This window comes from Equus asinus, chromosome 13 (genome assembly GCF_041296235.1).
Source record: "Equus asinus isolate D_3611 breed Donkey chromosome 13, EquAss-T2T_v2, whole genome shotgun sequence".
Classification (NCBI taxonomy): Eukaryota; Metazoa; Chordata; class Mammalia; order Perissodactyla; family Equidae; genus Equus; species Equus asinus.
The window spans coordinates 35566039-35848710 of NC_091802.1; the positions used below are offsets into that span (position 1 = coordinate 35566039).

A 282672-nucleotide genomic window follows, 5' to 3' on the forward strand; every position below is an offset into this window, starting at 1 on the left:
GCTGGAAAAAGCAACAGAAATGTTAGCTATGTTAATTCTGGACGGCTAGTCACTCTTCCAGAACCCTTCCCTTTCCTTTGGGACCCGCCCTGCAAATCCCGCCCGGCGCTGACAGTTCTCGCCACCCTCCTCTCGTAGTCTTTCTCATTGGCGAAGGCACCGTCCGCGAGGCGCCGGATGTTGACGTCACAGCTCCCTCCGCCGGCGCGCGATGACGCACTGGCTCCGCCCCCGGCCGCGCCTGGCCTCCCGCGGGGCCCCGCCCACCGGGCCGACGCGGCGCGAGTCCCGCCCCGCGGGTGACGTGTGGCGCGCGAGGCCCGGCCACCCCGGCAGTTGGTGCAGCGGCGGTTGGGCTGAGGGCGCTCTCCGCACCCCTCCCCTCCTCCGGCCCGGGCCCCCACCCCGCCGGGCCCAGCCCCAGCCCCAGCCCCAGCCCCAGCTCCAGCCTCAGCCCCAGCCCCAGCGCCAGCCGGGCCCGTCCCGTGCGGGCCCGTGCCGCCCCCTCAGCCGGCGACGCCCCGCGCCGCCCGCCCGCCACCATGGAGCTGGAGGACGGTGTGGTGTACCAGGAGGAGCCCGGCGGCTCCGGGGCTGTGATGTCGGAGCGGGTGTCCGGCCTGGCTGGCTCCATCTACCGCGAGTTCGAGCGGCTCATCGGGCGCTACGACGAGGAGGTCGTCAAGGAGCTGATGCCACTGGTGGTGGCCGTGCTGGAGAACCTGGACTCGGTGTTCGCGCAGGACCAGGAGCACCAGGTGGAGCTGGAGCTGCTGCGGGACGACAACGAGCAGCTCATCACCCAGTACGAGCGGGAGAAGGCGCTGCGCAAGCACGCCGAGGAGGTGAGGGCCGGCGGGGAGGGCGGGGGCCGGGCCCGAGGGCGGGCCGGGGGCCGGGGGTCGCGGCCGGGCGCGGGAGGGGAGGCGCGCCGGGCCTCCTGGGGCGGGACCGAGTCCGGAGGCCGAGAGGTCCCCGGGACCCCCGGCCCGCGTCGGAAGCCGAGGCAGGCAAGTGAGTGTCCTGGAGAAGGGAGTGAGATGGAGGAGGCAAGGCCCGGGGAGGAAGCCACAGCCTGGCATGAGGGCAGCTGGGGTTGGCTGAGGACAGAGATTTTCGGGTGTCTCGTTGCCTCTTGTAGTTTAGGGAAGTTTCCGACCACCGTGGGATAGTCAGACGGCGGTTCAAACTTTTACCACGGCGGGCTGGAGGGGGGTGGCATTTAAACACTTCTGTCCTGCATATCTGCATATGTAACTTCCGCTGGTTCCAGTACCTTTCCAGGGGGTTGCTGCTTTGGGAAGTTAGAGATCTCCCTCTTTCGGTCAGTTTCTTTTTGATGTTTTAACCCTGTTGAGAAAGAGGTTTTATTTTATGTTTTATATGCCTTGGTTGACACTTTGTCAACACTTAGATGTTGTATGGCAATACTCTGTAAATATAGGGAGTATACAATTTTATTTTATTGGTATCCCACACCAAAGCATGCCTCTATGTCAGGTGGTAACCTTGGACAGTTCCCTTTAAAAACCCTCTATTCGTAAAGGACGGGGCGGCGGAGGGTGGGGGAGTGGTTTGAGGAAGTTGTAGGTGACTGCTGGCAGCCCTTTTCAGACTGCAGTTTACAGGTGCACTTGGCCGGCTGTTACCTCTGGCACCTCAGCAGTGACCTCGGCGCCCTCACCTCGAGTCTGTGAGCCTTTTGGAGCTCTCGAGTGCAACTGATAGGTCTTTGACTTCTGGAGACAGGCAAGGATTTTAGCTTTCAGGGTGTGGTGGCATTATTTCTGTAGAACTTACCTAATGTGGGCGAGGTGTCCCATTCGTCTTTGTTTCCTGAGCATCTAGCACACCTGGTGGCTAAAGACATGGTGATTGAAGGGAGCTAAATAATTAGTGAAGGAACGACATGTTATCTTTCAAAAATACTTGAAAAGTTTTTAGAATGTGAGATTTGTTTCGCAGCTCATTTCCTAACACTAAATGGTACCACCATTTAAACTTTTTGTTTTGTCACATATACCTTTGTACCAGGTCAAGGAGTTCTTTTTCAAGCTTGACTGTAGTGAGGATTTTTACTTCTGGTTTTGTGATTCATTTGACTCAAAGGAATACCATTATGTTTGCCAAACAAAATTGACTGTATTTCAAGACTTTATTTCAAGACTATTTCCAAGGATCTAGGGAAGGAGGGGTTTAAAACATATAAGGATGGGATCACAATTTTCCACCAGTTTGTTAGCACTGTTTATAGGACAGACGTCATGTACTCCTTCTGAGATGGCAGGCAATATCTTCGTGCTCACACAGGCCCTAGCCATTGTGTGGATGGACATGACAGAGACTCCGAAATTATCCACAGGTGCACACAGCTGAGGAGCAGGCCCAGCATGACCTATCACCTGGGATAAAAGAAATGCTCCCTCCGGCCTTAGACTCCTGTCAGTCCATGTAAACATGGGCAAGCTGCCAAGGTCACACGTGCCAAGAAAACCATCTGCCACAGGTTGCAGAATCAGAAAATAAAACTAACTGCTAGGCTCTGGATTATATAATAATTTCTTAAGTAAATGACTTTTTAAAAATAGGTTATCCAGTGACTTCCTTTGTGATTTATACTTTTTCAAACGTGTCTATAAATTCTCTGTAATGAAACCTTTGGGCAAAGGGCCATGACCTGAGAATAGAGAACATTGATGAAATGCTAGATGAGCCAGCTCCCACACCACAAACATAAAACCACCTTGTTATCAGTCTTCATGTGAGATCATAAATCAAGTTTTACCCAGTACCCAGAAGTGCAGTCTCTCCTTGGCCAATATGCAGAAGTGGATTCTGTGTTTAATTTTCTGTGAGTGCTTTGTTTGTGGCCTTTAATAGGAGACTAAGAGTCTGCTATTAGAGCAAAAGCACCTCAGGGTATTTACAGCAAAAGTATTTGAGAGCATGGAAATTGTCCATCACCAGAAAGTGTCAAGTAAATTCTGAGCACCTTTGTGGAAATTTAGGAGGGTATGTGAATGAGGAGAATGTTTTAGGAGGTGTGAAGTGCTATAATCTCTTGCTTGTGGGAATTCTCAGCAAGGAATCAGAAACTTAATCTTTATTATAATGCTCTTACTTAATTTGAATACCTTCTGTCGTTTTCTTTGCTTTTATTTGAATTTTTTGTGTGGAGTTAGCCGCTGTTTTTGTGAGTCTTTAAAAACAACCTAAAGGAAGTCTGATTTTAGCTACGTTGTGACCAGTTTCAAATGCTAATCAGGAAACTTCATCCTATTGCTTACCACTCTTCTTTTTGGGCTCCCTCCAGCCATATGTCTTTCTGTTCCTTAACCAAGTCCTGTCTGATGCCTTCGCCCATGCTGCTCCTTTGGCCTACAGTGCTTTTTCCTCAGAGCTTCACCCTGTCTAGCTTCTCACTTTTGGCTCAGCTTAAATTTCACTTCTTTGGCTAGACCTTGCCTGTCTACTCTATCCAGAGTAAGCCCTGTGAATCTGTAAATAATTTATTTGTAAATCAGTGATTTTTAAAAATGAAAATCTGGATAGAAAGTGACCTGGATAGAGATGTCATTCTTGGGAAGAATATGTTAATGGTTTTTATGTTTTGTTTGTGCAGGGTCTTTTAAAATAGACATGATTTGCTTTGAGTAATTAAAAAAAAAAGAAAAGAAAACTTCCCTGATAAGTAGGCAAATGAGTTAAGGAATCTTTTTCTTAGGAATTTAGTTCCAGGTGAGTCTTTGGGCTTTCTTTCTTACGACCATTATTCTCAAAGTGAGCGCTTATTTAGTGTGATTCAGTGGAGGGAGATGGCACAGAAAAATGAAGACGTACCTTCTTCATCCTCCCTTCGCTCCCTCCTTGCATGATAGAAGCATATGTGAAGAGAAGGGGCTGAAGAGAGACTATCTTTGCTGGGAAGATGTTAGGATTGTGTGATTTTGTGACTACTTTTCTGTAGCTTTTTGCCTGGAAAAATTGGGGTGATTAAATGCAGAGGTGAGAGACACTACGGAGAATTTTCTAATGAAAATTTGAAAAGACTTTAATCAAATCTTCATATAAAACATACACTTTGGAAGTGTATCAACATGGGCAGGAAATCAGACATTGATAGTCAGTGTTCTTTTTATTGATGTTATAGTTCTCATTCATTTATAAAGAATATTTTAATCAAAACTGTTGAGGAAGTTAATGTTGGTTTGTTTGCAGAATAGTTTACATTGACAGTTAAGTTCATCTCTTTAATAAACACTTAAAAAGGAAAACTTGAAGTCTTTTCATTGAGTTTTGTGACTTTTTATCAAGTGACAGGAGTGAAGAGTAATTTTGCGTAGAGTTTAAATTTGTTGATGATGGCTTTTCTGGGGAACTTGGGAAGTTAAAAAGTGGAAATTCCACTTTTGCTTCACCATTAAGTTTATTTTAGGGGCCAGGCCCATGGCGGAGTGGTTAAATTCGTGTGCTCTGCTTCTGTGACCTGTGGTTTCACTGGTTCGGATCCTGGGTGCGGACATGGCACTGTTCATCAGGCCGTGCTGAGGCGGCGTCCCACATGCCACAGCCAGAAGGACCCACAACTAAAATATACAGCTATGTACTGGGGGGCTTTGGGGAGAAAAAGCAGAAAAAAAAAGATTGGCAACAGTTGTTAGCTCAGGTGCCAACCTTCAAAAAAATAAATAAATAAAATTTGTTAGGACGCTAGAGTTGCTAGAATGAACTTTGCTATTATGTGGATTTTATTTCCCTGAAGTGGAGCAGCAGGGGAAAGTGATTTGGTTACCTGCACAGATGATGTGTCAGTACAGGAGAACAAGTTGCTGGTCAGTGGGGTGTTAACATTTGACATCTTACATGCTTGAATCTACGTGTTATTTATTAAAGTTTTCAAGCTCCTTTTAAAAGTGAAGGACCTCTGTGGTACCTGTCCAGTAGTTTTTGAAACCAATATCTTGTGGTGTTCTCAGTGAACTAAAGATTTTTGGTCCAAGAATTGGCTCAGGTGTTGACTTAATTTCTCTATTGGTTCAGATGGAGCAAGGGTCAGCAGTCTTTTGGAATGTTATGTTATATCTTAATTTATTCATTAAACCTAGGTTTTAGAATGCTCAAAATACATTTTAGGGGCCGGCCCAGTGGCCCAGCAGTTAAGTTCACATGTTCCACTTTGGTAGCCTGGGGTTCGCCAGTTCGGATTCCAGGTGCAGACCTACGCACCACTTGTCAAGCCATGCTGTGGCAGGCATCCCACGTGGAAAGTAGAGGAAGATGGGCATGGATGTTAGCTCAGGGCTAATCTTCCTCCAAAAAAAAAAGAAACATTTTGGTGCCTCAATGATTTCTATATTACCTAAATTATTTTTATTTTTTACAGGGGAAGATTCACCCTAAGCTAACATCTGTTGCTAATCTTTCTCCTTTCCTGCTGCCCCCACCCCCCTGAGCCCCAGTGTGTAGTTGTGTATAATTGTGAGTTCTTCTGCTTCTTCTATGTGAGCCACTGCGACAGCATGGCTGCTGACAGACGAGTGGTGTAGTTCCACGCCCAGGAACTGAACCTGGGCTGCCAAAGCGGAGTGCGTAGAACTTTAGCTGCAAGGCCGTCAGGGCTGGCTATACCTAAATTATTTTATATGTAAAACTAATACGTTTAAAAACACACTTTTTAAAAAACACGTATTTTCATATTTTAAAAGATACCATTGTTTTTTCCTCTGAACCATTTAAATAAACTTCACACTGCCCCTAGTCAGAGTAGATATGTCCTTGTTCCTAGTCAATCCGTACTTCAAGACACTTTCTGAAATGAACAGTCTGTTTGTTCTCTAGAGGAGTGTGTGTCTGTGGTGATGGTGGTGGGGTTGTTGCCTTTTGAAATGGTAATCAGTTGGGTAACCATTGTTTAGCTCTTAAGACAGATCTTACCCTTTCTTTACCTTCAGAGCTTTCTGATTGTATCTAAAATACCATTATGTGTCCTTGCTATAGTGCCGTTCACATTTTTACCTAGTTAAAATCACAGAAGAGAATATCAAAATGGGTAATGTACCTAACTGGACAGGGTACGTGTAATCCCAGGATGGACTAGTAGAGTAAGGACTGCTCACTAGATTATTGTGGTATGTGCAGTAGGTAGTTGATCCAACTCTGTGCTTAATTTTGCTTCTCATTTCTTGACTCCTTAGCTTGCCTTTAACTACATGCGGCATACTTAAATCATATGGAACCTTTGGTTCCCAGGAGGGCTAGTGTTAGAATCTAGCCAAACGTGTGTTCTTTTGTTCCATTGACTAATGGCTGAGTTATTTTAAACACAGCTTTTTTGGGGCCGGCCCGGTGGCACAGCGGTTAAGTGCGCATGTTCGGCTTCGGTGGTGCGGGGTTCACGGGTTTGGATCCTGGGTGCGGACATGGCACTGCTTGGCACACCATGCTGTGGCAGGCGTCCCACATATAAAGTAGAGACAGATGGGCATGGATGTTAGCTCAGGGCCAGTCTTCCTCAGCGAAAAGAGAAGGATTGGCAGCAGTTAGCTCAGGGCTAATCTTCCTCAAGAAAATAAAAACACCTTTTTCACTGAGCTAAGCATTCATAATGAATACAGCTGTTACCTAGATAAATTATTAGGTTGAGATAAAAAAAATCATGATAGACCCAGTTTAATAATATATGTAATGTGTCTATTCAAAAGCTGATATTTAGAAATATATGTGTGTGAACTCTATATATTTTGAAACCTTGGCCCATGATATTTAGTTGTTAGTTTGGATGCAAGATTGTTTCATTCAGTCAGGAATTCTAGTGTCTAGTAGTTTGGCATAATAGGTGCCCCCCAAAATGTTTAAACTGAACCATGGGAATTTACATATTAATCAATACAACAGAGCAGTTTCCAAGTTGAGGATATAGAATTATTAGTAGGAAATTCGAAATACTGTTTTTATTTCTTTTTAGGGTCAGTAAACTTCTTCAATAAATTTTCCCCACAGCTTTTTATTAGGAAAATCTTCAAACATACAGACAAATTAAAAGTACATTGGTCATTTGTATATCCATTGCCTAGATTCAGTAGTTTTATTTATCTACATATGTACATACATGTTTTTAAATTGCTGAACCATTTCAAAGTAAATTGCAGATGCTATGTCACTTCACCCTACAGTACCAAGTACTTATCTCCTAAAAAATGAGAGCATTCTACCATATATCCACAATATTATGTACATTTGAGAGTATTTTCTAATATTATCTTTTTTTTTTGAGGAAGATTAGCCCTGAGCTAACATCTGCCCATCCTCCTCTTGTTGCTGAGGAAGACTGGCCCTGAGCTAATATCCGTGCCCATCTTCCTCTGCTTTATATATGGGACTCCTACCACAGCATGGCGCACCAAGCCAGTGCCATGACCGCACCGAGATCCGAACCGGTGAACCCTGGGCCGCCAAAGTGGAATGTGCACTCTTAACCACTGTGCCACCGGGCTGGCCCCTCTAATATTATCTAATATTCCAATTGAATTAATTTTTAAGTATATGTCAGTTATAGAGATGAGTGAGTTGTTAATATTTTTGTAGTATACTAATGTCACTTGTCTGGGAAGAAATGATTGCAGTTTAGATAGTTTTCTATAAGAAATTTAAATCTGAGATCTATAAAACTGAATTAAATTAGTTAAAATTTTTTATTTAAAATTACAGCATAAAAATATCTTGTATTATTTTTCCCCTTTGAAACATCAAGATACGGAAATTGAGAAACTGATCCTACGTTTAATGTTTTCTCTAGTAACTTTTTCTTTTGTAGTCTTATCATATATTTTCCAGGATATCTTGTTTCCGACTGCTTATCTGCTCCTCTATGGTTATAGAGCCTCAGAAGAATTTTTTACTTGTAATTTGATTGGATTCCCTACAGGGAATAGGTCTAGGGTTTTTGTGATTCTGGATTCCATTATTGTCCTTTAAAGTGTATTTTTACTTGTTCTTATGTAGTTATATTTTAAGGGCTAGGAGGAAACTCCGTGGTCTTAGTTCTACCCTGTCCCAGTCCCATAGGTAGACAGAAAGATAAACAGACACAGCTGATCAGAAAGAACAGATATTTATTGAGCCAGGAACAGTTCTGGGCCCTGAGAATTAGTCACAAACAAACCAGACAAGGAAGGTAGCCCGTGCCTTCTTGGAGTTTATATTGTAATAAAGAATAAACAGACCAATTAATTACAGATTGTGATAGATGCTACACAGGAAATAAAAAAAGTGTTGTGATAAAGAGTAAAGAAGCAGGCACTTTAGATGGAACAAATAAGTTTCTAAACAGGTAAGCTGCCCATGCAGGAAATAAGTCATCTCGTAAGAGTAATTATTTAGATCTGAAACTTTAGGCATATGTATAAGTCAGAGTTTCTCCTACCCCTTATTCTTGAAAATTCCGAAAAGTAAGTAGCTCTCATAAATGTGTTTCCTTTGCTTTCTGTCTTATTCCTTCTCATGCTTGACTTCTCAGCAATGTTTGACTTTTCTGGTCACTCCTTCTTTAAGAAACATTATATTTTGGTTCTGTGGCTTTGACATCTCTTGGTTTGCACCTTACTTATCTGACCACTCTGTGCATTCCTCTTACATTAGTTTTGTGTTTGGTGTTCTTTCTGAGGTCCTCATTAGTTCTCACTCTGCAGACTGCCTCGCTGATATTATCCATTCCCATGCGTCAGTTACTATTCATTGACTATTCCAAAGTGTATATCTCATTCATTCATGTAACAGATATTTATTGAGTGTCAACCGTATGCCTGGTACTGTGTCCAGAGGATATAGGGTGAGTAAAACAGACAAGATTCTTCCCTCATGGAGCTGACAGCCTATTAGGAACTTTAAGGCCACATCTCTCTCTGGAGTTTCAGATTTGTGTGACTGTTGTTTATTGGACATGAATGTCTCCTGACAAGTCCAAAACTGAACTTATTTCCCAAGCCTGCTCCTCCTGAATCCCCTGTCTTTGTGAGGGATACCACTGTCCACATACCTGGTCACCATCCTTAAACCTTCTCTCTCCTGCATCCCCATTACTACCTTCTTTTGTTTCCAACTTTTAAGTATTTCTGGAATCTCTTTACTTCTTTCCAAATCCATTTCTAAAACTCTGTTACAGGCCACCAACATCTCTTGCCTTGCCCTGAATCCAAACTCCATGGAGCTGGAACTTTGCATCATTCACACTGTATACTAGTGTCTGGTACATAGGAAGTACCCAATGAATATTTCTTTTTTTTAATTTTGTTCTTATTTTTATGATTTTTATTACGGTAACATTGGTTTATATCGTTATGAATATTTCTGAATAAATGAATGATGACTGAAACTGTCCCATAACTGATCTGTCTGCTTCCAGTAGTGCCAACCTATAAACTGTCAATCCCATTGTACCCAGATCTCTCCCAAATGGAGATCTGGTCAGATCATTTCTGTACTTAAAAGCCTTTCGTGACTCTGTCTGAAGTTCTGGAAGTGACTAAAGTTCGTAACATACATACAAAGCCTTGTAATCTGGCTGCTGCTTATCTTACCAGCCTCTTCTTTTCCTTTTTGAGCCATACTGAACACTTTGAGTTTGTTTTGTGAAAAATGTTCTCTTCAAGCCTTCTTAAAAGCTGCTGCCTTGCTTGGCACTCTCTTTTTCTTCTATTGCCTGGCTAACATTATTCATCTTTCTGGTGTCAATTCTGGGATGTCTTTTATGAACACCCAAGTATGGATTGTGCCCATCTTAAATCTTCCCACAGCATACTGTCCTTCGCCTCCCGTAGCACTTCCAATGTTATATCAGACCTGTTGCTTTAATTCCCCCACTAAACTACTGGGATGCAGGAAGTATTTAATAGATGTTTCTTGGTTGGTTGGGTGGATGGATGAATATGCTAAAGGTCAAATTGCTAAGCCTAACTATTTAAAGTTCTCTTTTGTGCATTCAAGTTATTGTCCTTACTGTTGGTGCCAAGTTATGCTAAAATTCAGAAAATTCTTCAATAAGTCCTTTGACTTTGGCATATACAGAGAAACCATGACTTCTCCTGAGTATAGTTACTGCAGATGCTGCCTACATTTCCTATACATAGTCGATACTCTAGAAATATTTATGCATTTTCAAAATTGAAGTATTAAGATCGTTGGAACTACTGTCAAAAGCATTGTAGGGATTACTTCTGCATTTGCAAAGGTTGGGCTGGGTGATCTTAGAAGTCGTGTTACCACCATGATTCTCTGGTTATTTTAAACTTAATAGTGGCTTTCTGTTGTATTTTTATTCATTTTAGCCACAAATAATTTTTTCTAAGTTACTGGTTGAGAAATAAGTTGGTCTGTCTGAATAAATTTTCTACACAAATGAAGGTTTAAGTGCCAAAACTTAATTTTAACTGTTTCCTTAGAATCTTTTGGTAGACGTTTTTAATTAGGATACAGCAGTAGTACCCTACAGTAACAAATAAAGTGGTTAGTAAAACATTTTCTATTTTTGAAGAAAAATTCATTCTGAAGAATAGTAAGCACTTATTTCTTGGGCATTGAAATCTGTATTGGTTAAAAGCATCTGCTAGGCTATTGTGGTATGAATCAGATTTCTAATTTTAATTATCAAATCCTCAATTTGAATTTTCTTTCAGTTACCTGTTGTCCTAGCCTCATTTTTTGTTACTGCTACCTATTCAAAAGCAGATACCTTTTAAAAAGTTAAACAGGTTGCACAGAAGTGTGGAATCAAATAAATAGGCTTTTGTAAAACCAGAAAGGTAACTTTTTAAGAAGAGTTTTGTTTGTCTATGGTTCTTTGAAAATAGTCTACTTGAACCTGTTTGATGTGATTTGGGAAACTTTTGATGGAAATTACCCATTAATTTGTGACTTGTTTAGTTTTTACTCTTTAAAGAATATTTTTATTCTGGGATAGAAATGCAGCCAGTAATTTACTCAGTTTTAAACATCTGTAACCTAGCTGAGGGCTAGGAAGTGAAAAAAGAAGATTTCTGAATAGCTAAAATGAATGTCTCAAACTCTGTCTAGTAGAGTTTATATCTTTGGCCTACTGAAGAAACATTTAAAGGCAAAGTGTTTATTTACCCTTATGTTAAATAAAATAGTTTATTAGCCCTCAACAGGTTATAGACAAATTAAGGTTATAAGCAAATTAAGAGGGTATCTATTAGAGAAAAGTACTTATAACAAATGGTAGGTGTCTCTGAAGCAGGACTGAAAATTAAAAGAAGTAATATAGCGCAGTGGCCAAGGACAAGGGCAATAGGTCAGATTGCCTTGGGTCAAATCCTGGCTCTGTTACTTCCTAGCGATGTAATCACAGACAGGTTTCTTAATGCCAAGCCTCAATTACTTAATCTGTGAATAGGGGTAATAATAGTAACAAGCTCCTAGAATTGTTGTGAGGATTATACGAGGAAAATGAGCTTTTCAAAGCTCCAGACATTTGGTTAACATATGCTAAATGTTACCTATATGTCTGATATCTACGTACCTGTCTATCCATCCCATTTATTCACTTATAAAACAGATGTTAATTAAACACTTTGTGCCCAGAGTTAGGGGTGCAAGAATGAAAAATCTAGGATCCTGTCCTTGAGGAGCTCATAGTCTGGTGGGGAGGCTAAAGTAAATGACTAGAGCAGCCTTATGTAAGCATTCTAAACAAGTACAGTATGTGCGAGGTGCTAAAAGCCTAACTCAACCTGAGGCACAGCTTCTCAGAGACAGGGTGGCATTTCACTGGGTTGTGTGTCACACAGCCAAAGTATGAGAGATTTGAAAGTGTGTGATGTGTTCAGAAAACTGCAAAAACATGACTTTTTTTGATATGTTTAAATAGTAAATATTGGATTTCCGTATGTTCTTTAAAAATATATACTAGTACTTCTGCCACATGGGGGAGTGGCAAGAATTGAGGTTGAATAGATAATCAGAGGTAAGAAAGTAAAGGGCTGTGTTGTCAATTTTGGATTTTTATCTTGAAGGCATCACACACTATAATGAAGTATGGTTTATAATCATGATTCACAGTGATTTGGAATGACTGTTACCAACAAAAGGTTACATTTTATTTGATATCCTCCATTTTAAGGAGATAGGTGTGTATGAAATTCTAGAAACATTTTTCATTAAAATGGATATGATAAAAATGTTTTGGGGGGCCGGCCCCATGGCCAAGTGGTTAAGTTCTTGCACTCTGCTTCGGTGGCCCAGGGTTTCGCTGGTTCGGATCCTGGGCTAGGACATGGCACTGCTTGTCAGGCCGTGCTGAGGCAACATCCCACATGCCACAACTAGAAGGACCCACAACTAAAATATACAACTATGCACTGGGAGGATTTTGGGGAGAAAAAGCAGAAAAAAAAAATAAGAAGATTGGCAACAGTTAGTTCAGGTGCCAGTCTTTAAAAAAAAAAAAGATGTTTTGGTGCTTTAGTTTATCTTAAAAATATGATTATGAAGAATACTTCATTTCTTTGTGATACTAGTCAACTGATAGCATTAATATTGTTGACTTAGAAAATTTTCATTCCCCTAGCAGACTGCTTTTTTTTTTTTAAAGATTTTCTTTTTCCTTTTTCTCCCCAAAGCCCCCCGGTATATAGTTGTATATTTTTAGTTGTGTGTCCTTCTAGTTGTGGCATGTGGGATGCTGCCTCAGCTGGCTTGATGAGCAGTGCCATGTCCACGCCCAGGATCCAAACCAGTGAAACCCTGGGCCGCCAAAGCGGACGCAGAGCGCAAACTTAACCACTCTGCCACAGGGCTGGCCCCTGCATTTTTAAAATATAGACTAACTTGATTTTTTCTTCCTGTGAAAATTTCACTTTATATAGTTACCACCATATTGTTTCTTAAAATTGTTTTTATTGTGGTAAAATATATATAACATGAAATTTACCATTTTAACCATTTTTAAGTGTACAGTTCAGTGGTGTTAAGAATGCTCATGAGCCAATCCTGATGACCTAGTAGTTAAAGTTTGGCGTGCTCTGTTTTCTTGGCCCAGTTCACTTCCTGGATGCTGAACCACACCACTGGTCTGTCAGTGACCATGCTGTGGCCGAGGCTCACACAGAAGAACTAGAAGGACTTGCAACTAGAATATAGAACTATGTACTGGGGCTTTGGGGAAGGGGAAAGAGAAAAAGGGAACACTCACTTTGTTGTGCAGCCATCACCACCCTCCATCTCCAGAGCTTATTCCTCATCCCAAACTGAAACTCCATAGACATGAAACACTAGCTCCAGTTTTCCCCTTCTCCTAGCCCCTGGAAACCACCGTCCTACTTTCTTTCCCTATGAATTTGACTGCTCTACATACCCCGTATAAGTGGAATCATACAATATTTTCCCTTTTGTGTCTGACTTACTTCATTTAGCATGTTTTCAGGGCTCTCCGTTTTTGTAGGATGTATGATAATTTCATTCCTTTTTAAGGCTGAATACTATTCCATTATAAGTATATACAAGTCTCTTATCAGATATATGATTTGCTAATATTTTTCCCATTATGTAGGTTGTGTTTTTACTTTGATGATGTCCTTTGAAGCAGAAAAGTTTTTAATTTTGATGAAGTCCAATTTATCTATTTTTTTCTTTGATTACCTGTGCTCTTGGTGTATGTATAAGAAACTATTGCCTAGTCCAAGGTCACAAATATTTTACACCTCTGTTTTCTTCTAAGAGTGTTATAGTTTTAGCTCTTACATATAGGTGTTCGATCCATTTTGAGTTATTTCTGTACATGGAGTCCAAATTAATTCCTTTTCATATTGTCCCAGCAGCATTTGTTGATGAGACTATTCTTTCCCCATTGAATTGTCTTGATATCCTTATGCTAGTATCATCCTGTTGTGATTACTGTAGTTTTGTAATAAGTTTTGAAATTGAGCAGCATCTTCTCCAACTTTGTTCTTCTTTTTCAAGATTGTTTTGGTTATTCTGGGCCCCTGGAATTTCCATATGAATTTTAGGATCTGCTTGTCAATTTTTGCAGAAAAGCTAGCTGGGATTTTCATAGGGATTTTGTTGAATTTGTAGATCCATTTGGGGAGTGTTGCCATCTTAACAATATTAAGTCTCTTGATCCACGAACATGGGACGTCTTTCCATTTATTTGGATTTTTAATTTTTTTCAAAAGTGCTTCGTAGTTGTCAGAGTATAAGTTTTGTACTTCTTTTGTTAGTTTTATTTCTAAGTATTTTGTTCTTTTTGATACTATTGTAAATGGAATTGTTTCCTTAATTTCATTTTCTGCTTGTTCATTGCAAGTGTTTAGAAATACACTTGATTTTTATATATTGATCTCATATCCTGTAACATGGCTGAACTCATTTATTAGTTCTAATAGGTTCTTTTGTGGATTCCTTAAGATTTTTTATATACAACATCATGTCATCTGCAAATAGAGGTAGTTTTACTTCTCTCTTTCCAATCTAGATGCCTTTTATTTCATTTTCTTGTGTAATTGCCCTCACTAGAACTTCCAGTACAATATTGAATAGAACTGGCAAAAGTGAAATTTTTGTCTTGTTTCTGATCTTAGAGGAAAAGCATTCAATCTTTAACCATTAAGGATGATATTGTGGAGTTTTTGTAGATGCTCTTTGTCAGATTGAGGGAGTTTCCTTCTATTCCTAGATTGCAGAATGTTTTTGTTATGAAGGGATGTTGAATTTTGTCAAATGCTTTTTCTGAAACTATTCAGATAAGCCAGTGCTGTTCAGATACATTTTTAGGTGTTTTTTTTTTTTTTAACATCCAGAAATATTTTGCTTTTGACAAGCCGGAAGTTAAATTTTATAACTCAAATTTGAGTAGTATAAAATTAATCCTTAAAAAAGATGTATGTGTGCACCTGAAAATTAAATTATACATGAAGAGCTGAAATAATGACCCTATTCCCCCTTTGATAGGATGGTCAGGGAAGGCCTCTGGGGATGTAGCATTTCAGTTGTGACATGAAGGATGAGGAGGAGACCATTAGGGGACAGTTCTGGACAAAGGAAATGAGGCTCTGAAGTAGGCAACAGTTTAAAATTAGGAGTCAACCCGTCTAGAGGAAAGGGAGGAGACAGGAGATACAAGAGGCATGGAGAGCTGATCACTAAGTGGGCCTTGTGGACCAAGGTAGAGTTTGGGTTGTAGTCTAAGATTGTATTCTAGTAGGAAGCCATTGGTGATCTTCAGTCAAAGCAATAAAATGGTCATGTGTAATATATATAATTTTTTAAGTATGTTTAATACATACTGAAGTATTTATACTGAACTTATATGATATTGAGATTTCTTGGGGGAAAAGACACAGAATACAGGTAAAACAAGATTTGCCATATGCTGATAATTGTTGAAATTGGGTGATGGTACATAGGGATTCATTATACTATTCTCTACACTTTTATGCATGTTTGAAAATTCCCATTAAACATTAAAAAAAACACAGAAAAACAACTGGACAGAAATGGTTATCTACCATTTTTTTATTTATAGACATTTTCTAAATTTTCTTCAATAATATATTACTTTTTTTCAGGATAACATTTTCAGATTTTGTTTTGGTAATAGAAGAATGTTTACGTAAGAGAGTCAAGTGTTGAAATAAACAGTAGTGTCAAGCTTTAAGATCTGTAAATTAAAGTCAGAGATGTAAAATATTGACCACATACCTATGGAAGCACAAAACTGTGTAACAAAGTTAGTAAAGCATTACTTGGCTGTTGTAGCAAACTTCAGCACCACACTTTTTTAGGCTTTATCAGTGTGGTAATCAATTTCTGCTCGATAGCCTCTGTCATAGGCCAGTGAGTTTTTCTTCCTTCTTGTGTTTTTGGGTAAGACAGTAGAAAATGAATGTTCTCTATTTGCTGCGGTGATTAGTCACAAGGACTATAAGGAATATAAAATATACACATGCAAGAATAGTGAAGCTCATGTTGAATAAATGGTCATGGTTGGTTATATACAATTATGGATGATACTTTGGGCAGTGAGTAAATTCTTTCACACGTGTAGTACTTGTTTGGCTATTATTTCCTTTAGTCATCTTGTTTACCTATTTTTCCTGTTTACAGACAAAATACATGCTCTTTCTAAAAAACAAAACCAAACCAAGACATTACAGAAATACTTCTAGAACCTTGCCTGTTAGAGAGACCTCGCTATTAATAGGTTGATATACATTCTTTCAGATGCCTTTTCATGTATGAGTATAGTTTAAATTAATGAGATCATAATGTGTGTAATATGTTGTAACTTTATTTTTTTGATGAGGAAGACTGGCCTGGAGCTATCTGCTGCCAATCTTCCTCTTTTTGCTTGAGGAAGATTGTCTCTGAGCTAATATCTGTACCAGTCTTCCTCTATTTTGTATATGGGACACTGCCACAGCATGGCTTGATGAGTGATGTGTAGCTCTGCAACTGGGCTCCAAACCCACGAACCCCAGGCTGCTGAAACAGAGCGTGTGAACTTAACCCCTATGCCACCGGGCTGGCGCCGTTGATTTTATTAACTCATGTCTTGGACATCTTTCTTTGTTTGTACTAAGTGGTTGGATCATAACCACCCACAGGAATTGATTGAGGCCTCAAGGGGAGTTTGAAAGTCAGGACCCATCCTGGGTTCAGCTGCCATTGCTCACTGCTCGTTACAGTAGCAGGTACCTCCAACCACCTGAAGGAAGGTTTTCAAAATACAGGCATACTGCAGAGATATTGTGGATTTGCTTTCAGACCATCACAATAAAGCAACTATTGCAATAAAGAGAATGTTGCAATAAAGCGAATCACATGATTTTTTTGGTTTCCCAGTACATATAAAAGTTATTTTACATTATATTATAGTCTATTAAGTGTGCAGTAGCATTATGTCTAAAAAATGTACATATCTTAATTAAAAATACTTTTTTTGGGGGGAAGATTAGCTCTGAACTAACATCTGTTGCCAATCTTCCTCCTTTCTTCTTTTTTTTTTTTCTCCCCAAAGCCTCAGTACATAGCTGTATGTCCTAGTTGTAAGTCCTTCTGGTTCTTCTATGTGGGACACTGCCACAGCATGGCTTGATGAGGGGTGTGTAGGTGCATGCTCAGGATCTGAACCAGCGAATCCTGGGCTGCCGAAGCAGAGTGCACGAACTTAACTACTATGCCGCCGGGCTGGCCCCCCAAAAGTACTTTATTGCTAAAAAATGCTAACCATCATTCTGAGCCTTCAGTGACTCATAATCTTTTAGTTGGTGGAGGGTCTTGCCTCGATGTTGATGGCTGCTGACTGATGGGGGTGGTCATTGCTGAAGGCTGAGGTGGCTGTGGCAATTTCTTAAAATAAGACACCAGCGAAGTTTGCTGCATTGATTTGTCTGTCCCAAATGATTTGTCTGTAGCTTTTGAATACTGTTTGATGGCATTTTACCCACAGTAGAACTTCTTTCAAAATTGGAGTCAGTCCTCTCAAACCTTGTCACTGCTTTATCAACTAAGTTTAAGTAATATTCTAAATCCTTTGATGTCATTTCAACAGTCTTCACAGCATCTTCACCACGAGTAGATTTCATCTCAAGAAACCACTTTCTTTGCTCATCCATCAGAAGCAACTCCTCATCCGTTAAAAGTTTTATCATGAGATGGCAGCAATTCAGTCACATCTTCAGGCTCCACTTCTAATTCTAGTTCTCTTGCTGTTTCTACCACATCTGCAATTACTTCCTCCACTGAAGTCTTGAACCCCTCAAAGTCATCTGTGAAGGCTTGGAATCAACTTCTTCCAAATTCCCATTAATGGTTATATTTTGATCTCTTCCCATGAATCATGAATGTTCTTAGTGGCATCTAAAATGATAAATCCTTCCCAGAAGGTTTTCAATTTATTTTGCCCAGATCCATTAGTGGGATCACTATCTATGGGAGCTATAGCCTTACAAAATGTATTTCTTAAATAATAAGGCTTGAAATTTGAAATTACTCCTTGATCTGTGGGCTGCAGAATGGATATTGTGTTAGTAGAGGTGAAAACAACATTAATCTCATTGTACATCTCCATCAGAGCTTTCAGGTGACCAGGTGCATTGTCAATGAGCAGTAATATTTTGAAAGGAATCGTTTTTTTTTTCCCCGAGTAATAGGTCTCAACAGTGGGCTTAAAATATTCAGTAACCATGTTGTAAACAGATGTGCTGTCATCCAGGCTGTGTTGTTCCATTTATAGAGCACAGGCAGAGTGTATTTAGCATAATTCTTAAGGGCCCTAGGATTTTTGGAATGGTAGATGACCATTGGGTGAAAAGGACTGGGCAATCTCTAGTTTAAAAGAGACCTAAGAGCTACATCATCCAAGTGTAACGTATAGACTTTGTTTGGATCCTGACTGTAAAAGCATTTATAAGACAACCAGGAAAATCTGAATAGTGACTGGATATTCCCTATTATTTCATTAAAGAATGGGGAATGGTGCTATTCTAACTCATTATTCCTTTAGCATTTATTAGCTAAATTTTTTTATAAAGGAGAACTTCCCCCTCATCAACTGTTTGGTTACCCTAAGGTATGGTTTGTACAAGAAAGACAAGATGAGTGCTAGATTCTTCAATTCATACTTTTATAATTTCCCAGAGCTCTTCTTTGTTCTTTCTCTCTCCCTACCCCCACCTCTTTTTAAAAATAGCATACTGTTCTGGTTTCATGGATGCAATGACTTTTCTTTGGTCTCTGAGTGTATTAATTATAGTTTTCATTTGTTCTCTGCTTTGACTGTTTCCTCAGAGTCCCATTTTTTTCCTGATAGTTTTGGTCTCTCTTCTTTCAGATTGGAGTTTCAAGTGCCTAATAACCCTTAATTATCCCTTCATGTTTTAAGGGTGAGGCACTAAAAAAGGAGGGCCAGAAGCTGTGTGTGCCTGGATGCAGTTTACTGCCTATTGGGAACCCAGATTTCAATCTCCCATGGTCTTTTCTCAGAGACATTTGAGTTTTTCCAAAGAAAGATAATCTCTTTGTGGGTGGGGAGAGTGGAGTGGTAAGTAAGCCTAGTTATTATGGGAATTGGGGTGAGGGCAGGAATGGAAAGGGGGCTTGTCAGAATTACTGTTTGGTATATAGATTTTCACTTAATTCTTTTCATTTGACACCTGACTATGCCTGGTGTCCCCGAGTCTAGAATCTCTCTTACTGAGTTTATTCAGAACACAAACTTCCTATCTTCTGAGAGAGTGGGCAAGGAAGCCTCCTGGCTGCTCTGGGATGGTGCTGGGGAGCTACTGAGGATATTACTAACCAGTGCTTTTAGGCTTACCTTCTTACCCCCGGGTTTCAGCCCCACTGCCACCCGAGTTCTCTAATTACATAGTTTCTACAATATGGATCTATTGTAACGTATCCACCATCTATTGATGGACATGTAAGTCATCTTTCAGTTTTGAGCTGTTTCAAATAGCACTTCAATGAATATCCTTCTACATGCCCATTGTGCATATTTATTTGGTTTTTAATGACAGGAAGCTCTTATTACAGAACGTTGTCATATTAACTTAAATGCCACTAATAATTCTATTCCAAGTTATTTCTTTATTAACTGTTTATTACAGAAATATCCAAATACTAAAGTAGAGAAAATAGTATAATGAACTCCCATGTACCCATCACTCAACTTTTTAACAGTTATCAACATCAAGCCAATATTGTCTCTTCTGTCCCTCCCTACTTCCCCCTCAGCATCTACACCATAATTTTAAAGCAAATCAAAGATTACATATCAGTGAATCTCTAAAAGATAGAGTTAAAAGAAAATTATCACACCTAAAAGTTATAAACGATTATTCATTAATAATATTTAATACTTAATCAGTGTTCACATTTCCCTAATTATCTCATAAATGTAGTTTCATATTTGGTTATTTCAATCAGAATTGAAACAAGATGGTCCACGTATTTACACTTGGTTTAATATGTCCCTTAAGTTTCTCTTAATCTGTAACAGTTCTCCTTTTCCTCCCCCGGTCCCCTTCCTATTTAGTTTTGAAGAAGGGGGATCATATCCCTTGGGCATTACTTACTATGGTCTATCTTCTTATTTCTTAAAAGATACTACATTGAATAACAATTAGATTTAACTGAACAATAATTATTTAATAGAATGGAAGTATTTTCCTTCCCCCACTCTGCAAAGTAAATGAGGGGAAGATAATATCTTGTTGGATACTTAGCAATAAGTCAGCTTTTTATTTACTGGTGTTATTTTTTACACAACTACTGTAGTCAAAGTTACTATCGTAAAGGGCTTTTTTTTTTTTTTGTCTCTTGCATCTTTACTCCAACAAGTAACAATCTCTAGGGATTTTTTTTTTTTTTTTTTTAACTTCAGGAGCTTGCCTTTTCAAAGTATTCATTTGTTTTTCTCCAGAACAGTGGGGCAAAACAGCCCCTATAAGCCATCTGGACTTGAAAGCATTTCGGTTTGTCACAAAGCGTATTCTTTTTAGATCCTGACATAAGTCTGTATTGTCTACTGTCTTTCTTTTTTTGAACAGTGTCTAGTTGCTCCCAGGAGAGTTCTGTCTGAAGTTACATCAATGTTATTGCTGACCAATTAGTTATTAAGAGGGGAAAGGGGTATCTGGTGAAGATATGTTTATCAGACATGCTAAAAAAAAGCCCATTCATGGGTTCTTGTCCTACCCCTCAACACTTTCTCTAAACAGTGTGTGTGAGAGAGACATAAAGACAGAGACAGAGAGTGGGAGTGGAGGAGATGTGCACTCTACACCAGCACACCTGTGGGATCTGACACACTATCCTGTGCTGAGGGGTGGTAAGCAGAATTTTCCAGGGATAAGCTGGTTTTAAAGTTTGAAAAACTGCCCCTCTCCCGCCTTGATTTTGATATTGCCTTAACCCCATAATTTGCCAAATGTGGTGGAGGGTGACCAACTTTATAAAGTTATGCCACTGGCAAGAAGTTAAATCACATTAAGTCAATTATGAATGCTCTAGGCTGCTGCTGCTTTTTTTTTTTCCTATTAGGACAAAATGTTTTATTTATTTATTTATTAATTATTGCGGTAACATTGGTTCATAACATCCCATAGGCTTCTTACGAAAATTCATTTACTTTTTTTTCTCCTTCAAAATGTCTCTGGCTAGGGTAAAGCCTCTGAAATCCTGTTTACTATGTTTAAAAATACTGTGTTATATGCAAATTATAGTAATAAAAGGAAACCTAGTAATATTGGGAACTCTTTATTGTAAATACCTTTAAAATATAGGAAAGAATGAAGTCTATAAAATGGATCTATTTTGTGCAGTCTTTCTATAGACTTTTTGGAATGCATCTACACTTCTGTATCCTAGTTCTGAAATACATCACTCTTGTATTTTAGCTTTCGACATCAACAAATCTAATGTACTGTCATGGCATATAGCATGAATTGTATACAGTTGTGCACCACATAACAACATTCCATTCGATGACGGACCACATATACAAAGGTAATCCCGTAAGATTATAATGGAGGTGAAAGACTCCTATTGCCTAATGATGTTGTAGCCGTTGTAATGTTGTAGCACAACGCATTACTCACATGTTTGTGATGATGCTGGTGTAAACAAACCTACTGTGCTGTCAGTGGTGTAAAAGTATAGCACATACAATTATGGACAGTACTTAATACTTGGTAATGATAATAAACGACTATGTTACTGGGTTATGTATTTACTATCCTTATTGTTATTTTATAGTGTACTCTTTCTATTTATAAAAAAAACAGTTTACTGTAAAAGAGTATGCTGTGTTGTGCCGGCAGCAGCCTCATACATCTCATGTTTACGTGTCTCTTGATTACATCTTCCCTTGTGCTTGATTTAATCTCATGTTGTTTTGTTTGTTATGGCCCCTAAGTATACAAAATCCACTGATGATGTTGCCAGTATGAGGCCAGTCGAGTGATTGACCTTGAAATGAAATTAAAAGTGATTTAAAGACTGTGAAGGTGGAAAATCAGTGACAGTTATTGCTCGTCAGTCAGGCATGTCCCATTCCACCATATCTCCGATCTTGAAGAACAAGAACAAAGTGACGGAAGCTGTTAAAGGATCTGCTTTATTGAAGGCAGTGAGACTAACAGGAATTTGAGAAGGGCCTGTATCAGACATGGAGAAACTTCTGATGACCTGGATTGAAGACCAGACACAGGAGCAATCCCTCTGAGCACCATGACAGTCACGGCCAAAGCAAAAAGTTTGTTTGCTATGTTGAAAGAAAAGGCTAGGCCTGACTACACTGTTGAATTTACTGCTAGCTCTGGCTGGTTTAAACAGCTCAAGAGTTGTTATTCATGACATAATGTAAAAGTGAGTGGTGAGTCTTCGAGTGCTGATGTGAAGGCAGTTGAAGAATTTTTGGAAACTCAGTAAGCTGATAGTGGAGGAAAATTACTTGCCAGAGCAAATATTCAGTATGGATGAGACCTCCCTATTCTGGAAATGGATGCCTGAAAGGACTTTTATCAAAAGGAGACCAAGGCAATGCCAGGTTTCAAGGCTTTTAAAGGACAGGATAACAGTTGTGCCTGGGGGCAATGTTGTAGGCCGTGAATTGAAACCATTTGTGATCTGGCACAGTGAGAACTCCAGGGCCATTAAGCATATCAGTAAGCACATATTGCCAGTGTACTACATGAGCAATAAGGAGTCATGGATGATCCAATGATGCCCTCCTAAATTGCTCTGCCAATAAAATGGAGAAGTACCGTTTGAAGAATACCATACATTTCAAGATTTTGCTTATTGTTGGTAATGCTCCCAGACATCCTCCTTTTATTGGTAATCTTCTTCCCAATATCAAAGTGGTGTTTCTCCCTCCAGACACCACCTCTTTGATCCAACCAGTGGACTACTACCTGAGAAGGACATTTCCCTGGGCTATTGCTGCAACTGATGAAGACACTGATATAATTCTGGAAATGTAACAGCATCTATGACTGCATCAAGAACCTTGCTTGGGTTTGGGGTGATGTCACCAAGGAGTATATGTATGGCATCTGGAAGAAGACACTCAAGACGTTCGTCCATGATGTCAAAGGATTTGCCAAGGATGAAGAGATTGCAAAAATCAACAAGGCTATCGTTGAGATGGCAAACAACTTTAACCTGTGTGTGCGTGGGGATGACACTGAGGAACTCCTAGAAGTGGTTCTTTTTCTTTTGCTGAGAAAGATTGGCCATGACCTAACATTTGTTGCCATTCTTCCTCTTTTTGCTTGAGGAAGATTGTTGCTGAGCTAACATCTGTGCCAATTCTCTTCAATTTTGTATCCGGGACACTGCCACAGCATGGCTTGATGAGCGGTGCATAGGTCCATGCCTGGAATCCAGGCCTGTGAACCGTGGGCTGTGGAAGTGGAGTGCGTGAACTTAACTACTGTACCACCAGGCCGGCCCCTAGAGGTGGTTCTTGAGGAACTGACTAATGAGTAGTTGTTGGGACTGGAACATGAATGCTTAGCTGAAGAAGAGACAGAGAAAAGGAAACTGCAGGAGAAGAAAAAGAAGAACCTCCAAGAAAATTCACAATGAAGTGTTTAGCAGAAGCCTTTGCAGACCTCAACAAGCTTGTTAAATAGTTTGAAAACATGAACCCCAACATTGAAAGGTTTTCATTAATAGAGAGGAATGTTCATGGTGTATTATTTACTTACAAGTAAATCTATGATGAAAAAAAGAAACAAACCAAGCAAACCATCATGGACATATTTCTGAAAAGAGTGACACCTCCTCAAGAAGAACCTCAGGCAGGTCCTTCAGGAGGTATTCCAGAAGAAGGCACTGTTATCATAGGAGATGACAGCTCTATGCTTATTACTGTCCCTGAAAACCTTCCAGTGGGACAAGAAGTGGAGGTGGAAGACAGTGATATTGATGATCCTGACCCTGTGTAGGCCTCGGCTAATATGTGTGTTTATGTCTTAGTGTTTAACAAAGAAGTTTAAAAAGTAAAGGAAAAAAAAGGTTTTTTCTTTTAAATAGAGAAAAGCTTATAGAATAAGCATATAAGGAAATAAAATGTTTCTGTACAGCTGTACAATGTGTTTGTGTTTAAGCTGTTATTACAAAAGAGTCAAAAAGTTTAAAAAATTAAAATGCTTATAAAGTAGAAAAGTTACAGTAAACTAAGGTTAATTTATTATTGAAGACAAAAAAAGATTTTTTTAGAAATTTATTGTAGCCTAAGTGTACAGTGTTTATAAAGTCTACAGTAGTGTCAAGTAACGTCCTACACCTTCGCATTCACTCTCCACTCACTCACTCACCCAGAGCAACTTCCTGTCCTGCAAGCTCCACTCGTGGTAAGTGCCCTATACAGATGGACCATTTTTTATCTTTTATACCATATTTTACCCTGCCTTTTCTATGTTTAGATACACAAATGCTTACCATTGTGTTACAGTTGCCTACAGTATTCAGTACAGTAACATGCTATACAAGTTTATAGCCTAGGAGCAGTAGGCTATACTGTATAGCCTAGGTGTGTAGTAGGCTATGCCATCTAGGTTTGTGTAAGCGCACTCTGTAATCACACAATGACGAATCGCCTAATGACACATTTCTCGGAACATATCCCTGTCATTAAGCGACACATGACTGTATCATTAAAATGGAATTATCCCTTCACATTGATTTCCCTCTCCCTCAGTATTCCATTTCAGAGTTTGATTTTGATTAACTACATTTAGAAAAATGCCCATTATCATTTTTGGTCAGATAAACGGTAGTATTAATACTTGATAGGTCAAGCATTTCTAAGCAGAAATGCACATGAATTAAGGTTCATGTTGAGCTTTTCGGCCACCACTGAAGAGGTATAGTCCTATATTTTGCATTTCCCCCTTTTCCTTTATTGTTTTAAAATATGTAAATAATCCATGTTTATTGTTAAAAACCCCCAAAAAACCAAAAACCCCAAAACAGCAACTTTAGACTATGTAAGGATAGGCTATTAAAAAAAGATAAAATCACCCTAAGTCTCACCACTGATAAACAGCGATGGTCAGCATGTTGATATATGGCTGGAAACCTTTTCTTTTGCCTATTTATTCCTCCGGTTTATAAAAGTAGGATCATACTATATGTAACATTTTGTATCAAAGCCCTTGAGAATGTAAGGGCTTTGATCCACATTGCTAACCTCCACGCAGGTTGTACCAGTTACACTCGAAATAATGAGATACCTTATTTACAAATAAATATTCCATATGTGTTCTTGAATACCTCACAGATAGCTCACCTTGATATTAAAAATCCATTTTATTATATTACCCGTACTTCCCCCATCTCTTTACCCTAGATAATCGATACTACCTTCCCCACCAGTGGTCAAACCAGAAATCTAAATTGTTTCCTGACCTTTCCTTCTCTCTTCTCCTTTGCATTCATCCAGTCACCAATCTTGTTTATTTTACCTCCAAAATACCTTAAATTCATCCTCGTCTCTCCATCTTCACTGCCACTCTTGTAATTATCTTTCATCTGGACTACTGTGGTAACCTTTAGTCTCCCTTCAAATACTCCTATTCCCTTCTCAAACTCCCCTTGACCCCCATCGTGTTCCCCATATCTTCGCAGACTGGACTTTTCAGAGTATGAGTGGAGTTCAGCATGCTTAATATGATCCAGTATCCTGCAAGGCCCTGTGTGATTTGGTTGTTGTCTGTTTTCCAGCCTCATGTCAGGCCATTCCCTCTCCCATGTCTCTTAAGCTTGGCCATTCTGGATTTCCTTGGTTTCTTTCAGCCCCTCTTTGCTTGATGAACCTTTATTTATCCTTCAGCTCTCAGTTTAAATGTCTCAAGAATGTCTTCCTTGAGTCTCTCATATCCAGTCAGTTCCCCACTGTACACTTTTCTGATTATCTTGTACTTTTGTGTCACATGTGATTATAGTGTGGTTGCATTGCATGCACACTTGAACTCTGTGATTTTTAAGTCTTATTTCATATTCATAGTTTGAAATGTTGATTGTCTTGTAACCCACTACGTTCCAAGCACCTTAGAACACTTAGAATGATAGGGACTCAAGTTGTGTGTTGAAAGGATGGATGGATGAATGGAAGCTTATTTTCCCACTAATTCCCTTTGTGAATCAGAGGACAGATTCCAAACTTATTCTTTGGCTAAGAATAAGCCACTCAAATTTCAATCCCGAATTGTATTTCCCTGCGCATGCCATGATCTTTATGCCTTTGCTTGTACTGTTATCTCTGCCTGGAATGTCTTTACCCCACTTCGTCAGGTAAACTGTTCCTTTTAGAGTCAGCTGAAATGGCTTCTCTTTTTTTAAAGAAGATTTAGTCACTTATTTCTTTTGCCCCTTATACTTGCTTTCACTATGGTACTTAGAATGTTATATTCTTCGTTTACTGTTTCTTTGATGGCTTTCATGAAGTGAGTGCTTGGATTGGATGGATGGATAAGGAGTTTTAGTTTTATATTTAATATGTTATTTAATTTAAGAGTAAATCTTATGAATGATGTTACTTACTAGTTGGTAGTAAATATCTTTATACTGCCTAACTGCCTTTTCGGTACTTCTGCTGACATCTGGAAAACAGTCATTGTAAATAGGTGTATGGCTTTATTGTGACAAGAATTTTTTTTTTTAGTGAGAAAGATTGTCGCTGAGCTAACATCTGTGCCACTCTTCCTCTACTTTGTATGTGGGATTCCATCACATCATGGCTTGATGAGCAGTGTGCAGGTCCACACCCGGCATCTGAACCTGTGAACCCTGGGCCACTGAAGCAGAACATGCAAACTTAACCACTATGCCACTGGACCGCCCTGACGACAAATTTTTCTTTGACTAGAAAGTGACAGAATCGGATATGTTCCTATTTTTATGTTATCTCAATTAGTTTGTTGTATCAAAGTTAACAGGAGTAGAAAGCAGATATGCTTCTTTGAAGTAAATTAAGAAGACTAGGGCCCGCCCCAGGGCCTACTGGTTAAGTTCGGTGGGCTTTGCTTTGGTGACCTGGGTTTGGTTCCCAGGCACCAACCTATACCACTTGCCGGCAGCCATGCTATGGCGAGGACCGACAGGCAAAACAGAGGAAGATCGGCACAGATATTGGCTTAGGGTGAATCTCTCTCAGCAAAAAAAAAGAGAGAAGACTTTAAAACAAGAATCAGCCAGGTTTGTAGTCTACAAAGCTAGTAAGGAGGTTCAGCAGTACTCACGTGCTACTAGCCCACCTAGGATCTCTCAGTGTAGAAGAGATGTGAAAAGCCTTGTTGGAGGACTTGCTTTTTAGTGTAGCCCATGTCACCTATTGCGTGAGGATTTTCTCTGTAGTAGAGAAGATTAAGTATAGAAAAAAAGAAACAGTTCTCATTACCTCCCTTATAATCTACCTCCAACCCCAACGCAGGGAAAAGGAGTCCCCTATTAGGGCCGTGCACCAAACCTTTTTCTGCTAAGAGCTTTATTTTGGCATTTGATTGAATTTTATGAAACTTTTCTATTTCTACTCCAATTTTCTTTTTCTTATATTCTTATATCAATATTTCTTACTTTCACGTGATTGCTAAGTGCCATATAGAGAGCTTGGCTATCTTCTGAAGTCTTTTGTAGTTATCATCAGTATTCTGTTTCCTGAGCTACTCTACACAATACCAACTTCTGTTCCCAAGGTTATCTGTATTTTCAGGGATATTTCACAAAACAGTGGCCCCAAACTAGTCCATTTGACAGATGTTTTTCTTGGGTAACAATTTAGAAAATTTCAGTCATTTGTTACTTTCTATTTTTACTCTTTAAAGGCTTTTAAGAAGTGTTTATCCTACTAGGCTTTCACTGCCCTGTATGTATTAACATGCCTTATCAGAAATGAGGAGTATTTTTATTTTTGTTGTGTAACAGTGATTAACATTTTAAATGAGGATGGCAGCTTTACATTTCCAAGCCAAGATGTAATACACATTTAAAATTGGGATTTTCAAGAGCAGAGAGAATTTCTTAAAATTATTTTTAAAAATCAAGATTTACAATTTTCGTAAATGGGGAAAATCATTCTTGATTTCTTGTAGAACTCGAAGATGCACTGAAATTGAATGCACAGTTTTGTGTTTCATATATTTATCTTCCTGGGAGAAAGGATCTATTTTCGTAAGATTCTCGAAGGAGTTCATGATTACAAAATGCTTAAGATCTACTGTTTAGAACAAGAAAGGAAAAAACATATACACTCTTGTGAGAAACGGCAGCTCACTTTTGTAGTCTCTAAATTTATCTGTATTAATTTGCCTGAAAGAAAGGCCTGGGATTGTGTATTTGCTTTGGAATATTTTCATTATCTCCAGTCCTTTCCTGTAAAGGGAAACTGGAGAAACAGGAGATTTCCATTTGGAGATAAATAGCTCTGCCAGGCCAAGAACTGTCACATCATTTTGCAAAAAAACCAAAAAACTTTCTTCCTTTCATCATATTTACTTAAGGTGATATGAAGCCTCAGTGGTCGTAATAAAAGGTGGAAAATTCTGAAGCTTGAATCATCTAGGTAGGTCTAAGTCATGCTTGTAGAATAAGCAGGTAGTAGTGACTGCTAAACAGTTATGGATTATTCATGCCCTTCTGTAGCCAAACTGGGTCGCTAAGAAACGAAGCAGACATGCAGCTCTGTATCCGTGATGATGTTTCTTCTATCAGTCAGAAAGAAGTACTGAAGAGGCTGAATAGGGGTAAAGTTGGGTTTTTTACCAGCTTTATTGAGAAATAATTGACATGTAATGTTATGTAAGTTTAAAGTGTACAATGTAATGATTTGATACATGTATATATTGCAAAATGATTACCACAATAATGTTAGGTAACATATCCATCGCTTCACATAGTTAAAATTTTTTTTTCGGTGAGAACTTTTAAAATCTACTCTCTTAGCAAATTTCAAATATACAATACGGTGGTATTGTTAACTGTGGTTAACCATGCTCTACCTTATACCCCAGAACTTATTCATCTTATAACTGGGAGTTTGTAACCTTCGACCACCTTCACCCATTTCCCCCACCCCCAGCCCTGACCCTGGCAGCCACCAATCTGTTAGTGGTAAAGTTTTTTGTTAGGAGTTTATTAGCACAGCATTTTAAGCGTCACTTGGTAAACATCTGCTGTATGTTCTTTAAAACAGCATTTTATCCATAGCATAAAAGAAGCCTCCAATAAGAATTTCTGAACACCTACCCAGATATAGCAGTTCACTTAGCCAAAGGAGCATCATTTTCAAAGCAGGCCAAAAAATAATTACATTTTCTTATTAATTCTTAGTCTTTGCTTGTATCCCCAGGCAAAATGCTGAAATAACTCATTCAGACTTCATCAGCAACATCCTGTTACATAGTTGCTGCTTTTCTGTTCAATGTAACCTTTATATCACCTGCCTGCATTTGATCTGTAGCCAGTGACTGCCCTTGGAAGGCACGGATAGTATGGTACTGTCATGTTCCATGTGCCTGGCACATAGTAAGTAGTCAGTAGACATTTCTTGAATGAATGATTTGTCAAGTTTGCCTCTTTTCTTATATTTACTATAACCTTTACTCCTTCTATGTCTAGACATCTTTAGATTAATATTCTGGAAAAATAAACAATGGCTGTTTGAGACTTCCCAGAAGCCTCACAAATATGGAATATCTCCATAGAAGATATAGGGCAGGGGTGCTAAATGTGGGGTTTGTGGAAGGAATTAAGGAGTCTCTGAGCCCTGAGAAAAATAGGCGGAATTTGGGGTAAGGGCATTTTTTCTGGGGAAACATGTTTTATGGATGTATCAAATACCCAGAAGTGTCTGCGGACCCCCAAATGATTAAGAACCAATGTTTCAGAGGTTGTAGCTTTCAAGAGTCAAAGATAAGGAAAACATTGGCTAATAATATAAGGAAGTCAGATGGCTCTTGAGGGGAAAGTAGATGACTATATTAGGATGCTTTCAGTTTCTTGTGATAGAAACCAACTCAAACAAGCTTATGTAATATAGGAATTTATTGGTTTATGTAACTGAAAAAATAAAAAACACTGGGGAATACCAGCTCCAGGAACTACTGAATCTAGAACTCAAATAGTACCTTTAATTAGGGTTTTCTTCCTCCTTGCTCTTTGTCTTCTTTGTATTGGCTTTATTCTCAAGAATACGCTTTCCATGTGTTGGAAAAAGATGCCCGTCTGCAGCTTAAGTCCGCTAGATTCTTAGAGTTTGTGATTCCAGAGGAAGAGAGGTAGTATTCTTCCTAATAACTAGCAGATGTCCTGGAGAGGACCCTGATCAGTCTGGTTCAAGTCATATGCCCATCCCTAGGGAGATGGAGTCTTCACCAATCGAATTACATGGACTGCATAGAATTAGCATGAAACTAGGGAGAAGTTCCTCGAAGGAAGGCAGTGTGTTCAAGCGAAAAACAGAGTCCACTACAGTGATTGAAAAGTTTCAGGACAGATAAAGTAGGTAATGGACAAAAAAATTTCATATTAAAGCTATGGTGTATTTAGTGATGTCTAGGTTTTTTGTGAACTATACACTTTTCTGTATGGGTTTCAGTTTTAATTACTTCATAATTCTTCAGTTCTCCGTTTGTTGTACATGTTATGTATAAAATTATGTAAAAAACTCTCTTGAACTCAGATAAATATGCCAGTATGCTGTTAAAGGATTTATATGTTTGGAATATGATACATGTATTTCCTTTGGAATGCCCATTGTATGAAGTGGGAACACTCTCATAAACAAATTATTTTCTCACCTTTTTCCTTCTATACTTGGAGGTTTTAAAAATTAATTTTTATAGAAAACTAAAGTTATAGAGAAACTAAGTTCAGAATTCTGAGATCTTTTTGAGTAGTTAATGTCTAATTACCTAATTGTCTCGTGTCTTGATACCAAGAAACACAGGAGTTGATAATGTTAAAAAAAATTTTCATTTCTCTTGTGAAAATAATATATTTTTCTTCTTTATTAGAAATTCATTGAATTTGAAGACTCTCAAGAACAGGAAAAAAAGGATTTACAGACCCGAGTGGAATCTTTAGAATCTCAAACAAGACAGCTTGAACTCAAAGCAAAAAACTATGCTGACCAGAGTAAGTAAAAATACTTCCCCTCATCAGTACACATGAAAGAGTGGGCTGTAACGGTGCAGTGACTCATCCTGACATTTGACTAGGGTTTCAGCTACGTGCTTGGAATTGTCATCCCAGACTCGAGAGTGGGACCCGGGAACTAGGTTCAGTTCTTTTTTGTTCACATTCTCACGTGGTGCCTATGTCTGGAGAAATGACTAAATCGAAGATACCTATAAGACTCTCTTCTTCAATTTAGCTCTCAGCCTTTGTTTGCAGTTAACAATGTGCTTTATCCATTGTGCTGGATTCTGGGGTGTGTGTATGTGGATCATTCTTTCCGATTTTGACCAGGTACACAAAGTTGCATTGGTTCCTGTATTGCTCTGAAATTTAAAAATGTGAGAAAAACTCTAGCTTTGAAGTATATATAAAAAATTACTGAAATCTCTTTTCCTTTTCTGGTGGAAAACTGGGGGCATTTAGAGGAACAGAATGTCATTTTTCAGGATCATATCATTTTTAATATAATTTCATATATTATTCTTGATGTAAAAATAATTATGGTTTCAGACCCCAAGGATGATTTCCTCTTTTTGGCTAATGAAAGCAGACTTAATTAAGTCAAAATTAGAAACAGAAATGGGGAGAAACTTCATGGCCTGTTTTCATGTTTGACTCAGGCAGGCAGAGAGTGCTCCAGTTTTCCCCCACCCCCCGCATTGTGAACTTTCAGCACCGTGGGGAGCAAGAGATGGCCAACAGTTACTCCTCTCACATCACCCGTTCAGGCTACGCAGTGACGCCTGTTATTAAGGGACTGGCATTCATGGTGTATAGTCTTCACTACCAGGCTTGGAGTGTGTGAGATACCTTACTGCTCCCTCCAGGACTCTGGAAGAACCTAATAGAGCTAACCTACTACCACTGGGAATCTGGAGTTCAAGCCTTCTAGAATTCAAGGAGAACTCACAGGGCTATTAAGCAGATGTTGTAGAAGGGAACCAATGGATGTTGGTAACAGAAGCCAACTAGAGTGAGACAAAATGAGCCACGTGGTCGTGTCTTTGTACTTTTTAGGCTTGTAGATACCTACAGTGCTGTACCCTTCCTTTGTTAACGTTGAATACATCTGGTGGCTTCTGTGATTCTATTATAGAAATTTGAGGTCTTAGAGAGCTGTATGATGAAGTCCACAGTGCATATACTAACAAATAAATTACTGGAGTCACATTGCAATGAGTACCACTCATCTAGAGAAACAGTCTTGTGGCAATTGCAAGCTTTTGGTAGATTTCAAGGGTTACCATTCTTGGGGCTGGCCCTGTAGCGTAGTGGTTAAGTTTGGCGTGCTCTGCTTCAATGGCCTGGGTTGTGAGTTCAGATCCCAGGTGTGGACCTACACGACTTGTCAGACAAGCTGTGGTGACTACCCACATATAAAGTGGACGAAGATTGTCACAGATGTTAGCTCAGGGCGAATCTTCCTCAGCAAAAAATTAAAATAAAATAAAAATTAGTATTCTCTATTCAAAAAAGAAGAAAAATTGGCTATTAGAGATAATATTTTAATCCTAACTTGACTTTTTTTTTTTTTTATTTTTGCTGAGGAAGATTCACCATGAGCTAACATCTGTTGCCAATCTTCCTCTTTTTGTATGTGAGCCACTGCCACGATAGCATGGCTGCTAACCATCGAGTGTTGTAGGTCCATGCCCAGGAGCTGAACCTAGGCCACCAAAGTGGAGTGTGTCAAACTTAACCACTAGGGTACTGGGGCTAGCCCTTGACTGTGTTTTTATATCAGGGCTTATATAGTATTTTAGAACCAAATACTAAAGGCACAGTTGACAGAACTGACTTCTCATTGTTTTACCTATTAAATTTTTCTTCTGATTTCTGAAGAGTACCAAGTTTTAGATAAGGAAATTTTCTTTTAACTTAGAAAGGAACTCATTGTCTAGAATCCTTTTATGCATTAAGCAATCTGCTTCTGTGATAAGGGAGATACGAAAGGAAGAATTACCTTGTACTTAAAATTGTGTCTTTGATATCAAAGTACCTTAAAATACCTCTTTCCTTCAGAGGAGATACTGCTGATTTTTTCACAAAAGTAACTAAATGGGATGAATTACTAATTTTTTCATATACACTTTATCCTTTTTATTACTGAAATTCAAAGAACCTGCACCCTGTTCGTTTCTAGTAAATGTAAACAAAATATAGTAGTCTCTTAATTTGTCATCCAGTCCAGTGAGTCATAGCCATCTCTTTTGGAATTGGCATATTCTTTTTTGGAATTGTCATGTTCTGTTTAGTGGTTCTTGGTACATAATAGCGTTTGGTCATTTTTAATGTGAACAGAATTGAAGTAAGAAGTATTATCCATCCTCATATTCCTTTCTCAGAAGTACTGATTACTATGTTTTCCATCTTTTTTTTCTTCTTCTTCTTCTTCTTCTCCCCAAAGCCCCCTAGTACATAGTTGTGTATTCTAGTTGTAGGTCCTTCTGGCTCTGCTGTGTGGGACTCTGCCGCCTCAGCATGACTTGATGAGCGGTGCTAGGTCCATGCCCAGGATCCGAACTTGCAAAACCCTGGGCCACCAAAGCAGAGTGCACAAACTTAACCACTCGGCCACAGGGCCGGCCCCCTATGTTTTCCATCTTAATTCAAAGTAATTTTTAAAAATAAAGTATTATTTAAAAATAATGATAATTCTTTAGGGACAGGATGAGGAAATTCTTCACCAAGTGTTGGATATGATCTTGAGCTAAATTTGACCTGAAAACTTTATTTTTTGTTATTAGTATAATATCCCTCCAAGAACTTCTCCTCCTAGGAGTCTGCTATCCCATTTTGAAGTAAATCTTCATGTCTAAATCTTGTTAAAGAACTTACAGCTGTGATTAATCAAAATCGACTATTCAGATGCACAAAGCTGATAACACTAATTCTCTTGGTCCATGATAAATCTTCTTTTATTAATGCTTTGGAACTTAACTCCTTCTCCTTTGATACTTTGGAGTATTTTTCTCTTTGCCATCTAATTGTTTTCCTCTCTCTTCCTTCTGTTTTTCTCTAAGCCTTAATTGAGTATGATATGAAGTCTATCTTAAAATTTTCTTCCAAGTCTTTATCTTACCACATTTAAACATCTGAAAAAAATTTTGGAGGGAAAAAGAGTTTGACTCTTTTTTCACTTTACTCTCTTAGCTCCCCCCCAACCCCTCAAATCTCCAATATGAATCAAAGTCCTTTATTTTTTAAAAAGGTGGTGGTAGGAAGTAATCCTCAAGTATCATCAATGCCCTATCTTATTGGAAAACCAGGACTGGGAATATGTTTTTTAAAAGATGAAAGCCAATGTAAATGGATGTATGTCAGAGTATATTAATTCTTTCTTGTATAGTAGGAAACAGAATATCTTGACTATTTAATCTTAATTCTACTATTTAAAGAATATGCAGTGATTTTTATTACAGTTACTGTAACCTAACATCTATTTTTATTTTTTAAACTTTTTAAATGTTTTAAATGTATTTTTTAGTGTTATTAACATCTGTTTTAAATAAGCACTTATTTAAGGCCACAGAAATTACCAATGATGGATACCTATTGTAGAGGAGGGATGGGTATAGTTTTTTCTGTTTAGTGCTGTGTTTTTCAATGCCATAATGATAACAGTATCTTGTCCAATTTCCATGTTTATATTTAGTATGTTTAGTATTTAATTTTGAAAGACTGTCAATTCTGATTGACATGTTTTAGAGCACATATCCCTTTTAAAAAGTAGTCACAAAAAAAGTCCAGCTTCTGCTTTAAAGACTACTTCCTATGTTAAAAGGGGAAATTTTGGTTGTAGTTGCTTGCTATTTGAGAAGCAAGAAAATGTCAAGAAATAGGAACTGAATTAAAGGAGACACTTCACAGCTTTTGATAGTATGAATCTCTCAGGTTGTGGTATGATTTTACAATTGAGAAGTTCAGTCTATAAAAATTTTGTTACGGTTTTGTGGTCATGTTTGATTTTAGAAATTTCTGGTTGCTCTCTTTTCAATATTTGAACTATATAAGAAGTATCTTTGGTTTTGCAACATGAATAAAACATTTTTTAACATGCTGTATGTTATTCCTTATTTGGAAGTAACAATAACACTTCTTGGTAGTTAACACCTTGTGAGTCTTAAGGAAGAAGCTGAAATATATGTGGAGAGGAATAAGGAAGTTGTGGATTGAGAAAGGCTGTTGGTGCTTTTCAATTGTGTAAGGAGTCTACAATCAACCTTGCTACTCAAGGTGTGGCAGTAATGGGTTCTTCGTCAGAAAATACTTTATATTCATTAGCTCTGTTGTATATCGAGTATTTCCATCTTGTAAGCCATTAAGCCAAATATTATCTTAAATAAGTCAAGTAAATATGGACAGCTTTAAATATTAAAAATATTAAACTACTACTGTATGCCTGGCATTCAGCCTAGGTATGGTTGTGGTACAGAAGAGTATGATATGGTCATTGCAGTCAAAGAAATCATAGTTCTGTGGGGGGAAAAGGTTATGTATGACCTTCTAGTCTTTTTTCCATGTGTACCGTGTTCTTATATCACTGCAGTTAGAATGTACATATAATTTTGTTTCTTTTCCTTAACATTATCATACGTATTTTCCTTGTATAATCTTTAATTATTATCTGTTAAATATCTGTCTACACCTGTCATTCAGAAGGTATGCTGTCTACGAACAATTCTTGTTTTCTCTGAGAAACTATGCTTTCCCCTTTGTCTAATGAGAATTATTTAATGGCCACTTTGTTTTTTCACCTTGGTTACTCAGTGTGACCATAATTAGTTTGGACCCTACTTGATTGGCATATTTAAATTGTTTTTTTCCTTGGTCCACATTTTATACATATATAATTAATTGTTAAGATATATTCTTGTAAGCTATCTCCAATCCTTCGTGGCAAAAATAAATATAGGAAAATTATTTTTTTCAGATTTTATTTATTTATTTTTTTGAGGAAGATTAGCCCTGAGCTAACATCTGGTGCCAGTCCTCCTCTTTTTGCTGAGGAGACTGGCCCTGAGCTCACATCCGTGCCCATCTTCCTCTACTTTATATGTGGGACACCTACCACAGCATGGCTTGTCAAGCGGGTCCGTACCCAGGATCCAAACTGGCAAACCCCAGGCCACCAAATCGGAACGTGTGAACTTAACCGCTGCGCCACTGGGCTGGCCCCATAGATAAATTTTTTAAAAACCAGGGGCTAGCCCCATGGCTCAGTGGTTAAGTTCGAGAACTCTGCTTCGGCAGCCTGGAGTTTTGCCAGTTCAGATCCTGGGCGCGGACCTAGTATAGCTCATCAGGCCATGCTGAAGTGGCGTCCCATGTAGCAGAGCCAGAAGGACCTACAACTAGAATATACAACTATGTCCTGGGGGCGGGGGGGGGGGGGGGGGTTGGGAGAGGAAGAAAAGTAAGGATTGGCAACAGATGTTAACCCAGGTGCCAATCAAAAAAAAACAAAAACAAAAACACTTCTCCTGTTGATTGGTTGGACATTTTTTATAGTATTTTTCACATTACAGTGAATATTTTTTCACACATATAGATTTCCCTCTCTTTGGATAATTTTCTTAGAATATATTTGGGGAAGTAGGTCAAGGAATATGAACATTTTAGTGATTCTTGGTATCTAATAGTGTTTGGTCATTTTTAATGTGAACAGAATTGGAGAAGTAAGATTTAGTATCATATTTCATTTTGTTTATCAAAACTTATGAATTTGAATCATTATTTACAACATAGTAGCATGCAGAGCTGATATAGAACCATTTATTATTTGATTCTCTCGGGAGACTTCTCTGGCCCTCAAATTCCTTGGGTTTATAATGGATGACTTTCCCCTTGAATTGTGGAGATGGCAGGAGATTTAGATGGTGATAATTTTAAGCACTTAAAGACTCTTCTCTGATTCTTCCCTTCATTTCTTTGAATGAAAATCCATTTTTTTAAGTTAAATGGAAAAATGATACTGACAACTGATAACATTTGTGGTAGAGCCATGTTCTCTGACCTTTCTGCCATTTCCATCCCCCATGTAACATTCATTTGCTTTTTAGATTTCTTATCAAGATTTTAGTCTAATAAAATATCTTCAAGCCTTTACCTTAAAACATTTATGGTTAGTGGAAAGAAAATATTCCTTATTTCTTGATCAAAAGAATTAGCACACCACTATATGGCAAGTATGGGGAAGTAGTATAATCATTAACATATTTTTTATTTTAAAGGAATAAGTGCCTTGAAACAGACTTTAAATTTGGAAATTATTTACAAGCAAAGTCTCTCTGTTAATGATGTGGTTGATAAATTGAGAATTTTCACAACACAGAAGAAAAACCGTTTTTAAGTAACTAGGTCTAGTTTCATACCAAAGTTAATAGTTGAAAGGGCCTAAATATTTTTGTTCACTATTTTCAAATCACTTAAAAAAAATTTCAGGTGGATAAAAAGTTTTTTTCATTCGCTTCATGGTACTTTGCAATTGGCAATGAATGTTAATATTCTGAAAATTTGAATAATATTGTAATAGGTCACTTTTTCCATTTTAATTTTATCTTGTCAGTAGATAATCCCTCTACATTATTTTCAGAATGATGAAAGTAGATAACTGATGATTTGTATTTTTCTTGAATGCACAGTTTTGTTTTTTTAGTGAGGAAGATTGACCCTGAGGTAAAATCTATTGCCAATTTTCCTCTGTTTTTTTTTTTTCCTCCTCAAAGCCCCATTGCATAGTTGTATATCCTAGTTGTAGGTCATTCCAGTTCTTCTATGTGGGATGCCACCACAGTGTGACCTGATGAGCAGTGTGTAAGTCTGTGCGCAGGATTCAAACCAGCAAACCCTGGGCTGCTGAAGTGGAGTGCACAAACTTAACCACTCGGCCACGGGGCTCACCCCCTGAAAGCACATTTTTTAATAAGGCAGCTTTTGGAGTTTCAGATTTATATCTCCTGATTTTAGAAAAAGACAAAATGAAATTCATTATATAGAAAGTTACTTTTTTAGTCCATTTTACTCGAATCTAGTTCTTTGCAATATTAAGGATATCCATATACTTAATAAACTGTTCTTAAGGGCTGTTTCTTTTATTTTTTTGAGGAAGATTAGCCCTGAGCTAACTGCTGCCAATCCTCCTCTTTTTGCTGAGGAAGACTGGCCCTGAACTCACATCCATGCCCATCTTCCTCTACTTTATACGTGGGATGCCTACCACAGCATGGCTTGCCAAGTGGTGCCATGTCCGCCCCCGGGGTCTGAACTGGGGAACCCTGGCCCACTGAAGTGGAACGTGCGCACTTAACCTCTGCATCATCAGGCCGGCCCCAAGGCTGTTTCTTTTTTACGGCCTCAATATGAGAGGGAAAAGCAGAAAATTAGGCACAAGATAATTTATGCAAACATTTTACTACTTCTGCTTCAGTAGATAATATACTGTGTGATCTTCAGATCTGTTTTATTATGTTTTATTTTTTATACTTAGACTCTTTCATTTCTGTAGTCTGATGTTGTCTGTTGAGAACCTTAAGGTTGTAGTTTATATTTAATATCTAGAACTAAAGGTTTCATGGAAAATTAATTTTGTAAGAGTTAAAGGATTTGTGGTGATTTAGTTTAGAGAACAGAATAAACGTGAATGATTTGATTACTCCTTCAAGCATATAAAGAGATGGATAAGGAAGATACCAAGTTGTTTTTCTGAGAAAATTAAAGAAAATGAATTTATTGGTTTTGGTTGATCATGAGGAAGTGTTTCTTGACCGTGAAGGTGGACATAGGAATATGTGCTAAGGGAAAGCATGGACTCTCCCTACGCAGAGACGTTAGTGGGAACATAGTGCATTTTCTGCTGTGATGGCTTGGGAGCATCTTCGAGGCAGTGACTAGATCAGATCTCTAGAAGCCCCTACCACTGGGATTCTTTGTAGTTATCCTACTGTGTTTTAGGGATATGGTCATTGATTCATGGGAATCCTTAAGCATTTCACACTGTGTCACTGATTAATACCATTTATCTGTCTGAAAATCTTTTGAAGTTTTTTGACATAGTGAAGGACTTAGTTGGCAGAGGACGGGTTTTTATTACTGTATTGATGTGGTTGTCTGAGATTCGTTTGCTCCGAAGTCAGCATTTGATTCTTTCTTACCTGTTGAGATTCTTGATACTAAATTGTTCAAAGAAAAGCATCTGAAAGAACAATGTCAATCTTCTGAGGCCAAGCACCAGTCAGATTATCTGCCTTCCGTGAATAGTAAGAACTGATGATTCCTTTTGAGAAGGCAAATAATGAGTTGGATATGGCGTTCTAGCGGGTCTGTTTCTCTTTCTTCCCCCCATAGGCCTATCAGCAGTCTGATGGGGCAGAAGACAACAGAGATGGAAGGTGTTCCAAACTTGGCAAAGGCCATCAATCTAAGGAGGTAAGCTCTGATTTTGAGCAGGCAGAGCAGGTGGCTCTTCCTGCCTTAATCATATCCTCTTGCTCTTTGGAAAGATAGATAGAAAGAAAGAGCATTCAAAATGAGGCTGAACTATATCTCCATTAGCTATTATAAGGGCAAAATTTTGGATTAGTCTTTGATTCTTTTTTCTTGCCCCTGCCCCCCTTTTCCTTTTTAGATGCATTGATTTGTTTGATTTTTTTTCCTCCCCAGAATATTAGTAGTTAATAAGAAAATGGCAGATGAGTTATCTGTTGTTTCAGGATAGGAACGGTGAACAGAATCTTGTTTATTTCCAGTTAATCTCAGGTTGTGGCTAGTTTGCTGAGTAAAATGGTAAGCTTTTTGGATTTTTCCTGAGATCATTTTGAGGTTTGGGTTCACATGGGAACTGTTAAACAAGAAATGATCTTTTACTACACTTCAGCTCTAATGCAACAATATGGGCATAGGTTGTTGACTTTATGGTACTTGGGGCTTTGGGGGATGTATGTCTACCATCCTTGCCCAGTTGGGCCTTTCTTTGCCACTTTCCCCTTCCCTTCTTCTTCTCTTTTCTTTTCCCTTTTCTGATTACTTAGTGGCATTTAGGACTTTAAAGAGATGGCTCTTCCCAGCATTTGAAGGTACTTCTCAGTTAAACACTAAACCAGCTCATGTGACTTAGGCCTTGAGAAAACTGAGTCCGTTGACTATATTGTTGTCTTGAGTGTTGTTAAGTATCTTCAGAAAGAATGAGAGGTTCTGAATTTGTATTTATATAACCTTGGTGGTTAACTCATATACCTAGAAAGATAATACTAATATTTAGAATCACAGTACAGGTAAAGAAAACATGAAATACGGAAAGTCATAGACGGTTTCAGTCAAGGTACTTGCTGGAGGTGTTAGGTTGGAGAAATTAATCTCCAGAATAACCTTCAGAAAATCGTTCAGAATAACAAAGACATTACCTGTTTTTAAATCACCATGGAGTGACATACTTTTGATGATTTAGAATGCCTTTTAAGAAGATTTAATGCATGTTTATAAGCTAATATGAGTTAAAATAAACTTTAGTTGCTGTAGCAAACAAGCCACAAAAAACACATATAATGACTTAAATGTTATATGTTACTTCTTGTTTATGTGAAGTTTAAAATGGATGTTTTTGGTAGGTAGGTCACCGCTTTGATGACGTAGGCCCTCTCCATTTAGAGCTCCAAGTTCGTCATATTCACCTGCATTAAGTTGGAGGAAGGGGAAAGGGAATGGACAACTGATTGTCTGTGGAAGGTTTTTATTGGGCCAGGCCTAGGAGTGGCGCACAGAGCTTTTGCTTCTACCTCATTGCTATAACTCAGTCAGAAACTAAATACAGAGGCTGGCATATGTGGTCTAGCTATATGTCCAAGAGAAAAAGGAATTCTTTCGTTAATATCTGGCCGGTCTTTGCCTCAGCTTAACAGCCTTGGTAGATGGTACAAGATTTTGCTGAAGTGTTGAGGTATGGGAGTGCGTGTTCCTACAGCTTAGCAACCATCTGCCTATTCTTTCTACTGTGAATTATCTGAGGAAGAAAAGATGAGGGAATTTTAATGAAAATGAGTATTTATGATTTGTGCTCTCATATAATCTGATTTTTAAATAACTTCAGGGTTACTTTGGCTTAATGTCTGTTATCACTTTAAAACTCTTCACTGCATATTCATTCATATATTCAACAAGTATTTACTAGATGTTGAGATTTTCTTTTTGTTCTCCTATGATTTTACTTCCCACCTTTTCCTTTAAAAAATAGGTTACTATTAAATTAAGATGTAATTTTCTGTTGCTTGTTTTAAGGATAGATTTTGAATGACCCTCCTACCCCCTCTTTAAAAAATATAATTCACTTACCATAAAATCCGCCATTTTATTTTATTTTATTATTTATTTTTTTTGAGGAAGATTAGCCCTGAGCTAACTGTTCCAATCCTCCTCTTTTTGCTGAGGAAGACTGGCCCCGAGCGCACATCTGTGCCCATCTTCCTCTACCTTACACGTGGAATGCCTACCACAGCATGGCTTGCCAAGCAGTGCCATGTCCGCACCTGGGATCTGAACCAGTGAACCCTGGGCAGCCGAATTGGAACATGCACGCTTAACCGCTGCACCACTGGGCCGGTCCCAAAGCCCACCATTTTAGAGTGTACAATTTAGTGGGGTTTAGTATATTCACAAGGTTGTGCAACTACTATGTCTGTCTAATTCCAGAACATTTTCATCACTCCAAAAAGAAACCCCATACCTGTTAGTACTCAGTCCTCGTTCTCTGCATCCCCTCAGCCCCTGACAACCACTAATCTATTTTCTGTCTCTATAGATCTGCCTATTCTGGACGTTTCATATAAATGGAATAATACAACATATGATCCTTTGTAACTGGCTTCTTTCACTTAGCATAGGTTCATCCATGTTGTAGAACGTATCAGTACTTCATTCCTTTTTAGGGCTGAATAATATTCCCTCATATGGATATACTACGTTTTGTGATTCCCCCACCCCCTTGTATTATTTTTACTTTTTGAGATTGGCACTTGAGCTAACGTCTGTTGCCAATCTTTTTTTTTTTTCTTTTCCTTCTTCTTCTCCCCAAAGTCCCCCCAGTACATAGTTGTTTACTCTGGTTGCAGGTCCTTCTGGCTCTGCTGTGTGGGATGCTGCCTCAGCATGGCCTGATGAGTGGTGCCATGTCTGTGTCCAGGATCCAAACAGGCAAAACTTTGGGCCACCAAAGCGGAGCGTGTGAACTTAACCACTATGCCATGGAGCCGGCCCTCCAACCCCTTTTAAGTAGCTGTATCCTGCTGGTGTCAGAACTTGAAATAACCTAACTTGGCTATCTGGAAGCCTGTATAGTTTTGCAGAGTTGAATAATAGTAAACAACCACTTTGGGAAGATATCCCTTGGGTTTCTCCTTGCCATCCTGACTTGTTTAGTTCTGAATTCATAAGTGGGGAAGTAGATAACTTAATGTTTGAACCATCTTTGTAATGCTTTGATTGTATACTAGTAATAGGTAATGTATTAGCGTTCTAGTTTTGCTTTGTAGAATTAGTTATCAATGATACATCTGGATATAACTATACAAAATAGCAAACCTTCTGTTTAATCTTAAATAGAGAAATAATCATTTAAGGGCCTCAAGTAAGTAGACTGAGGTGAATAGGCTATAATTTATTCTTTTATGGGAGTGGAGAGGAAGATGGAAGTGGATAATACTTAGGCTAGAGGAGCTGATTATCATTCCTATAGATATAAATCTAATTTATGTAGACATTTTAACCAAGAGATAATTTGTCCACTTTTATTTTAAAATTAGAGGTAGATAGAATGTTTTAGGAGCCATGACTGGTGAATTATGGGGTAACACCCAGGGTTGATTATTTAAAATAGCCCCTAAGATCACATGAACAAAAAATATGAAAAGTTTTAAGAAAGTGATTAATATAAAGATGTTGAAACTTCCTTTTTAGAAGGAACTTTGATTTTCTGATTCAGTGGTTAGGTTTTGCTAACAAAATACATGTTTTATGGGGTACAAATCTTTTCTTGCCCAAGGAAAATTTACAATGTGAATGCGGAATTGAATACATTGTAAATTTTGGAGAGAGGTTTTTTGCCACCCAGATCTTATGAGTAAATGAAGTATATTATTCTAGGAAAAACCTCTGGACTTGACTGAATAGTAAAAGCCTATAGCTCTGTAATAAGGATAGAAAATATTCCTTAAATACACTTGTTTCAAATTTCATTTTCTGTATTGATGAGATACATTCTCAAGTTAATTAGTGAATTGTATCATCCCCTATTATACAATAAGGTAAGTTTTAAAATTATCTTCTCTAGAGGGGCTGGCCCAGTGGCACAGCAGTTAAGTTCGCATGTTCCGCTTTGGCAGCCCAGGGTTTGCTGGTTCGGATCCCAGGTGTGGACCTATGCACTACTTGACAAGCCATGCAGTGGCAGACGTCCCACATAGAAAGTAGAGGAAGATGGGCACAGATGTTAGCTCAGGGCCAGTCTCCCTCAGCAAAAAGAGGAGGATTGGCAGCAGATGTTAACTCAGGGCTAATCTTCCTCAAAAAAAAAAAAATTCTCTAGGGATGTAAAATAGTGAAAATGAATATGAAAAAAGAATAAATAAACTATACATTATTGTGTCTCACTTTTATAAAATAGTATGTTGTCCTAGGAGATACCTTATACAAAGTTATATTAGTTGTTTGTTTTGTTAGTTTTCAGATTTTCAGTTTCCCCTTCCTTATTTCTGTCTCTTTCTGCTTTACCAGCCTATTGTAATTATATTTAAAACATTTGGCACTAAAAGGAAATATTTGGAGGCATATAGAATGGAAAATGGTCTAACTCTAGAGACTTTTCTGTTTTGGTTTTAGAGACAAATAGGTGGAAGAAGAGTTTATTTTAGTTTTGTCTTTTTGTGAATTATATCACTTAAGAATGTTTTTCAGTATTGTTAGGGTAGTTGATGTATTTGTGAAATTTGAAAAACCATTATTTATTTTCAAGTAATTGGAGATTTTACTTGGGTCTTAAAAAACGTAGTTATGGATGGGAGATAAAATCAGAATACAGTAATGATGCATCAGGCTAATAAAAATTATAGGCTGTAGTAAATTACAGTTCCATCAGTGTTGTCAATTTGTATTTTGAGATGAATATGTTCTACTTATAGTCTGGATTTTTTGCTGCCTGAAAAAATAAAATTAGTAGTGTTAAGTAGTGTAACAGGTAAAATATATTTATATAACAAACTGAGATAGAGCTTGGTTTAAGCACACTTGTCATTAATTTTGCTTCAAAAACATAGGGAAAAGGTGGAAATCTCTGTCAACATACAAGCCTGTAATATGCAACAATATTAATGAAATATCTTAAAATACCACTGTTTGTGGGTGAAGAAAATTAACTTTAGTGCTTAGAAGAGATCATGAGCATTTAAGGCTTGTATTTTATGACTGTATGTCTTAGGAAAATAACGGATAGGTATAAACTGTGGTACATCCATACCATGTAATATTATTCGTTGCTAAAAAGAAATAAGTGATCAAGACATGGAGGAACCTTAAATGCATAGTACTAAGTGAAAGAAGCCAGTCTGAAAAAGTCTACGTATTGTCTGATTCCAACTATTTGGCATTCTGGAAAAGGTAAAACTATGGAGACAGTAAAAAGATGAGTGGTTGCCAGGTTAAGGGGGAGGGGAGGGGGATGACTAGGTGGAGCACAGAAGATTTTTAAGGCGGTGAAACTACTCTGTATGAAACTATAATGGTGGATGCATGTCATTATACGTTTGTCCGAATCTATAGAATATTCAACACCAAGAGTGAATCCTAATGTAAACTGTAGACTTGGGGTGATAATGGTGTGTCAGTGTAGGTTCGTTGATTATTAACAAATGTGCCACTCTGGTGCAGGATGTAGATAGTGGGGGAGGATGTGGGTGTGTGGGGGCAGGGGATATATGGGAACTCTGTACTTTTAGCTCAGTTTTGCTGTGAACCTAAAACTTCTCTAAAAAATAAAGCCTATTAAAAAAATAATAACAGACAGGGTAAGGGACAAGTCATGTGTAACCATATGTAGTTTGCATGTGCTAAGTGCCCTTTCTTGTGTGCTGTATGCTTGCTAAGAAATAATACAGATACAGATCATCTCTATGAGATTAGTAAATATATTTTGAAAGAGGTGGTTAGTGAATGGGTTGATTATCAAATGTTGTTTTTGAGGCAAAAGTAAGAATATGATGCCAAATGGAAATCAATTAAACAGAAAGTCTAATGGGTTGGAAAGCTTAAGGAGTTATAAATAGGGATAAGCCAGAATGCTTAAAGGGAACAAAGTGATTAATAGAACTTCAAGAAATTTTTGCAGATAAAGTTAAGCCAGTTAGAACAATGGTCATGTTCCTTTAGGTAAATATAGGAAGTCTCTGGCAGTTAGTGATATATTGAGGCTTTATGTCTCCTTCTCCACAATCTTGCTATTAAGTGATACATTACAACAAAGCTACACAAACCAACAGTGATTAGCAAACTGCCATAGAATCAGTCAGGACCTGTTTCTATAGGTTATAAGCCAGCTCTCTGTCCAAGTCACATGATAAACCCCTTGTATAAAAGCTTGTCTCCAAGGTTAACTTAATGGCATTTAGTTCCTGTATGAGTCTCCTAGGGCTCCCATAACAGAATGCCACAGAGTAGGTGGCTTACATAACAGAAATTTATTTTCTCAGTTCTGGAGGCTGGAAGTCCAAGATCAAGATGCTGACAGGTTTGGTTTCTTCTGAGATCTTTCTCCTTGGCCTGTAGGCAGTGGCCTTCTCTCTGGTTCTGATGTGACCTTTTCTCTGTGCATGTGTGGGGGAAAAGAGCCCTGGTGGCCCCCCTCCTTTTTTTTTTTTTCCAGCTGAGGAAGATTCTCCCTGAGCTAGCATCTGTGCCAGTCTTCCTCTATTTTGTGTGTGGGTCACTGTGACACAGGGCTGCTGACGAGTGGTATAGGTCCATGCCTGGGGACTGAACCCAGGCTGCCAAAGCGGAGCACATTAACTTAACCACTAGACCACAGGGCTGGCCCCTCTCTTCCTCTTCTTATGAGGACACCAGTCCTGTTGGATTAGAACTCCACTCTTATGACCTCACTTAACCTTAATTACCTCCTTCAAGGCCCTGTCTGCAAATATTGTCACATTGGAGGTTAGGGCTTCATCATATGAATTTGGAGAGGACACAGCTGAGTCCATAACATTTGGGTCAGGAGACAAAAGTTCTCCAGAGGAGCAAAGAGCAGTGGGGCATGACACATCGGATCCTGAAAGATGTTGTAGACCGTTGTAAGTTGTTTTTTTTTTTTTTTTAATGTGACAGGAAGCCACTGAAGGATTTTGAGCAGTCAGTCACTATCTGACTCTACCCAGGCTACTATTTTAAGAATACAGGGGAACAAAGGCTAGAGCAGAGACACTAGTCAGGAGATAGTTGTAGTAATCCAGACAAGAGATGATGTCTTACACCAAGGTGGGAGTGACGGAGTTGGTAAAAGTAGTCAGATTCTAGATTTATTTTGAAGGTAAAATGGACAGAATTTGCTTATAGATTGGATATGCACTGTGAGGGAAAGAGGAGAGCGAAAGGATAGGTGAAAGATTTTTGCCTGAGTAAGAAGATTATGGGAAAGAGCAGGTTTTGGGGAGACAGTCAGTTCAGTTTTGGCTTTGTAGGCATCTTAGTGGCATCATATTATACTGGGTTTTGCATTTTTTATTTTCAGATATAGCAGTATGTATTCAGTATCCTTCCATTCACTTCTAGGCACCATCCCATGCTAGTACATATAGATATACTGTATTTCTTTTAACTGTACCTTTATTTGTTGTATTTGAAAAACACATGTGTGCCAGGTACTGTTCTATACCTTTTACGAATAAATATTAACTCACTTAATTCTAATATCAACTCTGATATACTACCATTATTCCTCAATTATAAATAAGGAAACTGAGGCCCAGAGAGGTTAATATACCCTAGATAACATAACTTGCATGTAGCAAAGCCACTGCATTGTAGTCCATTGTATGACTATCATAATTCACTTCACCTAATGACAAATTTAGGGGTGGTTCCAATTTGGGAGTTATTATAAGATATGTTGCATAGAACATCCATTTTCATGTCCTTGGGTATTGGTATATTTCTGTAGGGTAAATAAACTGAGTAATACTGGGTCAAAGGATCTACACATTGCTTATTTTAATAGATATCACCAACATGACCTTAAAAAGACTGATTCCAATTCATCCTTCTGTGATGCCCATGTTTTTTTTCTTTGTTTTTGTAATTCTCCAGTCTGGTAACGTTTTTGCTTCTTACCTTCTAAATTTTAATGGCAGATCAGTATAACTTGTTTGTAATGGTTCTGAACAGTCTGTTTAAATCCCGTGCTAGATGTTGAACTCATAGCAGTTGTTGGAAAACGTAAAGAATAATGAGTATTCAAGTCAAGGCAAGTGCCTACGTGTGTAGGTACACATTGTGTTCGGACTAGGGTGGGATGGGCTGCACACACAGGAAATTCGTCAGGTTGCTAACTCCTGCCCCAAGGTAACCATTATTCTGACTTTTAACACTTTAGTTTTAGATTAGTTCCGTATGTCTTTGAACTTTGTATTCTTTTACTTCTGCTTCTTTCCCTCAATATCTTGTTTGTGAGATTTGTCCATGGTGTTGTGTGTAGCAATAATTTGTTCATTCTCATTGTTATTTAGTATTACAGTACATAAATATTTATCCATCCTGCTGTTGATGGACATTTCGATTGTTTCCAAATGCTGCTTTGAGCATTGTTTTAAATGCATTTTGGTGGACGCGTATACACACTTCCTAGCAATGAACTTGTTTTGTCATAAGGTTGGCAAATATTCAACTTTATTAAACCTTGCCAGTTTTCAAGTTGCATATACCCGTTTTTATATTCCTACCAGCAGTTTATGAGAGTTCCAGTCGCTCCACATTCCTACCAGCACTTGGTGTGTTGTCTTTTTAATTTTAGCTATTCTCACGGGTATGTTGTGGTATTACATTTTGGTTGTAACATGATGATTAGTAAGTTGGGTATATATTTTACTTGGCAGTTTGATACCTTTGATTTGAAGTATCTGTGACTAGATTCCTTCCATAAGAAGAGAGTTTTTTGTTTGAAGTAAAAAGGAGTACTCTGCTTTTTTCCCCCAAGTGAAATTTTAAAGTAGATTCCGATATATAAAACAGATTAAAAGGAGTCTTTCTTGAGAAGCAGTATAGCATGATAGTTAAAACAGATTTTGGACCCAGACTCCTCCATTAGGAATCCTACTTTTGCCATTTACTACCTGTGTGACTTTGGGCAAGTTACTTAACCTTTATTTGCTTCAGTTTCTCATCACTAAAGTGAATGTAATCGTACTGTCATCATAAGGTTAATGCTGACATAAGTTAGTTTATATAAAGTATGCAGGACAGTACATGGTGCATAATAAGCACCATATAATGTTAGCTGTTGTTAGTAGTGATGGTGACGGTGATATAAATTTTATTTTATAAATTCATATCAAGTTAGCTGATGAGAATAATGAGGCTCTACTGTTGAGCACAAATTTGAAATTGAGGGTTATGGGTAGTAGTTGCGATTTTATTTTAGCTTCAGCCTCCAATTTTTTGTTTTGGTTGCACAATGCCAAGAAAATCCTGATTTACACAATTGAGAGCAATTAAAAATAGATAAGGTTCACCCAGTAGTCTCAGGATTGATTAAGCTTTTAGATCAGTTTCACAGAAAGTAGTATAAAATGTTTATTTTGAAATTGTTACTAAATATCTATAATTTGCTTGAATTTCCTGTTTTTAAATAAAAATCACAGAAGCAGCACTAAAAATTGTTATGGTTTCAATATCTATTGTGTTATCAAAACACATCTGCATTACAAGTTTGCCTGTTGTTACTTTCAGCCCCAGGATAAGATGAGCAGTACATGTGCTCAACCCTTGCCTAGCATGGTAAAGCGTGCCCCATGGGTACTGTAGTGTGTGTTTACAGTGGTACAAAGTTATTGAGCCAACATATAGACTAGATTAGAAACAAAAGTCAGAGCTACGGTTTTCCTAATTAGTGACATATTTTCAAGATATTCAAACAAAGATGGCAAGTAAAGCTATACAAACCAAAGATGAGTTTACTGGCATCACAAGTGATGTATTGTTTGGTGTCTGGTGTGTTAACAGTAGGCATATGAGAACGTGTGTGTGCTGTTATAGTTCATAGCAGTAGTTACTCCTCAGCCATCTGACACAGTCACAGGCTTTCGCTTACAAGCAGCCTTGCACATTTGCAGCTAGCTGACCCTTATATCAAGAGAACATTTCCAGCTAACCTCAGGCTTTCAAATAGACTTAAATGAGTATCTTGACAATCTCCTCCAGCACCAGCTTTCTGTGTCCCCACCACACTGTCTCCCCCTGCTGCTTAGCCAGTGTGGGCTCCTCTAGGCAGGCCAGTCTCCCCTCTACCTCACCACTAGTCTGGTTGTGTGTTCTCTTCTCTCTGCTAATAGTGCCTAGTATACTCTCACCACCATCTTGAGTACCGTAATTTCTTCATGGTCCTGCTTGAACTCCACCTTCTCTCAGAATCATTCCTCTCTAACATCGTTTTTTCCTATGAAATCCTGTCCTAACATTCTGTATCTCAGCATCTAAAGCCTTTTTTTTTTTAATCTCATAAAGTTGTACTCTGTGAGCACTACTACAAATCGGTGCCACTCACAGACTCCATCAGCAGAGGGAGCTAAATAAAAGAAGATGAGTCCCTGAAATTAAGACCTGAAGCAGAAAAAGTACTTACAAACAGTGACATTTTCACATACTGCTCAGTAATGAAAAAGACCTTGAATAATGTTAGAAATCAATGATTTGGGCCCTAATCCTAGGTTAAAACTTCTATGAAGTAATTTGTAAAGTATTTTTGAAAGAGATCGTTCTATATCGTATTAAAAGCCTGTTTAGGGGGATAACCTGATAAACATATGCATATTTTTAGGAGAAGCACTCTGATGTTTAGTTTTTTTCTTTTAATCCAGTTTGTTCCCCCCACTGAAAGTTTTATTAATTAAGGATGATGAAATGAAGTCACTAGCTTTGTAAAGAGTTTCATATGGAGCACTGAGTCCTAAAGCTGCTAAGGATTATGGATAATCCAGTCTAAGTTTTAAAGATGGAATTTTCAAGTAAATTTCTTATATTTTGTTTTGATTAAGTATATGTATCTTAATTTCAGTTAGCAGACTCGAAGAGAGAGAAGCAGAACTGAAGAAGGAATATAATGCATTACATCAAAGACACACTGAGGTGGGTTTCTGGGTTCTTACCATGCAAATATTGAAACAAAGACATTAACTTTAGAGATTATGTCTTAATTTTTCTTTGAAAATCAGCTAGTGTAATTCTTGGGGGATCATATCCAGAAAACATTAAATTTCATGTAGCATTCACCTAGTTACCAAATGTTGACTTTCATTGTTTTTTATCTAAAATTAACTTTTCATGTGTTGAATTAGTAGGCTGTAGAATAATGTAATTATTAAGGCAGTGCCAATAATTCTTTCTTTGGCTAGCTAAGTAAAAACTTCTGTGTGCATAATAAAAAGTATACATGATGCTAATATGACAGAATTGATTTAATTTACGTTGTTACCAGTTGGGAAATGATGGATTGGTAAATTATTAGTGAGAGTCTCTGCATTTATAATCCAGTATGAAGGATTTGCATTAAGTTTATAACAAGTAACATAAACACAAATTATAATGTGTTAAATCAAAATGACTCTAAAACAGGTTTTCTGCATGAAATTTCAGTATTTTAAATTAACAGCTTTAGCACATGATGTCCCCAAAGCAAATTAGAAAATGTGCTTGAAGGTTTTCTGTGACTCTCTTCTTTTTATGATTTCTCTGTCGGCCTTTCATATGTTGCCTGTGTTTCTATCTCCTTAATGTGAAAAGTGTTTTTGGGTATCGTGGTCAATCTAGGGTTCACATACCTAAATAAATAGAATTTTCATAGACTCATGTACTATTTGTTACATGAAAAAAGTAATTTCTCTCTTTTTCCCTTTCTAGTCCAGTCTCTCCTATGGTACAGATGGTTCCAGTCTTCAGCTTCCATTTTTCTTTCACTAGTTTGTGTGATCTCTTACCCTGCCTCTGGTAGAGACCTCTATTAATTGCTTTTAAGGAAGATAAAACCCCACTGCACTCAGTTTCATTTGGTTTGGAATAATGTGCTTAACAGCATCTTGGGGAGGGGTTGGAATTTCTTCCTGACAAATGATTACTATGTTAGCTTATGTAGCCGTACATGAAACATGAAGTGTCACGGAATTGATATTCAGTGGTAGAGGGAAAAGATTGGCCACAGTGGGCTGGAACCGTAGAGCTCTGGAAAGACACAGGAACTGCTTACGCAGCAGCCTTTTAAGTATGTAAAAAAATACCCACATTTTAATAAGATGGCATTTGGTGGATATTAAGACTGTTAAAAAACAATTGATTTTTAAAGACCTATTGTTGGTTCTTTTTACACAATTTATTTCAGGGCCTGAACAATGCCCTGTATTGGGAGTGCTTATCAGTGCTGATAATTTTAAATATGTTTGGGGGAATATATTTATGTGCCATAAATAATTGATAGTGATGAATAATGAATAATTATTTTGTTTTTCATTGAACTTCTAACCTTTGTGATAATTGAGTATTGTTAAAGTATGTATAAAATATATGCATTCTTGAAAAATCACTGTAGAATGCAATTTCTATTTTTCTCATATAATTATTTAATAAAAGTGAAGATATGTTCCTAAAGAAAAAGCAAACTGATGTGTTAATTTCAAATGAAAAAATATGATTTTTCTATTTATTTCTGTTCCTTCAGAGAAGGACAGTGCAGAAAGAAAAAGCGATCTCATGAAAATCTTAAATACCATGTCAGAGAGTTGGACCTGTCCAGTAACCAAATCGATTTTGCATGTAGCACCACAGCTCTTTCCATGGGATCCGCTCCCTCAGTCATAAGCGGCTCCTATCCTCTGCCCTGATAAGATCCCTTTATTTTTTGCTCTGCCTCAAGGAAAGCTTATGTAACACAGATATAGCTGCTCTGAAATGTGGGTCTCTTCTACTCTAACCCACATTTTTCTGTGTTTATACATCTGTACTGGAAATGCCATTCAGTTAGCAATTATAAATAGATATCCAATGCTAAAGAACCAGGTGTCCTTTAAAGGTGAATTCTGGAAACCTTCAGGGAAAGGAAGTCTGAAGGATTTAACCTTAGTCTTTTCACTATTACTTCCAACTAAGGTAACCGTTTTTACAGGCATACAAAAAAGTTATTTAAATAGCACTGTTGGGGCCGGCCTCGTGGCGCAGTGGTTAAGTTTGCATGTTCTGCTTCTCGGCGGCCTGGGGTTCGCTGGTTCAGATCCCAGGTGCGGACATGGCACTGCTTGGCAAAAGCCATGCTGTGGTCAGTGTCCCAGGTGTAAAGTAGAGGAAGATGGGCATGGATGTTAGCTCGGGACCAGTCTTCCTCAGCAAAAACAGGAGGATTGGCAGTAGTTAGCTCAGGGCTAATCTTCCTCAAAAAAAAAAAAGCACTGTCATTAAACACATTGCTTGCTGCTTAAGGGAAATCTGCTATGGCTCTTTTTGTAATGTGAATAACTGTTTTCTAATCAAATCTAAAATTTTGTCCATGTTACTGAATTTGCTTAAAAGAAGACATGCCTTGAAGAGGGCAGTGGAGGAAATAAAAACATCAAGTTAATTGTAAGGCACTTGGGCCAGATGGGTACATACTCTTATATTAATCACCAAAAACTTGACCCCTGGGTGTTACATCAGGGAGTGTTTAAATGTATTCTCACTTCATCCTCTGACCAAACTCTTATCATCGATCCCCATTTTACAGATTGAAATTATGAATTGACTTGTCCTAAATTCCATGCTAGTGTGTGACTAAATTTGAACCTAGGTCTGTCTGATTCTCTTGCCTAAATTTTCAATAACTTTTAGGTTATGGAACACATGGATGTTAAATGCACTAGAAATTTTCCTGTGCCTCTTTGCTTTATGACATCTCAACAACTTTAAGACTAGCGGCTTGGCAGATATAGCTGGATGGTTCTTGGGCTGCATATGGAAAGATTCAAGGCCAACATGATGAAAGGGATCCATGCCACTTGTCTCCAAAGCCTCACTGTTGGCTTTGCTTTTCAGTTTGAGCCAGAGCTGCCAGTCAGCCTTGCTGTGAAGATTTCTTTAGGCAGAAGAGGAGTTGGCATTTTCCAGACAGTGTGCTTGGGATCCTTCTTCATGGTTCCAGCTCTTTGGTGAATTGGCTCCTGAATATGTGTGAATTAACATGCATACCTGAGAAAATTGAGAATTGTTGTTCTGAGATCAGCAGGGATGGGACTGGCGGACCTGATAGTGGATTATCTAAAGCATGCCCTGTTTTACACTCTTCTGTCCAGCAGCACTGATCCAGCCGTCCCACTCACTTTTTGTGAAAACCAGAGCTACATTGTGAAGACCTGTAATTAAAATTTAAATTTTTATATGCAGTTTATTTTTTCTACTTTTTTGTGCTTTTATAGAGTATAGTGCATATTTTATTTCAGACGTCAGGAAATGCTTTAGGGTGTGGGATTTTCTTGTGGGTGTGAGGCAGAAAGGACAATGAGCTTATTGCCTGCCTAGAAAATTGACTAAAAGGGCAGATACAGCATGAGTCCTATACTGCTGAACTGCTCAGATGATGAAGTCAGGGGGACCTGAGTTCTGGCCCCAAAGCCAACCAGCTAATGGCACGTAGAAGACAGTTGATCATTAACTAACTGGTCAAATTGGGCAAGCTATTTTAACCTCCTTAAGCTGGAGTTTATCTATAAAATCGTAATATTATTGTAAGGATTAAATGAAACAATGACTGTAAATGCACTGGCTGACTTGTATTTGGTGCTCAATAAATGTTAGCTGCCATTTTGTTGTTACTCTTCTCTCCTATTAAGTGCTAGTTTAGTTGGCTTGGAACCAATTTCCTCACAGTCATGCATTGCTTAACGACCGGGATACATTCAAGAAATGCATCATTAGGCAATTTTGTCATTGTGTGAACATCATAGAGTGCACTTACACAAACCTGGATGGTATGGCCTACTACATACCTAGGCTATATGGAATAGCCTACTTCCTGCTCCTAGGCAACAAACGTGTATAGCATCTTACTGTGCTGAATACTGTAGGCAGTTGTAACACAATGGCATAAAAGTATTTGTGTATCTAAACATATCTAAACATAGGAAAGGTAGAGTAAAAATGCAGTATAAAAGATAAAAAATGGTCCACCTGTATAGGGCACTTACCAGGAATGGAGCTTGTAGGACTGGAAGTTGCTCTGGGTAAGTCAGTGAGTGAGTGGTGAGTGAATGTGAAGCCTAGGATGTTACTGGACACTACTGTGGAGTTTATGAACACTGGATACTTAGGCTACACTAAATTTATAAAAAAATATTTTTCTTCAATAATAAATTAACCTTAGCCTACTGTAACTTTTTTACTTTATAAACTTTTAAATTATTTTTAAACTTTTTGACTCTTTTGTAATCACGCTTAGCTTAAAACACAAGCACATTGTACAGCTGTACAAAATATTTTCTTTCTTTAAATCCTTATTCTATAAGCTTTTTTCATATTAGATTTGTTTTTTCTTTTTAAACTTCTTTGTTAAAAACTAAGACACAGGGGTCGGCCCTGTGGCCGAGTGGTTAAGTTCCTGCGCTCCGCTTCAGTGGTCCAGGCTTTCTCCAGTTTGGATCCTGGGCGCAGACATGGCACCACTCATCAGGCCATGCTGAGGCGGCGTCCCACATAGCACAGCCAGAGGCACTCACAACTAGAATCCACAACTATGTACTGGGGAGAAGAATAAAAAAAAGAAGAAGAAGGTTGGCAACTGTTGTCAGCTTAGGCGCCAATCTTTTTTTTAAAAAAAAACAAACCTCAGGCACACACATTAGCCTAAGCCTACACAGGGTCAGGATCATCAATATCACTGTCTTCCACCTCCACATCTTGTCCCACTGGAAGGTCTTCAAGGACAAATAATATGCATGGAGCTGTCATCTCCTATGATAATACTGCCTTCTTCTGGAATACCTCCTGAAGGACCTGCCTGAGGCTCTTCTTGGGGAGGTGTCACTCTCAGAACTATGTCCATGAGGTTTGTTTCTATGATCAAAAACGTCATAGATTTACTTGTAAGCAGGTAATGCACCATGAACATTCCTCTTTATTAATGAAAACCTACAATGTTACAACATCACTACGTGGTAGGAATTTTTCAGCTACATTATAATCTTATGGGACCACCATCATATGTGCTGTCCATGTTGACCAAAATATCTTTATGTGGCGCATGACTGTATCTAGACCATTTTGGAATGTCAGAATGCTATATCTGCAGTTACTTGGGATCAGTCATTTGAAGAAGTTTGACAATTTTTTTCTAAATTAAAACAATTTTAATTATTTAAGACAAGAATCAATCTATAGAATGGATTATTTTGGGGTAGAAATGATTCTGCCTTTGCACTTATTTAGAGTTCTTTTTATTTTTCTATATTGAATAAATAGATTACTATAAAAGCAATTCAAGGAAGGTTTCTATTTTCTTCATCTGAATGCTTAAAGAAACTTAGATTCTTCCAGTTGAACTAATCAATTTCATATGATTATCCAGTGTATAAGAATTCAACTTAGGTTTTCTAAAACTTTTTGAAAATTTAAATTCATACCATCTGTTTGGCCCAAACATCACTTTGTTCTATAAGTCTCTCTCTCTCTCTCTCTTTTTTTTTTTTGATGAGGAAGATTGGCCCTGAGCTAACATCTGTTGCCAATCCTCCTCTTTTTGCTTAAAGAAGATTGTTGCAAAGCTAACATCTGTGCCAGTCTTCCTCTGTTTTGTGTGTGGGACACTGCCACAGCATGGCTTGATGAGTGGTATGTAGGTCCACGCCCAGGATCCAAACCAGTGAACCCCGAACCGCCAAAGTGGAGTGCACCAACTTAACCACTACAGCACCAGGCTGGTCCCTATTAGTCTCATTTTAATTTTTTCCTTAAAGTTCTTCCTGATACAAGAAGAAAACAGCTCACTATTTATGGTTTGCAGACACAACAAAAATTGTATTTCTGCAAAACTGTTCTTTAATAGGCGATAAAGGGAAAATCTGTAATTTTAAAATAAAAAGTATATAAATTTAAAAGTTTTAAAAATGGTTTCACATGCCATATCCATGTGATTCTGTTTTCATTTTTCTGTGTCTGATACATTTCTTGTTTGGATTAGTCTTAATTGGGGAGCAGTTTGATTCTTTGATAATGTTTGAGTTGATAAAATTACTCATCTTATTCATGCATCAGAGTTCAGCTTTTTGTTTATTTGAAGTAAATACCACTTTCAAATTGATTTACATTTCTTAATTTTTGTACATTCATGCATGTTGTAAAATTTTCATAGAAGCATACTTTAAAAAAAGAAATTTAAAAAATTTGTTTAAAATTTTGTTTCTTTCAATAGTTATCCTTCCAATATGCTACAATGCATATTTTAGGTTATATTGAGATTGAAACCTGTCTTCATAAATTATAGAAACTTCTAAAGCTATTCTATGCTACAGTTTTAAGAATTCAAGGAATAGTCCCAAGAAAGACTTCAACCTTTCTTGCCTACTCTTAATATTTACATTACTTTAAATTGCTAACATACCTTTTCTTATTTTTTAAAATTCACTTTTTTCTTATTCATATCATGTTAGTATCTAGTAAAGGCTTTTTAATTTTATGATTGAACTTTGTTGTATTTTACATTTTTTAATGCCAGATTTAGGCTTCTTAAAAGTGGAAGTGTGGATTATCAGGAATCAAATAGGACTGTAGAATTTCTTGGCAATTTATATACTTGATATTCTTGAAGTTTTCACTTCCATATCCAGCGTGTCTATCATATGATGCCCTATCCAAGACTTAAAATCAAAGTGCTCTGACTTTTCACTTGTTTTAATTTGCTATCGTTATTATAAATGATTGTATTAAGTAATGAGACCAGTAAATTTGCAGTCAAACAAAAGAGAAAGTATTTTAGCATTCTTTCAACTAAATCTGTAGACATAAGAAATAAACATCTTGATATTTAATTTAAATTAAATTTCTTAATTAAATTGAAAGTGATCTTTACTCTGTGAATCCTTTGTAAAATGGAAAAGATCACCACATAAGGGTTTGATTTCTTCTCAAGTTTTATGTTAATTTATTTGTTGTTTCCCATTTTAGTGAATGGATTTCTCAGATGCCCTGTTATTTTTAACTAGTAGCCTCTTATCACCTCTTCCCCAATGTCTGTATTTCGTTTGTATTGTTTATGTCAAAATTATATCATTTAATAGCATCACATATTGTAAAAAACAGTTTTTTGCCATGCTGAGCAACATGTTGGCTACTTTTATGAACAACAGCATCCTTAAATGTATATTCCTTTGCCATTAAAAAAATTTCATTCTTAATATTCTTTTATATGCAACTGTAGGTAGTCTGATAAAAAATTTATACAAAAATGTTACCTTTGTTAAAACACTGTGTTTTTATTCCAGGTATTAGTCTTAAAGTTTTGTGTATTTTTTTCTTTCTTCAAAATAGATGATCCATAATTATATGGAACACTTAGAAAGAACAAAACTTCATCAGCTCTCAGGGAGCGATCAACTAGAGTCCACAGCTCACAGTAGAATTAGGTAAGCTTTGTTACACGTTTTGCCTTGAGACAAAGTGAAATAATCTGTCTGTTTCTGTTTCTCTCTGTTCTTTAATCCTGGAACAATAGATAGGCTGATTCAAAAAGCTCTCTACTGTGGTTGGAATGCTATAGGAGAGAACAGCATAGAAAAATACAAACAGCCTTCACTATTGAAGAGGTAAATTGTGAGCCATGCCATAGAAGCAGCATATTTTGATTGTTTTCCAATACTTAATGGAGGTTACACTAGGTTTAAATTTTTCTGATTCGTGGGAATGCTGAATATTTTTCATTTCTCCTGTATAAGTGGTTTAAAGTCCTTTTTGTTACAGAGAAGCATGTTTGAAAGGGTTAGCTAGACTTCTGTTTGATGTAGGAGTGTGAATAAATTATGTAGATCTCCAAGCATTGTAGCCAATGAGCTAAGCCAAGACTCTTAGTGGAGAGGAAAATAGTTAATAGGCTGGCTGTCGCTCTGGATTGCTGCATAAATGCTGGGAGCAGCAGCCCTATGGTTATGAGGTGGGGAGAACGGGATGACGTCATCGCTCCGGAGCTGCTGCAGGATGGAGTGGAAAGCTGCTGCTGATGGCATTGTTTTTGTGGCAGCAGCTGAATGACAGATCCTCACTACAAAGATACCCGTTTGGCCCTCGTATAGGCCTCCTGGTTCGGGTGTTTCACCATGCCAGCACAGCGCCATGAGTCCTGGATGCATGCTGCTGTTTGTGTTTGGCTTTGTTGGCGGGGCGGTGGTCATTAATTCTGCTATCTTAGTCTCTCTCTCTGTTTTGCTGCTTGTGCACTTTTCTATTTCTACCGGTGTGCCAGCTCTGACGCAGAACCTACCAAGGATACTCAGGTACTCTAGTCTCTCTTAGAAGCCCCTGTTTAGTTGGCTTTTCTCAAATTTTTAGCTTCACGGGTCTGCTTTATAACCATTTCTGTTGCAGATTGAAACAATGGAAAATGGCCTGAAGCTAGGATTTCTATTCTTATTTATAGCAATTTATAGGCCATCACTTAGAGACACTGCTTTGTATTCGGAAACCACCGACTTAAGAAAAGGATTTTCATCTTGTACTTATACACAAGTACAAGGTCAGTGTGGTCTTGTTTTAAGCAGAGTGTTCCAGGAGTAAAGGGAGAGCAAGAGTAGAGCACGGGTCCAAGTGTTACAGCCTCTGCTGTCAGCATCTGAACATTTAGGGACAGATATCTTTATGCTGGGACCTGCAGTCGTTTAGACATAGGCCGTAGGTGTTTATTTTCTTCCAATTATCCTTTGACTGAGGGAAGTTCATGCATCATTTTTGCAATTTTTGATAGTAGCTCATGGGAATTGACAATTTAAATATTTTTCTCCTAAAACAAAATATATTTTAAAGGGAAAGGATTTAAACCGTTAGGGCAAGGAATGTATATTTTCTCCATTATTTACACATCAAAGTTGTGAAAGCTTTACAAGGCCCATTCACTATTGTTTGGTCAGATGTTGCCCTTTCTTTGGAGACTTGGGTGACAAATACCCATGCCTGCTCGCGGGGGTAGTTATTAATCTCCATGGCTTTTCTGCTGTTCGCTCTCCTTGCACCCTGTACGAACCAACTTCTACATTAGAGGATTAAGGTTTTGGATTCTTTTGTTTTCTAACTCGTCAAACTAAAACTATCTGACTTGTTCAGATTTCTGCTTTGTGCATGGTTTAAATGAAAGTTCATAGTGTATAGCTTTTATTATTTAAGTGTTTACTTAAAATACTCAACTCCTAATTGTGGATTTAGATAAATTAAGATGAATTAAAGTAGTAAATTCACTCAATGTGTTCTTTTTTATTCATAGATCAGTTCACGTCCAATATTTGTTTAAGGCCCCGAAATTAAATTGCATCTATGGTCTAAAACTAGATATTTGGTCATTTATTTTCTTTCCTGATTTGATAAAAACTGAGAGAAATCTCCTTACTTGTGTATATTTTAGTACATAAAACATGTCTAAATGTATATATAGGCTTTTAGGAGATTAAAAATACGTTAACTCAAGATTATGTAGAATGTTAAACTAAGACTGGTTTTAAAGGGCTGTCAGGTTTCGGTTTGTTGGAGAAAGCAGTGCCGGGCTGTGCTATGCAGCGCTGTGTGGGGGAAGAGGCTTTGGAGGTGGACTGCCTGGGGACACATGCTCTGCACGTGTGAGCTGGAGGACCTTTGGCAAGTTGCTTAATCTCTCTGTGCCTGAGTTTCCTCCTCTGAGTTTCTTACCCCACTGGGTGGTCTTAAAAATCAAGCGAGATGATTATTTTGTATTTAATCAGTTGCAAGATATATAGTAATTTAAACAAGTAAATAATTTTCATAGTTACCTTTATGTACCTTATTTTTAGCAGAGCTTTTTGAGCTCCAGCTATTTTATTGATAAAACAACTTATGATTAATTTCAAAAAGTTCCTTGACACAGAAGTTGCTGTTGATCTGACTGAGTAAAGATATCAGAGTGTTCAATATTAAGATTAAATTGTCAAGAAGTAAGTAGTTCCTTGGAGTCAAACAGGTCTTTGATTCTTGTCTCTGCCAATTACTAGTGCCTAAAGTCTGAGCATCACTTTTCCTAATCTGAGACCTGGGAAAACAATCCCTGTTTCCTTACGAGGATTAAATGAGATATGCAAATAAGTTATCCATCTCAGTGCTTGCCAGATGGTGAGTGGTGGACAAATGTAACCCTTTTTACTGCCCTTTATATATATAATAGATTGTATTAATGATTATTTATTTTAAATGTGAATATAGCAAAAAACTGTTTCAAAACACTTTTGTGAAATTCTTTATACATGTAAGGCAACCTTTAAATAACCAACTGAAAATGGATATATGAAACTAAGACAGTTTTTAAAATAATATGACAAGGATTCTGATAGTTGATGATACTTTGTTTCTAGACAGTAAAGCGTATTGAAACAACTGAGGTTTAAATTCCCACTTAATGTTTTTCTACATGTACACCCTTCTTTTGTTTCTTCTGTGAGTTTTACTGAAACATTTAATAAATATTGTCCCAGCCATGCACACCAACACAGTAAAGGACTAATGTTTACCTTTTAGGGTTTCTTTTTGAAAGTAGGATTCTAATTGATTTCCATAATTACATGTCCTTCTCCCTCCCCCAACTCTTATGTAACTTAGTAAAATAAGGAGAGAAGTGATGTATGTAGTAATATTATTTTTCCAGAGTTGGGACAATGTAACCCAGAGCGTAGTTGACCCTCTTGACAGACAGCTATCAGTCTCTGAAGAAAAGTTCCCTCCTGTAGAGCAGTTTCTGAATGATTCATAGAGCGATACAAAGTGGTGTGAATTCTACTTCTATTTTGGAGTGTAGATTTAGTTCACAGGTATAGGAAAGTAAGACTTGGATCCGCGGCAGACTCCTTCCCCCGAATAGTTTTACACTTTTTCAGTATTTGATCTGTGTGAAAATGAATGTGTTGTTATTCATATAGGAAGATAATTCTAGTGACTGACCTGTATTTTGATTTCTCTTAGCAGTGTGATGGATTTGCATGAAGTCTGTATTATCTGCCTGGTTCTCTTTGCATTTTGGGTTAGAGAGCTTTCCACTGAACTCTATCTGATTAAATTCCCAGTCACTTTTTTGCTTGAGTCATTAAGATATGTCAAAAAATAAATAAGTCATCTAGTAGCTCATAGACCCTTAGATTTTCAGTTCCCAAAATATGTTCCCCCAAAACTGCGGGGTAAACATCTGTTAACAACTTTATTTTGTCAAGTATGGACATTAAAATAAAGTAACTTTCTAATCATTGTCAGCATCATTTGGTGAAAGGGCATTTTAAAATCAGAGAAGCAGAAAAGATGTAGAAAAGGGTTAGTCATTCTCCAGAAAGAGCAGGTTGTATGGTATGTGGATATGTGGAAATACATATGTGTACAATATGTACTATGTTATCCCATCAGGGTATAAAAAGTGGTGCCTCTTTTGGCCGCGGACTTATGGAAACTTTATTGCTGAACCAGCATTTGGGAATAACTGGTATAAACAGAATAGTTGACTAGTTACTTTAATTTTTGTCATTTGGTTCTGGCAGCTTGTAGTCACAAACTTAGATTTGGTATTAAAATCTAGGCTTTTATTGTGCTGCCTACCTGCATTTGATTTTTCCTCCCAAATCAAATAGGAAAAGTACCCCAAGTGTGAAGAAGTGTTGAATAATTTACTCTCGCTGATAGAGAAAGTCCTGTGTTATTTCCTTGTGCATACAACTTTAATAAACTGCAGTCCCTCAACTCTTTTGCTTCACCTCACCTTTAAGAAGGTATTCTGACAGTTTTACGAATCCTTTCTGATTGTTGTTAGGAAAGACAGAGCATACCCTTTGTGTTAAATGAGGACACATTTCAAAAGTGGCTTAAGTTTCTTGGTATAAAAATGAGTTTACAGAACAAGAGACTTATTTAGCAGAACTGAATATTTTCCCACTTTTACTTATAACTTCAGTGTTTCTATTCTAACTTACATTCTTACCAGTAGAGATACGAGTTCCAGGAGCCCCCAAACCTTCAGTGTCTCGTTTCTCACCAGTTTCCCCATTTTGAGTTAATGACCCAGGATGACCTGTTAGTAGGCTTGTTCCACCCTCTAAAAGCCCTTTGATTTGGAATCTTCTATTCGTCAACAAGGGATGTCTTTCTTGTTGAAATTCTTTTATTATTAAAATTGTAACTCGAATTCATTGAAATTTCCCACAAAGCATTGGAAACTCTACAGTCTTTCATAGAATTTTTTGGCCTCCTTGTTTGGAAAAACTGACAATCGTTTTCTCATATGTACTGTGATTGAAACGAACTCATGTATATGGGTTCTATAGAAAAAATACAACTTCTCCTGCTTTTTGAGCAATTTTTAACATTTAATCAGTAGCCCTGATTTAGATCATATGATTTTCCTTTAGGCAGAAAAGGCGTACCTTGAAGAGGCTTGGGTAAACACCTAGGGATTAGTGTGAGGATTTGGGAAGTCTAGAAACAGGGATTGGGGTCACTTCCAGAGGAGGAGGTTGCAAGTTCCCCTAGGGCTAACCTAACCATGAGTGAAAACTTAGCAGCTCTTCTCATTGTGAAAGCTGATCAGAAACTGCTTCCTGGGCAAGGAACTCATCAGTAACTTACAAGATGTCCTAAACCATTACTTACTACTTTTTTCTTTTTTACTTTTTTTTTCGATGAGGATGATTTGCCCTGAGCTAACCTCTGTTGCCAATCTTCCTCTTTTTGCTTGAGGAAGATTGTTACTGAGCTAACATCTGTGGCTGTCTTCCTCTGTTTTGTATGTGGGATGCCACCACAGCGTGGCTTGATGAGCAGTGTGTAGGTCCCCTCCCAGGATCCAAATCTACGAACCCTGGGCTGCTGAATCAGAGTGCATGAACTTAACCACTACATGACTGGGCTGGCCCCTCTTACTACATTTTTTAGTTGATTTCTTGAGGCTAATTTAAACTTCTGAGACTCTGTCCTTTCTCTTTGGTAAGTCTCTTGTTCAGATAGGCAGATGATATTATTTAAGAATGATGTCTCTAAAGGAAAGACAGCACAAACTTTTTTTTTTTTAAGATTTTATTTTTTTCCTTTTTCTCCCCAAAGGCCCCCAGTACATAGTTGTATATTTTTCGTTGTGGGTCCTTCTAGTTGTGGCATGTGGGACGCTGCCTCAGCGTAGTTTGATGAGCAATGCCATGTCTGCGCCCAGGATTCGAACCAACGAAACACTGGGCCGCCTGCAGTGGAGGAGCACGCGAACTTAACCACTCGGCCATGGGGCCAGCCCCGACAGCACAAACTTATCACTTACAGTCATGATGAATAAAAAATTAAAAATGAATAAATGCTTGGGCTGGTCCCTTGGCATAATGGTTGAGTTCAGTATCTTCCACTTTGGCAGCCTGGGTTCACAGGTTTGGATCCTGGGCGCAGACCTACACCACTCACCAGCCATGGTGTGGTGGCAACCCACATATAAAGTGGAGGAAAATTGGCCCAGATGTTAGCTCAGGACGAATCTTCCTCAGCAAAAAAAAAAGAAAGAAAGAAAGAAAATGAGTGAATGCTTTATTTTTTCTCCCCTCTCCAAATAGAAAAGAGCGCCCTATATCATTAGGGATTTTCCCATTACCTGCTGGAGATGGATTGCTTACACCTGACACTCAGAAAGGTGGAGAGACCCCTGGATCAGAGCAATGGAAATTTCAGGAATTAAGTCAACCACGTTCTCATACCAGCCTGAAGGTAAGCTTTATTCTGCTGAAATCTTTAATTTACATTTTATAAGTTTTCTTATCCAAATTGAAGTCTAGACAACCAAAACATAATGAAATGAAATAGTTTGTATACGTTTTAGTTTGTAAAACTTTTTTTTTTAATTGGAAATCAGCTCTTCTCAAGGAGTTTTAGTTTTTTACTATTCTTTTCCACGTTATATCAGAAAAGAAAATGAAGCATTGTTACATCTTGATTAGTATACTGATGACACTAATGACCAAAATTTCTATTTGATTTAGCCTACATTATATGAATTTAGAGTGAGGTGATCGGTGAACTTAATTATATTTTTTAGAATTGAAAATCATTGCTACCTGAAATCGTTGGTTCACTGTTAGAAACGTCACAATTTAGTAAGGCTTCACTTAAGAAAGAAGTTCCTTCCTCAAAACTCTTCATAAAGCAGTAGTTAAAAGTACATTGTGTTTAGCTGAAAGGCCTGGTGTTGATTCATTATAGATTATATTCTTGACCAAGAACTTGTCATTAAATACATTATAAATATGACATATATATATATATAATAGATATCTAAATAATATACTTGGAGTAGAGATATACTAATAATTAATTTTTAAATAATATTTAAAGTTATATTCTCTATCTTATTTATAAATGGAATATTTATAAATGGAATATTGAAATTCCCTTTATGTAGGAATGCCTTTATAAAAGAATCTTGTTACATTATAAAATCTACTCAATCATAAAACAAACAGGCCATGTACAATGAATACAAGTGAGTTACTTCATGTCTTATCCCCTTTTTCTGCTCTCTTTTTTCTCCAAAGTACTTACCATGGTCCAGTAGTGAAAGATAGCTCTTATGATGCTTCTAAAGTACTAAGTCATTTACTTATTTACTTTGTTTCTCTCCACTGAGAGAACATAAAATCCATGAAATTTATTTACTGCTCTATCCCTAGCACTTAGAAAGGTGCCTAGCACATAGTGGCCACTCAGAACATGTTTGTTGAGTGAATTATTTGTTTTAGATGTTAGAAAGACTCTTTTAGGATAACATAAATGGTCTGTCAGCTCTAGAAGGTGGGGGCATTTAGAATTATTTCACTGACCTTTGAAATGTACTCAAAACAGTAAGTAGTCAATAAATATTTGATAATTTTTCTCCCACTGAAAAGTAATTTTAACAGCAAGACTGACCTCACCTTTCTTCCTTTCTCTTTTTTCTTTTTTTTTTTCCCCACTGAGGAAGATTAGCCCTGGGCTAACATCTTTTGCCTGTCTTCCTCTTTTTTGCTTGTCGAAGATTGGCCCTGAGCTAACATCTGTGCCAGTCTTCCTCCACTTTATATGTGGGTCACCGTCACAGCGTGACTGACAGTGTTGTAGGTCTGCACCTGGGATCCAAACCCACAAACCTGGGCTGCCGAAGCAGAGCACACGAACTTAACCTCTATGCCACAGGGCCAACCTCTCTCTTTTGTTTTTTTGTTGCTCAATTTATTAGAAGCTAATCACACAGCTGCTCACTCTCAGTCCACAGCAATGCCACTAGGAAACTCTCTCATTCTTTACTCTTATGGCTACACTGGCTTTTTAAGCCTGCCTGTGGGTTTAATAGATCTTCCAGAACACCCATCCCTCAGTTACCTGTTTGCCATTTCCCTTCCCCAAAACAAAATTAAGTAGGAAGGATACTTTTAGTACATGAAAAATATATACCATATGGTAACAGTATTTTAATTACTATCCAAAAAGATACCTTAAAAAGATTATTATAATTCTCTTATTTAATCCAGTGACACACTGTGACTGAACTTTATTGGCAAGTTATAAACTGATTAACAGGTTTTTAATATGGACTCAGGCATAGGTGTGTTCTGTGTCCTCCCTAGAGATACTGAAGCAAGTACTCCCCACTAGTTTCTAAACTAAAATACGGTCTCTCTTTACTCTGGACGTGGAGCCACTAAATGAGATAAAGTCTCAACAGATAGAGCTTTCCAGGAACAAAGTGGTGCATTACAAAATGGCAGAAGTCCAGTTTGTAAAGTATGCCTAATAATTAGGACATTTTATTATTCACCTAAGGCCTTGTTGTTAACCAGATGTCTGTCTCTAACTTTGCCCAAGGCTGGCAGTCAGGGGTTTGGAGTTCACTGGTGGACCGCATCACATGTACCCACTAGGCTTGGTTTCCATGTGTGATAGGAACTGGACTAGATTATCTCTAATTTAAAGTATTCTACAACTTTAATTTCTCTGAGAACTTTGGGAATGACCTAGCTTTATTTAGGGCATGCTTTGCCTTTGTTGTGAAAAATTGAAGATGAGAATTACAATCAGTGTTAATTTTACTAGCACAATTTTTCTCTGAAGTAAGGTTAAGGTGAAAATGTTCTGTGAGAAAATCAGATGATGAGTTATAACCAAGGACATAGAACTATAGGAAGCTTTGTGGCAGAAGAATGACGGTAAAAGAGATTCGCCAGTTGTTGTAAAGTTATGGACCTTCTTTGTTGCTATATTGTGGATTTTTCACTGTGAGAGAGTTGTAGTCAATAAGGTTATATCTTCAGGTATTAGAAAATCTGCCAGGAATGATGCACCTAGAAATATGTACAAGTCCTTAAAAAGAAGTATTTGTACGTGTTATTCCTTTGGTTATTGTATTCTTGTGGGGGAAGTCAACAAACAAGTAAATGAAATAATAGAATAGTTGTTAAGTACTATTAAAAGAAAGTAAGGTAAGGGGAGAGAGAGTAATTAGCAGGGAGGGATGCTTATTTTAGGATGGTGAAGGAAGGCCTCTTAGAGGAGGTGACTTGCACCCTGACTTGAGGGATGTGCAGGTGCATGGAAAGGTCTGGAGGAATAACTGTTTCAGGACGATCAAACAGCATCTGTAAAGGCCCTGAGGTGGGGACAGACTTTGGCGTGCTTGAGGAACGATTGTCTTCTCTTCATCCTACCCCTCTGAGACTTTCAGTCCTACCTGTACACCAACACGCCTTTTCTCTGGGTTACCAAAATCATCCGTCTTTCCAAATCTAATGGAAAATTCTCAGTCTTCACACTACCATGTAGCAGCATTTGACACATTTGAGTACTTTCTGCTTCTTGAAATGCTTTTCTTTACTTTGCTCCCAGGGCACCACTCTTTCTCTCTCTCTCTCTCACTCACTGGTTTTCTTCACTGTTCCTCCATTGCTGGTTTTGGACCTCTAAATGTTGGAGTTCGCCAGGGTTTAAAGCTCAGCCCTCTTCTACTTAATCTGGGTAACTCAAGTTCCACGTCCGTAAATGCCATCCACCCATCGATGTTCACAAATTTGAATCTCCAGCCTTGACCTTTCCCTGCACTCCAGACCTGTGCATCCAGTTGCTTTTGTTGATAGTTGTCTCACGTATATGTTTTTGTCCTGCTTAGGTTACCACCAGTAGAAATGCCCTCTTTCAAGGCCATTCTAAATGCCAGAGCTTACACGAAACCTCACCTGACACACTGTTGGTGGTCTTCCAGCCTAGTTTAGAGATCAGCTCAAGGGAAAAAACAGAGGAGATTTATATTGCATCATTAACAGAAATTTCTTGCTGAGGGGCTTCTAGTGAAATTGGTAAAAAGCAACTTCTTATGGTAAGGTACCAAAGCTGTTTTGTTAAAAATGTGTTATAGAAGTGCTAAGGCTGGGAATGGTCAAAAATGTTAAGGTAGGGTTGTTCATCCAAGTGAATTATATTCATGAACAAGTTGCAAATAAAGAAGGAATTGGAGAACCAAAGGCCAGGAATAATCCAAGACAGTCCTGAAGAAGAACAGTAAGAACAAGAATTTGCCCTACTAGATATCATGACTTACTGTAATGCTGTAATTTTTAAGATGATGTACTGTTGCATTATGTGCCTTTCTTGTTTCCTATTTGCAAAATTCAGTCCTAAAGCTACTGGGTAGGGCAGAACGAGGTAAGCAGCCACAGGGTGGGGTGGGGTGGGGGTGGGATAGGTATCACAACTGAGCAAAGTTGGGAGTGTATCCCTGTAGCGATAGTCTGGTGTGGAGAATCAGGGCCCCAGCAGTGTGAAGGACATCCCTACAGAGGGCCAGCCTGTCTTGGAGGTGTCAGATCCTGATCAAGGTGGTCAGGGCCTTCCCACGGAAAGGCCCCAGGCATAGGGTGTCACAGCCTGAGCAGGTGAAGAAGGCAACATCCATACGAGGGGTAACCTGGAATGGAGAGGCAGAGATGCACAGGGAAAGAAGGGCATTGGTGGGGGCGAGACGGGGTGTAATGGCAGAGAGGAGTGACCATAAGAGACTATGGCTCTGGAAGTCAGGGGACAAGAGAGCCTTAGAATGGAAGGAGTTGTTAGCAGGGTCGGCTGCTAGGGAGAAAGAAAACAAGTAGGATGAGGACTGAATTTGTAAATTTGTAGGTGTAGGTTTGAACAGTTTGAGTTGCAGGGCCAATAACAGGAGTGAATGTGAATCATGAAAGGCGGAAATAGAAAGTATAGATTAGATTACTCAAGAAAAGTGGTTGTAGTAGGAGGAGAGAAAAAGGATAACTTGAGTTGGCAGGATGGTGGGAAAAGTACTCTTAGAATGGGAGAAACTGAGTTGTTTGTGTGCTTGGAAGAAGAATCCAATAGAAAGAGAAACTGAAAACAAGAGTCAAGGAAGATAATTGATACATCATAGAGGAAGGGCAGGTAGAAAAGGGATCACATAGCCCAACCGCAATTAAAGTCTACTTTATTGATGGTACACCTCAGTTTTTCCTAGTCTTTTGCGTTACAAACAATGCTGCGGTGAATAACCTTGTACATAATTTTGTACTTTTATTTATACCTCCCGTAAGTGGGATTACTAGATCATAGCATGTATTTAAGATTTTGATAGATGCTGCCAGCTTGCCTGCCAAAGGGATTGTAGTCATTTGTACTCTCCCCAGCAATGTTGTATGAGTTCTTCATTGCTTTACAAGTTTAGAGTTTGAATATCCCTCCCTTATGCCCAAATATGGAAAGAGAGAGAATGTGATGTTTTAAATATCATTTTAAATATCCTGTACATAAAATCCTCATGCTGTTTTCTAGACCTTGGTTGGTATCAATTTGCAGTGATGTCACAGATTCCATCCAGCTTCACAGTTATGCATATGTATGTATGTATGTACACCGACAGATGTATATGCATCTGCACATGCCGAAACGCATGTGTGCCTGTGTAGATTAACTCCAAAAGAGTATTATTGTTTTCCTTTGAAGGGTCTCCTAGGTCGTTGATTGTTAGTAGAATGTGACTTTTAGAACTGAGAAAAACAATTTTAACCAAAAAGCAATTAGATTGGTACCTCCTTGTGCAAATTTTAAAGAATTCTTTTAAAACCATATGACTTGAAATACTTTAGTAGAAGTGCTGTGAGAAGCTCTTGTTAGCAGGGTTTGGTATGTAAAGCCGGTGGTCAATGTGTGCTGCATTCTTCAGGGGATGTGCTTAGCATACAGAAGAGGAAATGTCTAAACAGAGCCAGCATTCTTGTTTAGAAGAATTTTCCATCCTCCTCCATCTGTGGTTAAGTTCTTAAATTGTTCCTATTCCTTTAATTTTCCCAAATTTGAATCTCTGTAGTAGTTGAATTCCTGTATCGTCTGTAACTAAAGATTCCTAACATAAAATGCATGTATAACTTTAAATTTCAAAACAGTTAAAGGTCTCAGGTTTTTTAATTTTTATTTTTTTAAAGATTGGCACCTGAGCTAACAACTGTTGCCAATCTTCTTTTTTTTTTTTCCTGCTTTTTCTCCCCAAATCCCCCGAGTACATAGAAGCATATTTTAGTTGTGGATCCTTCTAGTTGTGGCATATGGGACACTGCCTCAGAATGGCCTGATGAGCGGTGCCATGTCCGCGCCCAGGATCTGAACCTGTGAAACCCTGGGCCGCCAAAGTGGAGCGCATGAACTTAACCACTTGGCTACAGGCCGGCCCCTGACTGTTTATTTTGAAATATTTTAGACTCACAGAAAAGTTGCAAAAATAGTACAGAGTTCCTGTATACTCATCTCTCAGCATCCACTAATGTTAACTAGCCATAGTAAAATTATCAAAACTAAGAAATTAACATTGATACAATACTATTAGCTAAATTACAGACTTGTGTTCGGATTTTGCCAGTTTTTCCACCGCTGTCCTTTCTCTGTTCCAGGATCCAATCCAGAATCTCACATTGCATTGAGTTATGTTTCCTCAGTCTCTCCCAGTGTGTGACAGTTCCTCAGTTTTACCCTGTCTTTCATGGCCTCGAGGCTTGAGAGTGCTGGTTAGTTATTTTGTAGAATATCTCAGTTTGGGCTTCTCTGATGATTTCTCATGATTAGATTGAGGTTATATTTTTGGCAAGAATACTGCAGAAGCAGTATGCCTTAGTGGTGAGGTTAACTTTGATCACTTGGTTCAGCTGGTGTGTTGGACTTCTCCACTATAAAGTTACTATTTTTCCCTTTATAATGAATAAACATCTTGGTGGATATACTTTGAGACTGTGCAAATATCCTGTTTTTCCTCAAACTTTCATCCACTGATTTTAGTATCCTTCAGTGAATCTTACCTACAGTTGTTACTGTGGTGTTCCAATGGTTGTTTTCTGTTTTCTTCATCCTACCTTTATTAACTGGAATTCTGGAAGGAAGAGCTACCCTTCCTTTCTTCCTTCTCTCCTTCCTTTCTTGTTTGAACTCATGGATGTTTATTTTATTCTGTACTTTATTCAGTGCTATCATTTGTTTTGTTGCCCAAATTGTTCCAGCTTTGGACATCAGGAGCTCTTTCAGGTTGACTCCCGTAACCTTTTGACATGCCCCATACTCTTTTATGTACTTCCTTCCTTCCTGGCACCATCATATGCTCCAGGGTCTTGTATTTTTCCTGCTCCAGCCCTGCGATCGACTGCTTCTCCATGGAGCCCTAGTTCCTTTTATTGGAGAATGGTATTTAGGAATCAAGATCTGGGCACTGAATGTGCTTATTGCTTGAAATATGATTGCTTCTAGGCCCTTTCTTTGACGCTAGTGTGGGTTTTTCCATTAGTTTATATTATATATTACCTTTTCTTGGATTTTTTTATTCATGTTTACAGGAGGGTAAAATAAAAATAGACTTTTGAGAAAAATGAATTGTACGTTATAATATTTCATGTTGTTTTTGCTTGTGATAGAAGATAAGGAATTTCTTCTATAACTTCATTTTTTTATTTATAAACTTTTCCCCTCACTTATAGCCTCATTTGATATCTTAAGGAACCATTCACAGCTGACTGTCGGGGTTTGAAGGGGAAAAGGGGCAAAGATTTACTCCTTTTAATCTTTTAGTACTTTCTTATTCACTCATTCATTCATCTATCTTTGTTGAGGTATAATTGACAAATAAAATTATAAGATATATACTTTCTCTCCTTTTAAATTCTTGCTTGGAGAAGGAGGAATAGAATTTGTTCTTTCTTAGTGGGTGTTTATAAATGAGATTTTTTTTTTCTTTTTAGTGTAGTTATTGGGTTGTGTGTTGACCAAAATGCTAATATATGTTGAGAATAAAAACTGGTGAAAGTCTAAATAAACAGCACTATTTAAAAATGATTGTTTAAAACTTACATTTCAAATGTGGCTTCTTTTGAAGTAGTTGGCACATAAGCATTTATTACGTACTTACTGAATGTTTAAACAAGCTTTTAGAATAGGAAAAATAGTTTCAAATATTTCCTGTTGAAGAAAATTTTTACCTTTTTGCATTAAAACATATTTATTGATACCCACTGTGTCCAGGCACAGTGCCACATGCTAGAAATATTAAGGTGCTCAGAGTCCACATATTGTATAAAACAGGTTTAATAATTTTTTTTAAAAAGTTATATTAATGCAGTTTCACAATTTTAAATAATATTAAAGAATCTACAGTAAATAGGTAATTTCTCCAACCCTAAATTCCCCTCCTTTTCCACAGTCATTGTGAATAGTTGGTGTATCCTTTAGACCTTTTTCTTTACATATGCACATAGATACTACATATTCATAATGTCTTTGTAAGATAAATGGATTTATGCTGTATTTTCCTGCAGCTTGCTTTTTGTTTTTCATCTAGAAATGTATGTTCACAATCTTTCCATTTGTATTATATACAGAGAGCCATCCAATTTTTTACCTTTCTTTTGATGAAGTGAATAGTTGAGAAGGGTTAAAGATGATAAGAATTCAGAATCAAAGATTATGTAAACAAACATTAAGGGAGAGGCAGTCTGGTTTTTATAAAGTGAATCATGCCTTGCTAATCTATGGTTTTTTGAAAGAGTTAACAGAGAGTTGCAGCTGTATTTTAGGCTTTCAAAAAGACTTTGATGAGTTTCCAGACCAAAAATATTTAAAATTTGAAGTTGCTTTGTGTTTAAGAGAAACACTTTTGTCTCCCAGGGGGCAAATGTACAAATAGAAATAAAAAAATGTGAGTAAATAGATGTTTTGTGAAAAAGGATTAGAATCTGGGTTTCCTTTTGATTATTAGTGATACTTAACAGTTTCAGAAATGATGTGGAGAAGGGAGAGAAAGGAGAGTGCTGTTAACATTTCCAAGTATGCTAAACTGGAATATTTGGTATGTTAAATATTCAAGATGATTAGAATACATTTCAGAAAGATTTCCTACAGTTGTGTGAGTAGAAAAAAGTTACATGATGAGCTGCTTATTGATAAAGTAAGTGATCCAAGGGGTGACTTCTGAACCATGACATCACTTAAGTCAAAACAAAACCATTTTAACGTAGTAGATGATAGAGAGATGGATTTTGTTATCCTGAGAGGTAGTAGAAGCCAAAGATACTTAGAAATATGCTAACACCTAGTAAATGCATGATTTTTTTTCTCTTTTATAATCTCCCTCTTCCCAGGTCAACAGTAGTCCTGAATCTCTGAAGGCTGTAGAACAGGAGGTGAGAATGGTGTTTCAAAACATTTTGCACAAAGTAACCTGAAATGATTAACTATTGGTTCACTTCCTCAACCGCTATTCTCAAGACCTCAGATGCTCAGTTTGGAAGACTGCTGATGTTATTCACTGAAATGCAAAAGAAAATTATTTCCTCCCTCTGCGGTGGTTGCCAGGGCTTTACTGTAATCTGTAATTTACTCCTCCCCCAAAGTCAGCATTTTGAAATAAAGGGGAGAAACTTTAAGTAAATCCTGTGGAAATTCAGCCTATTTCTTTTTATCCAGCTCTAGGTAAGAAAACTAGTATGCTTTGCATAGTGTCCCTTGCTTAGGGCAGAATGTACATAGCTTGCATGTCTCCTGGAGACAGCCATGTGTCATTTTACCATGGGCTGCCTCTCAAGTTGAACAGATTTCTTCAGCCCCAGTCAGGGTACTATTCAGCTTCATTCAGCAAACATCTGTTGAAAGCCTGCTTCATGTCAGGCTTGATATGCTGGGCCCTGGGGATGTAAAGACAAATAAGACTCTCCTGCCACTAGGTCAGGGTTAGCCCAGGTCCATGGAAGCCCTTCAGCAGGTTTGTGACAGTGAAATAGTTGTCCTCTTTCTTCAGAAATATCCTCAGGGTTAGAACATTCATCCCTCTCCTTTAATCATCTGAATTTTCTTGAACCTACAGTATAATTTACATCTAGATTTATTTCATGTGTGTCTAGAGTTATTGTTCTCTGTTACTTTGGGTCACAGACTCCTCTAGGAATCAAATCAAAGTTATGAAACTCTCCAGAAATTACGTGTACACACAAAGTTTTGTGATCCTGCTGTGCCATAGAGTTGTAAATCAAAAGAACTTAAGAACCACTGCTTTAGACATTTAACTTCGTCTTGGGGAGAAAAAAATGTAAACATAAAAGTTAAAATATAAGGTGATAAGTGTTAGAGTAGGGGATACATGGGACTAGTTGCCTTTTGTAATTTTGTCTTTACTTTCATTAGTCTTAAAATCTTTGAATCTGAAAGACAAAGTTATATAGCAGAGTTGCTTGCCCCTTTATTTAGCTTATTTCAGATGAAGTCAGGCAGCCTACTTAGGAAAACACTACGTTGGAACATTTCCAAGTTGTCCTTAATGGGATAATTTATTTTCTGTGGTTGTGAACTTAACTTCATAGTATCTCAGAACATAAATAATCATGGGGCAATGCCAGATAACACATGACATATGTACACTATACAGCCGTGAGCACATGAGGCATTTGATGAATGAAACTACTGAAAATATTTTGTAAAAGTGTATAGACTTATAGCATGATATCTAAAACCAATAGCAAAATGGCACAAAGACCAGATTTTTACCACAGTATCTGAAGTGAAGTTAAAAGTAATGACACCTATTTTCTTTTTTTGTGTGGTAGAAAACATAACATACAATTTACCATCTTGATCATTTTTAAGTGCACAGTTCAGTAGTGTTAAGAATATCCGTGGGGCTGGCCTGGTGGCACAGCGGTTAAGTGCACACGTTCTGCTTCAGCAGCCTGTGGTTTGCCGGTTCGGATCCTGGGTGAGGACATGGCACTGCTTGGCATGCCATGCTGTGGTAGGCGTCCCACATATAAAGTAGAGGAAGATGGGCACGGATGTTAGCTCAGGGCCAGTCTTCCTCAGCAAAAAGAGGAGGATTGGCAGCAGTTAGCTCAGGGCTAATCTTCCTAAAAAAAAAATAGAATATTCACATCAGGGGCTGGCCCCATGGCCAAGTGGTTGAGTTTGCGCGCTGCACTTCGGCGACCCAGGGCTTCACCGGTTCAAATCCTGGGCATGAACATGACACCACTTGTCAGGCCACATTGAGGCGGCGTCCCACATGCCACAACTAGAAAGACCCACAACTAAAATATACAACTGTGTACCAGGGGGCTTTGGAGAGAAAAAGAAAAAAAGAAAATCTTTAAAAAATAAAAATAAATAAATTAATTAAAAAGAATATTCACATCGTTGTGAAACAGATTTCTAGAACTTTTTCATCTTGTAATTCTGAAACTATACCCGTTATACAACAACTCTTCCCTCTCCCTCCCCCCTGCCCCAGTAACCACTATTCTACTTTCTGTCCCTATAGTTTTGTCTACCTCATTTAAGTGAAATCATGTAGTATTTGTCTTTCCGTAACTGCCTTATTTCACTTACGTAATGTCCTCAGGGTTCATCCATGTTGTAGCTTGTGACAGCATTTCCTTCCTTTTCAGGGTGGAATACTATTCCATTGTGTGTACACACCACATTTTATTTATCCGTTCATCCCTTGATGGACATTTGGTAGCTTCTGTCTCTTGGCTATTGAGAGTAGTGCTGTTATGAACACGGGTGTGCAAATATCTCTTCAAGACCCTGCTTTCAGTTCTTTTGGCTTACCCAGAAGGGGTATTGCTGGATCATATGGTAGTTCTATTTTTAATTTTATGAGGAAACTCCATACTGTTTTCAAACCATTTTACAGCCACACAAACAGTGTACAAGGGTTCTAATTTCTCCACATCTCACCAACACTTGTTATTTTCTGTTTTTTTTTTTTTATAGTAGCCATCCTAATGGGTGTGAGGTGATATCTCGTTGTGGTTTTGATTTGCATTTCTCTGATATTAGTGATGTTGGGCGTATTTTCATATGCTTGTTGCCTATTTGTATATCACCTTTGAATGACACCTATTCTTTTAAAACTTAAATATGCATAGGAGTGCCGTTCCTTTATGGTTACAGCTCTAGAATCCCAACTTAGGTCCCTGCTTTCTGTGGACATTCTCCAGTGACATGCACAGCCTACAATGTGAGAGTTCCTTAAAGACTGAAGTGGCGACGGGGTTACAAAATGAGGACATTTATCAGACAGCCATGTGAGTCTCCATGTTTAACACACACACGTGCCGATGAAGAGGATATCTTAATGATATCAGGCCACGGGAATTGATAGGCCAGCAGTCTTCAGATAAATAAGCAACATTTGTAGTCAAGATTATTAGCCAAAACAGCATAACCTGGCATATAATGGGCATAAAACAGCAATCGGAAGTCTTCAAAAGTCACAGGTTGAATGTGAAATAATAGCATGCAACTCCCCTGTCACTTTATACTGAATAATTCATATAAATGCTTCCAGTTTCCATTTAGGTCCTAGTAAGAATTTTCCCTCATTTTGCACATTATGTCTTATAAGCTTACTGTTGACCAAAAGTGATATATTTGATCTTTTAGCAGGTTAATATTTAGGCTTATCTTTCTGCATTTTATTTCTAGTTGGAGGCATTGTTAGTGACAGATTTCATAATTTCTTCCATAGGAGATACAGTATAAGAATATTATCCCCCCAGTCAAACACTGTAGCAGAGACTTCCCATCTCAGTGCTTTCCTGCTAATCTTAGGAGCTTTATGTCACCACTGCCTGAGACACCAAGGAGAAATACCTCTTTTGAAAACTGTCCCCTAAAATTCAGAACTTTTTCCTCCAGCTCTCGTGCTCTATCCCTGGGATCCAGTTGTCAGAAGTACAGCCCACACAATGAGCTATTTTAATGAGTGTAAAATATTTTTATGTGGTAAAAGTATAAAAGAGAAGCAAGTTACAGATAAATAAATGCCATCTTATTTAGATAGCCTAGGAAAAATTTAAAAGATCATTTTTCTTCCAAGCAGATCTTAATTTACCACTTCCTTGTAGTACTAAACCTTGAGATCCTCAGGGTGTCACAGTCCTTTTCCTATTTTGGGTTCAGCTCTCTCCTGCTTACTTTATTTTATACTCCCAGATCCACAAAGGAATTTGGAGAGGAGGGCTTTTCCAAACTGTTTATATTGTGAACTCTTTAATTACTAAGTAATTTTTTAAAGGTAGAAATAACTAGACCTTGGGGATAGACTGATAAGGAGGAAGAGGAAATAATTTCTCTCCTTGACTTTTGTTTGAGAGGTAAATGACAAGGACAAGATTGACCTCAAATTATTTATTTTTCAAATAGCTTCAACAGCGTATAGTTGTCTCAACGTAGATGAGCTTGAAATTCTCCAGATCTTTCTGAATCCATAGTCTTGGTGGGTTTAAGTGCTGTCCATCAACACTATTCATCAGGAACCTGGACTGTTTGTTCTTTTATTTTTATTTTTTTGGTGCAGATCAGTCCTAAGCTCTATTGCCAATCTTCCTCTTTTTTGCTTGAGAAAGATTGTTGCTGAGTTAACATCTGTGCCAGTTGTCATCTGTTTTTTATATGTGGGATGCTGCCACAGCATGGCTTGATGAGCAGTGTGTACATTCATGCCTGGGATCCGAACCTGTTAACCCTGGACTGCTGAAGCAGAACGCGTGAACCCAGCCACCATGCCATCAGGCCGGCCCCTGGACTGTTTATTTTGTATGAATTTTTTAAATATATTTTATATTTTAAACCTTTAAAGAGTAGGAATTCATGTATATGGTAACATAAATATGAATTAACTAAGCTGTTAAATTAACCAAAATAATACCTCTTTTATTTTTTTAATAGAGTATACCTCAAAGTACAGACCAAGGGAGTGGTACTCAGGGCAGCTTCTAGTTGTCTTCACTGTAGGCCTCTATGGCTCCAGAAATATTACTATCAGTTTTTCTGACTCAACTCCAAAAAGCTAATTTCTTTGACTTAGTATATATATATTTTTTCTTCTTCTTCTTCTCGCCAAAGCCCCCCCCAGTACATAGTTGTGTACTCCAGCCGTGAGTGCCTCCAGCTGTGCCATGTGGGACGCTGCCCCAGCATGGCCCAATGAGTGGTGCCATGTCTGTGCCCAGGATCCGAACCGGCGAAACCCTGGGCCACCAAAGCGGAGCGCACCAACTTAATCACTTGGCCATGGGACCAGCCCCCTGACTTAGTAAATTTTTATCAGATATTTCTATATTAGATGCCAGTCACCAGCAAGGAAATAGGCAGTAATTTTGTCTTTTAATGTTAAGAGGGAAGGAAGTGATAGAGAATTGAGCTATGTATTTCTTTGGTTTATTTTCCTTCCCATTGGAAATCAGCCCAGTGTTTGCGTTGCACAGAAGAAAATAGCTACTAAATTCAGCTAATTTTATTAGCATATAGTTAGTATTGCACTTCAGATAACAGATAATCAAAGTTATCTTAAACACAAGGCAATAATGAGTGGATAGCTCCCGATTCATAAATAGTATGAATGGGTTTTCTTTTTCTCAAAACTTTCAGATTGAAAGATAATTTCATCTAGCAATACTAGTTCAAATTTGTTTGGAACTTATTTACTTTTTTTCCTTATAAAAGTAGCACATGCCTATTGTTTAAAAATTTGAAAAAAGGAAAGTAGTATAAGCAAGGAAAAAATTTTTATGTACTATCTCTAGTCACTTTATATACTTAAAAAATAGTTTTTGAGACCATACTTCATATATAGATTTATGTTCTGATTTTTATAATTTTTTCTACTTCAAAAAATATGTATAAATAATGCTAATAAGGGCAAAGAAAAAGCAAAAATCACTCATTATCCAACTACCCAGTGGCAACCACTGTTAAAAATGTCATATATGTCCTAACAGCTTTTGCTAGCCATATTTTTTAATTGATCATGCTGTGCAGAACTGTTTTAATCCCCAATCTCTTTCCATTTTGAATATTTTCCATCTCAGTAAATATTCTTCTATTACATGGTTTTTAATTGCTGCATAATATTCTGTATCATGGATTCTGTATCTGTGCGTGGATATCTGTATCAGATATAATAATCTGTATCATCTGTGTCATTGTTTAATCTCCTATTTTGGAGCATTAAGTTGCTGGCAGTTTTTTGCTGTTATAAATGACATCGTGTATACATCTCTGATTGTTTCTTTAAAAGTATAGTATTTTTTTCAATTTAATATTTAAGCATTTTCCTATGTCACTGAAAATTCATTTTAAGTAAGTATTTTATGCTAACATAGATACACCATTTTATTTTTCTTTTGCTAGATTCAGAATCTCAGAGGATGTTTGTTTTTGGTAAATGGATCATTGTCTGTCTTGGATATATGTGTTTCTTAAAATGGTGATGAGCAATAATATAATCAGCTGACCAGCTATTGTACAAGTCCAAGTACAATATAAATTGTCAGAAATTGAGAATATCAAGGGATTTACTAGAATGAAGGTCTTCAGCAAACAGTTGTGTTTTATCCATGTCTTAGAGCTCAAGCCCATCAGTAGAACTAAGATAGTCAAGACTCTTAGTGAGTAACTCCTTGCTGGGCCACATTCTGTGACTTTGTACGTTTCTCATCACTTAAGGGAGGAAAAAAACCCCTAAAGCCTGGGATAAGGATGAGCGGGGTTGGAGGAGCACTGTTGAAGGAGAAAGTGCTCTCAATTTGCCATAGCAAATATAATTCATTTTGCGTGACATATGTTCTCATCTGGTAATTAATTTTACGTTAGTTCAGCCACTCATGGTAGTGAAATTTGTGCCACATCAAAATGCGTCATAGTAAATTAATATTAAGAGACTATACTGAGGATGAAACATTTTAATGTTGTAAAACTAAGAGTTTTGGTGATGAAGTTAAGTTCTCCAAGTGTGGTTACTTTCATTGTAGTTGGTGTTCATCATAGCATGTACAGTTGACTGTATGTCTAAAAATGCTTTCTTGTACTTGAATAGCATTTTAAATTTGAATTTGAACTCCTTCTTACTTCTCAGCACCTAAAATAACCTAAATCTCTCAGATAGTGTATTGTAAAGCTGTGCAGTGGGTATGTAATTTTGATTGCTATGGTATTAGTTTTGTTTTTTTTTAAATTGCTTGGATTCTGTTCCATTATTTTTATAGCTATAATGTATTTTTAACAATGTTCTTCAAAAGTTCAAAAAGACAAAGTTTTAAAGAGGGAAATAAAAATCAGTAATAATCATCCCCCACCATAGCACAGCTTAATTTTTTTTTTTTTTTTTGAGGAAGATTAGCCCTGAGCTAACTACTGCCAGTCCTCCTCTTTTTTGCTGAGGAAGCCTGGCCCTGAGCTAACATCCGTGCCCATCTTCCTCTACTTTATACATGGGATGCCTACCACAGCATGGCATGCCAAGTGGTGCGATATCCGCACCTGGGATCCAAACTGGTGACCCCTGGGCCGCTGAGAAGGGGAACGTGTGAACTTAACTGCTGCACCACTGGGCTGGCCCATAATATGTTTATATATATATTATTTTTTTGTTTTAGGCCAAAAGCATACATTTAAAAATTTTCAAAGGGGCTTGCCTGATGGTATAGTGGTTAAGTTTGCACACTCTGCTTCAGTGGCCCGGGGTTTGTGGATTCAGATCCTGGGCATGGACCCACAAACCGCTCATCAACTCATGCTGTGGCAGTGTCCCACATACAAAAAAATAGATGTAGATTGGCACAGATGTTAGCTCAGCGACAATCTTCCTCAAGCAGAAAGAGGAAGATTGGCAACAGATGTCAGCTCAGAGCCAATCTTCCTCACAAAAATAAATAAATAATAGAATTACAAAGTTGTGCATAATGCATTATTATAAATTGTAATAATAGCTAACATTTTAAATGCTTAGTATGTGTGAACACATTGCTAAGTCTCTATATAGAATACCTTATAGTAATCCTATGAAGTAGGTACCATTATCTCTATTTTACAGATCAGAAAACATGGGTCTAGAAAGAATACATAACCAACCTAAGGTCATATGTTTAGTGAAAGGTAACCTCACTAAATTTACCATAATCCTTATTATTATTATTATCATCATTGCTAGTAGTAAACTTTTTGTCAAGTTCTCTTTTTCTAAGACCTAGGTACTTTGCTGTAAAAGAACTGCCTCATTATTGGTAGCATTGGACAGTTGTTTTTCATTATTTTGGAATCACAAACCCCTTTGAAAATCTAATAAAAGTTGTAGATTCTTTTCCCAGAAAAATGCATTGTACTCAAATTTTTGCATAAAATTTCAATCTGAGCATGTACCTCTTGAAGCCTACCTGTAGACCTAGAATAGTAGTTATGTTAATGAGTATATAAATCACCTGGTTGCTTGTTAAAATGCCTATTACCTGATCTCTAAGTGCTTCAAATGATCAGGATGCAGGATGTTTTAAGGACAGTGTTTACAGAACTATTGGACTCACTGCTGTTTTAGAGTAGCTACTACAGGGAACACACTGTGTTTTGAAGCAGTGTTTATTATCAGATGATTGTACAGTACCACAACTGCTGTTAAAAACTCCAATGATGGGGCCGGCCCGGTGGTGCAGCGGTTAAATTCGCGCTTTCCGTTTCTTGGTGGCCCAGGGTTTGCCCATTTGGATCCCTGGTATGGACATGGCACTGCTTGGCAAGCCATGCTGTGGCAGGCATCCCACATATAAAGTAGAGGAAGATGGGCACGGATGTTAGCTCAGGGCCAGGCTTCCTCAGCAAAAAGAGGAGGACTGGCAGTAGTTAGCTCAGAGCTTATCTTCCTCAAAAATAAATAAATAAAAAATTTTTTAAAAACTCCAATAATGATGTTAATTTATAATTTTGTTGTTAATACTGACAATCTACTTTTATCTTCAAAATTTCTATTTAGTAGAATCTCATGTATGGAAAAATATGATTTACTTAAATGTTCCCCAATTGTTTGAAAATAGTCTGCAGAGATTGTTTATTGGTTTCCTTTGGTAATCAGTGACTATTACTATTTTTTAATAGAATTTTCTCTCAGCAAGTTTATTTCTTAACCCATTTTTAAAATGCTTTAAAATAAAGTACTCATTTAAAAATTTTTCTGTAATTATTTTTATTTGTAGGATGAACTTTCTGATGTTAGCCAAGGAGGATCTAAAGCTACCACTCCAGCATCGACAGCTGCTTCAGACGTGGCAGCAATTCCTGCTGATACTCCCTTAAATGAAGATGGTGAAGGATTGGTGAAAGCTGTGGATACGCCAGATAAGTCAGAGATAAGCAAGCATATTGAAGTACAGGTAGCCCAGGAAACCAGACATGTATCCACAGGTGAGTGACCCTAGTTCTTTACTTACTGGCAAAGTATTCAGTAAATCCAGATGATGTGGGTATGAGAAAATACATCTTTGGGGTGTTACTGCTTGAGATTTATAAAATTGTACTTAATTGTAAATAAGCTTATAAGAGTTGATGATTAAATAAAGTTTTGGAGAGAAAAATTGAGAGGGCTGGGAGATTGGACAGCCTGAAAGTCAGGAGGACAGTCTTTTTCTGTCCCCTGCCTTAGATCATTCATTAGTCTTTGTCTTTAATTTCTCTATATTCCACCTCTTAAATTGGAATGAAAACAGGGAGTTCTGGCCTGGGATGCACTGCACTGTGTCCCAAGAATCACAAATGAAAACTTTCTTTGGTTATTTGTTAGTTTCTGATATTGACTGTTAATTAAATATGTGACATATTGTCTAACCCTGTGTTTCCTAGATTCCACTCTTTTAAATTTTTTTAATGATCAAATGATGTATTTGCAACCATAGAAGCAACAGGATTTTCATATCAGGAGAGTATGTGATATATGCATTATTTATGTCATCTTATCCTTTCCTAAGGCTCTGCTGAAAATGAAGAAAAGTCAGAAGTTCAAGCAATCATTGAATCCACTCCTGAGTTGGACATGGACAAAGATCTCAGTGGATTCAAAGGCTCAAGGTACTGTAAATGTCTATTCCATTCTCCAGTCTAGACTGTTGTCATGTTTGCTCTGGTCCTGGAATTTGCCCTCACTATCTTATCTTTTCACCTCTCTCTCTATCTTCTGTTTCCTGGATCCTATGTCATCTTGCTTCTTGATTTATGCCTTTGTTTTGACAGAACATATTCTTGCTAGCTTTCTGGGCAAAGTCTTCATGGGAGTAAATTTTTTGATAACTTGAATGTGACAAATATCATTTGAAGACATGATTGATAATTTGGCTGAATACAGAATTCTAGCTTGGAAAACCTTCAGAAGTTTTCCTTTAGAATTGTGAAAACATTGCTTCATCGTGATGTTGAGTTTGAAGTGTTGCCATTTGGATTCTTGCTTTTTTGTATATTCTCTGCCAAAGCTTTTAGGATCTTCAGTTTATCGCTGTTTGGGTTTTTTTCCTCCTTTTTTTAGAATTCATGATGATGTGTTGATGTATCTTTTCTGTCTTCTTGTATGTAGTAAGTCCTTTCATCTGGAAATTCATATCTCCTAGTACTGAGAAATTTTCTCCTTATTCTTTGTATTGTTGTCTCTTCCTCTCTCTTTCTGGAACACCTATTAGGTGCATATTGAACATCCTGGACTATCCTCATAATTCCTTTTTTCCTTCTTCTCCAAATCTCTCCTATTCTTGGTCTAATTTCTGGATGACTTCTTCAACTTTATCTTTCAGTGCTCCTTGATTTTTTTTGTTTTTCTTGGATGGCTACTTTTTATAACATCTTGCTATTATTCTCTTATGGATGCAACATTTATTTTGGAAAAAATTAGGTTTTTCTTAATAAGTTTCTGCTGCTGCCTGCATTGTCTCCTTTTGCTCTGAGTGCCTCTGTCACAGTCCATTTGTTTGGGGCTTTTTATTTTATAATAGAGGCCTTCTTTAAATGTCTGGTGCTCTGTGCCTGTTTTGCTCATACTTGAGTAAATGACACTGATTCTCCAGTTTCCTGCCTATGACATTTAAACTTGGCTTCCATTATTCAGGGTGCAATACTGGGAGAAGGGAGGTCTCTCTGTTCTGGAGGATTGTATCTAGGTCTCATATTATTTCTTGTGCTGTCTTTCATCCCATCCTTCTGTTTTTATATCCGCCCTTACATGCTTCTCTCTGCTGATTGCTGGTTCCTTCAGTTCCTGGGCCTTTCAGGGCTTCTGGCAGCACACTGACTTCCTCCCTAAACCCCAGTGGCTTAGGTTTCAGTTTTCTTTGGTCTGTTAAATCAATTTCTGTTGTTTCCCTGTCCGTTTTCCATTTTACAGAATTTTGTTGACATTTCACCTGCTCTCGTTTCTTCTTCTATTCCCTATGTCCTTGTGGGTATATATACCTTTTTAGATTCTTTTTACTGTTGTTTTAGTTGAGTTTCTGAATTATTGGGTGATAAATGACTATGTTCAGTCCACTATGTTTAACTGGAAATCCTATGCAGACTTTTTTTTTATTAATACAACATTAATGCACAAACATACACGTTTCCCCTTTCCCCTCCACACCCCTGCAAAAAAGGGCTTATATATATGTTTTGCAACTTGGTTTTTAAAAACACCTTTATATGATGGGTTTCTTTAGTTTATAAAACTCTATTTTAATGTTTTTAACTCTATAGTTAAAATTTTCAACTTTTATGTATATCCATAATTTATTTCATCTGTGCCCTATTAATGGTCTATTAGATTGCTTCAACTTTTTGACACTATAAAATTGCTGCTCTGACCATGCTTTTACATACATAATTGCCTTGTTGTGACAGGGCTTTTGTAGAACAATTTTTGACATCGAATTCTTGGATTTGTGGTTATTTACATTTTAATTAATTAATTAATTTGGTGAGGGAGATTGGCCATGAGCGAACATCTATTGCCAATCTTCCTCTTTTTGCTTGAGAAAGATTCACCCTCAGCTAACATCTTTGCCAGTCTTCCTGTATTTTGTATGTGGGTTGCCACCATAGCATGGCTGCCAATGAGTGGTATAGGTCTGTGCCTGGGAATTGAACCCGGGCCACTGAAGTGGAGTGCACCAAACTTAACCACTGTGACACAGGGCTAGCTCCTCATTTTAAATTTTAATAGATACTGTCAAATTGCCCTTAAATGAAAAAGAAAATGACCATGCCAATTTATGACCAGGCAACATATAACATGGTAGTTAGGACCATGGATTCTGAAGCCTAACAGCCTAGGTTTGAATTCCACCTCTTTGTCTCATTTGCTGGATGATCTTGGCAAATTCCTTAACCTCTTTAGTTTCCTCATCTGTAAAATTGGCATAATGGCAGCACCTCCTTTGTAGTGTAGGTGTGAGGATTCAGTAAGATAGTTTGTGTAAAGCACTTAGACCAACACCTGGTACAATGCAGAATGGTGCTCTCTGTTAGCTGCCATTTATTGTTCGTGTTTGCTGGGATCTCACCACAGAAACATTATTTTCTTTACCAATTCTCTCTGTGGAGTTTAATGGGAATTTCTTAGGAGACCTTTGAGAAATCTTTCAAAATTACATTTTGTGTTAAATGTAAATTACAGGTAAAAAATTCCTAGGTAACTTAGCTTTTGTATTCAATTTACACTGTTAAGAAAAAGTCTTTGTAATATTGATTTGTTTGGTTTTGTTGTTTTTGTTGCATAGCACTCCCACCAAAGGCATAGAGAACAAAGCTTTTGATCGCAATACAGAATCTCTCTTTGAAGAACTGTCTTCAGCTGGCTCAGGCCTAATTGGAGATGTGGATGAAGGAGCAGATTTACTAGGTATGATAGCTTATCTGAAGAAGTATCATACTGTTTTAAAAAAGATTTTTTAAGTGATTTAATTGAAATTCCTTTAAAATGTCCGTACTGCCCAGTGTTACAGTTATTGCACTTTTAGGTAATTAATAGGAATGTATTCTTTGAAATCATGAAAATTTTAAATGAAAGCATCTTTGTATATGGATATGCCTACAATTGAATTGCATTTAAATTTGTATTTTGATTCATATAACACAATTTATTGAATTCCTGCTATATATTCCGAGAGCAGTATTACACATAAGGAACACAGTGCTGTATATATGGGTGTGTGGGTGTGGGTGTGTGTGAGTAGATGTGTAGATATATAGATTGATGGGTAGTTAGTTCCTGGCTTAAATAGATTTCATTAAATACTGTTGACCTTAATTAAATAAAAAATTATAACACTTGATTTTTCTGAGATTTCACAGAGTATTCTGTTTTAGCGCTATGGGAAATATAATCATTTTAGAGTTTGTGTTGGAGAACACCTGGTTTGGAAAGAATGCTGCCTTTGGCTCTTCCACTATTGTCTGGTGACCTTTGCTTGACCTCTCTGGGCCTTAGTTTCTTTGTGTATAAAATGAAGGAGCTGGACTCTAGTTCAGGGATTGGGCAAACTGTGGCTCAGGGGCCAAGTCCAGCTCACCTGCTATGTGTGTTAATCAAGTTTTACTGGAACACAGCCACACTCATTTGTTTACTTATTGTCTATAGTTGCTTTTGCACCACAACAGCAGAGTTAAGTCTGCAACAGAGATCATATGGCTTACAAAGCCTAAAACATTCACCATCTGGTCCTTTACAGAAAAAGTTTGCCAACTCCTGCTCTAGGTGATCTCTAAAGTTCTTTTCAACAATAATTACATACTTCTGACTTGTGTCAATTGGCTTTGGTGTACCTTTCTTATAACTTAAGACTTTATAGAAATTGAAAACCTCACGGTATTAAAAACCATTGCCTTTGCAATAGATACTGGTCTCCAAAAAGTTTTTGTATGTATTAGTGTATTTATAATACAGACTATACTGTTCTCAAAAGGTGCTGTTTGTCAATTCTTCTAAATATAGAGTAGCCTTGCTTGCATTAATTGTATGTTAAGTTTATTGGTTATCAGTTATGTCCTTGATAGTTTAAAGTATTTTTTGAAGGAAACACAAATTCTGTCTAAACAGAGCTCACAGTATATCTAGTAAGAGAGATTGATAGTATGTAAGTAAAAGCCTTCTGAATTAGACATAGATTCCTACTGTTAAAGTCTGAGTAATTGGAAGCAATTGAATGAGCTTGGATTTCTCAAGGAGGGCTAAAAGAGCAATTCTTAAGAAACACTCTATTTTTACATTTGAGTTTACACTTTAACTTTACTTAACATTAAATTTTGCATAAAAAGTTCCTTTTTAGATTTGATTGGTTTAAAAAACTGACTTCCTGGCAAAATTGAGGGGCACATGCAAAAAATATTAGAAAGAAAAATTTGAAATGTTTAAAATTATATTCAAATTTATATACAGTAGAATTCACTCTTTCTGTTGAATTTTTTGAGTTTTGACAAACGCACAGTTGTGTAACTACTATCAGAGTCAAAATATATCACCCCCCTGCAAAATTCCTTGATGCTATCCCTCTGTATGTAACCAGAATGAAGTACTTTTTTTTTTTTGAGGAAGATTAGCCCTAGCTAACTGCTGCCAATCCTCCTCTTTTTGCTGAGGAAGACTGGCCCTGAGCTAACATTGTGCCCATCTTCCTCTACTTTATATATGGGACGCCTACCACAGCATGGCTTGCCAAGCGGTGCCGTGTCCACACCCGGGATCCAAACTGGTGAACCCTGGGCCACTAAAGTGGAACATGCGCACTTAACTGCTGGGCCACCGGGCCGGCCCCCATGAAGTACTTTTTAATATAGTTTGTACACTCTACTGCCTCATAATCCAATATTGAATAATATAATTTTTGAGGTTAGTGGCCTCAAACTTTCTTTTTTGTAAGCCACATAGTACTTAGAAATAATTGTGGTCTTTTAAATCAAGTATTTTCTAAAAGCTTCCATTCTTTGTCAGAAAATTAAGCATAATAAATAGGGTAAATGTAAATTCCTGGTATTCTGGTTTCCTTTCCACTTTGAAAAGAAGAAATAGACTGTAAACTACTTCCCCCCCCCTTTTGAAGATATCAATATATTTACCTCTAGAATGTTCCACATTAGAAGATTTTAATATGTTATCTTAAGTGTAGTGACTTATGCCTACATAAATACTTTTTGGTCAAAGATGATAAGTGAAATTTCCAAGGCCCGTATTTGTTCTATGGCTTCTCTTCCGTACAATTCAGAATATAGTTAAACTAACAAAATTGTTTCCCCAAGTTCTTTAATTGACCTTGGGTTGATAAATAAGTACAAAGTCCATTTCTATGATTTCATTATTCATTTTTCTAATTACTATATTATTGTAAAACTCTTCTCTTGTTCAAAAATATAAATTTTTGCAGTTATTGTACATGCACTGAGTACTTTTTTCTAATTTCTTTTTTCTGATTTTAATAATTTAAAAGAGATAACCCCCCACATGCAGTTTATTCTGTATCTTGATTTGAGTCTCATCCCTTGACTTTCTTATTTTCATTGATCCCTTTCTCCATTTACTTTAGTCACTTCCCATGGCCACATTCTAGAACTTGGAAATCGCATTCATACATCCTATGAGTGGGATTTTGTTTCTCTTAATTATCTTCTATATTTTCAACTTCACTATCTTCACTAACTTCTTCCTATTATCGTTTAACACGTTCAGGTCTTTTCCATTTAAAAATAAAAATACTGGTCTCCTCTGACTCTATCTTCAGTACCTTTCCACTCTACTGCTCACCCTCCTCCCGTATCTAGTCACACTTTTATGCAGCAGTGTTGATGAGGTGTCTGTTATGTGCCTGGCACTATTCTAGATGCTTGTGATACATCAGTTAACAAAACAGACCCCTTGAAAGTATGGCTACTTTTACTGGCCAGGTTCCCCAGTCCCCCTGCACCTCATCAGACTGCAGTCTGGCGTTCTGCCCCACATTCACCTTTCCTGAACAACCTTCTTTTTTGCTGTATCCAGTGGTTTGTTCTCAGTTATTTCACGTGACTTCTCAAATAACATTTGTCTTTCAAACTGTCTTTGCTGGGCTTCTGTGATATCAGACCTTCCTGCATTCTTTTCCTGCCTCTGACTATTCTTTTTCAGTTTTCTTTGCAGGATCCTCTTCCTCTGCCCATCTTTCAGATATCAGTGTTCCTGTCCAAGGCCTACTTCTTTGTTTGGGAAATCTTCTTTGCTCTTGTTTCTTAGCTTTCATGGCTAATTGCTCCAAAGTCTTTATCTCCATCCAAGATTTTTTTGTAGAGCCCTGGACTATTACTTCCAAGCAGCCCACTAGATACCTCTAAGGTGATTTGGGGGGCTTTATACTTGATACGTCTGAAGCTCGGTTCATCGCCATCTTTCTTGTCCTCTCTCCCAAGACTGTTCTTATACCGACATGTACTAACTCAGTAATAAATGTAAATGAATGAGCTCACCATCCACTCAGTTCTCCATCCTAGAGCTCTTTTTCTCCCCTCACAACCAATCATGAAGGCTTATTTGCTCCTTTTCTTAAAAAAAAAAAAATCTATATATCTATCTCTATATGTATCTCCTTCTTGCCTCTGCTTAAATAGCACATCCTTCTCCAAGAATTCTGCTTTGATCCCCTCGTTAAAGCTTAGTTGTCCCTGAAATGTATGTTCTCATGGGACTGCGTTTTATTTATTATGCCACTCTTCATACTCTACTGTAATTTTTTATGTACCTGTCTCCCTGGATAGACTATAAGCTCGATGTGGCCAAGACAACTATGTCTTTTGCTCACTGTTGAGTCTGTAGCACACAACATAGCAAGTAAACGAATGGATCGTTAAATAGTTCTAACAGTTGTATTTCACCTCGAAATCTGTGATTCTTTACCTTTTGGAGTTAAAACTCTTTTACAGGAGAATTTGTAAGAGAGCAGTGTACTTTTGGAAAAATGCACATACAGAAATAGGTAAAATTGTGCATACTTTCTCAAGGGATTAACAGGTAATTCAGAAGCCCATTAATGAACTTAGCTTGAGAACCAATGCTAAAATCCGAATGAGACATCATTAATTTTAAAAACTGTCAGGCAGTTTTTTGCTTATTTTAGTAGGTAAAGTTTCCAAATATGTTAGACCTAGATTTCTGCTTGGTTGAAGTCTTGAATAGAAACGGGGCCACTTCAAGTTATGTTTTTCTTATACTTATGAGTTAGTTTTTATTGATACATTTCAAAGTGAAAATTTTGGACAATCCTATTAATTATATATTAAATTTATATATTAGATTTTAAGAGAACTCATCATTGGGAATGTCTAAACTTTAAAAACTACATTATAGGATATGATTCCCATATAGTACATATTCCAAAATTTTTCCCTCTTTAGTATTTACACTTTATTGTATTTAGTTAATGGTTTTTCTACATCTTTTCAATTTTATTGTCTCCTCTCTCATTTTGAAATAAATGAGCATAGCTCTTGCTTTCTGAAAACAATCTAATTGAGATTCTCATTCATTTTTCTCTTGGGCTGCTCACCCAGGGGAATATTCTGGTGTGTATGCTTTTAAATACTTTAATGTTACTGCTTTTTAAGCTAGGCGTTTTTGGCTGCTGTTCTCATTTAATGCTTTCTCATCATTTTTTTCTGCTCAACTATTTTTTTTTTTTTTGCCCTGCATATATTTTCAGCTTTTGTGCTTATCTCCCTATATGTTTGAGAGTTTATAGTAGACATAGTCATTATGTAAGCTTTTTTCAACCAATCTAAACCCGATTTCTTCTGACTCTGTAGCTTTATTGAAAAGTTAACATTAGTATTTAAAGCAAATATTTCAACATATGTTGCCAAAATTCATTTTGGAATTGGAATTTAGAAACTTTTTTAGTTTGTCTTTGTTTGTAGTTTTTAGAGAATGCATGGATGATTCAGTAAGCTACTATTTCTGATATTTAATTCTTCATGGTAGAAGTACCCTGATCTTTGAGAATATTTGAGATAATTATAATACAGACAAAATATGAGTCCATATGTGAGCGTTGAATTTTTAGCATTCCTAGGTTGGTTTTGTTTTGAATTATCTTTAAGTCTTTTGAAATATTATCCTTTTTAAAATAAAGGGGCATATTAACTCTTTTACCTTATGTAGTTTTCTTTAGAAATATTTCCTTCCTGTTTAGCTGGGTTATGAATATTACTTCTTCCATTGTATGTGATTTTCCAATATTAACTTAGGATAAGTGAGTGGTGGCTTTGCTTTTTTTGTGTTTGTAACTTTTTGAGATATATTCCTTAGTGTATTTGTATTGTTTTATTTCTTCACTTTCTTAAGAGTAGCAAATTAAATAGCTTTCTTCTCTCTAAAGATCACTACATTGGATCTTGCATTGAATGGTCTACCTGCCTGCCTTACAGTACTCATTAAATTATTAAACACGATTCTGTAAAGTGACAACTGAACATTATCATTTCAGAGATGGCACTTTGAAGGAAACTTAATATTATTGATCTGCGGTTTTCAATCTAATTATATTCGATTTTATTGTGCAAAAGAATTGATAAAGCATTTTTTTAGGTATAACATATTAGAGCATCCTTATGAAGGAAATCATCTTAATTTCTGTCTTTTGCACATCTTTATGCATTAAATCATAGCATTGTGATTCCAGATGTTTTTCATATCATGCATAAAACTTTACAGATTAATGATCTATTTTCATGCTGTTTCTTACGTAAAACATTTCTTGTTCTTTGTTTTTGCTTTACATGGAATGCATGGGCTTTAAGACCATAATTTCTTTGGTAAGGTTTCATCTGCATTGGGGTTCTGTCTTTCTTTGGCCTTGTTTCTGCCTGTTCTTTATTAATAAGGCCTAATCTTTAGGCAAAGGCCACAGTACCAGCTGTGATTTGGAAACAATTTCTGATCCATATATGCTATTCTTTTCTTCCCCCTAAATATTGCTACTTTTTAGAATATTTGGCAGAAAAGTCTTGATCCTTTTGAAATATTATCTATGAGAAACTAAATATAGACTAGCTAAGTTATAAAGAATTGACTAATAAAATCTTTAGCTTTATTTTTTGATGGATAATTATTTATAATTTTATAATCCACTCAAGTAGATACAGCAAATGAAATTATAGACAAAATGAGACTACTACAGGACAGATAAAATTTATGAAATAAAATTTGCAACTACAGCTTATTACAAGTTTATATAATTTTTGATAAATTCATTTTCAAAGTTTTTATCCTTTTTCTTTTGATAGGAATGGGTCGTGAAGTTGAGAATCTTATATTAGAAAATACACAACTGTTGGAAACCAAGTAAGTATGTACAAAATTTTAACAAGGATTAAAAGATTCTGAATTTTCTTCTTGTCCAAGTCAATGACGCTCCTTCAGTTTAACACAGCACTAATGCAGTCTCACTACCCCATCTCATTCCCCTTCTCTGCGTGTGGGTTTGTGCATGCACGCACATGCAAGCAAATAGGTAATGGGACAAATTTCACTGATGGATATGTTTCATGGCTTTGTTTTTTGCAGAAACAGATTTTCATCTCCTTTCTACTCTACACGTATCCATGCATTTCTCGTTATCTTCTGGATGTGTCCTATGAGTTTTTTTGCTCCCTCGCCTGGGTTGTCTATTTTCTTATCTCTTCTCTTGGGGTTTATTTTATTTCTGCATAAATGTTTTGATCTATACCCAGCCTGCCTCTTCAGAGCTCTCCTCCGTAGTTGTAGGTTCTCAGGTACAATTTGTGGGGTCTTAGGCCCTCAAACACATTTGAATCTTGTTTAGTGGGTAAGGTCTTGAGTCGTGTGGAAAAACAGATTGGACTGCTTTGTTAATTTGCTGTATATCCAAACAGAATGCAGCTATAATGAGGTCCTATGCCCACTAGACCCAAGAGGAACTAAGTCGTAGATTTTTTTTCAGTTTTTTTCCAGTTTAGATTTTGTTCTCATTAATTATTAAAGGTAAATTCAAGGATTAATTTTAGGTAATTAGTTAGGTAATATCTTTTTAGAATTTACTAACAACACTACCCTTATGGATGCTGTTTTTTAAAAGTTTAATCTTACTTAATTCTGACATTTTTATTTGTTGGTGGTCTGCCTTGCTTTACCTGTTTATTCTTCATTTGATAAGTGGGAAGAGTAAATACTTAGGCTGTTCCTCTCTATTTTTTTTTACCTTTGTCTGCAAACAGCATCAGGTAGAATACCTCTAAAGTATTCAGTTATTATTCAGCTTTATGATTATGTAGTTACTTTAGTCTACAAGAGAAAAAGCTGAAAGATGGCAAGGATATTTGTTTGTAATGATGCACTTGAAATATGTGTTTCTTAGAAATGCTTTGAATGTAGTGAAGAATGATTTGATAGCAAAAGTAGATGAACTGACCTGTGAGAAAGATGTGCTGCAAGGGGAGCTGGAGGCCGTGAAACAAGCCAAACTGAAGCTGGAGGAGAAGAACAGAGAGCTGGAGGAAGAGCTTAGGAAGTAAGTTTTCGTTATGTTGTTCTGAACCAAACTCTCTTTGCCAGGCTGCCACAAAGGGGTGTAGGGGTACCCTGGGACCCATGCCTTCTGCCCTCTCGAGCCAGGAAGGGCCAGGCGCTGCCTGGCATGGACTGAAGTGCCTGGCTGATTGCCTCTGCTGTGAGCAAGCCCCTCCACGTACTGACTTTTCTCATTTTGTGTATGTCATGATGTGAAAAAAGTTAGGACTGTTCCAATGTTGCTAATAAGGAAATTGGAAACATTCATTTTTTTCCTTCACCCAGCTTTCTGTTATACCTGTTTTTTTTCTGAGAACAGTGCTATGAGAATGTTCTCCTAAAAGAATACAGCTAAATCCTCTGTTTGGAAAAAGAAAAATAGTCATTTAGTGGTGGTTAAAATTTTTGACCTACTCTTTCATTCTTTGAAAGGATGAACTCAACGCAAATAACGTGTCTTGGTTTTTTCCCCTCTAGAGCTCGTGCAGAAGCTGAAGATGCAAGGCAAAAGGCAAAAGATGATGATGATGTAGGTTTATAATTTTGGACTTTTTTTCTTACCTTACCACATTTTGGTATTTTGGGGAAATCTTGCTAATTAAGCTTTGAATATAACATTGTAAAGACAAAAAAGGAAGTCAGAAGACATGTTTATGGTCATGAATAGGATAGCTCATGCTTCCACATGGTATCCAGTGCTCAGCTTTCTAGCTACATGTGTTGTGCTCATTTTTCCTCTGTGACTCTGCTCTGACCTGGGTTTGCATGTTCAAGCTGAAGGACCAACTGGGATATTTTGGAATTTTTTGTTGTTGTCTGCTTTCTTTCAGATTTTGACCTAGGAATTTGAAAGCTTTATTAATAAAAATGTTTAATAGTATTAAACATAAAAAGATGAATTCTAGAAGTTTAATACTAGGCAGTTAGCCCATATTGTTGTCAACATATGTAAATATAAAAGAATAAATATGAGCTTCTTGCCAATATTGTTAGCGTACTAGTTATTCGTTCGTAACTAGGTTATCATTCCTGTAACAGATGTTTGCTGATCAAATGTCACACCTGAGAGAGATGGTGTCCTGGACAGAATGATTATTTGGTGCCACTTCAATCTCTTATTTGTATTTTTTTATGTAATATTTGATACATATAAAAAACATGTAACGTGTAAGCTGTGAATAATAACATTACGTTACAATAAATGAACATTGTGAACCTACCACCCAACCTAAGAACTATAACATTATCAGACATTGAATTTACTCTGTGCTCTGCCCCTCCCAAGGAAACTACTATCTTATATTTCTCAGTTTCTTACCTTTAAAAAAAAAAATGTTATCATGTCACACACATACAAGGTATGGTTTAGTTTTCTTCTTTTTGCATTTTATACTGTATTTAGTCTTGGTGTTACTGCACAAAAAGGGGTTTCTCTGCCTGACGCACATAAAAAGCCAATAATTACACCACTGGCTGTTGAGAAAAGGAAAGGCTTTATTGCCAGGTTGACCAGCAAGGAGACAGGAGGCAAGCCTCTCAAATCTGTCTCCCCCATCCAGGACTTGGGGCACAGTCTAAGAGGTTAGGGGGAGCAGGCTGTTACGCAGAAGCGCTGATGGGGCAGGTTTTGATTGGAGGACTTTAAACATTTATGGTAAGATGTAGAAGGGGCATTAACACTGAATCTTCCTAGACAGCAGACCCCTTGTTTCTGATGAGTCCAGCTTTCAAGTTCCAGTCCTTTGCTTCCGTGGGGGGCAGAATCTTTGGTTGACAGTATTATTTCAGGTCAAGATTTTCTTCTCTGCGCACACTCTGGCTACATGGCTTGCAATTTTTGGCTCTGTACAGCTTTTAACACTCTGTTGATAAGATGGGGTCAGTTTGAACTAGTCCCGTGGTTACATTGGAGACTTGCTTCTTTTACTTAGTATTATGTTTTTGATATCCACCTGTGTTGTAGTATAGTGCTGTAGTTCATTCATGTTCGCTGCTTTATAATACCCCATTATATGAATATATGACAGTTTTTGTATCTGTTTTCCTATTAATGTTTAGGTTGTTTTCAGCTTTTACAACCATAAACAATGTGATTGTTATGAACGTTATGGTACAGGTCTCCTGGTTTCTCCAGGTTATGTACCTGGTAGTGGGATTGCTATGTTGCAAACACAAAGTCCTTTAATCATTTGTTCTTTAACTTTTGTTTAAAGGAGAGGCCAAGTTCTGTGGCAGGAGGACAAAGGAAGAGACTGCTGAGGGCTAAGCTCAGTCTCTTTCTTACTGTCCCAAGCCTTTCAGCTTTGATCCAAAATGTGCATACTCCACTCAGCAAAATAAAAGCCCTACAGTTAAACCAACCTTCCTCTCAGAAGAGCCTTTAGAAACCAGCAAGAGAAGCAAGTTGACTGGAGCATGGCCTTCTGGGTTTTACCCTATTCACATTCCCTATTCTCCCTAAGAAGAATTCTGGTTAATAGAGTGGTCTCCATCTTAATTGTATTAATTAGAGTTGGGTACCTTGGTAGTAACTTTCCAGTAAGTTTACATTTTGCACTGTCCTTGGGTGTATATATGGATTGGTAGTTTGATAAATGAACCCCTTTTGGAACTAACTTGTAACTAATTTCTGAATAACTAGCATTTGTTATAGAACATGAATTTAAAATAATGTTGTTAGAGCAACATTTCCAGGTGACCATTTTAAATCTATGTAGATAACAGTTAACTTTCTTCATTTTAGTTCAAAATCTGCACTATTCTTTGTATTTCCTTTATAATACATTCAAATATCTGTATTTATATTCAGAAATTAAATCGTCTACCTCTTTTCAGTCATAAGTAATTATTTAAATCTCTTTATTGATTTTATTTTTATAAAGCCATTTTTATTTAAGTGATTCATTAGTTTATAAATTAAAGAACGTTTAAAAGCTTAAAGATTTTGCTTAAGTCTGAGATAATGCCAAAACAGATAAAGGCTTCCGAGTGATCTATAGTCTTTTTTTCATTATAGAGTGATATTCCCACAGCCCAGAGGAAGCGGTTTACTAGAGTAGAAATGGCCCGAGTTCTAATGGAGAGAAACCAGTATAAAGAGAGATTGATGGAGCTCCAGGAAGCTGTTCGATGGACAGAGATGATTCGGTTCGTATGAGAAGTTCCTCTGATGTTTTCTACTGTTGTTTCCTAGGTTTGAATATTCCTTCATTCACAGCTAGAGTCCTTCTTGGGGATCCAAGGCCCTTGCTCTGTTAATAGGAGAGACTTTCTAAAGTTACACTTGAAATTAGTAACAAAATGCGATCAAAGTGGGTGTCTTTTGGGCCAGTAAGGGCTCTTGAAAAATGTTTAGAAGTCCCAGGACTTCTAAAAGGCAATTGTGATGAACTTAGGGATGATAGTCATTTTTCAAAAGAAAATTTTCATTTTTCAAAATAGAAATTGACACTACTTTTGCAGTAAAGTTAGGAAAAGATATAAATTTCATCCATCACATAGGAAACTAAATCATTTTTACTTAGTATCTTCCTACAAAATACTCTTGCTTGATTTTCCTCCCTTTCTGACTATTCATGCAAAATGCAACTTCTGTTGACACCTATGTCAATTGGATCTTAAGTCTCGCCTAGTGCTGCCATCTAACGGTCATATTCTTAGTAACAGTATTCCTTACTTTAATTTAGAAAAAGCTTATGAAAAGTTTGTAAATTAGTTGCCACCTAATTTGCCCAGATTTTTTAGTTTGGATTGTCACATCAGATTTACCAGTAACGGTGCACAACTGACACATTGTTTTAAAGTTTATGAATGTATTTCCTAACCTCCAACTTTTACTTCCTTATGATTTTATCATTTATTTAACAATTTATATATCCTTTACCAGAGTCATATGAGAACAAAGTATTTCATATAGCACATTTACAGTTTTGAAAAATTGTAATTGCTTATAACTGCTAAGAAGGAAGGAGATCAATACTCTAATCTTTATTTATTGGACAAAGAAACTAATGTACTAAGAAGTGTGTTCTTAACTCCAGCATTTAATGGGTACTATAAATAATGAATAAATATTTTAAAAACTGAGGCATATAGGCAGGTTCCACTTCTCATAACTATTTTTAATTCTAGCAGCCAAGTGGTAGTCAGCAAGTGAAAAGAAATGGTAACTTACTTTTAACTTTTTCCATTGAATTACAAAATGTTTTTAAAACATTAAAAAAAAATTTTTTTAAATGGTGGAAAGGGGGCCCTGATAGTGGTGACAAGATTCTTACCCCCTTGCTAAATCAGCTTGGAATGCCTTATTTTCTGAAATTTTGTTGAATTACCTATCAATCCACTTTATCCCTTTCCCTGATCGTCTTTTCAGTGATGGAAGAGTTTTAGTCCTGTGAAAAATGACCCATCAGAACAGTCAAGTTACAAGCTGTTTTGTGAGAGCTGGGAGTTAAAGCGATAGAGACCTTTATGTGAAGACAGGGATTTACAAGGCAATATTTTGCTAAAAGGGAGAGTTGGAGGATATCGCTTCAATAAAAATTTTTTAATATTAACATTCAGGCATGTTGACTGTCCAGCACAGGTGACAGCCTTGTCTCTCTCCGTAGATGGAGCTCTCTGAGGAAGGGATGATATGTTGTTTACCTTTGTCGGACGAGCCTTAGCAGACCGCCTGACACGGGATGGGCCACTTATCATTTACTGAGTTTAGTTGTTGACTCTCCTCTGTGTATCCCATGAACTTCTTGGGTTGCTTGTTTTTCAGATAGAAAGCTAGAACATCTCACTGATAACACAATTTTTCTTTCTTTTTTTTCCTTTTTTAATGTAGAGCATCAAGAGAAAATCCAGCCATGCAGGAAAAAAAAAGGTCAAGCATTTGGCAGTTGTAAGTATCTAACAACACATAAAGACATTAGACAGCACTTTGAGGCAAGAAGATTACAGTCAAAACTTATTTGTAAGAATGATTTTGTGTCTTCTTTCTTTTGCAAATGTGGGGTATATAGCTAAACTGAACTTCTTCTTTTTGATACTTAGTGTGCCAGCTCGGTAAGGCTGCTCTTGAGGACAAAAAATAATGCTATCGTAAGCTGCATCATGTTGGTTATGCATTTGGTGGAATCCTCTGCTAAATTAAATAAAATAATGGAGAATTGTTCGTAGAGTTGATAATTACCTGGCTCCTCATTAAATAAGTTACTGATTCACTGGTTGTGTGATTGTAAGGAACAGGGTGAAGATTAGAAATTTAGTATTTGTGGGGTTTGAGTAGTGTGTGTTTATGTGTTTTGGACTTGAATTATGTTTGTGCCAGAAGTACTGTGCATTTACTTTGTTGAAAACTTACCCCTTTTTGGTAAATCTGCTACTTAATAGAAGTGTTGAATTTTTTTTTTTTTGAGTGATGTGAAAATAGTTATTTAAATTGAGCTTAATAAGAGGGTATATAAGATATATGTTAAAATGGTAATATGTGTTCTTGTACTTTATTATAACTATTTTAGAACTGGCATACCAAGCTTCTGCTCAAACCATGCAGCCATAACCTTGCTGTTTAACAACCAGTCTTACTTTGCACCAAGTTGGAGCTAGCTAAGAGTACCATCTTATTTTATTTCTTCATTACGAAAAGTTCCCTGTACTTAAGAGCTTCTTCCTTTCATTATGGGAATTGTTAATTAAAGAAGAGGAATCTGCTACTCTAAGCAATAGTTTCTCTTTCCTGAATGTCTGAGTTTGGCTGTGAGTTATTGCTAAGGCTGCAGTGTGTGATAACAAAAAATCTTTTTGCAGCTTCTAACCCATTGCCTTGTAAAAGCACTCTGGAATTTGTGGGAAATTATGGATTTTTCTTCACAGTGCATGTAATGCATACAGTTATGCACACAAACACACATAGACTTTTTTTCTTTTTAGTTTTAGCCGACTTTTCAGCTCCTCAAGTAATACTGCTAAGAAGCCTGAACCACCTGTTAATCTGAAGTACAATGCACCCACCTCTCATGTTACTCCTTCTGTCAAGAAAAGAAGCAGCACCTTATCTCAGCTCCCTGGGGATAAGTCCAAAGCCTTTGATTTCCTCAGTGAAGAGTAAGTACTTTCCAGACTAGTGGTTATGCCCTAAATAAGTTAACAGTTCAGAATATTCTTGCCCCTGATCAGATCAGCTATAAGGGTTCAGATAAATCTACAAAGAAACTATGTCTGTAACTTGGCTACCTTTAAGTAAATTACTCATAGTCGACACCTTTTATGAAAATTGCATTTCACAGTTTTCCAAAGAGAAGGATTTTTTTTAATGTCTCATTTTTGGTATGACAACAGTGGTTAATGTTAATAGAAATGTTAAAGGCCTGTATTAACCTTTATCCTAATGTTTGAATATTTTGTTTGGTGTCAATAAGACTTGGTTTTCCATCCTGACTGCTACTCATTAGGTACATGAACTTGGGCAAGTTAACCTCTCAGAGCCCCAGTTTCTTTGCCTATAAAATGAGTGTGATAACCTATCTCAGAGGTATTAGGATTAAATTATATCGTGTCTATGAAGTATCTGACACAAAGGTAATTTTTTGTTGTTGTTTTTGCTATTTTAGCAGGAGAGGGGAGATAAGCTGTTTTATATTCACTTAATTAAGAAAAGAAATTTCTTTTCCTTTTAGAACTGAAGCTAGTTTAGCCTCACGAAGAGAACAAAAGAGAGAACAGTATCGCCAGGTGAAGGCGCATGTTCAGAAGGAAGATGGTAGAGTGCAGGCTTTCGGCTGGAGTCTGCCTCAAAAGTACAAACAGGTGACGTGTGCCCGTGGGAAGAGTTTCTGGGGGAACATGCAGGGAGAGAAGAGTGTGCCTGTGCACGAAGAGATCGAAACACATACCCCAGACCTGCTCGGTTCAAGCTGCATAGGCTTGGCAAACATTTAGAGAAGTGTTGGGGGCAGTGCTTTTCAGGCTGTTTTAGAAAACAGCCCTAGAGCTCAGAAGAAATGCCTCTGAGTCTGTGAGAAGGGAGAGGGGTCGACGGGAGGTGGCCGAGTGCATGGAACTTGAGGTATCCTGCTCTGTTGGAATATCTGAAGATTTTGTTTTTTAAAAAAACAGCATCTATTGTTTACAAGTTTTAAAAAGACATTGTCGTGGAGCCTTTCAAACTGTTGACTTAAAACTCAATTCAGGTCTTCAGGAACTTTACCCATCTATTCTGTATTCCCTACCTGTAAACGACTCGACACATGCGTACACACACGCACACTCACTCCCTCCCACACACACACGAATTAGTGTGTCTCTTCTGAGCTCCCATAGCATCTTGATTGCCACTTGATTTTTTCTTATTTTCAAATAAGAGTGACAAAATTAACTTGAACTTGATTTCAAAGAATAAATATGTAACAGCAGCGCTTGCTCATGTCTCAATGTTTCTGTCAGTTCACTTTTGATGAGGCTCACCGATGGCCTTCTGTCCCCTTCCCAATTATTAGGTAACCAATGGTCAAGGGGAAAATAAGATGAAAAATTTACCTGTGCCTGTTTATCTCAGACCTCTAGATGAAAAAGATACATCGATGAAGGTAAATTAATTTTGAAGTTGAAGGAAATGTTTCGTAAACTCTGGGTGGATCTTTTTCCTAAACCAAAAGTGTTTAAGTTCTACTTCTATGGATGAAGTTATTGTTCATTTTGTAGTTTTAGACTGGAATACTTTGAATATTAAAGGCTATGTTTATAATCATTAGATTTTTTAAAGAAATGTGAAAAGTTCTAAACATTTTTAAAGAGAAAATTGCTTAATACCTTTTTTATTTTTTAACCCAAAAAGCTGTGGTGTGCTGTTGGAGTCAATTTATCAGGTGGGAAGACCAGAGATGGTGGTTCTGTTGTTGGAGCAAGTGTATTTTACAAGGATGTTGCTGGTTTGGATGCAGAAGGCAGTAAACAGCGCAGTGCATCTCAGAGTAGTTTAGACAAGTTAGATCAGGAACTTAAGGTGAGTGCGTGCACTAACGTTTGACCTCCTTGGTTCTGAGACTATTAGTTTAGCTCTTGGATCCAAAACTTACTTCTGGATCCAACTTCTAATTAGGATTACTCTGTCCTTGCTTACTCCTCACCCTCTCTCTCTTTTTAAAATCAGTTTTACTGAGATATATTTTACATACAATAAAGTATGTATTTGAAATGGGTACAGTTCAAAGAGTTTTGACAAATGTATACACTTAGGTGACAACCATCACAATCAAGATATAGAACATTTTTATCACTAATCTGCTTTAACTGCTAGTTTTTAGTCTAATTAATATAGAAAGGTGGTGTATTTTCAGCTTTTCAAATAATCTGGAAATAAACTTGAAATATTATTGCCCTTTACTATAATGGCACAGCCTTATGAATATTTACATGTACATATCATTTTAAACATTCATTTTTCTTACTTTGCCTACACAGGAACAGCAGAAGGAGTTGAGAAATCAAGAAGAATTATCCAGTCTAGTCTGGATCTGCACCAGCACTCATTCAGCTACGAAAGTTATCATTATCGATGCTGTTCAACCGGGCAACGTCCTAGACAGTTTCACGGTTTGCAACTCTCACGTTCTGTGTATAGCTAGTGTGCCAGGTAAGAGTGAGTCGTGCACCTCTTCCCACCGTCCACACCTCCTTCCTGGCAGGAACTGAGTTGGTTACTGGAGATATAGTTATGAACCACTTTCATGGAATTTATGTTCTATTTGGGGAAGACCAAAAAAAAGTGGAAACAAATGACTAAATAAGATATTTTGGGATGTTTTGAAGAAAATAAAACAATGGTAATATGGGAGGCAGAGGACAAGGAGCTGTTTAGATTGATTAGTAAGGGAAGGCCTTCCAAAGTTCGGGATTAAATATTACATCATGTGAAAACATTAGTTTAAAATTTAAAGAGCTTCCTGATACATCTACACAATGGAATATTGATAAGCCATAAAAAGACATGAAATTCTGATACATGCTACAGCGTGGATTAACCTTGGAAACATTATGCAAAGTAAAATAACCAAACACAAAGGGACAAATATTGTATGATTCCACTTATATGCGCCATCTAGACAAGGCAAATTCATAAAGACAGAAGCAGGTTAGAGATTGCTGGGGCCAGGAGACCTTGGGGAACAGGGAATTACTGTTTAATGGGTACAGATTTTCTATATAGGGCGATGGAAAAGTTTTAGGCATAGATAGTTGTGATGGCCTCACAACATTGTGAATGTGATGCCGCTGAGTTGTACACTTAAAAATGGTTAAAATGGCAAATTTTATGTTATATATATATGTATATTTTACTACAATAATATTTTTAATGTGGTATAAATAAAAACAGCTTTCTACATAAAGAAAACTGAAGAGATTCATCTTTATGTTGTAGATGCTTCATTTTTAAGTGTCTTACTAATATCTATGACACTGTGTACACCTAAGGGGATTAATTTTCATTTTTTTTTTCCCTTTTTTTTTAAGATTTTATTTTTCCTTTTTCTCCCCAAAGCACCCCGGTACATAGTTGTGTATTTTTAGTTGTGGGTTCTTCTAGTTGTGGCATGTGGGATGCCACCTCAGCATGGCTTGATGAGCGGTGCCGTGTCCACACCCAGGACTCAAACTGGCAAAACCCTGGGCCGCTGAAGCAGAGCACGCGAACTTAACTACTCAGCCACAGGACCAGCCCCTAATTTTTTTTTTTTTCAAAGATCTTATTTTTCCTTCTTCTCCCCAAAGCCCCCCAGTACATAGTTGTATATTTTAGTTGTGTGTCCTTCTAGTTGTGGTGTGTGGGACGCCACCCCAGCATGGCTTGATGAGCAGTGCTAGGTCCGTGCCCAGGATCCAAACTGGCAAAATCCTGGGCCACTGAAGCAGAGTGCATGAACTTACCCACTCAGCCACAGGGCCAGCCCCTGATTAATTTTTAAATAGTGGTGGAAGTCCATATTTCAAATAGTAATCTTGATAGTTAAAAAAATTTTTTTGCTGCCTTGTCAGATATAATTAAATTTCATTGTTCTTAACCTCATGTTAGGTGACTGCTGAGGAGCTCGTGTTAAGAACAGAAGAGTCATTTCTGACATTTTCATGTTTACTTCTGCTTGCATTAATAGAAGTATTATCTTAATCTTTTAAGCTACTATCTCATTTTGTGAAGGTTAATTGAAATAATATTTAAAGTTGCCATCTTGGCAGTAGATTCAAATAGCTATTTGTCTCCCCTGCACACTCTTATTTCAGACCTATAGTTGCCTTAATGGAGAAAATGCTCTTTACAGGAGTTTACTTAGCTATTGAAAGAAGGTTAATCTTGTTTTTCAGGAGCGCGAGAAACAGACTACCCTGCAGGAGAAGAGCTGTCAGAATCAGGACAGGTTGACAAAGCGTCTTTATGTGGAAGCATGACAAGCACTAGCTCAGCAGAGACAGACAGCCTGTTGGGAGGCATCACGGTGGTTGGTTGTTCCACAGAAGGTGTGACAGCAGCTGCCACTTCCCCTAGTACCAATGGTGCTTCTCCGGTGATGGAAAAACCACCAGGTATCTCTGTCCTCCTTATGTACTATCTCTATAGGGTCCAAGCCTATCCCGGATGCCTCATGATGGACTTAGTTTAGATCTTAAAGTGACAAGGATGAAAGAGCTTGAAAGAAGATGCTGTCATTGACTGTTAAATGAAGTCAGGAATTCTCAATTTCATGATAAAGTGTGTGTAGAGGGGTATGCAGAATGGAATTCGATAGCAGAGGTTTGTGTGGTGAAATTATTGGAAGAAAGCTCAAACTTGGAATAGTTAGCATGTTTTATTTATTCCATAGAAAAGGAAGCAGAAAATAGTGAAGTTGATGAAAATGTTCCAACAGCAGAAGAAGCAACTGAAGCCACAGAAGGCAATGCGGGGTCAGCTGAAGACACTGTGGACATCTCCCAAACTGGCGTGTACACAGAGCATGTCTTTACAGATCCTTTGGGAGTTCAAATACCTGAAGACCTCTCGCCAGTCTATCAGTCAAGGTACACAAATGGGTCAACAACTTAGGAAACCACATAAGGACACACATAAAAGGAAGCAAAATCATCTAAAGCAGCCAAAATATTCCCACTAATTGGCATTGTTCTGGCAGATTTAGATGCCATGACTTATTCCCACTATATCTTCATCTATTCCACTTGATTCTCTCTGGATATTTTTTTCCCATTTATTCTCTGTTCCTCCCAACTTAAAATGAAGTATCTTAATCAAAATCTTCGTGGTCACTTTCTCCTCAGTGTGATTTTTTTTTCTTTTGAATTGTTGTACTCACTCTTCCAATCTGTCAATAACTTTGCCATTTTAATCCTCGTGCCTGCTTTCACTCCCACTCTAGTTATCAGCAGAAATTGGCCATTGTTTCAATTTGCCATTATTTCAGTTTCCCCTGGGGGCTTGAATGACCTTTTTGATTTTAGTTTTCTGGCAAACATTTTATTAAAAAACAATTTGTTTTAGGTTCTTCCTTTAAAAGACTGGTGAATCAGGCCCATTTAGTGAATTCTTTAATCTTCTTTCTTGCTTTCTCTAGGCCTGACAGAAAGGCGATGAGGGTCCATCTAAAATGGATCCTTTTTACAATTTAATATTCTTCCTCTTAGTGTATAGAGCAACCAAGTGCCTATTAACATTTAATTGTTAATTTAAGAATAAAGACTTTTTTTATAACTAGTAGGTTGATTTGTCTGTTTTGAATTTGATAACCCAGTTATACCTTTTTCTAAATGTGCTCTGAAAATCCAAAAGAAAGAAAGTTTTGGGGTAGAATACATGTATATTTCAACTTACTAATTTATTTTAGAAAATTCTTTATACTTCATCCCCCATCTGTGTGTGTGTGTGGTTTTAAAACAAACTGTCCCTCCCTCTTCTCTCTCCCCAGAAGAAATCCATAAAATTCAGAATAACTGTAAGGGAGAACCATCATTGTAGTCTGGATTAACTGCTGCAATTCATTACCATGTCTTAACTCTCTTATCTGCACCTTGGGCCTCCTAGTATATTAATGGTACTTCTGGTACACTTGTTGAAATATTTAATGTAAGCATTTAACTTCAGCTTTTCTGGAATTTTAGTGTTTGATCTGTTTTTTTTTAACTGTAAACTAAAGCATAAGAATGATCAATCTCTGAAAATTGTAGGTAAGCATACTCAGATTTTTTTCCTTTTGCCCCACCTTTCCCAGTAATGACTCAGATGTGTATAAAGATCAAATACCAGTATTGCCAAATGAACAAGACTTGGTGAGAGAGGAAGCCCAGAAAATGAGCAGCCTTTTACCGACTATGTGGCTTGGAGCCCAGAATGGCTGGTAGGTGCCAACTCTTTATATTAGCGTGTCTTTAGTCTTTTACTTTTGCTTTTGAAATCAGAAGATAAATAAGTAAACTGTGGTACATACAATGCAAACAACAAGTACATATTAAAGCAAACACTTATATATATATACACATTTTGAGGTTATATTGCAACTACCTCATAAACTGGACTTGCATTGGTTCTAAATGGTAAACCATATGTTTCTTTGTCACAGAGCATTCCCTTTATATAATATTCTTAGAAGAAGAGGTAAATAAAACTTTAAAATCTGGGTGATCCAGAAATAGAAGATCCTGAACAGCATAGAGGCAGAGAATGATTTATGCATAGAAGGTTTATATAGGCTAGAGTGTGTTCAGGAAATACCGGAAATTAATTACTAATGTATCTGGCTGCAGAAAGGCCCAATTCCAAACATGACTTCTTAAGCAGTTCCTAGGAAAACCAGAACAAATCACAGTCTGAAATCTTAGGAGATGATAACTAATATTATGTGGTCTGTTCACTTTCTAGTAGTGTGGGGAGTCTTCCAAAATTGTGCTTTTCCAAAGGTTAAGCAAGCTCACTAGTGCGTGTTTTCCATAGGGGTCTAGTCCTACAAAATGAAGGGTTGGCAGGATTTTTCCATGAAGGGTCAGATAAGAAATATTTAGGCTTTGTGGCCATATGATCTCTGTAGCAACTTGTCAACTCTGTTGTGGTGCAAAAGCAGCCATTGTGTTAACAATACATGAGTGAATTAATGTGGCTATGCTCCAATAAAACTTTATTTTTGGACACTGAAGTTTGAATTTCATATAAATCTTGTATGTCTTCTTCTGACCTTTCCCAAACGTGTAAAAACTGCTTTTAGTTGCAGACTGTACTGAGACAGGTAGAGGGCTGGATTCGGCCGTGAGCCACAGTGTGCCACTCCCTGGAATAAACCGCTCTGTCATCAGAGAGTTACAGTTCAGCATAGTAGAAAAGTACGATCGTTTTTTTCTTTAAGTACCATAATTTTTAAAAAAAGATTTTAGCTAAGGGCTCTGAAGTATGGGGTAGCCTGAAACTAACTGACCATGAATTATTCTAGTTCTGACTTTTCACTTTTCATGTGTTTCTGTTGCTAAAGCAGCTTATTTCTCTGCCCTAGGCCTATGCTTACTCTCCTTGCTGTTTTTGCCCCAAATTTTTATGTTACTCTTCTTTCCTCCCGAGGGACCTTTGTGGTCATTAGTAGATATAAGGAATGACTTGATGTTCTCTATGCCTTACCAGTCTTGATTTTGTTCTTGCAGTTTGTATGTCCATTCATCTGTAGCCCAGTGGAGGAAATGTCTCCATTCTATTAAACTTAAAGATTCGATTCTCAGTATTGTGTAAGTTTTATTTTAGAAATTCTTCCTTTTAAAAATATGTGTTTTGGTACAAACTAGATTTTAAGACTATTAAAGCTAACGTGTACTTCTTGACTAAATCAGCATCCAGATTTTTTTTTACCCTCTTTATGGAATTAGATAAGTTGAGTGAGATTGAAACTCTAACTAGAAAGTAAAATAGAAAACTTTAAGTAGAAGAGAAAACTTGCCAGGTTGATTCCTCACCATGCGGTGAATTCTTTAATACTTTGAGGAGAGAACCAATTAATACCTGTTAATTTATATTTGTTTTAGAATATTCTTTATATTTTGTGAATATGTTGGTTGGGGCATTCATTTACTTAGTCCTTTTCTATATGTTGACTATCAAAAATCAGACCGTTTGTCTGTTAAGTTCACAGAGCTGATGCTGTTAGTTCCACTCAAGGTGTGTGTCTCTGATCTGTGGACCTTTTGTCAATAGTCTGCAATGAGGAGCTTGGACCAGAAAGTGAAACAACTGAGTCACCACACATGCTGTTTATTTAGTTCAGCGGACATTTTCATAGGAAGACGTCCTCAATGAAGAAAAGAGTGTGTTCATTTAGGTTCTGGCGTAGGCTCCTTATCTGTCACAGATTGGCCCTTGGAGAGCCTCTGAACTAGTTCAGTGGCATGTGGTCCCTTCCGTACTCCCGAATGGAAGTTCTGAAATCCCTTTCCCTGTTGCAGACATGTGAAAGGAATCGTGTTGGTGGCCCTGGCTGATGGTACCCTTGCCATCTTTCACAGAGGAGTCGGTAAGTTGTTATGAATGTATAACATCTACACCAATGTGTTGCTTTGCAAAAGCATTTTCAAGCAGATTGGCTTCTTATATTTAAAGAAATGATAGTTAATAGGAGAAGGAATAAAGGTTTAAACTGAATGGTAACAACATATGACATCAGTAAATATGTGAGTGCCTGCCTGGGGGCATATGTTAATAGTTTATATAACTCAGGGAAAATATGTTTACCATAACGAACAAGTCGCTTGTCATTTCATGGTACTCTTATATAATGTGACATGGAGACATTTATTTTTCATTCATATATTTATGAGGAAAATTTAGTGAGAGACTACCTTTTCTTTTGTTCAGTATTTTAAAAATAATTTGCATCCCTTACATCTGGAAAGTTCCTATAAAGAACTTTTAATTGGGTAAGGTTTAATCATTTTCATGTCATGTTATTTATATTCTTCCCCTTTAAAACCAGTGTTTCCATCATCTATAGATGAAAAGGTGGTGGTGTCAGAAAACCTGCACTGAGTTAATTAAGTTGAGGGAATTGAGCGTGTAACACTTCATAACTCCTTGGTATATGTATCAACCAAAACTGATAATTTATTTCTACCTACTAGATTGGTAGATCAAGGAAATATTATATAAACACAAATACACCGAATTCAGATTTTAGCAAATCTTTCCCCAAAGTCTCATATCCTTTTGGGCTTGGAGAAATGTGGGGTAGATGGTACTTGGGTACCTTTGTAGCTGGCCATTGCCTAGAGATTGCTGGTTTATGACTCCATGTCTTCCAAGAGCGAGAGGGCTCTGTTTCACCTTATTCAGACCCTTTATAGACTTTCTCTGAGTTTAATCCTCTTAGCAAATTAAGGGAAAGGTTCTGATGTCATCCTCATTTTATAGATGAGAAAACTGAGGCACGGAATGTTTTAATCACTTGTTTGTGGTCACTCAGCTAATAAGTGGAAGAGCCTAGAAAAAATGGAATAATAAATGTTTTGGTAAACTGAATCCAAAATTATATTGACAGAACAGACAAAATACATTTAATAAAGATAAATGTAGAGTCCTGCATTTGGGTTCAGAAGAGTAAGATGAAGGAGACATGTCTGAAGAGTGAGAATTACCTGAAGATTGACTACAAACTGAATACAAGTTAGTTAACATCTTAAGCCTCCTAGAAACTGGTGTCCAGAATAGGGCCAATGATAATACTGCTCCACTCTGGTAGGTAGACAACATATTAAATGGATGTGGACAAAGCAGAGTTAGGATGAAAGGTCTATAAACTGTAGTATGTACAAAATACATGCCAAGGATGCTTGGAAAGAAGCCATAGGGCAGTAACAAAGAAGCGGGACTGAATTTATTCTGTTTCCATTGGGCAAAATTGCAGACTAAAGGGCGATTACATACAAAGAGACAGACTTTAGCTAGGTACAGGGAATATTTTTCAGACAATTATAGCTTTCTGAAAATGGAACAGCTGCTTTGTGAGACAGTGCACTTTCTTTCACTGAAATTGTTCAAGCAAAGCTACAAGGAAAAGCAAGCTTCCAGTGGTTGGTTCTCATTTGTATTTCTGTCATCACTAAAATTATAGTTTGCATAATTCCTAAAGTGTTAGCAGTGAGTTGCCTTTGAATTCAAGAAACTACATCAAAATGCAAGTGAGTGAGAGATTATCCAAAAAATAACCTTAAATCTATTCTAATTCTTAAAATATTATTATAAACTGATAACTTATAACTAGTTTATCACATGACTGCTGTTGAGAGCATGGGGTCCAGGTACTAGGTGGCCAGATGACCTTTGCTTCCCCAACTTTGCAGTTTATAGAATAAGAGAACACAGTCTCTGCAAATAAAAGATACACTGAATACACGTATTTTGGGGTGCTTCATCAATAAATTTCCTTATACACCCAAATAGAATGTTTCTTGTGTTAAAATTGAGTAAAAAGTGTGTGCATTAGCTAATAATCATATTTCTTATTTTAAAGACGGGCAGTGGGATTTGTCAAACTATCACCTGTTAGACCTTGGACGGCCTCACCATTCCATCCGATGCATGACTGTGGTACATGACAAAGTCTGGTGTGGTTACAGGAACAAGATCTATGTGGTTCAACCAAAGGCCATGAAAATAGAGGCAAGTTAACCCATGTTTTCTGTACTTATTGAATTTGAATTATCTGAAGACTCATTCTTTTCAGCTTCTTTAGGAATTGTTTTCTGAGTTGTGTGTTTTAGGGCGCTTTGAGGATGCCTTGGATAGCATCTTAGCTTTCCGTGTTGCTTCACTGCTCTTGCCACTTTTGACTATGAGGGTGGGAAGTAGTTTTTTTAAAAAAGGAAGAATATTGACCCATGATTGTTTAAATGTGTGTCTGAATATCCATAGATGCCTACGTGTATTATTTGAATATGTGGTTGTTTTGTTTTGTTTTGACTTTTTGTTTTATTCTTTTTTTGAAAATTGGCACCTGAGCTAACATCTGTTGCCAATCCTTCTTCTTCTTCTTCTCCCCAAAGCCCCCAGTACGTAGTTGTATATCCTTCTTTGGGACGCCACCTCAGCATGTCCTGAGCGGTACTATGTCCGCACCCAGGATCCGAACCAGTGAAACCCTGGGCCGCCAAAGCGGAGCATGTGAACGTAACCACTCGGCCACGGGGTCAGCCCCGTGAATATGTGGTTCTTGATCTGTTTAGTTATGTATGAATTGTTTGGGAGGAAGATTCCCAAGTCTCCACCACCCCCTGTGTATCTGGGCGAATCCATTTGTATGTCACAGACTGAGAAATAAGATAGCAGTGAGAATTTGTTGTAAAAAGAAAAACCTCTTAGCATTGCTTTCTTAAAAGTTTTGCTATCGTATATAAATTCATTCTAATTGTTTAAAAAAAAGAAAAACTTACAGCAGGAAAATTTTAAGGTAAAAGTTCTCCTTCTCCCTTTGACCCAAAACCCATTCCCTTCCCTACAAGTCCCAAAGTAACCATTTGGTGTCTTTTTTCCAGATCTGTTCTGTAAATGTAAAAACACACATACACACACACACACACACACACACACACACACACACACACACGGAGCAATGTAGGTTCCTTTCTGTTTAATTATAAATAGAATCTTACTTTGTATATTGCTCTGCAACCATACAAAATCCTGAGATCAAATTCAGTCTTTTTGTTGAACACTGTTACATAGTATGGATGTGCCTGTGTTGCTTTCCTAAGTTGATATACTGTAAAATGCTGAAATCCAGCATCCTTTAGTTGTTTGTTCTTGATTTTGTTTTGCAGTTCAGGATAAAAGTAGTTGTGTCTGTATATAAGAGTAATCATATTTAAAGTGTAAACAACACTTAGACTCCTCTTTTCATATATAGTCTGCCAAATTGTTGTGCACCTTAGCACAGTTTTTAAACATGAACTCCTATGTAATAAAAGTAATATTGTGCCTGAACAATCTTTCCTAGAAATCATTTGATGCACACCCCAGGAAGGAGAGCCAAGTGCGGCAGCTTGCATGGGTGGGTGATGGCGTGTGGGTCTCCATTCGTTTGGATTCCACGCTCCGTCTCTATCATGCACACACTTATCAACATCTACAGGATGTGGACATTGAGCCTTATGTAAGCAAAATGTTAGGTAAGCTTCCACAGCATTTTATCTTTGTCAATCAAAGAAAATTCTTTTTGTTTTTGTGTGTGAGGAAGATTGGCCCTGAGCTAACATTTGTTGCCAACCTTCCTCTTTTTGCTTGAGGAAGGTTGTCGCTGAGCTAACATCTGTGCCAGTCTTCCTCTATTTTATGTGGGATGCTGCCACAGCATGGCTTGATGAGCAGTGCTAGGTCCGCTCCCAGGATCCAAACCTGGGAACCCTTGGCCACCAAAGTGGAATACACGAATGTAACCACTATGCCACTGGGCCAGCCCTGAAAATGATTTATTTTTAAATGGTCTCAAATGCTCAGTAGAACCAACGAATAAATTGCCTCAGGAATAGTGATCTCTTCTCACTGAAACTATCAGGCCAGATGCTCTATCTACCTTGTGGCTATTGACGGAAATTTAGGATCATTTTTGACTCCTCTCTTATTCCCCACATCTTGAATCAATCACCGGGAACTGTCAAGTCTGCCTCCAAAAATATCTTAAATCAAGTACTTCTTTATCTCTACCACTATCCCTGTAGGCCAGGCCATCATCCTTTCTCCACTGGATAACCATGAACCTTGGAGCTGGTTCTCACTTCCACTCCAGTCTGTTCTCTGCATAGCAAACTATGTGCAAATATCACTGTGACATACTTCCACTTACATAGTGCCAGCCATTTTTAGAATATTCCTGCCTTTAAGTGAGGTGATGTTTTGTGACATGTCCAGAAGAACTTAAATGGCCTGGACCACTCTCCTCACTCACTCTGTTCTGCCCACACTGACCAAATTCAGCAAGTTCTTTCCCATTTCAGGGCCCTCACATGTTCTTTATCCTCTGCCTGAGATGTTCAAGAAGAACTTCTTGAAGGTCCCTTTTTACTTGGCTTTCAGGTCGTAGCTTACATGTCACATCCAGAAGAGACCTTTCCTGATCTCCCAGTTTGACTTAGGTCCTCTCATACTTTTCCTTTATGGGCTTAACATTACTGTGGTTGTACCAGTATTATTTGATTCTTGTTTACTGGCTCTCTGCCCCACAGACCATAAGCCCCATGAAGGGCAGAGGCCATCTCTGGTTTGTTCCCTGCTGTATTCTTAGCACCTAATAGTGCTATATGACTATTAGGGAGTCATAAAGGCTTCCTTTATGAAGAGAGGTTGAACTATGTCAGTGGTTTTTAACCTTTTTAGGGTCATTGCCCTATGTACCCTCTGCCTAGAATCAGGGATATACTTTGACCATAGGTTAAAGATCTCTAGCTTAGGCTGAATAGTTGTTAAGGCTCCTTCTAACCCTGTGATTCCATGATCACCCTCAGTTCTTATAAGTAAAACTTATGAGTGACTAAACGCTGTTTGTCTTAAATGTTTAATGGTTTTGGCTCTCAAATCCCAGAAAATAAGATCAGTTGTAAAAATTCCCTTGAATTAAAAAAGTGGCGTTCATTCTCTCTAAATTATATGCCTACAGTGTCCTAAAATTTCTAAACTGCTTTAGAACGTAAATGTGTAAGCAAGGAAAGAGTGTAGATTTTGTTAGCCAAAGTTTTTTATCTATGTAAAGAAATTTAAGGCAAACCAGAACTCTTTTAGCTTATAAAATCAAAAGACATTTGATTTCCCAGTCTAGTAAACTCTTATTTTTGTCGAGGATTTTTGTTTTGTTTTGTGGTTTGGTTTGGTTCGATTTTGCAGCTGCCTAATTAAATCCTGTGTCATATTTCCTGATCAACAGTACCTTCTTTCTGAATGATAATGTAATGCCAGCCACTTTTAGATTTTTCTTTTTCCATTAACCATTAATTGTCAGGTGATAAAGCCAAATGAGAATTTATTTTGATGTACACCTTCAGGAAACATCCAGCTAACTCTGTCACATTTGCTCTCTGTTATAATAATCCAGCTACTCTGAAGGACTTGGAACCTCGAATGTCATCTGCTCTGGTTTCTCAATAAAATATTTCCCCCCACTCTACAGGTACTGGAAAATTGGGCTTCTCCTTTGTGCGGATCACAGCTCTCATGGTGTCTTGTAATCGTTTGTGGGTGGGGACAGGAAACGGTGTCATCATCTCCATCCCATTGACAGAAAGTAAGTATAATTGTAGTTAACTGTTGTAGTGCAGACAGGAGAGTTACAGAGAACAGTCATGTCCAGAATTCAGGCAGAAGGAGTTGTTTTGGTGTTGGCAAATCTGTAGTGATTCAGAAAATCAAGCAGGTGGCAAAGATGTAACCTTTGTTCCTTTACTCTTTCTATGAAACTTAGAAACTCCGGTGAATAACAGTTTCTGTGTATCAGGGCCAATATTTATCATTAAAAGTTTTCATTGTGAGAAGCTGTTTTTCTCAATTCAGGAATCACAGTCCTATTTCAGCTTTTAAATAAAAGTGGAAGTCCATTTTTCTTTCAGCTTTATTATACCAGTATCCAGAAACACTACCCAACATTCATTCTCATTGTTCATATCTCCCTAGCAGTTAGTTTAGGATATTCCGTTTGGCATATTTGAGGTTTAGAAAAAGTTGTGGGAGAAGTTTCTCAGGAGGTCAGCAAGCCCTTCCTTATTCTGGAGACAAACCATCTCCCGTGTATTTGAAAAGAATGTGAACAAATTGTACATTGTATGTTTTCTATATTATGTTCTGTTATTATTATTTTTGTGAACAAAATGTACATTGTATGCTTTTCATATTCTGTTCCATTACATTGATCATTCATTAAATGAGTGTTTTTGTGTTGCAAAATTCACGAGCAGGAAATGGTTTGAAAACGAGTGCCATAAGTCCATAAAGTGGGTTAATAAACACCTCAGAATTGCCCCACGTTTTTTCAAGGGAAAGGGACAAGGACTGGAAGGCAGTATAGCTGGAGCCTATAAAGAGCCTAAATTCTTAATCCCAGCTGTTTTTTCTGCAATTACTTACCAATGTACATGTTTAGACCACTTCTTATTTCCTAAGAGATTCTAGGATCCCCAGAATTCATTTCAGTTCTTTTTATAAAGAACTTACTTTTTAAAGTTCCATCCATTTTAGCATAGTTGTATGAACAGGATTTCTTAAAGAAAAATGGGAAATATTAGTATTTAGGAAATGGTCTTTATTCACTGCTTATTCACTGAAATTGCTTTATAATTAAGAAAAGCAAAATCACAGTAAATCAAACTGTCCTTTTTGATCAGAGATATTCTGTGGAGGCTTTGTAAGAACTTTGTGTGTTACTTGGTGTTATACCAGTTAGACTTTGTTAATTTAGTTAGGAGCTTTGAACGCCAAGTTGCCAGATAGAAGACGCTGAGAGTGGTGGCTCGCAGTAATTCTTCTCCTCCCTGTCGTGCACCTCTCCATGTCCCCTTTCCTCCTCTCTCACTTTAGCCGTAATCCTCCACCAGGGACGTTTACTGGGGCTGAGGGGTAAGTGCAGATCCTGAACCAAACTCTTCTTCCTGGCTTGATAGCCACTGTGAGGCTGTTCTCACGTCTCTAGATGCCCTCTTGAATGTTCCTAAATGTCATCCACTTGCAGTCACCGCATCGCAGCAGGTGTTTTTTCGTTTTTGTTTTTTCAGTGTTTGTTACATGGCCACCAAACTACTGCTCAGCAGCTTAGTCTATTTATCATCTTTTGTTGCAGCTGAACTTTCTTTCAGACTTTGTTTTCCTTCCAATAAAAACACAAAACATCTCTTAAAACTGTCATTAATCTACATTGTTTACTCTTGTTACCAATCATGTTTCTTTCATTCACTTACTTGCCCATGGAAGGGGGATGTTTTGTGAGTCTGGTCATTCTAAAATAATCCAGCAAAAGCATCAGTCTGGTGTAAATAAAAGCTACTCTCTTGTAGTGGCTGGGTCCTTTTAAACACGTCTTTTTACCGCCGCCCTCAAGGAGATGTTCTTACCACAGGGGCAAAAAATCAGAAGATAAACTATAAAAATTTTATTCAAACTGTATGTAACTATTTTACTTTACTTTAAACTATGTAACTGGTTAGTTTTCTAAAGTGGGGTTAAAAAACAAAATAAAATAGGCATACCTAAGATGCAGATGTTTTATTTTGTTAACAAAAATGATTTTTCAAAAATTAGAAGATGTGTTTAAAAAGTAAGCTTAGTTATTGCTAGACTGGCAAAATCCCCTACTCCATTCACTGAGGTACTTAAAAATAACTAGCATGCTATATATCTTTTTTTCCAGCTTTGTCTTGAATTGGCATTGCGGCCCTTGTTTTATCTCAACTGGCTGTAGCTTTTAGATAATATCATAAGGATTAACCAGTAACCTCTTGCATCATTACTATTTTCCAGGGGAAAATATTTGGTATTTGGTTTTTCTCTTGCAGCAAATAAAACCTCAGGAGCACCAGGAAATCGTCCTGGAAGTGTAATCCGAGTATATGGTGATGAAAACAGTGATAAAGTGACTCCAGGGACCTTTATACCCTATTGTTCAATGGCACACGCACAGCTTTGCTTCCATGGGCACCGGGATGCTGTGAAATTCTTTGTGGCAGTCCCAGGTGAGTTAGACGATTCTATGGAGAAGTTGCATGTAATTAACTCTCTTCTGTCTCTTGGTTCCACTATGTAGTCTAATGCTAAGTACTGGAACTTCAGATAATTCCAGTATGATATATGAAAAGTTCAGTAATGGAGGTATTGATAAAGTGCTATAGGGATATTTGAATGAAGTTGTTTTGGAATCTCTCCTCTCCTCCCGGAAGCAAACTTCTTGATTTTTTTTCTGATACTTGCTTACTTTTGGAAAGCAGTGATATTATTTTGTCACCACAGAATACCAAAAATGGTCTTGGCCTAGTAAAGGAGATGGCTAGAAAGAAGCCCCTTTCGTCAAGGCTGCATGCCTTTGATGTAGACGATGGCTCTGGCTCCTCTATCAGTGCTGTGGAGGGAGCAGTGGAGTAGGAGTCTGCGGGTGTGGGCCTTCCACCTCGCCATTTGCCGTGTTATCTTGAGCAAGTCACTTAACCTCTAAGACTCATTTCCTCGTTTGCTAAGTGGACGTGATTACTCTCTGCTCTGCCAACCCCATTTGTTGTGAAAATTAATGAAAACGCTTTAGAAACTATAAAGCACCATCCAGATGAAAAGTGGCAGTGTTGAGGTCTAGTGAAAAATGTTCTGTCTCAAGACTACTAAGACGTTACTGACCATCTGTAAGCAGGATTCATGTTTTAAATATTTTTTTTGCCCATAAGAGGCAAATTTGGGAGTTAGAGAAAGTTCAAATCTGACTTTACCACACCAACTGTGTGATGTTGGACGTGGTAGTGTCTCAGTGTATTAGTCAGGGTTCTTCAGAGAAGCAGAACCCATAGAGGGTGTGTGTGAGGGAGAAAGAGGGAGAGGGAGGGAGGGAGGGAGAGATTTAATTTAAGGAATTGGTTTATGTGATTATGGGGGCTGGGAAGTCAGAAATCTGCAAGGCAGGCTGGCAGGCCTGAGATCTAGGAAAGAGTTGATGTTGCAGCTGGAGTCCAAAGGCTGTCTGGAGGCAGAATTCCCTCTTCCTTGAGGGACCTATCTTTTTCTCTTAAGACCTTCAACTGATTGGATGAGGCCCACCCATATCATAGAGAATAATCAGCTTTACTCAAAGTCCACTGATTTAAATGTTAATCATATCTAAAAAATAACTTTCACAGTAATATCTAGACTGGAGTTTGACCAAATATCTGGGCACCATAGCCTAGCCAAGTTGATATGTAAAATTAACCATCACACTCATTTTCCCAAGATTTTCCCAAAGATTAAATGATTAAATGTGCATGGTGCAGGACTTCCCTGTGGTACCCTAACCAGTTAGCAGCATGGTGATGAGCTTCCTGAAACACAGATCATGTATGTTTGTATAGTTATTTCCTTAGGATAAATTCCTAGCAATGGAATTGCTAGTAATAGTGTTTTCTTGCTTTTTTTAAAAAAGAATAAAATGTCATAGAGTCTCCTTTGAGTCTCCCTTATATCCCTCTGATCCTGCCATTTCCCCTTTCCCCTCCCTCTAACCGCTCTCCTAAAGTTGATATATATCCTCCTGCCTATGTTTTTATGTTTTTACTACATTGAACATATCTATAAACAATCTACAGTATTTTTTGGTTTTGAACTTAAATGTTTTGTTGTGTATATATTCTTCTGCAACTTGCCTCTCATTTTTTGAGATTTATGAATGCTTATACATAAAAATCTAGTTCATTCATTTAACTATAGTATTCTAATATCTGAATAAACCTGCTACATTTTATTGTTCTTCTGTTGATGGACGTCTAGGTTTTCCCCCACTATTAAAAGCAGTACTGCAGAAGACCTTCTTGTGCACGTGGGAAAGACTTTTCTGTTGGGTGTAAACCTGGAAGCGGAATTGGCGACATTGTTGTTTGTTGACTCATTGGCCTTAAGGATTAAGCCCTTCGTTTGGCCTTATTATCATACCTTTGTGTTCTTGCTTCTGAGGCAGAACTAACTAGTCTGCTAACAGAAGTTATCTCTGGCTGACTTGCTTTCTTCCAGAGTGTAATTGAGTGATGCGAGAATGACGCACTGTGGGAAAAATTCAAACTGTCTTATCCACTTCCAATAGAAATTAATTTTTTAAAGTGTGTCACATCATAGGACTGTGTCCTGCTATCTCCTAGAAGAATGATCTGTGTAGTTTGACCAAAAGACAGCAAATTCTGGCGAGAAAAAATACCTCACAGTCAAAGCTTTCTAAGAGGGATGTCATGGAGATTATAATGTGAATTAAAGGTTTCTCTCTTTCTGCCATTTCATGCTCAAGGATTCTACCTTAAAACTTAAACTTCAGAACAAATGGCACATTTCTAGTAATTTTATTTGCATAATCTAAATTAAAAATAAGATGTACTTTTTTTAAATATGAGAGGAAAACAATAGATTTGAAATAAATGTAAATATTAGTTATGAATATTCAAACTCAGCAGGCTCAAGTTACAGACTTTTCTCAGTCTTTTCCATAAATGCACCGTCTCAGGGAAGAGGCCTCTCCACTCTCCCTGAGATAAAAAAATGTAGCTTATAATATCTGAAGCAGGCAGCTAAGACTAGCCTGGCCATACACAGATAGTGGATTTTGGACCTATTCCTGCTTTGGTACAAAACGGCTTTACTTAGATTTTCAAACTGGGCTCCTATGACCTTTGTAGATGTTTTCTGATTGTGCAGAGGCTTCTAATGTACTCAGTACTTTGGTTATATTAGAATATACTTACCTTGTTGTTCAAATTTCTGAAAATTTTCAGAAAAAAATGAGTCTCCTCTACCCCAATCTGTGATAAATAGTATTCACTTCTGTTCCTGTATAAATAGGTCAAGTTGTCAGCCCACAAAGTGGCAGTAGTGGCACAGATCTAACAGGTGACAAAGCAGGGCCATCTGCACAGGAGCCTGGCAGCCAGACGCCCTTGAAGTCTATGCTTGTCATCAGTGGAGGAGAGGGTTACATTGACTTCCGGATGGGTAAGTCCTTGGCTCTGGGAGCTCAGTTTCCAGTGTGACTTGGATTTTCACCCACAGTAAATAAGAAACCACTCTGATAAGTGATTTCTAAGAGCTTTTCTTTGAATTCTGTATTTGGAAAAGGAATTTGTATTTCTTTTTTCCTTTTTTCTTTCTCTCTCTCTCTTTTTTTTTTCTTATACCAAAGTACCTTTGTTTGAAGAAGCATTAGAAAATAGCAGTGCTTGGTCATATGTTGAGGTATATGTGAAGAGCGTTAGATACGGAGTCAGAAGGCCTTGGGCAAATCATTCAACCTCCCAGAACCTCAGTTTCCTCACTTGCAAAATGGAGAAATAAAAATACTTCATAAAATGTTGTTTGTATCAAAATTGGTTTCGTTTATTCATTCTCTCACCTTATAAACATTAATTATCTACTTTGTGCCTGTCAGCTTTAAGCTTGAGATACAGAAACAGATCAGACAGAGCTTCCCTCCAGTAGCTTATAGAACAGAGTGGAGATAGAAACATGTTAATAAATCACGGTCTTCCAGATGCCCTGACGGGGAGCAGCCAGTTCTTCGTAGGGGCAGGGAGAGAGGGAAGGAGGAAACGAAGCTTGAGATGACTCAACACCAAATAGTGTTAGTCTAAAGAATTGGGTTGGAGTGGGGATGGGAACGGCTGGGGGGATTGGCATTCCAAGGTAAGAGAATAGCCTGACCAAAGGTTTAGAAATGTAAAACCACTTTAATTGAAGAAAAACTATTTTTAAATGACTGGAGCATAGAGTAGAAGCAAGTACAAATTTGACCAGAAGTAAGAAAAGGAGGGGCTAGATTATGGAAGGTCTTTATATACCAAATTAACAAGTTTCATTTTTATCTTTTTTTTTTTAAGGTATGCTTTTTGTTTAGGAAGATTGGCCCTGAGCTAACGTCTCTTGCCAATCTTCCTCTTTCTTTCTTCTCCCCAAAGCCCCAGTACACAGTTGTATGTCCTAGTTGTAAGTCCTTCCAGTTCTTCTGTGTGGGATGCCACCACAGCATGGCTTGTTGAGTGGTGTGTAGCTCTGCGCCCAGGATCCAAACTGGTGAACCCTGGGCCGCTGAAGCAGAGCGTGTGAACTTAACCACAAAGCCATGGGGCTGGCCCCTGCATTTCTATCTTTAAAGCAAAGGAAAACTATTGGAGGACTTTAAATAGAATAGCAATATGATTAGATTCGTGTGGAAGGTGGATTAGAGGTAAAAGACTAGATAGAGATAGGGAAATGAGTTAGGAAAAGAGTAACTGAGTAAGATAGTAACAGTAGGAGTAGATGAGCAGCATGATGGGGAATTGGTAACTAACAGGATGTGGAGAAAGAGGGAATGATCCTTTACTTAGAGATTAGGACTGTCAACAGAAGAAGATCTAGAGGGAGCGAAAGAGGAGTTGAGTGTTGGACATGTTGACCTTGAAGAGCATGGGAGTGGGAATTATCCAGGTGGAAGATGTCCACTGGGCTTTTGAGTCTCAGGGTTTTATATCTCAGGAGGGAGGGATTTGGGGGCTCTTGGCATGCAGTGGTACTAAAAGCCACAAGGGTTGATGAGTTCACCCAAGGAGAGTATGTAGGGTCTAAAAGAAGAGGTTCTAGGATAGAACCTGTATTAATACTCCATTTAAAGAATCATTAGAGCTTATGAAGGGATCCAAGAGGAATGGCCGGAGAGGTACAAAGAAAACACAGAGAACTGGTGTTTGTGAAAGTGTAGTGCTCTGTAAACTATAAAGCACTACACTATAAAACTATTTATTTGCTATAAACGAAGGGATCCTTTGGACTGGCCTAATATCACCGAGATTTAAAAAGTTCCTAAACATAAGGCTTTACAGAATATAACGTAGATCGGTGACACTTATTTTAGTTATAAATTCTGTAAAAAAAAAAAAAAAAAAAGGAGTATAATTGGGGCTGGCCTGGTGGCATAGTAAAGTTCGCGCACTCCACTTCAGCGGCCCGGGGTTCACAGGTTCAGATCCCGGGCGCAGACCTGGCACCGCTCGTCAGGCCATGCTGTGGAGGAGGATTGGCACAGATGTTAGCTCAGGGCCAGTCTTCCTCACTCACACACACACACAAAGTTTAAAATTTAAGGTCATAAATGACAGTGTGCCACATGTAATTAGTGTAAACTAGAATATCTGATGCAAGGGCTTACTGACACTTTTTTAAGGGAAGTATTAACATTAAGTTTAGGAATTGATTGATTCTGGTGATGTCAGAAGGAATGGAGTCATTTCAAAGTGTTTTCAATAATTGACTGCTGGTGGAGAATCCTTTATAGAGAGCAACTTTACTTGGCTGGGCTGATTTTTAGAGGTTTTTCTTGGAGTACAACATGGCAATTGGAACCATACTAAGGAGAATGTTAGTAAAATCTTTGTGGTTTTTCCATTTCCACTAAAAATTCCTTCCATTGTGGATCCTGAAAATAGCATAAAAATTGCTTAACCAGGTTTGTCAGTAAACTCTAATTAATCCAGCCTGAAAAACGGACTTGTCTTAAAGCAAGGGTTAATTTTGATAGTATACATGCCTTTTTAAAAAATTGAATTTGATTTTTTCTTCCATTTCCTTTTTCATTTCCTGTTATGTTTTAGCAATGAGAAATTGATCCCAACAGTCCCATATTTTTAATGGTTTAATTAAGTAGGATTTAGAGACCCTAGGAAATGGTAGTTTTTAAAAATAGAACCTTCAAAACAAAACAACTCAAAAAACAAATGCCAACAACCTTTTGTCTCAGCCAATTAATTTGTCGTTATCATTGTAATTTTTTTAAATTTAAAAACCAAATTTAACTTTTTACATTGTATTGTATTTCAGCTCAGAAAGTGGATTTTGTCTTGAGCCTTTTAAAGCATGCTCCTGTCCACAGTTTGACATCCTGGTGGAAAGGCCCCTAGGGGTTGGGTAAGGGAGAGTTTGGCCTGCAGAGAAAAATGCAAAGTTTTAGGATTTTTTCTCTTCTACTGTTTCTAGTTAACAGTATCAGTGTTTTCTTTTGCCAGCTGAAATTCAGATGAGACACTACCAAATTCTAGTAGATTAGCGTTATATCTTCGTCCCTTGTTATGTAAGTTTGTAGAATTCTACTGAAGAAACTATCCTGCTGGATGAGTTGTCACTGGTTTGTGCTGGAATCACCCCAGCCAAGTGAAGTCCCTCTCTATAACGGAATTCTCCACCAATAGTCACTTATTTAAAGCACTTTGAAATGATTCTGTTCCTACCAGAATAACCCTGCTTTGCAACAACGAAACCAGTTACTTTGCATTTGCAGAGAGGAGAATGGTCTGCTAGCACTGGGCCTTCCAGAGCAGTGTCTTTGATCAGGACCTCATTTGTCGAATTCACTCAGCTACTCCCAGAAGAACCTGTAACCTATCTGTAGCACTGCCTCATTTCTTCATCTGCACCATACGCTGTTAGTTCATAACCACCCCTAAACTTGAAGATCATGGAAGGCAAACCCCAAGTGGTGATGGAGCTGCTGTCTCACAGTGCTGCAGGGAGACAGTTCCATTTCCGTGCACTTGCATCAGTTACCTTAGAGTGGAGAACTTCACTGTGACTGACAAGAAGCTGGAGTTGTTTGGGTTTAGTTCGTTTGTGGGCTCTATCCCCATGCTTTCGCATGTATAGTACTGTGTAGTCTCAATTCTTAGTTTGAAAAAACAAGATTAGACTGTCCATTTTGGATGAACACAGAATTGGACAGCTTTGCCTTCTTAGCTTCCCATTTCTGTTAACTTCCGTATGCAGACATATTGGGATGTGTTTCCAACATAGTATGGTGAACTCACTTTGATAAATGTAGTCTGAAAAATGAATTAACCTTTTCGGAAGTCAGGCAGCGAAGATTCTGACTGATGGCATTTCTTTTACTGTGTTCTCTGCAATGGGGGTCAGACAAGTTTTGTGCGTACTGTTCAGCACTAACCACGAGCGTGTGTCGGATGTACATGGGCCTGCATATTTCATCTCGACCTAACTTGAGTCTCCATATCATCCACCAGGTGATGAAGGTGGAGAATCAGAACTTCTTGGAGAGGATCTTCCACTTGAACCTTCTGTCGCCAAAGCAGAAAGGAGTCACTTGATAGTGTGGCAAGTGATGTATGGCAGTGAGTGAGCCATAGGAAACGGGTGGAGACGGGGAAGCCGTCTCTTCTGCATGGTTTATTTTCCCTTTTCCCCTTTATTTAATGCTCTCTTTGTGAAATAAGTTTCACCACATAATGTGCGAGCATTTTTTTTCCTGTTAACTTTATACTACAAAATCTGTCCTACCGTCACAATACAGGAACTAGCTGTTTTACTGCGCCAGTGTTATAGGCATTTTCAGGATATTGTGAACAAATCAAGAATGTTTACTTTCTGCAAACTGGTGAATTATAGAAAGCAATCCAGATGTGGTTTACTCTGCCACAGTTAATGTCACTCATTTAGTTTGATGGGGTCACTTTTTAGCTGTCACTAATAATGGAAATAGTGGAAACACTTGATAAATGAAACTGTACCATTAAGTACAATAGTAAAGTTTCCCCCAGTGTATTATAAAATTGACACAAGCTAACTTCAGGTGGATTATCAGGATTTATCTAAATGTCCCAAGAGGGCTAAAAGCTAACTGTAAATTACTTTAACTTTCACTTTCAAATCTGACAAATCTTGTTTATATGGTATATAAAACTTTGTTTTCATCAGATTTTGGGGGGGTTTTATATTAAAGAAATTAAGACTACACTATTTAAATAAAAGTTTCCTGTTTCTGACTTATTAGAGCTCTAAAGTTTATGAGGCCTGCTTCTCTGAATATTCTGAAATTTTTTTTTGAGACTAGTCTTGCTCATTTTCATACTGACATGTCTGAAAAGTTTATTATTTATAATGCTTAGAAGATACACTTCAGCAACGGGAGAGTTTTTTTTAAGGAAATTGTGTTGGATTCCTTGTACCAGCAGGCGGTGGTGGTTGGTTGAGTTTTTTCCATGTAAAAAAATTCACCTGTTTACCAGTTGTTCTTGGACTGCCCTTAGCAGTTAATAAGAGTAAAGCTGTACTGGTGATGGATAGCAGCCTGACGAACTGAATGAGGGATTTGATTAGAAATGGTGTTGTTTTTTGTTCTGTATAAAACTACAGAACAGCTAGCACTGGATATTTTGTATGTAAATGACACATTATTTAAGCTCTTGTGCCCTTTTGAGATTAAAATGCCATCTTCAAAGAAGAAAACTAGGAAGGGGAACAAGACAAAGCCAAGATACCGTAAAGTGAAAGTTGACATTACATATTTTCACTCTCAGTGCCCGTTTAAAAAATAGTCTAACTGACATTCTTGTTTAATAAGTTTTTAAAAACCATTATGCTGCAGTTTTTTTCCCTCAACCTTCTTGAAAGTGTGTGATTTATGATCTCTTATCCATTACTTTAAGCAAAGCTAAAAATAAAGTTAAGTGCTATTTTAAAACTGTAAACCTATTGGATAAATGCCCCCCAATCATCAGGACTGCTTCAAGGAGGAGAAAGCAAACACAGGCCTCAGACTGTCTAAGCATTCTTACGTACCAGGGACTTTTTTTCCTGAACTGTCATGCAAAGATATTTGTAAAAAGTACCCCAGTGACTTTTAAGCATATACATGATGACTAGATTATAAAATACATGGGATTTAATGAGCCAGAGGAGGCCTTTGGATCCATTTGGCCACATGTGTCTATAAGCACATTGTGTACAAAGTAAAATTGTGGCCACTTTAGACGGCTGGATGAAAAAAACTCTTTTGGTAACAGCTGTATTAAAAGGATAATTTTTTGCTTGAGATACTTAGTCAATTTTCTTCAGGGCACCAAAATTTAGGCCACTTTTCCATAGCTCGTAAGCTATGTTTTTATTTTATTTTACATCTGAACCATTTTTGGCAATACCTTTAAAAAACCCACATATTAAATATTTTGGGAGGATATTGTATAAATTCATTAAAAAAAGAGACACCAAAGTGTTTGGGAATTTTAATCCCAAGAAGTAAATATCCCAGAGTCAGACCCTGTTGCTCTTCAGTCTTTTACATGTTTATACAACTGAATGTCACGTGGGAAATCAGGAGTTAGAGATGAAAAAACACAAACATGTTACAATGGTTCTAATTACTCTTTTTCAATTTACTGGCTTTAACTTAAGGAATATAGGTATGTAGTTATTTTATCTAAAGCTGTCAGATTATCTGTGGCCCTGTTAGTTAACTTCAGGGATTAGAGAGAGTACAAGAACGTCTGTACAATTCGTTTTAAGGGCTTGTCCTTATGTTCGTAATTTCAGTTAAATATTTTCTACAGATTGCTTTACTTCCCCCCTTTCCCCAAGAATAGGTTTATATTCTTGTAATATTCACTTTGGTCAAGGAGATAACCTTTGGAAGAAAATGCCAAAATGTCAGCTTGCAAGCAGCAAGGTGGAAGGTGGAAGCTGCCTGTGGCTGCCACGCCAGGGGCAGAGAAGAGGCTCGAGTGCCTCAGGTCGGTCTCTCCCTGAGAAAACGTTTACCCTGTTGGAAGAAATAAGGGATACTGAGAACTGTCTCGTTTCATCACGCTTGGGCTGTGTGTGAGGTTGAACCATGTGAAATTGCCAACGTTTGACCGTTGCTGATCTACAGAGATGGCAGTATCGTATACGTTGACCTAGTGCTTTCTGTTAAATGCAGGGTAAAATCCCTGTGAGGCAAAGGGAGGGTATTCTCTAGGACTTCAGTTTTGAGAGTGTTTTTCTCTAACTTGTGTGGATCTAAATTTTTAAAATAGGAATGAATATCTTAATAGCTGCAGCTTGTTGAGAGTGTAAAATGTTTTGAGCACAAACTATGCAGCACATAACTTTTCAGATTAAGTGTGTTGGCATAGAAAGGTTAAAGTACATTCTCTCAGTTGATGTATTGTTCATTTCTTGTAAAGGTCTTCCTACATTTGAGAATAGACCCTTTAACATAGGCTGCCTTAGTAACAAAACAAAGCAAAACAATTGTCTCATAATATTAACTGTCCTGAAGAACGTGTGTCTTGCAAATGCTGTGGAACTGAATATTTATTTCCTTGTGAGTATTATGACCGTTACCAAAGGACTCAACAAGATTTAGGCTCTTCTTAATTGATCATGTTGACAAAGGGACTCATTTGGTCCCAGTTTGTAACATGGGAAGAGTAGAGAAGAGAGAATTAAATGTGGAAATCATAAATGCTTTTCTAACAGGGTTATGCTATTTTGTAACACTAAATGTCTTTTTCTTTCTCTTAAAAAAAATTAAGTTTTTATTATTAATTTTGTCGTACATTTCACAATGTTTGAATATATTTTAACCATATTATGTTCTGAATTTGTTTTTTGTTCTAGACATTTTATCCAGAATTTTACTCGCCTCTATAATCTGAAAACTGGGTTCTAGAGTGTCCCACTTGCTGTCTCTTAGAGGCTGAGGCTTCATTTCTATGAGCCAAAAGCTCATTTAGCAATGTAGTTATTTCAGTATTTATTTCTATCATGGAATCCCTGGGGTTCGGAATGTAACTTTGTACATGAAATATATATAAATATGTATATGAAACATGTGAGGTCCAGTGTATTTTGTTTTGTTTTTGCCTTTCCTTGGGGTTTTGAACTTGGTTTTCATTTGAGGGTCCAATAATCTTACCCCATCAAACATGCCATATCTGAGGGACTGTCACTGTTTGGCACTGGCTCAAGGTAAGCAGTGGGGAATACATGAAGAACATGTCTGCTTGGCTCACGTGTTCAAATGAGATATGAGTAATAGACCATAGGGCTTTCTAGAAGTGTCGGTGTGCTGAGTAACAGCCCACACATGAGACTACCATTTGCCAGCTTACTCAGTAATAAGAGGCAGACTAATGTCGATGGTAATAATATGGTGTGCCTATTTGTGATCCCTTTGCTTGGGAGAGACTCTGCAAGGAAGGATGATTATGAAACTAATCATGTGGTAGCACAAGGTGAATCCATATTCAGTGCAGTGGTATTTAGTCAAATCCAGGGTATTTTGTTTACAAGAAATATGGGGCTCTGACGTGATAGTATAAGTAGCCCTGACTGGCATGTTAATAGGACAGTTCACTAGATGAAGGCACAGCCGTTTATCCAGTGAGGTTGGATGCTCTGAATATAATTCACAGCCTGGCTCATTCCTGCTGTACCGGACCTTACCTAACTGCCCTTTAGTCGTCTGGGGCTTACCAAGTCATTGTTTTGGAAACCGATTAGTTCCTTTCAGCCTCATTCCGTCATCTTCCTGATCCAGCCAGTTTCCGGTGAAAAGCTGGAGTAGCAGCACAGGACAGGAGACATTCATTGTAGGTTTGATGGGGGAACAGGACAGGAGCGCTGTCTTTCTAACTGGAATGGTAGCCTGCAGTCCTACCCAGTGGGGAAACTTTCTTTCAAACCTTGGTGAGGAGATGCTGCTTAGGCCCCAAGCTCTTCCTCATCCAACCCCAGCCTCTCACATTCCCTGTAGGTGTGAGAGCCCTCGTGTAGTTAGGGGACTTCTCAGAATACCTTAAATATTCGGTAATTAACACAGTTCAGTTTAAACTCATTTCCTTTAGAGACAGAGTGGTAGAGTGGGAAAGAAGGCTGTAGACCCGTCCAGACTCTACCCCTACAGTGACCCCAGGCAGGTCCCTTTAACGGCACCCCAGAGTCACCCATAAAGGCATAAAACTCCACCCGAGACCTGCTGAATCAGACTCTTGTGGGGTCTGGACCCAGGTGTCTGTGAAGTGTCCTAGGTAAGTGTGCTATGTGGCTTAGGTTGAGGAATGTCGCATTAACATCTTTGGACCTTAGTTCTCTGGTATGTTAAAGGAGAGTGGTTTCTCCAGGTGGTCTGAACAAAATACCAACCCTAATGCCCTCTGGTTCAGTGACCCTGGCTCTCATTTGCCTCAGTGTGTTGTCTGTACAGATACCAACCATACCTGCTTGCAGACCAGGGTTGCCCAATCCCCCATGAGGCCAAGCTCTCTGGTGAGTGGGATTTGATTACTTAGAGTTTCCAGTTTATCAGAACCACACTGTACAAAAGGAGGCGCATAGCTTAGCTCCTTGCTTTTATGTCCAAGTAGAACATTGGGTCTCACCCACAGTCAAAAAGTAGTTATGATTTGATTTAAGGCCTCAAAGGAGAGGTAGACCAATGATCCCCAGCTCAGGGAGGCCCACAGCTTCATGTAAAAGTCGCAGCTCTCACAGGCCAGGAGAGGGCGTGTGGCCAGAATCACCCCAGGGCTAGTTCCAGAATGAAATTATTCCTTCTTCCTCTCACCTCAGGAGTACCACACTGTACTGGTATATTTGGAAAAACAGTTACCCAGGTGATTCCGATCCTTCCATTGGGAACAGCTGCTTAAGAGGCACTCAAGCAGCCCAGCTGGATTCACAAACATCTGTTTTCCAGGAGCACAAAGCTTCATTCATTCTTAGCCGGTTATTACCAGCACATGGTGACCTGCCAGCAGGCTCACCCCAGGCTCAACCCAATGCTGTTTTTGATTCATGGGTAATTGAAGCTTAGGGTACTTTGAACTTATTGCTACGTTAAAAGCTTAAAGGAAATATTTCATCTCCCATTCACTTGATAAGGCTATTGTTTAATGGAGAAAAGCCATAACCCTTTAGTTGTTATCATGACTAGCTTGCATTTGCATAACATCTACTAGTTTTCTCAAAGTATTTACTCCATACATTCAAAGGTGATTGGCACAGCAACGCTTTGGAGTGGATTGTGGTCCTCAGGGGATCCAGAGGCCTGGCCTAGGAGGGCCTTGCTCCTTAGTAAGCAGGCAGCAGAGAGCAGGAAAGGCTCATGGCCCTTACGGGGGATAACCAGGTGAGCTCCACGCTGGAGGCCACCGCAGGTGTGCTGGGGAAAGTCCTGGATCTCGGGTCAGGAGCCCTGGGTTTGAAGCCTGGGTCTACTGTTTGCTAATTTTGTGACCCTTCACTAGTCACTTAACTATTCCATTTCCTTACTATAAAAGGGGAGTGACCCCCAAAGGGTGGTTGTGCTGGCTGAGTGAAGTAATGCAGCCAGCACGCCACCTGCCCCTACAAGGCACTCAACAGCAGGCTTCAGAGCTGCATCGCTGCCAGCTCTGTGCGGATGAGTAAGACGCCGTCAGGGAGGTTAGGACAAGAGAGGGAAGTGGACACGGAACTGGCAAAGTGTCATCTAGTATTGTTGCTGGATGTTAGAAGCATTAGTTAAATGATATTGGTATGGTACCTGCTTTGGCTATTTTATAATGTGATGAAAACGAGAGAAAAACTGTCTTCAATGCTTATTTAATGCACAGTATTCTTATTTCCAGTCTATTTATCAGTGTCCTAGACCTGGTCTGTCCTAAAATAATTGTGTTAGGAAGCAGAGGCCTTAGGCCTGTTGGACCTTTCAAGGAATACCTTTCTATGTTGCCCCACCCTCCCCAATTTAGGGAAAAAGAGTGTTTCGTGAAAATTAAACACAGGAGGAGACCCATATTCCCTTTTGCATCTAAGAATTAATTTCATTCCTATCCAGGCACACTGAGGGACATATTGAAGCATGAAAATAGTGGTAAGTTTGACATTTTAGATGCCATCAAAACATATTTATTCAGTATCTCTTGCTCATAATGCTTTATGACAAGAATTAAACTTCCAGTCACTGCATATAAGCGGGTAGAGAGCAGACGTACAGAACTAAATCAAATATTAACATGAGATGCACGGCAGAGTCTAGAATGGTGGCAGGGAGGGTCATATGCTTTCTGCATGATTAAAAAGCTTAGCATTGCTCTGCCCGAGCGAGAAAGCAAACCTCCATCTGTTAAGATTTTTTAGGACATCTCACGCCCAAAGAGAGTGGAGCGGTCTTTCAAAAATGAATTTCTTCATCAGGAGTATTGTAGAATGCTATCTTCCGCACAGGATTGTTGGGAAGATTAAATGAGATCATGTACAGTGCTACTCACCAGTAAACAAATATTTGTATCCTCCCCCCTCGGAGGCCTCGATGTCTTTTCCTGTTGTCTTTTCTCGTCCAGCTGACTTTGCCTGACCTTTGGCTAGCCCAGACAAGTGACAAATCCTGGGGTGAATTTTCAGCGGCTCACCTTTTGCTGCATTTCAGCCTGTTAGGCTTCTGTGGAAACGGGCTTTTATTTTGTAGCCAGTCTACATTTCTATCGTGGAGAATTTACCTGGGGCTGTAAGGAAGGAACTAGGAGCAAAAGTTTAGCATGTTCTTCACCAAAAAAGACTCCAGTACTGATTCTTAGAGGCATCTCAAGCATTTTTCCTTCCTGGAGGAGCCTGGGTGGAGAGGAGCCGACAGTGGGCAGATGCCTGTGGGCAGATGCCTCTCGGCAGCTTTGGCTGATTTAGAGCCCCAGTCCTGGGCTTTGCCCAACTGCGGGTTTATCAGACCATCCTCCCCCGTGTTAAGGCCATGTTTCTGGGGCCCCAAGATGACAGCCCTTTCTTCCAAAGAGTCCTCTGGTGTGATATGATGTGAACCAGATATCAGCATCTCAAAAACCAAGTCACGATAAGGAATCATAGGTGTAGCCCCTCCCTGCCGCTGATGCATCCAAAGTTGTCATCTCTCTCTGGACTCAGTTTCCTTATCAGTAAAAGCCAGGGCTTGGCTCAGATGAGCTCGAAGGCTACTTCTAAGGTGACATTCTTTGAGGGGGGGATCATCGGTGCCGTGTACAGTTTGGGTTGTATGGACTAACAGCCTTCATGCCCAGCCAGATCCTTATGGAGGGAATTCACGCAGCCTGTACCACTTGGTACAAACCAGCTACTTTGTTTGATGCACCAGTTTGTCCCTGAGGCATCAAGGCATCACTTCCATGAATGGGAGGAATATGTCTTAATTAGGAAGAGAGACACTGTTAAGTTCTCTGGGTCTTCCACTCCCTTGGACAGGTATCCATCTTTTCCTTCTCAAACCTGGGAAGAGGTCTCCAAAAGTCTACTTTAGGACGGCAGCTGAGCCTTCAGAGAGCTTCTCCCTAGGCCCCCTTTGGCATCACTTTGGAGAAAGAGAGAAGGGCTGAGAGGTTACACTTAATTAGGGAGGATCCTTGGCTTCTCAGTACCACCCCCTCCCAGAGCAGGAAAGGTGGGGTGGGGGGAATGGGAAATGAACTTGCTTGGAAAGCTGCCTTGCTAGAGAGGCTGGGCTCTGCTCCCTTTTGAACGCAAGGTGGCGCCATGTTAGTACTAGGCTTCCACGTGTTAGCACTGAAGGCTGCCAGCCCCTCATCTGTCCCCTTCATCCTCACTGGGCTGGCCACCCCAGCAAGGCAGGCCAAACCAGACCAAGGAGGGTGCCTGCTGGGAGTCAAATTGTACAGATAAGGTAAACTAGTTCACTTTACTAACAAGCAAGCTGAGGCCCAGTGTGGCTGTTATTCAACAGCAGAGATCAGACTAAAAATCTTGACTCTTGGGTTAGTGCTCTTTCTACTAGGCTGCCTCTAGATTCTCATATCCCTGGGTTCTCACTCCTTTCTTTCACCTTTTCTCAGTCAGCCTATAGCCCAGGGACCCAAAGGGAAGGCAGGAGGTCCAGAGCCTGGGACCACTGCCGAGGTGAACAGGGGCTGATGTGGGTGAAACACTGGCCCGAAGGATTAAAGAAGGGAATTTTTGAAAGCATCCACACCACCAATTTCTGGTCTTTGAAGTTGCAGAGGAATTTCTGCCACAGCCACCTCTGAACAAGGCTAAAGGAAATGTCACGGAATCGGCTTAGTGAGTTGCTTCAATGGAAACTTCATCCAAGGCTGATAATAGGAGTTACATAACTCGGCAGGTCACAGCACTAACTAAGCCCTTTATAGGCCATCAATCCACATTTATTTCCTGGATTTTATAACTGCTGCCGAAAAGGAAAAAGGAGGGGGTGAGGATTAGAGGGAGAGCATCTGTGACTGGAATAAATCCCCAAGTCCACTCTGCAGTCTGCTCTCCCCCGCACCACCGTGGGGCGACTCCCGAGGGGCCTGCTGAGTTACAGGGCACCCAGACACCAGGCCTCGTCCCAGGAAGCTCAGACCGCCGTCCCAGGCTGCTCTGAGTAGCCACCAGCTTTAGGCTGTCATTTTCTCTGTGACCCTCAGTTTTCTATTCTGTAAAATGACAAGGTTGGGCCACATGAGTTCTAGGATCCCATTCCACCATATGATTCTAAACATTAGGAGTGAAAAATGGAGATTAGGGCTTGCTACCCATCCCCTCACCACCCTCCCCACCAAAGTTAGTTGCAAGAAGCTGTTGGATCTTGATGGGGAAGGGGAGAGTGAGACATTACCGCATTAATGAGGGCAGGCAACCCCCCCACACACAAGGCCAGCCAGCACTTGGGAGGGGTTGAGGCCAGTCTGGGTGGGATGGGGAGCCAGGGAGTGCACAGGGTAAAGGACCCTGGCTGCCTCCCCCATGGCCTCCAGGTGCTGTAGACCAGAGGCGGCCCCAGTCAGGACATGCAGACAGAGCCAGCCTGGGCTACACTCTCTCTCCCTCTCTCTCTCTCTCTCTGTCTCTCTGTGTCTCTCTGTGTCTCTCTGTCTCTGTCTCTGTCTGTCTGTCTGTCTCTCTCTCTCTCTCTCTCTCTCTCTCTCTCTCTCTCTCTCTCTCGCTCTATCGCTCTATCTCTCTCTCTCTCTCACACACACACACACACACACACACACACACACGCTCGCGCCTGGAGGAGAGGGGCGTCTCAGCAGCATTTGCCATCCTCAATCCCCGGGATTTCAATGCCTGAGAGGTTTCAGGGCTGCCCCAGGGCGCTCAGGTGGATATGAATGCCCCAAATTCCAGCAGACAGGCCCCATACACACCTCCTGGCCCTCATCCCGCTGGGGTCAGGGAGACAGCGCCCACCACCCACACACCATTTGGAGCTTCTGCATGCTCCTCCCGCCTCCTGTGCAAAGCCACAGGCCAGATGCCCCCAGCTGGGATTGCCCAGGGTAAAGCTGGCTGAGGAAGGGCAGGGCCTAGGGGAGAAGCGTGGTGGGGAAGGGAGGGCATCAGAAGATTTGTGGCATCGGGAGATGAGGAGAAAGCTGGAGGGACCAGAGGGATGAGGGTGCTTGGGAGAAACCCCTCCTTAGGGGCCTAGGCCCAGAACTTTCACAACGGGATCATACCTTGGGCAGGAAGCCAGACAGGCCCAGGTGCCCCTCCCCCAGCTTTGGCGTCCCTGCAGGGGAGGACCAGCATAAGGCAAGATGCCCTGCAGCCTCTGAGCATCCCTGGGAAGGAACAGAGTATTGGAGGGGAGGGGACTTCGGGGGAGGTGGGCAGCCTCAGCCTGGCAGCAGAACCAAGCTCTAGAAGAAGAGGTGAAGGTCACATGTCACACGTCAGGAAGAAATTTCCAATCAAGACAAAAACGTTTCCCCAGAGAAGACTCCCATGGCAGGAGGCAGCTCCCACCTGGAGACGCAGTGCAGACCCTTTGGTTAGGCCCTGTTAACTGTACACATCAGTCTGGTGTCCGGGGGTCTCCTCTCTGCCCCCAGCCTCGGCGCTTGGCGCTTCCCCCACCGCTGCGGCTTCTGTTTCAGAAACAGCTGCGTGTCTGGGCTTGTCGTGAAGTCAGCTGGGCTTCCAGACGCAGACAGAAGCCCCACCCCCACACAGCCTGACACCGAAGGTTTGGAAGGTGGTGTGCCCCATTAAACACGTGCCTGAAATTGAGACCCGAGGGGAGAGGGTGTGATTGCAATGCCCCAATCCCCCAGACCCCACAAATGAGCAGTGTCAGAAAGGGGTCTAAGAGTCCCGTCTCTGTCGATCGACCTGACCCTTCCACCCACTCCGACCGTAATCCGATAATCCATTTTACTTGAATTGGGTAAACCAGCAAAGCGGAGCTCAGGGGCCAGGGTGTGGGGGTTCTGATGGGGCTACACCACCCCATCCCAGGGAAGAAGGCGGTGGCTTATCTGGGACCAGCTTCTGTAGAGCAGACACTTGACCCCACAGCTGCTGAGGCTGAAGGAGAACCAGCTGCCTGCTGAGGTGAGTGGCAGGAGGGCTTGCCAGCTCCTTGACTCAGCTTCACACACCTTCGAAGGTGCCCTGGAGCCGTCCCTGCCTCTGTGCAGGGCTGCCGCTAGCACATCCTCCTCCCTGCGCGGCCTTGGCGGGTCTGAGGAGAGCTCGGAGGAGGGCTTCTGCCCCATCCTCTCCCCTCTCTCCCTCACAAATGCAAGTGAGAGGGGTGGGTGATGGGTCACGGGGAGGCCTGCTGGAGGTGGCAGGGTGAGCAGCCCGAGGGCGGGCCGCTCCTTCCAGGGCCTGCTTTGTCCTTGTTGAAAGGGTTCATGAGTGAGCACCAGACTCTTCTAGAAACTCTGCCCCAGGCTGGGTGTGGCAGAAACACCAAGATCATTTCTCAGAATTCTCATGTGAGTATATGCCCACTCCACCTCTGCCCACTGGCTTGGGTGTCCAGGCTGAGAGACGGCCTTAGAAAAGAAAGGTCCCTTGCCAACACAGAGCATGAGCCAGGCCCAGTCCCGGGTTCTTCACAGGCACGGCCTCCCTTCCTCCTCGAGGCCGCTGTACTACTGACACGGGGGCTGGAATGTTCTTCGTTGTGTGTCTGTGCTGTGTGCATTGTAGGATATTTAGCAACACCCTTGGCCTCTCCCCACTAGATGCCAGTAGGTCATGCACACCCTCCCTCCCAGTATAACAACCAAACATGTCTCCAGGCATTGCCAGGTGTCCCCAGGAGCAAAACCTGTTTGAGAACCTCTGGCTTAGACAGGAGGTGTCCTAGGACTCTAGGACAGGCCCATGTTTGAACCTGGATCATCTGCTCTTGCTGCTCTTGATCATCTTCTCTTTGTGGAGAGAAGTCCCCTTTGAGAACCTGTCCCCAGAACAGGGCTCCCACCTTTAGTTTCAAGTAGCGTATGGCCCCCAGGTGCTCATTCACGAGGGACTGTTCAGAACGTCCGCCTGGAATATCTGGACGGGAGGCAGCCTGCCCTGCCCCCACGGACCCCCACGCGAAGGCCTGGGCACTGGAGGGGGTGAGTGGGAGCTGGGGGAGGAGTGTGAGGGCGGGGTTGTTGCGGGAGGAGGTGCCCACCCTATTTGGATGTCTGACGTCTGGCACGACCCCTGCATGCCCAGCACCCCTGCGGCCTGAGTGCCCAGCCTCACTCGTCACCTTGCAGATGGGTCTCCCTGACTCACAGCCGCTGGACAACCTGTAGTTGTCTCATCCCAGAAGGTATTTGCGACCTCAGCACTCACCCAAGCATGCCTGCCCCTGAAGGCAGGAGGGTGTGCCCCGTGAACTCAGCAGGGGGCCTTTGGATCTGGGTTCCAGATCGCGATGATGCGGGCAGTGGTGGAGGAGCTTCAAGACTCCAGGAACTTCCACTCCCCCTGCTCTGTAGCAAGTTTTATTTTTATTTTATTCTATTTTTGAGGAAGATTAGCCCTGGCTAACATCTGCCACCAATCCGCCTCATTTTGCTGAGGAAGACTGGCCCTGAGCTAACATCCATGCCCATCTTCCTCTACTTTATATGTGGGATGCCTACCACAGTATGGTGTGTAGGCCCACACCCAGGATCCGAACCGGCAAACCCCAGGCCACCGAAGCAGAACGTGTGAACTTAACCACTGTGCCACCCGGCTGGACCCCTGTAGCAAGTTGTAAAGACACCATGCCAGATGTTAGCTCTCCTTCCAGCTCTCTGAGCCTCAGTTTCCTTGTTTGTAAAATGGAAGAGTTGGATTGGATGGATGATCTCTAATAATTCACAGTCACTGAGCATTTCCTATGTGTCAGGGTCTTCACATACATCACAATTCATGCAGTGCTCTATGAGGTAGGGACTGTAATTATTATCCTCATTTTACAGCTGAGGAAGTTGAGCTCAGAGAAGTTAAGTAGCTTGCCCAAGGTCACACAGCCAGTAAGTGGAAGGGACCGGTCACATAGCCAGGTCTGACCCAGTGGCATTGTCGAGGATGACAGTAGCTCAGGTGAGAGGTCCATTGACTGGGGCAGTGGCCATGAGTATCGGGGGAGGGGTGGAAGAATGACCTGCACGGTGAGGAGGGACAGGACCGGTCAGCCAGCCCAGTGTGGGGAGATGTGGACAATGACACGGAGGTTTGGAGCCTGAGGGACTGGGAGGGTAGTGGTGCTATTAATAGAAATAGGGAAGTCAGGAGGAAGAGCCGGTAGGGGCTCAGTGATGATGCGCCTCTTAGACATGTTGAGGCTGACTGGCTCACAGTGGGACACAGGCTGAGATCCAGCCACAGGGCGATTAGGAAAATTCAGCACAGAGAAAAACACCTCCGAACGCCACCTCCGAACGCCAACACCTCCCTTCCAAGATCAAATCTCCAAACCTGGCGCCCCCGGGGTTTCCCAGCCCCTGGCCTGGCGGAGGCTTCAGTGCTGGGTCCAAGGTCAAGTCCCACACTGACCGCTGGGGGTCACCACTGGTGCACAGACCACGGTGCAGCTGCCCACGGTGTGCCGGCCCTGGGACGACCTAGGGGACACAGCAGGTGTTAGCGAGCCACGCGCCCCCGTCGGCAGAAGTTTCCTCCCCCTTGTTGGCGGGGGAGGCGGGGAAGGCCCACAGGACTCGAGCTGCTGCCTCTCCGCGTCAGCAGGCGTCCGGCAACGCCGTTGCACGGGGATTTCTGATGAACCTCCAATCGAGTTCTGTTGACCTCAGAACCAGGAGGAGGGAGAGGGAGCCGAGCCCCCTTCCCTGCTGCGCCTAGGGAACGGGGGCCTCTCGGGGCCCAGCCTGGGGGACGCCGGATCCAGGGCGCTGGGGGCGGCGACCTTGGGCGGCGGGCCGGGGAGCAGGATCCCAGCTGTTCCACACCGCGTGTCTCCCTTGACATTTGCGTCAGCAGCTCTGCCCTTTGACTTTTAATTCCCGGGAGTGGCGGGTGGAGGCCACCTCGGCAATCAGGACTCATTATTTGCAGTTCGATTCCACCGGGAGTTCACTCGGGTTAGACCTGGCCGCCTGCCCGCCCCCCGCCTCCCACGCCTCCCACGCCGCAGGTTTACGGCCTGGTCTCCTTCCCGAGCTGGGAGGAACAGAGGCAGGAGCCGGCCCCCCGGAGACACCGGGTCCTCTTGGCCTCCTGATCTCGGCAGCAGCCTGTGGGAAGTGACGCTTATAAAAGTGCTTTGAGACCCCCAGATGGAGGGGTGTCCCCACGCCCAGGCCCAGCCCAGGCCCAGCACCCCGTCGGGCCAGCCTCCAGCTCGGCTCTGGGCTTGCTGGGACATGTCCTGGCTGGGTGGGCCTGGCCAGGAGGCGCTGGCCTCCGGAGCCCGGGTTGGGGGTGCAGGGCTGGGAAGGGATGAGGGTGGGGGAGGCCCTGCGACGCCGGCCGGGCTCCCCAGGCCCTAGGTGGCCCAGCGGTGTCTGGTGTCCCTCTATATTTGGCCTTGGGCATTACCGACATGCCCTCTCTGAGGGCAGGCAGCCAGTCTGACCCATGACGTCTCCTCCGGGGCCTGGGCTATTTTGGATCCAGCCTTGGGGGGCTGGGGGAGGCAGGGCTGAGGTTGGAGGGTACATTCCCTCTGGCTGGGGGTCAGAGAAGAGGCTGAGGGGGTGCAGCACGGAGAATCAGCCCGAGGCCTTTCTCAGAATTCCCTGTGCAGTGACTCTAATGTTCCCTCTGCTCAGGTTTCCTGGGGATCCAGGGCTGAGGGGCTGAGTCCAGGCAGGAACCCCAACCTCTCCTCCCCCAGGGGTTTTCCAGCTGTTCAGAGATCATCCCTGAATTCAAAAACAAGTCCTCCGTGCCAGGGCTCGCCGAATCAGGGCCAGCTCCGTGATTCCCAGGCATTCGGATTCCTTAGTCACTAACATTTCCAAAAAGCCGATTTAGGATCTGACATGGTCACTAGTCTTTTATTTTGCTCAGTTAAGGACATTAAAGAAAATGTCAAAGAAAAGGTCCTTTTTAAACACACACATGCACAGACCCTGAAAATACACAGCTCCAGGGAAAGGGCCGTACTTCAGATCGAGTAGGTCTAGCTTTAGGAAAACTTCACTGTATTGTCCTATTTTTCTCGTTTTGCCACAAGCAGATGGCAACAGCTGGCACTGGGCACCCCGGCGATGGGCTCGTGTTCCAGGAACTTCTGGTCCCTTCCATGCATCTGCGGGGCCCAAGGTCAAGGCGGCAGGGGACCCCTCCCCAGTACTCTCTCCAGCTCCCTCACTCAGCAGTCACTTCTGCTTCTTTGTGTCCCCCCCCCAACACACAATATTTGCAGGAGGTGAGGGTGGGGAGGGGTCTTCACCCAGCTCCCAGATGATGAGAGCAGATTGTCTGGTCACTGCTGGCAGACTGAGACAGGCCGGCCCCTCCAGAAGCCACCACACTCCTCTGAGAAGGCTGCCCCGTGGAAGGAATGAGCCGGGTCTGGCCCGGGGCTCGGGAATGCTGGCGTGAGGGCCACTGCTGGCCTTCTGATCTGAGGCCATTCCCAGAACCTCCCTCCCTGAACTCCAGTTTCTGTTTCCATAAAATGGGCATATTAACTCCTCATCACAAGGCTGATGTGAGGAGTAAATGAAAGAGTGTTTGTGAAAGTACTTTGTGAACTATAAAGCTCAGCAGGGGTAGTTATTATTATCATGGGAAACCAGTAAATGACTGAAGAAAGAGCAGCCCAAAAGCTGATCTCAGCTTCTGGGTGCAGAGACGGTGCTCACACCCACTCCGGGGTCTGTGATCTCGGGGCCCCTCCAGCCCACAAAGGAGCAACGCGAGCCTGAGTCCTGTGAGTCAAGGCGGCCCGGCCCGGACCAAGGCCTTCTGCTGGAAACAGGGCCAGCCTCTGCCTTGTGCTTGGAGAGAGGGCCCGACAGCTGTCAAGGCTTCTGTTTACTTGTGGTGGCCCTACTGCAGTTTTTAAAGGGCTACCTCTGCCAACTCCCCACCCCCACCCCCACCATGTCGCTGTGGGATGGAGGGAAAACACACCGACCCATGTTCCCAGGCCAGTTCCACCACTTGCTCCAGCTGTGTGGCTTTCGACACATCCCTTTGCCTCTCTGCGCCTCGGTTTCCTCATCTGCAAAATAGAGATAAGAGCCCTTAGCTCGTGGGGTTGCCGTGAGCTTATATGGCATTGCGTGGGGAAGCCCCTGGAGAGTGCTCAGTCCTCGAGAGCCCCCCACCTCCCCGGGCACCTGGCATAACCACAGCCCCCACAAAGGGAACCAAGGGGTCCCCAGGAAGCGTGAGCTGTGGCTGGGCTGCCTCCCTGCCCAGCGTGGATCCCCAGGCCCCGGCTCCCTGCCCCCTCCCCCAGCAGCTCGGCAGCCAGTTGTCATGAAGTCATTGCCACCTTCCCCGGGCTGCCCCCCACCCCCGCCCCTGTGCTGACATCCCATTTGGCAAAGAGGTTGGAAAAGCCGCTGACTCTTCCAGACCCTGAGTTCATTGACTGGTCAGTGCCCATCGGCCACAGCTGACCATGTGGTCAGAGGGGTCTGCGGAGTGAGGGAGGGGTCCCTCCAGGCTTTCACTCCCAGGCTCAAGCCAGCCCCGGCCCTGAAGACACTCCTCCGACATGCGCGTGCACACCATACGTATACATACCTGAAACCTACACGTGTGACCCCACAGACACACTTGTACACACTGTCCTCTTGATCCCCACATAAACACACACCAAGACACACACTCCTTCCCGTGTACATAATGTTTTATACAACCGCCTACCCACAAAGGCACACTCCTACACACACGTGGCTACAGCACGTCCTACATGCTCACACAGGCACACATAAGTGTACTCGGCACTTCCTCACACACTGAAAGGGGTTGTTGGCCACCCAGCTACCCACAGCTGCGGCAACTCCTGACTCCACCCCCGGCCTGTGCCCTTGGCCTTCACTGGGCCAAGGGGAACACTCACGGCTGAGCCAGACTCGAGTGGGAGGGTCTCTGAGTCCCTAGACAAGAACCCCAGGCAGCCAGAGTTGAAACTGCTCATCCCAGCTGACCCCTTCACTTTTATTTGTGGGAACTGTGGCCCAGAGAGGGCAAGGGGATGGGCAAGTCACACAGCCAAAGTTTTCCAAGTGCTTCAAAGTGTCTGAGAGCATGGCCAAAAAGGAAGGAAGCATCCAGGCCCCCTCCTCCCTAACAGCTGCCCTCCTCAAACCTCCTGACTCAGTTCCTCCCATACTGGGCAGAACCAGCCCCTTGGCTGGGCCCAGTCCATGGCTTCCTCCAGGATGACTGCCAAGATTGGGCACTGTGTGGGACCTTCACCCTCCGCTCTGGGTGCAAGGTCATCTGAAGGCGTGCAGGGGAGGGCGCCCACTGTTGAGACAAAGCCCTCGTGGCTTGGGATGTTGACACTCACTTGGCTTTGGCTGGCCGGCCGCACCAAATACTCAGCCCAAGGCTGCAGGCCCACACCCACCCTCCCTCTGCCCAGCCCTCGCTCCCTGACTCAGTCTCCCTCGCTGGGACTCAAGACCCTCAGCAGCTGCCTGGAATGGGACTCCATCAAGGGACCGCAGGCTCCAGGTCCCTCCAGGTCCCCAGACTATCAGCCCCACAAGGGTGAGGATTTCTGCCTGGAATGGTGCCTGGCGCCCAGTGAGTGACCAACAAAAACGTGTTGAATGAATGGGCCGTCTCCCTATCCCCAGCCTCCTTTTACAGTGGCTCCTCCAGGTCATAATCAGGAGTTCTGATCCAGCTGCTTCCCATCAGCCAGGAGCTGGGGAATCTGCCATGGGTGGCTGTGTGACGTTGGGCCAGTCGCTTCCCTCTCTGAGCTTCAGCTGCCATCTAAGAAGGCAGGGCTGCTGCTGGGGAGAGCACACTTGTCCTGTGTGATTCCAGGGACCACGCCTGTGCGGGGGGAGGGGGTGTCCAGTCACCAGTGCTGCGTCCTTCCTGCTGGCTTTGAAGAGGGCACCCCTTTGGGCAGACCCAGGCTGGGGAGCCCCACATTGTAAATAAAACTGCCGCCCAGAATAGACCAACATTTTCAACCTGGGAACCAAGGGAACAAGAGTAGTTCTAAGTCTTTCTCGCACCTTTCTCCCACCGCACCCACCTCCCCCCAACTCACACGTGGCTGGGTCCACCCTAGGGAGCGAGGGGGCGCCGACTCCGGGTCAGCATCCTGCTTCCTGCAGGGCTGCAGCGAGGCCTGCCCAGGGTGCACACAGAGGACTGTTTGTTCGCAGTGGGCGGCGAGGAGATGCTAATGCCTGCAGATCGCTGGGCTCCGGCTGAAGGTCAGGAGGTAAGGCGACCCGCGGTTATAAATAACCCTGCCGGGCAGCGGGCACAGGAGGGCTGCTCTGGATCGGCGCCCCTGGCCTGGCGGGGCCCAGATTGATTACTGCCTTCCCCCGGTCCCCGACTGCGGGAACCTGACCCCCTAGAGCACCGTGCAGTGACCTTTAGGAGCGAAGCGCAAGGTCAGAGGAGGCCCCCGGGGTTTCCTCACCCAGGACTGGCGGAGAAGCAGGTGCCCCTGCTCCCTGGCCTCCACTGGGGGGCAGGGTGAGGAGGCACTGAACTGTGGACAGCCCCATCTGCCAGCCCACCCACCCCACCGGCTGGGGGTGCACAGAGCTGTCAGGACACAACCCAGGGACCAGGCAGCCTGTGCCTCTGCACGCTGACCTCCTACACCAAGCCTGCCCCTGCCCCCAGACCCCAGCCCTGGACGCAACTGGTGGCAGGGAGGTCCCAAGTAACCCAGCCGGGGAGGGACAGCATTCAGCCCCAGAGCCCCGCTTCCAGGGCCTAAACTGTAGTGGTGGGATTGACCCCACAGATCCACATCCCCTAGGCTCGATGGAGGCAGCCTCCCCAAGCCTGAGGCTTCACGAGTCTCAGAGACTAGGAGGGACTCCGGTGGCACAGGGGAGGGGCAGGCACACGGGGGAAGCCGGGCACCTGTGCTCACCTCCCTTTGGACAGAAAAGGAGGTGCATTTAACCTGCTCCAGGATGCTTTTTTTTTCCTTAACTTTTTTGCTGGAGTTAAATATACATAGAGAAAATTGCATAAATCAGATGTGTATGGCTGGGTGAATCTGTACGAGCTGAGCATGGCAACGGAACCAGCACCCAGGTCGAGAAACAGCACCTCGCCAGCACCCAGAGCCCCTCACGACAGCAGAGTTCACCACCCTCCTGATTCCTCAGCCTACGGGCTCTCTCAGCCGGCTTCCAGGCTGGACGCAAATGGAGCCGGACACTACAGCTCGTTGGTGTCTGGTTTCTTTTACCCAATGCTGTGTTTGTGCGATTCACCCATAGGCAGGGCTCACTGCCACCGTGTGCCTCTATCGTAACATTTCCACCCATTCTACCATCAATGGACCTTTGGGTGGGTTCCGGTTCCTGGCTGTCGGGAACTGTGCCGCTGTGAACATTCTAGCTCCCGTCCATGGTGGATATGTGGACATGCTTCTGTTGGGTTTCTACCTGCGAGATGCCTTGCGGGGCCCGGGGTGTGCATCTGTTCCACTTTGGAAGATACAGGAAGTGTTGCTTTTTCATCAATGTTTTAATAAGAATGACTTGTCAAAGTAAGTTTTTCTTTTTCATTCTAAAAAAATGAGAGATGCACGTTATTTTTAAAAACTGGAAAATACAGAAATGTAGAAAAGAAAAAAACTACTTAAGAGTCAGCCATTCAACCAAACAGTCAATGGGTGTCTCCTAAGGGCCTCTTTTGTGTCAGGCCCTGGATGAGAGGTGGGACCCAAGGCCTCCCTCATGGGGTCTGCGGCCAGGCCAGCAGCGGTGGCGCTGGGGGCTAGACCGGGGGCCTCAGCACTGCCCACGATCTCCACCGGCCACATCTCAGGCCCCCGCAGCCGCTCCCGATGCACATCTGAACAGGGCAGCAGGCTCTGCCGTCCAGCCAGGTCAACTCCGAGAACTGAGAGCGGGAACAGACAATGACAATGGAATGACACTGTTAACTGCAATCACCCAAGAAGGGGCAGTTGGGGTTGGGGGTGGGGGGAGGGTGGTGTTAGGACTCAATGATCTGACAGGAGCTCACGGAGGAAGGAACTCCTGAGAGGTGAGGCTGGCAAGGCTGGGGCCAGAGGCAGACCCATCTGGACTTTGGACTTTACCCTGAGGACCACTGAAGGGGTTTAGGCAGGGGAGGGAGCAGGTCAGATGTACTTGTCAGCAAGATCCCTCTGGATCCCTGGGGCAACTGGCTTGTGGTGAGACAAGAGCGAAGGCCAGAGACCTTCGGAGGCCTTGGGTTGATAAGGGGCAGCCTGTGGCGGAGAAGAGGGGGCCGAAGGAGGTGTCCTGGAAGAATCTGGAGCCTGGCTGGCCTGGGGTGGGGGAGGAGGAGCGTCAGGAAGGCGTGAGGTATGGCAGAGTCGCAGGGGGGGTGAGGGGCTCTGCTGAAGCCTTGGTGAATTTCCTTCCCGTCCCCAGCAGACTCTGCGTGGGTCTAAGAGCTTCTGGGTGGTTGGACCTGAGGAGGACAGGCTGAGCTGGTCCTAGGGGGTTCCAGGAGGTGGGGATGGTCACTCATTTATTTGACAAATAAAATTTATGGAGCACCTACCTGTCTGGGGGTTGTTCCAGGAACTGGGGATACACTGGTGGGCAAAACAGACCTAGCGGGGAAGACGTAAATAAATATATATAAAGTAGTGATAAGTCTTAAGAAAAACTAAGCTGGGAAGCAAGTAGTAAGCGACGGTGGTGGAGGGGAGTCTGTTTCAGAGAGGGTGGTCAGGGAAGGCCTCTTTGAAGAGGTGAGTCCTGAATAAAATGAAGGAATTAGGCACCGAGATAGCTGGGGGAAAGTGGTCCAGGTGGAGGGCATAGCAAGTGCCAAGGCCCTGAGGCAGGCATGTGCTTGGTGTGTCAGAGGAGCAGCAGGAGGCCAGTGTGCAAGGACTGGAGTGAGGACTGGAGAGTGGAGGGAAGGCTGAGCGGGGCCAAGAGGAGGCCTTTCCATGCTAGGGCTGGAAGCCTGGGATCTGGGAAGGGATGGCCTGCTCTTGGCTTTGTTTTAGAAGGATCACTCTGGCTGCTCTGCGAGAACAGCCTGTGGGGGCAAAGCGGGAGGAGCCAGGGTGGAGGCAGTCAGTGGTGACAGGGTGTGTGTGTCCACCGTGAGGGTGGGGCCTGAGCACTTGCTGATGGGTAGACGTGGGTGTGAGATGTGGGGAGAGGCAGGGAGGGCTCCTGCTGATGGATCCGTTCACCACCCTGTCGGATCCCCACACGGACCCAGGGCTGCCAGCCGCCCCTCCCCTCCTCCCCTCTCTTTCTCCCCTCATGTCTAGGACCCTCCCTGCCTCCTCCTTCCATTTAGCTCCTATCCCCTCACCTCTCCTCCCTTCCCCCCTTCTCCCCCTTCTCCATCCCTCCTGTTTCAGGAGTCCAGTGACCTCATGCTGTCACCTCCCACAGGCCAGAGATGCTGCCCTCAGGAACATGTCCTTCATTCACTCAGCAGTCCCAATGACTGTGGCCAGGGGTCCAGAGGCTGGGAGCTGAGGAAAAAGTAGCTGTGGCCCCCGAGTCCCACCCTGGAGAGAAAGCCCAGCCCCCACTTGGGGCATCTCCAGGCCCTGAGCCCCAGATGTGTGTGGTCAAGCCTGGGCTAAAGCAAGCCCAGCGTCCTTTGGGAGCTGACCAAGCGGTCTCCAGGAGCTGGGGCCGGCCTTTCTCAAAGCCTCCTTCCTCCCCTCGTCCCCCCATGGTTGAGGGCTGGCTCCGTGGTCTTGGGTCCAGCTCAGGTTGTGGCATCAGCCGGCACAGCCACGCGTGCTGGACAAGGGCTGGGCTGGAGGCCGGAGAGCTGGTCCTCGCCCCGGCCGGCCGTGGCTCATTTTGTAGCTCCAGCCCCCCTCCCCCTGAGGGCCAGGCTGGACGAATGACGGGCGTCTCAAAGGCATGTCCAAGGGAGCTTTTGAGACCCCCCAAACTGCCCCTCCCCTGGGCGTCCCCCAACGTGGCCACTCACAGCTGTTCCTTCCCGATGATCTGGCAAAACCTCAGCCTCATCCTTCTAGCTCGTGCCCAGCATCCAGTACGTCAGGAAGTGCTGTCAGCTCTGCCCTGGGATCTGAAGCCTTCGCCCCACTTCCTGCCTACGACCTGATCTAACCAACATCATTGCTCAGTGGATTCTTACAGTAGCCTCTGCGGTCGCCCCTTTCATTCTATTCCCAGCACAGCAGCCAGAGTGATTTTGTTAAGCAATAAGTTAGATCACATCACTTGTCTGCTCCCCTGTCAATCTGAGGAAAAGCCACAGTCCTTTATGACGGCCCCTGTACCATCTGCATCCCCCGCCCTCACCTCCCAGGACACGTTCGGCTCCAGTCACACTGGCCTCCTTGTTCTTTGCATACACAACACACATGCCTGCCTCAGGGCCTTTGCACTTGCAATTCCTCTTCCTGGAATGCTCCCTTCCCCCCAGTAGCTCCATGGTTTGCTCCTCGCCTTCTTCAGGTCTTCAATCACCTACTACTTCCTCAGACAAGCTTTCATTAACCACCATATTAAAAATTACAGGGCATACCAAGTGCCCAGACCTTGGTTTCTAATATCATTCTACAATAAAAGGAACCAGGGATTCTTAGAGAAATGGCTGATTCTAGGACTGGAGCAGGAAATACACAAGATGGGCCTGGAGCATCTTGTAGTGTCAGAGAGTAAGGAAGTGCTAAAAAAAAACCCCAAAAAACGGATGGGTCATGTCAAAGGGACACAGGAGCCACATGGCAGAGGTCCCAACAGGCAAAGGCAGGACAACTTGAGCAGGAAAATAAAGTATTATTGAACTATAACCCAAAGGTAAAACAAATATCCATGAGTCCATTATAAATAAGTGATGGGATAAATTAGTAAATGAGGGAGAGGAGACAAATCTCCCACGCAGAAGAATTTCAGAAATTTACGTCGATACTTCACCTGCTGTGAGGGACATAACTCCCACCCCCTCGGTGTGGGCTGCACACGGCGCCTGCCTTCCCAGAGGGTGGTTTGGAAATTGAGGGGAAGGGAGAGTCACTTCCCAGTGGAGAAGCCGGGTGATCAAGGTCCATATGGACAGGCATACATCGTGCTGATGGTATGTCCCCTTGACACGAGATATGATGAAAATGGCACGTTACCTCTGTGCTCTTGAAACCCATGGTCCCATCGGATCATGAGAAAAACGTGAGGCAAATTCCAATACGCAGTACCTGACCAGTACCCCTCAAAACTCTCAAGCTCACCCCAAGCCAGGGAAGTCTGAGAAACCGTCACTGCCGAGAGGAGCCGAAGAAGACACCTGAGTAGACGGTGGGATCCTGGGGCAGAAAAAGGAAGTTAGGTAAACTAAGGAAATCCGAGTGAACGACAGACTAATGATGTATCAATACGGGTCCCTTAATGGTAACAAATGCACCATGATCGATGTAAAATGTCAATAAGGAGAAACTGAGTGGAGGGGGAGCGGCTTCGGGAACCTTCTGTGCTATCTTCTTAATTTTTCCGTAAATCTAAAACTGCTCTAAAAACATAAAATCTATTAAAAATAAAACCCCCTTAAAACTCCATCTCCCTCCTCCCTGCCCGTTGCCCACTCCACCGTTTGACTCGCTGCATTTGGGCCTCAGGGACTTCGTGACTCCGTTGCCTCTCATGAATGTTATATCCCTAAGGGCTTCATCGGTTGGCTGTTATGACCCAGCACCTAGAAGAGTCCAACAAATAGTAGCTGCTCAATAAATATTTGCCGAATGATAAATTTCTAAAGATAGTCCCTGTTAGTTTTTCCAGTTTTTTCCTCGGCCCAAATTCGTTCCTTATTGGTCTAAAGTAAACACAAGGTCATAATGTTTTGCTTCTCTGCTATCTTCACTCGATAGCTCCTGGTTATTTTTCCCTGTCATTATTCTTTTAGGACACTGTTTTTTAGAAGGTGCTGCTGTGTGCAGGCCTAGCATGAAGCCAATAGATGTGATTCGAGAGGCAAGGGCTTTGGGGCCCCTGCTCTCGGCCGGCTCCGCCGCGCTGCCATGTGGGCAGGAAGGAAGGAGCGATGCCAGGGCCGCCCTCTGACATCAGATCCGTGGGCGCTAGATCCTGCTCGGTGGTGAAGCGGGTGTGTCAGAACCCGGGGATTAAAAAGCTTTCGAAATCCACCAGCTTGTCCGCAACCCGCCAGAGGGCCGGGGCGCAAGCCCAGACCTTCTGCCAGCTCAGGAACAGTGGAAAACGCCATCCGGGCGCACGTCTGGGGGAACTGGGGAGCGGCTTCCCCCTGTTGGCCACAGCCCAGGCCCACGGCTGACGGTCCTGACCCACAGCGTTGGGAGAGCCGAGCTCCTGAGATGGGCTGGGGCCCCAAGATGGGGGCTGGGGAACCCGCACTGCCGGCTGTTTTCCTGGCAGGAGGGGGGCCGCCCAGGCAGGCTTCTGGGGAACCTAATCTGTTGGGGGAGGGAATGTGGGGGGATGTGGGGTGGGGCAGAAGAGCCAGGGGTGTCCTTCCTCTGCACTCAGAGGCCACCTGCTTTACAATCCAGCCACTTGTCCTCCTGCCTGGTAGCAATACGGAGCCACCCAGACTCTGCTAGACACGGGTGTTAAAGATAAAAATACTCGAAGGACATATGCCTTCTGTGAACTGCTTTGCGAAATGTGCTTTCGGAGTCCTTCAGCCTCCCCACAATTCCACTCCACCCCCAGCAGCCCCACTTGCACGGAGAAGCGGGAAACCCGTGTGTGTGAGCGCACGAGTGCTTGGATCAGGCGTGTTCTCTGAGTGCACGCCTACCCGTGTGGGCGCCAGCAGGCCAACATCTGTGTTCACCTGCATGCACACCCCAGTGTGTGTACACGAGTGGGTGTTGGGGTGTGGGGTGCTGTGCTCCCGAGGGTGTGCACGTGTGCCTCTGTGCTTTGGCATCTTGTGTGTGCTTGTCTCCTTGTGTGTGAGCTCCTGTGGGCGTGCCTGGGCACGGGGGTTTGTGTGGGTATGTACCTGTGTGTACATGGACATGTGCTCCTCTGCTTATGTGTGGTGAGCCCGTGGTGAGCTTGTATGTGCACTGGTGTGTGTGAGTGTGCACACGCGTGGATGTGCTCGCGTGAGGGGCTGTGTGTATGCTCTTGCGGGTGCACCTGTGTGCATGCTCATATGTGAGCTTGTGTACGTGCGTGTGTCCTTGGCACGTGCACATATGTGCACGTGCCAGGGGTCAAGCTCTGAGAATAGAGATGGACGCTGGCCCTACAGCTGCTGGCGGCCATGCCCTGTCTCCCCACACCTCCTACTGGCAGGGCTGTTTGCTTTACTCTCTCACAGATGAGGCCGCCTCTATTTTTCTCACACCTCCTTATATTTAATCATCCTTGTCTCAGGTTTCCCCAACTTGCCTGGAACGTTCCTTCACCCTCCACGCCTCGCTCCCACCTTCCCTAGCTCCTGGGTTTGTAGCTGTGTAGGCCCGTGAGGGGCTCTGGGAGGGAAGGGCTCCTGAGTCACATATTTTTGGTAGAAGCTGTCTTCAGTATGCCCTCTCGGAGAGTCTCCATGTGTCTGAGCGCAGTGAAGGCCAGAGAAGTCCTGGAGTAAAGAGACCTGGTGAAGTTAGTTCCACACAGGGTTTCTGGAATCATTTGGAACCTGATTTGAGATGATAACACCTGCTGGGGTCAGCACACACTTGGGGATGCCTGCGGTGTATGGGCAGCCTCCTTGCTGCTTCTCCAGCGGCTGTGTGGACGCCTCCAAATGTCCGGTGGATTGGTACTGTGCAGGCGCAGGCTGGGCTGGTCTCGGGAGGGGGCCCAGGCTTGGGAAACACATCCCTGGCCCTCTGCTGCTGGGGCTGCAGGGAGCCCTGGCCTTGCCCAGAGAAGCCAAGTCAGGGGGCACTTCTCCCGAAGGGGCTGAGGCCTCGCACTCGCTCCAGGACTCAGAGCTGGTGCTGAGCAGCGGCACCTCCGTCCGACTGGCCCTGGCCCTGCCATCAGGGCAGAAGGTGCCAGAGCAGTGGACATGAGGGACATCCGGCCATCAGAGCCAGCGCTCCAGGACTAAAAGCCGAATTTCTGACTCCCAGTCCAGTGCTCTGCCCCTCAGGACTCGCCCTGCCAGGCCAGATGCCCATTCCTTCCTTGGTCCCAAGACTTCCCCCAGCCAAGACCTGGAGGCACAGAGGTCAGACATCTTGAAGCCCCAGCCCAGCAGCCGGCGGAGAACAGATGCCTTCCAGCCAGTCCCACTCCTGATCTGACCACTGCTTCCAGAGAGAAAGATAGACTCAAGGAGGCTCCCATGCTCCTCTCCCCCTCCCCCACAACACTGAAAGTGAATATTGAAACTTATGCAAGTAATACAGGAATACACCCTCTTTGCACAATTCAAACACTGCAGAAGGAGAGTAAACCCCAAAAGTCTCTCTCACCCATCCTCACCTCCCAATCCTGGTCCCCATCCCAGAGGTGACCTTGTTAACAGCTGGGTGTATCCTTCCATTTCCACACTGTTGGATTTAAAAGAACACAAGTGGAACCACACTGTGTATTTTTCTGTGACTTGCTTTTTTTTTTCCAATTTAGCAATCCACATCCATACATCTTGATCTCCCCCGTTAATTTGTTATCAGACGGTTGACGCTCCCCTCATTTATTTGATCGCTCCCCATTGACAGACGTGTTCTTCCTAATTTTTCGCTATTTCAGAATAAACAATGGAGCAACTAAACATCTTTCAACAGATCTCTGGGATGGGGGACACATACGGGAAGGATGGATTCCTGCGCCTGGCACACAAGAATCAGAGCCGGAGAATAAAAGACCAGGGAGGAGGCTGAGGTTCCGAGAGGACCCCAGGTGGCTGCCACCAGAGCGTCCCTGGGCACCCCAGGCCCGCCTTTGTCGCGCCCCCTCCTTCCACCCAGCTCTGTGGCCTTTGCTCCGGGGTACCAGTCCGGGCCCTCCCGGCTCTGGGCGGGTCCAGCCCAGCCCCCGCGGCTGCTGAGCGGCCCGCGCCTCGCGGGAACCAAAAAAAGCCGGCGCGTGGTGCGCGCGCGAGCGGCGCGGGGCGCGGCGCTGCCGTTTTTAGCGTGCCAGGAGCCCGGAATATAGACTTAATCACCCCCAGGAAACGCGGCCATAATATTTTTGGTTGCATAAGCAAACTAAATTAGAAATCTGGAGCGCGTTCAAGACCTTTCGATGCGAGCGTGGGGGACCAGGGGAGAGACAGATGGGGATTAGGCGAGCTGAGCATCAGGAGAATAATTTCCTCTTTTAATTTGGGTCCCATCGCAAAGAAAGCAGCCTTAGCGGCCCGGTTACGTAACTGGCGCCAGGCCCGGCTGCGTTGCCGATCGGCCCTCGGGCTCCACGCCCGCCGCCCCGGGGAGGGGGCGCTGTTGTTAGCCTGCCTTACAAGGGACTTAGAGGGCTCAAGCGAGTCGTCCCAGGCCACGCAGCTCGGAACCTGCACCCAGGGTTTGAATTGGGTCTGACTGGAAAGCGGCTTTCTCTCCATGTCGTCGCGCACAAGTGGGCTGTTCCGAAGCCCAGCAAGCCCGGGAGCGCGGAGCGCAGCCTGGGGACGTGCATTGCGGGATTGCACGGAACAACAGAAGCTGGAAACTACCAGAACATTTGACAGTGAGGAGAATGGGCAGGTGAACGGCGGAGCGTGCATACCGTGGCATATTCTAGGGCAGTACAAAAAGACTGGGGCGATCTCTCCGTTCAGAGACGGAAAGATGTCCCTGACACGGAATTAAGTGAAAAAGAGCACGTTGCAGAAAAACCTGAACAGTATGGTCTCGTTTATGTCAAAAGGAAAAACAAACCACCGCTCCCCAGCAAACTTGTCTCTTTCTGCATCTGCCACGTACATGAAAGCAGATGCCTTTCAAAGAGCCACCCAGGCGGCCACTGCTCTGATGGCAGCGGCCCCTTTGGAGGGAGGCAGGGCTGAAAGGAAGGCCCCGGGGAAGTTCACATTTTACTCTGTATATCTCTGTACTATTCGAATTTCTCACACCAGAATGTACTGTGTGTGCTTGTGTCATTAGGAAACAGAACCTCAAAGAGATGAAGGTTGGGGGCAGCCTTGCAGAGAGAGGCTGGCCTCCGCCTCCAGCTGCCTTTTCAGAAAGCAAGAAGGAAGGTCCGGACGTGCCTAAAATTAGAGCAGAGAGGGTCTTAGATAAGATCTGGCCCAGCATCCTATTATCTGAATAGGGAAACTGAAGCCCAGGACCAGAGAGGGCCCGGCCGCAGCGTCTCCCACGAGCTGGCAGTGGGCATGTGGAGACAGGAGCCATGGGTTGTTAGCTTGTGGCTCTTCCACCACTGGCTGCTCTGCATTGCCGATTCTCAAATATGCTGGGGTCATGGTGGTGCAGGAGAAGGAGGTGGAAAGAAAGAACTAGGTACTCGTGGGGCGGGATAGGTGGGGAGCGGTTTGGCATCCATCCATCCAACCATCCATCCAACAAATGTTTTGAGGGCTATGGTGCATTGAAAGCATGTCTGCAAACTCTTTGAGTCTCTTCCCGTTGGGAAGTGAGTCTCTGTCCCCTCCCCTTGAATCTGGGCTGATCTTAGCGACTCAGTTGGAACCCAGAGAACGTAGTGGAAGTGACACTGCCTGACTTCCAAATCTGGATCAGAAAAGGCCATGCAGCTTTCTTCTGGCTCTTTTGGGATGCTCACTCAGCGGGGAGCCAGGCTATGTAAGAAGTCTGACAACCCTGAAACTGCCATGCTGGAGAGGCCATGTGTAGCACTTGAGTCGAAAGCCCAGCCGAGCCCCCCAGCCAGCCGCCAGCATCAGCTGCAGCTGTGTGCATGCACCGCCTTGTGCACCCAGCCCAGGTGAGCCTTCAGATGACTGAAGCCCATGGCAGACCCCTCACTGAGACCTTCCCAAATTGCAGACCCGCAAAGCCATGAGCAAAATAAAATAGTAATTTTAACTCACTAAATTATAGGATGATTTGTTACAAAGCAGTAATATCTGAAAAGGGGATTACTGTATGCCAGGCACCATGCACAGAGGAGGAGAGAGATGAATAAGTCTGGTCGGTGCCCCCAATAAACTGACAATTTAATGACGAAGCCAGACACATAAGCAGATAATTATAAAATAATGTGGTAATCACCATGAGGGAGTCATACACAAGTAATATGGGAGCAGAGCTGGAGTCTGTAATCTAGGCTAGGTGGGGTCTGAAACGTTTTCCTGGAGGAGGTGACATTGAACTGGCTTTGAAAGGTAATAAGGGTTGTCCAGGTGAGGGATGAAGTGAGGAAGGAAAGGTGGTCCAGGCAGAAGAGTAGCAGGAGTAAGCCCCGGAGTGAGAAACAGAATGGGGTCACCTGGGGGCACCTTATGAAGTGGGAGACAGAGAGGGAAGGAGATGAGACTGGGCAGGTGGCAGGGACCCCAAATCATGGGAGCCTTGAAGGACAGGAGAGCCATTGGGAGGCATTGAAGGTGGGGCAGGAGATGGAGCCTGTGGGGGCACAGCCAGGAGGAGGGAGAAGAAGACTGGGAGACGGGAAGTGGACAGACCGGTGAGAAGGCAAAGACGTAGGAATGAGAACTTGGCGATCCCAGAGCTGGAAAGGCTGGGAGGCTGAGATGTGAGAAACACTAATGAGGTTAGTTGTCAGACCCGGGTGCCTGGCTGGGAGTGTCTTGGGCAGCTCCTGGGTTTCTAGCTTGCTGGCTGGGCGGGCAGTGGCCTCAGCACTTTAGAGAACCCTGGAGGAGAAGTGGGTATGAGACGAGGAGGGTCTGATCTGGCTTTTTTGTGGCGTTGTGGCAGGTCCACGTGAAGATGTCCATCAACTCATCAGATGTGCAATGGGAAACTTGGGGAGAGGTCCAGGGAGGAGGTATAGAGACAGCAGACAGCCCCTAAAATGTGTTGCATGGATGAATGAATGTGCACCAGGTGGTGGTCGTTGAATCCATTAGGTTAGATGCGGTGGCAAGGCTATGAGGGACGGGCCCTGGGGACTGGCTCTACTGCTGAAATTGGCCCGGGAGGCATAGGTGGGAGCTGAGTGTGGTAACCAAGCACCTAGTGATCCTGGTGGCCTAGGGCAGATTTCCTGGGGTGTGTCCCGACAGGTGGACCACACAAGAGGCAAGGAGGAAAATACAGAAGTCCGGGGAGTCAGGTAGGGTCAGATCCATTAATTCAGCACCTACTATGCGCCTGGTACTGCGTTCCACATATATTATTTAATTCTTAGGCCAACCCATTCATTGACTCAACAAATATTTGTTGAGCACCCCCTATGCGCCAGGCACTGGACTGGGTTCTGGGGATATACTGGTGAATAAAACGAACGCTGCTGCTGCCCTCGTGGAACTGAGTGGAGATTATTATCCCCATCAGTAACTTGCCCAAGATCACACTGCTGCTAAGGGGTGAGCTGCCTCACTCCGTGTCCAGGATGCTTCAGGGCACCGAGGCACGGCAGCTGGGAGAGGAGACAGCAGGGCTGTCTGATTCCGGGGGCCCAGGTCTGCAGGGAAGCTAAGGCACCGTCTGGGTGAAGTTGGGCTGGGCCGGAACTCCATTTCCAGGAACTTAGGCTCCGTAGGAACGGAAGAGGACAGTGGATCCCTGTTACCCGGAGATGCATCTTGGGGCTGGGGCTGAGATTTCAGGGGATAAACAGGGCCCAGGGTGCACTTGAGTATCTCCTTTTATAATGAAGATGATGGTGACCTCAAGTGTCTACCCCACACAGGGCTCTGTGCTAAACGCTTTCCATGCTTTGGCTGTTTGACCCTCACAGCAATGCATTACTAGTCCATTTTACACATGAGATCCTGGAGACTCCGTGAGGTTAGGGACCTGCCTGAGGCCTCACAGCCAGGGAGGTGGCAAAGCCACACGAGTGGACCATCCGGCTACCCACTGTGCCTCACACTGGAGTTGATATAGGGATTGGGTGGGCCTGAGCCCACAGTGGGGACCCAGAGAGCCCAGCTTGGGGGCACTGGGGACGGCACAGGCCTGGGGTGAGACCAGGCATAAGGCGTGACTCCGCCCAGCCTGCAGCCTGGGCCCAGCCATCCCCCTCACCTCCTCCTCTCCCTCCTCCCCCTCCTCCCCCTCCTCCCCCTCCTCCTCCTCCTCCCAGCTCTTGGCTGCAGGCCCTGGACCCTCTTCGCTCCAGCTCCTAGAATGGGAAGGACCCAGGAAGTGAGCAGGCCTTACCCTTCCTTGCAGGTGAGGACACTGAGGCACAGGGAGAGCGTGATAGTTTCTAAAGTCACCCTGCAAATTAGTGACAGGCTGGGATTCACGCCGGGTCTCCTGAGTTTCAGTCTAGAACCCGCCCCTCAACTTTCCAGACTAAGAGCAGGGCCTAACCTCACTCCCCAACACCCAACACACACACACACACACACACACACTCGCTGTCCTTTCCCCCCCGATCTCCTGTCTTCAGTTGGAGGTATCAGTCTGAGCTCCCACTTCCAGATCTCCTGTCCTCCCGCACCTGCCCACCCACAGGGGCTGGGTGGAAACAGCCCTGGGCAGCTAAAATCAATGGGCGTCTCAGGCCAAGAGGAGATCGTACACCAGGAAGTGATGGGAACTGTGGCGAGCTGGTAAGGGTGCGCCCATCTGAAGGGGTGCCCACGCCCGGTCCTAGCCGGCCACGGCCACGTGCTCAGATGCCCGCCCAGAGGAACCACAAGGCTTGGTTTTATGACATCTGATTTAAATGTTGGTAATAGGCTTACACATTTTTTCCAGCATTAGCAAACAGTTTAGTTGGTTTCAAAGATACAGGTATGGAAGTATGGCTTGCATAGGTCAGCTTCCCTCTGACCCTCAGAGACCCACACGTGGCAGTCCCCAATCGGGGAAAAGTGAAGAGATTGTCCACAAAATCCAAGGAACCCTCCAGACCACGGGAACCTTAATCATGTCTGCTGGCTTTTCCCATAAACCCCAGGGTTCTCAGGCTTGTCAGTACGTTGGAATCACGTGGGAGCTTTGACGGTCCTGATGCCCTGGCTGTACCCAGACCAGTTAAATCAGGGTCCTGGGGGAGAGCCCAGGCATCAGCATTTTTAAAAGCTCCTCGGTAATCCTCATGCGGACCAGCAGCACCAGCACTCCAAGTAGCTTGTTAGAAATGCCCATTCTCAAACCCCACCCTAGACCAACTGAATCAGCACCTCTGGGGTGGGGCCCAGCAATCTGTGGTCTGACCAACCCTCCAGGTGATTCCGGCTCTTGATAAACTTTGAGCTTCATCATTTCAGACTGAGGACGCATGTGCACAGGTGGTACCCGCCAGTGGTCGGCCCATCTGAAGACAACCAGTTTAACAAGACATGTTCAATTGAAAGACACTTTTGGGGAAAAAAAAATCATAATCTAGTTTAGGATTTAATTAATGTTAATTCCCTAGGGTCAGGGAACATGACAAGTTGGGCTCTTCTCCCTTATTCAATTGGAAACCTTCCCCACTCTGACCGAGGAATTGTTACCCGCTCCTTTATAGTCTGGGGCCAGAACTCGCCTCATTCCTCTGATTCCCCAACACAAGGCTGGCACACAGTAGGTCAGTAGGTGCTTGCTAAAGGGCGATTTCTTTCCTTCCCTTTTCTCCTTGGAATTTACAGAGCAGTGACTGACGTGCGTTCTCCTGCTGTTTTGATTTATATTAAAATTCGTTGCATTGCCCAAGAGCCCTGCGTGGGGTGGCCAGCTGGCCGGGGATTAGGAAATACTGGGGCTGCTTGTCCTTGCTGGAAAATCTCTGTCAAGGCTGAGGGATCTAAAGAGAAGTGAGTGGAGTGGGAGGCAAATCACATTGATGATTTTATCACATCTCCACGAAATGACCTATCCTATTTCCTTGATTCTGTGACACCAGAGAGTTACCAAGAGCTTTTTTTGGTGGAAAAAAAAAAAATACAGGCACATTGTGCGTATATACCAATTATAAAATGCACTTGTATTTTAGAAATGTGAAAAATATATATCCCAGAGGCAATGAAATAGGATTTTCCTAGGAACAATGATCTGAAGGAAACATACAGAAATACAGCAGAAGGATGCTTGCGGGTTACGGGACATCTTTTGACCTTTCGGGGTTCTTGTCATGGGTATTAACATACAGTTTGGGTAATGATTACAAAATAGAAGTTACAAAGGGAGAGAAGTCCCGCTAGCTGTAATAGCCACTGAGTCTCCTGGGGGAGATGTGACAAGAAAGACATGGCCTTTGGGGAATCTGCTACAATGTGGTCCTAGCTCTTAGGGCTTGAATTTAGTCTCTGTGTGGCCTCTGGCAAGTCACTCATTGGGCCTTAATTTCGTCACTTGCAGTGGGGATCATGACCGTGGCTGCCTGGCCTGGTTCATGGTTGGTTGGAGAATCAAATGCGAGGATTATTGAAAGAAAGAGCAGGTGGAAACCCTAATCTGCTCCGTCTGGGGAGGGGAGTGTTCCTAGGACCACCCCCCGAGAATCCCCAGCCCACAGCTTTGTAGCAGATCCGTTTTCTGCAAGTGCAGGGCACAGCTGGCACCCTCTGCTTCCAGAGAGGCCTCCACCTTATTTTCTGGCAGAAACTCAAGGCCTTAGACTGTTGCCAAAACCCCAAGTCCACTGGTGCCTGAAAATGCACTGAGGGGGAGGTAGGGTCAGTGAGCACGGACACATAGAGGACTCAAGATTCCCCCACTATGATCTCCGCCTCGGAGGCCAACATTCCCCAGAAAGACCCCCGTAAGATGCAAAGGCGTTATTTTAACAAGATCAACGCTAACATTTAGAACATAGACAGTAGCCCACGGATGGACTTCTTTTGGCCTTCATGGGGTTTTTTAAACGTTTGAATTTCCTACAAACCAGCCATCATCCTTTTCATTCCTGTGGCCACTGCTTGGGGTGTGGTGGGACTGGACGTGGCAGATCCAACAGGGCTGCCTGGGCCCCAGGGCACTGGGAGAAATTCCAGAGAGTGGGACCTACTGGCTGCTGCAGCCTGTGCTGGGGGATTGGAGGAGTAGAGAGGGTTCTCCCTCAAATTATAAAGAAGAGGATGCTTTACAATGACCAAGTCAGAGTGGGAGGGTTGCCCACCCAGGAAGGGAGGACAGCCAGATCGTGCATGCACCCACTTACCCTGCAGGGTTTCCTGAGTACCTACTATGTAACAAGTACCCTCTAGAGCCCGTGGGCATTTACCTCATTTAATTCCCCCAGAGCCAGGGCAAGAGGTATTATTGTCCCCATTTACAGACGACTAAACTGAGGCTGGGAGAGGCCGAGTCGCATCAGTAGCCCTCCCCTTCGGGGAAGCTGTAACCCCGTTTCTCCCCTCTGCTCCCCGGGCTGGCAGGCCCAGGAAGGAGGGTAAAAGGGCTGTGGTGGAGCTGACACTCAGTGTCCGCTGGAACCTTGCTTGTTCTGTGCCCTTTGACTGGGGTCAGTCTCCGGGCGCCCTCTGGGCTGGGCTCTTGGTCCAGGCAGCCTCACCCATGTGGCAGAGGTGGCACTGGGGAACCTTATCAACTTGTCTGGGCATGTCCCTGTCCCGAGAAGGGATGGACCAGCTGACCTCCACCCCTTCCTCCAGCCCAGAGTCTGTTAATGGCGCCTTAAGAGGATCCCAAGGAACTCTCATGTTTACTGGGGCAACTCTGCTTACAAAACTTACACCTTAGGGGCCGGACCCATGGCTGAATGGTTCAGTTCATGCACTCTGCTTCTGCGGCCCAGGGTTTCACCGGTTCGGATCCTGGGTGCAGACATGACACCGCTCATGAGGCCATGTTGAGGCGGCATCCCACACGCCACAACTAGAAGGATCCACAAGTAAGATATACAACTATGTACTGGGGGAATTTGGGGAAAAAAAGAATACTGGGAACAGATGTTAGCTCAGGCAATCTCAAAAAAAACCCTTACGTCTTATAGAGTAGAAAGTTTGCAAATATGACACAGGCATTTAAAAGTCACCCATGATGCCGCCAGTTAGAGACGGCCACTGTTGGTATTGGGAGGTATCTTTCCTTTCTGTCTCTAAGTGATGTTAAACGTGAATTATAACTGGATTGTACTCTTCTTTGGGGGAGGGATCACAGGTATTTCTTCTCCTTCTTTTTTTTTTAAATCTCCCTCCAACCTTTTTTGGCTTGTTTAGAGACTTTTTTTAAAAAAATCCTTTTGGGGGCTGGCCCAGTGGTGCAGTGGTTAAGTGTGCATGTTCTGCCTCGGTGACCCAAGGTTCACCGGTTCAGATCCTGGGTAGAGACATGGCACTGCTTGGCAAGCCATGCTGTGGTAGGCATCCCACATATAAAGTAGAGGAAGATGGGCATCGATGTTAGCTCAGGGCCAGTCTTACTCAGCAAAAAGAGGAGGATTGGCGACAGATGTTAGCTCAGGGCTAATCTTCCTCAAAAAAAAAAAAATCCTTCCTAGTACGTAGCACAGATTTCAGGAAATACTTGTTCAATGCAGGAATGACAGGCAGAGCCCGGGAACAGTTGGGGCTGGAACGCTGTTGGCTCTAGACATGCCCAGCACGGGGTTCAGGATCCCCATCCCTGTTCAGCATGCAACCATGGCTAGCATCCGTGGTGTGCGATGAGCCCTCATCTGACATCACCCGTGTTTGTCAACCTTTACTACAGGAGATGCAGGCGGAGGGGAGGCGCCCGACTCGGGGCTGTGGTGTCTGCCAGGGTCAGCCTCCTCCCAGACTGACAGGCAGACCAGAACCCAGGGACTAAAGGGCAGGGCTCCTCCCCTGGGAACCCCCTGAGAGGTTAAGAAAAAGGGAGACAGCACTAGAGGAGACAATCTTGAAAGAAAGCAGGAGGGGTGGAGGTTGGACACAGGCAGGCTGTCAGCTGTAAGCGGAGGTTCCGTGATGCCAGCAAAGGTCGCGGAGTTTCTCTTCCTGGAGACTTCCAAGGGCGGGGGAGCGGCATCTCTGTGGACTGGGTCAATAGCCGCTTCCTCCCAGGCAGGGGGAAGGACCAGGGACTTCAGGAGTCCTTCAAGTGAGCAAGGAGGCCTGGGCAGACCGTGGGATAGAGGGGGGTGGGGGAGGGCCGAGGTGGGGGCGAAGGACATGGTTTTCCTTACTAGGCAGGGCAGGCTTTCTGAGCCTCCACAGGCTGCCATGCCTGCGGGGAGGGGCCTGGCTCTGTGGTTCTCCGTTGGCTCAGGCCCCTCTTAGATCTGGGAGCTTGTGGGAGGCTTCAGACAGAGCTGGCCCACTCCACAAAGGTACTTTAGGATTCTTCCTGGAAAACCAGCAGGAGGAGGAAGCTAACGATGCCAGGCTGCCGGCCTGTGCCCTTGGCCCCTGCCAACGGGAAGGCCACAGAGTAGAGTCTCCGTTCCCTGGATTTGAATCCAGATTCTGCCACGTCCAAGCTGAGTGACCATGGGCAAGCCAAGGATTTAACCTTTCTGAGTTATAGTGTCTTCCACTGTGAAATGGGGATTAAAAACAAACCGCAAACCTCTTTCCTCTATTCACCTTCCCCTTTCAGGGTTGGCAAAGGATTATGCAAGATAAATTAGGCAAAAGGGCCTGACATATCTATGTGCTCCATAAACCTCATTCTTCCCTAAATGGTAGTTCTCAGAACTGACTGCACATCCGAATCACCTGGGCGGTTTGGTTGAAGTCCCCCAGGCGGAAGGCCCCTCCACGCCCTGCCAAGCAGGTCTGCAGGGGGCCCTGGATTTGCCTTTTTCGTAGGACCCCAGCCCAGGTGATTCTGTGGTGGCAGGACCCCAACCGAGCACTAAAGATACTAAAAGGCTATTGCCAGGCAGGGGTCTTGAGCCGGTGTGCAGGGTCTCCCTCCCACCCTCATGACCTGGCCTGCAGCCCCTCCTTCCCGAGGGTGCTGTGGGCCGTGTTGTGAGCTGATGGTTGCTGGGATGCAGTGTAGGTTTCTGTCTGCCTTCCCCACCCCATGCCAACCCGCCCAGCAGGCCCCACTGCCTTGGCAACGCACAGCAAAGTCCACACAAAGGGAAACTGCGCCGGGAGGCTGGTCCTGCCCACCAGGGGAAGGGTTTCCATGGCAACTCTGACATCACCAGGCTCAGCGTCTGCATGGCCAGGCCCTGAATGGAGACGCCTGGGAGTTCACGCTGCAGCCCCAGGGAGGAGGGCGGCCTGCTGGAGTGGGCCTTCCCCGGTCCCAGGCCCCATGCAGATCCGGGTTCAAAGCCCAGCCCTGCCCCTGACTTGCCAGGTGACTCTGAGGAAATCAGGGGCCTGAGACTCAGTCTCCTAATCTATGAAATAGAGCTAACAGTATCTCCTCTGCAGTGAGGGTGAAACGAAATCGTGGATGATAGACAGGTGCGTGGTAAATTGTAAAGACCTATTCCAATGGGAGCCCCCTGACCACCAGGCCCCTTGATGTGGAATCCCACAGAGGAGCCTGGGAATTGAGGAGGAGAAAGCACAGTTATCCATCTACTCCTTCCAGGGGACGGGGCACTGAGCGGGTGGTATCTGGTGAGGAAAGTCATGGAATGGAGAGACTGTAGGGTCTGGATGGTGGCTCAGGGGTGTTCTGGTGTGTGTGTGTTCTGGTCTCACACCCTCGGTTGGCAGATGAGGATTCAGAGGTCCAGGAAGTAGGGGTGACCAGAGCTGGGATGTCGGCAAGGGTCCCCTGTGCCCGGTGGGTGGGCCCTGGGAGGGAAGCCGCTCTGTTCCTCACAGTGTGGGAGTAAGGCTGCCTGCCTTGCGGGAAACCAGTAGTCAGAGGCAGGCGGCCGTGGCGAGGGTGTGACCTTCGAGATCAGTGGAGCTGTGGGTGGGTGTCCACCCCAAGGGCCAGGCAGCGGGGGCTGAGAAAAGCCACACCGGCTTCCTCTTTGCTGCCTCCTCCTTGGGAGGCCGGGCAGCACGTTCAGAAGGTTCCCTTGGACATTTCCATCTCCAAGCTCAGGCCAGGGGGCCCAGTCTGTTCTCTACCAGTGCCCCCCACCCTGCCTGCTGCACCCCCCACCCCTGTCCCAGCACACATGGGAGGGCAGTTCTGGGATGAGGCCTCAGCCCCGCAGAGCTTGCTGCCCTCCCAGCTCACCCCCCCACCATCAGCTCTTCCCCTCCCAGCCTGTTCCCTGTTGGGTTGGTCCAGCCCCCCATTCTGCCAGACTTTGCTCAGCCTCCACCCAGACGCCCGCACCCGGGCCTCCCTCTGGTCCAGGGACCCTCCCGGGGCTCCCAGCTCCCTTTGGGAGAGGGCAGACCTCCCAGGGCGCCGGGGGTCCCTCGTCGACCTCTCAGGAGGCTTCTGTGAGTTTGAGACAGCCGTTCGGAGCTACATGCTCCCCCCTCACGTTAGGAAGGCCGAAGCCCCCCTCTCTGTGTCTCCTTCCTCTCTCACCTCCCAGGGCGAGGGCACCAGCCTGCTGCCAGGGAGAGGAGGGTATATTGCACCGCAGCTGCGAGAGGGTCACAGGAGGAGACGGGAGCCCTGAGGTCACCTTGCTGGGCCCGTGCAGCCCAGGGGAGGGCGGGAGGAGGCCACCGTACACACGCCGAGGTCTGCCCCGTGGTCCCTGTGGACCCCCCGCCCATCGCGGCCTTGGACTGACTCATGTTCACCCCGCCGTAGCCTCTGCTCGGCTGGACTGCGATGCACCACTGATTGGCTTCAAACCGGTTCTGTGAGGGCGGCCCCCGTCCAGTGTCCTTGGGGTGGCAATCACCCATGGGGTGCCCTGGAGGAGGCAGGCATCCGGGAGCAGGAGGCAGGGAAGGCACTGGGAGAAGGAACGCCCTTTCTCAGATAGAGGCCTGAGGACCCCCTGGAGGCGGAATTGGTGCCCACCTTGGGACACAGTCTCTCAGAAGAAGAGAGCCCCAGTATAATCGGCAGCTGTCTGACCCCATCAAAGGATAGTGGCTGGACCTGGGTGCCTGGGACACCAGCCATGCCCTTTCCCAGTCCGGCTATCCCTCAGGGAGGGAAGAATTGGGTCAAAGGTTGGAAGCACCTGTCAGGAGGACGGCTCCACCCTCAGCAGAGAATGAGCTTTCCGAGGAGGCTGCATCCTTTGGCCTTCCCACAGGAGGGTGGGCCCCAGGCCTAGCGTCCATCCCTCTCTCCAAACACATCTGGGGAAGAGCTCAGCTCTTCTGGCCACTTTTTCTGGCCTTAGCAGGCTCCCAGAGCTGGCTAAATGATGATCTGTGCTGGCCCAGGCCTTGGGACACCCTGGGGGGCTCCATTCTTGACTTTGACTTGAGTGCGCTCAACCCAGCACCGATTTACATAACATGGTTTTGCAGAAGAAAAACAGATCAGCCTTCGGTGTGGGGAGGGCCCCAGCAGCAGCCTGCTGTGGGCAGCTGTCCTCCGCCTGCCCTCCCCATGACCGTGGCTCCCGCCTCCCACTGACCTCTGCAGATTTCTCAGTAAAGAACCTCCGGCCCCAGCATGGTATCGAGTGGCCTCCATGGAGCAGGGGCCAGCTGCTAGGATGAGGACGCCATGCTCCCTCCTGGGGGAATCCTGGGGCCTCCTGCTCCTCTGAGGCTGAAATCATGCCAGAGATGCCCAGAGAGCCATGAGTGCGGGACCCTGCATGAGGCTCTTTCATGCGAGTTACGTTGCTGGGCCTTCACGAGACCTGCCGAGGAAGGTAGTACCTTTTCCAGGGCACCAAGAAGGAAAGGGAGTCACAGCTCACACTCCTTGGAGCCAGGGTGACCCAGGCCTGTGTTGTGTGGCACACAGTCTCTGACTAGGGCTCACACAGACAGTCTGGGCTCCCGCCTCCCCAAGATCTCCAAAAGCTGGCAAGAACTCCCTCTGCCCCCTGGGATTGTGGCTGGGGGTGGGGGTCCTCCTCCTTCCTTCTTCTCACTAGAGTGTTGACATCAAGAGAGCAGACGGGGACAGGTGAAACCCTGCTGGAGAAACAGTCCAGCTAACAGTATACACAGTGGCACCGACGCCCCGGTACTGAGCACACAGATGTCTCAGGGCCGGGCTGGCCAACCCAGCTGGAAGGGGGAAATGAAGGGCTGGTATGAAGCTTTGCTCTCAGAGTGATTGTCCTTCCCAAGACAAACATCTGCAGGTCCTTAGACCAGAATCATTCTGTCCGGGGGCTCCTTTTCTGGAGGCAGGGCTGGCATGGCACAAGTCCAGGAGCCACAGACAAGCCTGTGTCCCAGGCTGGCATCCTGAGACCTGGGACATCGGTCACATCAGACCGACCAGCTGGGATGCTTTGAACAAAGGCCCTAATCTCGCTGACTCTGTCTCCTTGTCTGTAAACCTAGCCCTGCCTAAGGAGAAGGTTGCTGTGGGGGCGATGAGATCCGGGTGCCCAGCTCTGTAATCAGGCAGGCGCTGAACAAAAGGAGGAGGGAGGCCCCCACCCTCTGACCACACAATTGAGGAGATCCAAGGCCAAAAAAAACATTTGACTTGGTTGGAAGAACCAGAGATTGTAAGGTGAAGCCCCCGCCCCCGCCCCGGCCTGCTCTGCTCTTAGGCTCAGCCATATTTAGCCAGGTCTGAGTCAGGCCAGGATGGCCAGTGACTCATAGTGACCTGAGTTTTCTGGGCCTCTGTGGTTCCCCCTATAAAATGGGCACAGCGGCTCTTGGTTAAGCAATCTCCCAATGACAGGCCTTCGATGGCTGTGGGACTCTGTTATTACCATCACCACTCCTCCTTGCTCTTACTCATCTGGCTGGGAAAATGTGTGAAAGAGGGAGATTCCAGAAAAGAACAAAAAAGAAAGAAAATAAGCTTCATTCACAGTCCAGTGCCCAGAGCTAGCTGAGCCTCACATGACTCCCTCCTCAGAGCTGGTGGCCCCTTCCCTGTCACTTTTCCACAAATGACCAAAGACAAGTTACCATTTAACCAGCCCATGGGAATTGGGGCCAAACTCTCCAAATGGCAAACCAGCAGGACCTGTTTGCTGGGATGAAATAACCCCACTGGACCTGGTGCATGGCTGCCCTCCCACACGTCTCCACCTCCCGACATGCCCAGCCTGGCAAGGTGACCTTGGCAAGTCTCCTAACCTTTCATGGGCAGACAAGGGGGGAGGGGCCACTGGGAGGAGCCGAGGCAGGGCTTAGGGGAGAACACGCAGGCAGACAAGAGGTGAGCCAGCAGTGTCCCCCAGACTTGTCTAGACACGTCCAGAGCAAACCACAGTGCACTGGAGAGGCAGGCTGGGATGGGAGGGGAGCTTCAGTGAGAACTGAAGGGGAGGGGCCTCCCCAAAGTCTACAGACTGGGGAGTGTGGGAGCCAGGGAGGGGGCAGAGCCCACGGCCAGGTCAGCCACGGGAGGTCTCCCCTCTTAGGTTCTTCTTGAAGCAGTGTCGGGTTTTAACCCCCCAGGGGCCCCCACCTGTCTGATACCCGTGGGTGCCATCAACGCTTATTGAATCTCTGCTTGGGTCTAGCCTTTCTGCCCATGATCCTCAGCCCTCAGCCAGTTCAGCACCTGGATTCCTGGACTATCAGGGCCCGGGGTGGGGGTGGGGAGGGGGTTGGGGGGGTGATCTTAGGGATAATGGGAACAGGGCGGGAGGGAACTTACACTTTCCTATTTCACAAAAAAGTGTTTGCCTAAAGTAACATCAAATTATATATTTTTACCCTTCTTGAGGTTTTAAATAAATTTAAATTATAAAATATTTCGAACACACAGGGAAGTACCAGAAAGCCACACAGCCACGGCTAAGCCTGAACAGATGTTCACATTTTGCTTTATTTTTTTGAGGTCTCCTTTGGTCAACAACTTAAACGCTGGCAATAGAACCAAAGTGCTGTCCCCAGCCTGTTGTCTTCCTCCCTCTTCAGGGGGGCCACGAACTGGAATTAAGGCCTTTTCCCATGTGTGTGTTTTCATACCTTTACTATAGATGTGGGTCCATAAGCAACCTCCGGGGGAGTTTTGAGTGTTTATAAAACGATGTGTGAAAATGTGAGCTGTGGATGGATGCTCGGTGCAGTGTTGTCCTTCTCAGTGCTCTGGGGCCTGGCCGATGAGTTACCTCCAAGTGGGGGCTGGAGGAGGCAGGGCCCAAGCCCCTTACCCTCTTCAAACACACAGAGCAGCAACTCTCTCCTCTAATTTATACATTGGCCTTCTGCATGAGGTTTCCTTTGAAAAACAGATTCTACTGCTTGAAAGTCACAGGTCTAATGGAAACCCCTCACCTGACAGAGGATGAGACTAGGGCCCAGAGAGGGGAGGTGACTCACTCTAGGTCACACAGCAGGCTGAGTGGCTGGGCCTTCTGATGCCCCATCCAGGACTCTCAGCTTCCCCACCAGCCTCCTTTGTAGACAAAGGAAAGATAAAAGTGCCCCCAGACCCGGGCCAGCCCGGTGGCGCAGCGGTTAAGTTCGCACGTTCCGCTTCTCGGCGGCCCGGGGTTCGCTGGTTCGGATCCCAGGTGCGGACATGGCACTGCTTGGCAGCCATGCTGTGGTAGGCGTCCCACGTATAAACTAGAGGAAGATGGGCACGGATGTTAGCTCAGGGCCAGGCTTCCTCAGCAAAAAGAGGAGGACTGGCAGTAGTTAGCTCAGGGCTAATCTTCCTCAAAAAAAAAAAAAACGTGCCCCCAGACCCAAAGGCTGATTTGATTCCGTGTCAGGGAAAAGCAAAGGTGTCTGGACCTGGGGACTCTGAGGAGGCCAAACGACGGCCCCTTTGGGGAGTGGCAGAGCACAAGGAAAGCCCTAGATCTGTGCTGCCCAATATGGCAGCTGAGAGCCACCTGTGGCTGTTGAGTCCTGGGAATGGGGCTGGTCCAAGCTGAGAGGCGCTGCAGGAGCGAACTACACCCCGGAATTTGAAGACTCGGTACAAAAACAGAATGCAAAAGACCTCGTTACAGGGCTGGCCAGTGGCCGAGTGGTTAAGTTCGCACGCTCTGCTTTGGTGGCCCAGGGTTTCACTGGTTCAGATCCTGGGCATGGACGTGGCACCGCTCATCAAGCCACGCTGAGGCAGCGTCCCATATGCCACAACTAGAAGGACCCACAACTAAAAATACACAACGACGTACGGGGGGGGGGGCTTTGGGGAGATAGAAGGAAAAATTAAATCTTAAAAGAAAAGATCTCATTACTTTTTATATTGATTACGTATTGATAGTATTCTGGATATGCTGGGTTAAGCAAAATATATTCCAAAAATTAATTTTATCTGTTTCTTTTGCACTTTTTAAAAATGTGGCTATTGAAAAATTTTAAATTCTATTTCTGCTGGGCAGTGCTGCCCTAGGCCTGACGCTTGGCAGCGAAAGGCAAAGCAGCTAGAGCCCAGAGAGGGGGGCTGGGGCCGGAGGAGGAGGATGGTCGGCAGGAGCCCTGAGCTGGGGGCACTCTTCACAGGCCCCATCTGGGCGCTGGGTTCTGATCAGGAGAGGACGGAATAAGTAAGTCTCCCCTCTGCCATTGTCAGGGTCTCCTCTCTCTGAGGTCCTCCCACCCGGCCCCTCCAGGATCCAAGCTTGCCCTGTCTCTGTCCTTGAGAGCCAAGCTTGAATCAGAGTAGGCCATCTCCACCTGGCATGCCGTCCTTCCCCTGCAGGCCCGGGGTCTGCACAGACCCTGGGGAGGCAGGACAGTGCGAGGACCCTCTCCCACATCTCTGGCCTCCCATTTCTGTAATGACGACAAGGGTCTTTGCTGCCCCTGCCCCATCTGCCCCTCCATGTCAGAGTTGAGTGCTGGGGCTGGCCTCCTCCTCTTGAACTTCTCCACCACTTGACCTCGAGGAGAGGGTCCTTGGGATCCAGTGTGGACTGCAGAGACTCTCCCAAACATAGGGCTCCTGGGGGTGAGAGGGGCCACCGAAGGGCCTGGACCTCTGGACACAATGCCTCTAGTCTGGCATCATGGGAGTTGCCCAGCCCACCCTGGGGGACCTCCCACCGGCTCTGTCCTCTCTTGCACATTTCCCGGGTCTGTGCTTCCAGCCAATTATTCTGTCTTCCCCGGAGTTGGCAAAGCATGACACATCCCTATTGGAAATTCTCAGCTATCTCCCCATGCAGCTGGGAGCTGTCAGCCAGCAGCTTTTCTCTGTCAAGGTAGCGGGGAAGCAGAGGGGGAGGGGGCTGCACTGCCTATCAGAAAATGAGAACAATGTCAGGCGCTTAAGTGCATATGACAGATAGCAACCTTTTCTCCCCGTGGGGGAAATAGAATCCAGGATGGAACGACTCTGGAGTTTGCAACGCATCAGGGAAAAACACCCCAGCCCCTTCCACTACTACAAGATAATACAAATGCACGTAGTAAAATATTCAAATAACACAAAAGCCCCAAGTTTTTAAAAGTCTGACACACAATTTGCCTTTCATCACCGGCCTTTGCAAATCCGAAGGTGGGCACTGAGGCTCCCTCCACCCTCTCCACCCTGCTTTGGGGAATCAAAATAACTGACTTTTACGAGACACCTCCCTGGAAATATGCTTTCTAATTTAGAAAAAGTTGTCAACAGAAGACCGTGCTCCAGAAACCACAGACTATGAAGAATGAGCATCCGTGTTGAGAGTTCACTGTTTTAATCAAATAAAACCTACAACAAAGTTAATCTGATACATAGTTAATGAGATAATCATTGTTGTGCTGCATGGGAATTAGGCATTAATGGGAAGCAGTTTTTATAAATGATGGTAATTATACTGTTGCCTTTACTCAGCCAAAATTGTAAAGGTTTTTCTTCTTGTTTTGTTCCTTCCCTTGCCTCGGCCGGCCATCTGTGATGAAGTTTCCTGTGGGTTTCTGCGAATTTCACCACCGTCGCGGCCCTGCCCTGCCCCCACCCAGGTCCCAGGCAGACACAAGGTTTTCTTGAGCATCTACCATGTGCCGCTATGCAAAGCACTCAGCTCGGATTATCTCGTTTAATCCTCGCAAGAATCCCCAGAAATAGGTATTTTTAGCTCATGGTTCACAAAAGAGAAAACTGAGGTTCAGGTTGGCTATGCTGCCCATGGTCACAGAAGCAGGAATGAGCCAACCCTGGCAGTGTGACCCTGCCTCTGGGTGAAACCACAGTGCTGGATGGCCCCTGTCCCTCCTCCCTGGCTGGCCTCTGCTCCCTGGGGACCCCCGTGCTGGACAGACGAGGGTAGCAGAGGCGTCAGGCTGCGTGCCTGCCCAGGGGATCCAGCCTGATCTCCAGACTGCAGGGAGTGGAGAGGAAGATGAAGGTAGCATGACGGGCTTCGCAGCCACACGGACCAAAGTTCACATCCCAGCAGCTCACCCACTCACCATGTGATCGGAGCCACTCTGAGCCTCGGTGCCTTGGCCATCAAGTGGGGAGGAGAGTTCAGGGCTCTTGTGATGGTTGGGTGAGCCGATGTCTGTGAAGCCTGGTGCAGGCCTGGCACACGGGAAAGGGCGGACGTGAACAGACCCCATCCCGGGGGGCACAGGGGTGGTGGAAGGGACGGGAGGTTGTGCAGCCCCCGTATCTGGGAGCCTTGGCACAGGGACTTGGATCCAGCGAGGGAAAGAAGCAAGAGAGTGTAGTTTCCCACCGGGCTTTGTGATGGGGGCACCAAGGGGCTTTCGCACAGGCTCTCGTTGGGACTTGCTGTAGGTCGGTCCAGGCCTCAGGAGCAAGGAAAACCCCCACCTTCATTCCAAATCTCTCCAAAAAGCCTGAAGTTCCCTTTGCAGCCTCTTCAGGCCACTCTCGGTTATCGACGGGTTAAACCCCAGCTTCCAGCCACAGCCTGGGGAGGGGGTCACCAGCAGGAAATCCCACGTGGAAAGGGAACAGAACAGAGAGGTTGCAAAACCCGTCCAAGACAAACTTCTGCCACCTTCCCATTTTGCCCTGGGCCTGCCCTATTTGCCGTCACCAGCGGGGGACAAAGAGAGGTTGTGTGCAGAGGTACTTTATGTTCCTGTGGCCAGGGGCCAGCAGGGAACTCTTGTCACCTGGCCTGACTGGGGATTCCAGGGCCAGTCTAAACCAATGGGGTTGTCTGCAAAGCAGGCCGGAGTGGAGCCTGTGGTGACACCTAGAGGGGCCTCTGCCCTCAGGCCCTGGACCACAGGGGTCACCAAGGCTAGAAGGGCCATCTGGGGTAGGCAGAGTCCTGGGGCCCTGAGCAGCTTCTCAGCTGGCCCAGGCGACTGCATCCTGGCTGCAGACAGAGCACAGAGATCACAGGACTCCATCAAGTCTTTAGAATCAGCTAAACTTGGTGCTGAGTTCCCACTGGGCTGGCTTCCAGCAGTGAGACCTGGGGCCAGCCATGTTTCCTGAGTCCCAGTTTCCCCACCTGTGAAATGGGCTGAATCGTTGGGGTGTTGTGAAGATGCGTGTGCTCTGACTTGCATGCTGAGCCCAGTGGCTGACTCAAATGAGGGTTCTGTCAACGCCAACCATTCATAACGACAATAAATATAATGATACTTCTTTCCAGAAATACCTGTTGAGCACCTGCAACAGCCAGGCACTGTGCAGGGTGCTCTTGGAGATTTGAAGGTGAGTAACATGAGTCCCGCCCCTACTAGGGGGTTTGCACAGGAATCATTCAACCAAAGTCTGAGTGCTGGGTGACATGAAGAGAGGCGTGCCAGGACAGGCATTCAGGAATGGCTTCCTGGAGGAGGCAGCATTTCAGCTGCGCTTGGGCAGTTGGCTAACTGTGGAGTTGGGGGAAGAGAGGAAGGGCATGACTGCATGAGGAAGGAAGCAGAGGTGTGAAAGCATGTGCAAGTTTAGGGCACACGGAAGTTCCGTGTGGCTGGAGCATAGTGTCCAAGGGAGGAGGGTGTATGGCGGAGCCGTCAGCTTGCCTGGTGCGAGACAGCGTTACTGTCCCCAAAACATGCAGTCTGCCTCTGCTTTGCTGGGTGACCTTGAACCAGTCTCTTCCCGTCTGAGTCTGATGAATCGTTCCCCATCTTTCCCTCCTAGGACTTGTTACCCCTTCATTTCTTCCCATTCTGCCTCCCACACGTGCCAAGTCTCCGTATGACGAAGTCACTGAAGGTTTGACCGAGGTGTGAGTGCTCAATCACGGGCAAAGTGAAAAAGTCCCTCTAGCTCCGGTGTGGGGTGAGCTGGAGGATGGAGGGCCGCCACCGTGGTCCAGGAGGGCTGGGATGAGGCCTGGGCTGAGGCAGAGGAAGAGAAAGTGGGCAGGTGCAGAGAGCTGACGAGAAAACACTGTTTGCACCTGGAGCCCTGGCTGGAGGTCCTGAAGAGGGGCCGGGAGGAGGGGGGTTCAGAGGTGATGGCTTCCCTGGGTGGCTGGTGGCTAGGTACAAAGCTGGACAACCCAGCCCGAGGGGCACCTCCCCTGCCAGAGGGGAAAGATGGGCTGTATTGAGCAGGATGAATTGGAGGTACCTACAAGACATCCATGGCGACTGTCCTGTAAGGAATGGGTTAGGAGCAGAGGTATAGGTCTGGAAGTCACTAGATGGGGCCGAGACTAGAAACCCAGGCTGTCCCATCCAGCTCAGAGTCGTCGACCTACTCCTTGGAGACCTGGAGTGCAGGGATGGGTGGAAAACAGAGAGACAGACAGAAAAAGAGAATGACAGGGCAGTGACACTCCTGGGCCTCGGTTTCCCCTTCTGTGGAATAAGAGGAGGTCTTGGGGACCAGCTCTCCTCAAACTTTGCTTTAAACCCTGCGAGATAGGCTGGGAATGGCCTCTGTTCCCAAGTACAGTCTCCTTGCCAAGACACCTGGACCCGTTCCCTTGGGAAAATCCTGAGGTGCCCCCAACCACAGCCCCTTCCTGTTTCCGTTGTCACTCACTCGTAATTCTGGCATTAATTGTGGGTTGGGCTGGCAGGTGAGGAGCAGAGGGATTTGTGCTGGGGTGGGTCTTGGGGCCCAGACCCTGTCCTGCGGGCCATTTTCTTTGTCATCTGAGGGGAGGCCAGGCATTGGTAGGCGGGACCAATGACACTGGTGCCTAGTGAGTGACTGATGTGCTAGCCAATGGGACACACCCGAGCCTGCTAACCCAGCAATACAAGGCTCTTAAAGACCGCCTGTGCCGGCTCCCCACCCCCACCCCAGACCAGGCAAGAGTCAGGAGCAAGAGACCAGGAGCTGACTTGTGATCTTTGAAACACTAGCAGAAATAGAACACTTATCTGTGTGAAGGCTACACAGGCCTAACCAAAATGTCAAGTTTCTTTGCTGGAATTATAATGAAGAACATGATAAATGTACATTTATTCAGTGATTACTAAGTTAGGATCCTGCTCTATATGAAATGAAACCACCACGTGCTACTCAGAAGCTCTAGTCAGTTTTGTTTCACACAATTGCATCTGGATTTAATAATTACTGAATAAATGTAATTTGGTAACCCTAAACTTTTGAAATATGGAGTGAGTGTGTGTGTGTGTGTGTGTGTGTGTGTTGGGGGTGGGGTGCAGAGCTGGGTTAATAAAAAGGTAAGATGCTCTCATTTTACGCATGAGGAAACTGAGGTGCCGGGGCAAGTGCCCAGCTCAAGGGCATACCATGTGGCAGGGGCCGCACAGCAGGGAGGGCCAGACCCCAGACCCCCTGAGCCCCTAAGCTGGGGCTCTCCTTGGCGCTTTGCCGCTGATGGTTCAGTGGGAGGGCATGGGTAGGAGGAGAGGAAGAGTTAACTAATTCTGAAGCTCGAACCTCGAGGCCGAGGCCGGGGCCAACAGCTGTGTGGAAGATAAGGGGAGGGGACCCTGGGAAGGAACAGCCTGTGGACTGGAGAGATTGAGCAAGGCAGGAGAAACAGGTGCAGGTGACAAGAGAGAATAGGGGAGGGGAGACAAAGAGAGAGAAAGACAGAGAAGCAGAGACAGAGAGAGATAGAGGGAACCAGACAGAGCAGGGGAGGGGTGGGAGTGGGTGGGGGGATGCTCCTGGACCCTTGGGGATCGAGTGTGGTCCAGAAGGTCAGATCCCACGGTGAGCAGATTCTAGTCCCAGGCCCACCCTTACTATGATCTCATGGAGGGTTAACTGGGCCCCAAAGGGCCCCGAACTGCATGATCAGAGCATCTGAAGGGAGCACCTTGGCCTCAGGCACTGAGCAAAGGCGATGGGCACACCTAGGGCTCAGGGTTGCCCTTTGATGAGCCAGCAGCAGCGGCAGACCCCGCCTTCCCAAGGGCAGCCCAGACGCTGCTGCAGACGGTCCCTTTGTTTCATAGGCCCTGCCCTGGAGAACTCTTGCTCAGAACCAGCCCTGCTGAAAAACCCTCCCCCAGCAAGTAACTGGGAGCCCAGTCTGGTGTGGGGGAAAGGGCACTGAGCTAAGAGTTTGAAGTCCACGGCTCCAGGCCCTGTCTTGTCACGGACTCCCTGCCTGTCTCAGGGGCTGTTAAACCCTCCCCACTCCGAGTAAAGGTCTCAGGTGGCTCTCTGGCTCCCCAGCCCAGAGCGTGGCTGGGGGAGCCAGGCGGGAGAAGGGGAGTTGCTTTCTTCCCCTACGAGCTGGCTTTGCAGGCAGAGGCCCTGCCAGCCACGGGCGGTGGGGGCAGAGGATGGGCTGGGCAGTGGTGGCCTCCCTCCGCTCCCCCCAGCAGAAGCCCTGCGGGGCCCTCGGGTCCCGTGCTTGGGCAGCAAGCCGGCACCTGCTCGAGGGGTGGCTGGGCATACCGCCCGGAGCTGCGGAGAAGCCGCCCGGGGACCAGGGCCCAGGACTTCCCGTTCAGCCAGAAATTCCAGCCTTTTAAGGATCAAGGGCCAGAGAAGGGCCTTTTCCAGGCCATGAGCGAGCTGTTCTTCCAGCTTGGCGGTATGGCTGGGCCTTTACAGAGACTTCCCTGATCACTGTTAGGGTTTTCTGGAAAGGTGTTTGCCTGCACCTCCTAGGACGAGCCGGCAGGCCTGTGGCTGTTTCTGACAAGACGGAGACTCCAGCCCCCTCACCCAGGCCCTTGGGAAGGAATGATTTCTTCAGTCGATTTTATTGAGGTCTAATTTACATAATTGAAAACCCTACGAATAGCAGCAGAGCATTGTCTGATAAAGCGCAGCAAGGTGAGAGGATGGAGCAAAAAGACCCGGCAGGGTTCCGCTCTGCTGTCCACAGGGTCACCGGGAGTCAGAACCCACTCAATGGTACTAACAACCAGAAAATTTTCATACAATGAAATGTACTCATTTTAGATCACTGTTCACTGAGTTATAAATGCATGTGCTTGTGTACATATCCCAATAATCAAGGTATAGAACATTTCCATCACCCTGGAAGGTTCCCTCACCTCCCCTTCCCAGTCAGTCTCTACCCCGGCCCCAGGCATCCACTGATCCACTTCTGTCCATATGGATTAGATTTGCCTGTTTCATATATATCACCACACAGTTTGTACTCTTGTGTCTCACTTTTTTCATTCAGCATAATGATTTTGAGATTCATCCATGTCATTGTGTCTGTGGGCAGTCCTTCCCTTTGTATTGCTGAATAATGTTCCATGATCTGGATTATATCGTAGGTCGTTGATTCATTCCCTTGTTTTTGGACATTTGGGTGGTTTCCAGTTTATGGCTATCATGAATAAAGTTGCTGTGAACGTATGTATATGTCTTTACATGGACGTATGTTTTCACTGCTCTTAGCACCTAGAAATGGGGTTGCTGGCGTGTGTGATAAGGGTACGTTTAACTCTTTAACAAACCGCCAACATGTTTCCCAAGTGGTTGTACCATTTTACGATGTCTGGGTAGGACGGGATTTTGGATGCAGTCCTCCTCGGTTCTGCACCTTGGCCTTTCTCTTCCCCAGGGGCTGAGAAGGTTGGGTAGGGCGGTTTGGCGCTTCACGGAGGCGGAAGGGCCCCCTTGCCTCACCAAGAAGCATCCCCCTTCCCCCACCAAGCGGCTGCTGGAGGCTGAGATTAGAGCGGCTGTGCTGAGGAGAGGAGGGCTTAAGGATCTATTTATACCTGAATTTAAGCAGATGTATTGTTGGCTAAAACACTGTAATTATTTTCCTTTTGCTAGTTCTTACCATCCCGTGAGAGTGTTTTTGAACAGGGCTGCCACCACACTGGCAGCCTCACCCCAATTCCCCTGCCTGCCACCCCCCCAAGCTAAAACCATTGCTTCCCGAGACCAGGAGGAGTTGGTGCTTCTGTTCTGAGTCCTCCCTTTCCACCTGCGCAGGCTGATAACTGGAGGAGGCGGTGTGTGTAGCTGGAGAACTTTGCTCTTTGGCTGTCAGTGTCCCACCTCAGCTCTCACCTCCCGGTCACATTGTTCCACCTTGCCGTCAGCCATCAGTCACCAGAGAGTTTTGGGCTCCTCTGACTTCAAAGGATGCAGCTGCCCCGAGGGAAAAGATGTAGCTTTCTTTTTGGGTTCAGACACCTTGCTAATTGCTGGGAGGCGGGAAAGTGCGGGCAGAAGAAAGGATCTTCCACCGGAGCAAGAGTTAAGGAAACCAAGGAGCCTGGCACTGCCCATCGGCCGAGCTGGGCCTATTCTTGCCCCTGTTCTGAAGCTTTTAGGCCTGAGCCAACAAGCGGCTGCTTCAGGATAAATTAAGACCTTCATTATAAGACTCTTGGGCTGCAATCTCTCTCAGACCTCTGGATACCTGAGAAACCCTTCTCCCCTGCTTGGGAAAATACCATTACATCTTCCAGGAGAAGCTCATTTAGCTGTTTTCATGCTCTCACCCTTCAGAAGGCACGTACCGGTAGCATCCCAGAAGGTTTTAAGCAAGTCCACCGATGATAGAGCCCCGGACCATCAAAAGTTTGACTGTGGGGCACTGTTTACAATAGCCAAGACGTGGAAGCAACCTAAGTGTCCAGCAACAGACGAATGGATAAAGAAGATGTGGTACATATATGCAATGGAATACTACTCAGCTGCAAAACAGAACAAAATCATTCCATTTGCAATAACATGGATGGACCTTGAGAGAATTATGTTGAGTGAAATAAGCCAGCGAGAGAAGGATAATCTGTGTATGACTCCACTCATATGAGGAATTTAAAATTATGGACTAAGAACAGTTTAGTGGATGCCAGGGGAGAGGTGGGGTGGGGGGTGGGCACAAAGGGTGAAGTGGTGCACCTACAACATGACTGACAAACATTAATGTACAACTGAAATTTCACAAGATTGTAACCTATCAATAACTCAATAAAAAAAAAAGTTTGACTGTGGGGATCATCTTGTGATTCCACCCCAGCATGAGCTCTCAAAATAACATTCAGGGGCCGGCCCCGTGGCAGAGTGGTTAAGTTTGTGCGCTCCACTTCGGCGGCCTAGGATTTTGCCGCTTCGGATCCTGGGCACAAACATGGCACCACTCATCAGGCCATGCTGGGACAGCGTCCCACATAGCAGAGCCAGGAGGACCTGAAACTGGAATATACAATTATCTACTGGGGGGCGTTGGGGAAGAGGAGGAGGAGAAGAAGAAGAAAGGAGAAGGAAGAGGAGGAGAAAGAGAAGAAGAAGATTGGCAACAGATGTTAGCTCAGGTCCCAATCTTTAAAAAAAATAAAATAACATTTACCCCCTTATTGTTATTACTGGTAGCATTTCTTTTGTTTAAAGATTGTAATATAGCTGTGAGGTGCTGAATTTGATAAAGGCAGGTGTTTCTTTAGGCTAATTTTTATTCTAAATTGGCTTAATCCAAACCTGTGCTGTCCACTGTGGTAGCCACTGCCGCATGGGGTTATTTAAATTTAAACTGATTAAGTGAAATTAAACAAAATTAAAATTTTAGTTCCTTGAGGCACCAATCACATTTCTTGTGCTCAACAGCCACACATGGTTTGCTGGCTGCCACGTTGGACAAGGCAGATGTAATAATTTCCAGGGCCGCAGAAAGTGCTATCAGACGGCCCTGGTGTAAACAGTTAGCCGTGTGTTCAGCAGCAGCTTCGTCACCTAGAACATTTTCTGCATCATCTACCTAGGGCCCTTGTCTGGGCTGGGCCTTAAAGAAAAAAAATCTCAGAGATATGATCCCTGCACAAAAGGCACTTGCAATTCCGGAAAGAGGCAATGACAGGATTTAAGACAGCAGAGGACAAATATTAGGCCAAGCAATGATGGTCGTATAAGGGCAAGAGAGACGACAATTAGAGAAGAGAGAGTCAAGTCCCGTGGGAGCTTGGAGGAGGGGTGGCTGTTGGAAGGAGGCAGACGAGACTCGTTTGAGGAAGAGGTACTTGGACTGGGCCTTGAAGGGTGGATAGAAGTTTTTCACGTGAAGAAGACAGAAGGAGAGTCAAAGAAAAGGGAATTACCTGTGCAAAGGTTCAGAGGTGTGAGGGGCTGGCCGTGTTTGGAATCGTCTGGAGTGGTATGGCCGGAGGTTGGGGGCCAGATGGGTCTGATTATGGAGGTCTGTGCACCAGCAAAGGAGGACCTGAGCTGTCTGGAAGGCTTACATGCAGGGACATGGCATGGAGAAATTTGCAGTTTAGGAAGATCACTTTAGATAAAGTGAGCTGGATAACATGGGGACCCCAGCCAGGAGGACAGTGGAATAATCCAGGTGAAAACTGAGGTGTCCGAAACTCAAGCCTGGACGGTGGGCATGGAGAGAAGGGGGTGGATCTGAGGGGCTTCCGGGTCCAGCGTGGACGAGGAAGAAGGAAAGGAATATATACCATGCCTGGGAAGGTTTCACGTAGGAGACATGACTTCTGGAATTGGCTTAACGCTGTGGACTCTAAATTCAAAAGGCTCCTACAGCAAATACTCAAGCTCACTGATCCCTAGGTTTCCAACCTTGATTCCTTCCTGACGGTGAAGTGTGAGGATTCTCTGAGACCTCAGCTTTCCGTTTGAGCCAGTGAAGCAACAAACCTATTGTGGGAAAATGGGTTCTCCTGGGGGGGGGGGCGGTGGCCTGGGCTCATCACAGCACAGAAAGCACAGCCGTTGGTCGTCCAAACTCTCTGCTTGGCTTTATTTATAATTCTAATTACACCCTCCAGGAAGAACAATTGCTGATTAACCCAGTTACAAATTAAAGTTAATAAAATGAAGAGACAGCGGGGAATGATCGATGCAAATTCTGCCAAATGCACCATCAACCACACAGGAGCCTGCAGCGACCACGGGGCTCCAGTTGCTGGGTCCGCTCCCCACGCCCCTCCGCCCCACCATGTGGCCTGCCTTCCCTCCGAGGCTCAGTTGACCTGTTGTCATCTCCCGTCGGGTGCTGTGGGGCTTCAAGTTCCCCCACTGGGTCCCCCACTCAGCCCTGGCCCCTCCACTGCTGCCTTGTCAAAGGGGCCACATTGTTTGGAACGCGGCTGCGGCAAGCAGAGCTGTAAGAACTGGACAGGAAACCGGGCCTTGACTTCTCCCCTCCTTCCCCAACCTCTTTTGTTCTCCTTTGCCGCTCCCTTTCCTGTTCACGGTGTCTCTCATTTCCCACTATCTTCTCTACCCACCTCCTTCGCCTGGTGGCTGACCCTGTCCACTTGCCCTGCATGTTCTCAGCGGGGCCTGGATTCTGTGGGTGTCTCCCGGAGTCGAGCAGGCGCTGTCCGCTCTGCTCAGCAGCTCAGGCAGCTGAAACAGTCTCCAGCTTTTGCTGACCCTGTTCATTCCTTTTTCTTTGTAAAGACAGGGAAGCGGAGAGGGCAAGTTGGGAACAACCTTCTCCTCACAGGCCCTGTTGGGCTCCTCTCCCTTCCTGCCTTCATCTCCTGCAACTTGCATCCTGCTGGCACAATTAGAGACAGGAAATCTTCGTTCCTTGCAATCCACAGCACACTGGGATGAACTGGCGAGGGTTACCTGACAGGCCGAGGAGAAGCGTATGGGGACTGGGACATTTCTCTGTGGCAGGCAGGAAAGCCACACTGGTTGGCGTCCTACCTCTGACCCTTTGGCCAGCCCCAGAACCCCTGCGTCGTATGCACACCAGCCCATCAGAGAAAACAGCACATCCCCCCTGGGTTTGTGGCAATCATTGCCTGCTCTGGTTCATTCTGGCCTCATAGATGCCCAGCTCCATACTCTTGACTATGCCCCCTCAGCCCTGGCCCTTTGGACTCGGGTTTTCTATCCAGTCCCACTGGCATTCGGCTCTTGGATTTCCTGGATGGACATTGCGTGGCTCACACACTGGGATGCCCAGTTTCTACACTGCCTTCACAGGAGCTGTGTCCTGGCTCCAGCCCTGCCAACCCCAAATATCCACACCAGACTCTTGGCCTCTGCTCTGGGGAAGCCAAGCTGGACAGCCCACGTGAGGGGGAGGTAGAGGGACCAGCAAAGGGGCAGAGGACACTAGCGCTGCCTCCAGTGTAGTTTGTGCCAGTGAGGGCTGACAGCAAGATGTCACCATCAGACTCCAAGGACTCAACTCTGTGGGTGGCCCACCCACTACTTTGTATGGTAATCAGTCTGTTTACTTGTCTGGCTCGCCCACTAGACTGTAGGCTCTCTGAGGGCAGGCTCATGTCTGATTGGCTGCTGGGTCCCCACTCCCTGGTGCAGGTCCCGGCTCTCTGACCAAGTGTCTGCTGAACAAAGAAACAGATGAATGATGAGCCCTCCCTCCTTTACTCCCTGCCATGGTTAATGTCAGTCTGTTTACACGAGGCCCAAGTGAGAAGCTTTAGGGTCATCGAGTCCTGTTGATGCTACTTCTTAAAACACTTCTCCCATGAATGCCTCCTTTGGGGAACTGTGTGTTTCCTGCCTGGTTAATTCCAACCAGGAATCGGTTGACTGATCCCCTGTCTTCCTTTTTTTTGACTCTCTCCTCTACCTGTCTATCTTCTCCATTGCTCATGCACATAACACAAATCCAATCATGATACTCCATTGTTAATACCGTCAGAAACTCTCCATTTTTCACAAAATCAAGTACAATCCTTTAGCCCCGCCGTGATTTGGCCCGACCTCCTTCTCCAGCGCATTCTCGCTGCGTTCCCCTGTGGGCCGGGAGCCAAGCCCTCGGAGCTTCTCGCTGTTCTTCGAGCGAGTCGTTCTTCCACCTCCACACTCTGCGTCCTCTATCCCCTCTGCAAAGGTGGCTCTCCACGACAAACCCCACCCTCTCCAACCTCCTGGACTCACCCTAGTCCTTCAAGACCCAACTGAAATGTCGCCTCTCTGTGACTCCCCTGATGTCATCAGCTAGCCTTCAAACAGCCCTTTCGGATGCCTCTTTTCATCTTGCACGCGTCTCTAGCACAGTGGACGATCAGAGAGTATTGTAGTTCTTTCCCCCAAGTCTCTTTTGCATATGCACATAAGTCCCCTGCGGCCAGGGCCTGTGTCATAGTCACTTCCATATATCCAAAGCTGGCAGAGAGCCTTGTGCATGGTAGGAGAGGCAGTATACCAGAGGCTGTGTGACCTTGGGCAAGTTAATTACCCTCTCTGTCTCAGTTTGCTTGTTTATAAAACTGCCATAATAGTAATTCCTCCCCGAGGGACTCCTCAACAGTGAGGATTAAATGAGTTACTACTTGTGAGGCATGTAGAGCAGTGGCTATCATGTATTAAGCCCTCAATAAATGTTAGCAACTGCTATTAACTGTGATCACTAGCCCCTCTGTGAATGTATTTTGAATGAAGGCGTGAATGAGAGCCTACAGGGTCCAACAAGGCGCTTTCCTACCCATAAAAAACCTTCAGTGTCAGAGTCCTTCTGGTAAGATCTTAAAGACAGGTCAAGGTACCAACAGGGTGACCTGGATTGGCAGCATCTTGTTTGTGGGTAACGATCCGCTGCTTCTTCAAGTGGAACAGAGGATTTGGGTGAGGAAAGACGACTGGAGAAAGTTTATCATCCCTGTGAGAGGAAGGACAGGAAAGGACAGGGCCTGAGCAACCTGGGGACAGCGGTGGTACCGAAAGTCAGCAGGAAAGCAGTGCCAGAGTCGCCCACCCTCCCATGATCGAATCACAAGGTCCCTAATTACCTTTGAGAAGGATGTGAACCCCTGATTACCCGGCTGCTAAATTACAGGGAACCGGATGGACAAATTTCTGCATCCCGAAAACTGGACAGTGGAATCCCAATCACTTCTTCAGAAAATGATCGTTATGTTGACCTTGGTTCAAATTCTGATCCTATTGTTTAGTATTTGTAAGATGCTGATATATCCTAAATCTTGCTGATTTGTAACGTGGAAGTAATTCCCATCTCACACGGCTGTTGTGAGGTTGAAATGAGATTAAATGGGATAATTTACATAACGGAAAGCATTGCGATCGTAAGTGTGTACCAACTTAGCATCTGAATCTATTTTGCAATGTACACTGTACCAGGATCTAATAAAAATGCTCACCTCCTAAGCAAGAATAACATCGGGCAGCTACAGGTATAGTTCCCATTCTTACCTTCTAGGCAGCCAAAAAAAAATTTTTGAACTACTGTGGGTCAGACATTTTGTTAGTGGTTAAAAAACAGAGTTAAAAAACACAGTCCTGCCCTCATGTAGCTCATAGTCTAGGGAGGGAGATAGACAGGACATGGGTCACGCAAGTCAGCTTCCATAGGTAACATGGTGTGTCCTCCCAGAGAGGAGGCACTGAACTGAGAGGGGACGAGACTGGAGGTGAGGTGGTTAAAGAAGGCTTCTGCAAGAGGAGATGCTAGAACTAAGTCTTGAAGGAAGAGTCGAAATTAGCCAGACAAAGAAGGGGGAAGGGAAGCTCATTCCAGGCAAAGGCAGCAGCAGAGACAAAGAACTCGGGGTGCAAAGAGCAGTCTCATTCTAGGAAGAGCAAACTCCCTGACAAGGGTTGAGAGTAAACACCCTCAGTGAGGAGGTAAGTGAAGAGGTGGGAAAAGCAAGCCAGTCTCATGTCATGAAGAGCCACCGACACCAGGCTAAGGAGTCCTGATTCTCTCCCGAAGGTGATGGAAAGCCATTGAAGGTTGCAGCAAAAGCATGAGCTGATGGCGTTAGGGTCTTGGTCTGCTCACTCTGGAGGCCACATGGAGGACAGGCCGGGGGACAGGAGACGAGACCAGGAGGGGGCTAGTCCGGTAACTCAGGCAAGACATTCCTGCCTGGAGCTACACAGGGGCCACAAGGAAGATGACTCCAAGATCTGGATCCACATACAAGTTGAAAATATAACCTATCCTGTAGTAGATGCTTATTAAGAAATGGCATCTGCATACATCCGACTCCGTCTATCAGATGTGCCCCAGCAGGGAAGGGCACAGAGGTAAACTTCGGAACGTGGGGAGGTAGACCCGAGAGGACATCCCCTCACAATGTTTATGGAGATTATTTCTGGGTGGCAGGATTATGGGTGATTTGTATTTCTTTTATACAATAAATTTATTTATGTATTTTTTAAAAGAATTAATGTAAAAACAATCAGCCATGGAACTTTGGATCAAAAGGGAATTGGAAGATCCAGGACATTCATTAGGCATCAGAAGAGGGAGAATTCAGAGGTCTAGAGCCAGTTTGGAGCTGGGGAGGGTGAGAAGATTTAGGAGGGAGAGAGAACAAAATCTGCCCGCATGAGGGCTCAGGAGGGAGAACGAGTGCCTCCATTTTAGGGGGATCCTGGTGAGCAGAGTCGAGCTTGTCAAGAAGATGGTGAGCATCCCCATCAAAGACAGGGGATGAAGTGCCAGGTGGGCATTTGGTAGAGGGATGCGGAGCGCGTGCTCAGTGCACAGACAGATTTTCAGTAGGTGGCTGAAAGACACGAGGGGAAAGATTGTGCAACCGAGTTGTGGGGAAGAATAGTGGCCTATTGTTGGGGACCCGATAAACAAATTGAGAACATTCATCTTGGGGGCGTGGGCCTGAAATCAGTTCCAAGACAGCTTAATGATCCATCACAGGTCCTCTCCCCGGATGAGTCACTGGAGGATTATATTAACCCAGTTCAGTCTTCATCGCCCCAGCGCCTGCAACAAAGCAACCGAGATACCGTGGCTCAGCTGCTCTCATGATAAAGCCTCCGGCCTATACCTCAGCGGAGATAAAACCAGCCAGCTCATCAGTCACCCCTGGGCAGGCCACACTCTCCCCTTCATTTCTTATGCTCAGGATTTGCATAATTAGGCACCTGATGGAGGTAGCTGCACCCCCCCACCCCCCCCACCCCCCCCACCCCCACCCCACAGTCGTATTCTGCACCATTCTAGCGACGGGAGACAGGCGGACAGCTGCTGCCTGGGCTCAGGTCTGCTCTGCACAGCAGCAATGCCCGTCGGGGGGAGCCTGACTTTCGCAGGAGTGGATTAGAGAGGTTGGAAACCGGTGGCCTGGGAATCAGAGCAACCGCCATCTCGTGAGCAATGGAAATAAGACACCACTGGAAGAAACGGAGGAGCTGGCGTGTTTTCCACCAGAGGCTGTGGATTTCAATGCTGGGTCCGCTCCGTGAAAGCCGTGTGATATTGAGCAAATCATTCAACCTCTTGGAGTCTCAGTTTCCTTGACTGCGAAACGGGGGTGACATACCAGTTCTCCTACCCAGAGACTAATAACAGCGTACACTGATGACGAGCTCCCTGTGTGTGGCCGGCACTGTTCCGAGGGCTTTACGTACATATATTAACTCTATAGTTAGAACAACCCTACACAAGGTAGCTATTATTACTATTATTATCATGAGATAACTAAGGCAGGGGGCAGTTAAGAAACTTGCCCCCGGTCACACACTATTGCGGAGTCCGGACTTAAACCGGGCACCAGGGTCCAGACTCGGGGCATTAGCCCCCTGCATTCGCCTCCTCCATCGGCTGCAGAATGCTTTACCAGTAGAAGCGGGTTTATTCCTCCAGGTTGTGACGGATGTTTCCAGAGCGCCCAATTGAACACCTTACACCCCACTCAAGACATGCCTGTGGTTGCTGGGGTTTTAACACAGGAAAGGGCGGGGGTGATGATGGTGTCCAGCGTGTGCCGAGAGCCTCGGTTGATTCTCACAAAACCGTGCAAGATGTGGGAGCGGAGACTTGGAGAGCAAGTGACTTTCCGCAGTCATGGAGAGCTCCATAACCATGAACCGTGGAACCGTTGTCTGATTCCAAACTTTCCAGTGCAGGATTTCTTAGACTTTAAGGCAAAGCCAGGCAAGGTGGTAGTTAAGGGTTGGGTTTCTAGAACCTGGGTTCAAAGCCCTTTTCTGCCACTTCCTAGCTATGTGACCTTGGGCAAATGACTTTACCTCTCTGGGCTTTGGTTTGCTCATCTGTAAAATGGAGATGACAATAGTATCTACCTCCTATGGTCATGGTGAGGTGCACACGAGTTAATACACTTAGAGCATAGAAGAGTGGCATGTGGGACGCTCTCAGTGGTTCTTAAAAGTAAGAGCTCCAGGCCTGGGACAAGCGTATGTATTTGCCTCAAGGTTTGCTTTGCTTAGAGGAGGTCTGATAAGGGCTGTTCCCAGAAACCAGAAGACCACGCAGTCGTGGGGGGTTGTTCAGGGAAGATTCTCACAGGAAGCAAGCAGTAAAATCAGGCTGCTGGGAGGGCGTACTGGAGGCCCGGGAGAGTCAGATGGAGGAATATGAGGAAGGGTCCAATTGGACGGGGGGGTCCTTCTGGGGCCCCGGTGCTCAGAGTTTGGAGAGTCTGGCAGAACGCCCAGCCAGGCAGTCAGTGTAATTGTCTGGTGAGGACCTGGCAGCAGGGAGTGAAGACACAGCTACTGGCCTGGAATTTGGAGGCAGAATTCTACTTTCTGAGTGGCCGGAGGTCAGGGAAGAGATTACGAAACCTGTGGAGAGGAGCCATCAGAGCTGGGGTTCAGTTGACAGTGGGCTAGGTCAGAGTAGGAGGGCCAGACCCAGATATTAGCGAGATGGAGGTGGCAAGTGGTCAAAACAAGGAGAGGAGTTCATTAGCATACGCAAGGATTTAGGATAGCGCTTGGCTCAGAGTGCAGGCTATGCAGTGTTGATGGTGATGGTGATTGTGATGGTGATGATGATGATGATGATGTTATTTTGGTAGCCAGGATCTGGGGTTCAAGGGAAAGATTTCAGATCCTTAGAGCAGAAGTAACCAGAGTGGGATTTGATGCTTTATAATTTTCCCCCATAAGTTTGGGGACCAATATTGTCAACTTTCTTATTTAGCCAAGGGAGGTCATTCAAACAACAAAAACCTTACCACCTACCATTACCATGACTTCATAAAAGCCGTCTTATCACCAAAAGTAAGACAGACATAATCTCAGAACAGACAGACATTAAATTGGAAAATTAACTTTACAAAATGCTCACTGACGATGTCTTTTGCTCAGCGTGCAGCTGATGGAGGGGACCCCTGTTGTGGAGCAGGGCTGGCTGGCAGGGCAGAGCTTAGCATTCGGTAGCGCCCAGGACTCCCCTTCCCAGGGCCCGGGCTACTGGGGGGTGAGGGGACTTGGTTGTGAGGAGCATGACGAAGCCTCTGTGGTCACGTCCAAGGTGTCTGTCCTGGCCTGAGCCTGCATGCGGACAATCCAGGCCACTCCCTTCCGGCCCAGCCAGCCCCCACTCCATTCCAGGGCCACCCAGGTCCTCCCCCACTCACAGCCCTCCTCTTGCCCTTTGGACTTGACACCTGAACTTGCTTTCTCCCATTTGACCTTTGGCACTCTTTAAGGGCCCTGGCTGGAACTGGCCTTCTGGCTCTTCTTGCTCCTGCCCGTTTTCGAGTGGACAGCCTGCCCTTTCCCCAACCCTGGACCTCCGCCCTGGCCCTTGTCCTCTATTGCTGGGGACCCGCATGGGACGTTAGAGCTCAGATCAGCCCTTGAAGCCACGGCAGGAGGGACCCAGCACTTCTTCCACCCACGTTCTCCTGCTCTCCTGTGTTTGGGCTGGAGTGGCCCTGTGGGGGTGGGGGGCAGAGGGAGAAGACTGAGTCTCAAGTTTGTTCACAACCTGTAGAAATTAACAGACCCCAGCAAGAAGCTCTACGGGTAATTAACCCGTATCTGTGTCATAGTCCGTCTCTTAGATGTATCTGTAAGCCCTTTGAGGCAGGGATGTATCTTGACCATCTTTTGCTTCCTCCTTCATTTCCTACCCACTCCCAATTCCCATGCCCGTCCCTCCCCCAAAAACCAACCAGCAAAGTCCATCTGCAGGGTAAGTTTCCTTGAATCTGATTCCCTCGGTTGATACACATTTACTGATCACTTGCCAAGAAGGAGCTACTGTGATGGGCACCAGGAGGGATACCAAGACAAAGGAGATGCGGATGCCGCCCTCAAGGAGCCTTCAGCCTAAGGAGGAGCATGCACGCCACGAATTAGAAATAAGCTAGAAAGCACAAAACGTTTCCACAAGAGCCTGAAGGCTAGGCTGCACTGGTTTCACCTCCAAGTGCCCCAGTGGTTTGGCCCCTGTGGGTCAGCGCAGCCTGGAAGAGTCCTCTCCCCACCGGGGCTCCAACCAAGTCCCCTTCAGCCTTGAACCAGCTCGGAGCTGAGAGTCGGCATTGCAACCACTTCGTGCGTTTTCAGAGAGTTTTTTTCTTCATTCCCCACTTGTCTTGTTTGCTGGTGCTCCTTTTCCCTGACCCTCCTCCCACACTCATCCCAAACAAGACAAGACCTTTCCTTAAAAAACAACTGTCTCCTCCTCCCGTGGCGAGATAAGCGTGCCCTTTGTGTGTCGTTTTCATTAATTTATTGACGCTTGTTTTCATGCTGTGTTTGATTGGCCTTGTACTTACTTTGTTGAAGCCCGAAGGTTGTTTAAGCAAAAGGGCACAAGAAAGGGAAAAACAAATCAAAGAAACACCAAACTCGCCAAAAAAAAAAAAGAATTTTCTACCGACCAATTTAGGACCAGGGGTGAAGTTTCCCGAGAAGAGAGCGCAGAGGTCGGGTGGGAGGAGCGTTCAGGCCAACAGTGCAGATCAGGGATTGCCACAGCCTGCTTCACTTCACCGACGAGTGACACTCGCAATGGCTCAGACTTCCTATGGGGCCGCGGGCTCTGTCCCCAAAGCGTTCTGTGCCGTTGCCCTTTGGTGGCCTGTCAAGCCTGGGAGCTACTCCCGGTGGCTGTCTTCCCTTCTGTGCCCTGTATCCCAGGGTAAGGAGTTCTCCGAACTGCCATAAGCTGTTGGTGGTAGAATTATCACTCTCTTCCCACTTTGTCACCGAATTCTGAGAGGATTCTGGGTCAGAAGTTGGGTGACCTGGGTCCTAGTCTTGGCTGACCTTAGTCCTAGTCTTGGCTGATCTTAGTCCTGACCAGGGCAAATTCCCTAACTTCTCTGAGATGATGTTTGCCTGAATCAAATAGTTGGTGAAGTTCAATGAGTCTATGTACACTTTTGTTGTTGTTAGTGCCATCAAGCCGATTCTGACTCCTAGTGACCCTGTGGGCAGCAGAGCGGAGCCCTGCCCGGTCTTTTTGCTCCATCCCCTTGCCTTCCAGGGCTGTATCAGACAGTGCTCTGCTGCTCTTCATAGGGCTCTCATGGTCAGTTTTCCTAGAAGTGGGTGGCCAGGTCCTTCTATACGCCTGTCTAGTTTTAATTATTTAGTTATAAATCAAATGCATGTTCGCTGTGAAAAAGTGAAGATGGTACAGAAACATATCAGACACGTCCCGCACCTCCACCCACCATCGCCTCCAAAAATAACCACTTTAATGAGGTGAGTACCCTTCCAGAAATTGTCTGTGCCCACACAAAGATACCACAGGTGTGTTTAGATCTCACCTGGTTTCCACGGATGCCACAGCCTGCCTAATAGCTGTGGAATTCCCTGCCTTCCAAGACAAGACTCTGTCTTCTTAACACATTTTATTAGCTTGGCACCAAGAAAGGCTTATTTTTTTTTTTTATTAATGTATTCACTTTTTCTAGAAAATTCAAGAGATAAGGAAAACGTGTAGAGCTGGCTTGTGCAGGACCAAGAATCAATTATGCATATCTATTCCAAACTCGTCGTTAAGTGATGTCACATTGGTAGCTTGAAATTGGCCATGGTAGGAGTATTTACACCATAGAAACTGGCAAATGCTGCAAATCTGGGCTCCCCACATCCAGTTTTCCAGCACATCACTGGGTCTGGTGAAGAACATGCTTGAACAACTCAAGAGGATCAGCCAAATATCTCTACATAGTTTGATGAGCTCTATAGAGTCAGGTGAACTGGATTTGTAGGCTGTGTCCTTGTTGGTGAAAAATAACGGAACCCCCAGGCAGGGTCATGGAAACAGATGCCGGCAGAGAAGAGGGGACTCACGACTCCTCTACTCCTCCAGCCTGCTGTCCTGAAGTGGACACTTCTCATCTTTTAGATCTTGGTGGAAGATTGGTATAATCACGGCCCCAGTGAACCCCATCTTCTTGTGTCGATGTTCCTTTGCAATGTGATGTGGCCGCTCCCCCATCAAGAGGTCAAGTCTGTTTTTCCACCTCCTTGCATCTGGACTGGCCTCAGGTCTTTTTTTGACCAAGAGAATGTGGCAGAAATTGTGCAAATTCTAGAGCTTAGACCTAAAGGGTCCTCCAGTTCCTACTCACCCTCTCATCGCCTTGAGACCACCATACCTTGATGAAGTTTACCGAGTCTACTGGAGGAAGAGAGGCCACTCGGAGGGTTGACAGCCAGCACCAACTGCCAGACATGCGAATGGGGCTGTGTTGGACCCTCTAGCCTGTCAGATCACGTGAGTGATCGCAAGTGAGACTGTCAGAATGGCCCAAGTAGCCAACCTACAGCATTGTGGGACATAATAAATCACTGTGGTAAGCCACTAGGTTTTGCTGTGGTTTGTTACACAGCAATAGCTGACTGAAACAACCACAAGATCTAGAGAATACAACAGGGCCTGGAAAGCTGGCTGCCCCTCCCTGCTGTAAAGAAATCCCCACTAGAGTTGGCAGGTGGGCAGGATTTACTTAAGGTGTCATTCCTCCCAGGGGCGCATGCACCTTCAGAGGAATAAAGTTCTCACAGAGGGATTGCAGGCCCTTATCAAGGGCATATCTATGGCCAGGGACCCTCCTTTCTGCTCTTCAGAGGCCTCATCCTGGTTGCTTCCTTCAGTGGCTCCCAGCCCACCTGTTATAGGTCTACCTTTCCCAGGGGAGGAGGGGATAGGCAGATCTAATTCAGAGGAGACTGAGCTGGTTGATAATGCAGAGGAAATTTTGAGACTCTTAGCCACATCTAACCTTCTTGATAGCCAAACAAAACAAAACAATCCCAAACCCCAAAAGAGTACAGGAGGAAAAAAATAAAATAAGGATTCTAAAGACGATAAAATGTTGGGTCACCCATCTAGGTCATGCATTATATATGGCGGTTACATAAAGACAGTAAAAAGTTGTGTGGACTCCAGAGAGTTTGACCTCTTCTGAGGTCTTTACATTGTTCTGAAAGTTTTTGTTTGTATCCATTTCCCTGACTAGACTGTAAGCCTCTTGAGAGCAGGAATCGTGAATCACTCATCTTTATGACTGAGAGCCTAGCGCGGGGCTTTGCACAGAGCAATGCATGCTGTTGAATTGAAGTACAAATTCAAGCCCCAAGAGCAGGGTGGGGAACACTGAAGCCAACAGGTCCCACGGTGTTGAAATGTTGAAGGGCTTGACACGTCTGCAGAGGAGCCGAGAGAGCAGGAGTCTGAGCCCATGGAAGCAGCTGCAGGCCTGGCCACACGGGCACTTGCCTTCCCAACTCACCTTGGGCAAAAGGTCTCGCCCTCACCTGGGACACTGGTAACTTCAAGGTGAGGCTGCAAATCCTCGGACCGCGGTGGCACCTTGAGCTCCCTTACTCCCTGACCTCGACCTCGTTCAGAGAAAGGCGACTTCGCCTGGCTTTGGGCAAGGTGGAACCTGTTTGTGCCCCAGAGCAGGCGCCCTGGAGTTGTGGCTTTCAACCTCTCATTTGTCCTGAGGCAAAGCCGATAGTGCCAAAGAAACAATGGAAAGAGGTACATCCCAGGGACCCTCCCCAAGACACTTGTCAACAGCTCCAGTCAACTTGTGATTCTCACTGATGGGCACCTGCCCTCTCACTCCTCCTTCTGGCCTCCACCCCTCGGGCTTGAGTGCTTCAGGGGCTCCCAGGCACCTCTCTGGGTGAATGTGGCAGCCCCAAGTGCCTCTCCCCCTTTCAACTACTCTATCTGTGCTATGTCTGGGGACAGAGCCAGGAAAAGGGATCCATTGAGCCCAATTGACCTGACAGCCCCTTGTCACCTCATTACCATCCCAAAGCTTACTGTCCAGCACTTGGGGACATTGTTCCCTGCCTCCAGAAGGAAGGAGAGCAGGGAAGGAGGGACAGAAACAGAAGGGAGTTGGGGAAAGATTGCCTAACAACCTTCCCAGCTTCCGCCATCACCTACAGAATAAAGTTCAAATTCTTTTTTGGTATGCAGAGCTCTTCCCAGGCTGGGCTCGCCCACAATTGCAGCCTTATCTCTGCCTCTCCCGACTCTGACCTGACAACCACAGGAGTTACGTCAGGCGTCTGCAGCTTCTGAGTCTGGAATGTCCTTTCTCCTCCCTGCCCATGAAGCCATACCCACTCTTCAAGGCCTCCTTCTGCTCGAGATGCCTCCTCCACCACCCGGGGAAAGACAGTCCCACCATGCCCCAATGGCAGCTGCTGCCTTATCACCATCTGTCTGGTAACACAGCAGGATCACTCACTCACTCACTCACTCACTCATTACTCCATTCATTCATTCACTCAACAAGCATTCATTGAGTACGTGTATGAATCAAGCTCTGTGCTTGTTTCCAAGTGTACCACAGGGAACAAAATAGAGTTCCTACCCTTATGGATCTTACAGCTGTTGAGGATATAACTGCCTAGGAGTTATGGGAGTAAAGAGCAAGAGTTTGTTCCCCCAGGGTTGGGACAGCTTCTCCTGAAGAAGTGAAGTAACAGCTGAAAGCTAAGCAGAGGTTCATGAGGTCAAGGAGGCAGGTGAGAGGCCCCAAGCAGAAGGACTAGCAGGGAGCAAAACCTTCAAGTAGGAGGGGACCTGGCATATTTGAGGAAGTAAAAGACAGAGGATGAAGTTGTGCAAGCTCCGGGCTGTGGCTACATGGGCCTTGTAGACCACAACGAGGGTTTTGATCCTCCTGCTGAGAGAAATGGGAGGCGCTGATGGGTTTGCCCTGGTTGGGGTGGGGGGATGGGAACATGACTGATTTGCATTTTATAAAGATCCATCCCTCAGCTGTGGGGTGGAGAACGGGTTAGCAAGGGGGGCAGCAGTGAAGGCAGGAGAGCCAGCGGGGGGCTGGTGCAGTGGCCCAGGGAAGAGGTGTCTGTGGCCTGGATAGTGGTGGATGGACTAGATCAACAGGTACGAGGTCAGACTGATGTGCTCAGTAGCAAGTTGGAAATAGGGAGGAGGTGAGAAAAGGGGGCGTCCAAGATGGCTCCTCAGTTTCTGGTTTGGGAAGTGTCTGTTGCTTCCACTAGCCTGGGGCGCATTCAGTCTTACAAGCCCCTGCACCCAGCACAGCATCTTGCAAAGAGCTGTGGAAGGGAAATCCAGATGCCGGGGACAAACAGGCAAACTCTCTCTATTAGGGAATATGTGAGGTGTTAAATTAAAGCCATTTTAGCCAGACCATTTACAGAATTCTTGTTACAAAAAGGTATTTGCATTTTAAGGCACCAAAATCAGATCTCTTCCAAAGTGATAAATTAATGCTTTTGGAATGTAGGCATAAGTGGGGTGTGAGCATTCTGTTCTCATTTTTACAAGATAAGTTTGAACGAAAGGAAGTTTCTGGAGGCAAACACTATGTAACCCCTTTTTCCTATGCACCAAATTTTCTACTTTTAATAAAGATGAGATGATTCAATATTTTTGTGTGGCTTGCTTATCTTCTCAGTATGTCATAGTCAAATGGAAGCATGATTTAGGGTCTTGGTGAAGCCACAGTCTGCGGAGCCAGATCATCGGGGTTCCACTGCCAGCTCTGCCACTTACCAGCTGTGTGATCTTAGATGAATGACTTACCCCATTGTGCCTCAGTTCCCTCATCTGTGAAAGAGCACAAATTATGGTATCTTCCTCATGGGGTCTCTGTGAGGATTAAATAGATGTAAAGCTCGGAGAACAATGTCTGATACATATTATACTCATCAGTATGGACCCATCTCATCAACAGCTGAAAAGTACAAGATGTATCAAAATTACTCAACTATCCTTTATTGCTGGAAGTTGCTTCCATTTCTGTTGCAATTCTAAGCTCTAAGTATCTTTAAAGTATCTTTAAAGATATATCTTTCTGCACACATGTGGCCATTTTTGTCCTCACTACAAAATTGCATCAATGTTCACTCCCACCCTCATACTTAACCAATTTGAATCCCTATTAGAGGGCCTTTCCCCCACTCTTTTATCAACGCTAACAATTAGCAATTTTTAGCAAGTTTTATCAAGCCAAAATAAAATATCTCATCACTTTCATTTTGTTTCTCATGTTATTAGTGAGATAGAGGGTCATTTTATGTGTTTATTAATAAATTGGTTTTTTTTTTCTTCAGTGAATTGATTCCATTTTACTGTTGGTCAGTTTCCATTGGGTTTACAGATCTTTCAGTTGTTGATTTGTAGAAATTCTTTACATATTATAGACATTAATCTTTTGTTCTTTGCTTAAGTTGTAAATAATTTCTCTTAGCTGGCCTCTTGTCTTTTAATGTTTATGATTTCTTTACTTATACCAAAGATTTAAATGTTTATCTGTTAAACTGTTTATAAACAGATAAAACTTTATCTATAGTCTGTTAATCTTTTTTTTTTTTTTTATAGCTTTTAGGATTAGGGCCTTCCTTAAAAAGGCCTACCCCAACTCAAGATTTAAAAAATATGTTTTTATATTTATCTCTTGTTGTAGGCCTTAAAATGCTTTGATCTTTAAGCCACTTGGAATTTTTGTGTATGTTGTGAGATAACTTCTTCCCCCTAAAATTGATAACCAGTTGTCCCGATGCCGTTATCCCCCATAAATTGTAATTGCCATGATTATTATAAACTAAATTCCTGTTTATATGGGATGTACTTCAGGATCCTTTTCTGTTTCCTCACCCATTTGCTTATTCCTACATCAATTCCATGTTTTTTATTATTCTGTCTTTGATATCTTTGTTGTATGTCTTGACATATAGTAGGAGGTGTTTGTCTCATTATTATTCTATTTCAAAATGTTCTTGGTTATTCTCGTATATTTGCTCTTCCAGATGAATTTTAGAATCAGCATATCCATAAAAAGTCCTGCTGGAATGTTGATAGAGATTAATTTGGAGGAGAATTAATATCTTTTTAATACTGAGTCTTTTCATCCAGGGATAAGCTGTTTCTCTGCATATTCAATATTTGGATGTCCTTCAATAAAGTTTCATAGTTTTCTTCATAATAAATCCTCTATATTTTTTAATAATTTGCTCCTAAGTGCCTTATGGTTTTTATTATTAATGTAAATTATATTCTTGTTTCCATTATATTTCCTAATTGATTATCACTGTTGTATAGAAAAGCTATTGATTTTCTTTGTATGTTTATTTTCTAATTTATCACCTTGTTAAACTATTTCATAAGCCACAATCATTTTTTAAGGCGTTGGTTTTGGACGTTCTGTATGAATAGTCATATCATCTGTAAATAATGCCATTTGTCCCTTCTCTGTCGATGTATGCCTCTTACTTGCTTTTCACACTTTATTACAATGACTAGGTACTCCAGGCTTGTTGAATAATAACAATGGTATCAACTCTCTTTGTCTCAATCCTGCCATTAAAGAAAATGCTTCCAATACTTCACTATTAAGTATAACATTTGCTATAGGTTTCTGATGGAGATTTAATCAAGTTAAGGATGTTTCCTTCTCTACTTCACTTAAAAGATTTTGCAGGTTTTTCCAAATCTTCAAAGGGTATTGGATTTTATCAAATGCTTTTTTTTGTATCAATTGAAATGATCATTTTTCATACATCTTGGGTGTGTTAATGTAGCAAATTGTATTAACAAGTATCCTGATGTTGAACCATCCTTGCCCTACTTTTAATACGCTGATTCAGTTTGCTAAAATTTCATTTAGGATTTTTAAAATCTGTGTTTATAAGCAACTTTAGCCTTTGGGTTCCTTTTGTTGTTGTTGTTCTATGCTTGTCCACTTTGGCATCAGCATTATGCCAGCTTCACGGAACAAGTTTGTAAGGTCTTATCATAAAACCACTCTAGCCTCATTTCTTTTCTGCGGGTAGATCTTAAACTAATTTTTTTCCATTGTAGGAGATCTATTTAGGTTTAATACTATTTCTTAACTCAATTGAGATAATTTATACTTTCCCTGAGAGAAAATCGTAAATTTAATCCAGATCTAATCCACTTGTGCATAGTATTCTCTTAATTCTTAAATAACTTCTGTTTCTATAATCATGTTCTCTTCTTCTTTCTGAAATTGTCAGTTTGAGTCCTTTTCCCTTAATCTGACTTGTAAAAATGTTACCTGTTTTATTGGTCAATCATCAGCTTTTGCTTTTAGATATCTGATGTTATTCCAACAATTTCAGTTTTATTAGTTCCTTTTATATATATATATATTTGTGTGTGTGTGTGTGTGTGTGCAAGGAAGATTGGCCCTGAGCTAACATCTGTTGCCAATCTTCCTCTTTTTGCTTAAGGAAGATTGTCACTGAGCTAACATCTATGTTAATCTTCCTCTATTTTATGTGGGATGCAGCCAGAGTCTGGCTTGATGAGTGGTACTAGGTCTGTGCCTGGGATGGGAGCCTGCAGACCCTGGGCCACCGAAACGGAGTGTGCGAACTTAACCACTATGCCACCAGGCTGGACCGCATATCTTTATTAATTCTTATGTTCTACTTCATTTAGGTCTACTCGGCTTCTCTTTTTCTAGCATCCTGAGTTGACTGCTTATATAACTTAGCTTCAGTTTTTCTTATTTTCTAATAAATGTGTTTAAGGTAATAAATTTTCCTCCAATGATCCTTTTATCTGTCTTCTATAGAATTTGGAATATAGTGTCCACATTGTCATTATTCTAAAGTAATCTGGTGTTTCCGTTTTGATTTCCTATTTAACTACAAATTACGTGAAATTTCAGTTTGATTTCCTCTTTAACGTAAGAACTATTTCAAAAAGTGCTTTAAAACTGCAAGTAAGTAGATTTTTTGTTATGTTTGTTGTTAATTTTTGGTGTTGAGGTTCTGTGGACAGTTTGGGTCATAAGGTTTCCGCTTTGGGGAATTTACAGAAATTTTCATTGTGATATATGACACAGGCAATTTTAAACTATTCCATGGACATTTAAAAAAAATGTCTATCTTTGGAAAGTCCTACAAGAACACAGATATCTATTCAAGCAAGCTTATTATCCAAATGTTTACTTTTCATCTAATTAATATATCAATTTTTTCCTGTGATTTAATTATTTCCTTCTGGTTGTTCTCTCCATTCTTAACTTCTGGCATTCCTGTTTTGCTCAATATCAAATCTCCTGGAGCTATTCTACATGTCATTTAACATTTTTTCCTATTAACCATATTGAGGAAAGAAGGACAATGATTTAACTCTAGAATTCAAATGCCACCGAGCATGTGAAATCATCTGGTGATTCATTGTTTAAGTACTGCCTAAACGATAAAGTTCGACAGGTTAAAAAAACAGTACATATTGGGAAAAGCACATTAGGATGCAAATTGTCAAGTCACAGAATGCTGAATTTTATAAAACTTGAACAGTCAATTCAGCCAAATATTTACTAAGCATTCTGTGAGTGGCACAGGCACAAGACGGCAGAAGCCTCTCATGGCACCACAGATCTCCTGGAGAGACGGGACGGACACCCATGTGATATAGTTAAGTAACAAAATAGGCAGCACAGCTTTCATGCCAAATGAATGGCCCAGGCAGTGAGTGCTACAGCAGTCCAGGGAGTGGGGAGATGAGGGGTGTGGACACAGGATCCTCTGTGTAGAAACCTAACCCCGACTGGCTTTAGCCAAAAAGGAACTTATTATTAGCTCATGAGTATTGATACCTCTCAGGCATCACTTCAGCTTCTCCTGGCCTCACCTCACCTTCCATCTGCTGCTGCTGTGACCGGATCTGCACAGGCCCCCACTAGCTTCACATGGGCATCATTTGACAGCTCTTCACCTCACACTGTCACTTGCCTCCTGCCTCAGGACTTCCCAGTTGACACTGAGGTGCAAGACCCCATTTGGCTTCCAACATCCAATACCCAGAAACTGGGAGAGTTAACATCCCATGATGTGAATCTTTTAATCAGTGGGAGACAAGAACCAGTCAATAAACTCTTCACCCTGCCTTTCCTCAGATGGACTGTCCTGTGGTTTCTTGGAGGACTAGCCCATGGGGTCAAACAACTGTACTTCGAGTAGCCAGCTCAGTAATGCAAAATTGGATTGGTTCTCCCTCCTTCACTCTTTAATTCCCTTCATCCCTCGCTCCTGCTGTGGGGCTTTTACTCCTTATTAAAGTGGGAGCGCAGAGCCCTTGGCTCAGGTTCTGCTCTTTTGGGGACCCATGCTTAGACATCCTATAGCTGAAAGCCCGGTAGAGGTGATGCAGGGGCTCAAAGGATGTTTCTAGGACTTGTGTTTTCCCCATGTTTTGCCTGGGTTAGCTGCATTCTCCCACAGGCTCTCTCCCTGCGGTACTAAGATGGCCCTAGGAGCCTCAAAAATGGATGCTTCCAGGTTCATATGTCACAGGAAAGAGTCCTTACCCTCAAGGCCTCAAACAGAAGGAAGTCCCAGAATTGAAAGTTATTGGCTCTGATTGGCCTGCTTAGGTCCGTGGCCATCCCTGAGCCCATCAGAGTTGCCAGGAGAACGCCATGTTCTAGTTGTCCTCAGCCTGGACGTCGGGTCCCAAAGGAAGCACATGGATGGAGAGTGGGAGAGAGATGGATGCACAAACAAAAGTCAGGACTGTCGCTGGAGGAAAGGGGAATGGATATTGTCTAAAGTGACGACAAATACCCAGCACAGACAGAAAAGGTAGCGGTAGGAGAAAGCAACCTTCCTGGAGCCCCAGGAGAATTTCCCACAGAAAGTTTTTAGCTTTTCCAGAAATCAAAAGCTTTGGGTTTACGCCTTCCCATGGAATTGTTTCCTTTTCTTTTGTTCCAAGGTGAGTAGAAATATTGGTCTACAGGCAAGGTCTATTTCCTCCCTAAAAGACAGAGGATTTCATCTCCAAAATGACTGAACAATTGCAGAATGCTCTGCTAAGTGATAAAGGCAATTGAACACATTGACAGGGCAATTCCTGTGTGCCAAGCTCTGTACCAGGCTCTGGGGTTCAGAGCTAAAGAAACTATGTTCCAATCAGAGCTCCAACAATGTCATTTCCCTACTGAAAAATCACTCAACATCTTCCCATCTATTGAAGGCAAAATTCCCAGTTTCCTAACCTAAGGCCCTCAGCAATCCGGCTTCTGCCCACCCAGCCCACTCTCTAGAGTCTCACTTTAACCCCTAAACCAGCCACTCTGAACCACTTACCCTTTCTCGAATATTCTATGTTCTTTCATTGGATTAGGCAACTGCAGGGCAAAGCCATCAGTCCGTCAATGTTGACTGACTGCAAGACACTAGTGCAAAGATATAAAAAAGCATGAGACATAGTTCCTGCCCTAAATAGGCTTGGAATCAACCCAGTATAGGAAAGAGGACATGAACACCTGGAAAGCCAGATAACCTAAGAATTAAATAACAATCTAAAACACCAAGGCATGAGATTCTGAGAAACATTTTGAAGGTGAGAATGACAGAGATGGGAACACTATATATGAGAGAAGAGAGTGTGTTAATAATACTTGTTTATAGTTTAAAAGCAATTTCACATATTTTCTTACTTGAGCTGAATCAAATTTGCGTTGGATATACACAGCAAAGGAGGAGGAGGGGAAAGCAGAGCTTGGGAGAGGAGAGGGAAGGAGAGAAGGAGGGAGAAAGGAAGGAAGGAAGAAAATGTTAACATCTATGTAGGGTTTTACAGTTCGCAAAGCATTTTCACGGGCATTGTCTCATTTGATTCTCTACACGGCTGGGAGAGTAATTATTGCTTCTATTTGTTACATGAGGCCTGAGACCCAGCACAGCCATACCCAGCTAATATCTGGCAGAGCAGGACTCAAACACAAACCCTCTAATTTCCAGTCCATGATTTTTCTACTACGCTCAACTCCAGATGAGAAAGTTAGGAAATGGGAGCCACATTGGGTACATCTTAACATCAATGCAAGAATGTGCAAAGTCAAAAAGGAATGTTTCAAGTAGTTACCAGCAAAGAGTGCAAAATGGAGCAGAAAGACCAAGGAGAAAGATAACTGAGTAAAGATCATCAGAACTGTTTTGTTTTTGCCCCCCTCCCCTTTCTTTTTTAAGCATTCATTGATCACCTCTGAGTCATGCTGAATGTTAAAAAGTTAAACAATAGATCGGAAATCAAGGTTCTAGGCAGGGAAATCACATGTTTAAAAGTTCGGGAAAGTTCTAGAGTGAAACTTCAGATCGGACCAGTGTTCAGCCACCGATTTGGCAATCAATATGCAAGATGCTTACACAAATTGAAGACAAAAACGCAAAGACCTCTCATAGAAATGTGGAGAAAAGGCATTGATAGAAAATTCATTGAAAGGGTAATTCAAGGAGCTGATAAACACGTGAAAACATGTTCATCCTACATATAATCAAAGAAATGCAAGCTAAAACAACAGAGGCCATTTTACCTCACAAATTAGGCAAAGAATAAAAAAGCAGAAAAAGAGCAGAAAAAAAAAAATCTTAGTGGGCAATGCTGGCTGGGATGTAGTCAGGCAGACATGATTATACCCTAGGAGTGTAAAATAGTATGATCTTTCTGGAAAGTGGATTGTCATTATACATTAAGGATCTTAATAAACATCCTTTCTGTTTGATCTGGTAAATTGACTTATGGAACTATCCCGAGGAAAAATCAGAGATGTAATTAAAGATACATGTAAAAATCTTTGTTAAGGGGCTGGCCCCGTGGCCGAGTGGTTAAGTTTGCGCGCTCTGCTGCAGGCGGCCCAGTGTTTCGTTAGTTCGAATCCTGGGCGCGGACATGGCACTGCTCATCAGACCACGCTGAGGCAGCGTCCCACATGCCACAACTAGAAGAACCCACAATGAAGAATACACAACTATGTACCGGGGGGCTTTGGGGAGAAAAAGGAAAAAATAAAATCTTTAAAAAAAAAAAAAAATCTTTGTTAAACATGCTTGTGTTTAATACAGAAAAATTCTCAACAACCTACATGCCAAGTGATGATGAAGTAAATTATTCTAAATCACAGAATACAGTCATTAAAAATGATGATTATGACAATGCTTAGTGCCAGAGGAGAATAGGAACAATGTAATGCTAAGTGAACTGCAGGATACAGAAGTGCATATGCAGTAGAAACTCATTCAGAAAGAAACGGGGCAGGACGCTGACAACGGTTATCACTACGTGGAGAGATTAAAGATGATTGCTATTTTCTTCTTTATTTCTGTTTTCCAAATTTTCTACGATGAGCATTTCCAGGTTTTACAATGAGAAAGAAGCCCTGATATTTTAGACTAGAAAAATTTAATTTTGTTTTGTTAAGAATCAAGTTCAGATTTCCTTAAAAGATGTTAAATTGATGTTTTTGTTGAGAATACGTTCAGCTGTAAGTCTTGGAGCACTTACCATGGTTTAAAAAGTAGACTAGCCCTAGACAGTTATTAACTTTGACAGAACCCTTATCTCTGTGATTGTCTTGCGCTCTCTTCATGATTATAAGAAGGCTGCTGCAGCTCCTGCCATCAGATCCATGTTAAAGCAGGAAAAATGTGGAAGTGTCCCAGTGGTGACCTTAAAAAACGATCCCAAAATCTTTGACATTCCTCCCTTGAGAGCTTGGAGTCTATGTGCTTTCCTCTTGAATCTAGGCAGGATTATGATTACTTTGACCCATAGAGTATGGCAGAAGTGGTGTTTTGTGACTTCTGAGGCTGGGTCATAAAAGGTCACGCAGCTTACAGGTGGCTCCCTTAGAGTGTTCATTCTCCAGAAACTCCTTCTTGGGTTGCTTCTCCTCAGAACCAGGTGCCATGCTATGGCTTGATGCTCAAGCCATAGGGAGAGTTCAGAGGCCATGTGTAGATGCTCCAATCAACAGTGCCGACTGAGCCCAGCTTTTGGGTCATCCCAGCCCGGGTGCTAGACATGTAAGTGAAGAAGCCTCCAGATCAATCCATGCTGTCCAATTCAGGAGCCACTGGCCACGTGTGGTTACCTAAATTTACATTTAATTAAAACTAAATAAAATAAAAACTTCAGTTCCTCTGTCACACTTGGCACCTTTCAAGTGCTCAATAGCCACATGTGGCTAGTGGCCATCATATTGGATAATACAGATACAGCCTGTTTCCATCATTGGAGAAAGTTCTATTAGACAAATCTGCTCCAGATGATTCGTGAGCCTTCCAGCTGAAGATCCAGACATTGTGGAGCAGAGACAAGCGAGCCATCCCCCCACCCCGTGCCCCGCTGAATTCCTGACCTACGGGATCCAAGAGCTTAAGAACAAGGGTGTTTTATGCCACTAAGTTTCAGACAGTTGTTATGCAGCAACCGGAACCAGAACAAGCTCCTTTGATAAGGCAAGCAAAGCTTTCTCAGAAACCATCCCAGCTGACTTCTGTTTATGTCTCATTGGCAGAACGGTGTCACAATGCCACCCCTACTGCAATGAAGGCAGGGAAAGTACATATTTAGCTCTTATAGCCTCTTTAGTCAGGAAGACGAGGGGAAGGGGATGGGGCATGGGAAATGGGTGAGCTAGCAACAGTGTCTGCTACAATTGGCAACACACATATTCTCTCTCTCCCTCTCTCTCTCTTTATATATAAATTCAGAACTGCTGGACCGTGTATCTCTGTTATAAAATAGAATTTTATATATATAATTCTATTTTAGTAAGCAGAGCTGCATAATAACAGATGCAATCTATGCTTTAAATTTATGTGTCATTCCAATAGAGTGGTTCCAATTTTCCTTAACATCGTGTGCAACGGATGAAACCTAGAATTCGTATATTTAAAGTACTCCAATAACACAGAGTACTTTAAATAAATGTTCTTTGCACTTAGAATGTGGTGAATACCGTATCACTCCTAGAACCTGCAACTGTAGTCTCTGGCCGAGATTGGAATCGCCATCCTTGGCTAATGGAAAGAAATTTCAAGATTTGGTTTGGATTTTCGTTCATCAAGATCGTAGGGAGTGAGCAAGTTATAAGGAGACATTGTCATCAGACCAAGTTGCTTCACTGGAATTTCCTGTTTCAAAGATAAAGGGGTTTGTTCAATGTTATCTAGCTATCTTTTCATTACAAATGTCTATGTTCCCATCTCTTTGGGAGAATGTATGGCCTTCCTCTACTAACCCATAAGAAGCCACAGGAAGCCGCACTGAGGTTTCCTCAGTCATAGGAGTGTGCCTTCCTTTGAGAAATGTTTAGGAAAGAATTGGTTTACTTGGTTTTTACTAACTCAATGATTTGTTTATAACTACTCCTTCTTAACAATTTTTAAGATGTGCATGCTATGGTTTACGCTGCACAACTGTCTAAAAGAAAGGAACAACAATAACGATAAGAACAACACTACATTTGCATGTTGCCTAATTTTCAAATAAAGGTAAAAGGCTGATCCCCTAGAAGTGAAATGAGCCCTAGTAAATACACATCCTGTGATGGTGTCTCTGCCATAATCCTCTCTCAGTTTGCAAGGAGACAGAATGAGAATTAGAAAGTTTAGGACACATTTCTCTCAGAAATCAAAGCAGGTTGTGTGCGTGTGTTTATACGTGTGAATGGCATAATAATTCAGGGCACTTTCAAGAACTGAATTTTACAATGATATGGGAACTTATTCGTTTACCAAGCAATCATTCCCTTTATTGTAAGGCCCCTCTGTAGGAACTGTGTGGAATGCAAGGACGTGAAGGCAAGCGCCGGGAGCTCCGGTGGCTATGGGTTAGCAGAGAGAGGAACACCTGTTGATTGGGATACCACCTGGAGTGTAATCTCAAGTTCTTCTCTTTTCCCCTCCCTAAATCGAAATAATCATTTAGCAGTCCACTCCCCTGAGCAATTACAAAATCAGTGTTAAATAGTTAAATAAGCCACATGAGGGGGTCCTTTAAAGTTTAAAACTCAGATGAAGGGAATTTTAGACCTTGTGACTGGCAATGTTGGAAGGCTATGAATCTGGTTTCCCTTTTATTTGCAATCTATATTTGAAAAAGAACTACATTATTTACTTTAGAGACATTGAATGTTCAATGTGGAATTTTTTTAATTGAAAGAGATGTTAGAGATTATTTAATCCAACACTTTTTTACAGATGAGAGAACTAAAAGTTGATAGAAATGGGTAAAATTCAGATCTCCCAACACCTTCTTTTCAGTGCTTTTTCCAGCGTGCATGGGGCCTCAGTGTGTGTGTGTTTATATTTACATTTGGTCTGAAACCCTCTCCTACCCTTGGGCTGAGCGGCAACAAATCATAAATTTTTGATATCTAAGTTTCTCATTTAAAAATTCTACTTACTGCTATTGATATTTAATCAGTACCTATCAGATGATTGCTCTCGAATTTTAAACCTGGGATTATAGATTGGGGATATTCAGTAAAGAGAATTTGTGCCTTCCCTTTAGAGAATTTTTGAAAAGTATAGATCAGCTTGATAAAATTATAATTCATCTATCTTTAGTTAGACATCTTAATCTCAGCCAAGCCTAATACGCTTCTCTAATTATAGTGATATATTTTCCAAATTACAAGTCAAGACTCGTGGCCCGACACACACTCCTAGGATTCTGGATGTTTGGTACAGCAATATTATTTGCCTAATGGTAAGAGAAATTCTGCTCTGGAGCACATGAAAAATCAAGTGTTTCTCTCATAAGCCATTCCCAAAATATTCTACCCAGTTTCTTGCAATTTCTGTGCTCAAGTGATTATAAAATTAAAAATAACTCATTTTTTATGACAAATGGAATTAATGTTCATTACATAAAAAATACAAATGAGCAAGAAGAAAATACCGAACGAATAATATAAATTTTTTTGATGCAGAGGAAGGGGCGTTTCAATTTAAAATTCTTCCATACTTAGACAATCAAATCCCATTCTTCCTTGTTTATAACTAGAAAACCCAAACACTAGAAAATCAGCATTTTAAGAGTCATTGAATAAAACTTCCGTGTTCTTAAAAAAACGCGGCCCGAGTTTTAGGAATCTGTACAATAAACATGAAATCAGTCCCCTGCTCACTCCCACCCTCAGCCCATTCCACAAACCCATCTTCCCTCCCTCTCTCACACACATTGGGACTTTACAAATACCCTTTTTCAATTCCGTTCCTTCTAAAAGGGGAGTGGGGGAGAGGGCACGAGAGTCAACTTGGAGGAAAAAGGCTACAACCAGATTTTGCGTCTATTAAGCTCAAAGCCTCTAGGCCTAACACGTAAAGCTGGTTTGTGCCGGAGGAGCACAGCTGGTGTACACAGCCGGCTCCGCAGATACCCCACTCCTCAGTGAGTTGCGGCTTAACTTCCTTCTAGCAGGTGCAGAGTGCAGACCCCTCAGTTTGGAGGGGAAGGCGGAGCCCCAACTGGTGTTTTTCCAGGAAGCGCTCCTGGAGTGCAGAGGAAAGGGGAGAGGGGAAGGCCGGCAATGGGCGTTTCATTCATTGCTCCTCTTTCCCCTCCTCCCCGCTTCCCTCCGCCTAGACTTTCTCTCCCCTTTTCCCAGCGCGAGTTTGACGTCGGTCTCCTGGATACCAGACAGCCAATCGCCTGATTGCTAAGGGAGAAGCGTAGCCAATCAGGCGTCGTTGCTACCTGTCAGTAATATTTTTAGCCGAGAGGGACGCTTGGTTCCACTCCCAGGGTAACTTCGTGTATTTCTCTGCTGCAGGTTGTGAAAAGGGGCGCTCACCCACACCCTTGAGTCCCTCTCTTTCCCGGGCTCCCTGCTTACCCACCCATATTTCAACCATCAATTATCTTAAATGCACATTACAGGAAGGCACCGTGTTTATTATGTGTATTTATGTTAAAGTAGGCACTTGAAATACACGCATGCATAGGTATACTTAGATACGTACGCAATTTGGCACGGAGATCTGGGTTGGGGCATTTGGAATAAAATGTGATTCTCCTTACGGTCTCAAGCCACCCCCACGTCCGAGTTGCTGCTAGGTCGCACGGGGAGGTCTGATGTGCGATACGGAGGCAGTTAAACTGTCACCTGGGCGGGAGGTGTGGCCAGGTGATCTCTCTCTTCCCCACCCCCAGCCTGGCGCCGAAGCTTTGGGTTCTGCAGTTGCCACTCTCTGGGTGGCAGTTGGCCTAGGCCCCTGAGGTGATTAATATTCAATTAATCGGGTGCACGAGTGCCTGTCACAGCTTGCCCTTTCTCTAGGCTCTCCCGGGTGCACTGGAGGCCGACTTGGTAGCTCGTCCACGAGTGGGATTCACCTCGGCCACAGTCCCACTCGGGTGGGGCATTTTTCGTAAACTCTCTCCTCCCTCTCGAGGCCTTGGGCTCTCCTCCCCTGCCGCTTTGCCACCTGCTTCGCTCCCCTCCCCCCTTCTCTCCAGCTCTCTCCGCCTGGACAGAGCGTCAGCCACCCCACCCCATCTCTGTCGCCCTCACTGACACGTCTCTCCCCCAATCCCTTTCCAAGTTTTCTCTTAATCCCGCCCACAGTGGCTCCAGGCGTCGACTCATTGGCCATCCTGGAGCCAGGGGGCGTGGCCTTTCCCGCCCCGGCCCCCCCCCCCCCCCCCCCCCCCCCGCAGCCGGTCCGGACGTGGGCAGGCGGGACTCGGCCAATGGCGTCGGGGGGCAGGGCAGGGGCGGAGCCGGCCGGCGAGGGCCGGGCGCGGGCTGGGCGGGAGGGGAATGGTTACGCCACCCGCAGCTGTGTGACGCGGGGCGGGCGCGCGCGCACCCCGACGGGCGGGGAGGAGGCTATAAAACGAGAGGCGGGGCGCGCGCCGCGGCAGAAGGAGCGAAGCTCTGGCCCGGCGCGGAGTGGGCGCTTTACGGGGACGCTGGGCCGGGCTCCGGGCTGTGTGGAGAAGTGAGCGCGCTTGCCTGCCCCCGTCCCCGCCACCCCGAGCCAGAAGGGCCGAGGCCCCGTCCTCCACGGCCCCGCCCGGCCGCGTCGCGCACTCGGGCCGCTCGCCGCTGCCGACTCTCGTGCCCCCGCCCTGCCGCCCCCTCGCCCCCGCCCAGCGGCCGGGTCTGTGGCGGACGCAGCCCCGAAGCAGCCCGTAAGTATCAAGGGGCGGCGGGCGGGCGCGGTCCGGAGGAGGAGGGGCTGCAGCGGCGGCGAGCCCCGGGCCCTCCGCGCTCCTCCGGGGCTCCTCGGGGCGGCGGCGGCGGCGCGGAGGGGAGCGGCGCCGGGGGCCGCCCGGGAGCCGGAGGCGGGGCGGGCCGGCGCGGCGGCTCGGCCCGGGCCGGGGCGCGTGACCGGGGAAGGGCGGCCCGGGCCGAGCCGACGGGCATCGGGGGTTGGGGCGCCCGGGAGGAGCGGCGAGCTCGAGGGGATCGCTGGGGTGCGCGGGGCCGACAATGGTGCCGGGGAACCGGTGCTCTTCGGGCTCTGGCCGGGTCCCAGGAGCCGCGGGCGGGGGGCGGGAGCGGCAGGTCGGGTTACGGCGGGGGGAGGGGAGCGGGGCCCGGGGCGGCCGGCGCCCCGACCTGCGGTGCCCGGCCCGGGGGGCTTGCTCTTGCATTGCTCGTGGCCGCCGCTGCCGCCTCCTCCTCCCCCCCCGCCCCCCGCCGCCCCCCTCCTCTTGCCGGGGCCGCTGTAGCGCTGGCGCTCCGAGAGCTGTGAGCAGAAATCTAATGAGCTCCAACTGGCTGTTTATGTAATTCTTCCCACTCCTGTCTTAAGGCGTTGCTTTAAACTACCTTCCGCCGAGCCTGGATTTCGCTCCGTTGCACCTCCAAGCAATTTGGCTTAATCAGCAGCTGCCTTTGCCGGCGCTCGGGCTGTTGGCTTGCAAAGTGTTTGTAGTTTGGGGGCTGCCAAGGGATTTTTTTCTCCCCCTTTGTCACCACGAATATGGAAAATGGAACAGACGGATTCATACCAACTTGATTTTCAAATGTCCTTTTAAATCAATCTCAGGGTACAAAGAGATCCCCTTTGCAAATATCTTCTGTTTGCCCTTGATCTTTTCTTATCCCCACCCAGTGCTGATCCAGCAAACGTTTAAAGGTCGAGCTTATCGTCCATGCCTCTCGGGCTGTTCTCTTATCGTGACGGAGGGAGGTGGTTTTGAAAATCAGAATAAAACTCAGAACCCTGCCCCTTAAGCAGAATAATCAATAGAGTTTTGAAATTGATTGTTTCTTTTGTTGTCCTTACTGCCGAAGAGGTATTTTCAGATTTCGAAAAATACACGTTGAAAAGAAAACGCACAGAGAAGCTCGCTTATTACATTGTATGCCCTTCGTATATCGAAGACCGCGACTGTGTAGGATAATTTGGTTCATAATTATCGTTCACTAGGATGGCAAGTCATTTAGTACCTTTAATTTTAGCATCATCGACTTTGGAAATTAAAATAATTTTCTTCTCAGATTTCTAAGTGTTTAATGGTAAAGCAGATTGAAGCAGTATATATCCAAAATGAACTGAAATATAGAATTCACTTCTAAACCGGTGAATACGAACATGACCAACTTCTAAAACTGGCATGTATATGTGTGGAGGTGGGTGGATGGGTATGCTGAATATAGTTTCCAGTAAATGTTCCTGTGAGAATTGAGGGAAGACAAAGAAGGCATACACTACATATTCTAGAGATATTTTTCCTCTTAGAGAACTCTATTCAGAAACAGAAAGCAAATAATAGGGTGACAAAAATACTGTTTTAACTCTAAATCCTAAGTTTTCCCATGAGATTTTGAACTTCAATAAACAGTTTTCTATCGTATGTTCCCTTATTTTGTGCTGATTATATTTTTCAGACTTTCTAGCTTGTTGGACTTTTTCAAAAGTTCAATTACTCGGGGGGGTAGAAAAAGGTTGTGGGGCTTAACATTTATCTTACTTGGATGTGTTTGCTTTTGTTTGTTTGTTCTTCTTTAAGGAACAAGATCACTCAAGGTGAAGATAATCTACTAATACCAGCACTTTGAATGAAAATTTGTTTCTCTGCCACAAACTGAACACTCTTTTTTTTGTGTTGGGGAATTGAAACACAAATTAACTTTGTGGCATAGCAGCTATGCAGCTTGAAATCCAAGTAGCACTAAATTTTATTATTTCATATTTGTACAATAAGCTTCCCAGGAGACGTGTCAACATTTTTGGTGAAGAGCTTGAAAGACTTCTTAAGAAGAAATATGAAGGGCACTGGTATCCTGAAAAGCCATACAAAGGATCAGGGTTTAGATGTATCCACATAGGGGAGAAAGTGGACCCAGTGATTGAACAAGCATCCAAAGAGAGTGGTTTGGACATTGATGATGTTCGTGGCAATCTGCCGCAGGATCTTAGTGTTTGGATCGACCCGTTTGAGGTTTCCTACCAGATTGGTGAAAAGGGACCAGTGAAGGTGCTTTATGTGGATGATAATAATGAAAATGGATGTGAGTTGGATAAGGAGATCAAAAACAGCTTTAACCCAGAGGCCCAGGTTTTTATGCCCATAAGTGATCCAGCCTCCTCAGTGTCCAGCTCTCCATCACCTCCCTTTGGTCACTCTGCTGCTGTAAGCCCTACTTTCATGCCCCGGTCCACTCAGCCTTTAACCTTTACCACTGCCACTTTTGCTGCCACCAAGTTCGGCTCTACCAAAATGAAGAATAGTGGCCGCAGCAACAAGGTTGCTCGTACTTCTCCTATCAACCTCGGCTTGAATGTGAATGACCTCTTGAAGCAGAAAGCCATCTCGTCCTCAATGCACTCTCTGTACGGGCTTGGCCTGGGGAGCCAGCAGCAGCCACAACAGCAGCAGCCATCCCAGCCGCCGCCGCCACCACCACCACCACAGCAGCAGCAGCAACAGCAGAAAACCTCTGCTCTTTCTCCTAATGCCAAGGAATTTATTTTTCCTAATATGCAGGGTCAAGGTAGCGGTACCAATGGAATGTTCCCAGGTGACAGCCCCCTTAACCTCAGCCCTCTCCAGTACAGTAATGCCTTTGATGTGTTTGCGGCCTATGGAGGCCTCAACGAGAAGTCTTTTGTAGATGGCTTGAATTTTAGCTTGAATAACATGCAGTATTCTAACCAGCAATTCCAGCCTGTCATGGCTAACTAAAAAAAGAAAAAAAAGTCTCGTACAAGTTAAAATGCTCGGGCCCAAGGGGGATTTTTTTTTCACCTCCTTGAGATTTTTTTTTTTTTTTTTTAAGCTTATAGTAAGGATACATTCAAGCTTGGTTACAAAAATAAAACATGCATCATTTTTCATTTGCCAACCAAGCACAAAGTTATTTTATACTGACTGTATATTTTAAAGTATACTCTCAGATATGGCCTCTTACAGTATTTAAGATATAGCAAAGACATGGCTGATTTTTTTTTATAAAAAATTGGCACTAATAAGTGGGTTTATTGGTCTTTTCTAATTGTATAATTTAATTTAGTACAAAGTTTGTAAAATATCAGAGGATATATATATATTGTTTCTACGACATGGTATTGCATTTATATCTTTTTACTACAGTGATCTGTGACAGCAGCAGCTTCATGTTGTATTTTTTTTACTGAAATTGTAAAATATCCATCTTAAAGACATCAACTATTCTAAAAATTGTGTACAGGATATTCCTTTAGTGGTGGAATTAAAATGTACGAATATTTGCTTTTTCAAAAAAAAATGTATTTTCTGTTAAAGGTTTAAAGATTTTTGCTATATATTATGGAAGAAAATGTAATCGTAAATATTAATTTTGTACCTATATTGTGCAATACTTGAAAAAACGGTATAAAAGTATTTTGAGTCAGTGTCTTACATGTTAAGAGGGACTGAAATAGTTTATATTAAGTTTGTATTAAAATTCTTTAAAATTAAAAACGCTTATTCTGGTCTTTATTTTTAACCTTTGCCAAAGCCCTGCCTCTGGAGTTACGATGTTGTAAATGCTTATGATGCAGAAAGGTCTGACTCAGTGAATTACAGAGGAATAATGAATGTAAAGCAGTTGCTCTCCTACCGCGCCACGTAGTAGATTGCTGCGTGCACAGTTGTCCCTGTCAAAGCTCCGTGACCTGACCAACGCCTGGGACAGCTTTATTTCCTTCAGCAACTCTCTTCAGTCCACATCTGTCTCCCCATGCTAGGGATGGTATGCCAAGGCCAGGCAACCTTATTTTATAGCAAGTTTTGAAATGTGGTATCATGCTGACATCTAAGATAATAAAAAGAAATTCTCTCATCTAACCAGAGAGGATTTATTTGAAATGTATATGGAGAGAGGCCATTGGGTCAGTTTTCGGTTTTTGCATGGAGATGAATAGCAAAACTTGCTTGGACAATGCAGCTGACTTAACTGTTTAAAAAGATTTCTGTTTACTAATCCTTACCCTTAGAGTTCAGTCATTGGAGCTGGAGAATTTACGATCAAAATCTATTCAAGATTGGACAGGTTGCTGAACATTAGTATTTGTGTGTGTTTTCCCCACAAAAAAGTTTACATTCTGAGTTTTTTTGGCTTTTTTTTTTTTTTTTTTTTTTTTGTGCAAGTGCATAGCCAAACTGCTGGTTTGGGAGGTTCAAAGGTTAGTCATCCATAATGTGTCAAATTGTAGTGGCTTAAGGATGGAGTTTTTTAAAAACCGATGAGTTGGCAGAGAGAGACACTATTTTTAAAGTAAAGTGATGAGTCATTTCACTGTTCAAATGTCCATTGATACAGTGTTGACAGTATTGGTGAGAAAATTGTCTTGGAAGAAAAAAATAACTCTTTACTTTTATAGTAAGAAACCAGCACTGTACGGGTTACTAGGGAAATAAATTTGGTCTCATGGGTTTTTTGGACACCAGTCTACAAAAGCCTTTTGTTTGTTAACCATGCAGTTTAGAGCAATAAAAAGTTGTAAGGAAACAAGCCCTGGAAATAACACAGCGAAGCTGTTGGTCAGCTCCATGGTGAAGCCTTTGTCCTGCAGTGGACAGAATGAGGCTACGAAGAAGTATTGGGGTAGTGAGTGGAGCTGGCAGAGATCTGTCTGCCAGCACGATCAATTATGTGCTTTTGTGATCATGAAGTTGAATAGCTGTAAGAGAACAACCCAAGTAATGGTTTTAAGCACTAGATTCTGGTAGAGACTTCTGGGTGGTTATCACAGGCTTAACTTGGAAGAAAACTGCATTTTTATAAATGAAAGGCTCAAGTTAGCATACTTTTTCTGAAAATCAGAATAGGGCAGCTGGCCAGCACATACACAATAGAATTTGTAACAATCTAGAAGACTAATACATATGTTCAGATTTTAAATAATTGAGGTTAGTGTAAGTATGAGTATCTTTCAGATCTTAGGGATGTGTGTACGGACAAAAAATCTTAGGGAAATTTCATATTAGTACATATGCTGGTTTGTTGCTTGAAAAATATTAAATTTTATCTTGACTGGCTTCGAGAAAATTAGTCTGAGTTTGGTGTCCTTGAGGACTTTATGATTTGTTTTCAAGGAAATGAACAAAGGCTCTGTTTTCAAGCCCTTTTTGCTCATTAGGAATGGAACTTTTTTTAAAAGGTGCTTTTGTCTAGCATACCTTAGAAAAGCTTCTATCTTAGTCCCAAATGTTTTTCTCCCCACTGTGCCCATCACACTTGACCTTCTGTGTGGAGACTGTTTTGGTTGACAGTTTTTTGGAGTTGTTTTCCTGTGAGAAAGATTGACCCTGAGCTAACATCTGTGCCAGTCTTCCTCTATTTTATGTGGGATGCCGCCACAGCATGGCTTGACGTGTGGTGCCAGGCCTATGCCAGGGATCCAAACCTGCAAACCCAAGGCTGCTGAAGCAGAGCACACGAACTTAACCACTGTGGCTGGCCCTGGATTGACAGTTTGATGAGGTAATTATCTTAATAGGTTGTTCCCCTCATTTTGACTTCTCTAGCTCTAGATACTCCAGCAGTCTTTGCATGGCCGGATCCTGGTGTTTGAAACACTGCCTTGCGGATTGCGTAGCTCTGTGTCGGGTGAAGAAGATAGTAGCGCTCTTGGTTAGAGTGTTCCTTTACTGCCCATCTTCTCTAAAATCGGGTGTAATGTTAATCTTTGAATAGCTTTAACCTATATTACATGGCAAATGTCGGCCTCAGTCAAAATGCCTCCGTAAACATCACGATAATCTTTGTTTACTGTGATTAGCTTCTTAGCTTTTGAAGGCGAAACTAAAGGTGCCCTGAGTTTCAAATGTTTTCCTAATGTGTGTGGGTGTTGATTTCATTCTCATAAAGTGAAGTCTCTCTTTGCTCTTTTGTTAGTGAAGTGAGATGCTGGTCGAGACCTTCCTCCACACCCCTCCCTACACAAACAGACAAGAGCTGAGGCTGGTCCACCAACTGTAGATCTGCACTTGACTAGAATGCCTGCTCCTGTCAGACGCAGGGTAACAGCTCTAGTGCAAGATCAGAGGAGAGGAAATTAGCCTTATTAGAAGACAAGTGCCACTGCTGAATAAAACCCGTTATACTGTTTAGCACGCCAATCAGTTGATGCTTAATCGGTTTGGCCCAGGAGCCTGCTTGAGATCAGAGTTCTTCAGTTTTTCTGTTATATTAGGAAGATATCTTAATGTTTAAAAGGACCTAAGACCAATATCTGTGTGCATACAATTGGAAAATTAGTACAACACTTGTGTTGAAGCCTTTTTTTTTTTGATGTTTTAAATCATTCTGTTAACATATATAGCACTATGTGCCACACGCAGTTCTAACCCAGTTTACAGAAGGGGGACTGTGACAGCTTCATTAACTCACCCACGATTGCATGGCCAGTGAGTGGCATACAGGATTCAAACTCATAGTCCGGTTCCAGAGTTCATGCCCTTAAACTCTATGCTTTGTTCTCTCCAATTAGTTGGTATTCTGATTTGAAGTCAGGGGAGTAAGACATTTTTTTTTTTTTTTGGTGAGGGAGATTCACCCTGAGTTAACATTCGTTGCCAGTCCTGTTCTTTTTTGTGTGTGTGGGATGCCTCCACAGCATGGCTGATGAGTGAAGTTAGGTTCCGCCCTGGGATCTAAACCCGTGAACCTGGGCCGCTGAAGCAGAGTGCACAGAACTTCAACCACTTGGCCGTGGGGCCGGCCCCAGAATAGGACCATTTTTGATGTATTAGTTACATGACTTGTAGAATCTCTACAAGAGTGTTAATGTAAAGTCTAGTGGAAGGCTCTTAGTCATGCGCAGAAGTCATGATGTTTTCAGAGAGCTGCTTTTTATTTCCAGTGGCCATAAACTACCATCAGGCTATCTGGAAATGTTTTTAGAAGCCATTAAGTCACATCAATGCTCTAATTTTGTTGATTTTCTTAACTCAGTTGTGTACTTACTTCTCTCATTTAGAACCACTGGATGATTCCCTCAGACTGAGTAAGGACGGCAGAGTTAGTGGCCCCATGACTTCTAAGCAAAATTGTAAACATTGACCTCCTGTAACTATTTTCATACACACTCCTTACCTGTGCTCATGATAAACGATAAAGAAAGGCCAAGTAAGTTACCAACATAGCCTTCAGCAATGTGTTTTAGTGCCTATGATTTGTTTTTAAATTACTTTGGAAAGCTATCTTAAGGCACTTCTTTGTAATACATGATTTCTATGTGTATAGATGTTGTGAGAACTGATCTTTTTTTCCCCTCTTTTTTTGCTGGGGAAGATCCACTCTGAGCTAACATCTGTTGCCAGTCTTCCTCTGTCTCTCTCTCTCTTTAATGTGAGCTGCCACGCAGCATGGCCACTGACACGAGCCGTGTGGTTCCACGCTCAGGAACCGAGCCCGGGCCGCCGAAGTGGAGCATGCCAAACTTAACCACTAGGCCGTTGGGGCTGACCCAATAAATGGTCTTCTTGCTTTTATTTTAAAACATTAAGGAAACCAAGTGACCTCTTATTTCAAATTGGTTCTGAAAGCCTTCCTTGAAAAAATCAAAACGTATTTTGGTTTAAAATAAAAAATGGTCACATTTTAGAAGCATAAGCTAGTACGGATGAACTTGCATTCCCTTTAGTGTTGCTATTAGTTTTGATCATGTTTAAACTGCACAGTAAACAGAAAAGCCCATTTTAAAAATGGCTCAGAGGAATTTCTGAAGTTTCCATATGGATTAAATCTTGTTATACTTAGTGCCTACTGTTTAGATTTGGGGTTAGTTAGAATTTGATTGGACCAAATGTTGCTGAACCTTAGGTGGGCTTTAGGAGGTTTAGACTGGGCAAAAGGTCTTGTCATTAATGGAATTTGACTCATAAGCAATAAACCTCTGCTAACCATTTCTCAGTATTTGAGTTTTAAGATTTACATTTTAGAAGACTTGCTTTGTACGTTTAATCTGTAAATGGAGCTTTGAGATCATCTCACAATTAGGCAAGCCTTAGAAGAAAACATTTAATCGGGAGGCAGCACATGCCTGGAGGCCATTCGAAATTATGAGTTCAATTCCTTCCTTAAGCACATTAAGTCATTTGACTCAGAGGGCTCAGTTTTTTTGTTTGCAAAAATGTGAGCTCGATATACTTCCTCAGGGAGTTATGAGGAGCTCGTCACCTTGCTGTGAAGACCTGATGGAACGCGTGTCCTTCTGAGCTCTCAGTATTTGAAGCCGTGAAGTCCAGAATGTTACCCATGCTTGTTGCCTTTTGAAATCAGAAAAGTAAATGAAGACCATAATGTCTTTATTATATCAACATCTTGTTGTCCAGTCTGTTATTTGCATCAAGAGAGAATTAAATAAAAATTCTACAGTAATATCCTAAAAGCTATTCTGTTCGTGTTTCAGTCATAAATACCACTGAGTTTGTGTTTCTAGTTTCGAGGCGCTGAGAGGGAAACCAGTGTTTCAGCATTCTTTTTCATACAATCAGCAAGTTGATTTAAACCCAGGATACAAGTTGACGTTCCTTTTGGGAGCAGCCAAAAATGTTTGCTAAAGTGTCCATGCTGTGGGGAAAAGTATTTGAAATGGTCATTCCTATTTAAACGATAATGGCACGGGAATAGGCGTAGTTAAAGTCCAGCTCTGCTGACAGCTCGTCCTCTGGTTAATGGTGCTGGCTTTATTTTGGTGCAAGTAGAGAAGAAGAGGAGGTTTGCTTTACAGAAGGGAAAAACATTGAGGACTTGGAAGGAAAAACACATTCCGTCTGGCATTATGAGTACTTTGCTTCACTGATAAAATATGACCAGTGTGCAGAACAGAGAACAGGTGTAAAATATTTTTAGACAAACCTTGGCGTCTACTGTAGGTTGCATCCCTTCTATCTATACACTCCTCTAGAGTTTCAGAAATAATTGTGGAAAAACCACATTTACAAAATAAGGTAGACGTTGCTTTTATGGGTTTTTGGTGCTGAATGTTAAAGTCGAACATAAACTTCCTCCCCAGCCATCAGGTTGCAGCTATTTTTGACCGCTGGTTCCCCGCAAGCCCTTCCACAGCCCTCGAGTCTCCTTTTCTCATCCTTCCCCAGTGCCGCTGCGAGAGCTGGGACGACGTGGCTCCATGGCTTCTTTCAGAGCATGAGGGCTGGGTTGTGATGTCCCCCGAAACCAGATTCTGGTTCACGGCAGTTTCGTACTTCCCCTAGGCTCGACAGAAAGGTGATGAGCATGGGCGTGGCATCAGTCTAGCCTGGTTTCTAGGAAATGGGTATAAATTGATGACTTCTGGATACTGATAGAAGGGAATACTGGAGACTTCTATCAGTACGGTTTAAGAAATGGAATCAGAGGACTCCATCAATACTGTCCATTTTAGTCCAGAGTCGAGAAGCCCTGTGACACAGGCTCAGTAGTTCTAGGCACAGCCCCTTTTTCTGTTTTGCGCTGACTGCAGGTGCTCCTTTCACATGGTTTTCCCTTGCCACCCCCTACCATCCATCAATTCATGGCCGGGACGAAGGAAGGTTGGATTTCAATTTGTTTTGTAATGAGCATGCCTCCTCTTTTTTCACTCTGATTATCAGATCTGCCTACTGCCTCAGAACTCTTTTCCCCAAAAGAACGCTCCCTCGTTTGTAAACTGCCGCCTTCTGAAATTCTGTGGAGCCCTGGTGACTTACGTTCTGCCCACGCCTTTCTATGGCCAGGAAACATAACGGAGATCTTAAACCATTTCAATCCAATGCTTGAGGTAGCTGCAATCTCTGGGCAGCCTTTCCAGAAACTAAGGTGTTACCAGAGGCCCTTTAACTAAAGACTTTGAGAACAACCCAGTTTTCACATGGCTATAAAGGGTCTTACCTGGGGAAATTTCATCTTTCTGAATTTTACAAAAGACTAGAAGAAAGGAAGAAAATCTTTTGCTTTGTAACTTAGGAAGAAATGTTTTTTGGAAGAAGACTCTTGTTTGTTACCTGAGCCACAAAAGTTCAAAGAGCTTTCGGGTTCCAGGTAAAAGGAACGGAGGGACGGAGGTGAGCCCTTATCTCCCCAGCGGCCTCTGCCGGAGGAGACGGGTCCAGCGGGGGTAGATAGGGGGCTTCCTTCCGTCTGCCCTTCCTTCAGGGTCTGGGAGAAGCGAAAGAACAGCAAAGGAGGGAGCCTCTGTAGGCGCTGCCTTGGGACTGGTCCTGGAGCTCAGTTCCCCTGGATGGAGGCTTTGAAGAAGTTGGGAGAGCCAGGCCAGGCACAGCACGCTTTCCTGACGGCCACGCGCTTTCTTCCAGCCTTTGACGGAGGGTCAGTAGCTGCTTCCCGTGCCTCTCACGCTGCCTATTTGAATGATGGTGATTTCGATGTTGTCAAAAGCCTTGGAGGGTCCAGAGAGAGTAACCAACCTCAGAAGCCCAATAATAATAGCCAACACTTTATAGTATTTACTATGTGCTAAATATTGTTTTAAGCACTTGTACATATTAACTCACTTAAATTTCATGAACATTCTGAAGGTTGTGTTATTTCCCTCATTTAGAGATAAATAAATGGAAGCAGAGAGCTTGTGACAAAGTTACAGCCAGTTGAGCCAGGATTTGACTGTGGGATTGTTTCCAAGGTCCATAATCCTTAACCATTACACTACACTGCTCCTTCGGCTCACCTCAGTAGGAAGGCTTTATAAAAGAGCTACACTTGGTTATTTAGGAGACATTATCTAAAATGTGCTTTGTGCCAAGTTTCCCTCCCCTGCGTACGCAGCGTGGTCCTGTAAGTGGTTGTGTGCTCAGCAACCCCAAACTCATTTCAATATCAGCCTTTGCCAGGCACAGTCAGGAAAGAGAAGTCGGTTGCAAAACCACAGTGGAATAGAATACAAGGGTTTGAGGGCCATGTGCTGGTTTTACTCACCCACATCACTACTACTGTCTGGGCACTTGGGTTCATTGAGAAGTAACTCTAGGCACTTCGCATCCCTAAGACTTTGGTCCTGGGTTCTACTAGTACTTACAATAGCAAAAGGGCGATGTTGACCTGAGTAGCTGCTCTGGGGTCAGATTCCATTCAGGTCCCTAAACTGTCTCAAACGAAATAAGGTATCATTTTAAACAAGCCCTGTATTCATCCACTCAACACATTTATTGAGCATCTTTTGGGTTAGGAACAGGTGGTGATACATACATAAACCTTTAGGACCTTTCAAGGAGCTTACATTCTAGCAAAAGAATCATACACAGGAGAAGGTGGAGGTGTGAACAAAAAAGGGAGAGATGGTCCCACCTGAGGGACTCTAGACTGGGGAGGAATTAGGAGTCATGAAGGATGGGTCACCTGGGGAAGCATGGGCTCCCTCAGATTCCCAGCTCCAGTGGAGGAAAAACTCGGTCCTGGTTCTTGTTCTTCATCTAACGTGTCCGCAGTGGGAAGAATGTGTGCTGCTAACCCTTAGGGGAAAAGGCCGAGGAAATCAGAACGAGAGGCTCAGCTGCCAGCCCATCACTCCCAGGAGAAGCTGCCCGTGACTTTGGGCATTTTCATTTTTTTCATTGTTCCAAGCTTTGAACAGATACAGTGTGAAAGAGGGATGGTTTAGAACTTCTGTATTCATTAAACCCAGGGGTGGGATGGGGCGGCCAGGTGAGAAGTCCAGGGGAAGAAGTGGCGGGTTCTGAGGGAGGAGAAGTAGGTGGTATGGGGGGGATGGCTCTAATTCCTGTCTTTTCAAGAGAGTGTCAGGGGCTGGCCAGGCGGCACAGTGGTTAAGTTTGCATGCTCCACTCCAGCAGCCTGGGGTTCTCAGGTTCGGATCCTGGGCGCAGACCTAGCACCGATCGTCAAGCCACGCTGTGGTGGCATCCCACATAAAATAGAGGAAGACTGGCATAGATGTTAGCTCAGGGCCAATGTTCCTCACCAAAAAAAAAAGAGCAAGAGTTTCATTTTAATACTTATCCTAGAAACCTCCTCAGGCCAGAAGCTCCCTCTAGGGGTCATCTCATTTGTTTTCCTACCTTTAGAGACGAGACTTGTTTTTATTTTTGCAAGTATCAGGGTTGTCAGCAGGTAGCACCCTTCCAGCAGTCGGTGTCCGTGGAACGCGTGTGTTCACAGCACACACTCAGACACCTCCGGCTCACTCCCACCTGCCACCCCCCGTCACCCCACTCTACCTCTGGCCAAGGTGACAAGTCTTTTCAGAGCTCAACCGTTCCGTTTCCTAGTTCAGCTTTTTGAATGCTTACAATATCTTCCAGTTTGAGTATATACCAAAGAACGAGGCTTTGGAGGGAAAGCTTTATATAAATCTAATCCAGAAATTAACAGCCCCAAATAACTTTTCCCCTGGGCTCCCCGGAGTCTCCTTTGCGGCTGAGCACTCTGTCATCCACTGAAAATACTTCCACAAGCTGGCCAAGGACCATTCATGTGACCTGGGACTGTTGAGAGAGCATCACTGGTTTGTACAAAGGATGGATCTTGCTTTGGAACAGAAAACACCAGCGTCTGATCCATGTGTTGCCCTAACTTCACCCGCGGAGCTGGAGGTCTAGACCCCACAGTTTCCCCTCCAGACTCCATGGTGACTGCTAAGAACTAAGTAGGAATGTTCTAGAGTAGTGTAGGGGCTTGATTAAGCCTCCAAATAAAATTGCTTGTGGTAACCCTGTGCAAGAAGGAATATGCGCTTTGGGGTCAGACTTTGAATTGAATCCCAAAGTCACCCTTGAATAGCTGTGCCCTGGTCAACCTATTCAGCCTCAGATTTCCAGTCTGAAAAATCCTACTTGTTAGGGTTAGTGTGAGGATTATGTAAGATATATAAAGCATTAAGCATAATCCTCTTGCCCATGGGGAATAACTTGAACTCTTTCTATACTTCTGTGACGGGGGGCTTGAAGCCCCTTTCTCTCCCTCTCTCTCTCTCTGCCTGTGGCTTAGCCTCAAGGGCATGTGCTCAGCCTGCTTAGCGGAGGTCATCTGGCCTTAAACATGCCTTCTCACGAGAATCCTAGGCATAAAACTTCCTGGCAGATTAGCAGAGAGAAGGGAGGAAGCAAAAGTGAGAGAAAATCATACTTCACTGTTCTTGAATCTGCGGTGGAAGGTATTAAACGTGGAGTTAAATGCATGGGCTCGGGAGGCACATAGACAGACCTCGGCTTGGTTTCATGCTTGACTAGGGACCTTGGGCAAATTATTCAATCTCTCCGAGCCTCAGTTTCGTCATCTCTGAAATGGAGAGAATATTAAATGGAGGTGAGTAATACACACCTCACAGGATTGTAAATATTTGATGAGATGATGTATGATGAGCACATGTTAGGTGCTGTCAGCTGTTAGTAATGGAAATTATTAACACAGCCACCAGGGCATCTAATTGGTAAAGAATTCCCAGCTTCTGTGAGGCCTGGGATGGGGATGGGTCACCATCTGTGTAAGTCGCACTGAAGTAGCATTCTGCTCCTCCATAAACACCAGCTTCTCCTCTTAATAGGGTCACAGAGTGAAATTATTGGTTGTGGTGATTGTGAGCATTGCTTTGAGTCTGAGGAACTGGTCACACCAGGACCCTAAGGCTGTTTTCCCTTTGTTTCTGTTGCCCCTTGTGCATTGAAGGGGCAGTGATGCTTGACATGAAGGGTCAGCACGAGCTCAGCTCCATGCTCTGAGGTATTGGAGGCAGGAATGAAGGGTGGAGAAATGCTCCTAGGGCCTGCATGGAGGTCCCAGAGGTCCCCCATCTCTACCCCATTACTATACTTTGTCTCTGCCTGCTGGTCCCCCCTGCACAACCCAGAGTTCTCTCTTTCTCTCTCCCTTTGCTTTCCTCTCTCTTCTCTCCTCTCCAGCTACCCTCATCCTGGACTCTTCCTTTGTCAGCAAAGGAGATTGCATCTGTGCTCACTTTGCTGTCCAAGGGCAGCTTTCGGGAGAGGGGCTTGTTCTCATCTCCTGGTTCTTGTTCCAGCCATGGACGGGAACATGCAACAGCAATTACTCCCAACCAACTGGAGCAACCAGGCCCAGACTTCCAGAGAGGCACTATGGGTACTATTATTACTCCATTTTATAGAGGAAAATACTGAGGCATAGAAAGGCTAACCTACCCAAAGTCACATGGCCAGTATTTGAGCCCAGGCAGCCCAACTCAAGAGCCCATGCTCTTCCGGGACTCTAACCTTTCCTCACTGCCACCTCCCCTGGGTACCAGGGAGGTTTGGGGACCCTAAGGCCTAAAATACCTGGTGCCTCTTATTAAAGGCTTATGCAGTTCAATTATAAAAGCAATAACCATTTCAAAATAATTCTTAGACCTTTACTCAGCACTTCCATGCAAGAAACAAGATGGCAGCTGCAGCACAGGTGTGTCTGAAGAGCTGGTAAGTAACTGGCCCGGTGGTAGACTATGATTCCTGCAAGGAGCGTGACAGCAGCTGTCGTGGGCTCTGTGCTGTGCCGTGAGAGGACTTGGCCTCTGGCTCCCACTGTTTCCTTCCTGTTGTCAGCCCCTCTCCATCACAGTTGGCTAAATGTTCGGTAAACCCATCTTCACCTGAGCCATGACTGTTGGGGCTAGGTGTGTGTGTACTAATTTGCATACCTCTCTAGGAACTCTGGGATATTGAAGAAGGCCATCAAGAACTTTGTTTGCAAGAAGACCTGTAAACCTTCCAGGGGAAAAAATGAGGGGATGTTAAGGCTGAGGTCAGAGTCCGGAGACAAGAGGGTAATTCCAAGAGCCCTTGTGGCAATAGGATCAATGAGAGCAAAACCAGCAACGCCTAAGAAGGCAGGAGTCCCTGGAGCCCTTGGCAGGGCAGGAGACGGAGTCAGGGGCCCCTACAGAGAGATCCCCGCCCCTCCACAAGCCCTCCGCCAGAGAAAATCCTTTCTGACAGGCTGTCCAGTAGAATTTTCTGTGATGATGGAAATATTCTGTCTGTTTTGTCCTATACAATAGCCACTAACTACACAAAATGTGGCACTTGAAATGTAGCTAGTGGGCCTGAGGAACTGAATTTTAAAATTTTATTTCATATGAATTCATTTACATGAATCAATAGTAACTGTATGGGGCAGTGCGGCTTCATAAACGTCCTGTAAAGATTTGGTACTCCTGGAGGTCAGGGGCCAGTTAGAAGTGGCAGTTAGGGAGAGAAGCCAGGGAGAACTCCTGAAGCTAGAAAAAAAGGAAAACACTGAGAATCTGAACCCCGAAAAACTTTCTGCTTCTCCTACCTTGATGGTCTCTCAGGTTTTTTCAGCGTCTGACAAGGCAGGGAAGATGGAAGAGAAGGAAGAGAACAATGAGCTTATCTCAGCTGACTCCCCTGAGAGCCAAGATCTTCAGCTTCGTGTCTCTGCGGTTCCAGAAGAAAGCAACATCATAGCTCCTGAGCCTCGAGAAGACGTATCTACAATTCAAAATGCCCAGCTCTGAAGAGCTACCGAGACCTCCCGCCACAAACCTCCTGGGAGAGGCTCATTGGCTAGAGGGTGCATAGGTCAGAGGGACTTAAGATCAGCATTCATTTCTAGGTTCTCGAACAATCTGAATGCTGGGGGTCCCTAAAGACCTGGCATTAACGAAGGCTGAGGAGCAGACTTACGGGGAGGGAGGGAGGCAGGCTTGGGAGAAGAGACCATTAGACTCAGGGAATATTTGATTCAGGTTTTAGCATTCTTAGAATAGTAAGACTTTATATATTAATTAAAGTGGGGCTAAAATGACTATAAAAAACCAAAGCATCTGTAGACACACACAGAGACACACAGAGACACACAATCACACACACTCAGAGAACAGTGAACAAATCCTTGACTTACCATTCATTTTGCAAGACTTAAAAGAGAAAGAATAGATTTTCAGATTCTCGAATAAGCTGTTATTCTAAAAAAAAAAAAAGGGAAGGTTATGGATGTTCAGGAGGAGAACTGCCCTTTGGGGTCCTCAGCCTTTAGCTGCAATGGTTAAAATATGTCTGTCACCCTGAAAAGAATATAGACTCTGAAGTCAGACAGACCTGGGCCTGAATCTTGACTCTTCCGTTTATTGGCCCTATGACCTTGGGCAAGTTTCCTTTAAACATTCAGAGTCTCAGATTCAGCATCAGTGAAGCAGAGAAAATAAGACCTGTGAGGGCATCTCTTCCTCCGTCAGGTCTACAGGGCTTGCTTCATTCATTCATTCATTCATTCATTCCACAGATGCTAATTGAACACACTCTACGGTCAGCCCCAGTGCTGGGTACACAGAGGTGAGCACAGCACATACTGTCTTTGCCCTCCTGAATGTTGTAGCCCACGGCGGGGTCGGTCAAATGGTGAAATAGTGAACCGTCTAGCTTAGAGAGGGTTGTGAGGGTTAAACCGGACAACTTATGTAAAGTGCTTGATAAGAGTTGTTAGCACTTGGATGTCCACTCCTTCTCTTTTGGTGCCATGCCTCTCTCCTGCTGAGGGCCCTTGCCAACACCCCAGGCCACCTCTCCACTGCCTGGCTGCCCACACAGAAAGGAGACAAAACAGTGGCCATCCTCTGATGGACTGGATGCGGCCCTCACACCAAGACAGAAAACAATCAGGATGACACATCTTCATCCTGTCAGGTCTCTGGCAGTGTCCTCAAGACTTGAAAAGGTCAGAAAACACCCCAGTCCCTGCCTCACCCTGACAGATATGCTGGGAAGAGGCCCCACCTCCGGGAGGGTCCAGTCGGGGAAGTGTTGGAGACGAGTCCTGCTTCCCCCTCATATGAGTAGGGTTGAGGGTGACCACGGTGTTGCAGGAGACCCAGATGCCAGAGTTCCATGTCCTGGGACAATTTGGGTTGGGGACACAGAGGCTCCAACCTGACCCTGAAATAGAAGGGCCGAGGGGCTCAGGAGCCACAGAGACGGGAAGCAGAGGGGTGGGGTTCTTGCCCACCTGCCTGCCCTCCTCTCTCGCTCAGGAGTCTGCCAGCTGGAGGGTGATTCTTCCTTCCTCCTGACACGGCCTGAGAGAGGAGTGTCACTTAACCTCAGGGCACATTCCAGAGTGAGGCCACAGCCCAGAATAGGACCCAGGAACCCTGACACCCATCCTGCCTACATTAATCACACATTCCCAGAGCAGGCGGGAGACTTCAGACTCCTTGGGAAGGTGGGAGGAGGAGGAGGAGGAGACCGTGTCAGGAAGTGGAGCTGGGAGAAAGGAGGGAAGACCCCAGAGAAGCCCCTTCACAGCCTTGCGCTCGTCCAGTGCACCACAGGCCCTTCGTCCTGGGACCCTTTGTTCATCCGGTGAATCCCTCAGTCACTCTGCGAGCTGGGCCCACAGGCCACCTGGAGCCCCGAGCCATGAGTCTGACCTGGGATCAGTGCAGGCATAGAGGGAGACAGAGACGTGGGGAAGAGTGTTTATGCAGCCTGGGGACAGCGGAGGCTTCCCTGAGGAGCTGAGTCCTGAAGGATGAGTAGGCATAAGGCTGATGTCTCGCTCAGGAATCTAGGCCATGACTGCTTATGTGTGTGATAGAAATACCATGTCACGTGGTGAGGTCGAAAGACAGCCCTGGGGGGTACGTGCGCAGCTGATGGGAGGTAAGCTCTTTAGAGATATTTTTTGGGGTCCTGATGGGATTCCACACTTCCCAGCCGTGTGTGTGTTTGTGTGTGTGTGTGTGTGTGTGTGTGTGTGTGACACACTGGGAGACATAGCATAACATGAGCTTGAAGAACTCTGAGGTCAGACTGCCTAGGTTCAAATCTTGGCTCTGCCACTTAGCAGCTGGGGGGGGTGGTCTCAGGCGAGTTTCTTTCCCTTATAGCTTCAGTCTTCGCACCTATAAAATAGCATCTGTCTCAGACAGTTGTGATGCAGATGACAAGAGATGATGTCGAGTGCCTGTGACATGGTAAGCCCACTCAATGTGCTGTTGTAACAGGACAGTTGGACACAGGCGTTCTCCCCAGTCTAAGGAAATTGCCATGTGGCTGTGTGTTTATTTTCCCCCTTCCCTCGTCAGGTTCCGCCCCTGGTCCCTGCTCTCTGGCCCCACTGTCCAGGGGGTGACATCAGACTATGGAGCAGCTGGCCAGACAATGGAGCAGAGTGTCCTAGGAGGCTGGAGGTGCTGGGGGAGGCGGAGGGTGGAAAAAGCCAAGCCATCCTGCCCCAGAGGCCTCAGGGCTGGTCCGGAGACAGCCGGAGCCAGACCAGGCCTCTGAGGAGGCAAACAGAGAGATGGACTGGAGGGGGTGTAGACTGGGGGGGGAACCAGTAGATGCAAGGAGGGCAGGCGTGAGCGTCCAGTGCAGACAGGAGAGCAGGCGAGTCTGGCCTCAGACCTGAAAGAGGCCTCATCGCCCTATGTCCTGGGGCCCAGACTGGGGCCCAAGCTCCCGGACTGTGTCCAGTGCCTCCGCAGGTTACCTGGCCACCACAGGCCCTGGGCACTCAGTTCCACCTTTCCTGAGTCCCTCACGGATGTCGGTTGTTGTGTAAGGCCTGGGTAACAGAGATCTGAGACTCAGACCTGGTTTCAAGGACAGAAAAATAAATGCCATGTAGTAGGTCCAAAGTTATAGTAGACTCTAAATCACCCATCCCTAAGTACCCATATTTTCTGAACCCCAAATCAGCCTATGTGGGATGTGCACTGTGAGCAACAGAATAAAGTATTTGAAGCTGTGTGGTCACTGACCTTGTGAAACCTGAGGCCTGGAAGGACGGCGGGAGAGCTTTAGCTCCTGGGGGCCAGGGAGCTGCTGGGGACAGGGAGGGCCGAGGGGCAGCCATCTGTGGCAGGCTCTGCTTCCTAGGCTTCAGGTTGACAAGGTGGTAGGGTCAAAGTCTCCAGGAAGTGCTCTTATTACCCTGTTTTACAGATGAGGAAACTGAGGCTCAAAGAGACAGCGAGTAAGCAGCCGAGCCCAGACTCAGACTGGGTGAGTCTGACTGTACAGGCTGAGGCTGGAGTGTGACAGTGACTGGTCTGGGGCTGCGGGTGGGCAGTGAGCTGGTGAGAGGGAGCCCTGAGATTGGACTCCCCTGAACCTCACATCTCCGCCAGGTAGCCATAGTTCCCAGGCCCCGTATCTGTGCAAGTAGGGGGAAGAAGGAAGGTGACAGGTACTGGTATCTGGACACTTGTCCCCTCAGGCTCTAAGATAATGTGCTATTTATTGGGGCGCCCTGGCCTAGAAGCAGGTGCAACAGACTGCCCCAAAGCCTCTGAGGGTGGGTGAGGAGCTGAGTCCTCACCTCCCTGGTCCCCTGACCTGAGTGGCTGGCGCTCACACCTCCTCGGAGGCTGTTTTGTGCTCACCATTTTCCCATGGTGCCTTGAGAAGCTCCCACTCCTCTGGCCTCTCTTCTCTCTCGGGGAGCAGCTTGTCTTCCGATCCTGGCCACATCCTTACTGCAGAAAATTATCTCTAAGCAGGGATTGGTGGAGCTGGTCCTGGATTCCTTCTTGGAGCTGTGGCCTAGGAAGACCCAGGGAAGCGGACAGGGGACAGGGGACACTTGTGCCTAGTTGCCTCCCTGCCTGGGGCACTGACAAGCTGTGGGCCATGCCGCTGCTGCAGGCTCCTGAACACATCTCCAGGGGAGGGGAGCAGCCGCGAGACCTGAGACCAGGGTGCTCTGTCGCCGTGGGCACTGAGCCACGTACCCTGAGCCTCCTCTCCCAGAGCTCCCTAGGGAGTCACAGCCGGGCAGAATACCACCCCGCCCCACTCTTGTCTCTTCTACCTTGGTGCCTCTAAACTCGACACCATCAGTGGCAGGGTCTGGAGTCTCCCTGGCCTTCCATGCTTGGTGATGGGGCTGGGGACTGAGATACGAGTCAGAACATCTGGGTCTAAGCCCCATGCCTTCCTGCCTCTGCGTTCTTGGTGAGTCACCTGGTCCTTCTGGCCTCTCCTGTCCCTAGTCCACAGAGCTGTGGTGCGCACTGCAGCTAAGGGGCCCAGGAGATGCAGTGTCCCTCCATCACCCAACCATGGTCCCGTGGGCCAGACTTTCCTCCTGCAAGGGTCACCAAAGAAACAACACCATCCACACCCACTCCCCTCTCCCACACACACATTAGCCCAAAAACAGCACACAAGAAGGCCTGTTGATACTATGAGCTTTTAATTCGTATCTTCCTCCCTACATTTGAGGAAGAGATGAGGATGCCCCACAAGGACCTTCTTCAGCTGCGGAGGGTCATGGACAGAATGAAGGGCTGAGGAGGGAATGGGGGGCAGTGGAAGAGCTGACAGTGGGCTTCCTGAATCCTTTACCTAGCGGCGGGGTGGCTGGACATGCACAGGCAGTCCGGAAACAAACATCACCAACCAGCTGCCACATCCCCAGACCTGCCCTCCCAGGCCTGGTGCAGAGCCGCCCTCCAGCTCCCTGCGGCTCCCAAGGCCACCACCAGAGGGCAGCCTCGAGCAACATTCCTTTTCTTCCCGAGCCTGCCTCCCCTCTCCCTCCCTCCTTTTTTCTTCACCAACCGCCTTCCATGCCTACCTTTTCTCTTCCTTTATTTCTCCTCCTACCAAAACATATTCTGGGGCTTCTATCTGCTTTATGTCCCAGGAAGCCAGCAGCAGATGAAAGCACACTGTCCATCAAATGGGACCATTTGACAGCTGGGAGGGCCAGTCGTGGGTCTAGTTCTGGGGGACACTGGGATCTGGAAATCTGTGTTCAGTCACTATGAGCTGGCCAGTGACCAAAGTCTCTCTGTGGTCCTAGCACCTGGCCCCAGTGAGGGTTCAGAAGGTGCCTGTTGAGTTGGACTATACAGAACTGAATCAATAAACCGACAATCAATAAACTGGTCAATAAAGCCCAGGAGAGGAACCATGAGAAACAAGTTTCTGCTGGTGCCGTGACAGCCTCAGAGACCGCTGGGCCAGCTGGACACCACCGCAGGCGCCCGCCCGGCAGCCCCCACACGGGGCAGGTCGTGTGCTGAGCTGGAGCTTGCCTCCCGCTTCCCACCGCCCACGGCCCTAACATGAAGGGGGCCCGGCTCCCAGCAGTCCAGAGGGCTGTGGGGAATTTGTCTGATGAGTCCCCGGGCCCTCCTTTCTGTCCCCACCTATTCCTTTTGCCAACCAATTCACTCAGTTATTCCTGTGATCACCACCTGGCCAACACTCTAGAACCCTGACTGGGAGGCTGGCTGGGGGCAGGGTGGCCGGGAGAGCCAGAGGAGGAGGGTGGCCAGCAGAGATGATAATGATGCCCGAGCAGACTGGTCGTCAGGAATAACTTGCAGGTGTCTACTGACCTCTCCTCTTGTCCCCCTCAGCTAAAAAAGATATGGACCCCTTATTGAACCCGAAGAACTGAAGTTGATCTAAGACCCCCTGGTGGCTTTTTCCTGGTGCATTGATTGATGTTTCCCTGCTGGCCTGAGACTGTCTAATCAGCCCTTGCCCAGTTTGCTGACTGAGGGGGCGTCGGGGGCGGGTACGTGGAAGAGGGCCAGGGAGGGGCCGGGGAGAGGTGGGGGGCTTCACTGCAAGCCCGGGAACTCCTTGAGGACGTCGCAGGTCTTCTTGTGCATGACCTCGCGCAGCTTCCTAACCCGCCGGCTGCTCGACGCCCCCACAAAGCTCTCAGGCCGCAGCATGGCCATGCCGCTGTCCACCTCGCCCATGATGATGAGCGGGGTGTCGCCCACCGTCACGTTGGGGCAGGGGCAGGTCCAGTCCACATGCAGCAGGGTGACCTCCAGCGGCTCCCGGCCCAGGAACTTGAGGCCCATCTTCTCATCCTTTAGGACCTCGTCCACGGTCACCAGGGCGCGACCCGAGTCGGGCTCCTCCGTCACCTCGGAGACTCGGCCCAAGATGACAAAGTCGCTCCGGCAGAAGCTGGTAACGAGCTTCTGCCTGGGCTTGCAGGCCCGGCAGCGCGGATTCCCCCGAGGGAAGGGGCAGGACTCCTCGCAGGCCTCGCGGCTCTCAAAGTTGTTGCCATTGCCCTCGCAGCCGCCGTAGACGAAGGACTGGCACTGGCCCGTCTGGCTGTTGTAGGCCCAGCGGGGCGCGTAGGCCTTGCAGGGCCCCTGCAGGGCGGGCAGGCTGCACACGGCCAGCGGCCCGCTCATGCAGGCCAGCACGCAGGCCTCGTAGGTCTCAAAGTGGTTGCGGTTGCGGTGGCAGTGGCCGAAGGTGAAGGTGAGGCAGTTGTTGGCCTGGGCGTCGAAGTGCCAGCGGGTCTGCTCCTCGCCGCAGTCCTCGCTGTCGGGCGGCTGCAGGCACTCAGCCGCGGGGAATGCCGTGGCGTTGACGCTGCCCTCCACGCTGGCCGCGGCCGGCGCCCCCCTGACCACCGACAGCGGGAAGTCGGCGCGAAGGACCCCAGCGGCGTTGCGGGCTGTGCAGGTGTAGATGCCGGCGTCCTGCAGCTGGGCGTTGTAGATGACCAGCTGGGCAATGTTGGTGACCACCACGTTGCCGCGCACATGGTTGGGCCGCATGACCACGTTCTCTCGATCCTCCAGCTGCTTCTCCCAGGTGATCTCAGGCCGGGGCCGGCCCACCACGTCACAGAGGAAGCTCACCGTCTCCCCCATGCTGACCGACTGGTGCACAGGGTGGTTGAGCAGAGCTGGGGCCACCATGTCCAGCCCGGGGGTCTCCGGGGAGGCCGTGGTGGGGCGCACGGTTGTCTCGGGCGGCGGGGGGCTGGTGTTGGGCCAGGTGAAGTGATAGCGGCAGGTGACCACAGCCAGCGTGATGCCCTTGGAGCAGGCCTCTGCGTCCATGTAGCAGCGGTTATAATAGGTGAGGCCATCCGAAGCGCAGGTAAAACTGGGCTCCTTCTCACAGCGATCTTTGCATTTACACACAGGCTGGCCGTCCCAGATGTCACACTCGGAGCCCTGCTGCAGACACATGAAGTGGTCGCACGTGGCCTCCTTGGGCATGCCCACCGGGCCCTTCTTCCCCTTCACGTCCATGTAGCGGGCCGCCACACAGCTCTTGGTCCCGCACACGTTGGGGCAGCACTTCTCATAGGTCTCACACTCCTGGAGAGAGCCAAAGGGAGAGGCCTGAGCAAGGAGGAGAAGGAAGAGGGGACAGGCTTCCCCTCATCCCACGGTTTCTGCAGAAGGGAACTGACATGTACTCGCCCACCGTGAATGAAACATTTCGAGAATAATAATCACCAACAGAGACACAGTGCCTACTATTTGCCAGTCCTTCTTCTAAGAGCCTTTGCACAGTCAACTTACTCAATGCTCATCACACCCGTGAGCCAGGTAGGCCCATGAGCCTCCCTTCAGAGGTGATGGTAACTGAGGCACAGAGAGATCAGGTAACTTGCCCAAGGTCACACAGCAGGTGTGGGAAGACGCAGGCACATATCTCTAAGAGGGGAGTTTTCCTGCTATTGTTTCACAGATGAGCGTGCAGAGACTCAGAGAGGAGACGCCGGAGTCCACAGAACTGGAAAGTGGGACAAAAGGCTCCAAGCTTCAGGTGGGCGGGATTGTGAAATGTCGTTTTTTCCTTCTACTTCGTATAGTTACCACAAACAAGGTCTATGCTGGAACAAATGAGCCTGCCTTTTTTGTCTTTTTTCTATTGGGGCGAGGATGCCCTGGCCAAACTGAAGAGGTCACACCAAACACTAAGAAGGAAAAGTCAGACACTGCTGGGACAGACGTTTGAGGCTGTCCACACACGCATCGGGAGTGGCGGCTCGGATGAGGGCCCACGTGCATCCAAAGCCGAGCGGCCGGGCAGGCGGCACTGGCCCAGGACGCCAGGTCTCAGCTCCCTGGGCTGCGCTGCAGCCGGTGCCCAGTTCCAACGTACGGAACATTTCATGGGGAAATCAACAAGGGAAAAAGCCCTCTTGGGTGACAAAGGTCAGCGAGGCCGTCAGCGAGGACTTACCAGGCTGTAATTCCCTCTGATGCTCTGTGGAGGCACGTAGGGCAGTAGTTTAATTCCTCGAAATTAGCAACATGGGCTGGGGCCGACACAAACAAGGATTTCACGTGGTGTTTTCGACAACAACACACGGTGCCCGCTGGGCGGGCGGCAGGCCTAATCCCCCGCCTGGTAGTAGCTCTGTGAATTACTCCCCACTCGGGCTGGCCTCTTGTGGTTCCGACTTTTATTTCAGCTTCTTTGACATTCCACATCAGCTAAGAGGGGGAAACACCCCCGCCGGGCTGCACGGAGCCTGCCCACTTGACTCCTCTACTGTTCTCCCCTCTCGGCTCAGAATGCGGACTTTGTGTGGAGCCCTTGTTTGCCACAGGCTTCTAGGCCACGCCAGGGGAGGCTTTGGGACAGGGATGGGCAGAGCTCAGAGCTGGGGTCTGAGGGAGAGAGACCCAGTGGGGGATTGAGGAAGGAGGGGCCTGGGAGCAGGCAGGAGAACCAGCTCCTCGGCCAGAGGGCAGTCAATTCCCTAAGAGATGCTGGCCCAGGAAGCTCCCTCAGGACTTGGAGGTCCAAGGAAGGCCGGGGCCTCGGGGACCAGGGGCAAGGTATTTCTGGGCACAGGAAACCTAGAATGACTCCTTAGAACAGCTTTTGCTTAAGGGCCCAGAATGTGCCCATAGGCTGTCTGAATCCCCAGCTCCACACAGGTGCCTTCTCCCCAAGATGCAAAACCAGCTAGAGCCTCACTGTCCCCAATCCCACCTGACTTATCAGACCAGCCTGTGCAGGCTGCCCTGCAAATGCAGCTGACCGAGGGCGTGACCTCAGCCAGAGGGGCACACTCTGCCACCCCTCCCCACTCCTTATCTTCCCTTCCCTCGGCACCACCATTGTTCATTGGCAGTGTCTGGCCTGAGAGGCCTGAGAATTGTCCCCTGGGCACTGTGAGGCACAGGCCCCTCTCTCCAGGGTGATCCTGTGCTCTCCTGTGGGTGACATGCATTTGGCAGAGGGAACATCAGGGTCTCTCATATTCCCTGCTGATGCCCAGCCTAGCCCTGAGCCCCAGGAGCGGGCCAGGCCGGCAGGAAGGGCCTTCGCCCAGGCAGGTGCCAGGTAAGGGCAGACTCTTCACGCCTGGGGGTCGGGGGGTGGCATGAATGGCCCTTGGACTTGGAGGCTGGGAGAGAATTACCCTAGAAGCAGGCCTGTCCTGCTTACGGCAGGGTGCTCTGATGGGAGCAGAGGGGAGGACCGAGGAATCTGGCAGGTTGAAACGACGTCTACTTCCCTCCCAAGGACACCCAGAGCGTCTGTTTAGAGCTGCTCCTGCCCACCCTCCCTGTCAGCCTGGTCAGATCTCAGGGTCAGGGACCAAACCCCTGGGGAGGGGGCCTGGAGGCTGGACGAAGCCTCAGCTTTGTTGTGAGACGTGGGTTCCAAGCCCACCCTCCCGTCCCCGGCTGTGGGAACTTGTGTTGCTCTCTGCACCGTCTAAAGTGTCTCCTCTCACCTGTTAATGGGCTGCTGATGGGTTGCGCCAGTCCATGCGATGTGCCTGGCATAGCGCTGGCTCTGAGCAGCCCTCTGTGAACCTGAGACCAGGAATCGGAGCGTTCCCAGTCCTCGGTGAATGTGGACATCACACCTGCCTCTTCTTTCAGGACTTGGAGTTAGACATCATGCCCCGTGTACTCCATGTGGCCTGGGGCCCGAGGTCCTTCACCTTCCTGGGCCCTGCAGGGCACTCCTGAGCCGTCCCCACCCCCACGGTCCCACTGTCCCTCACTAACACTCTCACGTGATCTGTCTCAGCCTTCCGGATCCCCACTCACCTGGTCCGTCTCACACTCCCGCTTGCAGGTGCTCTGAGCATCCACCCAGAGGTTGGGGTTCATGTCGTTGGGGCAGATGCCAGCGTGGGAATAGCGGATGGGCGGCAGTGCCAGGCCTCGCGGGGGCACCCCGAGCAGCAGCAGCAGCACTGCCACCTGTCCCCAGCAGAACCAGAACCGGCGGCACCCCAGGGCCCACATGGTGCGGTCCGCGGTGGCCAGAGACCTCCCCTGCGACAACGCCAGCGGCTGGGGCCCACCAGGGCCTTCTCCTTCTCAGGGCTGCAGACACCTGCCCTCCCCACTCCAGCAGGCTCCCCTGCCGCTGCCGAGGCTGCGGCTGCCGCGGCTGCCTCCACCAAGTCAGTGGAGCCGGGCTGTGCGGCCTCAGATAAAGGAAAGGTCTTTGCAAGGAAACTCCCTCTCCTGAGGTGCAGGGAGAGGAGCCGCAGCAGGGGCCCAGGCCGGGTTTCTATCCTGGGCGCGCCCCCCGAGTGGGAGCGAGCTGACCTGACGCCTGTCACAGGCCGGCTGCTGGCTCCTCCGTCCCGTGGCTGATCACAGACTTGTTGCAGAAGGGGAAAAAAAAAAGCTGGAAGCAGTTTAGGCGGCGTATCTGGCACGGTGGGACACCTGCTTGTTTTTGACTCCAGGAGGCCTTTAACCCCTTCAAGGGCCAGAAATGGCATGTGCTTTGGGGGGAGCTGGCTCCAGGACACGCAAGCTCGCTGTAAAGGGGCGGTTTGTTTCCCTTTCCCCCACCTCCCCGGCCGGGCCCCCTCCTTCCCTTGGCCACCTCTGAAGAACACACAATCGCTTGTTACAAGGAGGGACCTGCAGCCGCAGGGTTAGCATCGCCAGGCCCGATAGTACATTTGAGAGCAAATGACGTGGAAAAACAACAAGTTCACGGCCATTCCAGGGCGGGCCTGAGCAGCGCTGTGCTGTAAGCCGACTCCCAGCCCAGCCCCGGGTCCCTTTGTGGGGGGTGTGCGCACGGACAGCTCCCTATCTCTCTGTCCCGGGCAGTTTGCGTCTCAAGTTCCAACTTTGGTGAATTTTCCCCAAATCATTCCAGAGACACATACCAGATATGCTCCGGCTCCCCCGGCTGCCAGGGAGGATCACATTCCTCGCTCCTCGACTGACACACTGTCGGCTCCAAGAAAACCTCCGCGGTAACAGCGTCTGAGGAGGGCGCTGGGCCGCCGGGCTGCCCTCGCTGCCAACCACGATGGCTGCACTCAGTGAGCTCTGTCGGAGGGCCAGAACTCTCGGGCCTCACTTCCCCCCACTTTACAAAGGAGAAGGTTCATAGGGGGAGAGGGCAAGCGACTTGCCCAAGGTCACGCAGAGTAAGCAGTGCTAGTAATCCCAACTGCTGCTATTTACTGGGCTCTTACTAGGCGCCAGGCTCAGTGTGCATCATCTCATTTAATCCTCGCAACAAACCCTACCTTCATTTTAGATTTGAGGAAAGGATGCACAGAGAGCCTAAGCAACGTGCCCGGCGTTGCACAGCTAGGTGGCCCACCATTAATACAGGAAACAGGGACACCAGCTTGCGGGGTGCGGGCAGGGGCCTTTGGAAACCACTCCCCACCCCCAACTGTCAGAACGGCTGTCAAGGTACGGCCCCAACTCTGGTTTTTACAGGCTGGACAAGAAGTTTGTGAAATCTCAGAGGCTGTGTTTGTGGAGGGGGCCAGGAAAAGAGCCAGAAGCTGCCAGGGGCTGGGGGCAATTTCTCTCCCATTTGGCATGAAATGGCTCGTATCTAAAATGCCACCGAAAAGTGAGCAGGCTGAGAGTTTTTGCATTGGTCACTCGATCCCCAGAGGGTGGGAGGTGGGGAGACAGATCCCCCGAAGAGAGAGGCGCCTTTTCAAGGCCAAACCGCAAAGGATCTGGGGGCGGGAACTGAGCTGCTGTGTCCCAGGGAGAGTAGAGCCAGTGGACCCAGCACATGTCAGAGCCAGAAGGGACCCGGAAGGTCCCCAGCCGTGCTCTTGTTTACAGATGGGGAAGCTGAGTCCTGAGCCCAGGCCTCTCCTTTCCCAGGTCCGCTCTCCCCTTCAGGGTTAGAGTTCGCCGTCTAATTTGACTGTAAAAAGGCAGCTGAGCCTTCTTTCCGCCCTGCAGACTGGTCCTCTTCCTGGAGGGGTGTGGGTTGCCTTCTCCCGCCTGAGCCAAGTCCTTCCCGGTGCGCGGGTCATTCTGCAGGATCTGTCCTTTCTGCTTATGTCAAAGAGCTAATGAAGGGTGTCAGATCCTAATCCCCTAAATTACTGGAGTAAACTGCCCTCCAAGGCTGGTCCCAGTAATGAAGCCAGACAGCGGGCGACGCTGGCTGCTTTGAATGCCTGTAATTTCGGAAACCCGTGTTCCAGCTGCTCGGAGCGGGGCCTCAGCCCAGCGCTTGGCGAACGTGGTTTGTGCAGCCTCCTTTGACATCACAAAGGGAAACGGACGGTGACACGTTTCTAAGCAGGACTTAGAAAAATTGTCACAGCCCCATTATGTGAGGACAAGTATCCAGGGAGAGATTTCTGGGGAGTCCCTTGACATCCCTTGAGGGAGGGGGGGGGCTGGAGGGGAGTCGGCAGGAAGCTTGTGCATCCTCGCCTGCTCTTTGGGGTTGGTGGAGAAAGCCCTCTGCCCAGCTTGGTCTGGTCAAGAGCCATGGGCCTCTCCCGCCCAGGACACCTCACCTGGCCATTCTGCTCTGAGAACTCTCAAAACAGCATCAGAGAAGAAGGGACCCCAGAACACTCCAGCTCGCCCTCTCAGCCCCTCCAAGTCTCCCACCGAAACACAGCTCAGAATAACAAATAATATCCGATCAGGGCTGGGCGCCCACACCGCGTTCCACCGACATCATCGCCGCTGACCCTCACGCCAGCCCCAGGAGGGAGCCCAGCAGAGGCTGCTCTGAGCTCCGTGGTACGGGAGAGGAAACCGAGTCACAGAGACGTTAGGCGGGGCCTACTCGGAGTCCAGTGGCTCACACCCTCCCCTCTTGGAGCCCAGTTCTGTGCTCTTCCCACAATGCTGTGCAGGCTTCCAGCCCTCCAGAAAGGCCCCACGGCCACCCTGCCAGCCCGCTGCACGTAAACTGTTCCGGGAGCCGTCTGGAGCCTCCTCCGCCCAGGTCCTCCCTCCCTCCGGCCCTCCCTGCGGCTCCGTCTCTCCCACACCCTTCTCAAGGGTGGCGTGGACCCCACCCTCACCACCCCCTGGCACCGAATGAGGGACCAGCTGCCTACTCCTACTGTCCACAAGGCCGTTCCTCCCTCAACACAGGTCTCTGGGGAGTGGAGCCGGGCTGGGTCAGCCAGGCAGGGGTCTGACCTCGGGGCTGCCCCCTGCCTTTTGCCTTCCCAGAGGACCTCAGGCACAGCTCAGTCAGAAAGAGGGCTGGGCTCTGACTTCAGCTCAGACGAGCTCTGCCCCCCTACTGTTGGAGTGCAGAGGGACGAAGGGCAGAGGGACCACGGATCCATCACACCCCCAGGGTGGGTTCAAGGCCCATGCTAGGTGCAGCCGGCAGGAAGTCACCCAGGTCAACGAACTCTAGGTGACCCCTGACCTCAGGTTCACTGTTAGCATAACAACTCCTGAGCCATTAGGGCCTTGACAGGACAACACAGCTGACAGCATTTCCCAAAACTGTCAGGCCTCTCCTTTCTGAGGACTTCAGCCATCCACGTGGTGGGGAGGCACGCAGGCCCGGGGAGACACCAACATCTCGGATGCTGTGTCACTCATGCACAGACCGAACCTCTTACCTTTGGCAGCATCTCCTCCCTCTTTCCCTACTTGGAGGTTTTTAAAGCATCTACTATGTGCTGAGTTCTGGGTACAGAGAGATAGAGGGCAGTCCTTGCCCACAGACAGGGCACCGTGTCGGCCAGAAAACAAGCAGGCAAAAGCATGATAGGACAAGTAAATGCTGTTGTGGGGGTCTTACAAGAGCTGGGCAGGTGGGAGGGAAGCCTGGGTTTGCTGTTGCGCAGATGCAGACGTGACATGGGGTGGGTCTTGACGCCTGAGCAGGAGTCTGCAAGACGGCGCAGAGAAGGCAGCTTCCTACACGTCTCCTTGGAAAGGCCTGGCCCACAGCACAGCGTCCTGGGCCAAGGCCCTCCCTCCAGGGGCCTGGGCCGCCAGAAAGGGGAGGGGAGAAGGAAGTCAGCAAGTGGTGGAGACGGGCCGGGGGTGGGAACTGCAGGTCTTGCTTCCGCATAGGGCAGCCCCAGCAAAGGCCCACCAGCAGCCCCTCTGAGCCACCCGGCTTGGGGCCCCAGACCGGAGGCAGCCACACTCTCTCCTGAATAGATGGGGGAGGCCAGCCCCCGGGGAGCCTCCTTGCACTGATCTTTGTCATTTAAACACATCTGGGGAGGAGGAAGGATTTGAGGAGCAGGATTTGGGGTGCCGGGGAGAAGGAGTCCTTAACGAGGGTGCTCAGATGGGTTCTCAGAGGGCCTGGGCCGCCTGGCTAAGGCAGTGATCAGTCAGACCCAGCCGGGGAATTCAATAAGCTGGCGGCTCATTACCCAGCTGGGGACCCCCTGCCGAGCAGCCGAGGGCCTGGGTTACATTACAGGGCTGTTGGAACTCTCCCTCGGAGTGAGACTGCACCGGGCCTTGGAATAATTATGGGGCCTCAGCAGATGGCGAAGGCCAACGGGGGAGGCCTTCAGCTGTGGCGCACGTGACTGGTCGGCATCTGTGCAGAGCAGAACGTGGGAGGGTCCACGCTGGGCCTGGGGGAGGCAGTGCCGAATCCACATCTGACAATTGCGGGCTTGGCTGTGGTGGGGCATGGCCCAGTGCACTGGGCAAGCCCAGCCAGGGGGGCCTGTTGGTGGGGCCGAGTCCCTGGAAGCTGGAGTGCCAGTGTCTGAGCGGGTCTGTATATCATGAAGAAAGAACAGGAGACACAACTTGAGGTACAGCACAATTGCAGGCACCTTCCAGCCCTCAAACGCCTTCCTGGAGAAGGTGGGCAGCAGGAGCTCAGGGGACTGCAGCCCTGGGTCAGACCCTCACCCACTGGGGAAGCTCCGTGGTGCTTGGGTTGAGCACTGTGCAAGGAGTCAGGAGCCTTGGGTTCTGGTCAACCAGCCGCTCACGGTGCAACCACCTCTGCTTCCCCATCTGAGGCCCCTTCCAGCTCCCTCCTCTCTGATCCAGTGTCCCGATTCCTCCAGCTTTGCCTTGATGGAATCAGCTTCAAAAAGCCCTGAGCAGCTCTCAGCCAAGACAAACACAGGAGTAGAGAAGCCAGAAGGCGGCGGGGCGGTGGGGTTGGCGGCGGTTCCGCCCCTCCGTTCTGCTGGGGGAGAACAGGGGCCCCATTGCCAGTTTTCCCAGCCCGGAGGATCAGCAAAAATGCCAGGAGAGGGGCATGGTCTCCCTCCCACTCAAGCCCCCCCATCCTAGAAGCTTCCTCTGGCTACTCGACTCCTCACGCTCTGGGTCCCTTGCCCTCTCTGCCTCAGTCTTTTCTTTCTTTAGGTGGAGAGAAATGAGAAGGCCTCTGACTCTTGGGCCTCTCTGCTCACCAGCATGCTGCTGAGAAAGGACACACATTCTGTGAAACCAAACGCCCCCTGGTACCCGTTCCAACATACAAAACGTGCAATGACTGGGCTGGGGCGTGAGAAGCAGGCCTTTTCCTGACTGACCATTATTTCAAGACTTCTGGCTAGAAGAATGCTTCCCCACACCTTCAAGAGGAAGGCCAAAGCCTTTCACCTGGACATCATGAACTTCTGCCTCAGTTTACTTCTGCAGTCTTGTCGCCAGCTATTCTTTCTCTCAAACTCTGGAAGCTGCCACACTGCTCTCTCAGGCCTGTAAAAGCTCCACAGCCCTCCCTGCTCGGCCTCTCACAGATGCCGTCCTCTGCCAGGGACACTCCTCGTGCCCTGCAGGTCCATCTTCTCCTGGCTGACCGCTTCCCAAACCATCTCAGGAGCTGCAGCCTTCAGGAAGCCTCCTGACCTCGGAGGCTGAGGAAGGCCCAAGCCACTTCCCATTTTGGGGGCTCCTCATGTAGCTTTTTTTTTTTTGAAAGATTTTATTTTCCCTTTTTCTCCCCAAAGCACCCCGGTATATAGTCGTATATTTTTAGTTGTGGGTCCTTCTAGTTGTGGCATGTGGGATGCTGCCTCAGCATGGCTTGATGAGCGGTGCCATGTCCCTGCCCAGGATTCGAACTAGCGAAACCCTGGGCCGCTGAAGCGGAGTGTGTGAACTTAACCACTCCGCCATGGGCCCGGCCCCAACCTCATGTCGTTTTTAAAGTGAAAAGCAAAACAAAAAGCCAAAACTGGGTTACAAAATGTGTGGCAAGGTTTAAACGTTCAACACTGTCAGGACGAAGCCCTGTGTCTGTGGGTGTAAAATGGTTTGGGGATGATGTCAAAAATCCACATTTAAGGCCCTTTGTGAGCGTGGCCTGGCCTGAGGACCCTCCTGGGCCCGCCTGTGACCCACCCGAGCGCAGTTTATGTGGTGTTGAAATCACTCATTCCTCATCTATTGCCTGGATGGGCCTATGAACCCCTAGAGGAGGGGCTGTGATGGGTCCATGGTTCCCGCAACCAGCATGCCCTCAACCGAGGTAAGTTGAAGGAATGAATGGATGACCCCGTGAAGCAGAGCATGGCCTTGCAGAGCAGGGGCAAATATTCCTGGTGTCAGTCATAGCTGAGAGAGACATTAGTCCTAAGACAGGAAACCAGGACTCTGAAGACCAGCTTTAGGCAGGCGAGGGAGGGTCCATCTATCCCTGGGCCCGTCAGTGACCCTGGGCGAGAAGCAATCTGGAGTCTGCAAGGGACAGGCCCAGACTGTGGCGGCTGTGGTAGGCTCGGGCGTCATGTGGACAGCCTTAGAGGTGGTAGGAAGCGCCCCAGTGGGATCCACCGTGCCCCCCAGGCTGCTCTTCATGTATGCGTGCCTCGGCTTCTCCCCAGGATGTCCTCTGTGACATCATATTTAACAGCTGAACGTCCCCTCTTCTCTGCTTCCAGAGTAATCTTTCCAAATTGCAAACTTGAACATGTCTCTTGGCTGCCTCAGGGGTTAAATAGTGGCCCCGTAACAGATATGTCCACGTGCTAAGCCCTGGAACCTGGGAATGTGACCTTATTTGGAAAAAGTGTCTTTGCAGATGGAATTAAGTCAAGGATCTTGAAATGAGATCATCCTGATTTATCCAAGAGGACCCTAAATCCAGCAACAGGTGTCCTTATAAGAGATAAGCAGAGGGAGACTTCGTCATGGAAGAGGGGAAGGCCACGTGAAGATGGAGAAGAGATGGGAGCGATGCAGCCACAGCCCAGGAGTGCCTGAGCCCCAGCAGGTGGCAGAGGCAGGGAGGGTGTTCTCCCCTAGGACCTTCAGAGGGAACGCAGCCCTGCCGACACCCTGACTTCAGACTTCCGGCCTCCAGAACTGAGAGAGAATACATTTCTGTTGTCTTAAGACCCCCAGTTTGTAGTAATTCCAGCAGCCCTAGGAATCCTATACACTCATCCCAGACTCTTCACTGGCCCTTCCTGGTCAGCGTCAAACGCCCAGGGATCCCTCTGAGGTCGGCCCCTGCCACCTCTCCGGCCTCATTGCTCACCCTGCCTGCTCCAGCTGCACAGATTACTGACACTCTCCAGATGGACCATTAGGGTGACCAGCCATCCTGGCTTGGCCTGGCTTTAGCACTGAAACTCCTGCACCCCAGGAGACGCCTGAGTCCTGGGTAAACCAGAGCAGTCGTTGACCCTATGTACCGTGCCATCCAAACCTTTGTTCAGGCCATTCCCTCTGCTCAAAACATCCAAGAAACTCTACTGCAGGACAAGGCCAGAAAAAGTGCCAGCAGGGCAGTCCAGAGGCCAGGGGAGGGCCATCTACACCTCACAGAGCCCACACTTGGACCCCACAGTAAACCACGAAGACAGCACTTTTCTTGCCAGGGACCCAGAGTCAGCTGGTGACTGAGCCTCAGGCACCAGCAGCAGGGAAGGGTGACAGAGGCCCGGGTGGGCTGGCAGCGGAGTGTGGCTCTAGCCCCATGGGAACCATCACAGCTGGCACTGGTGCGGGTGAACTGAGACAACGGTCCAGAGGAGGTGACTGCGCAGAGGGAGTCGCTGCCATGGCTGCTGGGGAAGGGGAGACACAGCACAGGCATTCTGTCAGGAGGGTCCAGTGATCCTGAGGGTTAAAGAGACACAGCTGAAATCACCATCAGTCAGCAGTGCTTTCGGCGGCGCCTGACGGAGACCCTGAGTGAGCAGTGCGGCTTAGAGACTTAAGACGTTGCTTTTCTCAGAGAACAAGAAGTCCAAGGCAGCTTAGCTGACTCCTCGAGGCCCTGGCTCCTGTCTTTCCTCTTCTGCCACCCTCAGCATGTGGCTTTTGTCCTTAATATCCAATGATGGCTGCTCCCCTAGATACATCCTTGTTCCAGACCCAGATTAGGGGGAAGGGCCAAAGCCCTTGGAACCAGGTCTGTTTATTCAGGGAGGGACACCCTCCCCAGGGGCCTCCCCACTGCAGCCCCATGGCCAGGACCGTGTCACATGACTCTAGCTGCAAGGGCGTCTGGAAAGGTGAGAAAGCAGTTGTGAGTAGCTTTTTGGTGGGTAATCCACGGCATCTGCCACAGTGACAATTAGCTGGGTGTGGGGTAGGGGGGGCCTTTTTGCAGACCCTGAGCTTGTCTGCACTGTGAACTAGCTTCTGCTTCTAGAATTGGAGTCAACTGATGCCACATTAGGGAAAGACGGATGAAGGTTCTGAGAGATCCCTGCGATTCTGTAGGAGGCCAGGCAGCTCCGGTCAAGCTGGACAGAGCCAGGCCCACAAGCCCCGGGAAGAAGTTGGTAGGATGCTCTGAGCCGCAGAGGATGTGCTCGGGTTCATGAAGCAGAGCTTGCTGATGGCCGCCATCCCTGCGAGAAGCTGGGCAAACGAGGTAGCTGGGAAAGGAGCTTGAACTTGCCTACCTGGACAGTGACCATCTCACAAATGAAAGGAAAGCAGGGAGGCCAGTGTCAGGAGAGGCCAGAGCTTTGGGGATGAGTTCAAGTCCACAGCCCCAAGTCCGCATCAAGACTGAGGCCCAGACACTGAGGTGAGTGGTGGGGGGGGGAGGCGGTTTAAGTGGGAAGATGAGTTGTCGTACAATTCACAGCACACTAAACACCGAGATGACTTTACGGGGTGCTGGGCCAGCCCCCGGGAAGGGGAGCTGCCCTTCAACACTCATTCACTCAGTCAAAACCAACTTCATACCTGCTAGGCGTTGTACGAGGCATTGGGGCTACAAACCAGGTGGAGTCCTTGCCTCGGGCAGGTATGGAATCGAGGTAGAGAGACGAGTGTGGAACAGCTAACCACATCCTCGAGAATCCAGCTGCAGCGATGTGTGCAGGGATGAGGTCCAGGAGGCCAGTGGGCACACGAGGAGGGGAAGAGCCGTCAAGCAGAGGAAACAGTCCAACGGAGGCCAGGAGGCTCTTAGCTGGGTCAGTGACAAGGCCGGTGTGGCTAGAGCCCGGAAAGAGAGAGAAGCAGCTGTACCCGCGGCTGCCAAGGTAGGAAGAACCAGACTCTGTAGGGCTTCAGACTGTGGTGAGGAGTTTGGACTTAATTTTAAGACTGGACTGTGCCACTGAGACTCTGAAAGGTGGCGCGTATCAGATGTGGAAAGAGGTGAGGGGTAGGAGGGTGGGAAGCCCATACTGAGGCCCTGTGCTCCACCTGGAGCACTCAGGTGGGCCCGGGGTGACTGTCCCACGTGAGAGTGGGCTGAGGCCGGACAGGGTAGTAGGGAGCTAGGGACATAGACCATGCCTGCTTCCTGGAAGTGACTGCGGGGCTGGCAGAGCAATGGCTCTGGAAGCTTTGACTGACAGGCGAGGGACCGCCCTCTACTTTCTCACAGTTACGGAAGTTACATGGGAAGGGGAGGGAGGAAAAAGGAAGAGGATGAGGACTAGGTGGCTGCCCAGAGAGGGAAAAGGAGGAGTTTCCCACGGAGGGCAGCACTTGCCTGGGAGAATCAAAACTGACCACTGGCTTCGTCACAACTTCCTCCAATCAGCAGAGGCTGATAAAGGACCAAGGGTTTTTAGTGACTCAGATGCCAGACCCCAGTGAGGACTTCCCTGCCCCGTAAACAACGGGGCTTGTCACTACGTACAAACCTGCAGACTCATTCTACCTAATCCAGGAGGCCAGAGGTCAGTGCTCAATTAGCACGACCACCATGACCTGCCCCTTCTAGTTCCTCCTAAACCACGCAGTTAATTGCTTCCCTGGAGTGGGTCCTCTTTGTTGTTTTTACTCTTTGATGGAAACCGATGGTCAAGATGGTCTCAGAGTAAAGTCACCCGGCAGGGCTTGGGTGGCCAGAGCAGTCGAGAACCAAGCCCAACAGCTGGAAGCCTTGATCTACCCCCCCAGCGCAGGGGGGCTGGTGGCATCGGACGAGCTTTTAGGAGGCAGGTGCTGAAGGAGGGGCTGGGCTGAACCGAGCCCACTTTACCCTGTGATCCGGGAGGAAGAAAAGTCTTCTATGGCAGGGCTTTCAAATGTTTTGACTCAACATGTAGTAAGAAATACATTTTTCATTGTGATTCAGTACACCTCATTACATTCATAATTGAAGCAAAAATGTTATAAAATAGCAGTTACCCTTTCTATGGATGATGAGCTCTTTAGTATTCCAAAAGTTGAAGATCACTGGGGAAGGTTGGGAACAACCAAAGGCCAGGGCTTCGGGGACTTCTGTTGTCTCCATCAGAAAGCTCAAGGCTGGGGCCCGGCCCCGTGGCCGAGTGGTTAAGTTCTCGCCCTCCACTGCGGCAGCCCAGGGTTTTGCTGGTTTGGATACCGGGCACGGACATGGCACCGCTCATCGGGCCACACTGAGGTGGCATCCCACATGCCACAACTAGAAGGACCCACAACTACAATATACAGCTATGTACTGGGTGGACTGGGGGAGAAAAAGAAGAAGAAAAAAAAATTGGCAACAGATGTTAGCTCAGGTGCCAATCTTTAAAAAAAAGACAGAAAGCTCAAGGCTGCAGGATATGAGGTTAACATATAGAAGTCAATTGCTTTCCTTCATCCCATCAATGAACAATTGGAGTTTGAAATTAAACAGACAAAACCATTCACATTCACATCCAAAAACAAAATACTTAGGTATAAATCTAATAAAATATGTGCAGGATAGATACGCAGAGAACTACAAAACTCTGATGAAAGAAATCAAAGGAAATCCAAATATATGTAGAGATGTTGTATGTTTATAGATCAGATAACTCAATATTGTCAATATGTCAGTTCCCCCGAATTTGATCTATGGATTCAATGCAATCCCAATCAAAATTCAAGCAAACTATTTTGTATATACTGATTAAAATGATTCTAAAGTTTACAGGGAAAGGCGAAAACAGCAGAACAGCTAATACGATACTGAAGAACAAAGTCAGAGGACTGGCATCACCCCACTTCAAGCCTTACTATAAAGCCGCAGTGATCCAGACAACATGATATTGATGAAAGAATGGACAAACAGAGCAACGAAAAACAGAATACAGAGCCGGAAATGAACACACACAAGGAGAGTCAAATGATCTTTGACAAAGGAGCAAAGGCCATTCAGTGGAGAAAGGACAGTCTGTTCAACAGACAGTGCTGAGCCAATTAGACATCCATATACAAAACATATTTTAAAAAAATAAAATCTAGGGGCCGGCCCCGTGGCTGAGTGGTTGGGTTCACACACTCTGCTTCGGTGGCCCAGGGTTCTGCTGGTTCTGATCCTGGGCACAGACATGGCACTGCTCATCAGGCCACACTGAGGTGGCGTCCGACATACCACAACTAGAAGGACCCACAATTAAAATATGCAACTATGTACCAGGGGGCTTTGGGGAGAAAAATGAAAAATAAAATCTTTTTTAAAAAAAATCTAGACATAGACCTTACATCTTTCACAAAAGTTAACTCAAAATGGATCAAAGAGCTAAATGTAAAATGCAAAACTATAAAATTTCTGGAAGGCAACAGGAGAAAATCTAGGTGACCTTGAGTTTGGCAATGAGTTTTTAAATACAACACGGAAAGCACGATCCATGAAAGAAAAAAATTGATGTTACTTCTGCCCTGCAAAAGATCCCGTTAAGAGAGTGAAAAGAAAAACCAAAGCCTGGGAGAAAATATTTGCAAAACATATATCTGATAAAGGACTTGTGCCCAGAATATATAAAGAACTCTCAAAACTCAATAATAAGAAAACAAACGACCTAATGAAAAGATGGGCAAAAGATTTGAACAGACCCTTCACCAAAGAAGATATATGAATAAGCAATTATATAAAAAGATGCTCGTTATTAACCATTAGGGAAATGCAAATCACAACCACAATGAGATATTATTACACACTAATTAGAATGGCTAAAATTCAAAAGCCTGGCCATACCAAGAGTTAGCAAGGATGTTGAGGAAGGGCAACTTTCAGACAGTGCTCACGGGGCATAAAATGGCACAATCGCTGTGAAATGTTTGTCTCTTTCTTTTAAAGTGGAAAATACATCTCCCGTTCCACTTCTTGGTATCTACCGAAGAGGAATGAAAGGATATATCCACACAAGACTCATCCACAAATGTTCACGGGAGTTTGTTTATAATAGCCAGAAACTGGAAACAACCTCAAGGTCCCTCAACAGGAGGATGTTTAAACAAATTACAACGTATTATACAATAGAATACTGCTCAGCAATGAAAAGGAACAAACTACTGACACATGCAACAAATGGATGAATCTCAAAATAATTACGCTGAGTGGAAAAAGACAGACATGTAAGTACACTTTAAACAAGGGCAGCATCTTGTTTGTCAATTATGCATCAATGAGCCTGTTTTTTAAGAAAGTCAAGCCCTGACCTAATATACAAAGCCCTGCCCTTTCTGGCCCCTTCCAGCCCCTCTGTCATCCTTTTCCGCTCTCCCTCCACTCTGCTCCAGCCTCACTGGCCTTCCCTTTCAAACACGCCATGTGTGTTCTTACCTCAGGGCCTTTGCATGTAGTGCTTTCTCTGTCCAAATCACTCTGCCCGTAATGGTCTCTTCTATTCTCAAAGACGTCCCTTACCTCCTTGTCCATTGTTGTCACACACACACACACACACACACACTCAGCTCATTGTCATCCCCTCCCCCAGTCACATTACACTTCTCCCTGCTTTATTTTCTTCATAGCACTAGCTACTGTATCTGTTGAGTTTCTTTTGGCTGAAAAAAACAGCAGCAGAACTCCTAAATAAAAGCATCTCACCTATCAAGGGGTCCAAGAACAGGTGGTACCAGGGTAGTTCAGCAGTTGCACAACACTAGGGCTTCAGGCCAGCCTTTCTGTGATTCTCTTGACCTTCTCCTCACAGTCACAAAATGGTTGCCATCACTCCAAGTGACAACATTCAAAGGTAGGCAGGAAGAGAAGGTGTGGCAGAGGTCATTAGTGCACACCAGTTATGTGTGCTCCCTACATTTCCCAGCCTTCCTTGACATCAGGTGGAGGTTACATAACCAGTTCTGGCCCATGGACTGTGAGTGGAAGCAATATTGGTGTGTGGAAGCCCTTAGCACGGGTTCAAGGTCTTCATCACCTGCCTGATCCAAGCACCCATGCTGATATTTGCTGATGCCTCCAAACCCTTCACTCTCCACACTGACACCAGTGTCAAGGGTCAGGGGACGGATGAGATAAAGATGACTATGAAGGAGAAATAGCCATTGCTTTGCCCAGGAATGTGTCCATCTTGAGTCCTGCTCTCAAGTTAGAGTTCCTAGCCCTCAAGTGAGCAGTTATGGGCAAGTCCCGCACGTGATCCTAGAGGAAAGCCCTTCCAAATGGGGCCCGAGGCTCTCAACTCTGGCTCGCCAGTGCCAAGTGAGGCGTCATGGTGGGGTAAAGGCGGCCACAGGTCCTCTGCTACTCCCTTGATAGGGAGACGGGCTGTATATCCTCTTCCCCTGGGTCTGCCTCATCCCATAACTGACTGTGACCAATACCATGTGGCACAAGTGACACTGTCTAACTTCCGGGGTCAGGCCCGAGAGACTGCAGCTTCCACATACGCCGCCCTCTGAAGGCGCCCTCTTGGAAGCCAGCCACCAGGTAAGAAATCAGCTCCCTTGAGCCCACCATGCCAGGAGGCGGTCCCGAAGCCCCCTGGAGAGAGACACGTAAAGGACGCCTGGAGGAGCACCACAGTTCCAGGAAGGTGAAGGCCTTTTCTTCCAGCCCAGCCCAGCCCAGCCACCGGCTGAATGTGGTTGAGTGAATACCCCAGACAACGCCACCCAGAGCAGAAGGCCAGCCCAGCTGAGTCCTGCTCCAACTCCTAGTCCACAGAACTGGGAGCAAATTACATGTTTGGTGCCACTAACTTGTGGGATAGTTTGTTACATAGCAATACATGGATGCTCTAGGCACGCAGGGAGGGTTGGGGAGGCCAGCGGCAGCTGCTCAGCTCACGACAAGTCAGGAGTCAGAAACAATGCTGCCAGAGACCCCCTTAGAGTCTGAGATGGAACGCTTGGGTCCGTTCCAGCCTGTACCTGCAGCGACATCATCAGAGAGGCCTGCAGTGTGGAGTCAAAGGAAAGCACCATCAACAGACCCACAGCAAAGGGGGATTTTTCAAGTATTTACTGAGCAAACATTTTTGAGGAGCTATTGTGTGCCCTTGCTGTGCTTAGAACCGGGACAGTGGTGGAAACAGTTATAGCCTCCATCCTCATGGATTTGAAATTTTGGAGGCCAGCCCAGTGGCACAGTGGTTAAGTTTGCACGCTCTGCTTCGGTGGCCTGGGGTTCGCCAGTTCAGATCCTGGGTGTGGACCTACACACCACTCATCAAGCCATGCTGTGGCAGCATCTCACATACAAAATAGAAGAAGATTGGCACAGATGTTAGGTCAGGGAGAATGGTCCTCAAGCAAAAAGAGGAGGATTGGCAACAGATGTTATCTCAGGGCCAATCTTCCTCACCAAAAAAAAAAAAGAAGAAATTTTGGTGTAGGATACAGATAATAGACAAATATACAAATAAATATAAATGACACTTGATAGAGGGAGCTTAAAGGAAATACACAGGTGATTGACCTCAGGCAACAAGGCCAGCCCCCTGCCCTCCCCCATCTTTTCTCTCCACCTACGAAGGATGGGAAGTCGCTGGAGTAGACTCTGAACAGCTGGCTGGCTCAGATGCCAGGGAAGAGCATTCAGGGTTAGGAGCCCTGTTTCCAATTTAGAGCAGGGGTCAGGAAGGGCTTCCAGAGGAAGTAACTTCACGCTGAGCCCTCAAGGATGACTTGCAGGTAACTGGGCAAGGAGGGAACAGCACTTGCAAGGGCTGTGTGGTGGGAGGTGATACGGAACATTTGAGGAACTGGAAGACAGCCAGGGTGGCCGGAGAGGAGCAAGTCTACCCAAGTCCAAGCGGGACTCGACTCAGGGGGAGAATCTCAGACCCACGCCTACACCACCACCAGGAAGGAGGCCCTGATTTTACCCTTCATTTAAAAACACGCTTCTTTTGCACTTTGGATTCTGTTTGGGGCAGGTGTTGGGGTGGGGACTTGAGAAACCAAACAAACCACACAAACCCGGTGCACAGCTACAGGAAGAGGGGACACAGGAGACCTGTTGGTTAGGCACTGCTCTGGCTTGCAGCCCATTAAAAACGTAAGCACCAACTACTGTGTCAGCATTGATGGCATCTTCGATGAGCACAAAACAGGTGAGAGATTGAAAGCTACTGCCCATTTCACGGTGGGATGGTTAGGGACACAGCTGGATACAGAATAGGGGCAGGAAATGGGCCAGGCCCGTTTGTCAGGAGCCACCAGGAGGACTTCCTGCCAGTGATGGGCCAGAGGGCGATGCTTCTGTAACGCTGAGCCCAGCGGGCGGGCATCAAGGCAGAGGGCCGGGGGTGCTTCCCCAAAGGAGATTTGCGAGGAGCTGTTCCTAAGTCTGAGTCAGCTGCACGGAGGTGGGAGTGAGCTGGAAGATGAAGTGGGGGCAGGAGACACCTATCCACGGGAGTGGCCCCTCCATACCTTCCAGTTTCAATCCGTGGGCAGTGACCTTAACTGCCGACCTGCCCAGCACGGTCTCAGGTGTGAAAGGATCAGGGAGGCAAAGACTCCACCACTGAGGTCAGAGGCCATTAGGGTGTCAGGGTGAGAGGTCAATGCCTGAACCCTGTGACTAACCCTCTGCCCCTTGGGGTTTCCCAAGGAAGGAGCACACACACACAAGACAAGGGCAACGGGACCCAGTGCAGTACCCATTCATCAACCTTAGTGCGAAGGGGCTGCCCCCACTGCAGAGACTCTCTAGTGAGATAGATCCTGGTTGAGACCGGAGCTCAGGCCAGGAGGCTCAGGGCAGGCTTCACCTCCCAGCTTCTCCAGGGTCTCAGCCATGGGGTCACTGCTGGCTGACTGACCCAACACCCAACAGCCACAGGTGAAGAAGGTGGACCAGGAAGAGAGGACGGCCAGGCCTCCACCAGCTCACCCATCACTGGGACAGTGGCTCCAGGTCTGGCTGCCATGTGGAGACAAAAGGAAAGAGAAATACCAGAGTCTTCATGGAAGAGAGGGAGCATGTTAAGGCCACGAGCCTTTGAAAGTAACCCCATGGGTGAGTAAAGCAAGGGTGAACGACTGTTCTTGGAACTCACCCAGTGCGATGAGCCGCCCTTCCTCTCTTGCCCGCATCCTCTCCGTCTTCCACCTGGTACAACTGAGGAGGTGTCACTCTGATTTAAGATTGTGCTGCCACCGTTGTGTTTGATCCCCACCCTTCGCTCCCCTTCCACCTTCTTAGGAGCTTGATACCATCAATTATGCCTCTCTTCTCCCAAACACTCACCACCTCCTCTCAACTGGACCATTTCCATCAGCATTCAGACACACGCACGTCTCCCCCATCCTAGACAGACAACTAAAGCCTGCCCTCGACCCCACGTCCCCCCTCCATCGACAACTACTGCCTCGCTCCTCGCCTCCAAGTCAGTCTGCATTCTCTGTGTCCGTTTTCTCACCTCCAGAGTCCCGACTCATATCTCACTCTTTCGCACCCTCTGATCCAGCTGCCCACACGTCACTTTGCGACAAACCTGCTAACGCCGCCAGTGGCTGGCATGGCCCTAAACGGCACATCCAGTGGTGGTTTTTCTCCATCTCTCGCAGCATGTGGCCCGCTCCTGTGATATGCCTGTTCCTGGTCTCCATCCACTTCTCTGGTAGCCCCGCCCCCATCTCCTCTCCCCAGGCGTTGCGCATAGGGGTGTGTCAAGGCTGGCATGGCCCCCTCCTCTTCTTGTACATTGCTGCCCCTCCCCCCACAGCCAGAGGTTTTCAGTACCGGCTGCACATTAGAATCATCTGGGGAGCTTTTAAAAAGTACCAGCACCTGAGTGCCCCCTAATTAAATCAGAGTCACTAGAGTGGGGCCAGATGTGGTAGCTTTAAAAGCTCCCAGGCGATTCTGAAGGGGCGGCCAGGGTTTCAAGCCACTGCCCTCGGTGACCCCCAGGACTTCCTGACCACCTACACCCCGGAGCCTTCAGAGCCGTATCTGCAGACCCTGACGCACCCAGAAACACCTTTGCTTGCCCAAAGATTCCAGCCAGACGGCTCCTCCTGTTGGAAGTGGATTCGGCGGTGTCTTCTCAGCTTTCGTAGAAGCTGTTCCAGAGTTGAGCACGCTTATCCCGAAACTAAAGCCGTACAGCTCTCCCTTTTCTCTGTGGACAGTCCGCTTGTGCATTTCCATAATGGACTAATTAGGGAGGACATTTTCTTTCTGACCTAAGATAGACCTTCATAGCAGAACCAGAAACAAGTTTATTATTTTTATCTCTTGAATGTTGAATGGAAAAAATATAGAAGGCTAAAATGCCTACGACCAAATCATGATGCTCTGGTTCAGTTCTCTGCTTCACTCTCCCAAAAAAAAGAAAAATGTTGCTGCTGCCTTCGGCTTCCTGATTCCCTGACCTGGGAACCCGTCCTGCTCCGCCCGCCAGGCTCCCTCCTCGCTGGAGTGGGATTAGGTGTCTCCCCACCCAGAATGCAAGGCCTTTGTAGGCAGGGACCATGTCTTAGTCTGCGCTGTAACTTCCATGCCAGCATGGTGCCCGGCATAGGACAAAGTTTCGTTGAATGAATGAATGAATGAATGAACGAAATGTTACGGGTGTGGCCCACAGAATAAGCCACCACTCAGGTTGGTTCTCCTGAATGGATTCACAAAGAAGAGACAGGAGCGCTCAGCCTAGCAACGATCATTTGGGAGGCAGCCCTCTACTGTCTGCAGAAAGGACACGCTCCCGCTCTGGGCATGAACTTGAGGAGGGTCTTGTGGAGCATCCTGAGCCTGGGATGCACAAGCATCAGCTGGAAGGCTTGTCAGACCCATTCTGACCCCACTGAGATGGGGAATTTGTCTTTCACACACTCCCACTGGCTGCAGACCAGAACCTGGAACGGTCTAGCACTCCCCAAACGCAAAGTTCCCATCACTCGAATACCTGGGAAGTAAGCTGAGGAAAAAAACACTGAAAGGTGGAAATTCACCAGTATCCCAAGTAGGAGACCATTTCTTGGAACCAGACTTGCCCCAGCGCCCCCTGCTGGGCTGGGGAAGCCCAAGTGGGCACAGAAGGGATGCTGGAGACGGTGTCCAGGGGCTCACCCATCCACAGCCTCCCTTGCTGGACCAGGAGACCTCCTGTTTCCCCTGGGACGTTTGGATAAGCCATCTGAATGATGGGGACAAGGCAGGGTTAAAAGGCTTTTCCAGGGGGCTGCAGCCGCTCCCCACTGCCCAGAAGCCCAGTGTCATTTGTGCTCCTGGCTGTGTTTGCCCAGCCCCCAGCATACACCTGCCATGGAGAATCTTCTCTACTCCTGTTCCTTCAAGAACAGACATGGAGACGTGGTATATCCACGCGATGGGATATTATTCAGTCATCAAAGAGGAGGAAGTCCTGCACATACTGTAACACGGATGAATCGTGAAAAGGTGATGCCAAGTGAAAGAAGCCAGACACAAAAGGCCACATAATATATGACTCCATTTATACAAAATGTCCAGAACAGACAAACGCATAGAGATGGAAAGTAGATTAGTGGTTGCCAGGAGTTGGGAGGCATTGGGACTGACTGCTGATGGGTACAGAATTTCCCTTTTGGGGTGCTGAAATGTTCTGGAGCCAGATAATGGTGACGGTTGCCCAATACTGTGAATGTAGTAAATGCCACTGAATTGTACACTTTAAAATGGTTAAAATGGGGTCTGGCCCCATGGCCGAGTGGTTAAGTTCGTGCGCTCCGCTGCAGGCGGCCCAGTGTTTCGTTGGTTCAAATCCTGGGCGCAGACATGGCACTGCTCATCAAACCACGCTGAGGCAGCATCCCACACGCCACAACTAGAAGGACCCACAACGAAGAATATACAACTGTGTACCTGGGGGTTTTGGGGAGAAAAAGGAAAAAATAAAATCTTTAAAATGGTTAAAATGGTGACTTTTATGTTATGCATATTTTACCACAATTAAAAAAAAAGATGTGGTTGCTCATAAGTAAACCGTTTTCTGTGGACACCCCCTGGCTCTGTGAGAACCTCAGAGCTGGGCACCAGTGGTCAGCTTGAAGGCAGAGAGTTCAGCCCAGCGATTGGTCTGGTTCCCCAAACCAGGTCAGCGGCCAGAGCTCTCAGAAGCAGGAAGCACGACTGCCTCGCAATCACTCACGGCTGTGATCTGTTTCTACCCACAGAACACTTCCGACACCAAATATGTGTGTGTACGGGGGAGGGTCCCACACCAACCAATTCTCTGACTCCAGCTGGGTGCCCTACAATTTATTTATTTATTTAGTTAGTTAGTTATTTTGAGGAAGATTAGCCCTGAGCTAACTACTGCCAATCCTCCTCTTTTTGCTGAGGAAGACTGGCCCTGAGCCAACATCCATGCCCATCTTCCTCCACTTTATATGTGGGACACCTACCACAGCATGGCTTGCCAAGCGGTGCCACGTCCTCACCTGGGATCCGAACCGGTGAACCCCGGGCCGCCAAGAAGCGGGTTCACCAACCCAGCCCTCTGAACCCCCCAACCCCATTATTTAGGGGGTTTTATGGAGATACCATTGTGTAGGCATGATAGAGTAAATCATCGGCCATTGGTGATTAACTCAATCTTCAGGCCCTCTCCCCTCCCAGGAGGCTGGGGGTAGGGCTGAAAGTGCCAACCTTCTAGTCATGCCTGGTCTTTCTGGTGACCAGCCCCCATCCCAAAGCTATCTGGGGGCCTCCAGCCACCAGTCTTCTCATTAGCATACAAGACACTCATCATTCTGGAGAACCCAAGGACCTAGAGACTGAGACCAAATATTATAACAAAAGATGATTCTGTCACTCAGGAAATTAGAAAGATTTTAGAACCTCTGTGCCAGGAACAGGAGACAAAGATAAAATATATAGATCTTATTATATCACAATATCACATCCACCATCAACAAATGATATTGAACACCCACTATGTGCTGTGCCAGAGATGGGGGAGGAGAGGGGAGGCACAGGGTGTGCGGGGGTCAAGATTCTATTTGAACGAAGTTAAATTCAAGATGCTAAGTTTTTTTCAAAGGGTATTAATTCGACCCTGTGACTGGACACACCAGGTAAGCAGACTGAAACTCAGAGCTGGAGTCCTAAGTGTGGCAGCCGTAGGTATAAAGATGGGGTTCAAAGCCATGGGAATGGATGTGATCACCAGGGTGGAGAGCAGGCAGAGAAAGGGGCCCAGGCCGGGGACACCACTACATTTAGAGGCAGTGGAGGAAAAACAAGTAAAGGAGATGAAATCCAGCAGCCTGTGACCAGGAGGAAAACCAGGAGCCTGAGGTCTCCTGTCCCCAGTGACGCTGACCTGGGCAGACTCAGCAAAGCAGAGTGCATAGAGCCCCCGTAGGAGCAGGTTGAAGAGACGAGGAGGTGAGCAGGCGGAACAGCGAGCACGCATGAGTCTTTCAGTAGGTTTTGCCAGCGGCACTGGGAGGTGAGGTGTAGAAATGCGTTGCCTCCTAAGGGATTTGTAATGGAGACACTCGAAGAGCAGGTTCATGGGCCCATGGAAATGAATTGATAGAAAAAGAGAAACCAGGGGCCACAATAGTGGTTAATTCCCGTGCTCTGCTTCAGTGGCCGGGGGTTGGTGGGTTCAGATCCCAGGCACAGACCCACATACCACTCATCAAGCCATGCTGTGGCGGCATCCCACATACAAAATAGGGGAAGATGGGCACAGATGTTAACTCAGCAACAATCTTCCTCAAGCAAAAAGAGGAAGATTGGCAACAGATGTTAGCTCAGGGCCAATCTTCCTCACAAAAAAAAAAGAGAGAGACAGAGAAAGCAGCAGCATAGGGACAATGAGGGTCTTGGCAGTGAAGTCCTGGGAAGGAGAGAAGTGGTAGGTGCACCTTTGGAAGGAGCGAGACACCCTAAAGTGTTTCTACACCCCCAGTCTCCTCTTCCTCACCTCCCCCACCCAAAGCTCTTTCTAGGCCACCAGGGTCCCCCGTCACTCATCTCATCGGCTCTCAGTCCCTCGTTCCACAGGTGTTTGTGAAGCACCTGCTGGGGGCCAGGCGCTGTGTTGGGAGCTGATCTCGGCCCCATGGCACTTGCAGAGCCGCAGGCTGGACACAGCAGTCTCAGTACTATCATGAGCGGGGAGAGGGGCTGAGGAGGCACAGGGTGGCGAGCGAGCCGGACCAGGGCAGCCGAGAGCAGCACAGAGGAAGCAGGCTGAAAGGTGAGCCGGAGTCTGGCAGGTGGGCGGGTGAGTGATGAGGGCAGAGGGCAGAGGGCAGAGTGCAAAGGAACCTCTGAGAAACCAAAAGATTAACATGACGGACCGTATTTTAGAGACCAAGGAGGGCGAGGTGGAAAGAAGTGTCTGGAGAGATGGGCAGGAGCCGTGGTGGACAGGGCTGTGTGGTCCATGGTGGGGAGGAATTTGTTCTTTATTGAAGGAAAATCTGTGAAGCCTCTCTTCTTCAACCTCTCTATCCAAGTGATCACCAAGTTGCCTCCAAGATATCTATTGCCTGTCCACTTCTCTCTGTCCTCGTTGTTACAAACCTGGTGCACAATACTACAGTCTTGTCCAGGAGTACCTCCTCTACTCGCTTTATCTCCTTTCTGGCTCCTTGGAGGTCCCTCAGCATCACTGTCACCAGAAGTCATAGCTTTCCCCTCAGCCAACCCCAGGGCCCCTTGGGCTCCTCTCATTGCCCACTTCTTCCAGGGATCTGCTCCAGGATGACAGATATGACTAGATATCTACACCCCCCCCCACACACACACACAACATATTGCTTTGTCTCCTCATGGTCGCAAAGGGGCTGCAGCAGTTCCAGCCTCCCAGAGGGACCACCACACCCAAAGAGAATGGGGGCATTTCTCCCAGTAGTTCTTTCTAGAAGAAGAGAAAGTCCTTCCCAGAGACACCTCCACAGGCTTCCTCTCAGGTTCATTTCTTAAATCAGTCGCTGCCCAGAGGAGAGAAACACCAACCATGATTACCCCACCAGGCTGGGAAGAACACAAAGCCCAGGACTGCTGACACCAGAACAAACCCGAGTTTTGTCAGTAAGAAGGTGGGGACAGCTGTTGTCAGGAAACAACATGTCTCGTTAGTCTCATTAGTGAACTGCGTAATTACAAATCTACTTTCCCTCTGCAGAGCAAATCCATCCTAAAAAATTACCTTTGTTGGATGCCGCAAACATGTCCACCCCGTCCACGGGCTGCCTTCTGCAGTGTCTTTCACAGGAGGTCTGTGCAGACCCCAGCCTGGTCCTCCAGCCCTGGACGTGCTGGCACAGCCATTCTGAAGGTCACAGCGGCTCTGTGCCCAGATCACACATTCGTCTTCCAGAGAGTAATTCCAGGCACCCAGGACTCCTGCTCTCTCGATCTTCTCTTTTCAACATCATTCTGCCAGCAGCTTAGCAGAGATGGAACCGCGATGCGTTTCTCGGCTTAGTTCCACTGAACGCTGTGATCCAGGTGCAGATGAGCACAGCCACGCTCCCAGGCCCCACAGACCCCCTCATCTAACTGGTCCCTAATGGTGGAAGGAGGGATGGAACTTCCCCTTATTAAATAAACAGTTTTGGTGTTGGCTGGGAACTCAGGGAGCCCAGACAGATGTAAAAAATAGATGTTTATATCAGATTTGAGTCATATCCCTCCACCTCTACAGACAGCCGTGTGCTGGTGAATGTTTAACAACCAGTTCTTGTCTATCTATCACCTCTGTCTCTTTCTGTCTCTGTCTCTCTCTATCTATTAACGTCTATCTATATCTATCTATTTACATCTCTCTAGCTATCGATATCTAGCTATCTCTCTCTATCATCTATCTATAATGAATTTTACTCACATAACAGTAATAAATACTCCAGACTCCTCACTTCCTACTCATTCTACTGCACGGCTGGGAATGGTGGATGAGTAAATTCCCTAAAGGAAAATCCGGGTACCGTTGGCAGAAAGAATGCCTGTGTGAACAAACATTAGTAACTCAAAGGGCCTCTGGAGCCGACTCCTGCCCACTCTTCACGCCTTGTTTCACACCCCTCACTCCTCCAACATTGTTCCCAGCCACACAGGACATCTCTCAGTTCCTGGAAGCTGCCTCACCTCTGGGCATTTGCACATCTTACAGTCCTGCTTGGCTAACTCCTACTTATCTCTCAAGAGTTCGTTTAGATACCACTTCCTCCAGGAAGCCCTCTGTGATCCTTAGTCTGGGTTACATAGACCTCCAAGAGCTCCTATATCCATTTATATTTTATTTAACAAGCATTTATTGATCACCACTTTTGTGCCAAGTTCAGCTGCATCACTGTATTATTCTTACCTGTATGTTTCACTAGACCTTATGCTCTGTGGGGTGGGCATCTTGCGTGTCTTCCTCGTCAATATGTCCCCAGGACATTCAACAGTATGTGAAACACAGTCAACGCTCCATATATTTTCGTTGAAAAGAAAGGAATAATTTTTTTGAGGTGAAATTCACACAACATAAAAACAGCCATTTTAAAGCGAACAATTCAGAGGCATTTAGGATAGTCAAATGCTGTACCACTGCCATCCCTATCTAGTTCCATTTTCATCAACCCAAAAGGGAGCCTCGTACCCATTAAGCTGTCACTTCCCATTCCCCAGCCCCAGCCCCCAATCTGCTATGAAAGAATTTTTAAATGAATGGAAGTTTTCCACTTTTGAATTGGATGGATAATTTAGTTTTCTCTCTGAAAAGCCAATAGAAGCGACACTTTCCTTTAAGCCAAGCTGGCCTGTGCTGTGATGCTGGACACCAGGGACTCTCCCCAGGGGCTGAGCTCTGCCGACACTGAGGCCCCAGGGAGAGTGAGTACCTGAGCACAGAGGAGAACCAAGCTCTAAAAACTTAGTGTCTCTCCTCAGAGCCTCACCGTGAACTGGAAACATTCCCATCTGACCGTGGACGGCTTTCTTGGGAGAGCCTAGCTGGAGAACCTTTGCCAGGAAGTTGGGGACTCTGAGGAGGAACCTCAGAAAGGGAGTGGGGAGGGGGTTGGGTGAGGCTGGTGGGGGTGGATGCGAGGAGGCTGACAGAGTGCTCCGCTCATCGGATCCACCACCGTGGGCAAGGGGCGGCCTCGGGCCCTGGGGCCCGCACTCCTGACTCGTGAGGGAGTGGGCCTGGTGCCCCACAGCCCCCTGGGGGATGTGGGGTTTAGCACAAGCAGAATGGGGAATCTAGGCCAGGAGGAGGTGCTTCAAGTCAAACGGGTCTGTGGGAGCAGGGTCGCCTCCCAGAACCGATTTCCTTGGTGCTAAGAGGCAAGGCACCCCCTCCAGAGTCCCCAGGTCTCCCAACATCATCCTTGATGGCCCATGTCACCCTCCCTCCATCTTCATCTTGCCCCCTCGTCGTCTCCCCCAGGGGCCTGGCTTTAAGCTAGCTTCTAGGGAACTGTGGGGAAGTGAGGCAGGCGAGGGAGGAGGAGAAAGGAAGAGAACTTGAGGGGGGAGCGGCAGGGAGGGCCTGTCCTTAAATCTTTTCTGGAAGAGTGTGGAGGAGGGAGGAGGACAAGTGGCGGGGTGGGGATGGGGGTAGGCGGGTGACAAGCGGCCACACTGCTCTGGGCCTCCACCGAGCCTGCCTCCTGTCCCGGCCCCTCTGCTGGGTGCCCTCCCCTGAGAGCAGCCTGGCACACAGACTTCTGTGATATAAAGCGGTTCTTACCATAACCCGGGTTAGTGTCCTGCCTGAGTGTCACTCGACAGTGTGTCTTTTCATGTCAGTAAATACAGTGTGTTCATTTCCTACAGCTGCTGTAACAAATTACCACCAACCTCACGGCCTTGAGCAATGTGAGTTTATTCTGCAGTTCTGGGAGTCAGATCTTAACAGGACTAAGGGTGTCGGCAGGGCGGGGTCCTCCTGGAGGCTCTAGGTGAGTGTAGGGGGCTGAACAGTGGCCCCCAAAAGATATGTCCACGTCCTCATCCCGGGGTCCTGAGAATAGCACCTTATATGGCAAAAGAGTGCACATTACCTTATATGGAAAAGCGTGGGATTAAGCTAAGGATGCTGAGAGGAGGAGCTTCTCTTGGATTTCCCAGGTGGGCCCTAAATGCAGCCACGTGTATCCTTATCAGAGAGACACACGGACAGACGGACAAGAAGACAGAGAATGGAGAAGGCAGTGTGACTGTGTGCCAGAGACTGGAATGATGCTGCCACAAACCAGAGAAAGTCGACAGCCGCCCGAAGCTGGAGGCAGCAGAGCACGGACTCCCCCCGAGCCTGCAGTGGGGCCTGCATTTCGACGCTATGATCTCCGGCTTCTGGCCTCCAGAACTGTAAGAGAATAAATTTCTGTGGTTTTAAGCTACCAAATTTGAGGTCATGTGTTACAGCAATCGCAGGAAACTAATATGGTGAGAATCTGTGCCTAGCCTTTTCCAGCTTCTAGAAACCGCCTACATTCCTTGACTTATGGCCCCTCCTCCATCCTCAAAGCCAGTGGTGTAGCATCTTCTCTCCTCCATGACCTTCTGCCTCCCTCCTAGAAGGATCCTTGTACTACACTGAGTCCACCTGGAGAACCAGGATAACCTCCCCATCTCAAGATCCCGACTTAGTCTCATCTGCAAAGTCCTTTTTACCCTGTAAAGTAACATATCCACAGGATCTGGGGTCTAGGACGAGCACATCTCGGGGGGTGAACCACACTCAGGTACCCGGCTCCAAGGTGTTTTGCAAGCAGTCATCTCTGGAGGTCCCCATTAGAACTTGAGGTCCCTCGAATCTGCAGAAGGACTCAGCGGACTGTGCTCACCTTCTTCTCTTCCCGCCAGGAGACTTGGTCCTCTCCCTCCGATCCCTGCTCTGGAAAGGCCCCTGGGGCCCCTTTGAGTTGGGTGGCAGAGATGCTCACAGGTCTTCAAACCCTGCTTCTGCTCCCCACACTCACTGGAACCCACAGCCCTGAGGGCCTCCCCTCCCTTGGCTGCCTCCCTTCCGTCCTTCCCAGCACCCTCACGACCATGCTCCGATGTCCCCAGACCCCAGCCATCCGTCAGAGTCCACAGGCCTTGGGCCTCCTGCCTTATGGTGGCCATGCTTCCCCAAAGCTCACTCAGAACCACTTCCAGGGTGGCAGTGAGCGAGAGCGTAAGTGGGCCACTGTCCTTGGAATAATCCAGGACAGGACTACCAACAGCCCATGTCACCTTAGGCCACAGTCGGCTGGGGTCAAAGCAATGCAGAGGGAACAAGGGATTCTGGCTCAGCTTCAAGCCCTCCCTTTTTTGGACTCCGATGTGGTTCCTGAACACCTAGCCCCCTCGTTCTCTCTCTGGCAGACACTGTGGCCTGACCAACGCCCTCACCCCCATGTCTTCCTACGAACTGGCCCCCAACTTGGTTCACCCTGCTCCTCAGGGAAGACCGGGACCGCCAAGCCCACGGGCGTGAATTCTAATCGGTCCACAGCCATCGTGCTGGCTCATTTTCCCTGACAAATGACTGATCAGGCATGGGCAGGTGAAGCAGTTCTGGCCAATGAAATGTGAGGCTCCGGAGAAGGATTTTTTTCATCTTTAAAAGGAGACAAAAGCTACAGAAGTTGTGTCATTGCCGGAGTCTGAGGCCTGGCCCTACGGAGCCCGTCTTGAGAGCCCAGGGGAGCAGCTGGGAGGACAGACAGGGACGGGGGCGGGGACAGAAGAGACAAGCAACCAGCCTGTGTCTTGGGGCATGCAGCGGCTGCTTGAACTGGGTTTCTCTTATTTGCATGGCAAGCCCCTCACGGACTCCCCGCTGTGCTGCTGCGGCTTATGCTCTCCTTTGCACTGTCCCTGCCCACCCCTGGCCTGTGAGGCCCTGTTGGCTCTAGGCATCCTTGCAGCAGCTGCTGCTAAAGCCCCCACCACTGGCTGGTTTTGCCGCCCCTCTCTTGTTCTACTCCAACAGAGGGGAAGCAGCCACGGCAAAGGTCCACAGAGCAGCGTCACCAGGTGTATACACTGGTTATGAAATGGTTAAGCCTGGGCCACTGGTGGGTGGGGGGAGGGGAGGGGAATTAACGTGGAGTTGATGGCTCCCCGCACAATGGGGAGACCTTTCTAGTTGTCACTGGACTGGAAAGTTGTTCTCTTCCTGCCATAAGTCAGGGTGGTCCACACAGCCCTCCTGTGGCTGGATGTGGTGCAGAGACAAAGCAGAGAGGAGCCCCCATGGGTCACCGGAAGCCACAGCAGGGCCTGTGGGAGAGACACTCTTCCCCACACTCGCTAAGATGGGTTAGCAAGAGCAGCCCAGAGCCTCAGAAGTACGGTGAGGGGCTCCGCAGGTAATGGGGTCTGGATGGGAAGAAACGTAGCCCAGGAGGCTGTCTGCTCTGCACTCAGTGTGACCAGCCAGGAGCAGGATGCTGAGGACGAAGAGAACTCCAGAGGCTTCGACTGGAGGGGGCCTCCCCTCGGGCTCCTTTGCCGGGCCACGGTGGTTCTTTCTGTGGCAGGGTTTCGACTTAGGACCAAAACTGCCCTCCTGGTAACTTGGAATGGTGTAACTACTAGTGTGCACATGTGCTCAGCTGTGCAGTATCATTTACAACGTGGGCCAGTCACTCTCCTGGAATCGTAGTCACCGAGTCCCCAGGCAAGGCTCATCAGCTATCCTTGACCACCCCCTTCCCTCTCTCCGCCTTCCGGCCAGTCACCAGCTCCCCTGGAGTCCGCCTAGGAAAACACACCACACAAAGATGTGCACACGCAGACACACAAACACAAACCCATGTACACGTATAAAGACACATAGATACATGCACACAAGTACACACATACACGTTTACATATGCACACTGATAACACAAACACACACAAATATAGGTACACATCCGTGTTGAAACACACACATGCACATACAGACATAGATATGCACACGTCCTCCCATAAGGCATATACACTAGAACCATGTGAAGTGCTGGTTAGAAATGAAGATTCCTCCACCTCACCCCACCAAGCCTGGAGGACTAGGCGGCTGAGTGAGGCATTCTGAACCCTTCTTTTTAATGCCCTAGAGCTGCTCCTGCGCCACGCAGCGAGCACGGCTTACAAACAGGCCTCTGGACAGCCTGGCATTTTCACAGTCTCCATTCCGAACCACCAGCCTTGACTCACCTTCCCGGTTTCTAAATTCCTATTCGTTTTCCCTCAACAGCTTTGTTCTACTGGAAACTGACCCTCGGCCTCACGTCTCTGGAAGTTCTGATCTTCCCTCATTCCCCCAGTTCAGACTGCAGCTCTGGCTCCAGAAGCATCGAGGTCCTGGAGAGGCACGAACTCGGAAGTGTGGACCCCGATGTACTTACCTCACTCCCCCACGCAGGGTTTTCATCCCTTGGGAAACCTGCCAGGGTCGCTTGGCTGAGAAAAGGGATCCAGTGAACTGAAAGAGCGGTGCCGAGTCTCACCAGCCCAGCCCGGGCCCCTCTCCTGGCCTGATACACAGGCTGTCATTCGCCGGGAAGCCTCTCTGGGCGTGTGAATCAGCTGGAGTCCTCAAAGTTTAGGCACCTCTCCCTCCCAGTCCCGAGGCGGAGGTTCCCACTCTTGCGTGTGCAGGATATCCCCTGGTGGCTCTGCAGGGCCCTGGCCGCGCAGGCAACAGATGGAATCTCGGCAGCTGGAGACTCAGGCGTGTGAGCCGGGAACCCGGCCAGGCCCTGTGGGATCATCCCTCTTGGTGCACAGGACACCCAGTGACGGTCATCAGTGCACCAGTGTCAACTGGATCCCCAGGGGGTGGGAGCACATGGTACTGACCAGCGAGGGCCTCTCAGAGGCCAAGGCCACCTCCTTTCTCTGAGGCTCCCAGTCTGTTTTTTTAAAAATCAAGAAATATCAAAATAGGATTTCTAAAACTGGCATATTCTACACGTTCTTTTTATTAAGTTAGTACTTCTGACGCGTACCCATGCAAGTGATGAAATATTTTATTTCTCTGCCCAAAAGACCAAAAAGATTGATGTAGTTTCAAGTGATGCAAAATGTCAGAACCTTGCAGCAAAATCACATTAATTTTGCATTTTCGGTAAGACAATATTATCCTAATTACAGTTTAATGACAACCGTGTGTCACTGTACTTTAGTTTCCTGTGGCTGCTGTAACAAGCCACCGCAGGTGTGGTGCCTTCAAACAGCAGAAATGTATTCTCTCTCACTCTGGAGGCCACAAGTCTGAAATCAGTTTTCGCTGGGTGAGGCTCCAGGGGCGAGTCCCTTCCTGCCTCGTCCGGCGTCTGTCGGCTTCTAGCTCCCTGGCTGCATCACGCCAGTCTCCGCCTCTGTGGCCGCGTGGCCTTCTCCTCTTCTGCGGTAATGTCCCCCGCTGCCTCCCTCTCATAGGAGTCCTTGTGGTGGCATTTAGGGCCCACCCAGATAATCCAGAATAATCTCCCCATCTCAAAATCCTTAGCTTAATCACATTTGGGGCCAGATAAGGTAACATTTACAGGTTTTAAGGGATTAGAGCCTGATTTCTTTGGGAACCGTTATTCAACTCACCACATACTGGTAATCTATAGATTTAAATCTTTTAAAAATATTTACACCAGAACAGTGCTATGCACAGATAACGACAGGATTAGTAAACATTATTAACTCACACAGGTGCTGTGATCCAGGGGCAGAGCATCAATTCAAGGCTGTGAGAGAACACTCCTGTCCAGCCAGTGCCTCTCTGCTTCTGCGTGGACAACCTTGCTTAGAGGGACATCCAAAAGCTCTGTGGGAGGCCTTCCGGAAACATGAGGGCTCAGTCAAATGACACTCCAGTATCTCCACCCCCCGATCACCCTGTGATGGGCCCGTGGCCTGTGTTCTGTGGGTGCCTCACCTTCCCCAGGCAGGGGATCCATGTGGGGACCTACTCACCCCCTCACTGGAGTCTCGGTGCTTCAAGCCCCGACATGTTTGTCTGAAGTCAGCCTATGTTATTCTTGCTATTCTTATCGTGCTGAAATACACATAACATCAATTTTACCATTTTAACCATTGAAAAATTTACAAATCAGTGGCATCAAGTACATTCACAATGTTGTGCAACCAGCATCATTACCTAGTTCTAGCCACTCACTGCACCTCCCTCCCTCAGGCCCTGGCAACCACTAGTCTGCTGTCTCTCTCTACGCATTGGCCTATTCTGGATATTTCCTATAAAAGGAATCATACGATGTTGGCCTTTTGTGTCTGGCTTCTTTCATAGCACAATGTTTTCAAGGTTCATCCATGTTGTAGCACGTATCAGTACCTCATTCCTCTTTATGCCTGGACGGTATTCTGTTGTGTATATGTAGGACATTTTGTTTATCCTCTCATCAGCTGGTGGACATGTAGGTTATTTTCTACTTGTGGCTGTTCCCAACTGGAACCTCAGAGCCCCCCTAGACCCTGCATCTGTCACTCCTGAATGGGGCAGCAGCGCTGCCTGTTGGTTCAGGAACTTCTGTGCCAAATCGAACAGGGCTTGACCTTAATCCGATGTGGAGAGAGAATGTGGCCCTGGCAAACCAGGTTCCTTGGTGAACGGCACAACCACCTGTTGGTCTGCCTTCTCTCGGGGACTGCCTCTTCCCTTCCTCCAACCCTGTGGTCCTAGTGGGACTGCCTTGCCATCCTAGAGTCCTAACTGTTACAGGGCGCCGCCACTCTTGGTGTTTCCCATGAGTGGAGGAGCCAAGTCTGCAGGGGGAGAGAACAAACCACAGGGGGAGAGAGAAGCAGAGCTGAGAGAAGAGAGTCCCACTGGGCTGCGGGTCCTGGAAGCCGCTGTGTGGGATTTCCTACAGTTTGTTGGTTGATTCCAGTAAATTCCTCTTTCTGCCTAAACTATGTCATATTGGATTTCAACCCAAAGAATTCTGACTGTGGCATCAACAGCCCTCTGCCACCACAAGGCCTGGTGTTCTCTGAAGTGGAGAAAACGGGGAGCTCCACCTCCGCCCAGACTACCACCGCCTCGATGGAGTGACTCTGTGGGATCCTAGGTGTTTTCATTGAACTTTGAACTGTCAGGATGATCTTCATAAAACAGGGCCTCAGGGGCATGCACAGCCCGGAGGTCAAGAATGCAAGAAAGTTTCCCAGTTACTTTTTGGATAGCTTGCTACCTGGTCATCAACCCTCAGCTATGGGATGCCCCCACCATCCCCCATGTCATTTAATGGGTGACAAATGGGATCCTACAAGGGGTCACCATCCACCTGGAGGACATCTTTGGGTACTGCCCAATGTCACCTGGAAGGAGTCACTGGCTGGGCAGCATGGCCTCTGAGCCAGCCTATGCCAAGGCCTGTGTTTCCCAATGCAGACCTCCCGGGCCCTGGCGTGTCTAACCAGGGCTCCTCTGGAGTGGAACTGGGCTCTGACACTTCCAAGGTGGATTCCCCACCAGGTGCCACCATCTACGTCTGATCTGCTATCTTCTCCACCACCTCCTCGTAACAAATTGTGAAATCAGAAAGTACATGTCTTCCCTTTGGAGGTAAGAAATGCAGAATGACAATTATAGAAATCTCTTTTGTTCAGTCTTCTTTAAAACGGAACAATTTCCTTGGCCCCAAAAAAGAAGTATTGTGGTTATTAAAATAGTGTGGTTACTTCACGCTAATGAGAAAAGCTGAAGAATATTAATGAACTCATGGACTCCACAGAGCCCTGATTATCTGACTCATCAGGCAAACATCCCAAGTACAATTAAATTAGATTCTTCTCTGGCCTTTGTCATAAGAGATTTTCTCTGAGTGTCGTCCAGCCACTCCATATAAAAAGATGAAATTTTCTTGTCATTTTTTTCTACACAGTCTGTCTTTCCCATGTAAAAGATAAGCCTTAATATCTCTGTGCCTCAGTTTCCTCATCTGTAAAATGGGATGATAATACTTACTCCATAGGAATATTTTGAGGATTTAAGAATTATCAATCACTTAAGAACTGTGCCTGGAACTTAGAAGCAATAAAATATATTTTGTCATTATCATCACCATCACCAGCATTATAAATATTAAGCTTGTAAAACACATCTTAGACAACTGAGTGAAATCATAAAACACGGGTGGTACAGGATGCAATGATGGTTCAGGAATTATGTCTATCGCCGATCACTTCAGGCGTAAACAAGCTCAGCAAACTCGCTAGATTCCTGCCCTTCTTTGTTTTTTCCATCTAACCCAGATTCCTTTGTTTCACATACTAAGAAAGACCCAGCAGAGAAGTAATTCAGGCTGCTATTCTTCTCTGCAGATACCGTTTTAGAATAAAGGTGCTTCTGGCTGTTTCTGAATTTTAATGAAAGCAAAGCTTTATTTCTTCCACTCAGACTCTGCCCCAGGCTGCAGCCCTTCTCCTGGCTCTGGTGATTGCCAAGCCAGACCCATCAGAACCTCCCTGAGGCTTCTCTGCCAAGGCTGTCACCTCTAGGTGATGGGGCTGGAGGACACGGCCTGGAGCTGCTGAAGGCATGGAAGCGGGGGCGTCGCCTCCCTGACTCCAGCTTCCGAGGTCTTCAGAGACACCCCCGTTGCTGCCACTCTCTGGGGCTTTCCTCAGTGTCTCTCCAATAGAGCCCCCTTGTTTTGTTTTAACTGATTTGAGTGGCCCTTGTGTCAAAGATACCCAACATTTCTAGGCTTCCCCAGAGACAAGAGAGCCTTCATCATCATTTTTGAGCCCCTGCCACCGCAGCAGCCAGCCTCCTCAAGAAGGAGGGATGTCCAGCCTTAAGTGGCAGCCACAGGCCGCCAGCAGCTGAGAAACCCATTCCTGTCTGCCCTCCTTGGTGTTCTCTGAGCCAGCCTCGCCTAGGGTGGTGTCTTTTGTGCATTGGCAGGGACGTAAGATCACAACAGGCTTCAAACACAGGGGTACCACCTCTTTGGAGAAAGGTGGTCCTAGCTGAGGTCAACATCCCAGGTAGGAGCAAGTAGGCCAGCTTCAAGGGTGGACAAAGCACTTTACAGGGACCTAGCTCCCCAAGATGGGACATCAGGCCACCACAGCCTGGTCATCTGAGGAAAGTGACTTGGTTTGTGCCTAGCGAAATGGGCACTGTTCTCCAAGAAGTTCAGGTTCCACGTCTGATACAGGCCGGGAGCTGAAACTGCTGAACAGGTGTCAGACTAGCTGGAGACGGCAGCTGAAGATCCTGTGGCCTGCAAGCTTTGTGGTTCTCTGTATTATCAGGGTAAGTTAATGCTGCAACAAGTCCAAGAATAATAATGGCATAAACACAGTTGAGTTTATTTCTCACTCATATTGACAGTCCCCGGCAGGTCCAGTTCTGGCAGGTGGGGGTGGAGCTCTTGGCCACACAGTTCTTCAAATGCAGACTCTGTCATCTTCAACACATGGCTTCTGAGACCTCCTTGGTGTTGACATCCAGTAACGAAAGGGGAGAGGGCACAAAGGACCAGGAAAGTGAGCGAGCCTTTTATGGTTACAGCAGGCCTAGAAAAATGGTCACATCTCGTGGGCTGAGACTCATGGCCACATCTAACTGCAAGGGAAGCTGACAATGCAGTCTAGCTACGTGCCCAGAATAAAGAGGACACCAGTTTGGAGAGCAGCTAGCAATCCTTGTCACACCGTCCAACTGTGGCGGTCATGGATGTGAGGGTCACCTGTGTGCAGTGTCCATGCTTCTGAATTCCAGAGCCAGCCTGGCAGCCTACACGGCGGTGGCTCTGGGAGCACCAGACTATAATTTCCACAGGTTGTACCACCACCATCCCAGCCTTCAGGGAAGGCTGCCTCCTCAGTGCTTACTCATCAGAGGGCAATTCTGAATCGCCCTCCCCAATTCTGGATGCTCCAATCTTCACATGGCTCCAGGTCTACCACTTGGGACCCTTGACCCTGACCGAGGACTGACAGCCCCTGTAGGGTAGCGTGGCCAAAGATTTTCAGATAAGCCCCCCACCCACACTCCACTGCCTCCATGGATATCCCAGGACCCTGACAGCCGTGGCCCCTCGTGAAGATGGCACCTTCCACCAACTCTGCCAACTCCGGCCACTGCCGCTCACTCGGCAGAAGCTTTCTCTCCATGAATGATCCAGCCACCTGAAGTCCCAGTTCCTATGCCGACAGGACAAGCATTGTCACCCAACAACCACTCACTACCCAACAACCAGTGACCAAAGAGAGCTTCTCAGCACATCCTTTAGGAGTCGGGGCAACAGTGGGATGCAGCTTGGGCTACAGGCAGTCCTGACTTCAAACCCCTTCTCTGCCACTCACTAGCAGGGTTTCTTTGCTCAAGTCGCTCACCTCTGCGAACCTCAGCAAAATGGGAGGAGTAATATCCCAGGGGGGATTCAGAGAGACCCGTGAGATCGGGCACACAAAGCTGGAGCACAGTGCTGGGCGCGCAGTGGGCCATCAGTGGTGGTGGCCGTTATACCAGGGGACTCTTTGCTGCTACAGTATGGCACCTTAGAACGTGGAGGCAACTGTCCACGCGGGCCTCTGCCCAGAGCGAACAGTCGCCAAGCAGCCGCGGCTCCTGCCCAGCCAGAGACACGGCTGAGGGCCCTACCCGCAGCCCTCCTCCCCGTCTCCTTTCCCCTTCTGCACTGCACTCCTAAAGACACGGGCTCAGGCTTCTCCCTTCTCGCTGCATCTCCCCAGATGAACACACCCCCTCCCAAGGGGTAGATGGCCACCGACATGCCTGGACTCCCACATCATTCCCAGTGCCCAGCAGCCTGCCTGGTTGAATTCATGGACTGAACCAAGGCTTTATGCTGCTTAAGACCCATCAAGGCCCTGCCATTGCTTAGAGGATTCAACACAGACTCCTGGGCCCAAGACTCCATGCCATCAGGCCCTGCCTGCCTCCTCCGCCCTGTCCTCAGCCCTGCCCCTCACCTTGGCTCTTCCAGCCCTGCCGAGTGATTGGCATCCTTGAAGGGCCCCGGATTTCCCAGGTCTCCATTCTTCTAACTTGCAGAAGAACCCCACTCACCCCTCAATGTCATCCCAGATGACAGCTCCCTGCCTCTCCTCCCACGGGCCCTCCCTCCTGTGAATGTTTTTATCCAGAGCATTTCTCCTTGTTGTCACTTTGCTTTTGTCCCCATCCAGACTGCATCTGGTATATGATAATGGTGGTGAATTAATGATCAAGCCTAACTGGGCCCTGAGGTGGCCCTGAGGAGACCCAGTGCCTGTCTTAGGTCCTCCTGCTAGAACCCGCCTGGAGCTGAAGGGGCTGCGCCCTCCTTCCCCACCCTGCTCCCCCGCAGCCTCCCCAAGGCAAGCCAGACTGGCTAGGGACTGTTGGTCAGGAAGCTCAGGCCACAAACCATGGCTCCCTCCTTACCTTCTTCTCTCAAAAGCAGAGCACCAGTGCCACCTCCTTCCGCACGTTCCTGGGATGGAATTCAGCAGCCCCTGCCACCAAGACATCCTTGCTGAGGTTGGGGGAAATTACAGGCTGGTGAGCAGCAAGCCCAGCACTCTAAGCTGCATGCTGTGCATTACCAGCACATTCTCACTCACAACATCGTCCTGGAGGGGAGTCATGCCCAGTCCTGGGCTGTGAAAGCACCCACAGTTCCCTGCTTGGCCAGGTCTGCAGTTGCCGGGGGCTCTGGGGAGGACGCCACAGTCCAGAGGGTGTTCAGGGTGGGTGTTGTTAGGGAAAAGCAAATTCGCTCACAGCATGTATGGGGTGAACTGTGTTCCCCAAAAAGATACGTTGGAGTCCTGACTCTTCGTACTTCGGAATGCATGCATTGCTCTGAGGAGAGCGTCCTTAGCTTTTGTCTGGTTCTGAGGGGTCCATTACACCAGAAGTCAAGACCTCTGGGTCAATCCCCTTGCTCAGAGCACCGGGCACACTGCCCGCTTTGGGCTGAGCATCTTTCCTGGGTTTCCACTCACCTTACATCTTGCTCTGAGTTGCATTTACCGTGTGGTACTGTGGTGGCCTGTCTTCCATGCCCTTGGAGGAAAGGGACTCACTCGGGTGCATCCTTGTACCCCCTGCCTGACCCAGGGTCGTTTGTGAAATAGGGTACTAGCATTCCTTCTCTACCCACCCCTCTACCCTCACTCTCCTCCTAACTCCTTCTCAGCCCCCTTTGCTGCCAACTTCCCTTCATCCCCTTTTAAGCGCTGGTGTTCCCCAGGTCCCACCTGGGTCTCTTTCCGCCTCACGCCACCCCTCTCCCAGCTCTGGTCCCTCTGTTCCCACAGCTTCTATTCCACTTTAGTGAAGGTGACACCAGCTGCTCTGATACGCAAACCCAAGGTTTCAGTGGCTTAACGTAATAGTGTCTTTCTTCATATAAAATCCAACTGGCGTTCCACAAAGTCATCAAGGGATGAGCCCCTGCCATCTGTAACTGGCCTCCACAGTGGCCTTGGGCATCTGCATCCAGCCAGCAGCCTGACGGCGTGAGAACATGGAGACTCGTGAGGGAGGTGTTACAGGTTTTTGTGGTAGACACTACATCACTTTCACTCACCCTCCATTGGCCAGAACTCCGCCTGTCTTAGTCCATTCAGGCAGCTGTAAGGGAATACTATAGACTGAGTGGCTTATAAACAGCAGACATTTATTTCTCACAGTTCTGGAGTCTGGCAAGTCCAAGATCAAGGCACCGGCAGATTCAGTGTCTGGTGAGAGCCCACTTCCTGGTTCACAGACGGCTCTTCTCACTGTGTCCTCACATGACGGAAGGAGCGAGGGAGCTCTCTGGGGTCCCTTTTACAAGGGCACTAATCCCACTCACGAGGACTCCACCCTCATGACCTAGCCACCTCCCTAAGGTCCCACCTCCTGATACCATCCCATTGGGGGCTAGGATCTTCACATATGAATTTTGAAGGGACACTAACATTCAGTCCATAACACCACCTGTGGCCACATCCAACTGCAAGGCAGGCAGGAGACATGGTCTAATGGCACACCCGGCAGCAGACGGGTTAGGGCAGGTAAGCAGCTGACTAGTCCCTGACACAGGCTGTCCATCTGGTCACTGGAGAGCCATTTCACTCTTCCCCTCACACGTGGCACACCCTCATCGCTCCCCAAAGAGACAGCCACGTCCTGTGCCCTCACTGTCTCCTGAGACCTCCGCCACAGGCCGGGGACCTCCAGGAGAGGCACGGTTCTCTCTCCAGGTCCCATGTGGTTCCTTGTGATCTGGAGACCAATGCACTGTAAGAACAAGTTATCTGTGTCCTTCCCTCCCCCTGCCCCCACAACACACACACACACACACACACACACACACACACACTCGCTATTCAGTGTTAGGACTCAGACAGCATAACCACAATACCATATCCCAATCAGAAGAAGAACGGAAGATGCAAATCAGACTCTGACCCCAGCAATTGTGAAATCTTGCTGGGCAGCTGGGAAAGCCCCTGCCGGGGGTTCTGCTCTTGGGGGAATGCCCCGTCCTGTCCTCTGTGGCTGCCGGCTCAGGGGTTCCTCTCGCCATTTTGATCCAAGGCCTCATTTGAAGTAGATATTGGGCATACACCCTCCTCGGGCGCTGCTAATCTTTTGCAGTCTACAGCTCCCGCTGGTAGAAGTTTTGAGGCCTGCAGTGGTTTTAAGGCCCAAAGGGTCAAAGCCTTTTTTTTTTTTTAGTTCAGGCTTCTGGCTTTATCTGACAACACAGTTCCCTCAAAACCTAAAAAGGCTCCTCATCTCTTTCCTTCCAGTCAGTTTCAGGTGCCAGTGACCACATGCAAAATTCATTTTGAGACATAGTTCTCCAGATTGATTGTTTTGCTTGCAGCCCTCAGGCCGTTCTCTCTCTCCCTGTACTGATGGGGATCTTGAGGCGGGATCCTGAGGCTGGGCCCGGGAGCGGAATGCTGGCTCACTCTGACCTGGCACAAGGCTCAGGCCTACTGGCCTCTGCCGCTTGAAAGGCTTGTTAAATGTGATTTCCCTCTGTTTGGCGTCTAGAAGCAGTCAATTTTCCCAACCAGAGCCCCAAACTTCTGGAATCTTTCTATTTCATTTTAGTTTTGCTTGCAAATCAGCCAGTTCTTGTCTGGACTCATCATATTCTTCTAATACTTTGCTAACTGCTGCCTGTAACAACCGAGGCTCGTTATGACAATCTGTTTTACAACCTCTTCCCGAGGAGTGACAGGCTCAGAGGACAGCCAGCCTCCTGGTCTCAGGCAACTGTTCTACTAAATGTGTCACCCTTGCAGAGCATGGGCCTCCATATTTCCAGACCTCGACAATGGTTTCCTCCTCACCTACGAACCAATGCCAAACATTGTCGATTTTCATTATGGTAACACCCCACTCCTAGGACCAATTTCTGTCTTAGTTAAAGGAATACTAACCTGTATAAGAGATAAACCTGCAAATTTCATTTGCTAAACACACTAAAAGTTTATTTTTTACTTCCTGTGAGGGATTAGGGATCTCTGCGCCTCACAGTCCTGCATGAGTCAGACAGATTGAGGCTTGGCCTTTTTCAATACATGGCATCAGAGCCGGCCCGTGGTGCAGCGGTTAAGTGCGCACATTCCGCTTCGGTGGCCCGGGGTTCGCCGGTTCAGATCCCGGGTGCGGACATGGCACTGCTTGGCACGCCATGCTGTGGCAGGCATCCCACATATAAAGTAGAGGAAGATGGGCATGGATGTGTGCTCAGGGCCAGTCTTCCTCAGCAAAAAGAGGAGGAGTGGCAGCAGTCAGCTCAGGGCTAATCTTCCTCAAAAAAAAAAAAAACAAAAACAAAATCAATACATGGCTTCTCAGAACCTGAAACCTGGACATCAGAAACCAGGCATCAAATAGAAAAGAGCAGAGCAGATCAGGGGTTGGCCTGTTTCATAGACAAAGGTTTCTTGGGACACTTCAGACCCATTTGTTTACATATTGCTATGGCTGTCCTCATGCGACAATGGAAGAGTAGGTTAGTTGCAGGAGAGAGTATATGACTCACAAAGCCCAAACTAGTGACTATCTGGCCCTTTACATAAAAAGTCTGCCAACCTTGCTGTGGGGGATCAAGGGCTGAGGGTAGATGGGCCAGGCCTGGAAGTGCCATCACATTCCATCAGCCAGAACTCAGCCACGTGGCCCCGCCACTGTAAGGGAGGCTGGGAAGTGTGTCCTCAGTGTGTCCCCGGAAGGCAAGGAAACAGGCAGGGCTGTCATTTGGCCAGTCTCTGCCACAAACACCCTGCAGGCCCTGGTGGCTTCTGACTCAGCGTTCTCTCCTAAACTCTAGATCCATATTTATAGCAACGTGCCAGACTTCTTCCACTTCACGTCCTCAAACAGAACTTGATCCCTTTTCCTCCAAATCTGTTTCTCCTTCTGTGGTTTGTAATTCAGCTCACAGTTCATCATTCACTCAGTCGCCCCCACTAGAAACTCCAGGATTTGCCCATGACCTTCCTCATCCTCAGCCTTGAGACCCACGCTCTCCACGGGCCTTTGAACTTATGTTTCCCAAATCTTCCCGCGACTTCTCTGTACCCTGCCGCAGCTCTGGTATTAGCCTCCTAACCTGTTGCCATGACTCCAACCACCCCCAAAGCTTTCATGCAATTGTCTGAGGCAGCTTCTTCAAAATCTAGTCAGCCTAAACCACTCGCCTGGATGAATTTCTTGCTGTCCCCAAGGACATAGACACATCACCTGAGGTTACCCATCTGCAATGACACAACTGAGATGGGAACTTTAGTTTATGAGCCTTCAAAGACCCATTGCTCCACTCCCCCATTCTTTGCAGGATAAAGCTCCAGGAAGCACAAAGAAAATTCTTTGCATAGCAGAAACTCTTGAACCAGGACAAAGTAAGCAGCTTCCTTTCCACACACTCCGAGAAGAATTTGCCGTGGGCCGAGCGGCTTCACTCTGTGGGAACATGGCCATGCTCCTCTCCTGGCTTCCCTGGCCCCTTACCTCTCCACTTCCACCTGTTCTGTCCAAGATTCCTCATGCCCAGAGCTTGATAACCAGGACAGCCTCACAGAGGCAGCCCGCCTCAGGAGCCCTCCTCTAGGACAAAGCCCTTCCCGAGACCCCTGAGGGTCACTGGAGGTCCACTCCTCTTCCCAACCCTCCTCATGACACAGCAGCCACTTTGGGGGACAAAAAGAAGCCAAACTGGACCAGGGTCCTCCTGGGAGTCTGGGTTTGGTCCTTGGGGCTGCCTGGGTGACCATCCTGCCCAACTGTGAGTCCTCTGGTCACTCTGCATCACCCTCCAGTGTTTCCTTGTAACACCCATCCTGCTGTGACATAGTCTTATTTTTATATGTGTTTGCTTACTCATTGTCTATCTCACCCTCGGGAAAGTAAGGTACCAAGTTAGAGTGGCAACATTGTTTCTCTTCTCTGCTGTTTCCCCAGAATCTGGAAAAGTGTCTGACTTATCCTTCGTGCTCAATAAATTTTTGCAGAATGAATGAACTAACTAGTGACCCTCTGATGGCCTCTTGCTTCCCCCACTCAGTGGAAGGTGGGGCTCCCCAAGCCCCATGCCTCCCTCAGACACCAGTCACTCTGTCCAGGTCCCAAAGACTCTCTCCTCCCAGAGGACTTTTTATGTCTAAAACTGAGCCCCTACCCTAGCCAGCACTCCCATCTAAGCAAATAGCAACTCCAATGACCCACTTGTTCAGACCAAAGTGCCAGCCCGCCCAGACTCCCGCCTCGCTTCCCTCCAGTGCTTTGGCAGATCCTGTTGGGTTCACTTCCAGCTATATCCTGACTCCGACCACCTGCCATGGCCCCCATCACTGCCACTGACTCTCTCCTTGACTGCAACAAGCTCCTAATGGGGTCCCCCGCTCCCCGGGGGGCCTTCTGAAACTATGACTCGGATTGCCTCACTCTCTGCTCATCACTCTCCAACAGCTCCCTTCACACGCGGAGTAGAATCAGAGTCGTCACCAGACCCACAAAGCCCCACGTGGCTGGCCCTGCTTATCTCATCACCTCACTGCCTTCCTGTCTCTGCTTCACACACTCTGTTCCAGCCGCCGGCTGCTCACTGTTCCTCAAGCACACCAAGCATATCCGGCCCCAGAGCTCAGTACCTGCCGTTGCCCTGACCTGGAGCCTTCCTCCCACGTATCCACATGACTCCCTCTCGCTTCTTCAGGTCTCGGCTCAAACATTTCATCAGAAGGACTTCCCTGACCACTCGATGGAGGACAGAGTCCTTACCTGCTTCCCGTTTCTTCGTGGCACTTTCCGGACTTCCCAGTGCCCTTCACGGCCCTTTGTTTCTCTGTTTATTGGGTGTCATTGCCTCAAAAGTGTAAGCTCCCATGGGGCTGGCCCCGTGGCGGAGTGGTTAAGTTCGCGCACTCTGCTGCAGGCGGCCCAGTGTTTCGTTGGTTCGAATCCTGGGCGTGGACATGGCACTGCTCATCAAACCGTGCTGAGGCAGCGTCCCACGTGCCACAACTAGAAGGACCCACAACGAAGAATATACAACTATGTCCTGGGGGGCTTTGAGGAGAAAAAGGAAAAAAATAAAATCTTTTAAAAAGAAAAAATGTAAGCTCCCAAAGGGCAGGGACTTTGTCACTTTATGTGCTGCTGTGTCCCCATGTCTAGAACAGGGCCTGCCATGTTGCAAATGCTCAATAAATATTTGTTGGATGAAGACAGAATGATGACTGCAGGAGTGACCCTTGAAGGAAGCAGGGCCCTGGGCCAGGGAGGGGTGGGATGGAGCTCAGGTCCAGGGGTCTCGGTCAGCGCACAGGGCCCCAGTCCTCACCCCTCCCTGCCTCCTCAGCCTGTGCCATCCAGGGTCGTCGTGCCCACCTCCTGGGACTCTGGGCTAAGCCAGCCACTCACTTTGGCCGGGAGGATGTTAGCAGAGGAGACACAGCAGAGGGCGGTGCCTTTCCGCCTGCTCAGGCCCTCTGCTTCACTATGAGAACATGCCCGGGCAAGCCTGCTGGATGATGGGAGACCCAGGATATGTGGGGGAGAACACTCTGGACCGAGGGAACAGCAAGGCCCAAAGGCAGGAGCTTGCCTGGAGGGCTTGAGAGACAGCAAAAGGCCAGCATGGTGGCAGCCCAGTGAGGGAGGGGAGAGTTGCAAGGAGGCCATAGGCGTCAGACCACAGAGGGCTTCGTAGACCGTGGTAAGACGTGGGCTTGCACTCAGTGAGATGAGAAGCAGAGGCGGGCCGTGGTCTGACCACGCATGGAAAAGATGGCCTTGGTGCTGCTGGGAACAGAGACAGCACCTGGGCAGAGGCAGGGGCTCCGGGGGCCAGGGAATGTTGAGGTGATGAAACCAGGTGACCACCAGCCAACTGGCCTTGAGGTTCCCAGCCAGAGACTCCCAGCTCTCACCCTTCCAGGTGCACAGCCTTTTCCAGCCGCACAGTTCCCCTCAAAAACATTCAATTCCTTCCTGCCTCAGGCCCCTGGCACTGGCCGCTCTCTCCTTCTCCTTGTTCTCTGCCTGGCTAAGGCCTTGTCGTCAGGGTCATGACTTGAAAGCACTTCACAGAGCCCTTCTTCGCGACCCCGTGCCCCACCCTCTAGCTCAGCTTCTCTGTTCGTCTCTCCTCCGCCCTAGCTTCCCCTGCAGAGCTCACTGGAATAACATCCACAATCCTGTGTTTACAGGTTCCTGTCTGTCTCAATGGGTTACGGAGAACCAGGCCCCTTTCTAGCCAAGCTCCAGAGACAGGTGCCTGGGTTCAAGTCCCTGTTCATTTAGATCCGTATGAATTTGGGAAGGCTACTAAACCACCAGCCTCACTTTCCTCCTTGGAAAAATGGCAGTAACTTCAAGGACAAGACCCACTGAGATGCTGGAATTAAAGCACCGAGCTCAGAGCCTCACACTGTTCCACAAGGGTTAGCTATTACACCAGCCATGGAAAGAAGACCAGTGTAAGGATCCTCTGGAAGCACTTGGTCTGTTTACGTGACTGCACCGTGTTTGGCAAGCTCTCCGAGTGGCATAAACAAGCCGCACTCCAGGTATCAGACTGCCCAGATGAGGCAGGTTTGAAACTGCCTCTTGGCAAATGCACATTCTGGGAAATAAGGAAGATGTATGGCATTTGTTGTTTCTGGTTGCTTAGCATCCAAACACCCATGAGGGGGGGTCGAATCCCTGCAGGGGCAGGAGGCAGGGCTCCCCTATGGAAGCCCAGTGGGGCCAGACTCTCTCTCCCAGAGGCCCGCAGAGAGAGCTTGGGCACTCAGCTTGGGCTCATCCTCCCTACGACTGTAACAGTGACTGAGGGTCACACACAAGCTGGGACCATTGAGACGTCACTCCTCCGGTGTCAGGGGCCCAGTAGCCCGCACCAAGGGGCAGCCATGGCTGTGATGTCAGCAGGCCCATCCTCACGGGTCCCTGCCTGTGGTTCTGCCTTCCAGCCTTCTGGGTTGCTGCAGAGTTGGTACTCCTGGTTCTCCAGCCTACCCTGTGATTCTGTGGGCCACCCGTCATTTTTCCCGAAAATTCTTTTCAAGCTGTAGTTAACTAGGGTTGTTTTCTGTTGTTTGCAACCAGGAACTCTGACTCCTCTACCCTCCCAAAAGGGGCTGAGCACTAACCCTCAGGAAACCAAGCTGTCGCCGTCAGCTCCACCCCACACACCACCAGGAGCACAAAACTCCCCAGGGTGCTATGGCCGTGAGTCAGCCTGTACTCAGAGCACCCAGAAAACAGGGTGAAAAGGTGTGGCAGGCTGATATTTGCAAACACCAACCTCGCTTCTTTCCGAGTACATCATACCACCCGCCCCAACGCAGAGGGCAGCAAGGGCGGCTCCAGGGTAGGGCTGTTCCAGATGAAATGGAGAGAAGCTAAAGGAGCTAGGTCTCGAATATTGAGCTTCAAAGCTGAGGTCCTTGCCTCAGTAAAAATACTACCCATCCCAGAGCATTCTCTTCCTACCACTCCGTCCCATTCTCCAGGCCGGAGCAGGGGAGCCACAGAGCTCAGGGAGGAGAGGAGCCTGCCTCCTGGGTGGGGGGCCTGGAGGTGCCACTCTCTCAGGACACCCTACATGTATTTATAGGTAAACAGATGTGGTGGTGCGGCTCGTCTGGACAGAGAGGGCCTGATGCTGCCCCCTCCCCCAGGTTCCACAGGAGTGGCTGAGACAGGGTTCTGGGGCCAGAAGAGGCTAGGGTCAGGATGATACAGTGACAAAGGAGGCTGGAGGGACCATGGGCCCTCTTGGTGAATGCGGGCAGGGGTGGATGCCGGCATGGACAGACACCAGCAAGTGATGGCCAGTGGAGCCAGGGGCCATCTTTACAGATGCCAGCAGAGAAAATGAGAATGACCAAGATCAGAAGCCCTCTCCCTACTGACAGCACTAGCTGGAACCCCAGGGAGAGGAGGCAAAAACAGAATTGACTGAGGAAACCCTGAATTCTTTAAGAAAACGTTTCCACATCATGCAACATGGGAAATTGAAATGGAAATTAGAGTCAGTTATGGAAAACAAAGATGTTCACGTATCTGATTTTGTGTCCTGCAAAGTTTGTACCTGCTACAAAGTATCCCACCCCAAAGAAGCCCACCACGGTCTTTACCCAAGAGAACAAAGGGTAGGCAGGTCTGCTCGTGGCCTGGAGAGCTTTAGGGAGAGTTGTGGAGAGAGACATTAGTAGGAGTTTGAAGCCTTGGTAAAGTGGCTTGCTTTCATTAGGCACCGGCTGTGTACCAGGCACCATGCTAAACACTATATACTAATTTGGGAAATTATTCCCATTCTACAGATGAGGAAACTGAGGCACAGAGGCATTGAAAGGGAGTGCCAGGACACACTGGGCTGATCTCCCACAGGACGGCTTTAGTCGCAGTGGCTGCACAGATGAGTTCCTTGGATAACCGAGAATGCTGCTCTGGGGCTTTAAATCCGAAGGTGGTGTTGGGAGAGACGGACTACCGGGAGGGAGGAGGTTTATCACAGCGCAGGTTCTTGGAGGGAACTCAGGCAGGAGCAGGGCGGCCCCTGGTGGACATGAGGAGAATGGCAGCTCGAAGGCTCTGCCCGCTCCGCCAACGGCCTTGAATGAGAGGAGGGGGAAGGGAAGGGAAGAGGCGGGCGCGGCTCAGAGGCGGGGCTGGCAGAGGTCGCAGGTTGCGATGTGGGGTCTGGACTCAGGAGCTCAGCCCTGAGACTGCAGTGGCTACTCCAGGGGGGCCCGGTCTGCGGAGGGGCATTCTGTGAGGACAGAGAGGAGGAAGGCAATGGACCTTCGCTGAGCGCTGACCATATGCTTAGAAGAGACACCTGAAAAGAATGGTACCCACTTTAAAAATGGGCAAAGATACACAAGCACAGGCAAACCAAAAGGAAAACGAGGTCATGAGCTGAAGATCAAAGCCGAGTTCAACTCAGAAAGAATTACATGGAACAAAGCAGATCTCTTTATAATGCTGAGGGGGACAAGACCCCAGAAGACAAAATGTGCACCAAATAACATAATATAAAAACCTGTACATCACGAAAGTGAAAAGACAACCCATAGAATGGGAGAAGATATTTACAAATCATGTATCTGATAAGAGACTTGTATCAAAACACGTCAAAAAATCTCTTACAACTCAACAATAAAAAGACAACCCAATTTAAAAATGAGCGAAGGATTTTAATAAACATTTCTCCAAAGAAGATACACAAATGGCCAATAAGCACATGAAAAGATGCCCAATATCATTAGTCATTAGAGAAATTCAAAACCACGATGAGATACCACTTCACACCTACGAGGATGGCTAAAATTAAAAAACAGGTCCTAACAAGTATGGACAAGGCTGTGGATAAATCGGAACCCTTTGACCTTGTTAGTGGGATTGTAAAACGCTGCAGCCGCTCTGGAGAACAGTTTGACGATAACTCAGATGTTAAACATATAGTTATCCTATGACCTGGCAATTCCACTCCTATACACACTTAAGAGAAATTAAAAAAACATATGTCCACAAAGAAACTTGTACAAGAATGTTCATGGCAGCATTATTCATAACAGCCAAACCGTGCAAACGACCCAAATGTCCATCAACTGATGAATGGATAAATAAAATGCAGCAGACTCGTGCAATGGAATATTATTCAGCAATAAAAAGGAATGTAGTATAATACAGGCTACAACATGGATGAACCTTGAAAACATGCTAAGCGAAAGGAACCAGACACAAAAGGCCACGTATTGCATGACTCCATTGATAAGAAATGTCCAGAATAGGCAAATCCATAGAGACAGAAAGTATATTAGTGGTTGCCACAGGCTAGACCAGGGGGAACGAGAAGTGACTGCTGCTGGGTACGGGCTTTCTTTTCGTGGTGATGAAAATGTTCTGAAATAAGATAGTGGCGATTGAATATTGCACAACCTTGTGAATATACTAAAACCACGAAATTGTACACTTTAAAATTGGTAAACTTTATGATGTGAATTATATTTTAATAAAGCTGTTCTTTTAAAAACATAGATAAGGCAAAAACTTTAGGAAATGCATGGAAAAACAGACAAGTGGAAACACCTCTCAGCCCTTAACAAACCAGATATTTGAAAAACCAAGAAAATCCTGTTTCTCAGAAGTTGTGCATTACAGACAATGAAAACACCTGTCCAAGGGCCACGCATCCACTCCTCTCTTCAACAAATTTACACTGAGTACCAACCGTGTGCCGGGGTTCATTCAAAGCCCTGGGGACACAGCTGGGAGCTGGGGAGAATCTCTGCTGTGCTGTGGCTCACATCCTGGTAGTAATGTAATATTTATAAACATTTGCAAAAATTGACTTGGGCTGCAAAAGAAATCTCAGTAAATTCCAGAAGAAATAGCACCTACAAGCCCCATTTTTTTCTATTACAATTGAAAAATTAGAAAGAAATAATAAAGCTAGAAATGAAATCCCCCCACCACTTAGAAACTTTAAAGCTCTCTCCTAAACAACCTTGTGTTCAAAAAGAACATGAAGACCCCCCCCCCCCCCAGTGCAGAGCATTTGGAAAGTGAGTTTACATATAGACGTGAGATGTACAGACAGCTGTCTATGGGATCACAGTTTTTCCAAGCACACTGCTGAAGTCAGAGCCAAGAAGGGGGCTCCTCAAGATCACTACTGTTATCTACCATTTTCCTAGAAATGTTAATACAATTGTACAAGAGAACGAAATAAGAAGTGACGTTGCTTACAAACAGCATCAGACTGGCAAGATGGAAAAGATTAATTCCCACTGCCGTCCAGCATGGAGTGAACTGGGCTCCACCGGGCCCCATCAGTAGCGGCCAAGATCGGTACAATCGTCCGCCCTGCGATCCCACTTCTAGGAAGTGTCCTGTAGAAACACTTATGCAAGTGTTTGGGTAGGCCCCTGGCAAGAGACTGGAAGCAACTGTGTGTCAACAAGCAATTAGCGAAAAGATTCCACAGCCACACTCTGGGATACTCTGAGGCAGCCAATAAAAAAGGTAGGTCTGTATAAATCTGTTGCTCTCCAGCGGGGGCAAATTAGCCTCCCAGGGGACACTGGACAACATCTGGAGACCTTTTTGATTACCATACGGTGGAGGTGCACTACTGGCATCTGGTGGGTGGAGGCCAGGGATGCTGCTCAACATCCTTCAGTACCCAGGACTGCCCCTGACAAGGGATGATCCAGCCCCAAATATCAACAGTGCCAAAGCTGAGAAACCCTGGTATAACGCAACACAGAAAAATACCCACCATGAATTGTTCAGTCAAAAAGGAAGTTCAGGGGGCCAGCCCTGTGGCATAGTGGTTAAATTCAGCACAGTCTGCTTCGGCAGCCTGGGTTGGCAGGTTCGGATCCCAGGCGTGGACCAGCACCACTTGTCAGTCAACACTGTGGCAGCAACTCACATATAAAAAGTAGAGGAAGACTGGCACAGATGTTAGCTCAGGGCTAATCTTCCTCAAGCAAAAAAAGAGGAAGATTGGCAACAGATGTCAGCTCAGGGTTAATCTTCCTCAGCAAAAAAAAAAAAAAAAAAAAAAAAAATTACCTCCCAACAATTAAAAAGACCTACTAAATGATAAAGCTAAAACAATAAAAGAATTCAAACATGGCAGGATATAAAGCTCGTACACTCTGGGCCACTATCCACCTGCCCTAATCAACCCCAGGGCCAGGTACCAGACAACTAGGGGCAGCCCCTACACCACAGAGCCCAGTGAAATTATTCAAACTAGACAATCCTAAACTCGCTTAGCCTGCTTACCCTGTCTCATCCATTCTTTCCATAAAATAAAGGCTCTCGTCCACATTTTCCCCTCCATCTGTCTCCTGACCAACCCCGGTGCTCCTCTGTGTGGCCCTGGGTGGCATGCCATGCCCCCTACCTCCTGCCTTGGGAACTGTGAGTCACAAACTATCTTTTCAAGGTCAGTGTCTCCTGATCTGTTGGCTTCGTCACAGCTCAATAACAGTAAAATCTACATTTTAACGTGCCATCTCTTACTATTTCAAAGCTTGACAACTCACTATTGGCGAGGCTGTGGGGAAACAAGCATTCTCGTATATGCCAGTGGGATGGGAAATGGTTAAACACGTATGGAGGGAAATTTGGCACTAGCTAACAAAACTACACATGCATTTACTTTTTGACCCACCAATCCAACTTCTAGGAATTTAGCCAGAATATATACTTCCAACAATAAAAAAAATACACAGGCACAAGATTACTAATTGGAGCAGCATTGTTTATAATTGCAAAATACTGGAAACGTACTGAATACCTGTACGCAAGGATCTTGTTGCATAAACTACAGGATACTCACACTACTGTGGGGGCGGAGTGAGAAAAATCTCTATGAACTGATATGGAATAATTTCCAGGATATATTTTTTAGTGAAACAAAGGCAAAGTAGAAGAGAATACATGTACTATCTTTTCTGTGAGAACAGAATAATAAGAAAATATATATCTGGGGCTGGCCCTGTGGCCGAGTGGTTAAGTTTGTGTGCTCTGCTGCAGTGGCCCAGGGTTTCGCTGGTTCGGATCCTAGGCACAGACGTGGCACCACTCATCAAGCCACGCTGAGGCAGCATCCCACATGCCATGACTAGAAGGACCCACAACTAAAAATATACAACTATGTACTGGGGAGCTTCGGGGAGAAAAAGGAAAAATAAAATCTTTAAAGAAAAAGAAAATATACATCTGTCTGTTTAATTTTGCAAAAAGAAACATAGGAAGGATAAGTTAGAAACTAAGGAGATCAGTTTCCTACAGGGGATAGAAGAAAGCAAAATGGAAGGGCTGGAGGGTTGAATAACACTTCTCAAAATATAAATTTTTGTGCAGTTTTGACTCTTAGAACCATGTTAGTGTTTTATATACTCAGAAAAATGTCAACGAGGATTGAGAAGAATCCTAAAACGCAAACACAAGCAATGAACCTAAGGGTATTTCAAATGAGCAATTCTGGAACTACTTTCTGTGTGTTGTAGAATGGAGCAAATGAGTAAATATATTAAAGATGTTAGGAACCAGATTCCCCACTGTTGGAGAAGAGAGTTACAATATGGAATTGAAGAAAGCTTGGGAGAGCCCTGTGGCTTGGGGATGGAATTGGAAGTATCAGTATGAACGTGTGGTCTTAAATATATATATGCAGAAATAGATAAATGTGTGTGTGTACATGTGAGTATGTGTGTTCCTAGTTCTGTCCACTGGAAGGGCCAAGCAGCATTCTTCTTGACATCCCTGTAGGAACGAGTATACCCGTTCTCCACTGACAGGAACCTGGCTCCATGGAGAAATCACTGATTCTGGGGTTAGGGCAGGGAAAATACAAGTTGAGCCCAGAACATCTTTTTTTTTTAAGATTTTTTAAATTTTTTCCCTTTTCTCCCCAAAGCCCCCTGGTACCTAGCTGTGTACTTTCAGTTGTGGGTCCTTCTAGCCGTAGCATGTGGGACGCTGCCTCAGCGCGGCCTGATGAGCGGTGCCACGTCCGCACCCAGGATCTGAACCAGCGAAACCCTGGGCTGCCGCAGCGGAGCGCGCAAACCTAACCATTTGGCCACGGGGCCGGCCCTGAGCCTAGAACATCTTGATGTGCCAGAAAGTAAGAATGTGCTCATAAAATGATGGAGATATGTCACAGGATATGGGAAACAGCTGTAGCAGATACTGTACAAAGTTGGAATAGTTTGAACACCAAAATTAGTAATGATAGTAATGAATTACAACTCATTGAATAAAATAAGAATCCATGGGTCCAAACTGATAATAGATGAATGAATGAGAAGAAAAGCTCTTTCTTACAGTAGAATACCAAATAATGAGTGTAGAAAGAATAATGGAATTAGAGAATCACCATTTTGCACTCATCATAGTAACAACTGATTCAAGCCAAAATCTTCAACAGATTCTAAAAACTAAACGGTGAAGATTTGAAGAACAGCGTATCTGCACGGTTTCATAATATCTCCCCATAAACTACATATTAATTACAAAGGGAGAAAGACAAACTTTACAATGGAAATCTCTGGCAGACACCTCCTTCCACGAGTGAATAAAGTTCCCATCCCCTAAAGTGGTCCAAACCCACAGATGCCTCCCAACACCAGGCACTAAGGCAAACCCAACGTCACTTCTGTGGTATTCCTGCCAAAGTGCATAATCTGAACCTAATCACAAGGAAACATCAGACGAAACCAACTGAGGGACAAAAGACAAAATTACTGGCTTGGACTCCAAAAATCTCAATGTCATGAAAAACAAAGAAAGGCTGAAGAATTCTTCTGGATTAAAGAAATTTATGAAACGTGAAAATTAAATGCAATGCATGATCCTGAATTGTATCCCAGGCCAGAAAAAAAAAAAAAAGAGAGAGAAAAACAAGAACAAGTGAGTACTGTTGAGTGAATGAATCAGTGAGTGGGGAGTGAGTGAATGAATGGACAGAGCAGGGGAGTGAAGTGGAAATGGACGAAGGCTCCCTGTCAACGCGAAAGCCTTGTCATCTCCAGTCCCTCTGCGCCTTGAGGCCTCTCCGCTTGGGTGAGGAGGTGCAGGACGGCTGGGTTTATGGCTGACCACACCCTGGCGGCCAGGCTGGCCACAGTTCATTTTCTTCCCCATTCTTAGGAGGTCAGGCCAGGTGGATCCCCACTGCTTCCTCCTCTCTGCAGGGGGCCCCCTTCCTCCGTTCTTGGCAGAAAGGCGCTGCAGCGCATATTGGGGAGGTGGCAGCAGGCTGGCAACCAAGCGGCCCAGATCTAGCCCCAGGCCTGTGCGGGGCTGCGCATGTGACTGTGGG

At 45.2% G+C, this 282672-nt stretch overlaps 3 protein-coding genes and 3 long non-coding RNA genes across 14 annotated transcripts; 3 read left to right on the forward strand and 3 right to left on the reverse strand.

Moving 5' to 3' along the window:
- The first annotated feature begins 298 nt into the window (after positions 1-298).
- Positions 299-126807, forward strand: SPAG9 (sperm associated antigen 9). 9 transcript variants are annotated; one of them, XM_044744225.2, is made up of 31 exons: positions 299-845; positions 31038-31158; positions 50504-50574; positions 57985-58079; positions 64233-64383; positions 73317-73358; positions 82194-82401; positions 82962-83061; positions 85731-85852; positions 92254-92311; positions 93345-93497; positions 93974-94025; positions 96513-96643; positions 98331-98387; positions 99419-99592; positions 100165-100294; positions 100984-101073; positions 101322-101489; positions 101948-102119; positions 103844-104062; positions 104341-104536; positions 105739-105864; positions 107153-107233; positions 107945-108012; positions 110005-110153; positions 111487-111658; positions 113650-113763; positions 115050-115088; positions 116021-116197; positions 119025-119174; positions 123224-126807. In XM_044744225.2, the coding sequence occupies exons 1-31, from the start codon at positions 543-545 to the stop codon at positions 123337-123339; spliced, it is 4005 nt and encodes a 1334-aa protein (XP_044600160.1). In that variant the 5' UTR covers positions 299-542; the 3' UTR covers positions 123340-126807. The 9 variants fall into 9 exon arrangements, with proteins under 9 accessions (XP_044600160.1, XP_044600162.1, XP_044600163.1 ...); XM_044744227.2 differs by lacking the exon at positions 115050-115088; XM_044744228.2 differs by lacking the exon at positions 73317-73358.
- Positions 126808-187154: 60347 nt separating this feature from the next.
- On the reverse strand, positions 187155-196893 carry LOC139039975 (uncharacterized). Its single transcript, XR_011493517.1, has 3 exons — positions 196810-196893; positions 196029-196159; positions 187155-191420 (listed from the first exon to the last, which is right to left on the reverse strand). It is a non-coding gene; the product is annotated as an uncharacterized lncRNA (long non-coding RNA).
- A 7398-nt stretch (positions 196894-204291) lies between these two features.
- TOB1 (transducer of ERBB2, 1) lies at positions 204292-208414 on the forward strand. The gene is made up of 2 exons (XM_044745486.2): positions 204292-204649; positions 206480-208414. Exon 2 carries the CDS (start codon positions 206618-206620, stop codon positions 207653-207655), a length of 1038 nt encoding a protein of 345 aa, XP_044601421.1. The 5' UTR covers positions 204292-204649; positions 206480-206617; the 3' UTR covers positions 207656-208414.
- Positions 208415-225049: 16635 nt separating this feature from the next.
- On the reverse strand, positions 225050-232752 carry WFIKKN2 (WAP, follistatin/kazal, immunoglobulin, kunitz and netrin domain containing 2). The gene is made up of 2 exons (XM_070483004.1): positions 230680-232752; positions 225050-227973 (listed from the first exon to the last, which is right to left on the reverse strand). Exons 1-2 carry the CDS (start codon positions 230878-230880, stop codon positions 226453-226455), a joined length of 1722 nt encoding a protein of 573 aa, XP_070339105.1. The 5' UTR covers positions 230881-232752; the 3' UTR covers positions 225050-226452.
- A 13651-nt stretch (positions 232753-246403) lies between these two features.
- On the forward strand, positions 246404-250310 carry LOC139040038 (uncharacterized). Its single transcript, XR_011493790.1, has 3 exons — positions 246404-246518; positions 247247-247429; positions 248327-250310. It is a non-coding gene; the product is annotated as an uncharacterized lncRNA (long non-coding RNA).
- On the reverse strand, positions 250124-260088 carry LOC123276265 (uncharacterized). Its single transcript, XR_011493789.1, has 4 exons — positions 259738-260088; positions 254727-256718; positions 253569-253859; positions 250124-250261 (listed from the first exon to the last, which is right to left on the reverse strand). It is a non-coding gene; the product is annotated as an uncharacterized lncRNA (long non-coding RNA).
- Positions 260089-282672: the final 22584 nt, after the last annotated feature.

Coding starts and splice junctions, on each gene's coding strand:
- SPAG9 (XM_044744225.2), top strand. CDS start 543: ATGGAGCTGGAGGACGGTGTGGTGTACCAGGAGGAGCCCGGCGGCTCC. Junction 85,853..92,253: donor TGAAGGAGCAGATTTACTAG/GTATGATAGCTT, acceptor TTCTTTTGATAG/GAATGGGTCGTGAAGTTGAG. Junction 108,013..110,004: donor CATCTTTCACAGAGGAGTCG/GTAAGTTGTTAT, acceptor CTTATTTTAAAG/ACGGGCAGTGGGATTTGTCA.
- TOB1 (XM_044745486.2), top strand. CDS start 206,618: ATGCAGCTTGAAATCCAAGTAGCACTAAATTTTATTATTTCATATTTG.
- WFIKKN2 (XM_070483004.1), bottom strand. CDS start 230,880: ATGTGGGCCCTGGGGTGCCGCCGGTTCTGGTTCTGCTGGGGACAGGTG. Junction 227,974..230,679: donor GGGAGTGTGAGACGGACCAG/GTGAGTGGGGAT, acceptor GGCTCTCTCCAG/GAGTGTGAGACCTATGAGAA.